The sequence below is a fragment of the Pecten maximus genome, chromosome 19, assembly GCF_902652985.1.
Source record: "Pecten maximus chromosome 19, xPecMax1.1, whole genome shotgun sequence".
In the NCBI taxonomy this organism is placed as follows: Eukaryota; Metazoa; Mollusca; class Bivalvia; order Pectinida; family Pectinidae; genus Pecten; species Pecten maximus.
Window position 1 is genome coordinate 12,529,694 of NC_047033.1, and position 240,371 is coordinate 12,770,064.

The window sequence follows — 240,371 nt, forward strand, 5'->3', positions numbered from 1 at the left end:
ATTAATCACCTTTTCAGAAAGCATATTGTCACGAATGGTATCTAAAATGTCTTTTGAGTTGATAGCATTACGCTGAAGTAGGACTGACTATTCCTTTGATCCTACCCCACACGTTGGAAAATACTCCTCAAAATCAGGCTCCACACATTGTCATTTGTACCATTGTTGACTAGTCATCAACATTAGAAAGTAAGAGTTTCTTGTTGTTAAATTTTCACACAAAAAATATAAATTAAAAAATATGATATCCTCCAGGAAAATTTCAATTCAAAATTTAAAAAATCTGTGATTTAAATGACAATTAAAACCATCCTCCAGCTAAAGTTCAATTTAAAAATTACTGAATTTAAGTCACTTAATTATAATTGTTGGTATCTTGATAACATCCCACAAGTCATGGCTATAGACTCCTGGATTTGACATCTTCTGTCATCTCAAAAAAATCACTTAAGTTGTATAATGGATATCACTAATCCCAGAATTCACAAACACTTGATAAATGATATTGAAATCCTGTGATGTTTCACAAAATATCTTTCCTAAATAATATGATTTGAAAATACAAATGGTGGTTATATGGCCCTAGATATATTTCCAATTACATTTTAAATTTAAATGTCAAATGTCTGGCATAAACACGTTCCCTGTAGTCTCTAGGTAGCACTACTGTACGGCACGGTTCAATGACGTCGCTGTGTGCAAACAGACCCCGTCTGTCAATAGTGAATGAACAATCCACATTTCACTGTTCAATAACACCAAGTTTTAAAGCTGCTTTAAACTCACAACAGGTCTATAATTGTGAGATAAAAAATTCCTAACAGAATACTGCCATTGATTATGGGCAGTCCTGATCAATCACGCCCGGAAAATTGGAAATCGATGAGGGTCATAGTACCAGTCCTAAGATACGATGAGATAAAGGCAATCACTCACTTTCAAGACCTGATCAAAATATCTGAAGTAGATATCAGTAAATTTTGATGTAGGTTTACATGATTTTTTTTTTTTCAAGTAGATATATTGATATAATTGTGAGATTTTCAAGAATTTCGCAACTGGATAATTTAGTAATAAGAATAAACATATTTCATTTAGGTTTAAAAATTATCAATAGAAGTAGATGTCATGCAGGTTTGATAGTTGTAATTATCTGATATTAATTTTTAAATTGTAATTATCTTATATTGATTTTTAGATTGTAATTATCTTATATTGATTTTTAGATTGCTTTTTTAAATCCTACATTTGTCAACATAAATAAAACAAAAGTAAATAATTCAAAAATATTCTGTTTTGCCAACCTGGGCTTATTACAAACAACATTCGATCATTTGAATAAAATAAAATTGTAATTCTTTATTAGATTCTACACACTTAAACTATGTAAACCATTAGTGTAGAACGGAGGGAAAAGAATGGTTATGTATCGTCTCTATCTTAAATCTTCTGGTCTTTTCAACAATGCGGGGTCTATTCAGACAGCCATATTACTTTGAAGCCTTGGGCTATTTATCTTAAAACTTTCCTTCAAAGAGCTCGTAATCCTCTTTATCGTATATTGTCTGTCATGTACAGCTTCCACCTGTCAGTTTAAACCAGTAAGTTATTTTACAAGGGAGCAATTATTTTAACTCCTCTCAAAATTTACCGAGGTGATTTTCATAATATTATTACGTCTGGTGAACTTTCTTGTAAATGATTTTAGGCTTTTCTCTTTAATGATAAAACTATTTTAACAATATCACAAATACTGGTGAATCTAACTAATATAAAGGTTAAAGATCTCGCGAGTTTTAACAGTATAGACAGTAAAATCTCTGTCGTAGAATTCGAGTCCTGAGTGATCAAACTGACAATGTCTGAGTAACTAGGTAATGCCATGTAGGTAATATATATACGTCTTATGTTGGAATTTTCCTTTCAAAGGGACAAGAATACTTTATTTCACTCTGTACATGAATACTATGATATTGCCATTGTCTCTCCTAGGTTTCCGTTAATGGGAAAGGCCAAGCAAAATAATTTCTTTGTTAATACATGTAAATTTTTTTTTTTTTTTATTGAAAAAAATATATTCATATTTACACCTTATTTATTTTCTTAGAGTTCTGAGACAAGTTGTTTCTTTATTTGTTTGCTGGATTTCCTTATTGCCTGATGAACAGTCAGGATCACTTTGAGGCAAAGTATCCTTGTAGTAGCTGGTGGCTACCTCATTGGCTATCAAAGCCTGTCATCATGCTATATACAGAGCAGCATAAGGGTTTAATCAAAATATCACTCATAAAAACACCACTACAAGTTTATATTATTAAGCCTACCAAGTTTCAAAAGAGATGGGTTGAAAAATGTAGGAGGAAATCTCTGGGGAAAAAGGACAATAACTTTTTCAAAAATAGTTGAATCATTTAAATTAAATTAAATTATTATTACATTATGTACCTTAAGATCAAAATCAACCAATTAAAGTTTGTTGGCCTCATTTTCTGTTACAGTATAAGAAATAGGATCCAAGCTTTTATTTGATGATTGTATGGGGTCTGTCATACATTTAAACCCATTTGCAGGTCGTACTGTGTTGAATGTTTACTTTAAGTTGTGAACTATGTAGAGAAACATCGAGCTGTATGTTAGTTCTAGCAATCAACTCTTGCCTCGGGGAAGTTTAATCTTGATCAGCACTCAAAAGTTTCTATAGTTTCATATTTTTTCTCCGATGGCATTCTATACAAAGCACTTTAACATTTCTATAACGAACATTTTTCTTTTCATTACCTGAGAATGAACTGTAGGTACCTGAGAATATCAGCTTACTGAGAAATGTACAAACAGGTAAGAGATTTTATTATCAATATACATATATAAGTTAATATGATCAAAGATTAACGATTAAATTTTTTTCAAGAATTATTTCTTTTATTTTAAAAATTAATTTTGACTTGTTATACTGTATGCCATCTCTTTGTAGAGATGGATTATAATGTAGATGTTGATGTTTTAATTGTCGTTTTAATATGAGTATGGTCTGTTTTATATTCCATTATTAGTTTTGATAAATTTATGTACATGTATATATATATATATATACCTACAGTGCGAGCAGCATTATTTGTGAAGGAAATATTCTACATATGTACCAGTATATTTAAATATCAAGATGGCTACATTTGAAAATCTGAGCTGAAACAATTGTTTTATTTACGGTCTCAAGGAATTCATTATAAGTGAAGTTGACCATAAGAGAATCATAAATTAAACATTTTAATTTAAAACTATTTCACTAAAATTTTATAGTTTAGTAATAAAATGTTATAGCTTAAAAGAATGAAACACGTGTAATGATCAAAGATCGTAAGAATATGAACATTTTAACACATGTATATAATTTCTGTCCTGATCAATATTATAATATTGTACAGTATAATGGTGTTGACCAGTTTGATCATTTATCGTGGCTGTACCTTCCCTAGTCATACAGTTTTTTGTTTATAATACAAAGCTAATATTGATTTCGTATACTAATATCAATATGACTGGAGAAGCTTGACCTCTGAGTGGACATAAGTGGTCATCATTAAAGTGGCTAGATCATTTTATTATACTGTAAAATCCATCATGGGAATTTGTACATGGTATTCCTCTTAATGATGTCAGGATCAAAATCAAGTCATACCTACCAGGGTACACAACTCGATCTTGATAAACTTTTGTTTCCGTTTTGTGAAAATTTATTATTAAAAGATATAAGATTTATTTAGAAAACAATACGCATGCATACAGCAAGCTTAAGATTTGAAAGGTTTGTGTGAGACCTTCTGGTTTACTGGGGTTTCTGTGAGACTGGTTTACTGGGGTTTCTGTAAGACTGGTTTACTGGGGTTTCTGTGAGACTGGTTTACTGGGGTTTCTGTGAGACTGGTTTACTGGGGTTTCTGTGAGACTGGTTTACTGGGGTTTCTGTAAGACTGGTTTACTGGGGTTTCTGTAAGACTGGTTTACTGGGGTTTCTGTGAGGCTGGTTTACTGGGGTGTCTGTGAGGCTGGTTTACTGGGGTTTCAGTAAGACTGGTTTACTGGGGTTTCTGTAAGACTGGTTTACTGGAGTTTATGTAAGACTGGTTTACTGGGGTTTCTGTGAGACCGGTTTACAAAGGTTTCTGTGAGACTGGTTTACTGGGGTTTCTGTGAGACTGGTTTACTGGGGTTTCTGTGAGACTGAATTACTGGGGTTTCTGTAAGACTGGTTTACTGGGGTTTCTGTAAGACTGGCTTACCGGGGTTTCTGTAAGACTGGTTTACTGGGGTTTCTGTGAGACTGGTTTATTGGGGTTTCTGTGAGACTGGTTTACTGGGGTTTCTGTAAGACTGGTTTACTGGGGTTTCTGTGAGACTGGTTTACTGGGGTTACTGTGAGACTGGTTTACTGGGGTTTCTGTGAGACTGGTTTACTGGGGTTTCTGTGAGACTGGTTTACTGGGGTTTACTGTGAGACTGGTTTACTGGGGTTTCTGTGAGACTGGTTTACTGGGGTTTCTGTGAGACTGGTTTACTGGGGTTTCTGTAAGACTGGTTTACTGGGGTTACTGTGAGACTGGTTTACTGGGGTTTCTGTGATACTGGTTTACTGGGGTTTCTGTGAGACTGGTTTACTGGGGTTTCTGTAAGACTGGTTTACTGGGGTTACTGTGAGACTGGTTTACTCGGGTTTCTGTGAGACTGGTTTACTGGGGTTTCTGTAAGACTGGTTTACTGGGGTGTCTGTGAGACTGGTTTACTGGGGTTTCTGTGAAACTGGTTCACTGGAGTTTCTGTGAGACTGGTTTACTTGGGTTTCTGTGAGACTGGTTTACTGGGGTTTCTGTGAGACTGGTTTACTGGGGTTTCTGTGAGACTGGTTTACTGGGGTTTCTGTGAGGCTGGTTTACAAGGTTTCTGTAAGACTGGTTTACTGGGGTTTCTGTTAGACTGGTTTACTGGGGTGTCTGTGAGACTGGTTTACTGGGGTTTCTGTGAGACTGGTTCACTGGAGTTTCTGTGAGACTGGTTTACTTGGGTTTCTGTGAGGCTGGTTTACTGGGGTTTCTGTGAGGCTGGTTTACAAGGTTTCTGTAAGACTGGTTTACTGGGGTTTCTGTTAGACTGGTTTACTGGGGTTTCTGTGAGACTGGTTTACTGGGGTTTCTGTGAAACTGTCCAGTTTACACAGATTTCTGTGAGACTACCTTGTTTACACAGGTTTCTGTGAGACTGGTTTACTGGGGTTTGTGTGAGAGTGACTGTTTTACTGAAGTGTGAGATTGGTTTACTGAGGTTTATGTTGGACTAGTTTATACAGGTTTCTATGTTAAAACTGTCTTGTTCACTCAGGGTTCTATGAAACTGTCTGGTTTACACAGGTTTCTATTAAACTGTCCAGTTTACACAGGTTTAAATGAGACTACCTTGTTTACACAGGTTTCTGTGAGAATGGTTTACACAGGTTTCTGTCAGACTAGTTTACACAGGTTTCAATGATAAAACTGTCTGGTTCACTCAGGGTTCTATGAAACTGTCCAGTTTACACAGGTTTAAATGAGACTACCTTGTTTACACAGGTTTCTGTGAGAATGGTTTACACAGGTTTCTGTCAGACTAGTTTAGACAGGTTTCTATGATAAAACTGTCTGGTTCACTCAGGGTTCTGTGAAACTGTCTGGTTTACACAAGTTCCTGTCAGACTGGTATACTTTCTGAGTCCCATTCAAGGTTCTGTTTGGAGAGTTTTCATATTTTATCAAACTCTGTTCTTCTGTAGAATTTCCCAGTGTGTGACATTTCCCATTACATGTCGTTACAGTAATGCTTGTACATATATACCTATCTAAAGGTTTAAATATACAAAGATATATAAAGTCAATTTCTCATTTTCATAGACAGGTAACTACGATCTAAACGACCACTGACAAAGCCCTCATTGTAAGGTTAACATAATTATCAACAATAATATCGGTTTCAAAAAATCCAATGTAAATTGTAAACTCTGAGCACCGGTGGGAAAACTGATAGCAAGCAACCGTTCAAAACAAAATTGTCAACAACTCATGTGTAACGTGGGTATAATGCCTTCACTGGTTAAATGATTGTGTACACAGAGATGTACGGACTAGGTACTTAGTGTAGACAGATCTATACTCAGAGTGGAAGCCATAAAGATGTAATAGTGTTATTTACAATCCATATCTCTCAAAGCTTGTAGGCACAGCATGATGTATAGAACAATCACTACTCATTTATCCTGGATACCAATGTACAGGGATTTTCTTGTCTCCTAATATCTGCTTTTACAAAGGATTCAAAGTCTTGTATGGAATATTGTTCTGATTCAAGTGAGTATTTGGCTTGTTTTAAGTTGAAACCAGTGAATGAATACAAGAATATAACTACAAATGATTTTATTGTATAATTTGAAGTTGATATGTTCCAAGAGAACTTAATTTCAGTAGTACATCAGTATGTTTTAGAAGTTTAAGATATGCCATGTTTTACATGTGTATTTTGAGTAAATTTATACTATAAAACAATTGGTTTTGTTTGATTTTACCATTACTGTTATTTAAATAAGTTTTTGATGGACACATATATAATTATGGTGGTACAATTTTTTTTATCTTTTTTATATAATTTTTGCTTGCATTTTGCCATTTTATTACCAAGCACAAATGTATTTTCTTTTATATACATACATGTAATAATGATAGGGTCTAATAAGTAATAGCCACAGTAATTTAGGTCAATTATATAGGTATTGGATCCTAACAAACAGACGTTAATTGGATGCATATTTAACTAAAAATAGATAATTGGTCATGTCCAGTAATAACGACAGTATATAAGTAGTTCAGTAGATAAACAACAAACAATATCATTATGTTAGAGTTGTAACGATCCCTTCAGTTGATAATTTGCATACACATGTATATATATATCTTTAGGTATAGTAGAAATTCTATTTATTACCAATAATTGGCTGTTCTTACAAATAACTCAGAACCCCAAATCAGTGAAATATGAAAATACAAAAAGCACAGAAAAGACCAACATTTGTAAACAATATCAAAAATCATCCAACAGACAACTTACCTGATCTGATGATGTCGACCCCCTGGAACTCTCTAGTAAGGTGATACTCTTCTGTTTCCTCCAGTATTTCTGAAGGTTTCTGGAAAGTTTCAGACGAGTCCACCATAGTCGACAAATCTGAGCGCCGATGTTGGAGTGCCATTATGTAAATCTGTTGGATATATGAAGTAAAATGTACAGGTTTCCATGGTTTTTATTTCTATTTGCCATATGCTACTGTAAATACCAGATTTCTCTAATCGATTCCTCTGCAAGTCTGAATATATTCTCAACTCATTACATTGAACGGAGGAATTTTCGTAAATATCTTTTAAAAATATCTTCCCTTTGAAGTTTTGTGACGCAAAAATTCATGACTTTAAGTTGAAGGATTTTAAATATTGGAACTATTTATTTCTCCTTTGATATCTGCTTATAATCATTCTTTCTAAATGACTTGTATGGTTGTCAAGTACTCAGTTACCGAACCATCTTTTTTCAGGTCTAGTGAAAATTGTGCGTATAGGTTACGTACCTCAGCTTTTATGACATGAAACATTTTTAAGTCCTCGATCAACAAAACAAAATTTCAACTTAATCAGAACTGATTTATCTAAACACAGGAACGAAAATATTTATCAGCTGAACACAAAAAAATTAAGGATATTCATGTTAGCTACAGTGATTAACTGAAATGAGGATTTTAAAGCATTTAAGCTAAACAATCCAGGAACTCTTAGGTCAGTGAAGAAATTCTTTAAACTATTTACCGTAATCATTTAATCTGCAACAAATTTTTGTTTTTAATTTAGGAATTATTTAAAATTTCAACATAATATAGAGACTTTACATGTATAATATTGTTCTTACTAAGTCATATGTCTTGCAGATTAGATATATATATATATATTGTAACTGAGAGAATAAATAGTTGTAAAATCAACTTTATTAAAAAGATATTGCTCTTTCTCTTGCAGAAATCCAAATATTTTTTCATGATTTCATACAATGCGAGAATTATTTTGATAAAAGTCTGTTTGTGATACCATCTTAATTCTAAAATGGAATGATCATTACTCAATCATTTCAGCGAAGTTTGAAATACAATTATGGAGAAATGTTACATAAATTTAACAGAAAGATGAACATTATCTATTTATTTACTATAGTTAATCATTTATCTATCTATTTACTTATTATAGTGAATCGTCTATCTGTAATGTTTTCTTATTTAATCAGTAAAGTCTCCAGAGTTAATTCCCCTGATTCTACCTACTGGTTTAAATAAGCCAGCTAGATTTGTCCTTCTTGTTTTTATAACTCTCCTAAATGATGACTTAATTTTCAGTCACTATAAATAAATCTTCCAAAACTTCATAACATTATTGAATGTAATGATCAAATCATTTTCAAACAAAAAAATGGCCCTCTGCAGTAAAAAGTTAATTGACTATTACCAGTATATAAATTCATGTCGTGGAAAGTATTTTGATTTGTGTGCAATACATGATCAATATGTATATAAACTTAAAATTATGTAAAAAAAAAAAAAAAAAAAAAAAATGGTTATATGACTATACCACAATATCTCTCTATCAGCCTCGATCTTAATATACCAAACAGCTGACCCAAAAAACTTTTAAGGATTTTTTATTTATCAAGAGTTTATTTTAATGATCAGTTTATCTGATAGAGCCAAGAAAATTAAATAGGAAGTGCTTACAAAAACTACTACTAGGTGGAAGTTATTCCTGCTGGACTAGGTTCTCTAGTATTCAAAAACAAGGAGAGAGAAAAGTTATAGTGAAGTTGAGAATTTTGAGGATGTTTTGTATTCTTTCTTGATGATAACTTCTAGCTATGTGTTATGTAACCCTGGTGCATATTAGCTGTAATACATGTATATATATCCCTTAGCTAGAAAGAACTCTTCTTTAGCTCAATTAGTTCAGTTAAAGATTTGTTAGTCAGAGGCCTTCAGTTCGATCCCTGGCGGAGGCAATTAAATGAATACAATTGATCATGACTTAGCCATGTAGGGACTTGATAATCATACTTGATGTTACTTTCACAAGCATCAATGTAACCCCTTCTGTGGAGGAGTATATGTATAACCCAGGTAAATACTATATGAGCTCTAATACATTGATCAGAAAGAGAGAAATACTAGCCATAACAAAACTGCCCAGCTAGAGAAATCTTCTCTTTAGCTTGATGGATTTAGCATAAGACTAGTAATCAAGAGGTCCTGGGTTCAATTCCTAGCTGAGGCAGTGATTTAAATCTTATTAATCATTGTCTCTGCTAGATGACGCCTATGTTGGGACCGCATTAAAAACTCAGCCTTGCTCGACATATTGCTGTAACTCCTGGAAAATCGAGACAACTTCTGTCCTGGAGGGGTAACCCTGGTGAATACTAGTCTCAACATACCACTCAGCTAGAGCGATCTTCTCTATAGCTCAATCAGTTGAGTGTAAGACCAGTAATCCATAGATCTTGGGTTTAATCCCTAGTGGAGGCAGTGAATTAGATTTAAGTATTCATTAGAAAGCCAGAGGTCCCATGCATGAGGAGGCAATGGAATAAATATAACTTCTTGTTGTCTCTGTTACTTATTTTACAAATCATGAAAATGTCAATCTGTTATTATACAGCCTGCATCTTTAAGACATTCATCGGAGCATATGTCACCACCATCATCATCGTAAAAGTGTTTATATATGCACCACGGAGAAGCGTGTGCTAGATCATTTCAATGAATGGATATATACACCATTTGTCACTTTGATTCACAGTTGTTACACTGTCGGCGTATGGTGCAAATATTTTCAGTTTGGCAATTATTGTATGTATACTAACATCATGTCATTTCAATTAAAAAATAGAATGAAAATGTGTTGGACGTAAAACGTACGGCTACAGTACGGTCTGATACTTTTATGGCATTTCATTCATCAAAAAGCAACTTCAAGAACACTATTGATATTGTCAAAAATGACTTTTAATTATTATTTTGTTTGTAACTAAAACTATATGATAAAATAAACAAAAATGAATAATTTATTAATCTAGTCAACTAAATCCATTTAAAATCTCACCTTTCTCGTTTCCAGGCACCTGTCAACAAACTGACCGGAAATGAAAAACGCAAACTAAATCCCTACAAAAGGAAGCGGACGTTACGTATCCGGATGCAGCGGTAATGAAACCCGAGAAAAAAATCGAATCAAATAATGTTAAATATTTTCTCTTTAACTCCGAAAATTATTCCAAACTCAAATTATTACATTTCATCATATTTATTACAATTTCAATTTGATCAAATCCCTCCAGAACCAGATTCTATAGGCATTTTCCACATATCAATGGAAATAAATGTTGAAAATAATTAGTACTATTGGTTTGATACTGAAAATAAATAAAGTGTTAAACATTTAAAATGTGTTTGTATTCTCTTCAGTTTCAAAAGTTTGCTGCCACTTCATATTTTTTTCTTAATTATATCTTAAAACAAGAATACATGATTTTCATATGTGCCCTTTACCAACTTTTATCACTTTGACCATTTATCAGAGTATTATGTATGGCTTTCTCATATTGACTATAATCATAAGGTTATATGAGTAATCAAATTCATAGTTAATATCATGTCCCCAAAAATTTTTGTAGTTTCACGTTTTTATGCAGAAAATTGAGCATGTGCACACAAAATCCTGTGATCAAATCTCTTTTTCAAATTTTTTTTTATCAAAAACTTTTTAATAATACTTTTTTAAGTGAATTAATATATGATTACAAACGATTAATTTTAGGGAAATGATGAGCCCTATTTACTCTGCTGGACAATTTCCATAGTGCAAAACTAGGAATAGCAGGACTCTTTTCCTCATAGATATACCTGAAATACAATATGAAATACTCCTATAGCTCATCTGTATTTCAAAAGGTTACATATTCGCACAATTTATATTTATTTCCTCAAATTTTAAGTGTAGAAAGAGGTATTCTCTCCAGCATTTTGCCACTGTTATTCAATATTACCTACAGGAACAGTTTCAGCAAAGTGAGAAAATGGAACCTGTACCTTCAAATACAACTTGAGTCCATGCTTTCGTAAAAATCAATAAAGGGCCATAACTCTGTATTAAATGGTGTTTGAGTCCCAAGAGGGACTGAATAATTGTCATGTTATCACTTTTCACTGGCTGCACCAGTCAGATGTTGATTGTGATGTCGTAATATTGACAATGATGTGACATCATAAATGGTGCAAAGAATGGCCATTTGAATAAGTCATCCACATTTTGACATTAAAACTTGTCAATGAGCTAAGTTATAAAAACTATTGTAAATTTGTTTCCATTTCATATGCGATGTTATGAAATTGACCTCAGAAGTTTTTTTTTTTTTTTTGTAACTTATATTTGTTATTTAATACAATGATACATGTACATGATAAACAGAGCACTTTGTAACATCTTCACACAACATCTATATAGAGGTACTTACACACAGAGGTTTAGTAATTGCTCGCTAAGTCTTGCAAAAATAAAAACTTCTAAGACTTGTTTTCAGAAAATCTCATATGAAATGAAAAGTGATTTCAGATCCTCGATGTGAACCATAATGATGTCATGAGTTATGTGATAAAAAGTATCTTAAACTTTTCTCAAATTTTGTTTTTTGCTCGCCAAGGCTTCCTAAAACTAAGCATACAAGTGATCACTTTGATAGAAACAAAAGCAACCATGCGGTACAGCATCAATATGACCAAGTTTGATTTGGGTGTGGTGAATTTGTAATCAAGACCGACATTAATCTAGGTATTGGACTGTTTTATGTGACATATTGCAAGTTTTACAGAGATGATATGTACAACAAGGGCAAAACTCTTGGATTTTGAATTTGTGGACATATAGAATCCTACATTGTTGACGTTATCAATTTACGACATGGTTACGTTACATAAAATGTTACGCTATTGGGATTAATGTAAGTTGTCTTTCCCTACCCCGTGTGAGATGTATCTGAACTATATTTTGTATGAAATCAACATCGTAAGGTGTAAAGCGTCTGCTGCAGCCTTATCACAACAGTTATCCGCCGTCCACGTGTTGTTGTTTACATACGTTTGGATTTAGTTCACACTATGATTGGAAAACAGGGTAAGAGAAAAATAATCAGTCACCCCTTTTTGGGATGAGATAGGGGGATCTCAACCCTCGGAGGGAGATTGTTAAGTTCCCAAACACTTGACAAGCCTCGTGTTTGGGAATTTAACAATCCCCACCCTCGGGTTGAGATCCCCCTATCTCACCCCAAAAGGGGTGAAAGATTCTATTAATCCCATCCCAAGCAACCATAGGATGATGATAATCCTGTGAAGTATGTGAGAATAATAGAATCTAACATGGGTCTGTTCCGTGGACATGGATATCTCAACCCGAGTATAAGAGTTTGGCCAGTCAGCACGAGTCTTGACATTTATTCGAGGGTTGAGATATCCTCGTTCGCGGAACAGACCTATGTTTGATTATTTTTCTCAAATATTTGCAAGCAAATGTAAGTTTTTATGAAAGTTTTTCATCGTGCCATCTACAATGCTCCTTGAAATGTGCGTCAAAATTGATAATGTCATCATTTACAACCTGGCTACTCCATGTAAAATGATGTTACGTTTTTGGTAGCAGCATCATATAGCGCATGCCAGCTGTCTTTACCCCTGTGTGAGATGGATTTATCTTTTCTCTGCATAACTGCATAACCCTGTGAAGAATGTGAGAATAACTGCTCATGAATGACTGACAGAACGACAGAATGAAAACCTCAGTTACCAGTGGGAATAATTAAGATGAGGAAGAGGGCTAGTAATGATTCCCATCACCGTTATCTTCATACATCTTCAGGTGATGATAGTAATACAGAGTCCTACCTGTCTATATAGGCCACTCATGGCAGAGAATACTGGCCTTCATAGACAGGTGTGTTTTTTTAGGTTTCATACAAATGTATAAATGGCCTTTATATTCTAATATATAGAATACGTAAATGCAAGACGGTAAGAATTTTGTTCATTTCGCCAATATCATGCACAAAAACACATTTCTTAAATTTTATATGTTTTATTAAAACAATACCCTACATTCACACACAATTTCTACTAAACATATCACCATAATATAAACAAACACTCGCGAACTCACAAATATATATATATATATATATATAGCTTTCATATTCTATTTAAAGGTTATAATGAATTCCGATGCTCCCTACCCAATGGGTTGTGTTTCTCGTGGAAACTGTTTAGTGAGGTAACCACTAGCTACTACAGGGAGCCATCAGCTACTACAAGTAGATATTTGCCTAAAAATTACCCTTGTTGTTCACAGGGCGATAAACCTAACAACCAATCATACCAATTCCCTCCTCATTGGTGTTTAATCGGAAACAGGACATTCCTCTTCTGAGCGAGCATAACTTTTTATTCTACTTATAAATCTGTTTACCTAGTATAAGTTATTACATGCTTGTCGTTTATAGGAGTAATAAATATCAGACTGTAGGCTTAAAGCATAACAGTTACACAAACACACCATATTTATTCAACAATCAGCCAATGCCTGATAATAAACCCTTCCCATATGTCTATTGTAATTCAGCAAAAATGTAAACAATTTTTTTAAATTGTCCTGCAATAACTCATCTTTCTTTCGGCTACAGTTTATCCCTATATTAGAAAACTGATTACTTCATGGATATTTGGATATCTAATAACCATACTGTTCTATCTAATAACCATATTGTTCAAGTTTGTCATTACAAATTTGACAGCATTTGTCAATGTTTTTTTTAAACTTGCTTTAACTTTTGTGTAAAATTTTGAATGCTTTTAATTCCAATAATTATCTCAATTGCACAAAAAAACCCACAACATTTTGATTTGATCATTAAAACAAACTATATACCACACACTCACTGTCAATGAATTTGATCATTAATGTCATTAAGATGCATACATTCATATACTCTGACTCATATGATTTTTAAGTGTTATTTAATCGTCCAATCAAAAATGGTGTAAGTGAATCTTGGTCTTCATCAGCTCTTGATGACCTTCCATCTCTGATCCTCTTGTACTGTTTGATTGGCTGGACCCAGGAATGATACTGCATTTGACCTCTGACCTTTCTTTAAATATCTGCAATTATATTTAGATAAAGCTGTTAAACAACGTAAAAGATCAATTATTGAGTTATTTCAAGTGACTAAAAACTATTGTGCTGGTTTAAAATTTGAAATATGATCCAATCAAAGAGATATTTCAAAAGCAAAATAGATTTGAGTTTTAATATCAACAGAGATCTATTTAATCTCTGATATCAATTAATCTTGGTAAGACACATATAACCTCTGACACACTGGGGCTGTTTGAGAACATGACATTTGTGTACTGTCCACATTTAACTCCCTTAATAACGAACTCACACAAAGGGAAGTAACTCTGTATATAGTCAAGCAAAACTAAACCAAATTTCAGCACAAAACACTCTACATTATCACTACTATTACTCACAATCAATTGTAAAATACATACAGTACAGTAACAACACACGGTAGGTCATGGAATTGATGATTGTGAATGAAGGGCAATAACCCTATATATACAGTGGTATCAGGCCTGAGAGATAAGGATACCTTCTGTTTATGGATAATCATTTACGTACCTGAGAGCAACATCAGTAACATCCTTTTTAGACACCTGGAATAGCTGGTCACGCATGGTTTGTTTCATCTCATCTGTGACTCCATTAGTAAATTGTGTCATCCCTGTGCTACCTGGAGTCACTGGCTTGTCTGTCTGTAAAAAAAAACAATATGGGAAAACCGATATATACCAAAACTGTCTCACTCAAAATCTATATATACAAGCATGCTGGGTATTCCTTAAGCAATACAGGTCCCCAACCAGCCCCCGCTTAAATAGTAACAGTGACCTTGACCCAAAAATCCTGAAACTTTTGAACTTGATCTGTAGCTACTCATACTGAAGTTACAAACCAACATTTACCAATATACCTTGAAGCATGGCCGATTCACAAGTGCGGAAAATGAGTACAGACTGACAGATGAACAGATAGATGGATACTCAAGGGGTTATGTTCACTTTCCCTGTCTGTACCCCTGAAATATGTCATGGAGTAATCTAAATCTAAGTCACCACCATCTTGTGGATAAATTAAACAAAAAGACTAATTTGATCATGTGATGTGCATCCAACAAATCTTGTGTTTACCATACAGTTAAATTGTATGGATTTGAACTTGATTGTTGCTTCTCTGTAATCGTCAAAAGAAATACATCAACATAGGGATTGGTCAGGTATTTGTCCCTGACACCAATCAAATAGCTAGTGGTGTGCCTTTGATTTTTGGTTTTGCCATCACATATTCCCTGGGTACAGAGAGGAAAGTTGAACGTTACCCCTGAAGTATCAAAGATGGACATATTCCAGGGGTACAGAGAGGGAAAGTGATTGTATCCCCTGGAGTATCGAGGATGGACATATTCCAGGGGTACAGAGAGGGATGAACATAACCCCTGGAGTATCAAGGACAGACATATTCCAGGGGTACAGAGAGCAAAATTGAATGTAAATTCTGGAGTATTGAGGATGACAAATAATATGAACCTATTAACAAGTATCTCAAATTTCAAAAAATTGAATTTATGAATTAATGACATTTTCAAATATGTAATGATAAAGTGATTGTTGTTATATATAAAACAATAAGCTACCTCTTGAAAAACTGATAATTTCGCTTCATCCACATCACTATGCGTGTAATCTCCTCTGCCTAGCCACTTCACTGCTTCGTCAAACACTTCAAGGGTCTTCAAAGAATTAGGGTCCCTGAAACACAAATATGTAATTCTTCACTACTGAAAAATATGAAAATACTTAGTCTTTGTAAAATCTAAATTAAAAAATTCTTGATTCAAATTATTTATAATTTTTTGTAAACTGTCTGATTAAATCTTGATACAAAACAAATGAGAAACATGACGTAATGTAAGACAATATTTTAATAATTTATAGTGTTGATCCAGATGTAATCCTTTATGAAATACTAGAATATAACTTCAACAATTGAATATGTTAAACTCTGATTCCCATATCTAACCCCAGAGTCTGACCCCCATATCTAACCCCTGGGTCCAACCCCCTAATCTGACCCTCATATCTAACCCCAGGGTCCGATTCCCATATCTAACCCCAGGGTCCGACCCCTAATATCTAACCCCAGTGTCCGACCCCTAATATTTAACCCCAGTGTCCGACCCCTAATATCTAACCCCAGGGTCCGACCCCTAATATCTAACCCCAGGATCCGACCCCTAATATCTAACCCCAGGGTCCGACCCCTAATATCTAACCCCAGGGTCCACCCCTAATATTTAACCCCAGGGTCCGACCCCTAATATCTAATCCCAGGGTCCGACCCCTTATATCTAACCCCAGGGTCCGACCCCTAATATCTAACCCCAGGGTCTGACCCCTAATATCTAACCCCACGGTCCGACCCCTAATATCTAACCCCAGCGTCCGACCCTCATATCTAACCCCAGCGTCCGATCCCTAATATCTAACCCCAGGGTCCGACCCCTAATATTTAACCCCAGGGTCCGACCCCTAATATCTAACCCCAGAGTCCGACCCTCATATCTAACCCCAGCGTCCGACCCCTAATATCTAATCCCAGGGTCCGACCCCTAATATCTAACCCCAGGGTCCGACCCCTCATATTTAACCTCAAAGTCCAACCCCAATCGTTAACCCCAGGGTCTGACTCCCAGATCACTAATAATGGTCAATCATAAGTGATCTAATCGTCAGAACATCAGTCATAGAATTGTATCAAACCCCTGTGAATCTAACATAGAACACAGCCTTACATAAATTTTTGAAAATGATTTTCTAATTTAAAACATGTTTTATGTACAATTTTACTGGTTTTAAATGGGATTCTTTTTCTCAAATCAATACGCAACGTCAATTGTCGTATTGTGACGTCACGTTTTTCGCGCCATTCTCGGAATTTCTTTCATAGAAGAATGAAAAGAATTTTTCGAACAATCATATTTGAGTATTTACCCTGAAAACAAAGAAAAATTAATTATAATGTTATATCTTTGATAATTGTCTGGTCAACACAAGTTCCCAGACAGCAAATCAAGTAAACATTCCTGATTGCATGTCAAACTAGGTCAGATCTAACACTTACCGGTAAGAGAACAGTGAGAAGACACCATCCGAACAGACTGCTCCACTTCCGTAAGCTCCGCCTTTCTCCCTGATGATTCACAGACAACAGAACTGTTAGCAATGATTTACAACATATCAAATACACTTCCACTCTTTCACTCTATCACCATATTTACATATATCCTCAAATAAACCCCCTATTGTAAAAGTTTAGTACCATATATATATCCTTAAATAAGCCCGCTCCTCTGGTGAAAGTTAGTACTGTATTCATTCTCAAATAAACCCCCTCCCCTGGTAAAATTACTTACTGTATTTATCCTCAAATAAGCCCCCTCCCCTAGTGTAAATGTTTAGTACCATATTTATCCTCAAATAGCCCCTCCCCTATAAATGTAAAAGTTTACTATATTTGTGTATTGAAGTTTTAGGTAAAGCTTATTCATGAACCACTTTTGGCTTACTATTATAAAATTTATGATTCTGCAAAAATGAAGAATTGTGCTTATTTGTTGGCGGGGGCTTGGTTGTAGATGAAAGTGGTATTATCATATCCTTTCACCTGTGCTTTGATATTCTCTGTTGAATGATAAGTCAGCCATACTGCAGTATTCTAATGATCCCTCTGGTCCTGATATATTTTCTCCTTCATTTTTTATCTTACCTTATTTCTCTATGTAAAAACTTGGCCCACATCAGTTTGGCAAGAACTCGTAATCTAAAATTAGATAATTTTAATAAATAAATTGACATCGTTAAATACAATGACAACCAATCAGAAATGAAAGTCTGAGAATGCTTTCCACTACATTGTATTCAGATGAGGAAAGTGTATCAACAACACATTAATTAAACACTAAAGTAAAGAAACATCAGTTCAAGGTAAGTTCGTCGGTAAGTGGGGTGCTGAGTGCGGATAATAAAAGGTATGCAGGGTGATGAAATGAATAGTAATATGATTAGGAGAGGTTTTCAATCACAACACATATCAAGCGTCAACAGTAAGTGGGCTGGTGACACTTGAGATGTGTTGGGATTGAAAACATCTCCGAATTATAACAACACAATAAAATGTATAGCTAACCACTACCTTACATAATGTACAGTGGAACTTCGTTAACTCGAACTCGGATAACTCGAATACCCCGCTTAACTCGAAGTACCTCGCCGGTCCCGGCCGAATTCTCTCTTTATCTTAGTAAAAAAAACTCGGATAATTCGAATTCGGATAACTCGAAAAACTCGGATAATACGAAGTAAAAATTTGGTCCCAACAATAAAAATCCTACTTGAAATGTTCGAATAACTCGAAGTATAATTTTCGTCGATCGGTGGCAAACACCGACATTTTTTAAGAGCTAAATTCCGTTTGTAATACTGAACATATCGGCACTACTAACCTACATGCTATTATAAGTGTTTCATAAATTCATAAAAGAAATTGTCGGTTGAATCTTATAACAACAAGTCTTGGTGATAAAAAGTACTGCTTTACTTACATCAGGTAATTTCCCAAGGCGGTCGCCGATATCAGTACACACGATAGTCAACAACTCATCTACCCGTTCGCTCAAGCGGAACTTATCTCTGACACACCTGTAGATCTACCCTGCTGATGTTTTTACAGGTGTAGAAATGACACAGTCACCGGCGCCTATTAAATCTTTAAACTGCTGAAACAATAGCGTAATTACTGCCGAGGTGTTCAGAGTACAACTGTAACGGTCAGTGCTGTCTATTAAATCGGATAAAACGCCAACTCAGTTACAGTAACATTTTATACGCACATGCGCAGCCCAACTTCCGGTGCTAATACACATGGAAATGGCGTGGTTATCAATAAAAAGTAAGTAGGCCGATCAAACAGTATTTTATATATGTCCAATAAAAGGTAATGGTTCTGTTACGTTTTGTATGCAATCTGTGTTAAACTTAAACGGTTATTTGTTTTGACATTAATAACTTGTTATTTTGTCGAATTTCGTTTTATCGTTTACCTTTTGCAAACATGACTTGCACATCAGATCGTTATTGAAGTGACTAAGTGAAAGAAACTTTATCGTGACTGAATATCGGCAAAACTACACCAAATTACAAGTGACATAACGAAACATTACATATATATTTACATGTATTGACCAGTCTTCACACTAAACTGATGAGCGACAGAGCGAAGTTATAATGATTATATAATGTTGACAAATATTGACCAAACTTTTCACCAAAAATGAGAACTCGCTTAATTCGAACACTCGGATAACTCGAAGTTTTTTCGTGGTCCCGTCGACTTCGAGTTAACGAAGTTCCACTGTATTTGGACTGTCAAAGGTCGCTGGCAAATCTAAGTAAATCCATTTTTCTGTTTGTTATATACAGGTGGCCTTATAGACATATTTTCCCCCTATATGCCGGTGGTCTTTATTCAGGTTTTTGTTATATACAGATGGAAGTTAAGTTATGTTTGACTGTATAGACAAAGGTCCCTGTGATTTCAAACCCGGTTCAAATTTATATTTTATAACTATAAACCTACCTTGGAAAATCTTCATGAGTATAAGGCACTGTTAGGAAGGATTTCCCCATGTAATTGACCGAGAAGGGGCGTTCAAACTGTGTCAGCGACTCTGTCACCTTATAATCTATGTCCTGTTTAATACAAATCAGTTAAACAGTAAATGTTTCAAACCTACCAGGTATATGCTAAATACACATTCAATTTTACTGTGACATCACAATGGAACAGCAGTGACATAATGCTACAACATCCACAATACGATTACTTTACAATGATAGATAAATGTATTGTGAGAGTAAAAGATTTATGAACTGTGAGAATGGTAGATAAATGTACTGTGAGAATAATAGATTTATGTACTGTAAGAATAATAAATAGACAAATGTGATGTGAGAGTAATAGATTTATGTACTGTGAGAATGGTAGATAAATGTATTGTGAGAGTAATAGATTTATGTACTGTGAGAATAATAGATAAATGTACTGTGAGAGTAATAGATATATGTACTGAGAATGGTAGATAAATGTATTGTGAGAGAAATATATTTATGTAATGTGAGAATAATAGATAAATGTACTGTGAGAGTAATAAATAGTTAAATGTGATGTGTCAGAGAGTAAAAGATTTATATAATGTGAGAATGGTAGACAAATGTGATGTGAGAGTATTAGATTTATGTACTGTGAGAATGGTAGATAAATGTATTGTGAGAGTAATAGATTTATGTAATGTGGGAATAATAGATAAATGTACTGTGAGAGTAATAGATTTATGTACTGTGAGAATGGTAGATAAATGTACTGTGAGAGAAATAGATTTATGTACTGTGAGAATGGTAGATAAATGTGATGTGAGAGTAATAGATTTATGTACTGTGAGAATGGTAGATAAATGTATTGTGAGAGTAATAGATTTATGTACTGTGAGAATGGTAGATAAATGTATTGTGAGAGTAATAGATTTATGTACTGTGAGAATGGTAGATAAATGTGATGTGAGAGTAATAGATAGATGTACTGTGAGAATAGTAGATAAATGTATTGTGAGAGTAATAGATTTATGTACTGTGAGAATGGTAGATAAATGTATTGTGAGAGTAATAGATTTATGTACTGTGAGAATGGTAGATAAATGTATTGTGAGAGTAATAGATTTATGTAATGTGAGAATGATAGATAAATGTGATGTGAGAGTAATAGATAAATGTACTGTGAGAATAATAGATTTATGTAATGTGAGAATGGTAGATAAATGTATTGTGTAGAGTAAAAGATTTATGTACTGTGAGAATAGTAGATAAATGAATTCCGAGAGTAATATATGACTGTAATGCGAGAATAATCAATAAATGTACTGTGATAATGTTATTGTAGGTACATGATAATTGTAATGTGAGATGTCTCTCTACACTACATATGCTATGAGTATCGTGTCTGTATACAATTTGTGTTGTTTTGTTTGTTTGCACTGTATATATATGCACTGTACTGATAAACTAAATGGTTTAAAGTAATAAAGAACAGAACTGTACAGCAGTGAGATGAAAATGACTGACTATCTGATGATACTCTCAAATTATGTAGTCAGACATGAGAGAGAAGTACTCCAAGACTTTGATTTCCATGACATTTGTATTAAGGAGCGGAATATTCTATTCTTAGGTCACAAAAATGAGGTAAAATGTAAATTTTACAAATTACTGAACAAGAGAATTCATTCAACATTACTTACTTTTGTGAGGAAGTTGGAGGTTAAGGCCTCCCCAGGTAACGAAGACAAAAATCCTTCTACAGACTTCAAGGTCATATCCATGGATTCAGGGGTCGTATTCAATGCAACCCTGAGAGTAGTTCATAAAGGAAAATTGAAATAGATTTCTTGGAAAGTTTTATTAAGGCTTAGAGAAACAGATGAATTCATTTCAGACATCAAACAAGATATTTCAAATTAAGGAATGTGTTTTCACCAGGATAATATGTTATTTAGGATTAAAGGCTGAATGCGGACAAGATATTTTAGAGAAAAAGGAAATTACAAAGATACCAACACATATCAAATAGATGTGTGCAAATTGTGTATTGCTACATAAAGCTTTAAATTTTGCATTTTTTTTTTTTAATTTTATAAAGAAAATAACATAAGTTTGCATAGTGTAGAACAAACAATTAAAATGTCATGAATTGTCAAAACCTGTCAAAATGAAGTTTTCTGAAATTTGTGGTAAAAAGGATCTTAAATGTGTTTTCGATTAAAAGTATCTTAATATTTTTGTTTTTAATTCAAATGAGATTTTGTGTAATTTGTCTCTAAGTTTCAATTTTTGCTTGCCAAGGCTTTCAAAAAGACTTTTTTCATAAAATCTCATTCAAGATCCTATAATAATGATATAGAAAGCAATGTTAAATAGACTCAATAAAAAAAACATATCAAAAATATTTGATTAAGCACAAAACCTGCCTGTCTTATTCTAAAATTCTGGAATACACAACATTTCTTCATTTGGCCTAATAAGAAAGCTACTCATGGATCTGTAGATGTATTCAGTGCTTGCAGAGTTACTAACCTTAAGTTGGACTTATTCAATAAACATTTGCCGATCTCTTCCATTTTATCTATGACCTTGAAGACTGACTCTTGGTCCCCTCCAACAATAGAATTCAAAAGCTCTAGCTGTGAGAGAAACAAAAGTACAAACTGTAATCCTGCCATCAAAATAAATCTTAACGACATGAGAATGTTTGGCTCGACACGTAGAGAATTTAATAATAATAATAAGTTTTTATATACTGCTATATCACAGGAACATAGATGTCTCAAAGCGATTCACTAATTATCATCCGTGATTATTGGGCCTTTAGCAACCAGCCAATGTCTTTCTCAACTCCTTCGGGAGCAAACAGCTGGATCTGTCATTTCAGCGTCTAACTGCTTACACAGGACATTTCTTGTACTGCCCTACCTGTACCACATACTCATTTACAGCTGAGTCAACTGGAACACAATAGAGTAAAGTATCTTGTTCAAGGACACAACACAGCATCTGCATGTGTTGGGACTCAAACCAGTGACCCTACAGTCAAGTAGCCCTGCATCCTACCAATACCACTCCTATCAAAGATTTTGTTAAAATGTTCACTATATTAATGAATAACATATGTCATTATTAGTTGTATTTATATTTCCATGCCTAAAAATTGAGTCTGGACCTTTGGTTTACTAGTAATCTAATTTTCTACCATGGCTTAAGAGAGTTCTCCCTAGTCGAGCCAGTAGGAAGCATCTAGTATCTTACTGGGGCGACAACTTGTACAAACTGTAAAACTTGATAAGACTTGATACAAACTGCTATTACCAAGTAAATAAAAATCCCTTTTAACTCAAATTATTATCTATCCTATAATGAATTTCTGATATAAGAAACTATTTCTAAGTGATGGGAATTGTTTTTTTTTTTAATTGATAATTGGAAACCTGAATTCGATCGATTATTGATTATAATTGGTTTTCTAAATTTAAAGATTAATTAAAAGAGTTGCCATTTTGTAGAAAATTTATGTACATCTCAAGTACATTTATTACACATCTTAGCCTTAATCAATAGTTTTAATACTGAACACAAACAAAGCATTTAATGGTTGTTAATGTTTTTAAATCTCCTTAATCACTTGTAATTGACCAACGAATATAATTATCACTAAAATACAAGATCAACTACTTCTTGGTTCTGTAACATTACAAAATTTCATGAAGCTGAATATTTACAAACACTTTCGGGAATTTCCAATTAATTGCCTTTTGAAATTGTCATTGATGATCAACTTTATTTTCTATTCCAACTAATTTTTAATTATTTTCAATCATCGGCCCACCATTACTATTAAATTTATCATAGCCAAGTTTTGCTGTATATGTGAGGAATTATAATTATCAATATTATATAGTACATAAACAGTGAGACAGTATAGCAATCCCATGTAAGCAAAATAACAGAAGCTAAAACTCTAGGCAAAATAATTATCTGAATATAAATCCGAATCTTTTTAAGATCAAAATTTGGGAAAAAAAATTGGGACAAGAAAAAAATTGGTTACTACTAGGTACCAAAAATAAGTCTTTGGGTCTGGATTCGAAGCTACTTCTACAACAGTCAGGATTGAACATTGTCAGACAATTGATTCACCTGTGTCATGCCTCCGAACTGTTCCTGTAGAAATCCCGCGGGGGTCAGTCCTGCCCTGGAATGACTTATAGCAAAGGAGTGACCCATGCTGACGACTGACGAGGACATCTCAGCAGCTGTCATATTGACTAAGGTCAAGAATCGGTCATTGTCCTTTAGGTCAGGTCTGTAAAGGAAGTAAAGAAATATGATATGCATGGTTAAAAACACTCGGCCGTATTCTCAATTCTTCTTACCAACTAGTAAAAAAAAGGAAACTTTCCTAATCATTACCATGCTGTTAAATACTGTACACCAACTGATCTCCAAAATCATATTACGGTAAACCTCCGGTTAGTTCGAACAAAATTAAATAAATATTGACGAACCTGTTCGAATTATTCGAAATTATGCTTCAGAAAATAAGCGTGAGTTCGAACTATTCGAGTCAATATCGGCGAAAATCTCGGCAGAGTAAAATCATTAGACACAAACACATCCATCGTAAATCTGATACGTAATAATGGCGGCCTGAACAATGGCACATTTACAAGTAAGTAAAATGATAGTATTTCATTTAATTCAATATTAATTGATCGTTAACGTTCTTCGTTTCGCGATAACTGTTGATGGTTATTGCGCGAAGCCGCTCGGGCAATGCGTAGCTACAGTACTGTCAGTAGGCCCCAAAACATTAAAGTACACGTTTCATTTGTGACACAAAAGTTAAACATTTGTACAGTATAATCTTTGCATGGTTATATTTTTTTATCTGAATGAGAAACTATCGCTATATTATTGTGATAAATGGTCTCTTTAATACATCTAAAGCAGTCTACATAACCTGTTGCGTTTATGAAAGCACTACTGTAAAAATAGGCGTTACATGATGGTAAAATTAGGTCAGAACATCAACATGTCTGCTTTTAAATATGCCCAGTCGTATTATCTACCAAACGTAGTTGATACCTGCATAATTATCCATCACTAATTGGGACACCTGTGGATTGTTTTGACTAAATATGAATGCTTTTCACGTCACTCAGCAGGATCGGGCAGCCGATCCTTTCAACTTTACCGCAAGCGACACCTCGCGTGGTCTGCTTACCTAGCGTGAGGTCCCAGGTTTTCATGTAATACCTTGATTGGCAATACTTAAGAGATGTCCAGTCACAATTAAATAATCATAATGCTAAGTTAACACTAGTTATATGTGAAAATACACGGACGATTTCTTAGTTTGCCATACACAGCGCGAATACAAATATCGCATGTTACTTATACATTGTCGGGGCCTAAATTTGCAATCAGCTGTCTCGTGCGTGGTGTGTTTTGCAATGTAACAAAAACTGAATTAACGCTAAAATATGTGGCATATATTAAATCACAGACGCATTCTAATGATCACGCATACAATCTAATAAACTAAATGTGCCTGTTGATCAAATTTAAATCTTGGCAATTTTTTTCGCCCGGTCATCGGGGCCGGGTCGTCGCGAGCTTCTTACTTTACGTTCTTCATTTGACAAGTTCAAACTATCCGAAATGGTATCTGATATAAACAGCCAGAGTTCGAACTATTACTAGCTAAAAAATTACCGTTTTTCTAGAAAAAAATGTGTGTTCGAACTATCCGTGTGTTCGAATTAATCGGAGGTTTACCGTACTTCAGGAGAAAAATTACAAGCATGATACTGTTCTTTGATGAATAATTTGGTTATTATGAAATCATATTTTCACATTTTCTGATTGGCTTCATCCTTGGTCAATATTTTTTTTCAGGTTAACTTTCACCCCTTCTGACCATATTGGACTTCATATGATGAATGAATGGCAGAGTCCACTAATGTTTCTTAGGGTTGAAAGGGTTAATAAAACTATGTATTGACCTTATGAAAAGGCTATAATTGTATAACGTTTTTTAAAATAAAATCCTTAAAAGAGTGCTATGAGAATAGAAGACCCGGGGCCAGTTTCATCATGAGCGTTCCTTAACTTAGTCTTAAGGAAATTCCTAAACTTAAAATTTTCCATAGGAAAGCATTACAGAATTTCAGAAAGGTTCCTAGGATGTTTTCCTGATTCTAGGATGCCTTCGTATGGTAAAATTTAAGTGATTTCCTTAAGACTTAGTTAAGGACCATTGAGGAGACCAGGTGTTCCAGTAGGGAAGGCGTCTTCTGCTTTACATATGACATTCTCCATGTAAATATAGGTAAAATCCATGTAATGCCATGTTCTCAAAAGGAGAACAGTGGTATTGAAAACAAAACCAATAATTATACAGAGGAGCCCACTTATTTGCATATCGGTTATTTGAATAACCTGCTTATTTGCATAAAATTCTCAGGTCCCGATTTTCTTCTTCTTTATCTTTGTATTTTAATCCCGTGTATTTGCATCGACTAAAACACCGACTCCCGCTTATATGCATATAAAAATTCCAAAAAAATCGAAAAATTTTAATTTATTTTAGGGTATTTTTGTGATTTTCCCGTAATAAAAGTTTTATGAAATGTGTTTTAAACTTACATATTGATTTGACACGATGTACAACGTTATCTAATCATTGGTTCACACTCCGTCATTACAGGTTACGTTCGATGCATCGATATCAACATTTAGTTATTATCCATACCATATCAGTAGCATTGTGCAGAAGAATTACTGAATAAAATATTTTTATGTCTCATCTTTTGATGAGATTTGTTTATTTATTATAGCATCGATCTAAACCTGTGTTCTGTGCACTTGAACACTCGCTGAGGCAGGTTGCGATCGCCATGATTGTTTACTAGGCGCGTTGCATTGTGGGGGCATATGTGTAATGAACGACAACTCTTTTTGTGTGCGCCATTTTCCAAAACAAACCCAAACAACAATACACATGTCACGGTCATTTTAGACAATCTATTGCTTCAGCAGTTCATCATCTATGATCAAACAACTAATATACTCATAGCAGGAATACAACGCATCTCGAGTCGATAATGAATGTTAATTGAAATGATGACATTGTACATTGTACTGCCAACCCACGTGTGTATGACCGATATCGGACCCAGAGTGACAAGTAGTAAACAATGAAGTGTATGCAAATATTTTTATTTGTACATTTACAAAGAATAACAACCCATGTATTTCGTATTTACTTTTATATTTTAAACAGTTTTTTTTAAAAATATATTTCTAATGCAAATAACGTAAACAATCATATAGCGCCCATTTTGAGTATCTACCTGACGATCTACATGTGTATAAGAGGGGCCAAAACCCAACTCCGCCTATACGAATACTCCGGTTATTTGCATATTTTGTCATGGAAAAAGGGCTATGCAAATAAGCGGGTTGCTCTGTACTAACAAACATAAATATGTCAAGCTTACAGAACATTTACTCTATATAATTGAGATCACAAAACATTGTCATAGTCTCCATAACCGCATCTCTCGAAAACCCTGTGTTTTAAGCTTTTGTGTGAGCAAGCAGATTTTCTCTAGCTTAATTACCTGGAAAATACATCAGTCCAGAGTCCCAACATCTTCTCCAGATTCCTTTCTAAACAGTGGGAGGTAAACATTATTTTTTTTAAATTTTATAAAGAAAATAACATAAGTTTGCATAGTGTAGAACCAACAATTAAAATGCCATGAATTGTCAAAACCTGTCAAAATGAAGTTTTCTGAAATTTGTGGTAAAAAGGATCTTAATAAATGTGTTTTTGATTAAAAGTATCTTAATATTTTTGTTTTTAATTCAAATGAGATTTTGTGTAATTTGTCTCTAAGTTTCAACTTTTGCTTGCCAAGGCTTTTAAAAAGACTTTTTTCATAAAATCTCATTCAAGATCCTATAATAACGATATAGAAAGCAATGTTAAATAGACTCAATAAAAAAAACATATCAAAAATATTTGATTAAGCACAAAACCTGCCTGTCTTATTCTAAAATTCTGGAATACACAACATTTCTTCATTTGGCCTGATAAGAAAGCTACTCTGTTGAGGTATTCAGTGCTGGCAGAGTTACTAACCTTAAGTTGGACTTATTCAATAAACATTTGCCGATCTCTTCCATTTTATCTATGACCTTGAAGACTGACTCTTGGTCCCCTCCAACAATAGAATTCAAAAGCTCTAGCTGTGAGAGAAACAAAAGTACAAACTGTAATGCTGCCATCGAAATAAATCTTAACGACATGAGAATGTTTGGCTCGACACGTAGAGAATCTAATAATAATAATGCAAAGTTTTTATATACTGCTATATCACAGGAACATAGATGTCTCAAAGCGATTCACTAATTATCATCCGTGATTATTGGGCCTTTAGCAACCAGCCAATGTCTCTCTCAACTCCCTGGGGAGCATACAGCCTGAGCTGTCATTTCAGCGCTAACTGCTTACACACAATATTTCTTGCACTGCCCTACCACACATTTCGGAGTTAAACAGCTTATACACACAACATTTCTTGCACTGCCCTACCACACATTTCGGAATTAAACAGCTTACACACAACATTTCTTGCACTGCCCTACCACACATTTGGGAGTTAAACAGCTTACACACAACATTTCTTGCACTGCCCTACCACACATTTCGGAGTTAAACAGCTTACACACAATATTTCTTGTACTGCCCTACCACACATTTCGGAGTTAAACAGCTTACACACAATATTTCTTGTACTGCCCTACCACACATTTCGGAGTTAAACAGCTTACACACAACATTTCTTGTACTGCCCTACCACACATTTCGGAGTTAAACAGCTTACACACAACATTTCTTGCACTGCCCTACCACACATTTCGGAGTTAAACAGCTTACACACAACATTTCTAGTACTGCCCTACCACATACTTATTTACAGCCGAGTTAACTGGAACACAACAGAGTAAAGTATCATGTTCAAGGACACAACACAGCATCTGCATGTGTTGGGACTCAAACCAGTGACCCTAGAGTCAAGTAGCCCTGCATCCTACCAATACCACTCCTATCAAAGATTTTGTTAAAATGTTCACTATATTAATGAATAAAATATGTCATTATTAGTTGTATTTATATTTTCATGCCTAAAAATTGAGTCTGGACCTTTGGTTTACTAGTAATCTAATTTTCTACCATGGCTTAAGAGAATTCTCCCTAGTCGAGCCAGTAGGAAGCATCTAGTATCTTACTGGGGCGACAACTGTACATACTGTAAAACTTGATAAGACTTGATACAAACTGCCATTACCAAGTAAATAAAAATCCCCTTTGACTCAAATTATTATCTTAAAATCCTATAATGAATTTCTGATATAAGAAACTATTTCTAAGTGATGGGAATTGTTTCTTTTTTTTTAATTGATAATTAGAAACTTGAAATAGATCGATTATTGATTATAATTGGTTTTCTAAATTTAGCACAGAGTTGCCCTTTTGTAGAATATTTATGTACATCTCAAGTACATTTATTACACATCTTAGCCTTAATCAATAGTTTTAATACTGAACACAAACAAAGCATTTAATGGTTGTTAATGTTTTTAAATCTCCTTAATCACTTGTAAACGACCAATGAATATAATTATCATAAAATACAAGATCAACTACTTCTTGGTTCTGTAACATTACAAAAATTCGTGAAGCTGAATATTTACAAACACTTTCGGAAATTTCCAATTAATTGCCTTTTGAAATTGTCATTGATGATCAGCTTTATTTTCTATTCCAACTAATTTTCAATTATTTTCAATCATCGGCCCACCATTACTATTAAATTTATCATAGCCAAGTTTTGCTGTATATGCGAGGAATTATAATTATCAATGTTATACAGTACATAAACAGTGAGACAGTATAGCAATCCCATGTAAGCAAATAACAGAAGCTAAAACTCTAGGCAAAATAATTATCTGAATATAAATCCGAATCTTTTTAAGATCAAAATTTGGGAAAAAAAATTGGAACAAGAAAAAAATTGGTTACTACTAGGCACCAAAAATAAGTCTTTGGATCTGGATTCGAAGATACTTCTACAACAGTCAGGATTCAACATTGTCAGACAATTGATTCACCTGTGTCATGCCTCCAAACTGTTCCTGTAGAAATCCTGCGGGGGTCAGTCCTGCCCTGGAATGACTTATAGCAAAGGAGTGACCCATGCTGACGACTGACGATGACATCTCAGCAGCTGTCATATTGACTAAGGTCAAGAATCGGTCATTGTCCTTTAGGTCGGGTCTGTAAAGGAAGTAAAGAAATATGATATGCATGGTTAAAAACACTCGGCCGTATTCTCAATTCTTCTTACCAACTAGTAAAAAAAAAGGAAACTTTCCTAATCATTACCATGCTGTTCAATATACACCAACTGATCTCCAAAATCATATTACTTCAGGATAAAAATTACAAGCATGATACTGTTCTTTGATGAATAATTTGGTTATTATGAAATCATATTTTCACATTTTCTGATTGACTTCATCCTTGGTCAATATTTTTTTTCAGGTTAACCCTTTCACCCCTACTGACCATATTGGACTTCATATGATGAATGAATGGCAGAGTCCACTAATGTTTTTTAGGGTTGAAAGGGTTAATAAAACCATGTATTGACCTTATGAAAAGGCTATAATTGTACAATGTATAACGTTTTTTAAAATAAAATCCTTAAAAGAGTACTATGAGAATATAAGACCCGGGGCCAGTTTCATCATCGTTCCTTAACTTAGTCTTAAGGAAATTCCTTAACTTAAAATTTTCCATAGGAAAGCATTACAGAATTTCAGAAAGGTTCCTAGGATGTTTTCCTGATTCTATGATGACTTCGTATGGAAAAATTTAAGTTAGTTATTTCCTTAAGACTAAGTTAAGAACTATTGATGAGACCAGGTGTTCCAGTAGGGAAGGCATCTTCTGCTTTACAGATGACATTCTCCATGTAAATATAGGTAAAATCCATGTAATGCCATGTTCTCAAAAGGAGAACAGTGGTATTGAAAACAAAACCAATAATTATACAGAGGAGCCCACTTATTTGCATATCGGTTATTTGAATAACCCGCTTATTTGCATAAAATTCTCAGGTCCCGATTTTCTTCTTCTTTATCTTTGTATTTTAATCCCGTGTATTTGCATCGACTAAAACACCGACTCCCGCTTATATGCATATAAAAATTCCAAAAAAATCGAAAAATTTTAATTTATTTTAGGGTATTTTTGTGATTTTCCCGTAATAAAAGTTTTATGAAATGTGTTTTAAACTTACATATTGATTTGACACGATGTACAACGTTATCTAATCATTGGTTCACACTTCATCATTACAGGTTACGTTCGATGCATCGATATCGACATTTAGTTATTATCCATACCATATCAGTAGCATTGTGCAGAAGAATTACTGAATAAAATATTTTTATGTCTCATCTTTTGATGAGATTTGTTTATTTATTATAGCATCGATCTAAACCTGTGTTCTGTGCACTTGAACACTCGCTGAGGCAGGTTGCGATCGCCATGATTGTTTACTAGGCGCGTTGCATTGTGGGGGCATATGTGTAATGAACGACAACTCTTTTTGTGTGCGCCATTTTCCAAAACAAACCCAAACAACAATACACATGTCACGGTCATTTTAGACAATCTATTGCTTCAGCAGTTCATCATCTATGATCAAACAACTAATATACTCATAGCAGGAATACAACGCATCTCGAGTCGATAATGAATGTTAATTGAAACGATGACATTGTACATCGTACTGCCAACCCACGTGTGTATGACCGATATCGGACCCAGAGTGACAAGTAGTAAACAATGAAGTGTATGCAAATATTTTTATTTGTACATTTACAAAGAATAACAACCCATGTATTTCGTATTTACTTTTATATTTTAAACAGTTTTTTTTAAAAATATATTTCTAATGCAAATAACGTAAACAATCATATAGCGCCCATTTTGAGTATCTACCTGACGATCTACATGTGTATAAGAGGGGCCAAAACCCAACTCCGCCTATACGAATACTCCGGTTATTTGCATATTTTGTCATGGAAAAAGGGCTATGCAAATAAGCGGGTTGCTCTGTACTAACAAACATAAATATGTCAAGCTTACAGAACATTTACTCTATATAATTGAGATCACAAAACATTGTCATAGTCTCCATAACCGCATCTCTCGAAAACCCTGTGTTTTAAGCTTTTGTGTGAGCAAGCAGATTTTCTCTAGCTTAATTACCTGGAAAATACATCAGTCCAGAGTCCCAACATCTTCTCCAGATTCCTTTCTAAACAGTGGGAGGTAAACATTACACCCTGAAATGAAATCAAAACGAGTTATGCTCATTATAATCATATAAGATTGGTTTTCACACTTTCTGAATGGCTAAGTTCCTGACATTTAATAATTCAAGGAGGTACTGATATACAAATGATGAAGAGATATTCCCTGAACAAATAGATACATTGTCAATAAAGGGCCACAACTCTGTCAGTAGTATATTATGAAACCCAATCTTAAAACTTCACTCCAAGAGGTTCAAATTAGTTGGTGAACTTTGCTGTTGATTTTGTGTTTACCTGTTCGTACATGTTGTTGTCTGTGTGATGAGAGTTGACATGAACCCCAGCAGACAGTCCCCCTGTATATAAGTCTATACCCTGTGTTTACCTGTTCATACATGTTGTCGTCTGTGTGATGAACCTTGACATGAACCCCTACAGACAGTCCCCCTGTATATAAGTCTATATCCTGTGTTTACCTGTTCATACATGTTGTCGTCTGTGTGGTGAGCCTTGACATGAACCCCAGCAGACAGTCCCCCTGTATATAAGTCTATATCCTGTGTTTACCTGTTCATACATGTTGTCGTCTGTGTGATGAGCCTTGACATGAACCCCAGCAGACAGTCCCCCTGTATATAAGTCTATATCCTGTGATAGAGACTTGTAGTCATGGTCTCCAGCTCCCATCCTGTCAACAGACAACCATAGACCATTTATTTAATCTTTAATTTATCAAAATAAAAAAAATCGAAATTTCTAATGAGAAAAGGCTTTGATTTAACAACATTACAAGGACTTTTGTTGATAAAACAAGATAAAAGGACCTTAGGACATTAGCTCAGCCTGGATAAATCAAAAAGCAGGTTGAACATGAGGAACTATTCTGTTACTTAGTGAGCTGTTGGCAACTGGAATTCCTTACCTGAGAATGTGATACTCACCAAATCGTTTGAAAACCGTTTGGATAAATTTTCGGGAAGTGATGAAAGGAGATTACTAAAAACGCTGGAGTGGGGTTACAACAAAAAAACTCTTATATTTTATTTTTAAATATACATTGTATATAGACTATGATCTAAATATAGAGACAGCTAGTGCCTGTGTTCAGAATAACAACTTTAAGCTATCAATACAGGGGGTGGAGACCCAACTTCCCAGAACGTAGAAAGTTGTAGCAATCAACACAAATCTGTCGTGGATACAAGTATGTATATACAAGTCTCACCAAAAATCCAGGTAATGAGTGCGTAAAAATGATGAGCCCAACACGGAGATTCAATCAATGGTCCGATTTATTTGCGAGCGTTGTTGACATGTTTGGGCTATAGAGTAGCTGTCATCAGAACCATTCTGATGACAGCTACCCTATAGCCCAAACATGTCAACAACGCTCGCAAATAAATCGGACCATTGAATGAATCTCTGTGTTGGGCTCACCATTTTTACACACTCATTAACTTAAGCTATGTTAATAAACCTTCTGTTGTTTCGTTTACTTTCACACATTCAGAAGACAATCTCCCTGCTACTCATGAATAGACAGATTTCAAGGATACATATATAGAGAATACGAAAATTTTGTTTTCATGTCATATTATATCACAATGACTCTTTGATATCAATTTAATTGTCTTAATTTAACATCACAATAATATATTAATAAGCAAAACATATCTGTATTAAATGTGATACTGGGACCCTAATTATGTTTTCTGAATGGACTTCTAATTTGATGGTTTATGAAACTATTAAGTTTTCATTCTTGTCAGATTTTGGTATGAAATGTATAAAAGTCATGTGATATGGAAAAATAATTCCTTATGCTTAAATTGTAAATGACTTGAAAACCATGCAATTTAAGATTATCTATAAAAATTTGAAATTCTCTTACATTATCATTGATAGTTCTTTTTATATCATTTCAAAAATATCCTGGTATTATAAGACTATTTGATTATAATGTTGCAATCCAATCACATACAAGAGATCATTCTATTTGCCATGAGATTGGTTTACTTTGTCAGAACCTGCCACTTACTTAGTTATAACATTACAGAAGAGAGGTATGTAGGGTTTGAGGTCATCCGACACGGAGGCCAGGTTTGATATCATCCTCAGGTAGGATACTCCATTGGTTGGTGCCGCACATTTCTGTACCGAAACTCCTCCTTCAACATAAATATCACATTTGAGTTAGTAGCCGCAAATCTTGTTTTCTCATCATCAAAATACTGTTACATTTGAACCAAGTCCCTGTGATCAGATATACAAAGATACAGAATTCTCCCCACCAAGTCCCTGTGGTCAGATATATAAAGACACAGAATTCTCACCACCAAGTCCCTGTGGTCAGATATACAAAACCACAGAATTCTCACCACCAAGTCCCTGTGATCAGATATACAAAGACACAGAATTCTAACCACCAAGTCCCTATGATCAGATATACAAAGATACAGAATTCTCACCACCAAGTCCCTGTGATCAGATATACAAAGATACAGAATTCTAACCACCAAGTCCCTGTGATCAGATATACAAAGACACAGAATTCTCACCACCAAGTCCCTGTGATCAGAAATACAAAGACACAGAATTCTAACCAACAAGTCCCTTTGACATAATCAGATATACAAAGACAGGGAATTCTCACCTAGTTTGATAGCTTCTACTGCTTCAGGCTTTATTTTTCTTTCAATCTCATCCAGGTGGATTGTGGGAAGGCAGTTCACATCCTCGGGAGTCATCTGATTTGTCAGAAGTTCCTTTCCTATCAAAAGAGAGAAAACATCTTTTATACAATCACATTTTTACGCATCTGTGTTATCCTCACATGTACGTGTGCTCCCCTAACATGTGTCCTCCTCACATGTGTCCCCCTCACATGTGTCCCCCTCATAACATGTGCCCCCTCATAACATGTGCCCCCTCATAACATGTGCCCCCCTCACATGTGTCCTCCTCACATGTGTGCCCCCCTCACATGTGTCCCCCTCACATGTGCCTCCTCACATGTGCCCCCTGCTAACATGTGTCACCCTCATGTGTGCCCCCTCACAAGTGCCCCCCCTAACATGTGCTTCCCCCTAATTAGTGTCACCCTCATATGTGCCCCCTCACACGTGTCACCTTAACCTGTGTTCCTGAGTTTGAACCCCACACCTATGTTCCAAGCTATCATCTCAGTCTCCCAGTTCGCCCCCTTATCTTTACCATATAATATATGGCCATCAGATACAATACCATCGTTCTACCCTTTATTCTGAAATCTAACCATAGCCGCCACATCATCAGGGCTCTTTCCATTTTGTTAAATGTTAACCAGCAGATAATTTATTCTGGCATTCATATAACAATGACCGACAGACAAATTCTCACTCTGGTGAAGAGCTGTCTTAAGATTATTTTATCTATTCCGAAATTGGTGCAGGACACATTTTTGAAAGTTTTTAATCTCTTGGATTAGAGAACAAAGTTGGTCAATTCTTTTTATTGGTTGGTATCACATCTGAACATGAATCAATAAAAAGTCCTCAATTAAGTCTCCTCAACATCACTTGTGACCCCTACCATGTGACCTTTAGCATATATCACCCCTACCCATGACAGTTATTCAAAAGGTGATCAGGCTAATCATAATTTAATAACAATTTTTAAATCCTGATATTATAATTTCTTGTAAAACGAACTTGACAAAATTCTATGAAACTTTAACCCTCATCAGTCTCTTCCTACTTGTCTATTTTAAGGAATACACACATTCGGGTTTTGATGTTAAGGGGAAATGAGATTTTCATTAATCAAATGATTAAGCTAATGACCTCTTGAACCACTGGACCCTGACTGTCAGTACCTGGACTTGTAAGCATCTGTATAATCTCTCACCTGTGTCTAGAATAATCTTGCGGTCAGCAGCGGTCAGTTGGCTAACATGCTGCTTCAGTCTTTCGGATTCCTCTTTGCTTCTGACCTCCTCAAAGTCTTTGTCAGGCTCCATAGTGATCACCAGACAATGGGGATTGTCCTACAATAAAAACAATAGATACAGGTCACAATATAAGATTTTGATGTACACATACAATGCATTAAATAGAACAGCTCTTGAGTACTTACAGGAGCTGTTCACCCTCATGGCCACCAGCTGTCAAAATTCACTAAAATTAGAGACAGAATCCTTGATTGTAACCAGCTGTCAAAATTCACTAAAATCAGAGACAGAATCCTTGTTATGTGTCTAAAACTCTCCTACAGTGACTTATGGTAACCAGCATGCTTATAAGATTTCAGCCAATTCTTTTAATAGCTTACTATCTGCTACCAGCAGACCTTTGTCAAATTCAAGGATATTAAAACGATCTTGTTTACGTCTACATTTTACAAAATCTCCGACTTGTTTCATAAAGTCTGAAATGAAAACACAATGGGGTAATTTAAAAAAAAATTTAAGAGTGTGTGCTATATAATGTATAGTTAATCAAACTATATATTAACTGACCTTGAAGTACTGTTTGACCTTGTCCTGAAGGAAGGATGGGTTGTCAGTGAGGGCCTGTCGGAATTGTGTAATCTGTCTGTTGATCTGAAGTGCCAACATTGGGTCTCCGTCATGGTTCCAGACTGAGGCCAGATTCTATAATGAACAAAACATTCAATTTTTTCAACCATATTCCTTTAATACCAGAAACAAAACTGTAGAATACAATTATGTGAACACAGGTGTGTGACGTCAAGCCGGCATGGATTGTGGTACACAATGTCATTACATAGGATTTACTTCTAATATGTTCAACATGATTTTCTTCCATTTCTTTTATTCTATCATGATTTTCTTTCAATTTGTTTATTTTATCATCATTTTCAGCCAATCTATTCATTTTATCCATGTAGAACTGACATATTATGGGTAAAATACCAATACTGGACATTCATTGATAACTCTTGGATTGGTTTATTTTGTTTAACATGATATTAACAACCAGGGTCATTTAAGGAAGTGCCAGATTCTGGAGATGGAGGAAAGCGGAGTACCCGGAGAAAAACCCACCAGCCTAGAGTCAGTACCTGGCAACTGCCCCATGTGGGTTTCAAACTCGTGACCCAGAGTTGGAGGGCTAGCGGTTAAGTGTCGGGACACCTTAACCACTCGGCCACCACGGCCCCCATTATAATTATACAAACAGACGCTTAAGACGCATAAAAATGGTCAGCATCGATTAACATTACACTGATGTTTGGCACTAAGCCCCCTCCTCTTTTCCATTTACTGAATACGGCCATATGAAATTAGCTTTGAAACAAGGGGTGCTTGATAATACGTCCCCTCCCTCTATATTCTCCTAGGGATAGGGGCTAATTGTAGACTGGTTGATACTGGTACATAGAAGAAATAGAAGTAGTGAAAAAATATCCTGCCCATTCCAAGGCTTGAACAAGCAGGCTCTTGCTTTCACAGCAAACATCCAACCACTAGGCTAAAGGAAAATTCACAGTAGCCTAAGCTAGTAAGGCGACCTATACTCTCCCAGTCTACCACTAGGCTAAAGGGAAATTCCCACTAGCCTGAGCTAGTAAGGTGACCTATACTCTCCACATCCTACCACTAGGCTAAAAAGAAATTCCCACTAGTCTGAGCTAGTAAGGCGACCTATACTCTCCCATTCTACCACTAGGCTAAAGGGAAATTCCCACTAGTCTGAGCTAGTAAGGCGACCTATACTCTCCCATTCTACCACTAGGCTAAAGGGATACCCACTAGTCTGGGCTAGTAAGGTGACCTATACTCTCCCATTCTACCACTAGGCTAAAGGGAAATTCCCACTAGTCTGAGCTAGTAAGGTGACCCATACTCTCCCATCCTACCACTAGGCTAAAGGGATATTTCCACTAGTCTGAGCTAGTAAGGTGCGTTATATTCTAGTTTTACAAAGAGGATATTTAATGGTCTGGTTGAACATTACACATACATGTATATATATGTTAGTACGGAAGAATGTCCATCGCCATGCTTACCAATGCCATGTTGAGGCCAAAATTTGCAGACTGGTGTTTCAGTCCCAGCTCGATACGATGTAGTAGGGCATCAATGTTCTTCTGGTCAAAACCCTCACTGTAGGTCAAAGGTGACATTATTACACATAACAATAGATATAATATACAATCGTCACTGTAGGTCAAAGGTCACATTATTACACATTACGGTAATACAATAGATATAATATACGACAATCCTCATTTTAGGTCAAAGGTCACATTATTACACATTACAATAGATATAATATACAACAATACTCACTGTAGGTCAAAGGTCACATTACTTTGCATAATGTTAATACAATAAATACAATATAAACCATCACCCATGATATAAACTGTAAATCACTTTGATTTCACGAATACTCTATTTCGTGAACTTACTCTTCAGACATATTGCAAATAAATAATTTTGCAAATGCTGATCTAGAAATGACTTTTAATTCGAAAGTGATGACCTTATAGAGTCATGGACCTAACAACATTGCTATATTAGTAACCGATAGCTTGGTCTCCTTCCAAAGATGTTATTTTCATACAAATGATTAATGTGAAAACAAATCTGTTCTGTTTTTACCCTATGGACACATTTGTTTTCATGGACTATTTTTTTTGCCATTTCTAACAAAGTTAGAGGTTCCACAAGAAAGGGTACAGTGTCGACGATTCACCAAATGGGTGGTCTAAGACCTCTTATAGGAGTAAGGGCTATACCAGTATAGTATGTATCCTACAGGGGGACTCCTGATAAACAATCTATACATGGTGGGTACTGGAGACAATGCAGCTTATTATAATGATGGCGTTTGAATTAAATCACTTCTATGGGTGGTCCCTGTCGGACAAACCTGGAGTCCTGCCATTGGGTAGATATGTTATAGGAAGAGCCCTGAGGATCCTACATCAAAATAAAATTATCACTTAAGTTATAATTTAATAACAATATAAGCATTTAAACAAACCATGATTTAGCCAGTTCAAAATCCCATATGACACACATACTGTAATCATTGATTTGTAAAGAAAGGCCTAATTTTAGCACCTTTAGGCTAGAATTTTGATAAGCAAAAAGCTCACCACCCACATATCCTTGTAATGAATTTGCTGCCTTGTTAAAATGACAAAAGATCCCTTAGGGATCTGGGTGCCCATCATTGAATGATCAGTATCAGTCAAATGAAAGACTGATTTTTTTCTTCTTTTCCCTTCTTTCACTCTTCCTTCAAAACATTTAATAACTTTATATAACACGACATAGCATGACAACCTGCAATTGTCAAAATCCAAGATGGCTGCCTGTCGGCAATGTTATTTTCCAATCGGTTCCAAAATGCAACATGCACACCTTGGGACCAGGGGAACTCACATATGAAATTTGAGAAAGATCCTATTAGTGCTTTCTGAGAAATAGCAATAACAAGAATTGTTTACGGACCTACGGACAGACCACGGACCACAGACAACAGACGCAGGGCAATTTTAATAGCGATGTGAAATCAATATGGTTAATATTTTTTCAAAAGTTTGATCCATCACAAGTTTCCCAATGATAGGGTACTAGGAGTGTTATTTTTTAATGCACTACAATTTAATGTACAGAGAATGTAATTCAAATTCAGTGAAAACATGACTTTAACTTTAATTTGCCTATCAAGATCAAACACTGACTGGTGTTAGTACTCACCTGATGACCTTGTCAAAGGTCACACTGATGATAACCTTGACCTTATCTTCATTGTCAGTATGGATGCTCCAACGTTGACTGGTATTAAAACTTACCTGATGACCTTGTCAAAGGTCACACTGATGATAACCCTCACCTTATCTACGTCGTCAGTAGGGATGCCCCAACACTGACAGGTGTTAGTACTCACCTGATGACCTTGTCAAAGGTCGCACTGATGATGTCCTTGACCTTATCTACATCATCAGTATGAATGCCCCGCAGTCCAACACTAAAAGCTGCTTCTTTCATTTCTCCTTGATACCTGAAAATTGACAAGAAAGTTACATGGTAAGATATGTATAACTATATAATTCTATTCTACATGTATCAGGTTTCAAAGCAAAATCTAATGAAATTTTATGATGTCCTAGTCCAGAAAATATGAAAAAGGGCCATAACTCTATTAAATCCAGATGATCAGCCTGCACTAATATATTCAACGTCGATCATAAGAAGGAAATATGGGACAGGAAGCTTTAAGGATGTGTGTAGGATTGCTTGATAAACAATCATTTTACACACCTTACTGTCTGTGGGATATACTGTAAAAATATTCATTCTCGACCACTCAAGTTTTAGCACATAACCGGTAACTGAATTGAAACCCACTAGAGCGATAATAAATTGATGTATCCAAAAATGGTATAGAAGAAAGCAAATGACAGAAAATATAATTAGTGAAATCATAAATTAGAGGAATGATTTTAGTATGGACAGTGCTAATTTAAAAATAAGATCACAACTAAAATGTGCATGTTTACAATATACTGTTAATTACTTTCATTTTGTGAATACTTTATTTTCACAAATTTAGTCTCCTATTATGATCACGCAAAGGGGGAATTCTTAAGCCCTGCCTACAGGGCATTGGACAGGTTTTCACAAAGATATATAGTGTACCTCCCACCTTCGTGCTTGTAAAATAGTGCATCTAATTAGCTATCAAAATCATTCCATAACAAGGGCCCAATGGGCCCAAATCGCTCACCTGCAATGCAGTGATCTTTTCATATATGGATCCTGCAGTTATTTGAAAGCATGCTACAGGACCAATATAATGTCTCTCTGCACTTTGGCTTTTCACTAAAAGTCATTTAAAGATTTAAGCATACTTGATCGACGTGACCTTGAATGAAGGTCAAGGTCATTCATTTGAACAAACTTGGTAGCCCTTTACCCCAGCATGCTACAGACCCAATATCAACTCCCTGAGACTCTTGGTTATTGAGAAGAAGTCGTTTAAAGATTTTAGCCTTTTTGACTCCTGTGACCTTGAATGAAGGTCAAGGTCATTCATTTGAACAAACTTGGTAGCCCTTTACCCCAGCATGCTACAGACCCAATATCAACTCTCTGGGACTCTTGGTTATTGAGAAGAAGTCGTTTAAAGATTTTAGCCTTTTTGACTCCTGTGACCTTGAATGAAAGTCAAGGTCATTCATTTGAACAAACTTGGTAGCCCTTTACCCCAGCATGCTACAGGCCAAATATTAGGTCTCTGGGACTGTTGGTTATCGAGAAGAAGTCGTTTAAAGATTTTAGCCTTTTTGGCCCCTGTGACCTTGAATGAAGGTCAAGGCCATTCATTTGAACAAACTAGGTAGCCCTTCATCCCAGCATGCTACAGACCCAATATCAACTCCCTGGGACTGTTGGTTATTGAGAAGAAGTCGTTTGAAGATTTTAGCCTTTTTGACCCCTGTGACCTTGAATGAAGGTCAAGGTCATTCATTTGAACAAACTTGGTAGCCCTTCACCCCAGCATGCTACAGGCCAAATATTAGGTCTCTGGGACTCTTGGTTATTGAGAAGAAGTCGTTTAAAGATTTTAGCCTTTTTGACTCCTGTGACCTTGAATGAAAGTCAAGGTCATTCATTTGAACAAACTTGGTAGCCCTTCACCCCAGCATGCTACAGACCCAATATCAACTCCCTGGGACTCTTGGTTATTGAGAAGAAGTTGTTTAAAGATTTTAGCCTTTTTGACCCCTGTGACCTTGAATGAAGGTCAAGGTCATTCATTTGAACAAACTTGGTAGCCCTTTACCCCAGCATGCTACAGACCCAATATCAACTCCCTGAGACTCTTGGTTATTGAGAAGAAGTCGTTTAAAAGATTTTAGCTTTTTTGACTCCTGTGACCTTGAATGAAAGTCAAGGTCATTCATTTGAACAAACTTGGGAGCCCTTCACCCCAGCATGCTACAGGCTAAATATTAGGTCTCTGGGACTCTTGGTTATTGAGAAGAAGTCGTTTAAAGATTTTAGCCTTTTTGACTCCTGTGACCTTGAATGAAAGTCAAGGTCATTCATTTGAACAAACTTGGGAGCCCTTCACCCCAGCATGCTACAGGCCAAATATTAGGCCTCTGGGACTCCAGGTTATTGAGAAGAAGTCGTTTAAAGATTTTAGCCTTTTTGACTCCTGTGACCTTGAATGACGGTCAAGGTCATTCATTTGAACAAACTTGGTAGCCCTTTACCCCAGCATGCTACAGACCCAATATCAACTCCCTGGGACTCTTGGTTATTGAGAAGAAGTTGTTTAAAGATTTTAGCCTTTTTGACCCCTGTGACCTTGAATGAAAGTCAAGGTCATTCATTTGAACAAACTTGGTAGCCCTTCACCCGAGCATGCTACAGACCCAATATCAACTCCCTGAGACTCTTGGTTATTGAGAAGAAGTCGTTTAAAGATTTTAGCCTTTTTGACTCCTGTGACCTTGAATGAAGGTCAAGGTCATTCATTTGAACAAACTTGGTAGCCCTTCACCCCAGCATGCTACAGACCCAATATCAAGTCCCTGGGACTCTTGGTTATTGAGAAGAAGTCGTTTAAAGATTTTAGCCTTTTTGACTCCTGTGACCTTGAATGAAGGTCAAGGTCATTCATTTGAACAAACTTGGTAGCCTTCACCCCAGCATGCTACAGACCCAATATCAAGTCCCTGGGTCTTTTGGCTATTTAGAAGAAGTCGTCTAATTTTTTTTTAGCCTTTTTGACTCCTGTGACCTTGAATGAAAGTCAAGGTCATTCATTTGAACAAACTTGGTAGCCCTTTACCCCAGCATGCTACAGACCCAATATCAACTCCCTGGGACTGTTGGTTGTTGAGAAGAAGTCGTTTGAAGATTTTAGCCTTTTTGACTCCTGTGACCTTGAATGAAGGTCAAGGTCATTCATTTGAACAAACTTGGTAGCCCTTCACCCCAGCATACTACAGGCCCAATATTAGGTCTCTAGGCCTTTTGGTTATTGAGAAGAAGTTGCTTGAATGGAAAGTTGACGCCGGCCGGACGGCCGGACGGACGGACGGACGACGGACGCCGCGCCACGGCATAAGCTCACTTGCCCTTCGGGCAGGTGAGCTAAAAATCAAATAGTTATTTAATAAAAGTGTGACCCGTGATCTCTCAACTTTTAACCATGACCTACAAAATCTAATCTGCAGAAATTTACATCAAATCATGGTCTAAAATGTGAACTTATATTTTGGGAGCATAAAAAGGGGTAAATATAATATTCTTACCCTGTCAATGGGGCATAATCAGATCCGATGTTTGCCTCAAGTAGAGCCTGATAAAAGGGAGATGTTTCTCCATCCGTCAAAAGGGTGCAAATGATATTCATCGTGAAGGATTCAAATATATCTGAAATTCTGTAAAATAAACATTAATTGAGTTGATCATTTTATATCTTTATAATTTACAAATTAAGAAAAGCGGCAAATGGTAGCTAACCAGTTGTAAGTGAAACAGGTAGTTTATCTGTATTAGGAAGGGGTAATGAAAAATATCCTGCCTATGCTTTGCCTCAAAGTAGTGACCTATTGTTTCTATCAAAAGACATCCTACCACTAGACTAGGAAATTCCTACTAGCCTAAGCTAGTTAGGTGGTCTGCCGGTAACAAAATTATACTTTCCACTTTCACATATCTACAGTAACACCATATATTCTTGAAATGGGCTTTATAGATATGAAATATTGGTAATTAAAAATAATATAGTATTTTATGTCTGCTATATCCACCTGGTCAATGAAAGTAATGTCACGATAACCATCTATCAATATGTTGAATACATGTACAGTCAAACCTGTCTATACAGACCGCCCAAGGGGAGACAGAAAAACGGTCACTTAGACAGGTGGTCGTTATATACAGGTGGTCGTTATATACAGGTGGTCGTTATATACAGGCGGTCGTTATATACAGGCGGTCGTTATATACAGACGGTCATTATATACAGGTGGTCATTATATACAGGTGGTCATTATATACAGGCGGTCGTTATATACAGTTGGTCATTATATACAGGCGGTCGTTATATACCGGCGGTCGTTAGAGCAGGTTTGGCTGTACCTCTATCGTAGTAAGTTAAACTAGAGTTTATATTCCAAGTAATGTGATACAGGTGTGCTACAAAATTTTAATCTCCATAGAATACTCACCCAGGTGAATATTTTATGTATGTAATAACCCCCCAACCCCAATAAATTATACTTACTCGGACAGTAAGAAGTTGGCTGAGACTGTTGTCTGCTTCTCGGTGGCCGTTGGGTCGTAGGAACATGTGATGTGTGCTGTTCTCTGTAAAAATGAACCAGTTAAAGGTTTGTCACCATTCACTCAGATTTTTGTTTGTTTACTCTGGTCATCACCTATCAACAACCAAGGTAACTTTGGGACTAGTTTTCCTTGTAGTAGCTGATGGCTACCTCACTAAACAACATACTTGAGGGCATGTCACCTGTTTTATAGAGTTATTGGAATAAACTGTCTTACCCAAGGACACTGCAAAAGCAGGATATTCAGGTTCGGAGAAATGCAAACCAACCCTGGATGGGTTTAACCACTCACCATGGATCCTTCCCTGATGTGTTAGTTTTAACTGACATATGTCACAAACATCTCATTTGGTCATCCAAACATTCATAACTATTGGATGTTATTAAAACATATAGAGTTTTATACTTGGTAGATTTTAAATTTCCAAAAATAAATTATCTGTGCTCATTGATGGGTCTTAACGTCCTTATTCTGGTTTTAACTGACCCTAGGACACATTTCTCTGTATTTACAGCTAGCTTACAAGTTAAAGCTATAGATATCTAGAAAGGGAATAACCTTATATAAAATATAAAATTCACTTATTCTACAAAAACCACAAAACAAGTTATACCAAATTATATCCACCTCTATTGGCCAAGATGGATATGCACAAGGGTTCTTACTACAAAAGGATACCGGAGTACCAATATAAAGTGTGTGTGCTACCACTGCATGACCTTATCCTCAAACTTACAGACTCGCTCCATCGGGGCTCCAGTGGCACTCGTGTATCAATGCTGATTCGGTCAAATTTCTCCAGGTAGTTTCCATTAATGAGCTCTAGGTGGCGCTCTAAAGGGATGTCACCATACGTTGTGAACCTGGCGAAAATGTTTAAGATATTTAGTTTATAATTACAGTATCAATTATATTGGAAGGCAGGTCAGCCAGGAAAGGTCATGAATATGTATAGAAGGTCATCTTTATTCATGTGTTGGGAGGAGGCTTGTATTTTACAAGCCTTAGGGTGAAATCCTAAAACAGATGACATTCAGTACCATTTATACCTGGTATTGGCAAGTCTGGTTTAGTAATTAATAAATCTAGCAGGTAGTAGCTTGGGGATAAGATATACTTTACGTGGGGATAAGATATACTTTACGTGGGGATAAGATATACTTTACGTGGGGATAAGATATACTTTACGTGGGGATAAGATATACTTTACGTGGGGATAAGATACACTTCACGTGGGGATAAGATATACTTCACGTGGGGATAAGATATACTTTACGTGGGGATAAGATATACTTTACCTGGGGATAAGATATACTTACGTGGGGATAAGATATACTTTACGTGGGGATAAGATACACTTTACGTGGGGATAAGATATACTTTACCTGGGGATAAGATATACTTTACGTGAGGATAAGATATACTTTACATGGGGATAAGATATACTTTACGTGGGGATAAGATATACTTTACATGGGGATAAGATATACTTTACATGGGGATAAGATATACTTTACATGGGGATAAGATATTCTTTACGTGGGGATAATATATACTTTACGTGGGGATAATATATACTTTACGTGGGGATAATATATACTTTACGTGGGGATAAGATATACTTTACGTGGGGATAATATATACTTTACGTGGGGATAAGATATACTGTACTTCACGTGGGGATAAGATATACTTTACATGGGGATAAGATATACTTTACATGGGGATATCCGATAAGATATACTTTACGTGGGGATATCCGATAAGATATACTTTACGTGGGGATAATATATACTTTACGTGGGGATAAGATATACTTTACGTGGGGATAAGATATACTTTACGTGGGGATAAGATATAGTAATACTTTACCTGGGGATAAGATATACTTTACGTGGAGATAAGATATACTTTACGTGGGGATAAGATATACTTTACGTGGGGATAAGATATACTTTACGTGGGGATAAGATATACTTTACGTGGGGATAAGATATACTTTACATGGGGATAAGATATTCTTTACGTGGGGATAAGATATACTTTACCTGGGGATAAGATATACTTTACGTGGGGATATCCGATAAGATATACTTTATGTGGGGATAATATATACTTTACGTGGGGATAAGATATACTTTACGTGGGGATAAGATATACTTTGTTGAATCTATATCATTATCAGTTTACAGAACAACTTTTTAATGAGGGTGACTCATTTTAAGTTTGTTGTGGGTGACTTACGTTGGGTTTGGTGAGAGTGTCTAACTTTGTGTTTATTGAGAATGGCTTACTTTGTGTTTAGTGACTTTGAGTTTGTTGAGGGTGACTAACTTTGAGTTTGTTGAGGGTGACTAACTTTGAGTTTGTTGAAAGTGACTTAATTTGTCACGAGTTTGTTGAGGGTGACTCACTTTAAATTTACGTGTGTTGAGAGTGACTTTATTTTAGTTAGTTGAAAGTGACTTAATTTGAGTAAGTTGAAAGTGACTTAGTTTGTTGAGAGGGCCTTACTTTGAGTTTGTTGAAAGTGATTTACTATATGTCAAGAGTGACTTAGACTGAGTTAGGCTGACTCACTTTGAGTTTGTCAAGAGTGAATTGATTGAGGTAGCCAATAGTGACTAACTTTGAAATGACAGTGACTTCCTTTGCATCTAGAGTGACTTACTTTGAGTTGGTCGGATGGTAGTGGGAATGATGGAAGTCTTTCAGCTGTTGCCAGGTGAGGCCTGTGATGGCTGGTGGATCTCCCCCGGATACAACACCATAGGTATGGTTTGGCATCAGTTTGTTCTGGACAGCTTGCATAAATATGTTCATGGAATCAGACTGCAACAGACAGGTCCAATCAGAACAGGGATTGACACTAACTTAATCACCTTGACAGACCGCCGGGCTGCCAGGTTTTGGAATGAGGCAGCCCGGGCTGCCAAAGGTGATGCCCCTCTTGTATGAATTCGGAGATTAGGGGACATTATCCCTCCAGCCCTTACCTCAACACTGACGAAAAAAATGAATATTCTAAATGCAGTTTCCTGCATTCTAGCTAGTTCATTCTGAGCATAAAAATATTAGATCTTGCACCAAGGGGTTTCATGGAAAGTTTTGAAAATGATTTTTTTGAAGTAAATGAAGAAAATTTTAGCTGGACATTATACATTTGACTGAAAAACTGCCCACAGGGCTGCTGGTCTGGACATTCTGGCAGCCCGACCAGATTTCAGGCAGCCCAGGGCTGCCGGGCTACTGTTAGTGTCGATCCCTGCAGAATATACATTGTATTTTTACCAATGGTTTGTTTTAGACATTCATGTTAAGATAAAACTCATTGTTGTAACTGACTGTGAAACCATATTGTTATATTATCATTACACCTCAATAACACTAACCCTGCTGGTGTAGGTAGTCATATGTCTGTATTTACAAATTACATAAACTTATTGCATCACACCCCGTTCTTGTTTGACACATGTTTCAAAGCCTCAGGGAAATAAAAATGTATCTTTCACTTAAGCTAAAATTTGTGAGAATACATATTTGATAAGATCTTTAAAAAAGGAATACTTGTGCTCTCTGCACCTCTGGAATATGTCATGACCCAATTAAAATCATACAACTAGCTATTTGATTTTTATCAAGAAAAATATTTGTAATAATTGCTATGTTGATGCATTTCTTTAAAGATTACGGTGGAGTGACAACCAAATTCAAAGCCTGTCACTTTAATGGTTTGGCTAACCAAAGATTTATTTGATATGTACATCAAAAAATCAAACCAGCATTTTTGTTTTAACCACATGATGGTGGCTACTGAGCTTTTGATTTTTGTCATGACATATTCCAGTGGTGCCGAGAACAAAATAGTGAACAAACACCTGGAGTATTGAGGATGTGTTACTATGGAACTGTTTGTTTGTTTGTTTACTGGGTTTTATCACACCGTGAACAGCCAGGGTCAATTATGAGGCGGGGTCTCTTGCAGTAGTTGGTGATTACCTCACTTAATTTGAGTTTGTTGAAAGTGACTTACTTTGGGTAATTCACCAAACTTACTCGGGACTTAATCAGGAGGTCTGTCGCCATCTAGAGCAATTAGGGTAAAGTGTCTTGTCCAAGCAAGGACACAACCATGATAGTAACAGACAGGCTCATATCTCAGCTTCACAATAAACACAAACCGACACAGGTAGGTAGCATTGAACCACGCACCTCGGATCTTCACCTGAGGTTACGTGGCCGGTGCTCTAACTGACAGAGCTATCGCGGCTATGGAATCGGACAGGCTGAAACGATAAGATGTTTCAAGAAGCCATTTTTCAAGTTTAGCAACCCAACAGTTTGTTTTATTTTCTCTCGTGAAATATTTTAAAATAGATGCCCACTAAAGTGGCAATGGCAAAAGAAAACTCATTGTAGACCACACCCTTAAATAGGATCAGGGATTCGGGATAAATTAAGTTAACTTACAAACACTCCCTTCATCTCGTTGTAGACCACACCCTTAAATAGGATCGGGGATTCGGGATTGTTTGGATCCTCATGTTCTAAACGCCATCCTTCTTGTCTGAAAAATAGCAAAAACAATAATTATCCCATTTTCCATATCTAAAGAAAATACAAACATCTTAAGTTCAGTTACAAGGTGTAACAAAAGCATTGTTCTCCGTTGACAAAGTATCAAAAATGTTGCACTTAATTGACCTTTGACCTTCATATGAAGGTTGCAGGGATCTGATTGCACTGAAAACTAGTTTTTTTTACGTGGACAATGATTTTATTGAAAATGTTACACAAAATTGACCCTTTGACCTTAAAATGAAGTTGGCAGTTATCTGATCATAATACATTGGACAGAGTTTGTGAGTGATACATATGTTTCATCAAGATAAATATCGGTAGTTTTCAAAAGTTAAGCTTCAGACATTTTGAAAGATTTGCTTTAGAGCATCGACCAAGAAAACAAAATGAAGAACTAGTATTAAAACAACATGTCTCTCTTCATTCAAACAGTTGATGTCTATTTCTCAATATTTACCTGAAGTCCAATTCACGGAGCTGAGGATAGAAGACGGCATCCAGATATACTGACATGAGGTTCTCATAGTCCTTTTGGTTTTGTGTAGAGAATGGATAGACAGTCCAGTCACTAGCTGTTAAAGGATGCGCATAATTTAGTTTTCAAATTTCCTCAAAAGTTAGGAATAAAGAGTGGAAACAATGTCTGACAGAATGATGAATGTTCCATTTTTTTTGCATATTCCTAGGATTGCCTTTCATGTCATACTAGTTCAATATTTTCTTATCGCAGTACAGTGGCATGCGGTCCTATATCAAAATGTACCTGTCATACCAAAGTAAGGTAGCATACAGCCTTAATATCACCTGTCCTACCACAGTAAGGTAGCATACAGCCTTAATATCATCTGTCCTACCACAGTAAGGTAGCATAAAGCCTTAATACCATCTGTCCTAACACAGTAAGGTACCATACAGCCTTAATTATAATATCACCTGTCCTACCACAGTAAGGTAACATACAGCCTTAATACCATCTGTCCTACCACAGTAAGGTAGAATGCAGCCTTAATATCACCTGTCCTACCACAGTAAGGTAGAATGCAGCCTTAATATTACTTATCTAACCACAGTAAGGTAGCATGAAACCTTAATATTATTTATCTAACCACAGTAAGGTAGCATACAGCCTTAATATCATCTGTCCTACCACAGTAAGGTAGCATACAGCCTTAATATCATCTGTCCTACCACAGTAAGGTAGCATGCAGCCTTAATATCATCTGTCCTACCACCGTAAGGTAACATACAGCCTTAATATCATCTGTCCTACCAAAGAAGAAACTAACTTGGGGTAGTTGCCTAGCACTAACCGTAGCAGGCATTTTTTCTCCAGGTACTCTGTCTTTCCTTCACCTCCAAAACCAGACATGTCCTTAAATTATCCTGGCTGTTAATAGGACGTTAAACAAATAAACCAAATAAACCAAACAGTAAGTATACCTGTCATAGCATTCATGAATGTGGCTAGTGTCCTGTTCAGCATCTTGAAGAAAGGGTCCCTCACAGGGTACTTTTGTGATCCACACAATGTGGTGTGTTCAAGAATGTGGGGCACTCCAGTATTATCCATAGGTGTTGTCCTAAACATCACACTGTAAACAAGTCAGAAGTCAAGACATTACAATGACAAAAGACATTGCTTTCTACAACTTCACTGCAGAAAAACTGCATTTAGTTATGTTAACTATTATTTTGAATGTAGATATGTTTCAAATTCAAAATTTTTACAGTATTGAATTAAAATTTTGTTGATTGTGCAGCCTTTATTTTGACCTACCAACAAATTATTTAGAAATTCAATCTCATCAAAGTTAGATGTTCATTATCTTCTCCGTAAACTCTGTATGGACGAAGTTTACGGAGTGGATAATGAAAATCTAATTTTAATTAGATTGTTTAGAAATTGTACAAAATATTCTACATTTATTCAATAAGAAGCAACGACAAATTAAAATGACATAGACAGAATAGAATTGGAGAAGTGAAAGTCGTTGATTTTAATACAAGTTCATAAACATATCTAAAATGGGAATATCTTTTCAGATTTTAAATTTTTTTTTTTCAAATACTATAGGTTGGAGTACACTTTTACCATGTTGAGAACTGGCTCCTTCATATGAAAATGATGCAATGAAATTGCATGCTTCATTGACAACAGTTTTATGACTTGTGGGTAAATGACTGTACCTGAATGTGTTGTTGCTGTCCTCTCGAGCATAGTGGCAATGCTGTGCACCAGTTCTATCATGCTCTAAACTCACACCTGTAGTCATCAGTTCTGGGATCTCAACCACCTTCCAACACAGGTAATATACACAGGTAAATACTTACCCTGACAGGTAGAGTATATGTTCAAAGTTAAAAGTATAAAAATATCTACAAATACACTTGAGATGCAGGGAAATACTCACACAGATAATATACAGTCTTCAGGTAAATAACACAGGTAACACACAGGAAAATACCATCAAAGGTAAAATACAGTCTTCAGGTAAATGACACAGGTAATATACAGGAAAATACCATCAAAGGTAAAATACAGTCTTCAGGTAAATGACACAGGTAATATACAGGAAAATAACATCAAAGGTAAAATACAGTCTTCAGGTAAATGACACAGGTAAGATACAGGAAAATAACATCAAAGGTAAAATACAGTCTTCAGGTAAATGACACAGGTAATATACAGCCTTCAGGTAAATAACACAGGTAATATACAGCCTTCAGGTAAATGACACAGGTAATATACAGCCTTCAGGTAAATAACACAGGTAACACACTGGTAAAGGACATGTAAAAAACAACTACCAACAAGGTAATCTACAGTTGATTACAAACATACAAATGTAGGTAATATGTAGATAAATACCATCATAGGTAATACTGGATATAAAGCCTACAGGTAGATATATGTAAAACAGGTACAGTGTAGTTCACTATATACTAATAAATACCAATTACTAAAAAATATACACTACAGATAGGATGTAGATGCTGAATAACAAGTTAATTGGTGAATCTTAATTGGCTGTTTATTATAATACATTTCATGCACATTCTTAATATAACTAAAATCACCAGGTATCCCAATGAAATAAACAATATTGAAAGTTTATGTTATTACTATAATTGCATGAGTGTCAGTTATTGCTCAGGTATCCCAATGAAATAAACAATATTGAAAGTTTATGTTATTACTATAATTGCATGAGTGTCAGTTATTGCTCTAAATCTTTTATACCAGAATAATTTACCCTTTTCACTGTGTATCCATGTAGTCTGTCTCCATCTTTTAGAGTTCGGACAGCATCTTGGACAGATGATGATTTGCATCTTCTGAGCAAACAAGATGATCTGCAATAATAAAGGTAGTTGATTAATATTTCATATTTGTTCTCATCAAGGAATTAGACAGGGCATTGGAATAATCATTGTTGTAAAGATAGGATTGATCTAAAGAATGAAGATGAAGTAGGCCTAGATAAAATATCAGGAGTTTATATAAAATATACCGGTAATGTAGCCTAAGAGTTATGTAAACAAAACGGTGACACAAGAATAATTTGACTAATTTTGCGGAAACGAGCAGGGAATTGAAATCGTCAATGTCGAGTGAGCTACTTGGCTTCAGCTTGTTATCTACCGACCGTCGCATTTACCTTCTACCAACAGAATATGATGCAAACAAAATGACCTCTAGGCTCTAACAGTCTAAATACGACATATTTTGTTGTTTTTTCTTCTATATTTTTTAATTACCTTGCGAGAGATGCAACAGTCCTCTGAGGCGTCAGCCTGGATATATGAAGCATGTTTATCAATTATATATAAGTATCTAATTGAAGAGTTTAATTAATTCCACAAACACACAAACACATGTTCCCCCTTCAGCTGATGAAACCGCCGCAGCATGCTTATGGAGGCTGACATATTGTAAATCCGCAGTAAATATTATACAATCTAATTTTTAAAATACATTTATTATATTTGAATATAATTCAAGGTGTCAAATATTTGTTAGCCTTTAATACAATCAATACAAAATAAAGATTAATTTACGGATGGTAAATTTTCTTTTCTCTGTTCACAGAAACTGTAATATTGACGTCTCATTGGTTAACCGGAAGCCCGTATGATATTTGTCAACATTGCCACAGCTGCAAGTTTCAAGTTCCGTTTATTTTATTTCAGGAAATCTGCACCTCGATGTCGTTTTAAGTAAATATGTTTAAACGTTTATAATTATTTGAAATTCCGTGATTAATGTTACCGATACATATTGCGTATGCCTTTGTTGGAATAACGAAAATATGTCGCATGCCATTGCATGCATGATGTCTACTGTCAACTGTCAAAAACATTTCTCTAGGCCCATTAGGCCTACTGTATATAACGGGTTTATTGAGAGACGAGACTGTAGTATTTGTGGTTTATCCAGGCATGTAGTAGAACAGATACTGTTGTTGAATAATTACTGTTGTAGAGCAGATACTAGTAGTAGGAAAGCATTTGACACTTTTTCGGGAAAAGAAAAAAGTGTCAAATCATTTTCCACAACAACAGTAGCTAGTGGTGAACCTATCTGATTCCTACTTTTTGACACCAAGTGGAAAAAAAGGGGCGTGTCCGGTATAGGACCCCATACACCAGATATATATCTGTCTACATGTGAACGTCTGGTGTCAGGCTAGCTGGGGTAGGGATAAAAGGAAAACTCCTGGACTCGGGTAGCCTGATGCCTCTACTATCACATTTCGTCGCCTGTATCTATGTTAATAAATGAATAGATATATCCACTATAAAAAGAAGTAGCCTTGGTTTCCTCTGGACCTGGCGGCAGAATCAGACATCAATTTGTCAGAATTTTTTGTGTAAATCTGGTGTCAGGGCCAGGGGAAACTCATGATCAGGCTAATAGATAAATACCTATTTGTCAGAAATTCCAAGTTTGGTGTCTGAGCAAGATTGAGGATACTCTTGCTATAAAAAATGGAGATTGGTATTACAGTTTTTTAGGATAGTTAATCCTCAAGTAAATCTAAATAGTTGATTATAATTTATTCATGCACAAGCAAAATCAGTGATTTACAACTGAGGAAAAAATACAAAACTTCCATTTATTGTACGCATGTGGGTTAATGTTGCGTCCCGTTTTGTTGCTCATTAGTGTATTCATGTAAAATATACATTGTTGTACATTGTTGCAACTTGTACATTCCAATGACGTCACATTATTTACAGATCCCGCGTTGTGTCTGCACTGCCTGACACGAAGGCTTCATTCTGTGTTTTTTAATGTTTTTGTTAGTTTTCTGATAATTCAATTGATCAGGTATGATTAAACAACCCCAATCAATATGAGGTGTGATTGTAATTTTAAGTTTAAACCGCATGTTGCGAAAAATACTTCAACTTTCACTTTGTCAGTGCATTCGTGATCGCAGCTTCGATCGGCTGTCATGGCAACGACGAGGACGGTGGTTTCATCACAGTGACGAATTTACAAACTTGCATGTGTACAGCCGAAAATTCTAACTATACCTTATGTCTTTGGAAATCATCTGTAAATAATTAATTGAATTAATTACGATCCATTGCATTCATTTATTAACGTTTGTTCGTTTCTATATGCCGATTTCGATACTTAAAACACTGAAGAGTTCCAATATTGGAGAATGAACATTAACACTTGCTCTATGAATCGTCCTAGAGCACCCGACTGCCCTAAATCAATACTTATGAAACAGGTACGAGCGTGAAGGTAATTGTATGAGAGCAACGAAAAGTGCTGTACATTCTTACGAAAATGACAAACATCGTCAAAATTACTTAAAAAGTAGTCAATTAATCGGCATTTCTTCAATTAACACCAGTTTTGACGCCGTTATGTAACCATACTTGAATAAATAGAAGAATGTACAGCACTTTTTCTCTGTTTCTTAGCACGATGAATAAGTGTATCATATTTGTTTGTACGACAAAATACGTTGGTCGGGTGCTCTGGCCATATTTACCGATCAAGTGTTAATGTAGTCCTTCGTGCCGGTCACGTGACCACGCGAGAACACGAGGAACGACGAAAACATCCCGATAAAGACGTTGGACACCTAACATTAAAATCCGATCAAAAAAACAAACAGAACTAACCGGGAAATCATTAAATATTGAATTTATATTAAAACATGATGTTTTTTGTTCTTTTTAATTATAAATGCAACATTAACCCACATGCGTACTAAGATGTGAATGCTCTGTTAAAAATTATGAAGGATATTAGTTATGACTCAAAACATAGCTCTAGTTCAATAATGTTATAGAATTTATAGTGCATAGCAAAAGTCAGTGTGATTGATAGCTTTTCCCTGTATTTCAGAAGCTGTGTCCATGCAGTAATGTGGTATACAATGGCCAATGCCCAAATGTCATATGAGTTATCAGAACGGTTAATACGAGCTATTAGTAACTGGCAGACATTCACAACAACGCCAGACAACGATATCCAGGATCTGATAGACCAAGGCGCCGACGTGAACCGACTACATGGAACTCTCCTACCTCTTCACTGTGCCTGTATGATTCCAGACATGGACACCCTTAAGTTGTTACTTGAAAGAGGTGCCAGGGTAAGGTCTGAATACATGCGTTGTGTACTTGTGTATAATATATGTTATAGTTATCTCCCTTTGATTAATATACCTGGTACGTGTGTAATACTTTGTCCCCTGGCCCACTGACATTAAGGTATTGCTACCTATATTTACATTATTAACAAGGGCAGGTAAATATGAAAAAAATCATAATTCTGGGGTCTCCCCAAATTTGGAAATTTCAAGAAAGCAATGACCAATTTACAATTTGATTTAATTAGTCCTTTTCGACTTTATTGCTAAAAACAATGAGTCCCACTATTTCAAGATATTCTATGAGTTCAATAAAATTTTCATTAGTGCAGAACTTATACAGCTCAAAGTACATGACTGATTTTTTTTAGGTATCACTGGGAAAGAGCTGTTAGGTCATAACCACATTTCTGTAGAATATTTAAAAAGAAATATACAAAATGTTCCTACAGACAAGTAAGCAAAAACACACATATTTTTGTTTTTGACTCTAGATACAAGTACCCAATATGCAAAATGATTAAAAGACATCTCTTCAATACATAGGCAGGCATATTGAAGACATGTATTTTAATTAGATTGAGCCACTAATTAGATTGAGCCACAGGGGCTTGGCACGATTTTCCAAATGATGGTCCATATATATATGTATTATAGTGTCGACACTATAATACATATATATATGGACCATCATTTGGAAAATCGTGCCAAGCCCCTGTGGATTGAGCCACTAATTAGATTGAGCCACTATGTATAATGCTTTTACAAATACATTTGGGCATCCAGTTGACCCTTGACTTTCAGCGATTCAGAAGTCAAATCACCATTTCTCAGAAATCTAAAGGGTCAAAACATATGTCAAATAGACCTATCCCTTCAATCAAAAGAGTCGAATCTGATTTTTGTGAGTTAAAAACATATTTTCAAAGGTCTACTGGATGCCCTGATAATGTCTGTTTTATTTATTACTGTTTTACAGGTAAATGATATCGATGGTTATGAGAGGGCTGCTCTACATTACGCTGCTGAGAGGGATGCTCTGAGTGTAGAGATCCTCCTACAGAATGGTGCGGACCTTAACGTCAGAGACGGTAACCTTGACACCCCGCTTCATTGGGCAGCATTTAAAGATAACACAGACTGTGTGAAACTTCTACTGCAGAATGGTGCAGATGTTGATGCACTGGACTATAATTTAGACACCCCTCTTAGCTGGGCATCAAGAAAGGGACATTTAGCTGTTATAAAGTTACTCTTAGAATATAATGCATCAGTAGACTTGAAGAACCTACATGGCCACACACCACTAATGCGTGCAGCTATGATACAAGTAAGTGGATTAAACACAGATGCGGATGATGCGTGTCTAGAACTGCTTTTGAAGGCCTCCGGACAGTTTGATATACGAACGGAAAATGGACAACTAAGGAGCAAGGTTGAACAGGACAATAAACTGAGGGAGATGCTAATTCCGTTGTGTGAAAATGTTAGAACTTTACAAGATATTTCCCGGCATGCATTACGTCGGAAATTGGGATATAGATTCCTGCCAAATGTTATACCTAAACTTCCTATACCTCAACGACTCCGGGAGTTTGTTTTACTGCAAAGATGAAACGTTTAAACCTCAAGACTACTAATGATATTGTACATGTATGGTGGTTTGAATCTATGACACAACCAGTGAATTGGTTATGGTGTATGTGACATCTCAGTGATCATTATCAGACAAGTTATTATATACTAGTGAAAGCTGCCTTAGTGAAACATCGTATACAGTGACTTCCTGTCATACCTGACCTATTTAACATGCTGGCATTTTCAGTGCACTAGCCCCCTGGGCTTATACCCGGTAAAATAAGGTAGAGTCCCTTCGAGCTATTCACAAACTTCTGTAATGGTATTCAGCAACTCCCTTCAACATGACTAACAACCTTGAGTTTTATAAACCTTAACTGTTTATGGTTGCTGATATCAGAGACATATATATCTATATATCTATGTCTCTGCTGATATTCACAGGAGATTCAATTTTGCTGTCAGGTATATTCATACCATTTTATGATCATTAGATATACTTCTTTTTCTGCCCGAGGAGTCCGTTTTTTTTTTGGTGATCCACGTACTGGAGATTTCCTCAATTCTATGTCACTAATTTCATTCAAATGTTCATATAATTTACATTTTTCTGGAGTTCCCTGATTACTAGGGTCCTGGTTTGACCGTTGGGCTAGATTTCAACCAACGTTGTAGCATCCTTTAGTAGAACTACCTGTCTCCTTGAAATTCAAACCTCTAACTGCTCCAATACTGTCCGAGTTTACACACTAACACTATAACAATATGTAAGTACTACTCACGTTTAATACTTAGTACTTACCTTGACACCTGTCCAACTTTGAGGACAAGGGAGATAACTCGTACTGAAATGTACATACCCCATGATATCGCACTGCGAAAATTTATTTTCAACGTGTCTGACAGCGCGGAAATATCCACACCGCGAACAGTTTGGAAGCTGACAACCGAAAATTTCAACGCGTGAAAATATCCAATTTTACAGTAGCATAAAAATACCCAGGGAATTGATATACATTGTATAACAACAAATATACAGAAATGTTTACTAATGCATGTTTACAAGGCTTAGTTACACAAAATTTACCTGGTAATACACGAGAAATATTCACAACCATATACAGTACTGTAAATTTGGTTATTCTCACTGGGGTTAATTTCGCGATTTCGATAAGTAAACTATGCGACAGGAAACTTTCTCAGTTGATTCACCCATTTGTAGTTCGAGATTGTGCAAATTTATATCACAATATGTGCAAATTTATATCACAATAGTACACGTGGGGGAAATTTTTTGCGATAAATTTCCACCTCCAGTACATTTCCATGTTTTCAGTTAAGCATTGAACGGCTTTCAGTTGGCATTCATATTGACTATGAATGCCAACTGAAAGCCGTTCAATGCTTATATTTACCATCTGCGAGTTTTTATTTGTCGTGCGTTTTTTTTTTTTGAAATTTTCAAATTCAAATTTCAGTTGGCAGTTCATAAGCTGGTGAACTCGCAACTGAATTGGTAGGGTTATATAGTGGCAGTGCCATACAATGGTAAATATTAAACATTAAGGAAGGAAACTACAAGTTGAATCAATGTGTTATATAAGAAGTGTTTAAATGCAGTGTTTCTAAAAATTAACTTTTTAATTTCAATTGAGGAAGACTTTCATTTGAATGATCAATGTTTATAGCTTACATAACTTCTGTAGAAATTTGTTTTTGTGTGATGCTGGATATACAGACTAATGTTTACCATGAATTGGCTAAAAAAAATTCTCTTTAAGTGTTAAAACAAAAAACAGCAGTTTTTTTAATGTCAGAAACTCTGAGACTGGGCATCCAGTTGACCCTTGACTTTCAGCGATTCAGAAGTCAAATCACCATTTCTCAGAAATCTAAAGGGTCAAAACATATGTCAAATAGACCTATCCCTTCAATCAAAAGAGTCGAATCTGATTTTTGGGAGTTAAAAACATATTTTCAAAGGTCTACTGGATGCCCTGATAATGTCTGTTTTATTTATTACTGTTTTACAGGTAAATGATATCGATGGTTATGAGAGGGCTGCTCTACATTACGCTGCTGAGAGGGATGCTCTGAGTGTAGAGATCCTCCTACAGAATGGTGCGGACCTTAACGTCAGAGACGGTAACCTTGACACCCCGCTTCATTGGGCAGCATTTAAAGATAACACAGACTGTGTGAAACTTCTACTGCAGAATGGTGCAGATGTTGATGCACTGGACTATAATTTAGACACCCCACTTAGCTGGGCATCCAGAAAGGGACATTTAGCTGTTATAAAGTTACTCTTAGAATATAATGCATCAGTAGACTTGAAGAACCTGCATGGCCACACACCACTAATGCGTGCAGCTATGATACAAGTAAGTGGATTAAACACAGATGCGGATGATGCGTGTCTAGAACTGCTTTTGAAGGCCTCCGGACAGTTTGATATACGAACGGAAAATGGACAACTAAGGAGCAAGGTTGAACAGGACAATAAACTGAGGGAGATGCTAATTCCGTTGTGTGAAAATGTTAGAACTTTACAAGATATTTCCCGGCATGCATTACGTCGGAAATTGGGATATAGATTCCTGCCAAATGTTATACCTAAACTTCCTATACCTCAACGACTCCGGGAGTTTGTTTTACTGCAAAGATGAAACGTTTAAACCTCAAGACTACTAATGATATTGTACATGTATGGGGGTTTGAATCAATGACACAACCAGTGAATTGGTTATGGTGTATGTGACATCTCAGTGATCATTATCAGACAAGTAATTATATACTAGTGAAAGCTGCTTTAGTGAAACATCATATACAGTGACTTCCTGTCATACCTGACCTATTTAACGTGCTCGCAATTTCAGTGCACTAGCCCCCTGGGCTTATACCCGGTAAAATAAGGTAGAGGCCCTTCGAGCTATTCACAAACTTCTGTAATGGTATTCAGCAACTCCCTTCAACATGACTAACAACCTTGAGTTTTTTAAACCTTAACTGTTTATGGTTGCTGATATCAGAGATCTATATATGTCTCTGCTGATATTCACAGGAGATTCAATTTTGCAACAGGGTATATTCATGCCATCTTATGGTTATTAGATATAGCATGAAAATACCCAGGGAATTTATATATAACAACAAATATACTCTGAGACTGGAAAATTCAATACATTATTATCAAATATACACAATGCATACACCATTTACCACTTGTGCCAGTCACTGAAATGGTTTTTTTGGTTGTTTTTTTTTTGTAACTTTTTTAATTTTTAAAACAATTGACAAACAAGTTATCACCTTATACATCAATCGCTCTTATTCTGGGAGGAAACTGAAGTACCTCAAGAAAAACCAAAGAAGGTGATCCCCATATATACCTATTTATATATCTGGGGAATTGACCCCTGTCACCCAGGGGAAAGACAAAAGTGTTTCCACTACACCGCATGATCATGGGTTTAGAATTATGTAGCATGATTCATTTTTAAGCATTTTCTAATCAATATTATTATCATTCATTGAGAAATATTTTTAGTATTTTTTTCAATATATTTTTTATTTTTACTCTTTTTGATTTTTCATTGCATTCAGGAGATCATTTTGAATATTAAATTAAACCTATCATTATATACATAAAAGTTTAATTATAAATTTTGATACTTTTTAATTAATATTTAACAAAAGTTTATCATATAAGATGTTGATCAAGAGCTTCTAAGCTTCAGACATTGCAGGCTGCTTATTTAGGTAAAGCATCCCCATCAACATGTGAATGGCAACATGAAGAAAAGGTGAAAAAGTCGTTTTATTGATTATAATCATACAAACAATGCACTTAAAATATTTAAGTGTTAAAAAGTGATGGGTGAGAACTCTTTATTTTAAAACATACCATTTTATTGACTCACAAATATGATTATATTATGTATAATAAGGAATAGGTGTTAATTATGTAGAAGATGTTTTATTGTTTTATTGATAAGAAAAATATAACCTACAAGTGCTACTTTGAATTTTGTTATTTTTGATATGAAACTTCCAGACATAACGAGGTATAATGAAGGCACGGTGGTCTAGTGGTAGGAAGAAGGGCTACATGACTGAAGGGTTAGTAGTTTGAGTGCCGGAACAGGCACTGTGTTGAATCATTGAACAAGATACTTAACTCATTTGTGTTCCAGTCAGCTCAGATGTAAATTAGTAAATGAGGACAGTGCAAGGAATGTGCATAAGTTGTTATCGTCAAGATGGCAGCTCCCCAAGAAGTTTTAATGAATAGGTGATAGAAAGTGCAAGAAATATGCAGAAGTTTTTATTGTCAAAATGACAGCTTTGGCTGTATGCTCCCCAGAAAGTCATTATGTAGCTGCTAGAGGCACAATGACCACAGATAATAAACTGTGAACGGTTTTGAAGTGGATTATCAGTGTAATATAGTGAGATATGTACAGAGAATAAGAACTATAAACCATTATTATCGATACTGTAAAACCAACTGGAATCCTGTTGAAAATATTAATCACTGTATTCCGATACCTGTTTATTTGTTGCATGTTTATTAAAATCATCAACAATGTAATTTTATTGCCTTGTAATAAGTACATTCCAATGATAGTGAGTCATACTCAGCCTCGACTCGATTGCTGCCAAGCTTGCCACTGTAAGAGTATAACAAAGGGAAGTAACTCTGATAAATTAGTTTGCCTGTTGGATTATCTATGTCCTATGGACAACAAGCAAAAACAATCTTCTAAACATGAGACCCAATGGGCCTGCATCACTCACGTGGTATTCACTGCTCTGATAATTTTCTGCTTTCAAGGGAAAAAAAGTTTGAGTTTTACAAAACTGACACTGGTAACCTTGAGTATGGTTAAAGGTCATTTCTTTTTACAGATATAGTCAGAAGTTGTCCGAATAGTCTACAAGCAAAATAATGCATAATGTACCTTGATTCTAGAACTTCTAGATAGTTAGACGAAGTGGTTTGACCCTTTGATATTGAATATCGGTCAAAATGTCAAGTCATTTCTATTGGGTGTCATCCCAGGAATCTATGTTCCAAGTATTTAAATTCTATGCCATTTAGTTAATCATAGAATGTTGTCTCGAATATTTTAACAAATTTTACCCCATGGCATTATATATGGGTCAAGGTCAGTTCGTTTATTTTGGCCAACTTTGTTAGGTCCGATCCCAAGAATCTACCAGTCAAATATCTTGATTCTTTGAATAGGTCATGGTCATTTCTGTTTGCAAATGTCCAGTGTTACCCAAGGAACTAACACCAGTCAAATTTGACCGAAGTAAATTCTAAGCCTTTTGGATATTGTTTTTAAAGGCCGATAAAACTTCAGAAACTTTCGGATTAATCAGGAACCTATCGGTCAACATTGACCGAAGTAAGTTCTTGACCTTTTGGTTATCTGAGTGTTTTTAACAGTTTTGACCCCTGATATATTGAATGTGTACTTGGTCAAGTTAATTTCTATTGTTATTCTGAAATTGGCCGACCAGATTAGATTTTAAAAAGGCTGATAGAGCTGATCAATGTAGAATAAGAAGAGTTTGTAATGCACAGAACAAACGAGGGTTTACTATAGCTTAACTCTAATTGAATTCTGTGATATCTATGAATTATTCCCAAGATGAAAAACATTCCTTAAGGTGTCCCGACACTTTATCACTAGCCCTCCACCTCTGGATTTCGAGTTGAAACCCACGTGAGGAAGTTGCCTGGGTTTTCTCTGGGTACCTCCACTTTCCTCCACCTCCAAAACCTACAAGAATAGGACGTTAAACAAAATAAACCAAACCAATCCTTGATTTGTAAAAAATATAACAGTATTGGTGAAAAAAGCACCTTATAATATGTCTTCTGTGTACGTGACTGCAAATGAGAAAAGAAACGTCAGATACAATGCATAAAAATAAATTGTAATATTGTAGTATTTTACTGGATATGTCTGTTTAATGTGTTACATAATATTGAAATTGCAAACCGACAAAATGACCCTGAAAAATCATTTGTTCAGTCCCCTGAGCTTAGGTAAAATGTCTTAATTACTGTAGAGAATCGACCACAGGGATTGGACTCAAAAATCCTAATCATAGTTCACGGGTGTGTTATGTATCCCAGTACATAAAGATGGACATGGAATTGGTCCCTGTGGAATTAAGTACTTTCCTAAGTAATAAGGATATTTCTGGCTAGGCGATTATAGGTGCCGTAGATCGAGAGTTCAAGTCCCGATCAGGGCACGAGTTATACAATTTTCTTCCTTCGTCACTTTTGGTACTATGTTATGTATGATATAACTCATAAATAAATTACCTATTTTTCCAATATCACAGAATTCAAATATGTTTAAACTTCAAACAACATAATATATCACGAAGATTGCTTTTAATATCATAAATACCTTGCCTGGAATACCGTCAGATGCTCGTGAATTGTAAAAAGTATTTTCACAAATGCCGCTTTTGATATTCTAACAGCCATGAATTTTAAAGATCATAGAAATAAACCATTGTAATTTCCATGTGGTCTGATGAGATGAAACGACCTAACGAGTAGTTAAGGGCGGAGGGGGGTTGTTATAACGAGTTTTCCTTAAGTTCTATCGTGTTTAATATCAGCTGTTCATTGCTTCGCTTACCTACGTACTACGCCCGAACAATGAGAATATTGATCAATTAAATCACACGTGTATTTGACATTATTTTCTTTAATTAATGAAATGACTCTCCCAATCTAATCAAGTTCAGATCCGTATGTACATCTAATTTTAATTAGATTGCGACTCTCCGATTTAATCAAAGAAATACCTTACATTGTTTTTTTTCATTGTCACAATCGTACTTAAGGAGAATCGAATTCCGCAAACTCATTATCATCGTACCATCCAAAAAGACGTACAGAATCATGAAGGATGGACAGATACATAGGAATAAAGGCATAAAGGACAAAAAGTCATCAACATTTTACTGTTTTAAGTGACTACGGTTTGGACAAGAAAAATCAACCCATTCGGAGGATTCCAGGAATTAAACGATTTGAAATGGAGCACTCATATCAGCAACTTCGCACAGAAAGTAAGTTTCAACTTTAGGCCTTTTTCAGAAGAAATTTAGAACACTGCCAAAAGAATGTACATATTACTCGTTAGATCAATAATGGACTTTGGCTGTGGTATCTAGGATCCCAATATAAAATTAGACATAGACAAACTGGACGAATACAAAGGAGAGCAGCCCGCCTAATTACTTGAGATATAAAATTCGATATGAAGGGATGTGTTAAATGCTACAACACCTGAAATGACTATGACTGAAGCGGCTAGTTTTCTACATAAAATAGTTGAGGGATTAATATCTGACTTACCCTCAGATCAGATAATCTAACACTCAGGAAGAACGCGGACAACCAAAACCAAGCGTCACGAGAATTGTCAACTCTAATCAGAAACATCGTCAACTCTAATCAGAAACGTCGTCAAATCTAAACAGAAACGTGTCAACTCTAAACAGAAACGTGTCAACTCTAAACAGAAACGTCGTCAACTCTAAACAGAAACGTGTCAACTCTAAACAGAAACGTCGTCAAATCTAAACAGAAACATCGTCAACTCTAAACAGAAACGTGTCAACTCTAAACAGAAACGTCGTCAAATCTAAACAGAAACATCGTCAACTCTAAACAGAAACATCGTCAACTTTAAACAGAAACATCGTTAACTCTAAATAGAAACGTCGTCAAATCTAATCATAAACGTCGTCAACTCTAAACAGAAACGTGTCAACTCTAATCAGAAACGTCGTCAACTCTAATCATAAACGTCGTCAACTCTAAACAGAAACGTCGTCAACTCTAAACAGAAACATCGTCAACTCTAAACAGAAACGTGCCAACTCTAAACAGAAACATCGTCAACTTTAAACAGAAACATCGTTAACTCTAAATAGAAACGTCGTCAAATCTAATCATAAACGTCGTCAACTCTAAACAGAAACGTGTCAACTCTAATCAGAAACGTCGTCAACTCTAATCATAAACGTCGTCAAATCTAATCATAAACGTCGTCAACTCTAAACAGAAACGTCGTCAACTCTAATCAGAAACGTCGTCAACTCTAATCATATACGTCGTCAAATCTAATCATAAACGTCGTCAACTCTAATCAGAAACATCGTCAACTCTAAACAGAAACATCGTCAACTCTAAACAGAAACGTCGTCAACTCTAAACAGAAACATCGTCAACTCTAAATAGAAACATCGTCAACTCTAAACAGAAACATCGTCAACTCTAAACAGAAACGAACGTTGTCATCATTCAATAATAAACTCGCATTTCTCGTGTAAAATTCACGGTCAAAGAAAGTTTCAATCGTCACATTATGTAGTTGTGAGAAAATATCGTACATCCTTTGTTATCAGAATTATGAAGCATTTATGACAACAGGAAAATACTTCTATGTACATTGTATTGGACTGTTTTTCGTTTCTGAAGGTCAAAGATTCCACACGACAATTTTGAGCTTCCTTGGAAATATCAATTACTCAAACTTCATACAGTTCAAGTTTCTACATGTAGTTACTGAAAGTGGGTTTGGGGAATAACATGTTAGGTCATACCGAACGTCAGCGTTCGGTCAAGGTCGTCATTTCTAAACGTAGAAAATAGGTTCTGAAAAGTAAGATAAAACGTATCCTTTAAAATTCAAACTCCAACTTGCCAGTCAGTTTTCTTACTGAAAATGCACGCTGGTGTTAACACATTTTATTCCTGAAGTCGAAATATCGATGTCAATATTAAAATGAGCCTTTGATCTAAATAAAACAAAGGACGCACATCCACTGACTTCAATGAAACCTACTGATTTGAATAAAAGGCATCGAGTTTAATTAAACTCTGTAATGTCATAGAATAGGTATACTTCAGAAAAAATGGCGACACACTGATAGACAAATTTTTCAAATGTATGACAGACACTTGAAATTTGTATGACTTAAATGATACGGATCATCATTTATTATAGGTTAGTAACTCGTATTTCACGTTAAATCAGGACCACAGTGTAATGTTTAAACAAAGGAATCTGTACAGTGGAGAAGCAACAGTAACTTATGATAATCAAAATAAAGTAATTCTAGAATGTAAGCTGTGAATTCGAAACCAATGGGATATGCATACTTTTTTTTTAATTTCCGGATATGCGGCTATTATCATTATGCGATATTAGAGAATTTATCAAATCTATCTATGTTCATCCAATTATATTACTAGAAAGGCATCTGAAAAATAATATGTGACTTTCAAACATCAATTTGTAAAAATATTGAAATTATATGTTTTAAAACATACATGTTATCACAAGTTATATTTTATGCAGTGTTTACTACAAACTTTGTCTAAATACATTGTATTATGCTGTTGTGACTTTTGTTGACCTCTTGTCGCACATAATAGTGTGCCTGAGTGCTAATAAAGATATCTTGTCTTGTCTTGCTATATATGTGTGTGACACATATTGTTCGAGTTGTCTCCCTTCGTACCAGGTGGGCAGATTAAACCGTTCTTCTGTCTGTCGAGCTAAAAGAAGATGAGGCGAAATGAAAAAAATAAATAAAAATCTGGAAGATAACTTGAGTAACAATGTTATGTAACGTTCTCCCTCTCTCTGAAACAGTAACAGTATCCCAGCAGTTTCGGATGATAAAGTATTTTGAAAGTCATTGCATGCCCACAGAATTGCAGACAAATTGAATAACGTGCGTACACTGTTGTAATATTAGATCACACACACGCGCAATTATATAAAATAACAATATAAATCGTTACCGACTATTTTATGTTTTGAAATTTGTCTGAACACTCGATTTGAAATGCTGCTATTAGGCCTATATACTGACGTCATAATATCACTATATTGCTAAAACCCCATAGCACAGTCCCTTTGAAGAGTTACACATATTTAATTCATTCCTAAATCATATTGAGATTATAAACGTATTTGTTGGACATATATCAAGCTTTCATTGGAAGTTGTGTGCGGAATCATTATGTGTACCAAATCAAAATGTCCCATGCCCCCTTAAGTCAAACGATGTGCTAAAGACAGGACCATCGGCCTCGATGGTTATTTCATCATACATAGATACGTATATTTTATTCTGAAAAAAGTAGGAAATTGCATTCCCTTGACAGTTAGCTCTGTAATAAATAATATATCATAAATGAAACATTCACAATTCGATTTTACTTTAAAACAATATTTCTGTGATTGATTTTTCCAATGTTCGTCTTACTTATATTCAAATGTCATAGCAATGTTTGCATTTACTACATTCGCCGGGAGAGTGTTCCATACATCGACAGCTCTCTGAATACTTTCCTAAAATTTAATCTCGAAAGTTGTTTTTTTAAAGATCTTGAGGTCATGCCCGCATGTTGAGGAACCATTCCTGATTTTGAAAATATCTGACACTTCACAATAATATTTCCCAAAAGTATTTTGTAGACCTCTATCACATCGCCACGTGATTTCCTATATATCTCTGTTGGTAGATTCAGTTTCTGTAATCTTGCGGAATAAGGTAAGTCCTTCAGCCCAGGTACTTATTTTGTTGAGCCGACGTTGAACATTTTCTATTGTTCTGATGTGCTATCAATAAGGTATTGAAGAGATGTCGATATCGTGATTTAAACAAATGTGATAGCTTTTCACTTGAGAAGCAAACAAAATACTATAACCTATCTAAAAATAAGATGACATTTGGCAACATTTTTCACTAGAAGACGTCTTTTGGCCAGCTGTGACTTTATGCAATTTAATTTCTTTATTTACGAATTTATTTCAGCCCACATGGGACAACAAAAGATACAGATACCCATAACAGAGAGGGGTCCAAAAAGACATGATTATTAAGATAGTATTTGTAACAAATACGTATGTAAAAATGTGATTATTATTCCATATGATGGAGTTTTATTAGTCCCCTGCCGTTTGAAAAACGGGGGGACTTTAGGTTTACCCTCCGTCCTTCCGTCTGTCTGTCTGTCACGCAACAGTTGTCCGGACAACTCCTTCTAAAGTACTACTCCGATCTTAACGAAACTAGGTATACATGATCAGTATAACATGTAGTTGTGCATCCCACATTTTTTTTTCAAAAAAACATTTTTCAAAATGGCCGCCGGCTTCTCATTGGTTGAGGCTTGTCCGGACAGCTCCTCCTAAAGTACTACTCCGATTTTAACGAAACTTGGTATACATGATCAGTATAACATGTACATGTATTTGTGCATCCCACATTTTGTTTTCGAAAAACCATTTTCAAAATGGCCGCCGGCTTCGCATTGGTTGAGGCTTGTCCGGACAACTTCTCCTAAAGTACTACTCCGATTTTAACAAAACTTGGTATACATGTTCAGTATAACATGTAGTTATAAAAATGCGAAAAAAATAGGTGCAGTCCTAGCTCAGGCAGGGGACTTTGTATTGCTGTTGCAATACTACCCATCCTTGTTTCATTTAACGACTGTATATATCATCATGTTAAAAGATTTTAACTTCTTCTTCTTCTTCTTCTTCTTCTTCTTCTTCTTCTTCTTCTTCTGTTATGTTATCTCTTCAAGAGACAAATTGGACATACATGTACGTCTCTGGCTTCAAGAACCGAAACGTTTATTTTTGCTAGTGATGCCAAATGGATTATTTATTTGTTTGTTTATCTATTTATTGATTTATTTTCATTTTGTTTTACATTATGTCGTTCTAAGCAAGCTACATTCGTTATTGTGGTTGAATTGAATTAAATGTCGACCTAATTGATGCTTAGAGTGTCTATTTGTATAACATTTTACAATGTAGTAAATAGTTGTTTGTAATGTACTTTGTAGATGAGGTTTAAATACACAACAACTCGATCCTTACCAAAAAGACGAGCAAATACTGTATTACAAAGTTTCAGTTAAAATAACTACTACGACAGTGTCATAGTTTGTTCAGATCTAGTCCTATTGGTACGTCACTGGCATAGTATTTTCTCCAGGTACACAAATTGCACTTATTTGGGCTCTGCTTTCAAATTGACATTTATCATACAGAATCCAATTTATTCCCGATTAAAAATCCATACCCTGTAGTCAACTAGTACATATTTCTAATTTCACAGAGACTAATATATATCATATTGTTACAGAAGTCTTCGATAAAACTCAGGTGTGCGTTTGAAATAAATATTCATGAGGGAACGTCATAATGAATATTCAGCAGGCAGTGGACCGTGAAGGCCTGCGAGTCGTATTTGACATGGCGGAGCAATGATGTCGGCAGTGGTGTACGTGTGGCTATTTCTTACAATTTCTTCGGGTTTTGGTAAGTATACCTTTGTATTTTAACTTACATGTTCTCCATTTTTATTTCACCCATCGAATTTTGTTACGACTATTGCCGTTCAGTGAATCCATTCGTTATATCCCTGATTGGAACTCTCGGTACGAGACGAGGTGCTCGCTTTGTTTACAAGCGGGTACTATAAGTAAGAGCAGAGCACATCCATTCATTTAGTGATATTGTAACGAATGTCTTATGTATAGCCGATTTACATATATCACGGGATGTCAAAATGTCAAAAGAATGTGAAGGAGTCGAAAAATATTGTTAAAAATTGGTTTTGAATTCATGAAACTGCGATAGACTTCATGTCACCAACTCGACGTCAATGTTCTGACTCGTGTGAGCGCTACGTTCTATCATAGAAAGTGTAGCATGCCAGTACACTGTATCGTTATGCCGGGCAAAAAAATACAATGAGGCATTTTAAAATCAAAACTGAACTTCTATTTAGAAGATTTGATGAATTTAACAAAGAGTATTTCATTAAACGTAGTATTATTGATTTAGAATTTAATTTTGATTTAGTAAAATACAAATGTATAAGATAAGAATGTATTACAGCCTATCAACACAGCACTGTTTTATCAAACAGACCATCTGTAGTGATTATTCCTGAAAAATCTCACATTATGGATGATAAATTGGGGTTTTGAACATGCCAGAAAGAAATTGGAAGCTTTATAATAATGAGTTTGTAAAATTCTACAGATACTCAAAATCTAATATTTCTGTGAAATTCTATAGATCCTCAAAATCTTATATATTTCTCTAATCTAATTAATCTGAACTTTGTAAGTAAAAGTTAATTGGATTCCACACAAGTTTTACATATCTTTCGAAATACTGATTTGAAGTTTGTGAAAAACAAAGCCACAGCTTGTAAATGGCATTTAAACATGATAAAATCATTTGATAATGAATTGAACACATTTGATTTCACTGCAATCTGTATAATTATATAAAACTGATACAAAATATTGAATCAAAATTTGATAAAACAAATCATCTTGGTGTGTTCATATATATCAGGAGACCTTGATGGTCCAAGAAACTTTCGCCTTCTGACAAAAAAAACAACAAAAACTGAATTTTGACTGATTAATTAACATTCGCCAGGCCATGTTGGTACATATTATTAGTAGATAAAATTTGTGCTACACTTTTATGTTCAACCCCTACCTATTAAACGAAATTGGCAAAAATTTATGACTTGTTTTCATGAGAGAAATATCCCTTATACAATGCTGCTAACAAGATATACAGTATAAGTAAATTATAATTCTGCAGCATACTATCAACAAAATCTGTACTCAATTTGACACAGACATCACAATATATAAATAATTACAGTAATGTAATATTGTGTATGTACACTATACTTAAAAATCCCATCACTTTATTTACGAATTGATATTAAGGACTCTGTTCTATCAAAAGATCTTGACACACTCTTTGAAGTATATACCCCTCCTCCCATATACACAAACAGTTACAAGATACAGACCAGCAGAGTTATCAGCTGTAATATAACTGAGAATCTTCATGCTAAGGTTTGTATAAGTCTGCAGGCTCAATTAACTGTTAGAATGCATGCATGTATCATGCACAGAATGTCTTGTGGTTATAGAATAAGATGAAATGAATACATGACAGCCATGTAGGATTTAAACCTTGGTCCCCGGTACTCTAGACCAGTGTGTTCCTTGGCTTTCACTCACTCAGGATGTGGCCATTCTGTCTCATATTGGGTGGAAAATTGGTGAATTTAAAAGGAAATTTTTAGGAATGAAATTCAAATTCATGGAATTTGGATCCAATATGAAATAATTTCATTAAGGAATAAGTGGGACCGATTATTGGCTCCTAAAACCGTATAACATCATGTAGGCATTCTTACCACAGGGCTAATTTTACTGGTTTGGGATGGGGCCTTTTTGTCTCATTTTGGTAAGAAAATTGATGAATTGGGAAAGATTTTTTTATAGGAGTAAACTGCAAATTTTGAGAATTTGGCTTGCATTTGAAAAATATTAATAATAATTGGTAGTGAGACCCGTTAACAGCCCCAAAAAGCCCTCAGAAACAGCCTTGTTCCAGGAGGAGTATAATACATTGTCCTTGTACAGTTTTCGGGTCCTAGTAGAGATGCCATGTGTATATTATGTCATCATTGACTCATGATGATATTAACTGTCAGCTAGGATAGACAGCAATGAAAAACATCAAAGTTTGTGATCTAGTCTCACGTATAACAATATTACTAATAATTATATATACTTCTATAAATAAGACCGAGAAATGGCAGGGGCCGCAGTGGCCGAGTGGTTAAAATGTCCCTACACTTTATCACTAGGCCCCCACCTCTGGGTTGCGAGTTCGAAATGCACACTGGGCAGTTGCCTGGTACTGACCGTAGGCCGGTGGTTTTTCTCCGGGTACTCTGGCTTTTCTCCACTTTCAAAATCTGGCAAGTCCTTAAATGACCTTGGCTGTTAATACAACGTTAAACAAGATAAACCAAACCAAACCGAACCTGAGAAATGGCAAAATCTATATATTTCCTAATGTTGTTTTCATATATTATATCAGATATAGTCTGATTTTCTTCAGTTTTCATTTGATAAAGCATTGTCACGTTGAGGTCAGTATTTTGAGATATTAACCTGATGTTATCTAATTTTAGAAACACTGAGTCAATATTGTGTTTATGATGTCAATCATTGTAATGTCACAATGTAAATTTCCTGTTATCAAGATAACTATAATGCAATTTCTCCCTTTTGCATTCAAGTTTCATATCTAATATAAAAATGAAGGACCTTGATTCGGTTAATATGGTGTTATACCGACCTCGCAGAATCCAAAATATTGACCTCAGTTTGGTTTGGTTTGTTTTTGTTTAACGTCCTATTCACAGCCAGGGTCATTTAAGGACGTGCCAGGTTTTGGAGGTGGAGGAAAGCCGGATTACCCGGAGAAAAAACACCGGCCTACAGTCAGTACCTGGCAATTGCCCCACGTAGGTTTTGTTAATTCTTGGTATTTGATTCTACTAGGTTGGTATAACAACATAATGAGTTATTACCACAGCAAAGGTCCATAATTGATAAATATTATTAAAGGGCAATTCTATTAAGTCTTTTTGTCATTTATTTTGCAAGTAACATTTCTCTGTTGTAAAACATTCAAATGGCGATTCATTTTTAGATTGCCAGGTTCAGTGTGTGATGTTTAATTTATTACGTGTTGAAAACTAAGATTGGTGTCCCAAACTTACAAAGTGTTTTAATTCTAGTGTTTCTGGTATAGGCCAGTAAACTGATCTAATATTTGAAATTAAACAAATATATATAACATCTTCTTACAAATGTACCAAAATCATTTTTATGGAAAAAGAATGGCCATGAAAACAGTTTTTTGGTGCCAGTTGGCCAGCATTAGGAATCCTCTGCTGAAAACAACATGTGACAATATAAAAAAAATGCTTATATGAAAAATAAAGCTTTTGTATTTGATTTGATAATGCCAGAGTGCCAGAGGTGTACTATATTTGTATGCAGACTGATGAAGGCAGGTTGACATTATATATTGTTGATAATTGTGTCCTGGTATATTATCGGTCTGTTAAAGTGGACATTCTGGGTCATGTGATCTTTTCAGTACCACTGTTGTACATTTTGTCGAGAAAAACAAATTAACAGTACCTTTGCTCATGATAAAACAAAATAATTATAGGGATGAAAAACCTGAATTATAACTATAGTGTACCACTCTAGGTAACTAATTAATTGCATGGTATCCTAGCCTAATTAATCAAGAATAAAAATATCTTTGCTCATGATAAAACAAAATAATTATAGGGATGAAAAACCTTAATTAACTATATTGTACCACTGTAGGTAACTAATTAATTGCATGGTATCGTAGCCTAATTAATTAAGAAATAATTAACGATGATTCGTGTATTATTGCAGGATATACAACGAGGACTCGGATATTTTGCAATTAAATTAATAACTCAGGCCTGCCTGAGTTATTAATTAAAATTGCAAAATATCCGAGTCCTCGTTATATATCCTGCAATAATACACGATTCATCGTTAATTATTTCTATTCTACCATGTACTGTTTAGTTCTGAGATCGACCTTTTTCTAATAGAAAAACAGCAAAGAAACCCCGGGAAAACCTTGTAATTTATTTCTTGAGTATTGCATTATTTGTTGATGAAATATACAGGCAATACAGTACTACGATCAAGAGCATCTATCATATGGCATTGATTTTGAAAATTAAAAAAAAAAGAAAAAAAAGTGGGGGCCTCCGTAGGATTCGAACTCGCGTCGTGATAAAAATATATTGAAAGACTAACCCATTAGCCCACTCGGCTATAGTACCTTTTATGAAACAGGTGAATATTAGATATTTAAAATTGTAACAGCCGTGACTCACGAGCGTGTATTATTGGCACGAGCGTGGGTTATTGGAAAATAATACATGGTTTTTAACCAATCAAAACTGGCGTTACATAGCAAACATGGTAGAATCAAGAATAAAAATATCTTTGCTCATGATAAAACAAAATAATTATAGGGATGAAAAACCTTAATTAACTATATTGTACCACTGTAGGTAACTAATTAATTGCAAGGTGTTGTGGCCTAATTAATCAAGAATGAAAATAACTTTGCTCATGATAAAACAAAATAATTATAGGGATGAAAAACCTTAATTAACTATATTGTACCACTGTAGGTAACTAATTAATTACATGGTATCATAGCCTAATTGATATGGAATGTCAATTTAAAATAAGGAGGGAATTCAAGGTACAAAAAGTGATCAGGGTATCGCAACTCACTGGAATTAATTGTTCTCAGTGTATAAAGTGCAGGTGTAAAACAGGTGTGTAAAGTTTATTTTTATTCAAAAATTGGATCGTCATGACAACATGTTGATAGGAAATAGCATTTCCTCGGTAACCAGATACCCTTACCATGCACTAAAGGCAATATTTGAGTAAGGCAGGTCTAACTACACAGTACACATATTGGATATATATATACTTCATAATTAGATTTTTTTCCAGTGGGAGTTTGGGTTTAATAAAAACAGTGAAATTTGATCTGAGAGCACCTGTGAAATGCAAGTTAATAATATATCTACTTTAAGGTGATGCATTTAAATTGTACAGCAAAAGTTTCAAAACAACACCTGCTGTAAGTGTGGGCTTCATCAATTCTTAATTAATGGTTCATATCACTTCAGGTGTTTGTATATGGTGTTTTAAGGCTTGAGAATATTTTTACACTGCAATGTGTGTGTTTCTGTTTGGAATCCACCCACATAGAAACAGTTCTTGTTACTGAAATATTTTTTAGAGAATCTATTTGCAATATAAAAACTACTGCCTGAAAATAGGTCTACATAGATAATTTAACAAAGACTCGAGATTTAAGCACTTTTATAAACAAAATGAGAGTAAGATACAGTAGAATTGAAATAAATTTAACTGCATTGTACAGCTGTTTCAAACTTTCAGTCCGACCAGGGACTACTTAATCTTTCTACCTTTCTGTATTGTACATCCAAAATCATAGATATTTGAATCATCCTCGATCCTAGGCAGAAAATATAAAAATAAGATTCATCCTGGATAGTAAATATAAAACGGTGAGTTATTTCTAGCAGTACATATAAAAGGGTGAGTCATTGTAGGCAGTAAATATAAAAGTACGAGTCATCGTAGGCAGTAAATATAAAAGTATGATTCATCGTAGGCAGAAAATATAAAAGTATGATTCATCGTAGGCAGTAAATATAAAAGTGTGAGTCATCGTAGACAGTATATATAAAAGTATGAGTCATTGTAGGCAGTAAATATAAAAGTATGAGTCATCGTAGGCAGTAAATATAAAGGTGTGAGTCATCGTAGGCGGTAAATATAAAGGTGTGAGTCATCGTGGACAGTAAATATAAAGGTGTGAGTCATCGTAGGCAGTAAATGTAAAAGTGTGAGTCATCGTAGGCAGTAAATATAAAAGTGTGATTCATCGTAGGCGGTAAATATAAAAGTACGAGTCATCGTAGACAGTAAATATAAAAGTATGAGTCATCGTAGGCAGTAAATATAAAAGTACGAGTCATCGTAGGCAGTAAATATAAAAGTATGAGTCATCGTAGGCAGTAAATATAAAAGTATGAGTCATCGTAGGCAGTAAATATAAAAGTGTGAGTCATCGTAGGCAGTAAATATAAAAGTATGAGTCATCGTAGGCAGTAAATATAAAAGTATGAGTCATCGTAGGCAGTAAATATAAAGTGTGAGTCATCGTAGGCAGTAAATATAAAAGTATGAGTCATCGTAGGCAGTAAATATAAAAGTGTGAGTCATCGTAGGCAGTAAATATAAAAGTGTGAGTCATCGTAGGCAGTAAATATAAAGTATGAGTCATCGTAGGCAGTAAATATAAAGTGTGAGTCATCGTAGACAGTAAATATAAAAGTGTGAGTCATCGTAGGCAGTAAATATAAAAGTATGAGTCATCGTAGGCAGTAAATATAAAAGTGTGAGTCATCGTAGGCAGTAAATATAAAGTGTGAGTCATCGTAGGCAGTAAATATAAAAGTATGAGTCATCGTAGGCAGTAAATATAAAAGTGTGAGTCATCGTAGGACAGTAAATATAAAAGTACGAGTCATCGTAGGCAGTAAATATAAAAGTATGAGCCATCATAGGCAGTAAATATAAAAGTACGAGTCATCGTGGCAGTAAATATAAAAGTGTGAGTCATCGTAGACAGTATATAAAAAAGTCACATGTAAACCATTCTAGGGAGTTCATAATGAAGTGAACCAGTTTTGCATTGCATAATTTATATTGTATAATTTCTATTGTAATACATATTTTTAAGAACATTACTGAAATGAGATATACATGTAGTACTCTTTACATATCATAAGACTTTAAGCACATAATTTTTTATTGTGGTCATGCAATGTTTATTGTATTAAATTCACCACTTAATTATGGTATGTACATGCATTATGATCCTATGGAAATTATAGTATGTATGTGTTGCATGCTCCTATGGAAATCTGAGTCTTGCAGGAATCTATAAGGCCGTGCATTTTGTTTTTGGGGGGTTAATTTCAATAAGGACGAGTTCAATTACTTAAGATAAGGATCATCCACATTAAATGATTAATATCTTGGGATATGTTTAGGGGCCTGCATTCGTACAGTTTGTGAGAATCAAAAACTCGCAATCTTGTGAGTAAATCGTGTAAGAACGTTATACTAGCTTGTTTGAACTTGAGATGGGACCATACTCATTGCTCTAGTGCCCAGTCTTGGGATTATTTAATTTGGTGACACAATTTGGAACATAAGCATTTTTTCTTTCATCTTGTTACAGATATTATAGCTTGGCAAATACATACATGAACCATATATATACAATTATAATTAATATCTGTTCCAACTACAGTTATTGTGTGTTACAGTTGTGACTTCAACGGCAGTTTCAAGCCAAATAGAAATATATTTCTAAATGTTTGATAAAATTCTGTTTCTGTTTAGTTGATGGTTTAATGCAAAATAATTTTGAAACGTATACCCACCTGAAGATTTATTTATTAACCAGTGTAAGGCGTTTAGGGCGAGTGAATAGCGTAAATAGTCAGGCACCAGCCTGATCAAGTAGTCGTCTTCAGTAGAAACATTTGTTGACATTAGAATACACTGTTTGATCGGTATCCTGTGAACAAACACGTAACAAAGGCGAACCGTGTTTGCATGAGGCAACCCTCTCTCCTGGTGCTTATGATCGTTTGTGCAATGTTCCTGTTTACACCGTCACACGTATCAATAGATGTGTTCAGGTAATTTCGTAAATGTAAAAGATACATGTCATTTCTAGGTGTGACTGACAGATACTTCATATTCTTCAAAATGTCTGGTTCATTAAAATTGTCTGGTGTAATTTCCAAACCTTTTTAAAAAAAATTGAAAAGCCAAGGATGTGTCCGATTGAAATATTGATTTGTCATACATATTATGTAACACCAGCACAGGTGGACTGCCAGGATTTATGTGGAACCGAGTTACGATTCTCCTCTCCACCTGTGTGTCACGACCAATATTGGGTGGATATAGACTGAATGATCTAATTATTTAGAAGAGACAGATAATTGATTCAACTGGAGATTGGTTTTTTGTGTGAATCAATATAATCACATTCTAATTTTACATTTGTGAACATTTCTTTGACTTGAAGAACAAATTTCATCAATTTCAGGAGACTGATTTTGTGTATCAGTGTATAATATCACATTGTAACTTTTCATTTGTAAGAATTTCTTTTACTGTCATTGGAAACCCACGAGATTCTGCTCATATTTATTTATGTCCTGGACACAACCAACATCGTAGAGTATCGTAGGGGCCGCGGCGGCAGAGTGGTTAAGGTGTTCTGACACTTTATCACTAGCCCTCCACCTCTGGGTTGCGAGTTCGAAAGCTACGTGGAGCAGTTGCCAGGCACTGACTGTAGGCCGGTGGTTTTTCTCCGGGTACTCCGGCTTTCCTCCACCTCCAAAACCTGGCACGTCCTTAAATGACCCTGGCTGTTAATAGGACCTTAAACAAAATAAACCAAAGGTTTCTGACGATGTTCTTTGACCTGAAGAACATATTTCATCAATTTCTGATCATTTAATTTACTGTTCAAAAAGACCAATCTACTTTTTTGATTAATTTTTTTTATCAAATTGAAAATCCATCTTGCCAAAGTAGACAAATATAGTCCTGTTTTCATTTTGTCCGAATTTATGACATTAGAGAAAAGCACCTTCATTTGGAATCACAGCAAAGATAAGTTTTTTGTCATGAAGAAGCGGTACATACATATTTATACATCATGTAAAGTCTGGGTATAGTAGGCCTGCCCTTCATATTGTTAACCCATTGTCAATCCCTCGCATTTGGTAGGACTATCAAATAATCCTTCTTTCAAGAACGTGTGCTAGGATCATCAAATGTGCTTTAGCATGTATTTCTAATCACTAATTATGGTTACATATGGCCGGTACTGGAAGTTGGCAAACAAGTTTTAAGTGTTGTCATAAAAAAGAGAAATGGAAAAAAAGTTGATGTGTTTATGGTACCCTACGGTTTCTCATATTTGTTTTTGTTTAGTTTTGTTGCTTGCGACGATGGCGCAAAGAGAGATTTAAGTGTTACCTTTCTTGCTACGTAATCTACGTCAGCATTTCACTTTTAAGGTTTGGCTACTTAATCTACGTCAGCATTTCACTTTTAAGGTTTGGCTACGTAATCTACGTCAGCATTTCACTTTTAAGGTTTGGCTACGTAATCTACGTCAGCATTTCACTTTTAAGGTTTGGCTACTTAATATACGTCAGCATTTCACTTTTAAGGTTTGGCTACTTAATCTACGTCAGCATTTCACTTTTAAGGTTTGGCTACTTAATATACGTCAGCATTTCACTTTGAAGGTTTGGCTACGTAATCTTCGTCAGCATTTCACTTTTAAGGTTTGGCTACATAATCTACGTCAGCATTTCACTTTTAAGGTTTGGCTACGTAATCTACGTCAGCATTTCACTTTTAAGGTTTGGCTACATAATCTACGTCAGCATTTCACTTTTAAGGTTTGGCTACATAATATACGTCAGCATTTCACTTTTAAGGTTGGCTACATAATCTACGTCAGCATTTCACTTTTAAGGTTTGTGTTTAGATCTGTTGCTCAAAAAGTAACTATAACCAAACTTGGTATATAGTTTGATTGCATAGTGAACATCTCAATACAGCCCTCATTTATGGAATGATTTATGGTCGACTGACTGTGGGATGCTGAGAAGCTGGACTTTAAAGTTTATAGTTAGTTCAGTTTCTCAAAAAGTATCATTTTTTTTCAATCGAATCTGAAATATACAAGTAGTTCGTTGTTGCATGGACATCTCAACACATCCTACAGATAACATGAATTTTATTTATTCATTTATTTTTTTTCGCTGTATTTATGGGGTAAAAACCTTGATTTTGAAAATTGATATAAATCGTTATTGTTTCTCAAATTTATTTTCAAATAGAAGTTTGTTGCCAAATGAGATCTATAATAAATCGGATATATTTTCATCTCACTTTTCATAAAGAGCGATTTTTGGGGTCAAAATGATTCATTTATGTGAATTTCGAGAATTAGTGACTTAGCGAAAATTGATATTTGTTTTGCAATGTATCAATATTCACACATGTCTATAATGTATACAGGTTGCTTTGATCCATACTATCTATAAAGTGATCAGGAGGTTTATTGTGGTAGTTTCTGGAAAAGATACTGAAATTTTAGCAAATTTTGGCTTTTGCTTAAAACTTATACTATACTGACAAAGTGGGACAGGTGAGACATAATTAAATGTAATTCTTGTCATGCACATAATACATTAGCAATCTTCCAGCTGACCACCCAAAAGTCAATTAATGATACAAATTAATTTCATGAAATATTTATAACTATAATATGAAACAAAGCTAGGACATACGGTAAGCTTATTCATATCAAATACTATGTTTATACATGCAAGTTTATGGGTTGAATCCAAATAGAATCAGATCTATAGGTACTTTTCAATTTTCTTTCAGTGGCAGTATATTTTTTGAAAATTTTCCAGACATTCTGTTATACTGGAACAATAACCTTAGAATAGCTTGATATCTTTTGAAATCATGAGTCATTGTCAAAAATTGCCAGGGATCCATCATTTTCTAGACCTGGACTGTCGTACAAGTTTGAATATATGCTACAAATCTCAAAGGAAATCATTGAAAATTTTCTGTGAAAATGTTTATCCTCATGCAAGTCCCGAAGTGAGAATTGAATGATGTATGTGATATTTACCATTTAGATTTATGGTACTCAGCTGTACATACATGTATATTATTATTATCTTTAGTTTGTTTACCTGAACGTGACAGTTAGTGGTTGTGTGCATTAATAATGGAAAAGTGTTTCATTCTTTAAAACATTTAGCATCATAAATCTAGACGATATTGATTTTATTTCCTTTTACAGACAGGAATAACGAGCCAAGCTCATGACTATAAGTATTTTGAAGTGTTAAGAGCTGACAAACTTCATATCTAAAAAAAAATTCAGGAGAAAACATTTTGTGCAGAGCAGCTAGCTGATTCTTCTGAGAAATTATTGCTTACTAAATTTGTTAATGAAATTTTGAGGAAAAATATCAATCTGATTATTTTATAAATTCTGAATTTAGTTTTTAATCAGATCGTACCAAATCTTTAGTCCTAATTTAAAATCTTCATACTACATTGCCATTTATAAATCAAAACCAAAATCCTTGTTGATGTTTTGTTTGTTTGCTGGGTTTATCACCCGGTGAACAGCCAGTAGTAGTTAGTGGCTACTTCACTGAACAACATATGGAGGGCCCGTCACATGCCATCAAGAGCAATTAGGGTAAAGTGTCTTGCCCAATGACACAACTACTAACATCACAAACCATCACAGTTCTCAGCTACACGCGGAACATAGACCAACAGGAGAAGGAACATCAAACCGCGCAACGTCAGATCTTTACCTGTAGTTAATGTCCGGCACTCTAACCAACTGAGTTATGGCAGCCCCAATTGTTGATGTAGTAGGGATATTGCAGATTGGACATAGAGGAGTTTGGATTTGTGGGGTATCCACACTTGACCACTGGCCACAATTTACCACAGATAATCTAGATATAATGGTTTTGTCCCACTATTGAACCTTCTATGTGTGCTTCCGCCCAGTTAATTTTAGTTTGGTTTATAACTTTTATCCTGATAAATATAAAAACAAAAGTTGTAGTATTGTAAAAATGTTAAACCTAGTTGTATTTATTAAATAAAAACAAATTGAGAACTGAAGCCTGGGATGAAAGTGTAGTTTAATATCAGTTGTTTGTGTGAAAATGTATTAGAAAAAAAAGTTTGGAAAGTGTTGGCACATTTCACATGTTGATATTCTATACTGTAATAGAATCAATTTATATCCAACACCTGGTCCCTGTTCACAGTCTGGTGAGCTTTATATGTCTGCCTGATAATAATCCTTAATTTTTGTGTTGTCAAAAATAATTTTGATTATGACTTTTAGCTTTAACAAAAAACCTCAAAAAAAATAAGAAAAACAAAAAAATGTTTGTTAAAGCAATTTCATCCAATAGATCACAAAGAATAGTGTCCCTGTCATAAAGCACAGCTCAAACAAGCTTTTAAATGTATGGATCTTTAGAACAGGCAACATGATCTGTCTCAATCCTGTCTTATGATAATGAGTTGTAATTGAAGTTGAATTAACAGATAAATTTTGAATACAATTGAAGAGCTGACACGGAAAAACTAAATCCAAAAATATTAGTAAATTTTATAAACATTTCTTAAGTCTTCAATATTGATTATTTTTTTAAAATCTAACCAAGACCTTTAAAATTTTGCTTACAACAGTCCGAGATTATTCAACTTCACAATGTGTTTTTAAATCTGTTTCCATCGAGGTGGAAAGTTATAAGAAATTTTAGCGTGTAATAAAATCGAAGGGTACAACACGTTATGTAATGTTAAATCATGTACATCTTGTGAAAGTTTTTGTAATATCATGGCTACGATATAGCTCTCGGCCAGTAGAGCATGATTCAGACTTATGCCACCCGAGGAGAAGATCTGAGGGGTAATGTTTACTCCCTTCCCAGGGTGCTGTGCGATTTCTCTCAAAGCTGATCAGACCACATGCTATTCAATTTTAACTCTGATCAGGAATACAAAATGGCCGACAAATGGCCATCTGGGATTTTGAAAGTTGAAGATTGTTATGGCTCAATATCTTGAAAAGTATTTAAAGGATATTTCTTAAACTGCATAATATTATGTCTCCTCATCTCAGTCCCTAGTTATACCCATAGAATTTTGAAACTGATCTGGATAAGAAAATGGCTTATAGCCAGCCATCTTGGATTTTGACAGTTGATTAAAAATTTAAGTTTGTTTTTTGCTTTTTTTTGAGAAGTACTGGAAGGATATTTCTCAAACTTAATGTATTGGTTCGCGTTATTGAAATGGCTTACATGTACAGCTGGTCACCATATTATATTTTGACAGTTGATTAAAAATGAAAGTTTGTGATTGCAATTTCTTCAGAAGTACTGGAAAGAATACTATTTCTTGAGAAGTATTGGAAAGATATGCTATTTCTTGAGAGGTACTGGAAAGATATTTCTCAAGCTTAAGATATATATACGTTTTTCTCTTCATAGTCTTGTATTAAGAGGAAAACATGAAGAAAAGTGGAACGAAGAGAAAAGATCAATCTTAAAACATGAACCATGAAAAAAGAACTTCAATGGTCAGCACTAGGTTCCCAGAGGTCTGATATCACTTGTTTGTGAATTCCACAATAAAGGACACTGACTTATCATTGATTATGATGTAGCAACAACTATAAGGAATATATGTACCCTATATATGTGTGTCAATCTCAATGCAGCATCTATACCGTTATTTTTTCACATCTACAAATTATGATTATTAAATTTTGTAATTTTACAATTTATTTGAAATTGAACATTTGTCTTAATAATGAAAAAAAATGGTTATCAGGAAAATTCACCATCTATATGATATATATAATCCTGTATAGGCTTTGTAGGCATGACAACCCAGTAAAAAGGCCTTGTTAAATTTGAGGTATTAGTTACAGGCTTTAGGGGTCAGCGTCTTGACGGCAGGGAGTTGAACATGCTGTGACTTTCCTTATCAGCTTAGTCAAACACCTAATCATTTTACCATTGATACATGTGTACATGTAATTATACAGAAAGTTACGGAGGTTTGGAGTACAAACAATATGTGTTATCCATCAGACACTGGAGTGGTTTTCATATCAACCTCTCCTCCAGTTACCAACACCTCATATTTACATTAGTGTACAATATGGCGATTTCTTATAACTCGATCTGGAGTGTAAAAAAAACAACAAAAAAACAAGGTTAAGAATTTAATTTAAACATTGAAATAACATTTCCTATATATCTGCTGTGTAAAACAAAAGATAACAAGTTGAAGATTTGAATTTATATATAAACAGACTTTCTTAACATTTCCTAAATATCTGTATAGTGTTAAACAAAAAAAAAACAAGTTTAAGAATTTAATTTAAAGAAATGATATTTTTAAATGAGGTTGTTACTTCAACGTATACTACAGTGTAGCTGCAAAAAATGTTATAAAAAGGGGATTTCTTGTTCATGTTGCTAATTGATTCCTTTGTTAACAATTAAGCTTTCAAAGAAGCTTTCTAAGATAGTAAGTTCAATGTCCTTGAATCAGTTATATTGAATTCACAGAATAGTTTTCATAATGGTTGTTTGAAATAAGAAAAACAGGAAAAACATTTAAGATTATCAATGACGTGTCATGTGATTGTTGACAGTGGAACCAGGATTTAATACTTTATCAGATGCATTCCACTAAATTGCTCAATTCATTATTTCATTTTACGGTCATATATATGTGACAAGTATATCCGGTACTGCAAAACCTGCCCGACATATTATCTGGTAATATGTACACATGTAAATTCTTATTACCGGTACAATTTTCTTCAAATTTATGACAAATATCATATAAATGCTAATTGGTCTTGTAATTATAAAAGGCAGGAGTAATTTTGCATGGACGTGTATAATATTTCATTCAATTTTATATTATCAGAAAGATCGGTACTCTTTGTATAATATTGCTTTCCGTTTTATATTATCAGAAGTTCATGAATTCTGACAATGTTTCAGAATCAACGGGTCTGGATTTACAATGTTCAGGCCTGAATAATGATTATGTATATAAATTTCTGAAGATTTTTCCAGGAGTAACTCACAGTGGTGATGTATCTCGGTTTGCCTAATACATCGGGTCTATAATTAGGCTCTTCATATCGATGTACAATTAGTGCTTACTATTGTATAGACAACCAGCTGCAGGTATATAAAAAAATCAAATGCAGACGCACATATTTTCGACCATGCACATGTTGAAAACATATTTTATGCATCTTGTAAGATAAAGCAATTCATAGCATATGTACAGTAGACAAGACTAAGTAATATTCTACGATTTGTTAGCTTGATGGAGAACTTTAACTTGCAATTATATAATTACTTGATGTAAGATATACTTATGTATTGCAGGTTTTACTAAGTTATATTCAACAATTTGTAATTAGCTTGATAGAAAAGTCTGACTTGCAATTGTAATCTAGCTGATATAATATACTTAAGTATGTATTGCAAGCTCTACGAAGTTATTTATATTCTATGATTTGTTAGCTTGATGACGCCGTCTGATTTGCCATTACCTGATACATGCTTAAGATTCGACTTAGATATATATTATGTGCTTGGTTAGCTTGATGAAGACATATAATTACATTATGTGTTAAAAGCCCAGGTTTACTTATAAACCCATTCTTTCTCATTAAGCATTACATCATATATGATAATAGTTTTCAAATTACATAAGTTTTTATATTGATATACATTATAACCTTGTATTTTATTAAATTCAATTGTACATTACAAGTATTTCTCCTGAGAAACCTAAGTATTTTCAGATGAAAATTGATTAAATTGCAGTAAATTCGGGAATGGAATACATTAGCAGGTTCTTTCTAGATGAATTGTTAGTTTTAAACAATTTGATGTTATTTTAGGTGTAAATCATAAATATCAGATGTGACGATATCAGCCTAACTATACCTCACACAGGTAAAACCGTGTGTGTATGCCAGTATAAATAAGTGGGGAGGTGCAGTATTTTGCAAGAGGAAACTCCTACCTACTGAACCGATATCGTTAGCTCTTACAGAAAGTACATATAAGGAACATCACTGACTCATCACCATCAAATTATGGGACATCAGAGTTAGAGACAAATTATTATGAGATAAGATGTATATATATTGTCACAAGATTAGAAACGCTTCTCGATATTTTTGCGTAGGCTATTGAATAATCAATTTCGAAGATTTACTTGGAATGTTTTTTATTTCCGACTTTTATCTGCATGAAATGAACCTTTAAGATAAAATACTTTGCCACAGATGCAGCGATTTGCTGTTTAATGCGGACTTTATGTAAACACACATATCCTAGCCGATATCACCGGCATATATGGCTGTTTAATTTACAACACGTGAGTTTCGTCTTTTGTTGAATTTGATTTGAATGTACCCTAAGCCTGTCAGATGTAGCGTTTGGTACGGGAACACCTGGGATTTCTCTCGTTAACAAAGGTGTTTCAAAAATTTGAAGGTAGGGAAAAAGAGAGGGGGGGGGGGAGATGTTGATCAGTCAAGAGCATGTGTATCAGAACTAAGTCGGTGTGACATGTCTCTATATGAATGTAATCCCATGAATTACTCGCCATCAAAGGCTACCCCAGGATAGGGACAAAGGATCACCAGACCAAAACTAATCCCAACATGACTCGTACTGACTTTCATTAAATTGGTTAACACTTGGAGGTTTTATCCAAAAAGTGACGATCTGAAAGAAGATGAGACTCAACAAGTGGAACACAAGGGAAGGCGTTTTATCGTATAAGCCTTTCATACTTTTTGATTTATAAATCATATTATTGATACAGTAATCTGGTCTGACTTGAATTCGGATTCAGGACCTCCGGCCAGTTTTCATTATACATAAAATTTGAAAGTCCCATGAACCTATGAGGTGTGTCAGATATGAATGTTTTGCTTCAAACGGTACGTACCCTTTAATTCAGGAGTCAGGTCTATCTTTGAGTACTAATAAAGATTTAATTCTTCTGTGGAAATTGCTGTTTCTTTTTCATATAGAGTTATATTACCATATACCTGCTTGTAATAGAATGATTGACGATCTCCTTATTTGTACCTGATGTTCCAACAATCATAATACACACAGTTTTGTTATAATGTACCTGATAATAGACAATGGTGATGAGGGCATTTTTTAAGATACTATATGAAATCTGGATTCAGACAGTTTTGATACGTATCTCAATGATTTGACAATCCAATATGGAGGACAGTTTAGTTAAATACCAGATTATATGACAGTCTGATACAGATTGTTTTGTTGTGTTCCCAATGATTTGACAATTGAGATAGACAGGTTGCAGGCCCGATAGTACAAAGTTCTAGGTCATCTGTATGGCACGCCATGACTCTACAAAATGTAGTAATGGGAAGCATGCTCATTAAAAATGTAAGCATCATTTCATGTCGTCTTCAAAGAGGTTTCCATGTGATAGCCTGGATTCCCTTGATTCCAGCAACCTCTTACTTTATACATATTGTTACCCGTACTGAAAGAATGAGTGAAAGGTCATTTAAGGTCAAGGTCACTGCTTTTTACTAAAATAATCAAAATTGGTTTCAACAAGGAGATTTTCTTTAAGGTGAATTCATTCATGATCAGCACTTTCCCGAATGAGCTTGCCATATTTATAGTATTGTGTAAATCCACTGAACTCTGTTGCGTTGCATTTTACTGAGACAAATAATCAGTACTTTCAATTTTAAGGTATACAGCCTGATTTTGAAGAATCTGATTTGCTTGGGTGAGAATTTCATCATCTTACCTTCAAGCTAGGGAGAGATCCTTGTAAGTCCCCTACGAGTGAAACCGAGGGCTAAAGGTGTCCTCTCTGTCCATCTTGTACATAACTGTCTGGACAATTCCATGAAGAATTTTGATGAAACTTCACATGAAGGACCATAATATCCTGGAGGAGTTTCATGGTACAACAATTAAAAAGTTATGTTTCAGAACACACTAAAGTAATGCAATACAATACCAAATTAGTCAAGAAAAGAGTTTGACTTACTGGAAGGGGTCTTCTGTCATTGGAGAAAACCCGGAAAAAACCCATGTGATCGGGCAGGTGATCATGACAACGTTAACCCCCATATATAAACCTCATTTCACGTCAAAATAAGGAATTCATGATAACAAGCTTAAGGGCAAAGCAAAAAAAAAAAAAAGGTTTTGCAACTGAGTGACATACTTTTATAAAATCTGGTAGTTGGACACTTTTCAATTTTAGTTTTATGTACATGTATTCATTATATCAAAATCAGTTTCGAGTAGAAATTATTGGTGAATACAGAAAATAGCAGCATGCAGCGCATTGAGCTTCCAGATCTTCATGTAGCAAAAATACATGTGTTGTAATACTGCTTTTCTAGCATCAAAATGTACAAGATAGATTAAAAATTCCTTTGGAAAAATCAATAAACTTTTTAAATAGGATGCTTTACATGAAGCAATTACCCGGTACCAAAAAAGGTGTTTTTTTACGAACAAACATCCAATGATGAAGATCGCAATCGTGACAGAAAACTAATTGGAAAATTTAACTACTTGTACTTTGAGTCGTTTCTGCAGCATGTGCATGTTAACATCCTCAGTAATGTATTCATAGATTTGTAACTGCATATAACTCTGTAGTTGTCCATTTTGACTTTGTTCTCTGTGGCCAACAAAATGTTCCAGATTGATATGATTATAATCTGAACACTCAAATTTATTTAAAATTTACATCAGCTAAATTTGAGTAACAGACACAATGTTAAAGTTTGTATTTTATGTCCAAATCTAATGAGATTTTCTTTTCTTTTCTTTTATTGATATTTTTTCTCCTTTTTATGCTTGAATGAAAGAAAACAAGGATGTTCTGACCAACTTATGAAATGTATTGCATGAAAAATGTTCATTTCTAAAAAGAAATTTGAAATTGATATTGAAAGCTTTTTTTTTTCACAAAATGAAAAACATTGTATATGAAAGTAATTTGAGAATGAAATTAGTTCAACTTAAAGCATTTCTTAAAAAATCATTTATTAATATGAACTCAGTTCACTCACTGCTAGTAACATTCTGCATTTCATTAATGAAAAGGAATATGTAAACCATAGTCCATATATAAAAAAAACTTTCAATTTTAATTTCTCAGAATTTAGTGAACAAATGAGTGATCATGAGAGTTTGTACAAGAATCAGATTTCAGTAGGTATGTTAAGCCAGAATTTTGCTTAAAACATATGTTGTAGTGAATATTTCACCAACTACTGTTTTCTACCTTTCTTGCTGATCTTGAGCAGCTAGTTTTTGTAGATTTTGGTGATAATTAAGTATCAACAGATTTCACAAATCGTGTATGCATTGACCCATCTACTATATTATGTCCTAACTTGATATTTGTTATCACTGGAGTTTCATACCTACTTGGGAAAGAGGGGCTAGGATTTAATATAGGATTGTGTCCTAACTTGATATTTATTATCACTGGAGTTTCATACCTACTTGGGAAAACGTAGAACTAGTTCACTGAGTGGATTGTAAGTTTGTCAAATGGTTTTGTTTTAAAAGGTTTCTTTCTGAAGTCACCTCATAAAATTGTGAAGAATGGGATCACATACATCTAAAATTATATTGAGAAATTTATATATGGTTTTGTAATTTCTGTTGTGAAAAAAATGCTTCAAAATAAATATCTGTTAACCATGAGAATTTGAACCATCAGAAAAGTATGCTTCTGCAGTACATTAATGTATGTGGAATGGTAGAGTTTGTGAGACACAATCAACAAGTAGCTGAAGAACTTCATATATTGGACCCAGTATTTGGTATTTCCAGCTTATAATGAAAATTTGCTGACAATATCTGACTCCCACCTTACCTGTTATAATGTTAGGATATCCTGCTTACTTCCTGCTTTAATAAGTGGTGTGAGCTCAAATCTAAAAGTAAACATTTCCATGGAGAACAAATCTTTATATATATTTTAAAATATATTGAAAAAATGGGGTCAGTATAGAATATGTATGTGAAATTTCTCACTCCACCCCTAGCTGTGACCTTACCAGGCTAGCCGAACGAGGCATAAACATATATAATTATATACATATAAATACTTCATAAATAACTCATTAATTACTGACCAGTGTTGTATTGTGAAATAATAATTAAAGGCTGTACATAAACAAAACTTAACGCCAGGTGTAAAGGACTGATATTAGAACAGTTTGGACATTTATATAGGCGTACAAGTGACCACCTGTACATATGAATACCTGTTGATTAATTTGAGGTGTATTGTAGACTTACACCTGGGCTCTAGATACAATGTGTATTTATATAAGCCCGGGCGTGAGTGCCGTGTTATTCCTTGTGCTTACAGCTACTAAGAAGGGCCAGGTGTTAAATGCAGGGACGGGTACAAAAGCCCAATTACTCTACGACAATGTCCTTATTATTCTCAAGTGTCCAGCACGTACAACTAGGCAAGGTTGTTCACAGCTTAACAAGCTTAACGAATTGCTTCCCAAAAAAAGGTAGAAACTTAAAATGTTTTAAAATAATGTGGAAAAGTTCGATAAATTTCCTGTGTAACCAATATACAGGTATTGTTAGTTTCTGGACTTGTGATTTTAGTGATGTTTACACTAAATATATATCCATCAAAAGGAGTGTGTTTCTACTACCCAGTTACCAATCAAGTTTGGTGTTCACTCATACAAACATTTCTGTCTGTTGTCCTCAGAACTATAGACATTGTTTACTTGGACCAAGCACTGACCAGCTACCAGTTCATATGTTAATGCTCTGAAATATGGACATTGTCCACGTTTCAAACTCAAACTAATACATTATCTCTTACGAAAAGTTATTTTTTCTCACACCCGTTTTCAATCAATTTAAAGCAGACTGGGAGGTTGTAAAGGGTCTGAGCGTTTAAACTATTATCCTGTAGCCATTTGAATGTTTCGGTGAATGTTTACTCAAAGATTAGCGGCGATCCCCGCATAAATTCTGACACATTAGGTGTTGAAAGCCCATCTGGAGATTTATATTACAGGCAAGGTTTCAAATGCCTGTCGAGGGAAAGCAGACTTGAAACTTTTTTTTTAAAGCTTTGACTTGATTTTTAAAAGATTTTTTAAAAACTTCCCTGAATTGTTTTCGCAGGAATGTATTTTTAAAAGAATATCTCATAAACTAAATAAAAGTTTACAGAAAAATAAAAAAAATAATTCAAATTTTATTAAATTTATGTTTAGATGAGACCTTAATATAAATCTCGTAAGCATTAAGATAAATGGAAGTTTTGAAGATACTGTTTATCTAACAAGATCGTTTTCAAATCCGTAAGCTTTGATCAGAAGATGTGTAGCATGTGAATCATACAAATTCAGATAAATTATGATAGAAAAAGAGTATCATATGACTGTCTTCTAGTTTGATAAGAAGAACTCATGGCAATGTGCTATTCCCTAAATATATATAACTATATGAAAGAATATTCATAAAAAGCTGTGTTGAGCCCTTAAATGTATAGTAACTGTTCAGGACAACTTGTTATATATGTATACTGCATTTATCTGCAAATAAGTATAGGAAACGTTTTTCATTTTTGCTGAATCATCTGTTTTAAAATGATCAGCTAAAAGTGGTTCACAAATAAGTCCTCTAAAACTTTTATATGTAAACTTTTACACTTCAGGAAGAGGTTTGATTGAAGGGGAATGCTTGTGATACATATTTCTGAAGAAAATCAACACTAGTGACAAAAATCACTTTATAGAATAAATAATTTTTGATATTTCACTGGTAAAAATGTAATAAAATGTGGTGACACAATAATGTAACAGGGGAGATAATCTGATACAGTGGAAGATAATGTGGTGACACAGTAATGTAACAGAGGAGATAATCTGATACAAGGGGAGATAATGTGGTGACACAATAATGTAACAGGGGAGATAATCTGATACAAGGGGAGATAATGTGGGGACACAATAATGTAACAGAGGGGAGATAATCTGATACAAGGGGAGATAATGTGGTGACACAATAATGTAACAGGGGAGATAATCTGTACAGTGGAAGATAATGTGGTGACACAATAATGTAACAGGGGAGATAATCTGATACAAGGGGAGATAATGTGGTGACACAATAATATAACAGGGGAGATAATCTGATACAAGGGGAGATAATGTGGTGACACAATAATGTTACGGAGATAATCTGATACAAGGGGAGATAATGTGGTGACACAATAATATAACAGGGGAGATAATCTGATACAAGGGGAGATAATGTGGTGACACAATAATGTTACGGAGATAATCTGATACAGTGGGAAATAATGCAGTGACACATACTTGTACAGGAGATTATCTGATGCCAGGAAATTGTCATGAGTGACACTATGTGACAGGGGAGATAATCTGATACAGGGGGAGATAATGCAGTGACACAATGTAACAGGGGATATAATCTGATACAAAGAGAGATAGTTTAGTGAGACAGTTATGTAATGGGAGAAGATTTGGTACAGGGGGAGATAATTTGGTGACACAAACTAACGGGAGATAATCTGAGATAAGGGGAGACAATGCTGCACTTTACACTTAACTGTGATTTAGTTGAAAGAGTTTCATGAATAGGTCCTTACATTATTACATATATTGTTTAAGTCATTCATATACATGTGTAAGATGACAGTAATTTAAATCATTCTGACATTGTATCAACTTTTATCAGTCTGGCATCAATTTCAAAAAGTCAATTAAATGTCTGAATAATTTTGAGTAGGAGGCTGGCATGTGTTATCACTATAGAGAGATGGTATGTGATATCCTCATTCCAACCATCACCATATTAAGTGGGCAATAGAAAATCATGACCTCATTGTGCCGATTTACCATACAACAGTTGTCAGCTCACCTGCTACATACATTTTTAATTGCAACAAATTTTGCAAGAAATGATATCACAAAATGGGAGGCCACAGTCAAAGTGCGGCGTCCATTGTCCGGTGTCAACTTTTTCTTTTCAACAACTTCTTCTCAGTAACTCAGTAAAATCTTTAAACAATGATTCTCAAGAGATTCTGAGACCTGATATTGGGCCAATAGCATGCTGGAATGAAGGATTACAACATTTATTTATGTGAATAAACCTAGCCTACTTGATATTTGAATAAAGTGATAGTCAGCTTAGTATCTGACTAAGTGGGTGATACAGGCCCATTGGGCCTCTTTTAGTAGTCTAACTTATGTAGTATCTACATGTAACAGGAGAGAAAGATTATGCAATGATCAGACTGGGACTTGAACCTGGGACCTGAAAATCTGTGGCCACCTGCACTCGGCCCATTCCATTTCTGCTATGCACAGATTATTACACCTGTACAAATTATGCAAGAAATGAATTCCTGGAATGGTAGGCTGCAGCCAGTACACATACAGATACACCTGTACAAATTATACAGGAAATGATATTACACAGTGGTAGGCTGCAGGCAGTACACATACAGATACACTACAAATTATACAAGAAATGATATTACACAATGGGAGGCTGCAGTCAGTACACAGATATGCTGGTACAAATTGTACAAGAAATGATATCACACAATGGAAGGCTGCAGTCAGTACACAGATATATGCTGGTACAAATTGTACAAGAAATGATATCACACTATGGAAGGCTGCAGTCAGTACACAGATATATGCTGGTACAAATTGTACAAGAAATGATATCACACAATGGAATGTTGCAGTCAGTACACAGATATATGCTGGTACAAATTGTACAAGAAATGATATTACACAATGGACGGCTGCAGTCAGTACACAGATATATGCTGGTACAAATTGTACAATAATTGATATTACACAATGGGAGGCTGCAGTCAGTACACAGATATATGCTGGTACAAATTGTACAATAATTGATATTACACTATGGGAGACTGCAGTCAGACATGATGATATAGATTCACAGTACAAATTGTAAAAGAAATGAAATTAGCTCATTACAGCATCAGAAACAACCTGACCTTTTCACCGACTTCTTAGATAATTTAATATTGTTTCTCCATGAATCCATTATCGAGGGACAAATTTGCTGTTGAGATGTGATACTTGGCGGGCTCCCAGTAGTTTGTAGTTAGTATGTGTTGTGTGTACTGTAAAATTTCCTCATGTCCTTTTTCTACAACTTAAAAGCAAAATTTGATATAGTTGGAACGTAGCTAGGACTGCATGTATTCCTGTATACAGTATAAACAGTAATGGCCAAATATAAGATAGATTATCAAAAACTAAATTCTTGCTTGCATTTTCAATATGGCAAGCAACTATAAGTAAGAAGTTTACACATTCATGCTATCCACAAGCTCTGAAAATTGTGGTTCTAAGCTATAGTCAGCTTTGCAGTTCTTTCACATAATTACGTCTCAGCCATATCTGTGGCCCATTAGGAATCAGGAAACAATTTGTATTCAGAAGGAATAGAAAGAATGGTGTTTGGTTTTGTAGTTTCATACTTAAAGGGGTTTGTGTATATACAGATTTAGATGATGTATTTCAACTTTTTCAGAAAATTTGAACTTAATATTAATTTTCAAAAGGAAGTATTTATCCAAATTTGGATGATTGTCTAAAATTGTCGGATGGTGCAAAAGTCTTAATGTGGGAAGAAATTTAAGCTTGTACCTGAGGAAAAAGCATTTGTACAGTTTGCACCGTGGCAAGGCCTTTCACCTTCACGACCAGGGTTTGATTCCCTGATTCGACATGAAAAGTTATTGGGGTTATCACCTGCCTGACTACCTAGGGTTTATATGGTACACTAGCTATAGGTCAGTGTATCTCCTAGCATACATGTACACTAGGTTTATAGAATGTACATGGCCCATCATAAGCTTCGAAATAGGACCAGCCTTACAAAACCATAGTCTCTGGAATGGTCTAGTATTTTAGTAATGACCTAGATCTCGGTATAATTCATCTGAAATTCTGAATACTGTTGCAATTGGTACATTACTAAAACGAAATGTTGTTTATTTTAGTTTTAGTAAGCCTTGAAATGACCTTTTATCTCGTAATGGGTGGTCTGTTTGAAAACTTTTTTTGTCAATTTGTTATTCCGTATCCTGATATGTACAGGTGCACGTTTAAATTTAGACAGTGCTTTGACCGCAGCATATAAATAGTGTAGAAAGGCACAAATGTACAAGTGCCTTGTTAAACCTAATGATATTGTCACACCAATAAAATCATTAATCAATTCTTAGTAAAAAAAAAGTTTGGCCTGTTTTTCTTTTCAAGGTGTTAAAAGTCTTAACGACAGGTGTGGCAGTCATTAATTCAAATATATTCATACCCTAGACCATTACATCTCTGTATTGTTCAGCACACGTCTCAAATGAAAAAAGTTAGGTTTTAATTAGGGGGAAAGATCTTCTCAAGCGATATTGATGTGTTTGTATTTTTCATTCAAACCATTTATGTTGATGTTAACTTATACCAGGATATCATTTCCAACACCTGAAAATTATAACACAAAGCAATTCCTGATATTACACAGCTTGTTTAAAACAGGAAATTTCTTTTTAATGAATGGCCAGGATAAGATGTACACTTTTGAGTAAGCCCATTAAAACTGTGATAGAGTTTGAGATTAAAGGCTTCTATGTCCTGTTCTATTTCACATAGAACTTATGTTTTCAATAACTCTTCTCATCAAGAGCTATCGAACCTTCTATTGAAAGAATTCACATAATAACAGACAACCACACCGTCCAAGTGTTGTCAATTTAAACGTGAGCAATTATATACTTTAAATATATACATTACCATTACTAGTGTTAGTTATAATTGGAAATCAAGTTTGTTTTGAATTGATATTAATCACTAGGATATACACAATAGTAGTAATTTTATTTTTTCTATGAGTTTTATAAACAATTTATGTAAATGAAATTATTTGAAATCTGACTGGAAGATAACAGAGCTTTAGTTGCTGTGTGGAACAGAACAAATATATTTCTTCAGTCTGGACAATGGTGATCTGATGGAGACTTGTAAACATAATACGCTGGTGCCTCCGCGTCTCATCTCAAGTACTCACCATTGTGGGGTAAAACGCATCCCCCGATAGCCCTAGCGCGGTAGAATTGATACAGGTTCTCTGGGACAGCACTGAGAACTTGTTCTCTCCCACAATCTACCGGCTCCTTGACGGTGAAATAAAAGCGTACAGGGTGGAATATGTATAGAGCCTTAGCATTGATTTGCAAATAGCCAAATCAATGGGAAATAACAACTCAAGAATTAAAAACCTTGGGACATGCTGTTTCTTGAATACATTAATTTTTTTTCTTTTTTACAAGGAGGTAAATCCATCTCAGAAAGGCGTAACTAAGTGATAATACTTGTCACCACGGCAACAATGTAATGGTGTTTGTCACTGAAATACACCCCTGATCTATCTTATTTTCTCGGTCATGGTGGATGGAACTCTTCAGTGTTAGAACATCGGAAGAGGGCAGTAAACTTTATTGTTTGATATTATTAAGGGTACATGCTACCTCAAGATAATATCATCTCAGCCTCTTTTCAAGAGGTTAAATTAATAATTAGAAAGATTAAAAAATAAATTAATTACATGTATAATTATATTTTATGGTAATATTAATATGTGCAGCATGTACTGTAAATGTGAAACAGAGAAGTGAATATTAAAAATACCATCAATAGATTATATGAGATGCAAGTTACCTTCCTTTATCAGGGGGCTGTGATAGCTGAGTCGGCTAAAGTGCTGGCCATGTAACCTCAGGTGAAGATCCGAGGTGTTTGGTTTTGGCGCTCCCTACCCATGTCTGTCTATATTTCTTAGAAAGCTGAGAAACAGGGCCGATCTGTGCTGTTGTGGTTGTATCCTTGGGCAAGACACTTGACCTTAATTGCTCAGGATGGCATGTGATGGGTCTCCCGTGTGTTTTTCAGTGAGTTAGTCACCAACTACTACAGGGAGACCCCACCTCAAAATGACCCTGACTCTTCATGGGTCGATAAACCCAACAAATAAACAAATATTTCAGTAACGATCTAGATGAAAATAAGCTGGGCTATTCATGATCATGATCAATGGCAATTTCACATTTATGATCAACTGGTATAATTTTCAAATACCACTGCCACATGTAAAACAGATTAAGATTTCCATTCAGTTACATGTAAAATGAAATATGTAAAATGATGTATAAGTATATAATGAGGATTTGGACTGTATGGGTAGAAAAAGGTTCCTATGGTGAATAGCTACGACATCTAAACAGTATGAAACTTCTGACAGATGAAGTGTGCCGCTACCTACTACAGATACAAGTGATTGTTTCCTGATAAGTTGAGAGCCACTTGAAAACAGAAGCTAGATGTTATATAAAGTTGACTCATGTTTTGTTTTGGCCATAAACTTATTATCTCTGGCTCAAAAAAAACAAAAAAACAATAGATTCAAAATAAATTAAAAAAAAAATAGATTTTATAACTAATGAAAAAAATGTACTTATTTGAATGATTACCATAGTTGAAATTTTACAAGGAAACTTCCGAGGGCATCATCACATGGAAGACTGTATTTATTTTGGACTGACTTGACTGTGACTGTGTATATTGTCCATATCCTCTTTTTGTTTAAGTCTTCTTGCACCATTTGGACCAAAATATACATCATCATGCCTGTTACATACTATAAGTATAGAGTCTGAACATGGGTTTTTTCCAGAGTTATTTTTAGCACAGCTGGTATCTCTGGAAACCTTGCAATTTTATACCTATCAATTTCAACCAATAAAACTTGAATTAATTATATGATCATATGTTTTGGTTGTTTACAGGCAACAAGCTCAGCCCACCTGAAGATGCCAACCTGACTGCCTTTGCTGACCACGAACCGTTGGAGTACAGGTGTGCATGCCTTCCAAAGGACGATGAGCAGTGTGACCAAAAGGGTCACTGTTTGACAGTGAAGGGGGCGGGGGTAAGTTGTGTATATACACTACTAAGTAAAATGTACAAAGAATATTGATGAAACTAGAGTCTGATTTTAAATGTTATAAAACCTTCTATAAATTCCATACTAACATTGCCAAATTTAGAATGTACAAAGAATGTTGATGAAACTAGAGTCTGATTTTAAATGTTATAAAACTATCTATAAATTCCATACCAACATTACCAAATTTAAACTATCCATCCTAGAAGCTTTCCACAATTTGAAACGTTTGGAGTGTTCGTCCTTTCCTATCTTTAGTTATTCCTCAATTAATTTATAATTATATTGGTACAATTAACTTTACCAAAGCTATGTTGATCTGAAAGTGAAAAGAAAAAAGATCTTGATAGGACTAATCAATGCAAAATAGTGAAATTATATTTACAGAAAATGGTGGGATTAAGTACTGCAAGTTTGATAATATATATGATGATATTCTTAGAGTTGTATGATGTGAATTATGAGTATACCTGTATTTTGATGTTAAATCATTAATATGATAATACAAACAATTGAGATGAGTATTTTGATTGTTGTCCTTTTGTAGTGTTTCACCAGCAGAAAGCAGAGGAATGGGGTAGTGATCATATCACAAGGCTGTGCAAGGAACGAAGAGAACCAGAACATGAACTGCCAGGGTCGACGGCGACAGGGTTGGCAGATGGAGGGCGTTATTGCTGTCTCCTGCTGCGTTGGTGACCTTTGTAACTACCCTATACCCACCTTCTCACCACACGAGTTTAAGAGAAACGATCCTGGTAAGAGAACTAAAAACCGTAAAGAATTACATGTATATTATAAGCTATCAGTTCTGTTCAGTATATAAGATGATTAGGTTAGTGAACAGTTTTAGTGTTTTGAATCTATTAATAGTGTGACATTACATTTCTGCTGCATGTCATTCTCGAAATTCCACGGGTAACGTAAATGTATCATCTTTTCATTCATAATTGAACCTAGATTATAATCCTTAGATTTCCAAGGCTGCTGTTTCGTCTCGGCCTATTGCCATCACCTCTGATGCCTATGGACATTTACAATTCTAGCATTCTGATTGGTCCAAAACCTTTCAACGGTATAGATATTGCCACCATTATTTAAGATTGTTCCCTTCAGTCAAACAATTACAATGAAACTAACAACTACATGTATTAAACCAGAAACTTATAAACTGTCTGTTTATGTGTAGGGGGATGTGTCATACTATCACATATGTGAGAGGGAATCGCTTCTTAATTCTGTTATTAAAGCAGTTTTACTGTATATTGTCATTGTATCTTTGCTGTCATAATGTCTTTTAAACAACAACATTTTGTTACAGTTGTCAACAAGGAAGATGAAAGCAGTTTCCATTTTGAATTGTTCCTGGCTATCGGAGTTCCTATTGTCATCCTTATTGTGGCTTTGCTGGGGGTCTGGCTCTTCCTCAGACACATCCGTAAGCGGCGCAGGGAGATCCACGAGAACTTGCGTGTCCGGGAGGAACTTCTGCCTGAAGAATATGGAGGCATTCGTGCAACGCAAGTAGGGGATAGTACCCTGAAGGTAAAAATCTTTAAATACAGTTCACAACCTGTTTTACACAATCAAAGGGTAAAGATGACCATAACAACGTCATGCTGGGTGGATCAGCTTTGATAAAATAGTTGACTAATTTTGACACTTAAACACCTAAGTGTCAAAACTAATCGACTATTTGATTAAAGCTGATCCACCCAGCACGACGTTGTTATGGTCATCTTTACCCTTTGACTACTCAACTTTATGGCCGGACTCTTGTATTCCTTGTGGAATCCAACAGCTGGGTTACACAGAACCATACCAAACTTTTTACCTTGACATTGGATCTCCCACCTGCAGTATATTGTTTTACCCAGTGTTTTTGTTTCAAGTAATCTTTATTTACTTATTTGCTTGTAGTCTTATCTTTGTCTTCAGTTACAAGTGTATGTTCAATTTTGAAGAAAAAGTAAACACATTTTCTCGATACATGTGTAACATGTGGAAACATTAGATAATCTAAATGTATAACATGTGGAAACATTAGATAATCTAAATGAAAGTGAATTACAGAAGAAATAAAACTTACACAGAACCAATGAAGAGCATGCATGCCAAGATCCCTCAGGGATCTCGTGTTGTTAAGTAACCAACAATCTTATCTAACTGTTATCACGTGGACAAGTTTCACTTTTTCAGACCACGTTATTCATAAAATAATATTTTGCAGATATTATAATCCATAATCTACTCTCGGTACAATTTAGTATGAAGTAAAAGGTATTTAATTAAATGTTAATGTGGAAACAAAGTAGGTTAACCCACCATTTATTGGCCGTCATTACCGTTCCTGTGTTGATGGCCCGTTAAGAGTAGTATGATCATAATAATAATGATAACTGGTTAAGACATATATAAATTGATTGACAGGTGCAATGTTACACAGGTACAAATTATGAGAATAACATGTATATAATGCACCAGTATTATCTTGATTGGCACATGTTTGATTGTTATTCATGTGCATTTGTTTCTTAGATTTTATTTCAGTGAATTGTTGTCATTGCCTTCATTGTCATCATTATTGTTTCAAAGATAATTTGAATAAGAAAAGTGATTTTGTTTTTGCATTGACAGGAGGTATATGATCAGTCATGCACGTCAGGTAGTGGTTCCGGTCTGCCGTTCCTTGTACAACTGACAGTGGCACGACAAGTCACCCTGGTGGAATGTATTGGTATGTCATACAAATTTAAATGACTTCAATTGATGAAAGGCTTTACAATATATTATAGATACAAGATCTTAGATGAGACTTACCTCGTATATCATAATCAAGAGATTTTATGAAAAGAGTCTCTAAAGATTTTAATTTTGTAAGCCTTAATTGACAAGTAAAGCTTAAAACTTTGAGACTAGTTTAACAAATCTGATATGAAATGAAATAAGTTTAAGAAAGTTTTGATGACCTAAATCGGAACATTTACAGAAATTTAAGTCAAAATGTCCAGGACAAAATCAAATTATATTTGATGCAATTCATGACATAATGACAACTGTCCATGTTATGACATCTGTCATCACAATTGATCTTTGACTGACACAGTCAGTGAAAAAAACTCCAGGGTATATTATTCTAGTGATATGAACAAAAAACATTACTAAGGGGGAATTTGATGGATAACTGTGTTATAGGATTATGAGACATGGATAATAATAATTTCCATTCAGATCCCCATTCTTACTCATGACATCCTTCATGGTCCAGTGTCGTGCTGAAGGAGAGAATATTCTTTGCTACATGAAGGCAGCCAATCATAAAACCAATTGAAATTGATTTGTTTTTCTTCGTGTTAAGATAAATTTAATAGAAGTGACAGTGAGTGATTTTATGATAATAAAAATGTTAATATTGATATATGTGAGGGGAGGCAACTGTCATTAAAAGGAATAATTTTTTTTCTAAATACATGTAATATTATGTTATGTTTTAGATATCAGTATGGTAGGGGAAGCAACTCCCTTTAAAATGTGAAATAAATTTCATTTTAATATTGGATAGAGAGAGAGAGAGAGAGAGAGAGAAAAACCAACACCAGTAAAATCAATTGGCCCTTCATTTACTAGTTTTAACTTAATGTTGCACATCCCTGTGGCATGAAACAATACTATTTTATATAAAAGGCTTCCTTGTTATATAAAAGTGGATAGGACCGAAACTATGAAATAGATCTAAAAAATCATAATTATCAAATTACATCACTATTTGTGAGAATTTTCACTTTGAATTGTCAAACCTTTTCTGTTGATAATCTGTATCTTGTGGCATACATTGTTTCAGAATTTAGAATTACATCATATTGATTAGACTTAAGGTGACAGCTCTTGGCAGTGATCCTTGTGCTTCATAGTTTGATATTGTATGCCATATTTATCCTCAGATCCATCACTGGTGTTAATATCTTATTAATTTTAACAGGAAAGGGACGATATGGAGAAGTTTGGAGGGGGCGTTACCATGACGAGAACGTAGCTGTGAAAATATTCCTGTCACGTGACGAAGCCAGTTGGTCGAGGGAAACAGAGATCTATAACACTTGTCTGTTGCGACATGATAACATCCTAGGATACTACGCGTCAGACATGACAAGTCGGAACTCGTGTACTCAGCTCTGGTTGATAATGCACTACCACGAACACGGCTCTCTATACGACTATCTCCAACGTACTGTCTTAGACCATGAGTCCATGCTGCTGCTGATGCATTCGGCTTCCTCTGGACTTGTCCATCTCCACACAGAGATCATCGGTAACCAGGGGAAACCTGCCATTGCTCACCGTGACATTAAATCAAAAAATATTCTTGTGAAAAATGATGGCACATGTTGTATTGGGGACCTGGGACTAGCTGTAACTCACTCACAGGAGAATAACAAAATAGATCTGGGACGGAACAATAAAGTAGGGACAAAGCGTTACATGGCACCAGAATTACTGGAGGAGACATTAAATCCGTATTTCTTTGACTCCTTTAAAGCAGTGGATGTTTATGCATTTGGTTTAGTGCTATGGGAGGTGGCTCGACGCTGTACCATTGGGGGTGAGTATCTTGGAATTCTGAATGTCGCACAATAGATTCAATAGCCATGGCATTAAAGGGGAGCTCTATCATGCAGTGTATAATTTCTTGCAATGTTTTATTCATGTGGAAAATACAAATTAGCAACTGAACTTAAGGTTTTCAGGATTTACAAAATGATGCAAAGAAAAATTGATAAAGCAACCTAAAGGGAGAAAACTCCAACAGTTTTGTATAACATTGAATGGAAGGCAGTTATTGGATTATAAGTTCTGTGTTTTTTACGACTTGAGCCAAATTTATTTGTCTCTTTGCTACAAGAATAAAAATGTATTTTATAGACAAAAACAAGAAAAACTATTTTCATTGTCCTAAATATTCTGCAGGTATAACAGAGGAGTACAAGCCTCCCTTTTGGGATGTGGTTCCTTCAGATCCATCGTTTGAGGATATGAGGAAAGTGGTCGCCGTGGATACACAGAGGCCAATGGTACCAAACAGATGGACATCTGATCCGGTCAGTACAACACAGATATGTAGATATGTCATGTGATAAAAAATTCGACATTTCATTCAAAACTAGAACTGTATGATAATTATAACTCACAGTAATTGTAAGCAATCAAATCTAGTGAAATTCTTTTCCAAACTTTGAGTAATATGGAATAAGTTATGCAATCTTCATTTGAGATGTTTCTCAAGTAATGTTGGGGCAGGACTTAGAAAAAGAAGGGAGGATTGTAAGGGGCGGTGGGGGAGAAAGAAGGGAGGATTGTAAGGGGCGGTTGAGGAGGGGTTAATGCTCACAGGGGCTTGACAAGTTTCTATGACCCAGAATGAAAAATTCACCTTAGGGTCCAACCCCTAGATCACTTATGAGTGACAAAGAATCTAGGGTCAGCCCTGGGTTTAATTTTTCGTTCTGAATCATAGAAATATATCAGGCCCCTGTGGTTATGCTTGGATATCATCATTGACCAGATAGTTCATTTGGTGAGAGCGTCCAGATGGAGATTTAGTTCATTCCAACACTAGTAAGTGTATTCGAAGAACAGATAAAATGTGTAAATGAATTTGAAATTAAATTTAAAATTTGTATTCAAAATTTGTGGGAAGACATTAGGTTGAAGGATCTTGGCTGTGTACATTCATTTATGTTTTGCCTGTTTCAGATTATGCTGCAGCTTTCCAGGCTCATTCAGGAATGCTGGGCACAGAATCCCAAGGCTAGACATCCAACATTACGAGTGAAAAAATCTCTAGCTAATCTAATGGGCAGATCCAAGAAAGAGCTTCTGCAGAAGATAGAGGACTGTAAAGAGTGCAATAACTGCTGACATCACTCATGATGTCATCATTTTATGTGCACTTTTATTTTACATCATCAGTTCAGGTGATGTGTATCCTGTGATGTGAACAGCAACTGCATCATGTGTACATAAACCATTAACATCTCCATCATTATTTATATCAGTGCTTCTTCATGACAACATGGTTTCTTCTCAAAGAGGATTGTCATGACTGTGGATAGAGTACAACGATCATAGTTGTCTTTACAGAGGTGTTAACAAAATATGACATACTCTTTGATGATTGCACATGGTACTCTAAAGCACTGCTGAAAAAAGAGCAAGTCATTGTCTATATATATAAGAGAATGAAACTTTGATGTGTGAGATCATCACTTCTTGTGATCTGCTTTGGACCATAACTGATGACATCAGATTTTGTGTTCAGAACTTTAACAGACACCAAGTCCTATGTTCTGGTCTTGTGATAGCAGAGTAACAAGATAAGTGATCACATCATCAGATGACGTGTTCTTTAAGAGGCAAGTGAGGTACAGCTGTTCATGGCTGAAATGTACAGGATCAAGTCTGCTCAAAGATCATTTGTTGAACAAAGTTAAAGACAGAAAGATGCTTGTGCGTGTATCAGAATCAGTGATTTGGTACAGAAAACAAGAGATATTAACAATTTTTAAGACAATTATTGAAAGAGTTGATATTGATGTTTGCAAGAAAAATATCAAGGGAAGATTCTCTACTGACCTGTAGATGCAGGAACTCAAAGATCTAGATAACTTGAACATTGATGTGTTCAAGATCATTCTGGCTATACATCACTCCAATTCTGAAATTATTATTTGCCAAATATAAATGAAATGTCAGATGTTGTTTGTGAGTATACTTCATAATGTATGATTTCTTACAAAATGTTTGTCTTGATAAAGTGGTCATTGTTTTATATACAGTGAAACCTGACTTTACTGACTACTGTATAATGACACTCTGTAACATTCAACCATATTCACAAGGACTGTGACATGCTCCACCGTCATTGCCGACACTGACTTTACCGACACACTGTCATATCTGACACATTGACTCAGTCCCATACAGTGTCAGTAAAGTCAGGTTTCACTGTATCTGACACATTGACTCTGTCCCATACAGTGGCGGTAAAGTCAGGTTTCACTGTATCTGACACATTGACTCCGACCCATACAGTGTCAGTAAAGTCAGGTTTCACTGTATCTGACACATTGACTCAGACCTATATAGTGTCAGTAAAGTCAGGTTTCACTGTATCTGACACAATGACTCCGACCCATACAGTGTCAGTAAAGTCAGGTTTCACTGTATCTGACACAATGACTCAGACCCATACAGTGTCAGTAAAGTCAGGTTTCACTGTATCTGACACAATGACTCGGACCCATACAGTGTCAGTAAAGACAGGTTTTACTGTATCTGACACATTGACTCTGTCCCATACAGTGTCAGTAAAGTCAGGTTTCACTGTATCTGACACATTGACTCAGTCCCACAGTGTGTCAGTAAAGTCAGGTTTCACTGTATCTGACACATTGACTCAGACCCATACAATGTCGGTAAAGTCAGGTTCCACTGTATCTGACACATTGACTCTGTCCCATACAGTGTCAGTAAAGTCAGGTTTCACTGTATCTGACACATTGACTCAGACCCATACAGTGTTGGTAATGTCAGGTTTCACTGTATCTGACACATTGACTCAGACCCATATAGTGTCGGTAAAGTCAGGTTTCACTGTATCTGACACATTGACTCTGTCCCATACAGTGTCAGTAAAGTCAGGTTTCACTGTATCTTGACACAATGACTCTGTCCCATACAGTGTCAGTAAAGTCAGGTTTCACTGTATCTGACACATTGACTCAGACCCATACAGTGTCAGTAAAGTCAGGTTTCACTGTATCTCGACACATTGACTCAGACCTATATAGTGTCGGTAGAGTCTATCTACATACAATGGTTATTATCATCTTCATTTATTAGATTACATTCAGAATGAATATTTCGAATTATGATCTTACAGAGTGTTTTCCAAGAAATTCAAAGTTAAAATCTCCCAAAAAAATCTGTTCAAATTTTGCTATTTACCATATTTCAATGTACATTGTAATGGTTTCTGTCTTAACAACAGAATAATCAGTGTTTAACGTACACAGTTTTCCAAACCTGAATCCAAGTGTCAGTGTTGGCTAGTGGATCTATTACCATTTTGTAAATGACAATATAAAAATAATCTTTATTGGTTTAAATTTGTATATCTCCCTGATAATTAATTTGTTAGTTGTGATATTATTTCATTGAGAGCAATTAGATTTACATGTATAAGTCCTACATAATAAATATCTTGTGCAAGTTTGATATTGTTTCAAAAGTAGTTTTACTGAGCTTGTACAAGTTACCAGGTAAGTATTCTTTCTGAATTATGCAGTTTAACTTGGCCTAAGGCTTGTACAAATTTAGTTGTGTCCTTTACAATTCCTTATTCTTTATTTTTGTAATGCAGAGCTACCTGCTCTGATAAGCAGGTATTGGTGGTTATGTCATTAGTTTGTGTGAGAAAATTGCTTCATTTTCTCACAAATTCATGATATTACTCTCACAAACAAATGACATAAAAATCAATACCTGCTCACAAGAGCAGATAACTCTACATTATTGAAAGTATGTATACACAGCCTTCTGCAAGATTTAATTGTTAGATTTTGAATATCATATAACCTATAACTTTGTTTAACAATACTAAGTCACTTGAGAGGTTAAACAACCTTATGTGTATGTATAGATTTACATAATTGACATTTTACAATATATTCGTGTTACTTGCGGTACATAGAAGAAATGGGCTGGTGTCATCGTTTTTGTAAGCTGTTTTTTAAAGACAACTTAATTAATTATTATAACTGTTGAATGAAGCTTACTTACTTGTCTACAAATGACTTAAACAAAAACTGTTCATGCATTCTATAGCCATTTTTTCAGTTGCTGCATATGCTTGGAGCATCGATTTTCAACACTTGATTTTCTCAATATTTTATAATTAAACCGAGAAAAATCATACTGTGTAAGAATATACAGATGCTTCAATGCACACTTTGCAGAAATTTTCCATTGAGAACATTTTTCATTAAAAAACAGTTTTTACATGTTTTACATGTTTGTCCCTACTTGTAATTGCCGCTGTACATGTTGTTGTTTCATGTATTTCCCATACGTCAACATCGTACACACAAAAGTCCTTGGATTCCCCTACTACATGTACACAAAAGGTTGCTGAACCTGACTTTTATCTCCTGCCATTCATCCTCAGAATTTACAAAGTTCAGTTTATTTGTATATAACATTGAGAAATACATTTCATGGGCAGCTTAATAATTGAATGTTCTTGTAATAATTGAATGTTCTAGAGATATGTTCATTTCACATAATTATATCGTCATCAATAACCTTGATCAAAGTGACATAAATTTGTGAAACTACCCCTTAGGAGATAAAAAAACATCCAGAAATTATAAGTTTTTAAAACATTAAGAACAAATCCTGATAAATGTACCTGCTTAAACATTTTATTTAAATATCGCTAGTAAAAACATGGTGTTGTTTGTGAGACAAAAAGAAATTCCCATTGTCATCTATAGATCGTGAGAATATTTGTGTAAGATATTTAATTAGTTGGTATTATTTTAAAAACATTTCTTTGTCGGGTTTTAAAACATTTTTTGTTGGGTTTTAATTTATTGCCACACGAACAGCTAGGCTCGTTTTAAGGTAGAAGTATACGTGTAGTAGCTGATGACTACTTCACTGAACAACACCGTGAAGGCTCTCACATGTCATCCAGAGCTATTGGGGTAAAGTGTCTGGCCCAAAGACACAACCATGACAGTACTAGATAGTGCCTGATCTCAGCATCCAGAAAATACACAAACCATCTGGAGCTCGGGATGAAACACTGGTTTCAAAACAGACTGTAATTTCTCAATATCACATTGCTTAGTTTGAGCTGGTGTTACATTTCCAAAGCAAAGATGGGAGGGTATGTGTGAAATTATTCATTCATCTGAAATTAATATTTTTCTTATGATGTACTGTGTCAGATTTTCATTCATTTGATAACTGCCCAAACCACTATTTGATGTTTTGCCTTTTTGATCATCTATAATGGTATAATCATATTGGATTATCATTTACCAAGGCTTTTCAAAAATAAGGTAAGATTTTTGTTGTGAGTACTAAAATTTCAATTCAGAGCTGTTACAAAAATAACTCGTTTACTTCTCTTCCATCTCAATTTTCATTTTGTTTTCTGGTTGTGGAAGTTTGAACATTCATATACACGTACTTGTAAGGTATATATCATTAGCTGGATATCTATGGTGTTATAACATTTTAATGGATTTTAATTACTGCTGTACATTTGATAATGTTAATATCAGCATGTTGAGATAAAGGGCTGCAAAGTTTGTTCAAATGACCTTGCCCTACTTTCAAGGTCACAGGGATAAAATGTGTTAAAACCTATAAAGACTTCTTCCCAATAACCAAGCGACCCAGGGTCATAATATTAGGCCTGTAGCATGCTGGGATAAAGGGCTATAGTTTGTTCTAGTGAATAACTTTGACCTGGCTACATCAGAATAATATATGAAGGTATATATATGTATACATGTATATTGAAAACATATAAGTATTACAAAGTGATTGTATTGGGGTAATATCCTTTTAAACTGATACAGATTTTTTCATTTAATTATAAAAAGTTAGCACGTTTCCTCAACCAGGTATGCATCCAATATTATTTCCTATGTTCACAACTTGAAAAAGTTGAATAATTTCTGTTTGTTCAAGTCTAGGGCTTGACATGTTCCTTTGGCCCATAATGAAGTATTTAAATTTTGACCTCAGGGTCCGACCCAAGGACCTAGATATTGGACACTGGGGTCAGAGATCTAGGGATTGGACACTGGGGTTAGAGATCTAGGGGTTGGACACTGGGGTATGAGATCTAGGGGTTGGACACTGGGGTTAGAGATCTAGGGGTTGGACACTGGGTCAAGAGATCTAGGTGCTGGACACTGGGGTAAGAGATCTAGGGGCTGGACACTGGGGTCCGAGATCTAGGGGTTGGACACTGGGGTCCGAGATCTAGGGGTTGGACACTGGGGTAAGAGATCTAGGGGTTGGACACTGGGGTAAGAGATCTAGGGGTTGGACACTGGGGTAAGAGATCTAGGGGTTTGACACTGGGGTAAGAGATCTAGGGGTTGGACACTGGGGTAAGAGATCTAGGGGTTGGACACTGGGGTATGAGATCTAGGGGTTGGACACTGGGGTAATTATAATAGATCTAGGGGTTGGACATTGGGGTAAGAGATCTAGGGGTTGGACACTGGGGTTAGAGATCTAGGGGTTGGACAGTGGGGTAAGAGATCTAGGTGTTGGACACTGGGGTAAGAGATCTAGGGGCTGGACACTGGGGTAAGAGATCTAGGGGTTGGACACTGGGGTTAGAGATCTAGGGGTTGGACAGTGGGGTAAGAGATCTAGGGGTTGGACACTGGGGTAAGAGATCTAGGGGTTGGACATTGGGGTAAGAGATCTAGGGGTTGGACACTGGGGTTAGAGATCTAGGTGTTGGGCACTGGGGTGAGGGATCTAGGGGTTGGACTCTTGGTTAAATATACTTCATTCTGGGTCCTAGGAATGTGTGATTTAATTTTAAATGATGTAGATTTGTCATAAAAAATTGAAGTGCTGTCAGTTTTGTAAATCTTTTTAACTTGTTTATGTGTAAAAGTGATAATCAGTTTGAATGTGTTGAAGTAGTGTGATTTCATACGTGTAAATTAAGAGTCATGTCAGTTTTGTTTGTATGTTGATCAACTTGTATAGGCTGTGTAAAAGGCAACAAGCCAAATAGAAGGCTTGGAAGTATACATGGAATGTAAATTCATATGTGTATGTATCATATTGAATTGAAAGTGTACCAGAAATGTCATAACCTTCAGCGCAGATTTTCCCAATAGAGCTTTTATCCATGTTTTTTCATGCTATGAAGTGGAGTTTTTATGAAAGACATCAACCAAAAATGTTTTTGATCTGTTCAATGTAACTTTTGAATTTTTGTGGTATAAAATGCCAAATTACAAATGTGGTGTAATCACGTCTCATATCTGTTAATGCGATGATTTTGTTAGTTTCATCTTGAAGGTGAATATGATTGTAACAAAGTTTATACTAGTGTTTTATCATGCAGTAAAAATTTTATAGATGTATAGAAAATCTGGAGAATTGGAAATCAGTTTAGTACATGTGTGTATTTTTACACACACATTATCAGGATTTTTGGTGAGACTTGTATATACATATGTATTCACGGCAGATTCGTCTGGATTGCTATAACTCTCTACTTTCTGGGATGTTGTGTCTCGGACTCCCCTGTATTAGTTTGGTACATGTTCAGAATGACATTCGACAGTTTAGTATCAATATTATTTGAAAAACATATTCATTTATGACACAAACAACCATTTACTGGTAACTGTTTACAGTCTCTCAAAATTACCTGTTTCCTGTTTTCAAACAAAGTTTGTGATAAAGATGCACAATAAAACATCTTTTCAAATAGTCTTCTTCATGTTCTTTGTGAACATTTTTGCAGGGGTCAGTAGTAAAGACATTGGTATTTTCACCAATGGCAATCTTAGCCCCTGCCCCCATTGTCAGTCAAGCTGAACTATCACCATATACTGATAAAGTGAAACTAAGGGCAGTAACTCTGCCAGATCTACTCTGTGTATTAAAACATTTGCTCTACTGTAATTTATCTTTTATGGCAATGTTTATACTTAACTCATATTTATATTGTCATAACTAGGTATTGAATATTAAATTTCATTCAAGATTTAATTGGAATATACCTGAAAGTACTTTTAAAATCATTCAGATAAAGCCAACAATTTGTCATCGCTGTGGACATACACAATCGCCTTATTGCTTCATCACATCTACATGGAAGCTGATACGTTTCCAGAAAATTAGTACAGTTCTGGAGCTTTGTTAACTTCCGATTTCTTTTATCATTAAACTTCACAAACATTTTTATATATCTATAATGAAAGTGATAGATTTAACTATTCTATACAAAGTAACCTTGAAAGTATTAGAGTATATAATACATTGTAGTTACATCTATGTTATTTGTTTTTGATTGTTTCTTTGTTTTCTTAAGGTAAAATGTCATATAGTCTGCTGTTCTTAGAGAGGGAGGGAGAGAGAGAGAGAGAGAGAGAGAGAGAGAGAGAGAACGGCCGAGAGAAAGAGAAGGAGATGTAATCATGTTGTAAATATTTAGTTAATTTGTGCAGTGAAAACACTGAACAATTAATGTCAACATCTGATTGGTACTGAGACAAATGTTGACAAAAATGTTTCTGAATAATGAATAATAAATCTTACAATGGAATTGATAAAGTGTCATTATTTCTCATTTGAATAGTAATTTTAATCTACATTGTATTTTGGGATTCTTCCTGCTCTTTCTTATTGTATTGGTCACATACATCAGTATCTTTCACAGAAGCACAGACTTGCAGGGTGGATGACTTCCATATTCTGTTATAATTAGCTTTTCTTCTCTATATCAATGATGGGCTAGATGGCCCTATTTTTCGATTACTGTGATCCTGTAACATTCTACACCCAACATTTAGAAAGAGAGTGAGTAGTCAAACTGATGTCTCCAGGCGTTCGTAGTCAAACTGATGTGTCTCCAGGCTTCGTAGTCAAACTGATGTGTCTCCAGGCGTTCGTAGTCAAACTGATGTGTCTCCAGGTGTTTGTAGTCAAACTGATGTGTCTCCACACGTTCGTAGTTAAACTGATGTTTCTCCAAGCATTTGTAGTCAAACTGATGTGTCTCCACACGTTCGTAGTCAAACTGATGTGTCTCCAGGCGTTTGTAGTCAAACTGATGTGTCTCCACATGTTCGTAGTTAAACTGATGTTTCTCCAAGCATTTGTAGTCAAACTAATGTGTCTCCACACGTTCGTAGTCAAACTGATGTGTCTCCAGGCGTTTGTAGTCAACCTGATGTGTCTCCAGGCGTTCGTAGTCAAACTGATGTGTCTCCAGGCGTTTGTAGTCAAACTGATGTGCCTCCACACGTTCGTAGTCAAACTGATGTGTCTCCAGGCGGTCGTAGTCAAACTGATGTGTCTCCAGGCGTCCGTAGTCAAACTGATGTGTCTCCATGCGTTCATAGTCAAACTGATGTGTCTCCATGCGTTCGTAGTCAAACTGATGTGTCTCCAGGCGGTCGTAGTCAAACTGATGTGTCTCCATGCGTTCGTAGTCAAACTGATGTGTCTCCAGGCGTTCGTAGTCAAACTGATGTGTCTCCAGGCGGTCGTAGTCAAACTGATGTGTCTCCATGCGTTCGTAGTCAAACTGATGTGTCTCCAGGCGTCCGTAGTCAAACTGATGTGTCTCCATGCGTTCATAGTCAAACTGATGTGTCTCCAGGCGTTCGTAGTCAAACTGATGTGTCTCCAGGCATTCGTAGTTAAACTGATGTGTCTCCAGGCATTCGTAATCAAACTGATGTGTCTCCAGGCGTCCGTAGTCAAACTGATTTGTCTCCAGGCGTCCGTAGTCAAACTGATTTGTCTCCAGGCGTCCGTAGTCAAACTGATGTCTCTCCATGCGTTCATAGTCAAACTGATGTCTCTCCATGCGTTCATAGTCAAACTGATGTGTCTCCAGGCGTCCGTAGTCAAACTGATGTGTCTCCATGCGTTCATAGTCAAACTGATGTGTCTCCAGGCGTCCGTAGTCAAACTGATGTGTCTCCATGCGTTCATAGTCAAACTGATGTCTCTCCATGCGTTCATAGTCAAACTGATGTGTCTCCAGGCGTCCGTAGTCAAACTGATGTCTCTCCATGCGTTCATAGTCAAACTGATGTGTCTCCAGGCGTTCGTAGTCAAACTGATGTGCCTCCAGGCGTTCATAGTCAAACTGATTTGTCTCCAGGCGTCCGTAGTCAAACTGATGTGTCTCCAGGCGTTCTAGTCAAACTGATGTGTCTCCAGGCGTCCGTAGTCAAACTGATGTGTCTCCAGGCGTTCATAGTCAAACTGATGTGTCTCCAGGCGTCCGTAGTCAAACTGATTTGTCTCCAGGCGTCCGTAGTCAAACTGATGTGTCTCCAGGCGTCCGTAGTCAAACTGATGTGTCTCCAGGCGGTCCTCATCCAAAACTCCCTTTCCCCTTGACTCAACCAATGTTCAAATAGATAGCCTATGTTTGCTAGCCAAGACTTCTGGGCCCAGTTGTTCACAAAGTGATTAAGCTAATCAGAGTTTAACAACAATTTCAAAATCCTTATAAAATCATTTCTGGTAAAACTAACTTGACAAAATTTTATGAAACTATAAAACTTGTCTATCTCTTCCTACCTGGCTATTTTAAGGAATATACATACACAGATTTTGAAGAAAAAGAGAAATGAAGATTTCACTAATCAAGTGATTAAGCTATTCACCTTTTGAACAACTGGGCCCTGGTTGCATTGCACTCCCCCCCCCCCCCCCCCCCCCCCCCTTCCAAAAAAAAAAAAAAAAAAAAATCCTAACTTGTTTTTCATATATCATTCAACATATTTTTTTAATAAAAGCTATATTGTATCAGATAAGTGATTTTGATGCCAGTCCGGAAAGGGTGGGGGGGGGGGGGGGGGGTCACTTTACCATGGCCATGGTAAAGTGACCCCCCCTCCCCCGCTCATTCCCTTCCACTACTTTTACAATACTTTGATATACCTTTTTCACCAAACTTTTATAACAAGTTTACTTCACAAAAAATAAAGTATTTACAATATTAGATTTTGGTAGATCATTGCAAAAGCTGGGGCAGGTTTGGGTCACTTTACCATGACCATAGCGAAACAAGATATTTTGACATTTTTTTTTCAAATTTTTTTTTTTGATCAACCTCAATTCTTTAACCTATACATTATAACAAAACAAAACAAAATTGATCTCAGATAAGTTTTTGATGTGATCATGTACATGTAAGGAGGAAGGGGGGGTGGGGGGGTGTCACTTTACCATGGCCATGGTAAAGTGACCCCCCCCCCCCCCTTCCCCCTTATTACATGAATCGCATTAAATGAACTGATCACGATTCAATTCAATGGTTTTTAAATGTATAGATTAATGATTTGAGGTTAATTGAAAAAATATTCAGTGAAAAAAAAAAAAATCCACAAAAATATATTTTCACTATAATCATGGTAAAGTGATTCCCCTCTCCCCAACCTCTCCACATAACTTACATCAAAAATCACCTACCCTAAGACCAATTGTCTTGACTTTATTTATGTATATTTAAATGAATGGAAGTAAACAAATAAAATATTGTTAACTTTGTAGGTGGTTGTGGAGGGGCAGGAGGGGGGGGGGGGGGGGGGGGGGGGGGGGGTCACTTTACCATGGCCATGGTAAAGTGACCCCCCCCCCCCCCCCACACTTCCAGGCATAAATGACTCATCAAAATTAGTTACCCCAGACCAGACACGGTTTCTGAAGGTGGTAGGATAAACATTCAACTCAAAATTCATTTAGGATGTACCTGCAGGAGTTTTTGATGTTCCTGCATGAGGCGGATATAGCCCCAAATTCTCTATACTAACTCTTCAAATTCTTTTATATTGTAATAGTGAAGTCCTTATTCCTGTCATGTGTGGTGTATTGCCTTGTCTCCATGGTTACAGACAGTTATGTCTCCATAACTGTTGACCCTTAGTTACTGGTTTACTGCCTACATGACCCTGCCTATTGTGCAAATCCCATGACAACACCTTGTCAGACGACTTTGTCCCTCTTCACATTCCATAATCACAAGTAAAATGTAGCCACACTGGTATCTCAAGTATGCACCATCATAGTTTGCCAGTAGTCTTTGTCGTCTCATGATGTACTACATTTGTATATCACATGTTGTAAAAAGACACCCATATATGTGACTTTACAAGACCATGTGTTCCGGAAGAGTAAGCCCTTCTGATTCATCTGGGACACTATGGAAATCTAGGTTAAACCCGGGTTAAGTCACATTCTCAAAATAAAAATATTGAAAAAAAGTAAAATAAGACCAGGTGTTTCAGAAGTGTAAACGTCTTCTGCTTTGTCGACGACACCCGTCGTACAAATCTGGGTCAAATCGAAGACATCCGCCATACAAATCTGGGTCAAATTGACGACACCCGCCATACAAATCTGGGTCAAATCGACGACACCCGCCATACAAATCTTGGTCAAATCGACGACACCCGCCGTACAGATCTGGGTCAATTCTGTGTTAATCACGTATTCAAAATGAGCAAGGATCAACACGAATCGACCATGTCTTCATATCGCCCAAGGAAATGGAATATCAAGATGTCGCCCATAAAACGTTCCGTGTGGTCTTCTTACGTTGTACGTTAAGATTGGGTAACGGTGTTGATGATGATGCTGTATTCCGTGATTTCATGTTCTACAGGGTTTAATCTGATCAACATGGTCATTAAAATTATGTTTTGTTATTCAAAGTAAACATATCGTCATCAGACGTAAAATTTAAGGACTTTGCAAATGTCTCCGTTTTTCTGATGAACTTTTCAATATAATCACCTTGTATCATATGAAGACAAAAACAAGACAGCCAAGAAAAGAGCCGGCTTGTTCTGTATCAGCTTACGTCCTTAGATCCATGGTATATTGAACGCCGGGGGAGGTGCTGCCTGGTTTTTTCGGCTAATTTTTGTCGAGAGTTGATTCAAACGCCTCGGTTGATTTAATGCCGACTGTATCCTCGTCCAGTTGGTGCTATTCTATGCTGGTTCGTACAAAGTTTGAGTTTTTAAATTGTTCTTTTTTCCCTTGTCACTTAACTCAACGAAATGTCTTCCAGAAATTCCATCATTTTTACGATTTACTTCCTAATATGTGTTTCCTTTAATTTGGGCTTTACGCTGTAGTACAGTTGCAAACAATACATACTTACATATCACCGTTTGCCTTTCTTATTTGACTAAAACTCTCATAAAAAGGAAATCCAAAGTTTTCTGATGTTTTATCGGCCTTCAAATTTCGTTCCACACATTTTCACACAAGATTTTCCTATCGCGTAACTTGATCTATGTTTACAACGGTTCTTAAACATCACTTGACTTTATATTTGATTGCCAATTATATTGAGACGAAGGATTAGGCACAAGTTTTCCCCCAATTTATAGACACCCTTTCCCGTCATACAAATACATTACATGAAATCATTGAGATAGGCATAAACATAACGTAGATATATATAGAATATTTAACATAGACACAGGTTTGCAAGAAAGAGTACAAGAATACATATCAAAATATATTGCTGGATTTGATGTAGTTTTGCTTATGTCGGAACACAAGCGAGTTGAGGTCTACAGAAAGAACTGATTTTCCAAACAAGAGAAGTTTTAAATCTAAAACCAAACCTAGGGCATTTAAACTTTGAAAATACTTAATCTTTCCAATTCATACACTTTGCATTCAAAGAAAACATGATAGGCATTTTCGGAAGGATATCCACAGGTGCAAAACGGATCATTAATAAGATTTACTCGATACAGATCATATTTGAGAACACATCATATCTATATACACGTAGATATATCTATGTTTGAATTAAAGATATATAAAATGAATATCTGTAAAATACATATACCTATTTCAAATACGCATATTTCGAATTCGTAAATAAATACAGATATCTGAATTAAATATGTAAAACCCTGATAGCCTGTCATAGTAAGCATGCGACATATAATGTGATTATGGTGAGTGTATGTTGCCGCCCGTGCAACTTTTCCTTGCTATCACGTGGCTGTGTAAATATTAGATGGCATCCGAAGGGAAACATCACGTGGTTAAACAATGCAATGACGTCATCTTTGTTTACATCTCCCGCCATCTGTCTGGAAGATGGCCCGTGATTGATTTTTGACCCGGATTGAATCAAAACCTGTGAAGAAATGTAACCGTGCGTATCTTTGTAGTATGTTTAATGCTTTTTAATATCAACATTGGAATGATCAAGCTATTTGTCGTTATATTCCATTCCAAGAAAGCGTGAGAAACGAAAACGACATTCATATAGGGCCTACATTTTCGTTGCGTGTCGATGACGATGAAAAATCTTTTTCATGATGTATGGTGCTAATGAACTGTTAACTTTATATTGATTTTAAATCAATGTGTATGTTTTAAATTTTAAGATGCATTTTTAATATTGTCAGACGTGTTGTCCTAATTACAAAACACACATTCTACCGACCAGAGACTGGTAGGACTAGGCCATGTGCTGACGTAAAGTTGTCAGTTCAAAATAGCGGTCGATATATATAATTATATACTGCTATACTAACACAGGGTTTAGGCCTAATTGACGTTCATGTGGTCATTTTATATGCACAATGAAATGAAGAGGCCGTGTGTATGATTAATTTCGGATTAACAGATTACTGTGGCGCAGTAAATACCTTGAGTACTGTATAGTAGGGTGTTTAAATTTGAAAGGTATTTATGGGTCCTTCTTTCACATTTTAACAGTTTTTATCAAGAACCTAATTTGATAATTTGAAAAGTGACATTTACAAATTATTGTGACAAATTACAAAAGAATAAAGTGACAAAGTTAGCGTAACTAAACTATGCTTACTAAGAAAAACCAATCTTTGAGTACCAGGGTTTGATTTTTGAGGATTAGTGTTTTAATACTTTGCTTGTATTGTAAGGTTTTATTTTAATCAAGATTAATTATTCGTCAAGAGTTGTAGTACACCTTATTCAGTGTATGTAATTCAAAATATCACTGTCCTGTTTTAAAAGTTATGTCAAAATCACAGTAAATCCTAAGAATGTGAAATGTCGTTATGGGATCTAAGGATGACCAATTAACAAGGTATATATTGTACATTGTTGTTTCTGTTTGAAAAACATGCATTACAAGCTTAATTTTATGTCAGAAGTAGCACATTCATGGAAAGTGTATTAAGGTATGATTTTAAGGTAAAGCATGTTTGTATTTACTACAACTTATTCATTTAAATTCCTTCGATTTCTCTTTCTGACATGTTACATGGAAGTATTTTGTGAACCATTTTGTCAGTTATAATTATATAAGCTGAGGTAAATGTGTATTAATTAAATTACTCACTTTTTCCACACAATTCACCAATTTTCATCCCAAAATGAGACAGAAAGGCTGCTCCCAAACCAGTGAATAAAGCTGTGATATTTGATAGGTGATTCTGTTTTTCTCTATGTGCTATTTACTTCTGTTTGAACTTAAATTTCAGCTTAGCTGTTGTTTTGTTGATTGTTTGGACTGGTGGGTAAGGTGAAAAATGGTGATGGACGTCAACACGAACAGCATGAATGGGGCCAAGTGGGACAAACTAAAGAATGGGGCAACGTCCAGGATGAGATCATTCAGAAATTACACTCCCCAGAAAAAATGGACCATTGTCTTGCTATCAGTCATGGTCCACAGGTAAGTTTTTAGACAGACTATGAACACAGGCAGCATCCAGCAACTTTATATTGTGGCCTTATTTCAGAATTAAGGTTAAAATTTATTTGTTGGATTTCTACTGAGCTTGAATAGCAGTAGGTTAGATGTTCTGATGATTTTGTGACATTTTGATTATTTTGAAGAGTTACTGCCCTGTCATATTATTTTTAATGAAGCATTGATGTCAATATTTTTGGTTTCATAGGGGTTATAATAGCTCGATTTTGTGTCCTCTCAAGAATTTGTTATAAATATTTGGGGAATTGACGAATCAATGGTTTCATTGGGAAAATAAACAGCTGGCACACCGGGCAGGAAAAAATTCAGCGTCAAAGGTCCTTCAGGCAAGGTTGGGTTCAAAAGTACTTGCCCAAAGGTGAAGCATATTGGTCCAATTAAACTGAATTAGTAGTATCTTCAATTACTCTGCAGAAATCGTCAAAATTGAGGAGAAATTTGGCACTTACCAATCGGGAAAGTAGTTGCCAATATTTACTTGCATTTGCCCACAGACCAAATATACTGGCCCTGGGCCATCACATTTGAGATCTTTCTTGCCCGGGCACAATTGTTAATAGACCTTAAAACATTTAAACCTAAGTATATGGCCAGAAAAGCACTGATATTGATTCATATCTTCCCATTCAAAAAGGCAGTAATGTAAAAGAAAAAAAAAAACACTTATTTAAATGTACTGTAATTTATACAGCCTGCATTTATATTATAAATATGAAACATTAAGATATGCCTTCTGCTGGTTATATGATGAAACGGGCTATCTGACAAAATGTTTCCCAAAAAACCTACAGACTGCAGGCAATACGATACTTTCAAATCCAAGTTAACTTTTCGTGTTTCCCTGGTGTACTCTCTATGTTGTTGTTTACATCTGAAATATGAATGGTACATATGATGTAGCAGACAACCCACGGGCAATTCACCAGAGCGGACTATCTGCAGATTTTAAAATATAATAAAACCATTCTTTTAGCTTGTGCATGCAATTTGATAGTGCGGCAGTACACAGGAAATTCTGTTACCAACTTTCATGATGTTGAATTTGTAAACTATAAACGCCTTTCACTAGAAGTAATTTTATGATGTCCGCTTTTTATTGCCAGCTTTACCACACCATGCGACATCCAGGAATCATCAAATGTATGACCCATTTTCCATCCAGCAGTGGAGACATTTTCGCTACCCATTATCGTTTTGGCACAAACGAACAGCTAAGTGTTTGGACCATGGACTCCAACGAGAGGGACGCATCTGTCACACAACAGAGGTATAAACTCAATTATCCATCAGGACTTCACTGTCTTCAGCATCGATTACAACTATTCAATATTTTATTTAGAAAAATAAAGTAATATTGAGTATAATTCTAATTTTCATAATTTTGTCCAGATTACTGACTTCAAGATTCAAGTGCAGAAAAAAAACTCTTGATACGCATTAAAAGTTGCAACTCCTATTTAGAACACAATAGTAAGGACAAAAGAATAATTCTATTATAATTACATACTTTTGTGTTTTCAGGTTCGAAATTCACAGTGAGCTAACCTCTCTGATGTACGTCAATAAACACAGGGTAAGATCTTCAGCCTCTGTAGCAGATTTTTAATAACGGTGAAAGTATATATTTACATTTTCATGTTTTTTCTTTCTGCTATTTTTTTTTTTTTTTATTCTTGTCGAAAGTACTGTTCTATTCTTGGTAATTAATTCTTGGGTTTGTATTTTACGCTTGTTCCAGTTGGAGTTTCTTTGCAGTATTAACGAAAAATTTCACGCAATATGAACATTCTTACTTTTTAATATTCCGCATAATGATTACAATGATTACATTAGTGAAGGTAAATTAATATTCGTTAGGTATTTATTTTTATCCTAAAATAAATGAAAGTGAATATATTCAGTGAAGTTAAGTCCTCCACAAATAGCCCTATAATAGAAAATGATTTTTAGTTAAAACCAGAACTCGCCCCCCCCCCCCCCAAAAAAAAAATCAGAATTACAGGATTTAAAAAATACAGTAACATGTTTTATTTATTCATCCAGATGATTGTGAGAAAAGTTGGTTTTTAGGGACATCTGAGTGTTATCCTCATTTATATGTCATTCAAAATAAAAGTTACCCAAATTTACTGAAGATATTTTTTGTATGTTTATTAGGTGTATCTTGGCTTTTCATCTAAACTGGAACTACATGTATTCACGGATGCCAGTAGTCAGTGTCAGGAGAAAGGCTTTGTTTCACTACCGAATACAGTTCTTTGGTAAGGAGTGTTTGTAGCAATAAGAGGACATCTTCCTTAGAAAGAAGTATTTTCTCCGTTATGGATATTTTGAGTTATCATTGATTCTCAATGGATGTGCTTCATAAAACACCTCAGATATGACTGGTGTATGAAAATGTAAAGAACTCAAAGTTCTATTTGGCATAAAACCATTACTCCTAAACAGTGTGGAGGGAAATTATTTTGAAATAAAAAAAAAAGAAAGAAAAAGAATGGCATATTGAATTCTTGTTATGCTTTCCTATTATACAGAGTTGTGGCCCTTTGTTCATGTTAGTATCACAGTTTGTCCTAAGTATTATTATTCCTTTGCTGTTTCACCCTTGTTGAATCCAAATTTACTATCCTTTGGATTTTTTCTCAATACATTATCATTGTATACCATATTGGCTACATACTTTTGACCATTGGAGACAATGGACTTTGATTTCACCATTGTTACCAGAACATATTTTAGAATTTCTTTTTCTTTAGTTTAAATATGAATATTGATATTTCATTTTGATATTTTTTTTAATTATAAAAATGTAAAACATTAACAAAAAGGCCTTGTTCACTGCAGCATGGCATATAACAGGGAAATAGATGAGGTTTACATTGGAGGAGTTGGCACTCTGGAGAAGTGGAAAGTCACAGGATCAGAGGTTAGAGGTCATCTCCATGGCATTTAATTTAAAGCTTTAACATTTACAGTGGAAAATGTCAAAATAAAAGTTCACAACTCGTTTGAAATATTTGTTTTAAAACTGCTTTTCAATTGATTAAATTATCTATTTTAAAATGTCTCAGGTAAAATAATGTCATCCTAGGTATTGTTTGATGGCTGACATTGTGTGTTTTCAGCATGCTGCCACAGTGAGTCGTGTATTGAAATATGAAACTGACATTGGTCCAGATGAGGTAATTAAATAAGAATGTTACTGTGTCACTGATTCATCTTTAACAAATGATTTGTTTAACCAGTAGTTTAATTGGTGTGCCATACCAGTAAATTAATTAGCTTGACATACCAAATATGAAATTATTTTGAAGTAAAAAAAAAAAGAAAAGAAAAAGAAAAGGAATGGCATATTGAATTGACGTGACATACATTAGTTTAATTAGCTTGACATATCAGTAGTTTAATTGGCAGGACATATCAGTAGTTTAATTGACTTGACATTTCAATAGTTTAATTGGCAGGACATATCAGTAGTTTAATTGGCGTGGACATATCAGTAGTTTAATTGGCTGGACATATCAGTAGTTTAATTGGTGTGGCATACCATTAGTTTAATTGACTTGACATTTCAATAGTTTAATTGGCAGGACATGCCAGTAGTTTAATTGGCAGGACATACAAGTAGTTTAATTGGCAGGACATATCAGTAGTTTAATTGGCAGGACATATCAGTAGTTTAATTGGCAGGACATGCCAGTAGTTTAATTGGCATGACATACGAGTAGTTTAATTGGCAGGACATACATGGTTTAATTGGCTTGACATACCAAAAGATAAATTGACTTGGTTTAATTGGCTTGACATTCTAGTAGTTTAGTATGACTGTAAAGTATATCCAGTGTAAAATACAGTATTTACACTGAGACTTTTGTTTTAGCTAAAGTTACTCTGATGGTTAATACACTTAAAAGTATGACATTAAGTTTTATAGATTTCAGATTATTTTTTACCTTGTACTCTGCACATATACTGTGTGTAGATTTGAAATTCTAAATTGCATGTCAGATATGTCTGTTTTTTCATATATATGTAAAAGAGTTGACATTTCTTGGTATTGTACAGATTTATTTGCGAAATATGAATTAAATGTTAATCTTTGAGTGATAATGTACCATTAAAGTTCAGAATTCTCATCAATTAAATTGTATCTAAATTAACCATCTTGAAAATGACACATACATGTCAGTAATTGTGTTGTTTGGGATAATTTATTTATAGGTCAGATGTTTGTATCTGAAATTATTCATTGCTGAAAAAAATTATCTTAAATGATATGAGAAATTATGTTTTTAGATTGAAAATCATTCTTACCTAAAAAGAATCAATTTAATTAAAATTTTATGTTGCTAAACTGTGCATTGTGAAAAATTGAAATTGATAAACTTTCATCATTATGGTTGTGGTTGCCATTGGCTACAGTTTCTATATTGAAAGGTAATTGTCATAATTTCATAGTGTCGGGTTTTGATTTTTGGCCTTGTTCACAAAACGAAAACAAAAAAAACAAAAAGCTGAAATTCTCTGTTGTAACAATTGATATTTCAAAAATGATGTTTTCTTTTAAGCATCGGATTATTGTATAATGTTGCAAGTAGAAAATACACATTGTATTTAGATTAATATTTACTCAAATTTATGTTTGATATTTTAGTGGGTAATTGATATCAAAGTCGACTCCAGCAACACACAGCTGTTGATTCTGACCTACCACAACATATTTGTCATCAACTATGAGGTTTGTATCACTGAATGTAATTTCTTCACTTCCGATATATCTGTATGGATATATACAAATTTCTCTGCAAATTAAGTGCCTCACCTTCCACCTCCCAGGACTTTGAACAATCCTGAGGTTTAATCTTGTTGTCATGTAGTATTTCTCTTGATTTGGCCAGACAGTTTTGCTGATCAGGAAGGGTAAATATCATGGTGTCCGATCAGGAAGGGTAAATCTCTTGGTGTCCGATCAGGAAAGTAAATCTCTTTGTGACTGACCAGGAAGGTAAATCTCATGGTGTCTGATCAGGAAGGGTTAATCTCATGGTGTCCGATCAGGAAGGGTAAATCTCATGGTGTCTGACCAGGAAGGTAAATCTCTTGGTGTCTGATCAGGAAGGGTAAATCTCATGGTGTCTGACCAGGAAGGTAAATCTCTTGGTGTCCGATCAGGAAGGGTAAATCTCTTGGTGTCCGATCAGGAAGGGTAAATCTCATGATGTGTGATCAGGAAGGGTAAATCTCTTGGTGTCTGACCAGGAAGGGTAAATCTCATGGTGTCCGATCAGGAAGGGTAAATCTAGTGGTGTCTGATCAGGAAGGGTAAATCTCTTGGTGTGTGATCAGGAAGGGTAAATCTTATGGTGTCTGATCTGGAAGGGTAAATCTAGTGGTGTGTGTTCAGGAAGGGTAAATCTTATGGTGTCTGACCAGGAAGGTAAATCTCTTGGTGTCCGATCAGGAAGGGTAAATCTCTTGGTGTCTGATCAGGAAGGGTAAATCTCATGGTGTCTGATCAGGAAGGGTAAATCTCATGGTGTCTGATCAGGAAGGGTAAATCTCATGGTGTCTGATCAGGAAGGGTAAATCTAGTGGTGTCTGATCAGGAAGGGTAAATCTCATGGTGTCTGATCAGGAAGGGTAAATCTAGTGGTGTGTGATCAGGAAGGGTAAATCTCTTGGTGTGTGATGAGGAATGGTAAATCTCATGGTGTGTGATGAGGAATGGTAAATCTCATGGTGTCTGATCAGGAAGGGTAAATCTCATGGTGTCTGACCAGGAAGGGTAAATCTCTTGGTGTCTGATCAGGAAGGGTAAATCTCATGGTGTCTGACCAGGAAGGTAAATCTCTTGGTGTCTGATCAGGAAGGGTCAATCTCATAGTGTGTGATCAGGAAGGGTCAATCTCATGGTGTTCTGATCAGGAAGGGTAAATCTCTTGGTGTTCTGATCAGGAAGAGTAAATCTCGTGGTGTCTGATCAGGAAGGGTAAATCTCATGGTGTCTGATCAGGAAGGGTAAATCTCATGATGTGTGATCAGGAAGGGTAAATCTCTTGGTGTCTGACCAGGAAGGGTAAATCTCATGGTGTCCGATCAGGAAGGGTAAATCTAGTGGTGTCTGATCAGGAAGGGTAAATCTCTTGGTGTGTGATCAGGAAGGGTAAATCTTATGGTGTCTGATCTGGAAGGGTAAATCTAGTGGTGTGTGTTCAGGAAGGGTAAATCTTATGGTGTCTGACCAGGAAGGTAAATCTCTTGGTGTCCGATCAGGAAGGGTAAATCTCTTGGTGTCTGATCAGGAAGGGTAAATCTCATGGTGTCTGATCAGGAAGGGTAAATCTCATGGTGTCTGATCAGGAAGGGTAAATCTCATGGTGTCTGATCAGGAAGGGTAAATCTAGTGGTGTCTGATCAGGAAGGGTAAATCTCATGGTGTCTGATCAGGAAGGGTAAATCTAGTGGTGTGTGATCAGGAAGGGTAAATCTCTTGGTGTCTGATCAGGAAGGGTAAATCTCATGGTGTGTGATGAGGAATGGTAAATCTCATGGTGTCTGATCAGGAAGGGTAAATCTCATGGTGTCTGACCAGGAAGGGTAAATCTCTTGGTGTCTGATCAGGAAGGGTAAATCTCTTGGTGTCTGACCAGGAAGGTAAATCTCTTGGTGTCTGATCAGGAAGGGTAAATCTCTTGGTGCATGATCAGGAAGGGTAAATCTAATGGTGCCTAATCAGGAAGGGTAAATCTCATGGTGTCTGACCAGGAAGGTAAATAAATCTCATGGTGTCCGATGATTAAGGGTAAATCTCTCGGTGTCTGATCAGGAAGGGTAAATCTCTTGGTGTCCGATCAGGAAGGGTAAATCTCATGGTGTCTGATCAGGAAGGGTAAATATCATGGTGTCTGATCTTTTGAATCATTTGTTTTTGGAAGATGAAACTTCACATACATGTATGATCATACTACTAAAAGTCTGATCTTCTCATTATACCAGAACCCTGTCCTCCCTCATTCCCCATAGTTATAGAATTATCAATCTTTGGAATAAGTTTTCCATGATGAGAAAAACTTTGAGTTAAAACTCTCTTGATATCAGAAAGAATTAAATCCTTAATCATATTTTATGAAACATTGAAAGAAAATTGAAAAAAAAAAAAAAAAAAAAAAATTATGAAAATTGTGGATAGATATTAAGCACAATATTTCCGAGCTGAATGAAACACTCATTGAAAGGAAATTTGAAATGACAAAAAATTGAGTACATTGGTTAAATTTTGAGTGTAACACAAAAGAGCAGTTCTTCATGTATTTAAGTTAAGTTTTGAGGTTTATTATTCTGTAATTATGCATTTTGAGGTTTTCTTTTGTAGACAATGAAACAAACTCACCACTTACAGAATAGGCATGAAGGCTCTCTGAAATGGTAAGTACAAACTGCACAGAGAAAATGGTTTTTGTCAAGACCACTTCATGGGACCTTGAATAGCTTTAAGTATATAGGGCATATTTAGGTCACCTGAGACAAGAGGCCTAGAGACCTGGTTGATATTGGGCCTAAAGCATGCTTGGGTAAAGGGCTATAATGAGCATGACCTTGACCTTCATTCAAGGCTACAAGGCTCAAATATGCTGAAATTTTTTAATGTCTTCTGGAGGACCAATTAACACACTTAGAAACCTGATATTTGGCCTATAGCATGCTGTGATTAACACATTGACCTCATATTCAAGGTCACAGGAATTCAATCTGCTAAAATATATAAAACTTCAGGTGACCATTAAGGCCCATTGGCCTCGTGTCAATATTGACTTATTTCTATCTTCTCTTGTAGCTTTTGATTCTAGTGTACGTATCCCCAAAGAAAGAAAATGATCTAAAAAATCAGAGCGTATAAGATGTGTAAACTGTTTACATTTGTGATGTTATGGAATGTATTGTTTCAAAGTTAACTTACCACTTTTTATCCACCAGCTGTTCATTCTACAAACAGAGAGAGTATTTCATCACGGGTGGAGGAGATGGTACAGTAAAGGTGAGTTATCTCCCCTTTCAAAATTGTGACATGTAGCCTCCAGTTTTGTCTCGACCAACATGATCGATAATGTTTTCCTATAGATATACCCAGATAATTACAATATTTTCTGTTATCTTGACTATAGGTTTATTATTTAAGTACAAATTTTGACAATGATTCAAATGTTTTAATTTTAGGTGTGGAATGCTGTAGTATTTACACAGGTGCATGCTTTTTATGGCCACAATGCTGCAATTACAGGTAAGTCAATGTTGAAATGGAGAATAATTTCCAAGTCAAATTTTTATGCATTTTATCTAGGTCAGTGTTATGTCAGAGTCAAATATGTGAATCTGGGTCAGAGCATTATATCTGGGTCATAACTCAATATCTAGGTCAGAGTGTCATATCAAGGTCATATCTCTATATCTCGGTCAGAGTGTCATATCGAGGTCATATCTCTATATCTAGGTCAGAGTGTCATATCTGGGTCATATCTCTATATCTAGGTCAGAGTGTCATATCTGGATCATATCTCTATATCTAGGTCAGAGTGTCATATCTGGGTCATATCTCTATATCTGGGTCAGAGTGTCATATCTGGGTCATATCTCTATATCTAGGTCAGAGTGTCATATCTGGGTCATATCTCTATATCTAGGTCAGAGTGTCATATCTGGGTCATATCTCTATATCTAGGTCAGAGTGTCATATCTGGGTCATATCTCTATATCTAGGTCAGAGTGTTATATCTGGGTCATATCCCTATATCTTGATCAGAGTCTCATATCTGGGTTAAACCTCTGGGTCAAATATCTAGGTCAGTGTTTTGTCACATTCAAAACTCATTTCACACATGTCAGTCTGTCCCCTGGCCGAGACATACCAGAGTCTTTAAAAATGGTAGTTTCTACTGCTGCTTAGCGGTCAGCATATTTGGAGTGGGATTACTGGTTCTCCCGTTGTCATTATAATGAGACTGGGTGGGATGACCTGCTGGGTGTCTTCGGCAATATGCCTCAGTGAGGTAGCACTATATCTGCAAAAGTTCCGGCCTACCACAAGGAGACTTCATACAAACATACCTCAGCCTCCCAAAACACACATACGCAACCCTCACCACCGCATGCATATTGCATGCCAGGGAGGCCGTCCTTAAATGACCTTAGTTGTTGATAGGACGTTAAACAAATCAAACCAAACCAAACCAAAATCCTACATGATGTACTGTTGGTATCGGAAACACTCAGGAGGACCCATGGTTTGTTTGGGTAGACAGGGGTGAAACTAATTCCCATCACTATTGACAACTATTCGATTGATTCACTATATAGGTATATACTTGGTTCAAATGGAAACACTTCAGAAATTATTCAATTTGGAATAACACATATCAACCAGGACATTTTGGTTTACTTGTCAAAAATCATTCATTGGAATAATTGAAAGTTTGGATATGTGGTTCGGAGATACTTCCTACTGTATTGTGATCTGTCATCCCTGACAGATTGTATTTCATTGCTAACTTAACTTTTAATGTAAATTATATTTTCTTTTCTTTGGCAGAATTTCAGTGGTAAGTTGCTCTGCTGTTTTGGGTTTGTTTATCATTAGGAGTTAATTTCACCTATATTTGCAGGTTTAACTGTCCATAAGTTTATCATTAGGAGTTAATATCACCTAAATTTGCAGGTTTAACTGTCCATAAGAAGGACCCCTTACTGTTTTCCTCTTCGTTGGACGGTAGTGTTCAGATTTGGAGGATGGACAATTTCTCTAAAGTAAGTTTTTTACAGGGTTTGGAATTCCATTTTGTTGGTCTTAATGACCTGTTAAGTGTTGATGGGCCTTTAAGAATATAATGATAATGAAAAAAAAAGGGTTTGGAATTAATTCAGGGTTTCATAAGAAGAAGTGAAAATGTTTGTCACCCTCTTTTTTTATGCTTAATACAAGAACATAGATTAAAAATTAAAATTTCATTAAAACAAATTACCAGATTTTTACAAATAGATAATCCTGTTTGTAGTTAGGAATTCCTTTAGGGCAAGTATATATTTTAGTTAAAAGAAACAATCCACAGGTATAAAATGTTTAAATAAACAATGTTTTTTTTTCATTTTAAGGTTTTAATTTTAATTTTCAAATGCTTTGTACATACGATGCACAATGGTCTATTGGTAAGACATACGGCTGTGTAATTTAAGGGTCGTTAGTTGGTGTCCTTGAACAATATACTTTACACTGTTGTGTTTCTGTCGACTCAGCTGTAAATGAGTAATTTTTTTTTGTGATGGAGTATTGCTGTAAATGTTTTATGTAAGATGTTAGCTCCGAAATGGCAGCTCCGACTGCATGCTCCCCAGAGAGTTGTAGAGTAGATGGATGATACCTTAGGCTCGACCACTGCTCTGAGATGGCCATATTATTATATTGTAATATGAACTCCAAATTGTTACTTATTATTGCATCTGAATCTACCTTATTTTTTGTACAGTTGATGCGTTTTGACGTAGCAGAGAAAATCTACAGCCTAAAGCTCCTGTCAGATGAACAGTTCTTTTGCCAGACAGAGAAAGAAATCAAGGTGTTTGGTTTAAACCAGGTATGGTCATAATTACACCGGGCTGTGTCCCTTCTAACATTTGTAATTTTAAATAAACTTCTTGGATAGGCAAAGTCAGTAGAATATTACATATCTGAGCTTCTGTTCATATTCAAAATTTCAGTTATTTCAGCTCCAGCTAAATATCTGGTGTTATAAAAAAACATATATATATATATATATATCAACATCTGTATAACCATGGCAACTCAGTAACATGAGTGACTTCGTCGTGGAATTTATTGAACAATTACCAAGTTTCAAATAATTAGATATGCCACTCTATATCAGGTGTGTGGCGTATCAAATTATATTGAACAGGTTTCATAAATTCTGTATCACATAGTCATGAGTGTTTGATTCTGTTCATTGCAATGTCATAAGAATATAAATGAAAACTTTCAAAATTAATTTCTAATTATAAGACTGATAGATTTTGACTATGGTTTGTATTTCTCTGCAGAAACACCATGATGCATCATATATTTATTGTGACGTCATCAATTATTTATGATGTCACAATGATGTTATTACTCGTGTTTTACCGTATTTATGATGTAGCTGTACAACATGGAAGAAAGGGCCAGTTATATGATAAAATTACATGTCCACAAAGAGGTTCAGTTATATCTACAGTATCCGAAACAAAAATTAACTGAAGTACCAATTAATTTAAAGACTTCGTTCTTTTTAAAAAAAAAAATTTCAAACCCAGATAATGTGTTAATACTTGATTTCAGTTTTACAACCTGTTTGCACCAGTGGAGTCTACAGTGCGGAAACTTTGTCTCTCTCCTGGGAAACGTCGTAACGGAATGGCCAATCGTATCATAGCTTCTACTGAGGTAGGTATACAACTACTACTTTGTGTATCATATAGCTTCTTGATTTATATGTTTCAATTTAAATTTCTATCAGCTTGTCTAAATTTGTCTAAAAACCTTGATATAAAATTTTTATTTTAATTAAGATCTGCATGCAAAAACAATGAGATTGTGTAGTTTTGTTATCTAAATTCAGAAATGAAATTTTTTATTATTTTAAGATCAAAAGTGTAAAAATATATAGAATTGAATCAAATCCAGCTTTGGATTTTATATACATTTCTGTGTGACCAACAAATTTAACTGTTTAACTTTGACGTTGTTAATTTGACTTGTTTGACAGGATGGCTCTGTGCGCCTATTCTCGCCACTCACTGGTGTGGCCTTGACCTTGATTTACCCTATGCCGTCCTTCCAAGTAAGTGACCATGACCTCCTAGCTTTCTAATTTAACCTACATCTCCAATATTTTTTCTTAGTGTAAAACATTATTCTATTTGAATATATTTTTTACTTTATAATATATAAATGATAATAATATCATTAATATTCATTGAGTACAACTACGACAGGAAATTCAAATCTATTACAAAATATTAATAGAGGCATTTAGAAACATTAATCCATGCTACTGGCCTGTAAGTGAGGGGTATATATCTTATAAATTTTACGAGTTTAATAGATCCCACATGATAGTCACAAGTGTAAGATTCTGTTCCTCACATAATTCATATTGATGAGACTATAAGGAAAATCTCTAGATTAATTTCAATTAAGACAGGCAATTTTTCGGCTCCAAAAGTATGCAAGTGTTTTTCTCAACAGAGACAATCATGCCACTTAATATCTGTTTTGTTAGTCATAGATCATTTATGATGTCATGATAGTATTATTACACATGTCTTGGTTATGGGATAAATTATGGAATAATACAATGTGAAAGATTATTTTGTTTACTTTCTATCTATAAAGTTATGCTTATATGTTGAATTGTCTCCCCAGATTCTGACATCTTTTGCATATAACAGAGAAAAGGATAGACTGCATACTGTTTTAGAAAATGGAGAAGGTAAGTTAAAGATTTGATTTAAAGTTTTAGTTTATGTTGTAGAAACGACTCGTGATTTCTATAAACTGGTTACTGTTTGACATTCAAATTCTTGTCTCCAATCATCTCGTACTATAACTACAGGGGCATGATAGCTGTGTAAGTTAGAGTGCCGGCCACGTAGCCTGAGGTGGAGACCTGAGGTGCATGTCGTTTTTTTTTCTCTGGAAGCTGAGAAATGGGCAGGTTTGTGCTGTCATTGTTATGTCCTTGGGCAAGACACTTAATTTACCCTAATTGCTCTTGATGGTATGCGATGGACCAATGTTGTTAGTGATGTAGTCACCATTCAATTACTTCACGGAGACACTGCCTCAAACTGACCCTTGCTGTTCACAAGGCGACCATTTTTTCCATCAAACAAACAAACAAAAATCTGATTCTACTGAAAAATATATTAAGTTTAAGTCAGATCTGTTCAATACTATTTGACTTTACCTGCATTTGACCAAGACTTGTATGGCGGGTGTCGTCGATTTGACCAAGATTTGTATGACGGGTGTCGTCGTGACCTAGATTTATATGACGGGTGTCGTCGATGAAGCAGAAGGCGCTTACTCTTCAGGAACACCTGGTCTTATTCTCTTTGTACCTTATCAAGGGTTCCCATGAAGATATATTTAGCTTATGGTATGGTGCAGCATTCATTGCCTGCCATCTTTCCATTGTCCATCTGTCAACTTTTCCTAAAATTGCTACTAGTCATTAAGGACTGAGCGTGTTTTAATCAAATTTGGTCTGAAGCATCCTTTGGGGAAGGGAGTTCAATTTTGTACAAATTGTGGGTCTGGGTCCGCAGGGTCCTTAGAGGCTGGGGCTCAATAAAAGGGAAATATAGCAAATTCTTTAAAATCCATCTTTGGAATTGGAATGAAAGTATTTACTCCATATTTGGTTTGATGCATCCTTGGGTAAAGAGAACCAATTCTTTAAAATACTTCTGTAGGAATGAAAGGATTTGGTCCTTATAAACTAGTCTGAAGCATCCTTGGGTTAATGGGAATTAATTTTGTATAAATGGTGGCTCTGGCTCCCCAGGGACCTGAGGGGCAGTTCCCAATAGGGCAAATAGTGGTAAATTCTTTAAACCCCTAGGGATTACTGAAATATCCAGATGGGTGATGCTGGCCCTCTTGGCCTCTTGTTTGCTTATATTTTCCCCTTGTTTTATTGATTTTGAGAATTGAGAATTTTGAGAATTACAGTTTTGTTATTATATGACATTATTCCCTGTTGTATGATACAATCCAGCATTTAAAATTCACGAATTTTGAATGCCATGTATAATAACTGAAATTGAAATTGGACAATCAAGGAACAATTGTATGAGTAATTACAATGTCCTAATTAGTACTGCCCTGCATTATTTCAGTGATTGTGTTTAATTGTCGTACCAACCCCTGTAAGGCGGTAGAGGTTTGGCAGTCTGGGTTTGCTGATGAGAGGATTACCGAGATTTTACAAGTTGAACTGGTGAGTTGTATGTAGGGTAATGGTTAGGCCTGAGTTAGAATCTGAACTATCCTTATAAAGCTTTTGTCTAATCTTCTCTATTCAATAAGTAAAAGTTACTGTATGGCAAAACCAAACTTTTTAGGTTGATATATTTTCCCCCCATTTCAATATTTTCTTTTGACAAGTAAACCAAAATGTCCTGGTTGATTTGTGTTATTCCAAATTCAATATTTTCTGAAGTGTTTCCATTTGAACCCAGCATATACCTTTAGTGAATCAATCGAATAGTTGTCAATAATGATGGGAATTAGTTTCACTTTCAGAATCAATAATCGAAAACTTGAAATTGATCAATTGATTAATCAGTTTTCTAAATTGAGCACCCTTTGTTGAAAATTTATGTACATCTTGAGTACATTTATTGCATGTCTTAGTCTTTGTTATCAATTTTTTTTAATACTGAACAAAGCAAAGCATATTCAAATCTTCTTAATCGCTTGTAAATGACCAGTAACTATATCTGTAAAGTGTAAGATCTGTTACATTACAAAAATATGTCAAACCGAAGATTTACAAACACTTTGAGAAATTTCCAATTAACGAGTATCAACTGCATTATTGGATTAGCCAGTAGGGGAGCAGCTAGCATAACTTTGACCAAATTGGAATTGGAAGGAGCTGGTCAGTAAGCTAGGCAATACACCGTGTTAAATGAGAATTCATTTGTCATTGTGGTAAATGGTAATTTCTCTTGTTTAAAAGCTGTATTTGTGTGTTTTTATTATTTCAGAGTTATACAGGCGAGAATGGTGAGACACTTACAGATATCGTGATATTTGGAGGTCAGGAGAACGGTCAGGTCAGTACAGCGGTCAAGTAAATAATCCAATACACTGTAAACTTACTTTGTTTGGCACACTTAATTATATGTTAGCGCATTTTCGAATTTAAACAGATTAGCACACTTGTTGAATTGGGGTGCCAAAACGATTTTATATAAAAACCAGTGTATAGAAAGTAAAATAAACGCAATCATAATTTAGTGGAAGACTTCCAGTGCAAAAAGCGGTAAAATAAGATTACTGCTAAAAGAAGAACATTTACAGTACACCATCATTGCATGATCAAATCGCCTTCATGATGCTTGTAGTCCATTGTCACTCCATCCATAAGTAGTCCTTGTTATCACTATTTCTTGAGAAGTACCAGAAGGATCTAAAATTTCATATATATGCCTCACTTGGTCCATATTATAAAGCTTTGCATGTTCAACTTTGAGACTGATTGGAACACAATATGGCCAGCAGTCGGACTTTTTGAATTTAAACCGTTATAACGATTTCTTGAGAATGTTCATTTAGGGATCATTTCAAATTTCATGTGCAATCAACCTTTCGTCCCTAGTTGTAAAATTGCTCAAATTCAAAATGATACAGAGGAAGACAAGATAAAAACAGTAGAGAAAATTACATAGAACCAATTAATAATATCATTCAATGGTGGGTGCCAAGATCCCTCAGTGGATTATTTGTAATTATTAAGTGTTGTTGAGAATTGACAGATATCACACTCAACTATATACAGAGTTATGGCCCTTTATTTGCTGTGCCTTTCGATCATTTTCAATCCAAACTCCTCTGATGTGCATCACATGACCCCTCAGATATGATAGGTGTATGAATTGATATATTTCATTATTTTTCCGAATATCCTTTATTCCCGAACAGTGCAGAAAAAAATGCACCAAAAGTTTTACCTAAATATTTTTTCTAAATTAGCATAACATTTTCGTGACCTCTAATTTTACAGCTATCTCTACTGGATGCGAAACGTTGTGAGATGGTGAGAAGTATCCAGATACACAAAGGTATGGTTACGTGTATGGAGAGTATCACAGAGATAGACCCTACAGGATACCAGTTGTCAGAGACCAGTAAAACTCTTGTTACAGGTGGCAATGATAACTTCGTGAAGCTGTGGAGAATCAAGGTGTCACTCCATAGAAGGACCGATTACATTTCACTAGAACCCATACTCCAGGTAATTCTGCTAATTAGTACAGGTAATTAGTTATTATTTAATTTTGAAATTGGGTAAGATTTAACCATTCTGTATAATATGTTGGTGTATAAAATTTTTGGTGTTTTTGTGTTTTCTATGGAACTACGAATATGAATACAACAAATATTGTTGTACGTATTATTGTTTTATTATTGTTGTTTGGGCTGACCATGAACATTTGTACAAATGAAATAATTTCAAAGCTCCAAACCACGAACAGAAAATACACACCAACATTTCATGTTACACTGTAATACAGTCGGTATAATTACTACACAATATGACTTATGAAATAGTGTTAACTTCGCACATAGGACCTACCATAGTAACAGAAACGTGGTTTAATTGATATACCTTTATAATGTGTACTGAAAAATTGTATGAAGCTTCTTTTTACCTTGAATATTTTGCGGGAAATGTGATTTTATCTGTACAAAATCAGTTGGTTATTATCATTGGTATGATAATCTGCGGAAAACAATCGCTAAAATTTTCTTAATTACAATTACTATATGACAGAGAAGACAAAGCATTGTCAGATATTTTTTAAATAATTTGTTCAATATGAGAGTTTTTCCCTGAAAACTAGACTCATATTTTTCACACCAATATCACAGATCGTTTGCACCGTATATGAGATTAAAGTTTAAAATTTTATTGTAATCTTTTTTTTAGATTCCATGTGGTAACATTCCCGACCACATCAGCATGTACGAAAACACTCTGAGTGTAGCAATCACCTCAAGTAAATACCAAGGGTGAGTGTTACAGTACAGTAGAACTGGGTTTTATTCATGCTCTGCTACAAACAACTTGAAATTGTTGCTCGTGCCCACCCGTCCTGTTTCGTCATGTCAAAAAATGGGTATAAGGTTCTTCAAAATACTGTATGTAGGTTTTCAAAAGTGATGATATGGCTTATTTGTGGATTGGGACTTATTTGTGGAGTGAGGCTTATTTGTGGAGTGAGGCTTATTTGTGGAATGGAACTTATTTGTGGAGTGGGACTTATTTGTAGACTGGGACTAACTTGTGCAGTGGAGCTTATTTGTGGAGTGGGGCTTATTTGTAGACTGGGACTAACTTGTGCAGTGGAGCTTATTTGTGGAGTGGGGCTTATTTGTGCAGTGGGCCTATTTGTGGAATGAGACTTATTTGTGGAATGGAACTTATTTGTGGAGTGGGACTTATTTGTAGACTGGGACTAACTTGTGCAGTGGGCCTATTTGTGGAGTGGGGCTTATTTGTGGAATGAGACTTACTTGTGGAGTGGGCCTATTTGTGGAATGAGACTTATTTGTGGAATGGAACTTATTTGTGGAGTGGGACTTATTTGTAGACTGGGACTAACTTGTGCAGTGGGCCTATTTGTGGAATGAGACTTACTTGTGGAGTGGGCCTAATTGTGGAATGAGACTTACTTGTGGACTGGGACTTATTTGTGGACTGGGACTTATTTGTGGAGTGGGACTTATTTGTGGACAGTGACTTATTTGTGAAAAGGGACTTATTTGTGGACAGTGACTTATTTGTGGACAGTGGCTTATTTGTGAACAGGGACTTATTTGTGGAATGGGACTTATTTGTGGACAGTGACTTATTTGTGAACAGGGACTTATTTGTGGAATGGGACTTATTTGTGAACAGGGACTTATTTGTGGAATGGGACTTATTTGTGGACAGTGACTTATTTGTGAACAGGGACTTATTTGTGGAATGGGACTTATTTGTGAACAGGGACTTATTTGTGGACAGGACTTATTTGTGGACAGGGACTTATTTGTGGACAGTGACTTATTTGTGGACAGGGACTTATTTGTGGACAGGACTTATTTGTGGACAGGGACTTATTTGTGGACAGGGACTTATTTGTGAACAGGGACTTATTTGTGGAATGGGACTTATTTGTGGACAGTGACTTATTTGTGAACAGGGACTTATTTGTGGACAGGACTTATTTGTGAACAGGGACTTATTTGTGAACAGGGACTTATTTGTGGACAGGACTTATTTGTGAACAGGGACTTATTTGTGGAATGGGACTTATTTGTGGAATGGGACTTATTTGTGCAGTGGGACTTACTTGTGAACTGGGACTTACTTGTGCAGTGGGGCTTATTGGTGGTGTGGGGCTTATTTGTGGACTGGAGCTTATTTGTGGACTGGGACTTATTTGTGGATAGAGACAGTAAAGATATCCTAGTTTTTTATGCTGTTACAGAAAGCTACTGATGTATCGCGTGGAAGGCAGTGAGACTCCTGAGTACACACAGCTGGAACATGCTGAGGATGAGGACCATGATAAAAAGGCTTGTAGTTATAACCTTAAAGAATAATACTGATCTGTTGCTGAAGTTACATGTTATAAAAACTACATATACAGAATGAGATTTATCAATTTGATCAATCAATATTCCAGTATTTGGAGAGATGTTTTTCTTAAACACAAACAGTGATTCAAAATAGTGTTTGCGAGCTTTCAAAAACATTTTATTTCCTTTAATTGTCAAATTGATATAGAACAAATAAAAGGACCATTCTACAACCTATTGGAAGTTAAAATGGAGTCATAACTCCTCTGGTGCCTTCACCTCTGTTCCTCAATTCACCTCCCATCCTCATCTCTGTTCCTCAATTCACCTCCCATCCTCAACTCTGTTCCTCAATTCACCTCCCATCCTCAACTCTGTTCCTCAATTCACCTCCCCTCCTCATCTCTGTTCCTCAATTCACCTCCCGCCTCATCTCTGTTCCTCAATTTACCTCCCCTCCCCATCTCTGTTCCTCAATTCACCTCCCCTCCTCATCTCTGTTCCTCAATTTACCTCCTGTCCTCATCTCTGTTCCTCAATTCACCTCCCGTTCTCAACTCTGTTCCTCAATTTACCTCCCGTTCTCAACTCTGTTCCTCAATTCACCTCCCGTCCTCATCTCTGTTCCTCAATTCACCTCCCATCCTCAACTCTGTTCCTCAATTCACCTCCCGTCCTCAACTCTGTTCCTCAACTTTCCTCCCGTCCTCATCTCTGTTCCTCAATTTACCTTCTGTTCTCACCTCTGTTCCTCAATTCACTTCTCGTCCTCATCTCTGTTCCTCAACTTACCTCCAGTCCTCAACTCTGTTCCTCAATTTACCTCCCATCCTCAACTCTGTTCCTCAATTCACCTCCCATCCTCAACTCTGTTCCTCAATTCACCTCCCCTCCTCATCTGTTTCTCAATTTACCTCCCCTCCTCATCTCTGTTCTTCAACTTACCTCCCATCCTCATCTCTGTTCCTCAATTCACCTCCCATCCTCATCTCTGTTCCTCAACTTACCTCCCATCCTCATCTCTGTTCCTCAACTTACCTCCCATCCTCAACTCTGTTCCTCAATTTACCTCCCATCCTCATCTCTGTTCCTCAACTTACCTCCCATCCTCATCTCTGTTCCTCAATTTACCTCCCATCCTCATCTCTGTTCCTCAACTTACCTCCCATCCTCAACTCTGTTCCTCAATTCACCTCCCATCCTCATCTCTGTTCCTCAATTTACCTCCCCTCCTCATCTCTGTTCCTCAACTTACCTCCCGTCCTCATCTCTGTTCCTCAATTTACCGCCCCTCCTCATCTCTGTTCCTCAATTCACCTCCCGTCCTCATCTCTGTTCCTCAAATTACCACCCCTCATCATCTCTGTTCCTCAATTCACCTCCCGTCCTCATCTCTGTTCCTCAAATTACCACCCCTCATCATCTCTGTTCCTCAATTCACCTCCCATCCCCATCTCTGTTCCTCAATTCACCTCTCGTCCTCATCTCTGTTTCTCAATTCACCTCTCGTCCTCATCTCTGTTTCTCAATTCACCTCCCATCCTCATCTCTGTTCCTCAATTCACCTCCCATCCCCATCTCTGTTCCTCAACTTACCTCCCCTCCTCATCTCTGTTCCTCAACTTACCTCCCCTCCTCATCTCTGTTCCTCAACTTACCTCCCATCCTCATCTCTGTTCCTCAACTTACCTCCCCTCCTCATCTCTGTTCCTCAATTTACCTCCCATCCTCATCTCTGTTCCTCAACTTACCTCCCATCCTCAACTCTGTTCCTCAATTCACCTCCCATCCTCATCTCTGTTCCTCAATTTACCTCCCCTCCTCATCTCTGTTCCTCAACTTACCTCCCGTCCTCATCTCTGTTCCTCAATTTACCGCCCCTCCTCACCTCTGTTCCTCAATTCACCTCCCGTCCTCATCTCTGTTCCTCAACTTACCTCCCATCCTCATCTCTGTTCCTCAACTTACCTCCCCTCCCCATCTCTGTTCCTCAATTTACCTCCCATCCTCATCTCTGTTCCTCAACTTACCTCCCATCCTCAACTCTGTTCCTCAATTCACCTCCCATCCTCAACTCTGTTCCTCAATTCACCTCCCATCCTCAACTCTGTTCCTCAATTTACCTCTCGTCCTCATCTCTGTTCCTCAGTTTACCTCTCGTCCTCATCTCTGTTCCTCAATTTACCTCCCGTTTTCATCTCTGTTCCTCAACTTACCTCCCGTCCTCATCTCTGTTCCTCAATTTACCTCTCGTCCCCATCTCTGTTCCTCAATTTACCTCCCGTCCTCATCTCTGTTCCTCAACTTACCTCCCCTCCCCATCTCTGTTCCTCAATTTACCTCTCGTCCCCATCTCTGTTCCTTAATTCACCTCCCCTCCTCATCTCTGTTCCTCAATTTACCTCTCGTCCCCATCTCTGTTCCTCAATTTACCTCCCGTCCTCATCTCTGTTTCTCAACTTACCTCCCGTCCTCATCTCTGTCTCTCAACTTACCTCCCGTCCTCATCTCTGTTTCTCAATTTACCTCTCATCCTCATCTCTGTTCCTCAACTTACCTCCCGTTCTCATCTCTGTTCCTCAATTCACCTCTCGTCCTCATCTCTGTTCCTCAACTTACCTCTCGTCCTCATCTCTGTTCCTCAACTTACCTTTCGTCCTCATCTCTGTTTCTCTATTATCTTTTGTCCTTATCCAGACGGATTCTTGGATCTTTCTCAGTTTGTCATTGTGAGCTCACATTTCAATAAGATGGCCACCATATTTTATTCTCTGACTGTGTGAGTTAGTTTGAGGACATATGTAAAGGTACCCATTTCAATTAGAATGTGCTTGTTTGTAATGACATTTTCCTCCGGCTTCAGATCACAGCCCTGGACAAATGTCCTCTGTTGGGACTCTTTGCTTCCTGTTCAGAAGATGGCTACATCAAGGTAGGAATAATGCTTAATGCTTCACCAAACACAATTATTTCTTTTAGTACAAAACATCTTCCCAAACCGATCCTTCTCAAAAGAGATCTCTTCTTGATACCAAACGTGATGTATGGAATTCATCTTTGTTTATTGTAGTGATAAAAACCTTCCAATACTGATACCTCAAAAAACTGAACCAATTTTGTGTCCGGATAGGTTAAAAATTTGAAATGTGATTTTGATAAGTTCAGCCCTGGGGTTCAGATTTTGCTAGATGGGATGCACAATTTATAATCCTCCTGTGTTCCTATACAGCTAAATATATCTTCAAGTTTTTGTGAAGAAATGATTGAAAGAGAAGAGTTTTAGTCTGGGTGAGTTTTAAGCCTTGGGGGTAGGTTTTATACCTACATGAGAATTATTAGGACGTTTTTGATAGGGGATAGTTTCCATGATGACACACATGCAGGTTTAGAGAAATTCCATATAAATACTATAATACTTATACATTTGTACATAGTCCTCTATATATATAACAACTTTGAGAATTTCCCACCAAAAAATCTTCTTTCAATTGTTTCCTGTAAGTATGTTATAATGTTAACTTATTAAATTTTCCTGTAGAAAAATTCAGATTTATTTTAAACCAAGTTGATCTCATCTTTGATATAAATAAAACTCCTATTTCTGTCATAGATTTGGAACCGCCACAACCAGTTGATCAGAGAAATGATATTTGGTGAACCGCTGTACGGCCTATGTTTCGCTAATGTCAGAGGTGACCTCTTGTTTGGCTTCCAGAACCATGTGTGGTAAGTTGACTATATAATATCAGTACATCACATGACAGAATACTGATCTCCCATTGGCTAAATAAATGGATACTATGAGGCAATGGTACTTTCTCGACCTCGGGACACTATCAAATTTGGTGTGAGTTTGAATCTGGATATATTGTGACGTCATTGCTATGGTTAGGATTGATGTAGACAATGGAAATGGCTGACGCTGACAGGCCCACCTTGTTGAATATGATATTAGTAAAGCAAATGTAAGTAAGTGAGGTGTACAAAAAAAGTAATGTCTTCTTTTGAGGGCAGTATAGTATTGTTGAATGATGGCATAGAGGCTAATAAGCTACTTAATTTATAAAGTATCAAATTAAATATAAATTATGTTTTAGGTATAGCTACTGATTTTAGTTCTGTTTATTTTATTTCTGAAAGAGAGCATAAAAAAAAAGTTAGAAAAAAATATTACTTCAAACCTTTCAAAGTTTTTGAATAACTATGCTGCTGAAAGAAAAATTTAAAGTGATCAAAATTCAAGGACATTTTCTTCTCAAAGAAATAGTTAGAAAACAAAGTCAAAAGATGATAACACTACAATGAAAAAAATCTTAATCATAGGTTATTTACTTCTTCAAGAAATACTGTATATCTGGTAATTTTCGCCCCCGTTTAATTTTCACCATTTTCGCCCTTTGATGATAGGGCGAATTTAAGATTTCAAAAATTTCAATCTCAATTGTAGGATTTACAAGTTATCGTACATAGGCTAATTGTAGTCGGATCCAAAACATACCCTCGTACTTTTCAAGTGTGTTTTGTTCTATACAATTACAAGCAACACGTGTTATATATTAACACTAAATTTATAAAATAATTTATTGTTTTATTCCAATCTATGCATGTCGAGAATATGGGCTAAGACAGTGTAATAGGTTTAGTATATTTGATTTAAAAAAATATAAATACTAAGTAACTTTTAAAATCCAGTCATTTTTTAAAATGATGCACACAAAATAGCATCAAATTCTTGCCATTGTGAAGACTGATTTTATGAGTTCATCGTCGCCTGTGGCTTCCATCGATGACAAATGAACAAGAGAAAACACTGGTCAGTAATTAGTCACGGACCGGTGAACTTGCTACTCATCGTGTTTGCTTAAAATCAACCATGCATACATGATACTATTTGAATCAATATACTGGGTAGGCTAAAAGTAAATCTGAACACAGGTAAACGTTGTTTATTTCACACCTGATTACATTTCACACCTCAGCGGGATATGTAAAGAAAAGAAAATGGGTGAATTGGATAAGTCCCGAGTGTTCCGAGTGTAATTGTATCGAGAATTCCGAACGGACTTTACCGATTGTAAACGAGGAAAAGACATTTCTTAAAAAGTAGTTTAGGGCAAAATTAAAACGGGGCGAATATCTTTTGTGTTGCTCAAGGGCGAAAATAACCTGGGGCGAAAAATACCAGGTATACAGTAGTCAGAAAACAAAGTCAAAAGACATTAACACTACAATGAAAAAAATCTTAATCATAGGTTATTTACTTCTCAAAGAAAATCAGAATTGATTATCAAAATTCAAGGACATTTTCTTCTCAAAGAAATAGTCAGAAAACAAAGTCAAAAGACATTAACACTACATTAAAAAAAATCTTAATCATAGGTTATTTACTTCTCAAAGAAAAGCAGAATTGATTATCAAAATTGTAGGATATTTGCTTCTTGACAGGAATGGAAAAATAAACATCTTTCGATATGTTGGTTATTGATCGGTAAAAATTTACTGAAGTCTGTCCTAGCCATCATGTCTGCAATTAAGTAAATAGATTTAATTGTTATAATCTTCATATAGAAAAATAAAGGACCAGACTAAGATTTTAAATACTCCCATTTGTTTGTTGCTGGAATGCTGGATGTGACAGATTTGTCTTGTGTAATTCTTGAAAAGTTATCCCAGCTCTAGGTGTGTTTGTTGTACTGACATGTATCAATAAAAAAATATTTAGAATTAAAGTTGATCATAAATATTAATATAATGACTTCAGATTACTGATCACACGCTGTCCAAACAGCCGATTATCAAATGGATTTGATCATTTCAATTTTGTCAGCTTGATGAAATTATTTTAAGACTCCTGAGGATGTGTTTTCAATTTTTTGCAAATTTCAACAAAATGATGTTGGTAAATATACAATCTAATTAAAAATTACTCATTGTGGCCACAAATAATTAAAAAAAGTATGAATATTTTCAATTTTAAAATTTAATATCAGGTTAGTTTTATCTTTGTATTAAGCTGACTATGCTTTACATGATAGTCAGATTGTAATCAGGTTTAGAGGGATATTGGAGGTGATTTAATCACAAACAGATTGACTTGACCACAATAGAGCCGAGGTCAAGGGTCACCCTATACCAGGTGCTAGCGTGTGGCTGTACTTGGTAATGCACACCGTTACTCACAATTAAATTAAATTTGATATTTCTGTGGAATGTCCTGCAGATCAGTGTTGTTTTTTTAATTGTGAACATGATGGTATTGGCGTGGTTCATTGGCAGGATTCATTTTACCATATAACTCTATCAAAGAAGATTTGATTGACAAGCACACATAAGTACCTTGACCTGTCACAGCGATTTTGTCATATTACCGAGACAGATTTTTTGAAAATCTGTTCCAGGGTTATGACAGTAAAAACAATGGATAAATTGTCTGTGATGATGTTTTCAGTGTTGTGAAAACTTGAGGTATTCCAATGGATATCAAATTGGTTTTAAAAGGATTTGTGTCATATTTGACTGATAAAACAATGGATTTGTCAATTGTTTTTATTACAAGTATGTAAACAGTATTGTTGACAAATTCTGTTTGTCGTCATGGGATGTTTGATTTAGAATACATTGATTCAAGATTTCAACATCCGGATTGTCGGATTGTCCGGGGATTGTTTGAGTTAATCTGACAGTTAAAACAAAACATTTGGAGGAATTGGATGTGTTTGTGTTGAGAAAAAATCTTACTTTGAAGTATTGCATCTCAGAATTTGATAAATCATATTGGATATAAAACGCTGTGTATAAGTGACAGTTACGATTTGGATTATAACATAGTTTTGGGAAATACCATCCAGTTCAACATTGATCTTTGTTTTCCGAAAAGGCACATAGGTAAGATACATCACACAGTTTTAATACAAATTGTGAAACATTTTTTTTTTTTTTTTAATTCAAATAATTTTGCTATTGTCATTAGAATAATATGGTTAGTTAGTTACTCTTACCCTAATCGCTCTGGATGACTTGCGATGGGCATCCTGTACATAGTTCAGTGAGGTAGTCACCAACTACTACATGGAGATTCAACCTAAAAATGACCCTGGCTGTTCTTGGGATGATAAAATCCCAGCGAACAAAACAACCATTTATGATTATACTAGGAGCTATTGAACATTGTTGACATGTGATCTCTACTTCATGGAATATGTCAATATAATACTTATAGTGACTTATTACCATCGCCTTTTGTCTGGTGATTTTTTGTGAGCTTGCTAATATAAATGTGAATGGATTATCGTGAAACATAGTATGCAGTCTTATACCAATAAGATCTTGGATGAGTTTGACAATTCTGCCAATTCAATTGTAACTTACAGAGTTATTGCCCTTTGCAGTTCCAATTGGTCTTTGTTAACGCAATAACTTGAGTAAATATAAATGGATATGCAGCCTTATTATAAGATCTCTGAAGAGTTTGACAACAGGACCAATACTATTATAACTTACAGTTATTGGCCTTTGTAATTTTGACAAGTTTGACAATGGGACAAATATAATTTCAACTTACAGAGTAATTGCCCTTTGATGAGATTTGGTATGTAGTTTTATAGTTTTATACCATAAAAAGGTTGAATATATATATATGTTCAGCAATGGGCAGATGCAATGTAACTTACAGAATTATGGTCCTTTACAGTTTTATTAGCCTACCATCATCAGTTGGTGGGCTATTCAAATCGCCTTGCATCCGTGGTCCGTCCGTCCCTCCGTCTGTCCCTCCGTCCGTCCCTCCTTAAACAATTCTTGTTATCACTATTACCCAGAAAGTACTGAAGGGATCATTACAAAATTTCACATGGACCTTCTTCTTGGTCCCTAGTTGTGCATTCCATTTTGGGAGCGATCGGAAAAGAACATGGCTGACAGGTGGCCATCTTGGATTTTGACATTTGAAGTTTGTCATCGTTAGATCTCAGAAAGTACTGAAGGGATCTTTCTCAAATTTCACATGCAGTTTTCTCTTGATCCATAGTTGTGCATATTTTATTTTGGGACCAGTCAGAAAATAACATGGCCGACAGGCTGCCATCTTGGATTTTGACAATTGAAGTTTGTTATCGCTATTTCTCAGAAAGCACTGAAGGGATCTTTCTCAAATTTCATATGTAGGTTCCCCTTGGTGCCCAGTTATGCATATTGCATTTTGAGACCAATCGGAAAACAACATGGCCGACAGGCAGCCATCTTTGATTTTGACAATTGAAGTTTGTTATCGCTATTTCTCAGAAAGTAATGAAGGGATCTTTCTGAAATTTCATATATAGGTTTCCCTTGGTGCCTAGTTATGCATATTGCATTTTGAGACCAATCGGAAAACAACATGGCCGACAGGCAGCCATCTTGGATTTTGACAATTGAAGTTTGTTATCGCTATTTCTCAGAAAGCACTGAAGGGATCTTTCTAAAATTCATATGTTGGTTCCTCTTGGTGCCTAGTTATGCATATTGCATTTTGAGACCAATCGAAAAAAACATGGCCGACAGGCAGCCATCTTGGATTTTGACAATTGAAGTTTGTTATCGCTATCTCTCAGAAAGTAATGAAGGGATCTTTCTGAAATTTCATATGTAGGTTCCCCTTGGTGCCTAGTTATGCATATTGCATTTTGAGATTAATCGGAAAACAACATGGCCAACTGGCAGCCATCTTGGATTTTGACAATTGAAGTTTGTTATCGCTATCTCTCAGAAAGTAATGAAGGGATCTTTCTCAAATTTCATATGTATGTTCCCCTCAGTGCCTATTTATGCATATTGCATTTTGAGACTAATCGGAAAACAACATGGCTGACAGGCAGCCATCTTTGATTTTGACAATTGAAGTTTGTTATCGCTATTTCTCAGAAACTAATGAAGGGATCTGTCTGAAATTTCATATGTAGGTTCCCCTCGGTGCCTAGTTATGCATATTGGATTTTGAGACCAACCGGAAAACAACCTGGCCGACAGGCAGCCATCTTGTATTTTGACGATTGAAGTTTGTTATCGCTATTTTACAGAAGGTACTGAAGGGATCTTTCTCAAATTTCATATGTAGGTTCCCCTTGGTCCCTGGTGTTGCATTTTGGGACCAATCTGAAAACAACATGGCCGACAGACAGCCATTATCGCGAAATCTTAAATTTTATATATAGGTTCCCCTTGTTTGAAAAGTACTAGAGGGCTGTTTCTGAATTTACACAGATTAGTAAGACTTAGAGGAAGGGAAAAGTAGAGAAAAGATCAATCTGACATGGAACCTATAAAGATCATTCAATGGTGGGCGCCAAGATCGCTCTGGGATCTCTTGTATTAATAAGATCTTGAACAAACTCCACATTTGGATCAATCTAATCAAAAGAGTTATGGTCCTTTGCAGTTTCGGTCTAGTTGATTCAACTGAATGACCTTGATGTACTTTCAAGGTCACAGTGGTCAAATATGTTAAATCTTAGTTTAAAAGCCAAAGTCATCATTTAGTATACATATAAGAAATCAGGTGACTCACTGGTACTAAGGCCCATGGGCCTCTTGTCTTAATAACAATACTATTCAAGAATGTCTGAATAATAATTTTGAACTGTTTTGATGTGAATAATCTGAATTGGAATTCTTGGGTGTGACATAAGGTCTGGCTCCCCCTAAGAGTTGAAAGATTGGATCATATAGGGAGAAATAGCAGTAATGGGGAATTATCTCTCTCTTTGGATCAAGGGATTTTGTCCCAATTTGGTCCAGAGTATTACAGTGTATTACAGAGTGTCTGGCCTCCCTGGGGGTAGAGGGGGCCAGCCCCAATGGGAGAAATAAGAGTAAAGTCTTTCAAGTTTTTCTTCTCGACAGATTAAGGATACTTATCTGATTTAGCCCGAAACATTATTTGGTGAAGGAGACTCATTATAAACAAGGATTTTTTTTTTTACATTAACTGCTAGATTATACAGGTGAGACAGATACAAACACTATGGGCCTTTTTTTATTGAAGAATAGCAATGACTTCAGGAAGTCACCTGTGAAACTGCTTGTTTACAGATATTGCAGTGAGACTGTATGGTGTAAATCAGGGATTGTCCACAGATAAACAACATGTGTACCATATTATTTTACCTGTTTAATGGCGGATGTTAGTGGGAGTCTCTGATACCAATCCAATCCTGCAAAGTTTCAATTTTCACATAACAATGTCATAATCATACGCAACAGAGGTTTAAACTGTCAAATGGAACTGATCTTTCGTAAACATCTTTGACAGATCCAGTCTTTAACCATTCATGTCTCTACAAATATAGCATATAAACAAAACACATGAAATCAAATCCGTTCTGTAGTTTATTAATTGTATCTTTTTTACTTATAACATTTTTTTTATCAGTTTTATAACTTATTCATGCATAAAAGTTTTAAACAATAATGAAGTGTCGTGGGAACAATTGAAGTGGTATTAATTTGTATCAATTATTAATGTTCTTTGACCTAATACATTTGAATGTAGACTAAATGACTAGGGTATTGCATTTCACCATTCCACAGTATAGCTTACGCAATTAATGTTATCTAGGCCAGGACTGGATTTAAGGTACAACATAATCAGATCCCTAAGTCTTTATAGAAAGATGTAAGACACCCACTGCTTTCAGATTGGACTTAGAAATTTTATTTGTTTTACAGAATACCAATTTTGATGTAATAAAACCCTCTTGTGTTCAAAGGATTGTACAGAAGAAAAACAAGTTATTAGCACCTGTCAATGCTTATTGAGAGTAAGATACAGTAGAGCCAAAAATATCCTAGGACTCATCGGTGATGTTAGGGACATCATACAACTGTTTTGTCCTTCTAGGACTCGTCAGTGATATTGGGGACATCATACAGCTGTTTTGTCCTTCTAGGACTCATCGGTGATGTTAGGGACATCATACAACTGTTTTGTCCCTCTAGGACTCATCGGTGATGTTAGGGACATCATACAACTGTTTTGTCCCTCTAGGACTCGTCAGTAATGTTAGTGACATCATACAGCTGTATTGTCCTTCTAGGACTCGTCAGTGATGTTAGGGACATCATACAGCTGTTTTGTCCTTCTATGACTCTTCAGTGATGTTAGGAATATCATACAACTGTTTCATCCTTCTAGTACTCGTCAGTAATGTTAGTGACATCATACAGCTGTATTGTCCTTCTAGGACTCGTCAGTGATGTTAGGGACATTATACAGCTGTTTCATCCTTCTAGGACTCGTCAGTGATATTGGGGACATCATACAGCTGTTTCATCCTTCTAGGACTCGTCAGTGATGCTAGGGACATCATACAGCAGTGTTGTCTTTCTAGGGCTCGTCAGTGATGCTAGGGACATCATACAACTGTTTTGTCCTTCTAGGACTCATCAGTGATGTTAGGGACATCATACAACTGTTTTGTCTTTCTAGGACTCGTCAGTGATGCTAGGGACATCATACAACTGTTTTGTCTATTTTAAGACGTACTGGTCAGTGATGTCAGGGACAGGATACAGTTATGGCATCATATTAGGATGTATTGGTCAGTGATGTCAGGGACATGATACAGTTATGACATCATATAAGGACTGGTCAGTGATGTTAGGGACATGATACAGTTATGACCTCATTTTAGGACTGGTCAGTGATGTCAGGGACATTATACAGTTATGGCATCATTTTAGGACTGGTCAGTGATGTTATGGACACGATACAGTTATGACATCATATAAGGACTGGTCAGTGATGTTAGGGACATGATACAGTTATGACCTCATTTTAGGACTGGTCAGTGATGTCAGGGACATGATACAGTTATGACATCATTTTAGGACTGGTCAGTGATGTCAGGGACATGATACAGTTATGACATCATTTTAGGACTGGTCAGTGATGTCAGGGACATGATACAGTTATGACATCATTTTAGGACTGGTCAGTGATGTCAGGGACATGATACAGTTATGACATCATTTTAGGACTGGTCAGTGATGTCAGGGACATGATACAGTTATGACATCATTTTAGGACTGGTCAGTGATGTTATGGACATGATACAGTTATGGCATCATTTTAGGACTGGTCAGTGAAGCTAAGGGCCTTAAGTGTTGAAACCTAGAAGGCATTTGATAGACATTGTGTGTTGTGTTTGTTAATTTCTCACTATAACAGAAATATTCTGATTTCTGTCTCAAGGTCCCATGTTAAAAAGAGCAAGCTTCAAGATCATTGTAATTTATTTTAAAAGTGTTAAAATTATTGAATTTGACAGAAGAATAGATCTATGATGATAATTTCTTGTTTTTCTACTTCCAGTTCCATCCCACTGACAAATTATTTTCCCCAGAATTACCTGGAGAGGATTGCATTGCTTGACTTTCTGGTAAATACAATGTTTTCTACTGTGTTGTTTACTATTAGGTTTAGTCAAGTTTGATATTGCATTTGCACATTTAAGTTGTCCCTATTCTAGTCGAGGAAATAAAATGGACCATGGTCTTTTTCAGGAAATCCAATCAAACTGTACATAAAGTTCCTATTTTATCTGAAAAGGCCCTGTTTATATAGTTCCTGTAATCCTGTGCAAATCCCTATATATAAATGTACTGAGTAAAGTTCTTCCTTAGATTTTGCTATATTGATTGGCGGAAGGTAAATGGTTTTCACTGAATAATGATTTAATTTTTTCAACAAGTAGACAAATTCTTTATCTTCAGGTTTTATGGTTTTTGATATTGTGTCAGAATTAAAGATATATTGTTCAAGAATGTTGATATGTGTCATGTTTATGACCTTTGACCTTAATTTGGTCTGTTGTTTTGCAGGATGACCTGAGGGAAAATGCCATAGTTTACAACAATGTAGTCAAACCTTGGTAAATATAATTCTTCACATATATTTTAGTTTGTTCGTTAATGTCTGTCATAGGTTAACATCCAGATGGGGTCATGTGAGGACAAGTCAAAGTTAAGAGCTGAATCCAATCAGTGAACTGAATTAACAGTTATTCACTAAATACGTATCATTTATGTTCCCGAATGATTAAATTAAAAAGTAAATGATATCTCCATAGTACAGCAACAAATGCCCTTAAGATGGAGTAGTCTCCCTTCCAAACGCTGGAGTAGTCTCCCCATCAACGAATAGCTGGAGTAGTCTCCCCTCCAATAGCTGGAGTAGTATCTCCTTCAATAGCTGGAGTAGTCTCCCCTCCAATAGCTGGAGTAGTCTCTCCTTCAATAGCTGGAGTAGTCTCTCCTTCAATAGCTGGAGTAGTCTCCCCTCCAATAGCTGGAGTAGTCTCCCCTCCAATAGCTGGAGTAGTCTCCCCTCCAATAGCTGGAGTAGTCTCCCCTCCAATAGCTGTAGTAGTCTCCCCTCCAATAGCTGGAGTAGTCTCCCCTCCAATAGCTGGAGTAGTCTCCCCTCCAATAGCTGGAGTAGTCTCCCCTCCAATAGCTGTAGTAGTCTCCCCTCCAATAGCTGGAGTAGTCTCCCCTCCAATAGCTGGAGTAGTCTCCCCTTCTATAGCTGGATTAGTCTCCCCTCCAATAGCTGGAGTAGTCTCCCCTCCAATAGCTGGAGTAGTCTCCCCTCCAATAGCTGGAGTAGTCTCCCCTACAATAGCTGGAGTAGTCTCCCCTCCAATAGCTGGTGTAGTCTCCCCTTCAATAGCTGGAGTAGTCTCCCCTCCAATAGCTGGAGTAGTCTCCCCTCCAATAGCTGGAGTAGTCTCCCCTTCAATAGCTGGAGTAGTCTCCCCTCCAATAGCTGGAGTAGTCTCCCCTCCAATAGCTGGAGTAGTCTCCCCTCCAATAGCTGGAGTAGTCTCCCCTTCAATAGCTGGAGTAGTCTCCCCTTCAATAGCTGGAGTAGTCTCCCCTCCAATAGCTGAAGCAGTCTCGCCTTAGTGTATACTTTAGTTGATGAACATACTGTTGATAAAAACTTTGACAAGCCTGTCATTAAGGTTTAGCTCCTAGCTGTTATATAAAGACTTTTTCTGTTAGGGATATGTTAAGGGTTAATGTAACAAGAGTAATCACTCCTTGGTGTATAACACAAAGATAGACTCATTTACATATTTTGTGCTAAACCCCTTAACTCCATTCTAGGTTTAGTTATATTAAGCTTTCAGACACAGTCTTTAACTGCTTTATAACCAGAGTAACCTCCCTTCAGTGTAAAATACAACAGCATGCCTCATTTTAGTATTGTCACTAACCCCCTTAACTGTTTCTTTGTTCTAGGTTTGACCCTCAACAGTTGCCAAGATACAGTACCACTTTGTCACAGAGAGTCCAGGAACAAACCAAAAAGGACAAGACAACACAACAGTTAGTGGTAAACGACCTTGAGGCTCTGCCTGAAGACACCTCTAAACAAGAGAGTTCTTCTGGGGAGAATAAGGTCGAAGGTCAAACAGAAGAAAAGGAAAACAGTAAGTTCCATTTCCATCTGATGAATAAGTACAAATATAGTGGCATGTGTTTTACTTGTGAAGTAATACCTATCAATTTGAATCAACTATCGCTCTAAAATAATCTTATTTAATGCATATTTAGACCAGATTAATTAGGAAATAACAATTGAATTATAGTAAATAAAGGTTCAAATTCTATAAACTACTTCTTCAAACCTTAACTCAAATATATTACAATATATGCTGTTGTGTTGTTTTGTTTTATTTAATTGCGTCATAATTAAACAGCATGGGGTCAAAAGTTTATTTATATATTCTTATTGTAGAAGAAAATATCCAAGATGGTGATCCAATTGAAGAAAATATAGACATTGATGAAAAAATAAATGAAGATTCAAATGTTGAGGATGATTTAGATGGAGGTAAGTGTGGAGGGGTGATTTTGTACATAAGAAATAATGTTACCTGTCTAAAATAAATCAATGTATTATACAGAAACATCTAGAACAGTTTAGGTGAAGGTTAAAATTCGGATAGTTGCTTATTAAAGGAATAGTATTAACTGTCCAAATTTCATCATTTATTATTATTGTTTGTATTAGAATGTTACATGAATAGTGTGATTGGTGAATGATTGATTTTTAGCTCACCTGGACCGAAGGTCCGGTGAGCTTATGCCATGGCGCGGCGTCCGTCGTCCGTCTGTCGTCCGTCCGTCGTCCGTCCGTCGTCCGTCAACATTTGCTCTAAATCGCTACTAGTCATAAAATGCGAATTGGATTTTAACCAAATTTGGCCAGAAACATCCTTTGGGGATGGGGAACGGATTTTGCATAAATGATGATTCTGACCCCCAGGGGGCCAAAGGGGCGGGGCGCAATAGGGGGAATACAGATAATTCTTTTAAATCGCTACTAGTCATAAAGTTATGAATGGATTTGAACCCAATTTGGTCAGAAACATCCTTGGGGAAAGGGGAACAGATTTTGCATAAATGACTATTCTGACCCCCAAGGGGCCAGAGGGCCGGGGCTCAATAGGGGAAATAGAGGTAATTCTTTAAATCGCTACTTGTCATACAGTTATGAATGGATTTGAATCCAATTTGGTCAGAAACATCCTTGGGGGAAGGGGAACAGATTTTGCATAAATGACGATTCTGACCCCCAAGGGGCCAAAGGGGCGGGGCTCAATAGGGGGAATACAGATAATTCTTTTAAATCGCTACTAGTCATAAAGTTATGAATGGATTTGAACCCAATTTGGTCAGAAACATCCTTGGAGAAAGAGAAACAGATTTTGCATAAATGACTATTCTGACCCCCAAGGGGCCAGAGGGCCGGGGCTCAATAGGGGAAATAGAGGTAATTCTTTAAATCGCTACTTGTCATACAGTTACGAATGGATTTGAATCCAATTTGGTCAGAAACATTCTTGGGGGAAGGGGAACAGATTTTGCATAAATGGTGACTCTGACCCCCAAGGGGCCTGAGGGGCGGGGCCCAATAGTCGAAATTGAGGTAATTCCTTCAAATCGCTACTTGTCATAAAGTTATGAATGGATTTTAACACAATTTAGTAAGAAACATCCTTTGGGGAAGGGGAACAGATTTTGCATAAATGGTGACTCTGACCCCTAAGGGGCCTGAGGGGCGGGGCCCAATAGGGGAAATTGAGGCAATTCCTTAAAATCGCTACTTGTCATAAAGTTATGAATGGATTTGAACCCAATTTGGTCAGAAACATTCTTGGGGGAAGGGGAACAGATTTTGCATAAATGGTGACTCTGACCCCAAGGGGCCTGAGGGGCGGGGCCGAATAGGGGAAATTGAGGTAATTCCTTTAAATCGCTACTAGTCATAAAGTTATGAATGGATTTAAACCCAAATTGGTCAGAAACATTCTTATGTGAAGGGGAACAGATTTTGCATAAATGGTGACTCTGACCCCCAAGGGGCCAAAGGGGCGGGGCCTAATGGGGAAATAGAGGTAATTCCTTCAAATCGCTACTAGTCATAAAGTTATGAATGGATTTGAACCCAATTTGGTCAGAAACATCCTTTGGGGAAGGGGAACAGATTTTGCATAAATGGTGACTCTGACCCCCAAGGGGCCAAAGGGGCGGGGCCTAATGGGGAAATAGAGGTAATTTCTTCAAATTGCTACTAGTCATAAAGTTATGAATGGATTTGAACCCAATTTGGTCAGAAACATTCTTGGGGGAAGGGGAACAAATTTGGCATAAATGGTGACTCTGACCCCCAAGGGGGCAAAGGGGCGGGGCCTAATGGGGAAATAGAGGTAATTTCTTCAAATCGCTACTAGTCATAAAGTTATGAATGGATTTGAACCCAATTTGGTCAGAAACATTCTTGGGGGAAGGGGAACAAATTTGGCATAAATGGTTACTCTGACCCCCAAGGGGCCTGAGGGGCAGGGCCCAATAGGGAAAATTGAGGCAATTCCTTAAAATCACTACTAGTCATAAAGTTATGAATGGATTTGAACCCAATTTGGTCAGAAACATCCTTCAGGGAAAGGGAACAGATTTTGCATAAATGGTGACTCTGACCCCCAAGGGGCCTGAGGGGCGGGGCCGAATAGGGGAAATTGAGGTTATTCCTTTAAATCACTACTAGTCATAAAGTTATGAATGGATTTGAATCCAATTTGGTCAGAAACATTCTTGGGGGAAGGGGAACAGATTTTGCATAAATGGTGACTCTGACCCCCAAGGGGCCTGAGGGGCGGGGCCGAATAGGGGAAATTGAGGTAATTCCTTTAAATCACTACTAGTCATAAAGTTATGAATGGATTTGAATCCAATTTGGTCAGAAACATTCTTGGGGGAAGGGGAACAGATTTTGCATAAATGGTGACTCTGACCCCCAAGGGGCCTGAGGGGCGGGGCCCAATAGTCGAAATTGAGGTAATTCCTTCAAATCGCTACTTGTCATAAAGTTATGAATGGATTTTAACACAATTTAGTAAGAAACATCCTTTGGGGAAGGGGAACAGATTTTGCATAAATGGTGACTCTGACCCCTAAGGGGCCTGAGGGGCGGGGCCCAATAGGGGAAATTGAGGCAATTCCTTAAAATCGCTACTTGTCATAAAGTTATGAATGGATTTGAACCCAATTTGGTCAGAAACATTCTTGGGGGAAGGGGAACAGATTTTGCATAAATGGTGACTCTGACCCCAAGGGGCCTGAGGGGCGGGGCCGAATAGGGGAAATTGAGGTAATTCCTTTAAATCGCTACTAGTCATAAAGTTATGAATGGATTTAAACCCAAATTGGTCAGAAACATTCTTATGTGAAGGGGAACAGATTTTGCATAAATGGTGACTCTGACCCCCAAGGGGCCGAAGGGGCGGGGCCTAATGGGGAAATAGAGGTAATTCCTTCAAATCGCTACTAGTCATAAAGTTATGAATGGATTTGAACCCAATTTGGTCAGAAACATCCTTTGGGGAAGGGGAACAGATTTTGCATAAATGGTGACTCTGACCCCCAAGGGGCCAAAGGGGCGGGGCCTAATGGGGAAATAGAGGTAATTTCTTCAAATCGCTACTAGTCATAAAGTTATGAATGGATTTGAACCCAATTTGGTCAGAAACATTCTTGGGGGAAGGGGAACAAATTTGGCATAAATGGTTACTCTGACCCCCAAGGGGCCTGAGGGGCAGGGCCCAATAGGGAAAATTGAGGCAATTCCTTAAAATCGCTACTTGTCATAAAGTTATGAATGGATTTGAACCCAATTTGGTCAGAAACATCCTTCAGGGAAAGGGAACAGATTTTGCATAAATGGTGACTCTGACCCCCAAGGGGCCTGAGGGGCGGGGCCCAATAGGGGAAATTGAGGCAATTCCTTAAAATCGCTACTTGTCATCAAGTTATGAATGGATTTGAACCCAATTTAGTCAGAAACATTCTTGGGGGAAGGGGAACAGATTTTGCATAAATGGTGACTCTGACCCCCAAGGGGCCTGAGGGGCGGGGCCGAATAGGGGAAATTGAGGTAATTCCTTTAAATCGCTACTAGTCATAAAGTTGTGAATGGATTTAAACCCAAATTGGTCAGAAACATTCTTATGTGAAGGGGAACAGATTTTGCATAAATGGTGACTCTGACCCCCAAGGGGCCAAAGGGGCGGGGCCTAATGGGGAAATAGAGGTAATTCCTTCAAATCGCTACTAGTCATAAAGTTATGAATGGATTTGAACCCAATTTGGTCAGAAACATCCTTTGGGGAAGGGGAACAGATTTTGCATAAATGGTGACTCTGACCCCCAAGGGGGCAAAGGGGCGGGGCCTAATGGGGAAATAGAGGTAATTTCTTCAAATCGCTACTAGTCATAAAGTTATGAATGGATTTGAACCCAATTTGGTCAGAAACATTCTTGGGGGAAGGGGAACAAATTTGGCATAAATGGTTACTCTGACCCCCAAGGGGCCTGAGGGGCAGGGCCCAATAGGGAAAATTGAGGCAATTCCTTAAAATCACTACTAGTCATAAAGTTATGAATGGATTTGAACCCAATTTGGTCAGAAACATCCTTCAGGGAAAGGGAACAGATTTTGCATAAATGGTGACTCTGACCCCCAAGGGGCCTGAGGGGCGGGGCCGAATAGGGGAAATTGAGGTTATTCCTTTAAATCACTACTAGTCATAAAGTTATGAATGGATTTGAATCCAATTTGGTCAGAAACATTCTTGGGGGAAGGGGAACAGATTTTGCATAAATGGTGACTCTGACCCCCAAGGGGCCTGAGGGGCGGGGCCGAATAGGGGAAATTGAGGTAATTCCTTTAAATCACTACTAGTCATAAAGTTATGAATGGATTTGAATCCAATTTGGTCAGAAACATTCTTGGGGGAAGGGGAACAGATTTTGCGTAAATGGTGACTCTGACCCCCAAGGGGCCTGAGGGGCGGGGCCCAATAGTCGAAATTGAGGTAATTCCTTCAAATCGCTACTTGTCATAAAGTTATGAATGTATTTTAACACAATTTAGTAAGAAACATCCTTTGGGGAAGGGGAACAGATTTTGCATAAATGGTGACTCTGACCCCTAAAGGGCCAAAGGTGCGGGGCCTAATGGGGAAATAGAGGTAATTCCTTCAAATCGCTACTAGTCATAAAGTTATGAATGGATTTGAACCCAATTTGGTCAGAAACATTCTTATGTGAAGGGGAACAGATTTTGCATAAATGATGACTCTGACTCCCAAAGGACCAAAGGGGCGAGGCCTAATGGGGAAACAGAGGATATATCTTTAAATCGCTAATAGTCATAAAGTTATGAAAGGATTTGAACCCAATTTGGTTAAAAACATCATTTGGGGAAGGGGAACAGATTTTGCATAAATGGTGACTCTGACCCCCAAGGGGCCAAAGGGGGGCATGGCCCCATATGGGAAATAGAGGTAATTCCTTTAAATCGCTACTAGTCATAAAGTTATGAATGGATTTGAACCCAATTTGGTCAGAAACATTCTTATGTGAAGGGGAACAGATTTTGCATAAATGATGACTCTGACTCCCAAAGGACCAAAGGGGCGAGGCCTAATGGGGAAACAGAGGATATATCTTTAAATCGCTAATAGTCATAAAGTTATGAAAGGATTTGAACCCAATTTGGTTAAAAACATCATTTGGGGAAGGGGAACAGATTTTGCATAAATGGTGACTTTGACCCCCGAGGGGCAAAAGGGGTTGGGCCCCATATGGGAAATAGAGGTAATTCCTTTAAATCACTACTAGTCATAAAGTTATAAATGTATGTTGTAAACTCAGAGAGTCTAGACTTCATTATTTCTTTAAAGCAGTTTGGATCCCACCGCTATAACCATATATAGCATTGTTTGAGGTTAACAAACAAAAGGAATTGAACATGAACATTATTTTGACATTTGGTCAAATACAACCAGGTGAGCGATACAGGCCCCATGGGCCTCTTGTTAAGGAAATATTTTGAGGTGTAAAGGGTTATTGGCTTTATAGAGAAGTTTGTCTAGAATACAGATGATATCTCAAGTTGATCTAGACTGGTCCTTGTCTCTTAAAATCATGAATAAAATTGAGTTTCATGATCTTGGTCTCTAGCAATAATGATAGGATTTGTCTGATTCTAGTTTCAAATTGGGGGAGATAAGCGAGTATATGTCTGATTCTAGTTTCAAATTGGGGGAGATAAGCGAGTATAAGAACTTAGGTAGATAATTCTTTACAAGAACTTAGAGGCTTGTAGGCAGTCTACAGTTGAGCATGAGGAAAATGGAAATGTTTTGACCACCCTGAGTGGAAAAGAGTTACACAAACTAAACAAAGGTAGCATACAGCCTTAAATACAAAAATGTACCAATGCCTCACAATAAAGGGTACTTTGACCAGATAATGACTTGGGATGTTTTCCGTAGCACTTGACACTGGTTTACTGTCAGATTAGAGGTGCTTACATCCTCTGGCTTAGGTCACAGCTGTTATCTACAGGATAACATCCCATAATACCCAACCATCTCTGTGATACCTCTGCTCTGGTTGATCAGGCCAAGAAAATAATTCCTTAGCTTTTTTATTCAAATTCATAAGTTAAGCAATAGCATTTTTTAAAAGTGTTTTTTAAAGGCGACAAATAACTCGGCCCCTGTTAGTAATAAAAATACTGCTCCTTCCTAAAATGTCCATAAATAGCACTTATATTGGTTTACATCAGTAAAATGATGAACATGTATGTGCTTTCCTGTTAAGGTTTTTAGAAGTCTAATCACGGAAGAAACTCAAATCTTTTGAATAACAGACAGTCAAATTGCATTGGTCTGATATTTTGGCACTAATAGATAGCAGTGTTCTTAAGCACAGCATATGATATGTTCCATTAAAAACACTGAAATCAATTCTGTGAACATCAATGATGTAATGTCCACATACCACAGCAAAGATCTAACCTGCTTGTAGGCTGATGATGAAATGTATGACGGCTGAGTACCTGGAATTATATATGGTGTCAAACTGGAGAGTGACTGCAGGATAAGAAATTAAGACTTGTATTTCGGAGACAGTATTCCCATCTTTATCACTATTTTTGGGTGAAGTTTATAGTACCTGGTGTTTGTGATCCTAGCATTTAAATGTGATCAGGTAAATAACTGTACAATCTCACCTGCAGCAATGACAAATCTTAAGTATTAATGGTAAATAGTATATTGACACAGTAGAATGTTCTACGATAAATCAATTCCAGGTCTAATCATTAGGTGGATATTGTAAAGGTAAGAGGAATATTTAAATAATTGTAAGTAGCAATTAAGTCTTTTGACTATTGTAGTAATTTCTGACATAAATTTACAGGAAACATCTTTATATGAATAATTTGAATTTTGTATCTTTTACTTGTTATAGAAGAGGCACACAAAAATTAAAAAAAAAAAAAAAAAAAAAAAGGTTTAATTAGACTTTGTTTCATAAAATCTCATGAAATGAAAACTAATTTGAAATACTAAAGATTATTAGAATAATAACCTCCAAAGAAAAAAGAACAAATGAATTAACAGATAAATATGATTTTTAGAATCTTTTTTTTTTTTTTTTAAATGCAGAGCAATTTCTTATAAGGGAGGTAATTGTGGACAATTTCTCTTTTCTCTGACTTTATGAAATATTTTAGTTAGATATAAAACTCCATTATAGAGTATATTTAAACTCTTTCAATATATTTTTAGGGGTTTATCATAATGATTGAGCATATTGTTCCCATTATCAGATAAAAAAATGTATAAAATACTTTGAATTGCCCAGCGTTCATGTGCATTGAGTGTGAAATTGGAGCAGAGTTAGGTAGTCCTGCCCCTTATCTTAATACATTACGTTACTGTATTGGCTTGTATCAGGGATTACATGAAAGGCCGCGCCTGTTCCATCACGGCATGAACACAATGAAGACTGTTGTGATTCAGAATTGTGTATTGGTCTCCATTTCTATGTCAACTTGATCAACATATTACAAACAAAAATTACATTGTTCATTACAGCAACCAGGAAACCTTAGCTCCCCTTTGTAATATAATAAGCTGGTCCAAATCAGAAACAAAGACATTCTATTATTGTATAATGGGGGTTGTCCAGGATTCAAGTTGCTTTCTCTTTTATCTTCACAGTTTTTAAAATAAGAATTTGGTGTTTAATTTCATGGTGAAATTAGATTTTTAATGGGGCAGTGGGTGTGCTGTATTTTATATTAGTCATATGCCGTAGTAATGCTTTTTGGTTTTAGTTTGTTAATCTCTTATAACATGTGCTAGGAGCCTAACAGCAGTGGCATGCAAATTGGTTTAATATTTTACATAATGATGGATATTTTTAGAATTTATTCATTTAGCACTATAAATCTTTATCTTTACACTTTTGGTAATTCCTTCTGTTGCCGCCAGTGTCTGAGCTGATAACATTTCATGGATATTTAAATTGTTAAAATAACAGCCAGAATATAAAGATTGAATTGGATTAAAACATCTTCTGGAGACAAATTTATTTATCAAAATGTTGATCAGCGGGCGAATCAATGCTATGCATGATATATGCGAGTATCATGGTAAGTTTGTTAAATTCTGTTCATGATATTAATTTATATTTTGTCATTATGAATAGATCAATAACTTGATGTTTAAATAGGTCAGTGAACTGATGTACTAATGGATCAATGGTTTGATATTTCATGATGTTTTGATGGACTGGTGAATTGATGTTTTGAAGGAACAATGAATTGAATTTTTTTATGTTTTCATGGAACTATCATTTTGTGTATTAATCAACCAATCAATGAATGGATATATTAATGTATCAATGAATTGATGTGTTAATGTATCGATGAATTGATGTATTAATGTATTGATGTATTAATTGATCAATGAATTGATGTATTAATTGATCAATGAATTGATGTATTGATGTATCGATGAATTAATGTATCGATGAATTGATGTATTAATGTATCGATGAATTGATTTATTGATGAATTGATGTATTGATGTATCAATGAATTGATGTATTGATGTATCAATGAATTGATTTATTGATGAATCAATGAATTGATGTATTAATTGATCAATGAATTGATGTATTAATTGATCAATGAATTGATGTATTAATTGATCAATGAATTGATGTATCAATGAATTGATGTATTGATGTATCGATGAATTGATGTATTAATGTATCGATGAATTGATGTATTAATGTATCGATGAATTGATTTATTGATGTATCGATGAATTGATGTATTGATGTATCAATGAATTGATTTATTGATGAATCAATGAATTGATTTATTGATGAATCAATGAATTGATTTATTGATGAATCAATGAATTGATGTATTAATGTATCAATGAATTGATGTATTGATGTATCAATGAATTGATGAATTGATGTATCGATGAATTGATGTATTGATGAATCAATGAATTGATTTATTGATGAATCAATGAATTGATGTATTGATGTATCAATGAATTGATTTATTGATGAATCAATGAATTGATGTATTGATGTATCAATGAATTGATTTATTGATGAATCAATGAATTGATGTATTAATGAATCAATGAATTGATTTATTGATGAATCAATGAATTGATGTATTAATGTATCAATGAATTGATGTATTGATGGATCAATGAATTGATGTATTAATGTATCAATGAATTGATGAATTAATGTATCAATTAATTGATATTCCTGATGTATTAATTGATCAATGAATTAACTTTTCTGATGTATGAATGAAATGGTAAATGAATAATTTCGGTTTGATACTTGATTTGAGAATTTCTCCAAATTTCTGTTTAAGTTCATTAATTTTGTTTATATACAAAAACTGAATGTATTTTATTTTTTGACAGATTTTGAATTTAATGCAGAAGTTGAAATAGGATCACCATTTGAAAAACCCTCATCCAGAATTAACCAATCACAAAGAAACATGGTGTCACGCGATAAAGCTGGGAGTCGCACTGACAGAAAAAGTGAGTTTTAGAATTGACTATCAAATAGTTTGTAAATCTGAATTGTTCAGTTAAAAGAAAATTTTAATAAAAACCCTATATATTTTTATTTTGATTTTTTCCGCCCTCTCTTTTTTTGCTTCTAAGAGAAAAAGAGCTGAAATCAACAGCATCTTAATAGTATAATTGAAGTTCAATCTGTATTGATTAATGATAAAAAAGACTTCTTCCTTTTTTGTCAGATATTTTTAAAATAGTAAGCTAAAATTGGTTCATAATCAAGAAATCCCCAAATGTATCTTCAAAACTAATTTTTTTACACTAGGGGAGGGGGGATTATTTGAGGAAAAATTTGGTACTAAACTTTTACACTAGGGAAGGGGACTTATTTGAGGATAAATATAGTACTGAACTTTTGCACTAGGGGAGGAGGTTTATTTCAGAATAAATATGGTACTTAACTTTTACACTAGGGAAGGGGGCTTATTTGAGGATAAATATAGTACTGAACTTTTGCACTAGGGGAGGAGGTTTATTCCAGAATAAATATGGTACTTAACTTTTACACTAGGAGAGGGGCTTCTTCTAGATTAAATATGGTATTTTATTCCAGAAGAAATATGGTACCAAAAACTTTTACACAAGTTTTACACTAGGGGAAGGGGCTGACAAATATGTTACTGAAATTTTATACTGGGGAGAGGACTTATTTGAGGATAAATTACTAAACTTTTACACTAAGTGAGGACTAAACTGTACTGAATTTTTATGCTGGGCAGGGGCTTATTTGAGGGTAAGTAAGGTATGAAAAAATATGACATGTAGTATATTCTCTAATTTAACAACAATCACGTGATAAATGTGATTTTAAATGTATAGTGTAACTGTCATTAAATTAAATTATCAATTTTGTATGCTAGTTTTAGGTAACAGTTAAGTTCATAATGACTATGTTACAGGTGTAGACATCTTAAATGTTGATTTAACTGGCAAAGAACTGTTGATCCGTAAACTGATAAACCTTAAGGTTGATTAAACAATAACAGGCCTTACAAGTTAATAATATACCTTAAAAAACCACACACATACACACCCTGTCTTATGAGAAACATTTGAACTGTCAACAGTGATACTGTTTGGCCGTCAGTAGAGGTTGTAAGAAAGGATGATTGCATCAATATTTGACAAATGAAAGGAATGGGATAGTCTATACTTACAGATGTGATTTGTCAATGGTTTGTGAAGTATTTTCATCTGCAAATATGATATTAATAAAGAAAACAGCTTATAGATATCATCAGTAGAATATGTATCAGAAAATATCTACCGATTAGTAGGGGTATAGTTTACAACTTTTAATGATCATGTGTAGATGTGCATGCCACTTTCTTTTTCTCAAAATTATGGTTGCTATGGCAACTGGTCACTATAAACAGGTTTTCCGATAAGAACCATTGTCCGGACAACTCCTCCTAAACTGAAGTGCCGATTTCAATAAAACTTCACACAAATATAAAGGACCATGTGTAGATGTGCATGCCACTTTCTTTTTCTCAAAATTATGGTTGCTATGGCAACTGGTCACTATAAACAGGTTTTCTGATAAGAACCATAACTTTAAGTTTGTCCGGACAACTCCTAAACCGAAGGGCCGATTTCAATGAAACTTAACACAAATATTAATTATCATGTGTTGATGTGCATGCCACTTTCTTTTTCTCAAAATTATGGTTGCTATAGCAACTGGTTACTATATTACTGGGTTATCTTAGTTAATTAGCCTCTAATTAACAGTTCCAATTCACCATTGACTCTTCTGATTGCAGGGGGTATTAGTCAGCCATCCTGGCGACAGTTCTAGTTAAGACTATACTGTGTAACCCTGTATGACATTTGTGTGTTGGTAGATGTATTTATCATGGGTACACGTACACGTGTAGGGGAGGGCGGGGTTATGCGTGAGCGACGGGTTGATAATTGTATGCATGGTGTTGCACGTGAGCACGTGCTTTTAGTGGCCCTAACAGGTGTTTTCAGGTGCGCGTGACCGGCTCGCCATTCGAGCCTTGTAGTCACTATAGCAAGCACGCATACCCCCCCCCCGAAAAATTTGACGAGACAAATGTTTTTTATTTGGTTTTCTTCTTTTACGCTTTTTACCTTATAGGTAATTTGTCGACAATCGTTGATGACTTCAGACTGGACAGGTATGAAAAATGTTTTACTTAGAAGGCATTGTGTACACAGGTCGAGGGACTTCGAAGGAGACGGATTAATTCCATGGACCAGTTGTTTTGCCTTAATCCCAGAGTTTCGCATCCACATGTCGATTTAATTGTAAAAATCTCCCACAATAAATGGTGCTTTGCTCACTACAGAGGCTTCCTCCCATACAAGTGTTTGTGTTGTGATGATAAATTATTTATGTGCGTTTGAGACGGTCGAATTAGCACATAATTAAGACTATACTGTGTGACCCTGTATGACCTTGTTGTGTTGGTAGGTAAGACTACTGTTTGACCCTTATGACCTTGTTATGTTGCTAGTTCAGACTACTATTTGACCCTTATGACCTTGTTATGTTGGTAGTTAAGACTACTGTGTGACCCTGTATGACTTTGTTATGTTGCTAGTTAAGACTACTGTGTGACCCTGTATGACCTTGTTATGTTGGTAGTTAAGACTACTGTGTGACCCTGTATGACCTTTTTGTGTTGGTAGGTAAGACTACTGTTTGACCCTTATGACCTTGTTATGTTGGTAGTTAAGACTACTGTGTGACCCTGCAAGACCTAATGTTTGGGCTGATTATTGATAAAATTAAAATGGTGAGAAATAATCATATTCTATATATATATACTAATCACAATATCTGTAATTCTAATGGCTTGATTGCATGTTTGTAGAAATCAGTTTATATTCAATCTCGGATCAGGCAATATGGAATTTAGTTGTAAAAAATAACTTTGAATAATTATAAAGGTTCATTGTTTCCTTCTCTTTCTTTCTCATATAATCATTGATTGTGATCAACAGCATTTAGATTTTGGTTACATTTAATGGCATCCTCAGCTGATGTAAAATTTGTCCACATCAGTACTCCCTATTCTCTTGTATGTATTCTCCTCACAATTTGACAGGAATGTTGTCAGTGTTCCACTGTCCTTGTGATATCAACATTTGTCTGTCTATGGAGATTTTTCTTCACAGTTCTCAACTGATATGTTTCAAACTTGCTAAGCTTTATAATCATGACATCCAGTAGTGTTTTTATGAGCTGCACTTTGTTTGATCAATTTAATAGAAAAAATAATTAGTGCCTTTTGTTATTTTTTGAAGCCTTGTCCTAAAATCTTTTATTTTTCAGCCCAACTCTGAAAATTAAATTGTTGGCTTTACACGTTATTTAGTTGAGTTTTTACTGAGTCCTTTTTTATCTAAGTTAGAATTAAGGTTGGTATTCTCTGTTGTTTTTGTTATGAACTCTGAAATTATTTTTCATTTCAACAAATTTTGACTTCCTTATATAAATCTGTATGGAGGAGTGGGGGTATTAAGTAAGTAATAATGATTATTCTCAGTCGGGTTAATTTTCACTGTAAAGTTCAGTAATGAAGTAATTTAACACCACCCATTGACAATAACAGATAAACTGCCATAACCTGGACTGTTTGTATACAACTACCCTGTCATATAGACCTGTCGTTGTTCCACCATCAACTTTATCAGATCAAACAGACGTATGTTGATTTGTTGATTAATACAGATGATAATTGTATTTAAACAAGGGCAAATTAAACTAATACAATTTCATCAGGAATGGGGTATATTTTTTTTGCCATGTGGTCTATATATGCAAATGGAGAATTTCCCTAATCCCTTTAATTTGGGCCCACAAGAATGATTTGTTGATTTTAATTCAATCAGCATTTTGAGTTTAATCAAAATCCCTCAAGGAATGAAGCTGTTAGAGTAATGTCAAACTCACATAAGTATATGACAGACAAAGAGGAAAAACTATATACCAAGTATGTAGTCACCACGGTTTCATCAGTAGGGTAGTAAAAAGGATACCAAGGATGGTTGGGTGACACAGTGGTAACACACCTTTCACCTATGCAGCCGGGGTTTGATTCCTTGATTGGACGTGAAAAGGTTAGGGGTCATCTGCCTGGCATTGTGGGTTTTCACTGGGTTCTCCGGCTTCCTCCCACACTTAGACCCCCTGTGATATTTATCCATTCGGGCCATCAATCGTTAGTTAACGAAGTTAAAATAACTAATGTTTCGGATTTGTTGTAAAATAAATTTATAGTTAAGTTTTTCTCTTTAATGTTCTTGCCGATTCTATTTTGAATTTCTATGGAAAGATTGTGTAAGATCAAACTTTTACTAGCCTTAGAATAATTGTAATGCATAAATAAAGATATCATTGAGGAAAATAGCATAAAACTATATAAAATCTATATTTATGTATTAAGAACATCTAGAAGTCTGTTACACTCGACTAAAATTCTACCTACGAGTACCAGGTAGCTTTCGCCTGCTATCAGGAAGACTTCGGCCCTACTGAAAGGGGACTGGCTTAGTCACTCATCAGGTGTTGTAGAAGTCTGGCATGCTGCACATATTTAATAAAATGTATTTTTAAAGGGATTTTGAAGGATATTGAACATGACTTTCTTTTGTGTTTTACAGGAATTCACAGTGAGAGGACTAGCCCTAACCTAGATGAGCTGACACCATGGGAACGGGAACTGCTGAAGCGCCGCTCCAACATCATTCCAAAAGATGGTAAAAATGTGTCCCATGATAAATTTGAATCTGGATCATGTTTGATCTAAAAATAGTAATATTGAAATGAAAATTTTCAATTTCTGCGAATTAAGCTGAAGGGATTGAAGTGTTTGATCACTGCATTTGTCAATTTCCATAGTTTCAATTGTAAAATCACATCTTCACGATCTTTATCAACAATTCTATTACGTTGTGACACATAATCACGTCACATCAACATTGCCTTGCATTGATGTAATAGCAATATTACATACATAAGAGGATAAATAGAATCTTTCATTTTCTTTCCCTTTCATATGGGAAACTTGTGAAACTTGATTTCATCATCTCACATTTTTCCTCAACAGAAACACACTAAAACTAAAACAAAATCTTTAGCTTATGAACTCATGTCCAAATTATCAAATTTTTGTATATTATAGGGTATATTCCAAACTCTGTGATCAGAAAGAACCTAGGCTATGTCCGGCCGGTCACTCCAACGTTTCGAAAGAAGGATATCTGGACACTCAAACCGGTGAGAAGAGTACCCTTCATATCCATGAAATAAGTCCCTCCCTTACTGTAAAAGTTTACTACCATATTTTCCATGGAATAATTCTCTCCCCTAGTATAAAATAATGTCTATATCTGATTTTTCCCTTAAAAATGAATAATTTATCAAACGGAAATTATAAAAAAAAGTTTTAATGAATGACATCATTTACATTTAATTAGAGATATTTTTTTGATTTCAGTGTTTGGTTATTTATTATAAGTGCAGTGATTTTGAGCAGTTTACCTACACGATTCTGTTATTTCTATCACATTAAATATAAAGATGACCTCAATTTCGTACAAATTTGGACAAAAAATGCTCCCTGAATGTTGAGAATGGTGCTTGAAAAGTGCTTGAAAAATCTTTATGAACCATGTGGCAGAGATGTTTTTCTGAAATAGCTAAAATTGGAACAAAATTAGAAACAAAACCTTCACAGATGTTGTAGATCAAACAAACTTTAGGAGATAGTTCCTGTTTCACTGTTTGGTTATCTTTGACAGGTACCCGAGCCTGACCCTCGTCACATGCCCCCAGGGTGGGGCGGACGTCCTGTGGAGGCTGATAATTCTTCCATGGATATTTTTGAGGTGAGAAGTTAAAACTGATTGGGATGATAGACATGTACAAGAAAATGAGAATAAGATGGTGTCTGAACATTGTAAGGCTGGTACATTAGGAATAATTCCAATTGGAGAGTAGAATGTGAAGCTAGTAGTCTGAAGCCATTGAAGGAATGATTCCAATGGGAGAGTAAAATGTGAAGCTGGTACTTAGGGAATGATTCCAATAGGAGTGTTAAATGTGAAGCTGGTACTTAGGGAATAATTCCAATGGGAGGGTAAAATGTGAAGCTGGTACTTAAGAAATGATTCAAATAGGAGGTTTAAATGTGAAGCTGGTACTTAAGAAATGATCCAAATGGGAGGGTAAAATGTGAAGCTGGTACTTAGAGAATTATTCCAATGGGAGAGTAAAATGTGAAGCTGGTACTTAGGGAATGATGCAAATGGGAGGGTAATATGTGAAGCTGATACTTAAGAAATGATCCAAATGGGAGGGTAAAATGTGAAGCTGGTACTTAAGGAATAATTCCGATAGGAGGGTAAATGTGAAGCTGGTACTTAAGGAATGATTCCAAAAGGAGGGTAAAATGTGAAGCTGGTACTTAAGGAATGATTCCAATAGGAGGGTAATATGTGAAGCTGGTACTTAAGGAATGATGCAAATGGGAGGGTAATATGTGAAGCTGATACTTAAGAAATGATCCAAATGGGAGGGTAAATGTGAAGCTGGTACTTAAGGAATGATTCCAATAGGAGGGTAAACGTTGTTAATATATCAAGGGAGGATTGTTATAATTCTATTTCATCACATTTTCATTTCATTGATTTTCCTGAAAGTTATGCCCCATTAGTGAAAACTTCAAAAAATTTCAGGTTTTTTTTTTCCTTTTGAGAGCAGGGATTATGAAAGTATTTAGCCTTTTAGCTTTCAAAAAGTTTTAACATGAGAGGATTATTATATTTTAACATCCATACATTGTTGCAAATTGTTAAAACTAGTATTGTTTTGGGAAAATTTCTACTTGGATTGGGAAACAAATAATAAGGGCTTTGCCATTGGGAATGGGATTGATATTCAGCCCCAAGCTCTCCAGTAAAAGGCCCTGTAGGAATTCTTTCCACTTCCGGATACAAGGTTTAAAGATTCATATCATTTCTGTTTTGAATGGGGAAAAAGATATGTTGTTGAGTTATAAGAAGCACTACCAGGTTAGAATGATAATGTGAAGTCGAGAATATAAAGTAATGAGTCTATAAACATAGAATAATTAAAACTTTTAATATTAGTACTGAAACATTCAAGTTTTGGAAGTTGACATAAAGCATTTCTACCTGTTGGGTACTAAACCAGATTGCCCGTAAATATCGTTTGGAAACCATGGAGTCAGATTCTCAAGAGGATGATGAGGAAGAGGATGTAGAAGAAGAAAAAGGTGTTCAGCTCATGCCCTGCATGCAGAACCGCAATAAAGTGGCCAAGAAAAAAAGGTCAAAGAGAAAAAGTCAGGGTTACGAGAGTGATGAAAGTGGTGATGAACGTGAGGTATTCTCTCAGCAACGGAGGGTCTCACTTCTCCCACCAGATAAAGACCCTAAGGTAGAGGTTCTGAGCATCAAAAGTCTCAGGCTGGTGTGCTTCCGCATTGACTCGCTGTGAGCTCTTTCATTCACACTAACTCAGTTCAAGCATGCTTCATCTTAACAATGACTCACTAGCTTTCACAATGACTTTGCTAGTACACTAGGATCTTCACTTTGACTTGGTGTGTGCTGTTTCCTTCACACTTGTTGATTAATATGAAAATGACTCAAATGTTGTCTAAATGAACTTGAATGCTTGTTTGTTGCAGTGACTCGTTTGTGTGTCAAAATCATCTGAATGACTCTGTTTTTCACTTGTCTTGCTGTGTTCCTAACATTGACTCAGTCATGATGTGTTCCTACATTGACTCAGTCATGATGTGTTCCTAACATTGACTCAGTCATGCTGTGTTCCTAACATTAACTCAGTCATGGTGTGTTCCTAACATTAACTCAGTCATGCTGTGTTTCTAACATTAACTCAGTCATGATGTGTTCCTAACATTGACTCAGTCATGATGTGTTCCTAACATTGACTCACAGTCATGATGTGTTCCTAACATTGACTCAGTCATGATGTGTTCCTAACATTGACTCAGTCATGATGTGTTCCTAACATTAACTCAGTCATGATGTGTTCCTAACATTAACTCAGTCATGATGTGTTCCTAACATTGACTCAGTCATGATGTGTTCCTAACATTGACTCAGTCATGATGTGTTCCTAACATTGACTCAGTCATGATGTGTTCCTAACATTGACTCAGTCATGATGTGTTCCTAACATTGACTCGGTCATGATGTGTTCCTAACATTGACTCAGTCATGATGTGTTCCTAACATTGACTCACAGTCATGATGTGTTCCTGACATTGACTCGGTCATGATGTGTTCCTAACATTGACTCACAGTCATGATGTGTTCCTAACATCGACTCATAGTCATGATGTGTTCCTAACATTGACTCAGTCATGATGTGTTCCTAACATTGACTCAGTCATGATGTGTTCCTAGCATTGACTCGGTCATGATGTGTTCCTAACATTGACTCAGTCATGATGTGTTCCTAACATTAACTCAGTCATGATGTGTTCCTAACATTGACTCAGTCATGCTGTGTTCCTAACATTGACTCACAGTCATGATGTGTTCTTAACATTACTCAGTCATGATGTGTTCCTAACATTAACTCAGTCATGATGTGTTCCTAACATTAACTCAGTCATGGTGTGTTCCTAACATTAACTCAGTCATGCTGTGTTTCTAACATTAACTCAGTCATGATGTGTTCCTAACATTGACTCAGTCATGATGTGTTCCTAACATTGACTCACAGTCATGATGTGTTCCTAACATTAACTCAGTCATGGTGTGTTCCTAACATTGACTCAGTCATGATGTGTTCCTAACATTGACTCACAGTCATGATGTGTTCCTAACATTGACTCAGTCATGGTGTGTTCCTAACATTGACTCACAGTCATGATGTGTTCCTAACATTAACTCAGTCATGATGTGTTCCTAACATTGACTCAGTCATGATTTGTTCCTAACATTGACTCAGTCATGATGTGTTCCTAACATTGACTCAGTCATTCTGTGTTCCTAACATTAACTCAGTCATGCTGTGTTCCTAACATTAACTCAGTCATGCTGTGTTCCTAACATTAACTCAGTCATGATGTGTTCCTAACATTGACTCAGTCATTCTGTGTTCCTAACATTGACTCAGTCATTCTGTGTTCCTAACATTAACTCAGTCATGCTGTGTTCCTAACATTAACTCAGTCATGATGTGTTCCTAACATTGACTCACAGTCATGATGTGTTCCTAACATTACTCAGTCATGATGTGTTCCTAACATTAACTCAGTCATGATGTGTTCCTAACATTGACTCAGTCATGCTGTGTTCCTAACATTGACTCACAGTCATGATGTGTTCTTAACATTACTCAGTCATGATGTGTTCCTAACATTAACTCAGTCATGATGTGTTCCTAACATTAACTCAGTCATGATGTGTTCCTAACATTGACTCAGTCATGCTGTGTTCCTAACATTGACTCACAGTCATGATGTGTTCCTAACATTGACTCAGTCATGATGTGTTCCTAACATTAACTCAGTCATGATGTGTTCCTACATTGACTCAGTCATGATGTGTTCCTAACATTGACTCAGTCATGATGTGTTCCTAACATTGACTCAGTCATGATGTGTTCCTAACATTGACTCAGTCATGATGTGTTCCTAACATTAACTCAGTCATGATGTGTTCCTAACATTAACTCAGTCATGAGTGTTCCTAACATTGACTCAGTCATGCTGTGTTCCTAACATTGACTCCAGTCCATGATGTGTTCCTAACATTGACTCAGTCATGATGTGTTCTTAAACATTGACTCAAGTCATGATGTGTTCCTAACATGACTCACAGTCATGATGTGTTCCTAACATTACTCAGTCATGATGTGTTTCCTAACATGACCTCAGTCATGATGTGTTCCTAACATTGACTCAGTCATGATGTGTTCCTAACATTGACTCAGTCATGATGTGTTCCTAACATTGACTCAGTCATGATGTGTTCCTAACATTGACTCAGTCATGATGTGTTCCTAACATTGACTCAGTCATGATGTGTTCCTAACATTAGACTCAGTCCATGATGTGTGTCCACATTGACCAGTCATGTAATTGTTCCTCTAACTGTGACTCAGCTGCTGTGTTCCTAAACATTGACTCGAGTCATGCCGTGTGTTCCTAACATTGACTACATCCATAGCTGTGTTCCTAACATTAACTCAGGTCATGATTGTGTTCCTAACATTAACTCAGTCATGATGTGTTCCTAACATTAACTCAGTCATGATGTGGTCATGCTGTGTTCCTAACATTGACTCAGTCATGCTGTGTTCCTAACATTGACTCAGTCATGATGTGTTCCTAACATTGACTCAGTCATGATGTGTTCCTAACATTAACTCAGTCATGATGTGTTCCTAACATTGACTCAGTCATGATGTGTTCCTAACATTAACTCAGTCATGATGTGTTCCTAACATTGACTCAGTCATGATGTGTTCCTAACATTGACTCAGTCATGATGTGTTCCTAACATTGACTCACAGTCATGATGTGTTCCTAACATTGACTCGGTCATGGTGTGTTCCTAACATTGACTCAGTCATGCTGTGTTCCTAACATTGACTCAGTCATGATGTGTTCCTAACATTGACTCACAGTCATGCTGTGTTCCTAACATTAACTCAGTCATGATGTGTTCCTAACATTGACTCAGTCATGCTGTGTTCCTAACATTAACTCTGTCATGATGTGTTCCTTACATCGACTCAGTCATAGTGTGTTCCTAACATTAACTCGGTCATGATGTGTTCCTAACATTGACTCAGTCATGATGTGTTCCTAACATTAACTCAGTCATGATGTGTTCCTAACATTGACTCAGTCATGATGTGTTCCTAACATTGACTCGGTCATGGTGTGTTCCTAACATTGACTCAGTCACGCTATGTCCCTAACATTGACTCACAGTCGTACCGAGTTTTTGTTTTTCACTCACTGTCATGCTGTCTTTCTTTAAGACTCCCATGAATGCTATTTTTCTTTTTTAATGTTGTTTGTTTTGGCTGATGTACATAACAGCATCAGAAGTCTCAGGCTGGTGTGCTTCCACATTGACTCGCTGTGAGCTCTTTCATTCACACTAACTCGGTTCAAGCATGCTTCTACTTAACAGTGACTCACTAGCTTTCACAATGACTTTGCTAGTACACTAGGATCTTCACTTTGACTTGGTGTGTGCCGTTTCCTTCACAATTGTTGATTAATATGAAAATGAGTCAAATGTTGTCTAAATGAACTTGAATGCTTGTTTGTTGCAGTGACTCGTTTGTGTGTCATAATCATCTGAATGACTCTGTTTTTCACTTGTCTTGCTGTGTTCGTAACATTGACTCACAGTTATGATGTGTTCCTAACATTGACTCGGTCATGATGTGTTCCTAACATTGACTCAGTCATGCTGTGTCCCTAACATTAACTCAGTCATGATGTGTTCCTAACATTAACTCACAGTCATGATGTGTTCCTAACATTGACTCAGTCATGATGTGTTCCTAACATTAACTCAGTCATGATGTGTTCCTAACATTGACTCAGTCATGGTGTGTTCCTAACATTGACTCACAGTCGTACTGAGTTCTTGTTTTTCACTCACTGTCATGCTGTCTTTCTTTAAGACTCCCATGAATGCTATTTTTCTTTTTTAATGTTGTTTGTTTTGGCTGATGTACATAACTGATATTAATGTGTTTTTTCTGTAGGTCCATTTTGATGTATTTGGTTGTTTTAACATATCCAAAGAATGTATAAAACAATGTCAATTTGTAAAATGTCTCTCTTCTCATACTAACTACAGATATCCATTGTAGTGGAAGCTTCTTAGATCACTATAATACCATAGTCATCCTTAAATAAACCCGTCCCCTACGTACTAGTGTGTTCAAAGAAGGGCTTATTAATTTTATGAACCACTTTTAGCCATTCTGCAAAAATGAAGAACACAGTTATTTGTGGGCATGGGTTTATTTGTGGATAAATATATTGCCTAACCTTTTTCGATAGTTAACCATAAGGTTTCATGCATTAATTGTCACTTATGAGAACAATTTCTTGTGAAATGATATATTAATTTTTATCACAAAAATCAATTTGGCTTGCAAGAACATTAGGCCTTGCAGATATTAGTATGTTACACAACTTCATGTCAGTTTACTCTGTTATTTTTGGCGTATTGATAGCATTATCTCCCAATTTATTTTCAAAATTTCATTATTTTTGTTACATAAAATTATACTGGATTGATATAGTGATATTCTATATTTTGTTTACTTTCAGTGATCAAAAACAACATTGATTTGCATACATGTATTTTAGACATGGACGAAATATTTCATTACTAATACAGTGGATCCTGTTTATTATTTCCAGAGAAAAATATTATAATAAGCATTATATTATAACCACCATTATGTAATAATAACTGGACATTATTGCCACCGAGGAAGTAGCTTTATGGGAATCTTTTGTCCCTACCTTGAACAGAATTTGGGTCAATTACAACCTATGAAGTGTAGAAGATGAAAAGCACGGAAACAACGTTAAACAAAAATCATGTAACAACTGATATAAAAATATCAAATTAATTAAGAAATAATTAACGATGATTCGTGTATTGTTGCAGGATATACAACGAGGACGAGGATATATTGCAATTAAATTAATAACAAAGGCCGCAGGCCTGAGTTAATAATTAAAATTGCAAAATATCCGAGTTGTATATCCTGCAACAATACACGAGTCAAAGTTGATTATTTCTATTCTACCATGTACTGTTTAGTTCTGAGATCTACCTCTTCCTAATTGAAAAACGGCAAAGAAACCCCAGGAAAACCTTGTAATTTATTTCTTGAGTATTGCATTATTTTGTTGATAAAGTATACATTTCTTTACATGCACTACAGTACTACAATCAAGAACATCTATCATATGGCATTGATTTTAAAAATTTAAATAAAATAAGGATGAAAAAAACAAGAAAAAAGCGGCCTTTGTAGGATTCGAACTCGCGTCGTCATAAAAAGATAAAAGACTATAGCCCACTCGGCCACAGTAACCGTATTAATAACGGGTGAATATTAGATACATAAAATTGTAACAGCCGTGACTCACGAGCGTGTATTATTGAAACGAGCGTGTATCATTGGCAAATAATACATGGTTTTAAACCAATCAAAACTGGTGTTGCAAAGCAAACATGGTAGAATTCATCTTTAATTGATATAGATGTTTATACATTTGTATTGTCATTAAAATCACGACACAATACCGCAGCATACTTCTACTTTCACTTTCAATATTTGTCATAAATTAATGTTTCACTGGAGTCAGAAAATTATTGTAATGTAACCTTTAGTTGAATGGATCAGTACTTATTTTGAAGAATTAATCATTTATCATGAATTGTCGAATTAGTAATAAAAGTATTTACTAGCAACATGTCATTATATGGTGAATATTCACAAAGTATCGATACGGCCGTCACATTAGTTCTTATTCACATCATAATTCTTATTTGGCTGTCAACAGGATATTTTAATTAACTAATAAAGAGAAAATTTGGAACAGAAAAATATCATAATAAGCCGGATATTATATATGATATTTAAAATCATTACAAGTGGAGTCCACTGCTCTGAATTAAGCCATTTGGAAATATTTCCCCTAATTGCATGTGTGAATTTTTGCCAGGACATCTAAATATCAGAATTTCAAGATTACAGCACTTTTTTCAATGAATAAGAGTCATATGTCCTCGATTAATTTTAGACGGCGGCACCATTTACATGGGCAGATGATGATGAAGCTCGAAGGTCAACCCTGAATCCATTCCAGAAGTTGACTGCTATGATGAGGGCCTCCTCTACACTGTCCAATACCTCGTCTATCAGGGGAGGCTACTCTAAAACCAGCCGACGATCCACACCAGTCACACCAAGATATGAATGTGAGTAATATAGTGTATACCATGTGTTGTTATGAGGTACTGTGATGACTTTAAGAATATATGCTCATTTGGCTCCAAAGGTCAATAATTGGATCTTTGACAATGATCCTTGCTCTTAGTAGGGGAGGTTAATTTTAAGGTTTAATGAAAACAAATCATAGATAACTATTGAGTAATTATAACAGGTATTTACATCCCGTTAGCCCAGCATGTATTGAGATGGAAGGAAACGAGTCCCATCAGAGTATTTATGATATATATGTATATTGTGCTTCCATGTAATTGTTTTTGAAGTCCAAGTGTCAATGAAGCTTATAGGGAATATCTAGCCACATGATGTGGCCTTAGCTGACCTGTAAGTGTTCTAGTTTGTGGCAGAGTTATGTCCCTTTATCATCCATTGAAATAATATATTTTCATTGCTATACTATAATCATTATATTCTGGAAAAAAACCCATATACATTTGTTTGTATTTATCAAACATTTCCAGAAGTGATGTATAATTTAGCCTCACAGCAAGTAAATCTGTGCTTCACAAAACGGTATCAGGATCAGTGTGCCCAAATCACACAAGTTTTCTCTGGTAAATGAAGTTCCCTCCCCATTTAGACAACACTCCTCCCTTTATCCAGAATTCTGGCTCTCATTGATAGTAAAATTCCTTTTGTTTTGATATATATTTACCAGTGAAGTCCAAGAAGTTAGAGTTTGGGAGTCGAAATGACCTAGAAACACCAGACTCCATGCGAGGAGTCCGGAAACTGACCAAGTCTGGTGGGGCTCAAAGTAGGGAGCGGTCAAAATCCTTCAAACTGACCAATATGGTGGTGGACGAGGATTCCACTAATGTCAGGTTTAAGGTAAATATCAACAGTGAGAGGTGAAATGTTTGATGAATGAGAGATGTTATCTTAGAATATTTATTTAGATAATATGAATATGATCATGAAATAATTAAATCAGCATTTGCAAAATTAATTGGAAATTTCAAATATTTGGAAATGTTATTTTGATGTATTCATAAATAATTGTATTAGAATTAATTTTGATATTGTTGAAAATTAATCTGACAAGATTTTTTAAAAGGAATTAGTCTCTTTTTTGTAATTGGCTACCTCTACCTGTGACTGTTTGACATCTAATTGTTGCTTTCACCAAAAGGACCAATCAGGAAAGCGAGGCAATATGCTTGGTAACGGTGACATGGACAGCATTCAGAAGCTACTGGAGGAGGACTGGTTCGCCGACATGAGGGGCACGCCTTCTTTTGACAGTATCATGCAGCGTCTGCTCACACTCCTCGATACAGATGACCCTGAACTTCACTCCAAGATCTGTGACTATATCCTTGACCTTCACAAGTAATATACCCTTGATTGTTGCATTGTATCACCATAAGTACATGATTTGAGCAATTTATTTTTCTAGACAAATTAAAATCCAATTAGCCAGTACCTCATTAGAAGCCCATCTATGTATACTATATGGCTGCTCAATGAAATTACCCACAAATATGATCTTGTTGTCTTTGTGTGAGTTTGAGCCTCACTTAATTCCCCAAGTTAGACACTATATGTTTCTTGATTTACAGGGAACTGCATATTATGTTATATGATATTAGATTTTTCACAGGGATCTGCATTCATAAACTAATATCTTCTGTTACTGTTTCCACCACAGGGACCTGTATAAACCACTTTATTATATTACTTTTCCCAACATTGACCTATTTGTGTAAATACTGTATTCTGTTATTTTTCCTTTCCTTTACATGTAATACACAACTTGATTATTTTCCCCCACAGAGATCTGTATAAACAACCATTGTTTTTCCCAACACACTGTGTAAATGACTTATTTTTCCCACAGGGACCTGGGTATACCAGATATGTACCTGGACAGAATCATCCATAAACTGTCTGCTCAGCTTGGGAACTCCAAGGTGCCTATCAAATCTAACAACCTCCGCACCTTAAAACAGATAGGAGGCAACCGCCCAGACGTCCTGGCCACTCTATTACCTCGCCTCATCGACAGCGAGGTTTGTATATTTACTCTGTGACTGTCTGGGGCGACATAAAGTTAGGAAATTGGTCTCTGTCCATTAAACTAGATTTTGCTTATAAACCAACTTCAAAATAATGCTTCCCTCCTGACATAGCTTGCTTTGATAGCTTTTTGATGCAAGAGGTCAAAGGTCTTGGTCACTGTAACTATTTTTAGAAAATTTGTTTTTACTTATATAATTATTACTTTATATCAATAACTCAAGTTTCAGAGGATCGGATCAAACTTAAAACTTGACACATTACTTTCTTATAAGAAATGCTTGCTTATAAATGTTTTTCAAACGAAAGGTCATGAGTCATATCGAAATATCACCATTACTGAAAATGAAACGGTCCCTGGACAAGTAATTGATCTGAGGGATCAGTATGGTTTACAATACCTTCTTTTATTATTCCTGAATTTGATTTTGTACGTGTTGCCTGACTGAAGCATAATGGACACTTAGGGATCACTTTCTCTGTCATCATGTATCAGAGTGGTTGTCAGTCACATTTTGGTTTCTCTTAGTGTGTGGCTTTGTAACAAAGAATAATAGTTTGAGTTTTAACCCCGTGTCAGTATTACATTTTTTGCTGGAGTTATGGCCCTTTGCACATAGGAAATTCTTGTAATTACCTGTTTTCCAGATTTTTTTTCGCTTCACTTGCCACATCAAATTGAATCTACTTATGTTCTAATTCACCAGTTCAAACGAACATAAATTATTTATCAAATAAAACTCAACACACTGTGTTCAGAATACCGCTTACTGCAGCTGACGCTATTTAATTTTGCACTCATTTTCACACACAAAAATCACTACAATGTCCATAACCACACGCGATACCGCCATAATAGTCCTTGCTCTTCGACCTCATTACCACGTCCTTGTCCAGCTTACAGACCTGTAACACAGAAAACAAAACAACAACATCTTCTTCTCTTTCCAAGATAAATTTGGTAGGGGAGGGGGGGGGGGGGGGGGGGGGGGGGCACTATAGCGTCTGTCGAGGTGCGCTGCAAAAGCTCGAATGACCCACGTACCTAGTACACCTGTAGTACTCACCTGTATCACAGGTAAAGCACGTGCATCTCGCGCTACGTTACCCAATACACTCAATGCCCCATAGTCACCCCATGGGCGCCCCTCACTGTAAACACAGTGCAATCGTAACATTGATAAATTCAATTTTAATATGTGGCTTTTTCAGAAAACAGAAAGCATGATGATTTTCATATAGTGACCTTTAAATAGTGGTCACAGGCAGCGCATCCACTACTGAGGAATTCTATTTTCAATGAAATCTTTGTTTGTTACAGTCGGATGTACGCGATGAGACAGCAGCTATCCTATCAGAAATGGTGGGAGTCAATAACAAGGACGACCTTCTACAGTTGATGCAGGACATGGGACTGAAGGGTCAATACAACAGCAAGGAGGAAGAGGTAGGTATCATATCAACAATGTTCAACGTAACATGGCCAGTATGTGCTTCCATACACAAGATGGTTCTACATCCCTGACAAAGAGTAATTATGATAAAAAATGAAGAGAGCCAAGATGGATACACTTAAGGGCTCTACATTTCCGACAAAGAGATATTATGATAAAGAATGAAGGATGGGGCTTATTTGTGAGAACGGCTTATTTGCACACAAATTATGCAAGTGATATTATTGATTGAAAACAAGAATATGCTATGCAGTTGCTAATTTAAAAAAAAGTACTGTGTTTGATTAATAAAACTATTTGAAATTGGGATTGAAAATGGAAGTGCAAGTGAGCTTATGCCATGGTGCTGTGTTTGTCGCTTGTCCATTCGTCCGGCGTCAACTTTTTAGGTCACCCGAGACAAAGTCTCAGTTGACCTATTGTGATACCTTTTGTCAGGCGTCATGCGTCGTCCGTCATACACAATTTACATTTTCAACTTCTTCTCAATAACCAACAGGCCCAGGGACCATATATTGGGTCTGTAGCATACTTGGATAAAGGGCTACCAAGTTTGTTCAAATGAATGATCTTGACCTTTATTCAAGGACACATGGGTCAAATAGGCTAAAATCTACAAACAGCTTGTTCTCAATAACCAAGAGGCCCAGGGACTTGATTTTGGGTACGTAGCATGCTTGGGTGAAAGGGTACCAAGTTTGTTTCAAATGAATGATCTTGACCTTTATTCAAGGTCACATGGGTCAAATAGGCTAAAACAAATTAACAACTTCTTCTCAATAACCAAGAGGCCCAGGGACTTGATATTAGACATGTAGGATACTGGGATGAAGGGCTACCAAGTTTGTTCAAATAAATGACCTTGATCTACATAAAAGATCACAGGGGTCAAATAGGCTTAAATCTTTAAAGAATGATTTTTCAATAGCCAAGAAACTCTGAGACCTGATATAAGGCCAACAGTATGCTGGAATAAAGGACTTGTAGAAAATTTAATGACGTGAATAAACCTAGCTGCCTACTCTGATACTTGAGTAAAATGGTAATCAGCATAGTATCTGCAGAAATGACCTAGATCAACTTGAAAGTTGCTGTAGAGCCAGGTGAGTGATACAGGCCCATTAGGCCTCTTGGTTTTTAGCTCACCTGCCCGAAGGGCAAGTGATCTTATGCCGTGGTGCGGCGTCCGTTGTCCGTCCGTCTGTCCCTCCGTCCGTCCGGCCGTCCGGCGTCAACTTTTTCATTTAAACAACTTCTTCTCAATAACCAAGAGGCCCAGGGACTTGATATTGGGCCTGAAGCATGCTGGGGTGAAGGGCTACCAAGTTTGTTCAAATAAATGACCTTGACCTTCATTCAAGGTCACATAGGTGGAATAGGCTATAATCTTCAAACGACTTCTTCTCAATAACCAAGAGGCCCAGGGACTTGATATTGGGCCTGTAGCATGCTGGGGTAAAGGGCTACAAAGTTTGTTCAAATAAATGACCTTGACCTTCATTCAAGGTCATATGGGTCGAATAGGCTATAATCTTCAAACAACTTCTTCTCAATAACCAAGAGGCCCAGGGACTTTATATTTGGCCTGTAGCATGCTGGTGTGAAGGGCTACAAAGTTAGGTCAAATAAATGACCTTGACCTTCATTCAAGGTCATATGGGTCAAATAGGCTATAATCTTCAAACAACCTCTTCTCAATTACCAAGAGGCCCAGGGACTTGATATTGGGCCTGAAGCATGCTGGGGTGAAGGGCTACCAAGTTTGTTCAAATAAATGACCTTGACCTTCATTCAAGGTCACATAGGTGGAATAGGCTATAATCTTCAAACGACTTCTTCTCAATAACCAAGAGGTCCAGGGACTTGCTATTGGGCCTGTAGCATGCTGGTGTGAAAGGCTACAAAGTTTGTTAAAACAAATGACCTTGACCTTCATTCAAGGTCACATAGGTCGAATAGGCTATAATCTTCAAACGACTTCTTCTCAATAACCAAGAGGCACAGGGACTTGATATTGGGCCTGAAGCATGCTGGGGTGAAGGGCTATCAAGTTTGTTCAAATAAATGACCTTGACCTTCATTCAAGGTCACATGGGTCAAATAGGCTATAATCTTCAAACAACTTCTTCTCAATAACCAAAAGGCCCAGGGACTTGATATTGGGCCTGTAGCATGCTGGGGTGAAGGGCTACAAAGTTTGTTCAAATAAATGACCTTGACCTTCATTCAAGGTCACATGGGTCAAATAGGCTATAATCTTCAAACACCTTCTTCTCAATAACCAAGAGGCCCAGGGACTTGATATGGGGCATGTAGCATGCTGTGGTGAAGGGCTACAAAGTTTGTTCAAATAAATGACCTTGATCTTCATTCATGGTCACATGGGTCAAATACCGTAGGCTATAATCTTCAAACGACTTCTGCTCAATAACCAAGAGGCCCAGGGACTTGATAATGGGCCTGTAGCATGTTGGGATGAAGGGCTACAAAGTTTGTTCAAATAAATGACCTTGACCTTCATTCAAGAACACATGGGTCAAATAGGCTATAATCTTCAAACGACTTCTTCTCAATAACCAAGAGGCCCAGGGACTTGATATTGGGCCTGTAGCATGCTTGGGTGAGGGACTACAAAGTTTGTTCAAATAGATGACCTTGACCTTCATTCAAGGTCACAGGGTCAAATAGGCTATAATCTTCAAACGACTTATTCTCAATAACCAAGAGGCCCAGGGACTTGATATTGGGCCTGTAGCATGCTCGGTTGAAGGGCTACCAATTGTGTTCAAATAAATGACCTTGACCTACATTCAAGGTCACAGGGGTGAAATCGGCTTAAATCTGTAAACAATAATTTTGCGATAGCCAAGAGCCTCCAAGACCTGATATTAGGCCAATAGAATGCTGGAATGAAGGACTAGAAAATTTTTTGATATGAATAAAACTAGCTTACAATGATATTTGAATAAAGAAGTAATCAACATATTATATGTAGAAATGACCTCAATCAACTTCAAAGTTGCTGTAGAGCCAGGTGAGCGATACAGGCCCATTGGGCCTCTTGTTTTTAAATATCTTTTTGAGATTTTCTCTGGAACAAAATGTTTGGTTGAACACATGTTTGGGACAAGAATTTTTTTAAAGACTACTAAAACCACCATTCTCCTTTCCAAGGATTAAAGAGGTTCATGGCACTAGTATTTTATTTTAGGGCATGTGGTCTTCCAAGGTCATACAGTATTTATCACTTAATTGGACTGTTATCCAGTAAATTTGCTTGTGTAATATTAAAAAATTGACAAATGTCACTATTAAATTCATTATACTCTGGAGTGCTTTTAATTTTCCATGCCTGTCAGAAAATGATTATGAATATATAAATATATAAATGGAACAACAAAATGGCTGTGTCCATTGGATTAAGGATTTTGACTATAAAACGTGTCTAAAAGAAAGTTTCCTGAGTCATTGGATAAAAAGCATCTTATTTGTTTTCATTTCATATGAGATTTTATGGAACTTCTTTATGGCTCACAAAAATAAAAAAAATTACATAAAATCTCAAATGAAATGAAAACTCTCTTTGCCTTATTTCATATTTGGAGGATGTGGTTTCCTAAGGTCATACACTTCATAACGTTTTTTGGGGGCTTGGGGTGTCAAAAAAGAGTTTCAAAAGTGTTTTGACATGAAAATAAAATATATACATGTGACATCAATGAAACAAGAGACAGCATTACTAAAACAATATCAGATAAAACGGTATGATGTCATATGAATCTCTTTATACATGGTCTCAGGAAGCTGGGAAATAGGCTGGTTTGTGTTGTCATAGTTGTGTCCATAGACACTGGGAAATAGGCTGGTTTGTGTTGTCATAGTTGTGTCCATAGACACTGGGAAATAGGCTGGTTTGTGTTGTCATAGTTGTGTCCATAGACACTGGGAAATAGGCTGGTTTGTGTTGTCATAGTTGTGTCCATAGACACTGGGAAATAGGCTGGTTTGTGTTGTCATAGTTGTGTCCATAGACACTGGGAAATAGGCTGGTTTGTGTTGTCATAGTTGTGTCCATAGACACTGGGAAATAGGCTGGTTTGTGTTGTCATAGTTGTGTCCATAGACACTGGGAAATAGGCTGGTTTGTGTTGTCATAGTTGTGTCCATAGACACTGGGAAATAGGCTGGTTTGTGTTGTCATAGTTGTGTCCATAGACACTGGGAAATAGGCTGGTTTGTGTTGTCATAGTTGTGTCCATAGACACTGGGAAATAGGCTGGTTTGTGTTGTCATAGTTGTGTCCATAGACACTGGGAAATAGGCTGGTTTGTGTTGTCATAGTTGTGTCCATAGACACTGGGAAATAGGCTGGTTTGTGTTGTCATAGTTGTGTCCATAGACACTGGGAAATAGGCTGGTTTGTGTTGTCATAGTTGTGTCCATAGACACTGGGAAATAGGCTGGTTTGTGTTGTCATAGTTGTGTCCATAGACACTGGGAAATAGGCTGGTTTGTGTTGTCATAGTTGTGTCCATAGACACTGGGAAATAGGCTGGTTTGTGTTGTCATAGTTGTGTCCATAGACACTGGGAAATAGGCTGGTTTGTGTTGTCATAGTTGTGTCCATAGATGGGCCTCCCGTATGTTTTTCCGTAGTTTAGTCAACAACAACTTCAAAATAACCCTTTCTTCTCACCAGATGACAAACAGCAAACAAACAAACAATCATATAAGTTCATGGGAATTGATTTGGGCCTAATCACCATACAGGTATATGTAAGTGATCTAGGATAGGTTAATATAGTCTTTGTGACTTAAGTGACCTTACTGTGACCCCTCTTGTTACAGGAAGAAGCTCTGAAGGCCTTAGCCATGAGGCTGGACATCCCATATCGTTCAGATAGCTTCTCTGACTGGATTTCAAACTGGGTGGATGAGTCCTCTTCCCTCTACTATGAAGATGCAGACCTCAAGGTAATGCTCTGCAGATTATCTATAAAAGCAATTGTCATATTTGTTTTTAGACAATTTATAAATCCTCCCTCCTCTCTTTGTAAACACCATATATCAGACCTTTCAATTTCTGTAAACTTACAATTTTAGAGGTTATCTTAATCATTTTAGCCTTTTTCCTATTGATAAATTTGCACTTAATTATCATTGCACTAATTTCACGTTCTGTACACTGATTCTATGACATTTAATATTGGTGTGTTAATTAATACATCACTGCCCTAGCCTGTTAAAATTTAGCATTTAATTGCGCTTAAATTTGAGTGTGACACAATTAGCATGATTACAGTATACAAACTCCTACTGTAATAAGTTAAATGTTTAATGTTACCAGCACTAGACCACTTGAAAAGTATTACAAGCAACTGTAAATATTATCTTACCATTCATTTACTGGTGGGGGACTAAAAAGGTGGGATCAGTGTGAGCCCCTGTTAACTTCGCTTTTTCTTTTACAGAGCTTGACAGGATGAAAAAAATATGACATTTTTAAAAAAACCTGAACATTTGCACTATTTTATCTTCTTTAATTCCTCATTTTTCTAGGCAGGAGACATCAGTAGAAACTGGGATGGGCGTGCTGTGAGAGTCCTGCCTGAGTCGCTGTGTATAACTGAATCATCCAGTAGAGCCTCCAATAGACTACGGGAGCTCACCAACATCTCCGACAAGTCTTGTAAGTGTTAATACACACCAACATCTCCGACAAGTCTTGTAAGTGTTACACACCAACATCTCCGACAAGTCTTGTAAGTGTTAATTCACACCAACATCTCCGACAAGTCTTGTAAGTGTTACACACCAACATCTCCGACAAGTCTTGTAAGTGTTAATACACACCAACATCTCCGACAAGTCTTGTAAGTGTTAATACACACCAACATCTCCGACAAGTCTTGTAAGTGTTAATACACACCAACATCTCCGACAAGTCTTGTAAGTGTTAATACACACCAACATCTCCAACAAGTCTTGTAAGTGTTACACACCAACATCTCCGATAAGTCTTGTAAGTGTTACACACCAACATCTCCGACAAGTCTTGTAAGTGTTAATACACACCAACATCTCCGACAAGTCTTGTAAGTGTTACACACCAACATCTCCGACAAGTCTTGTAAGTGTTAATATACACCAACATCTCCGACAAGTCTTGTAAGTGTTACACACCAACATCTCCGACAAGTCTTGTAAGTGTTAATTCACACCAACATCTCCGACAAGTCTTGTAAGTGTTACACACCAACATCTCCAACAAGTCTTGTAAGTGTTACACACCAACATCTCCGATAAGTCTTGTAAGTCTTAATACACACCAACATCTCCGACAAGTCTTGTAAGTCTTAATACACACCAACATCTCCGACAAGTCTTGTAAGTGTTACACACCAACATCTCCAACAAATCTTGTAAGTGTTAATATACACCAACATCTCCGACAAGTCTTGTAAGTGTTAATACACACCAACATCTCCGACAAGTCTTGTAATTATTAATACACACCAACATCTCCGACAAGTCTTGTAAGTGTTAATATACACCAACATCTCCGACAAGTCTTGTAAGTGTTACACACCAACATCTCCGACAAGTCTTGTAATTGTTAATACACACCAACATCTCCGACAAGTCTTGTAAGTGTTACAAACCAACATCTCCGACAAGTCTTGTAAGTGTTAATACACACCAACATCTCCGACAAGTCTTGTTAGTGTTAATACACACCAACATCTCCGACAAGTCTTGTAAGTGTTAATACACACCAACATCTCCGACAAGTCTTGTAAGTGTTAATACACACCAACATCTCCGACAAGTCTTGTAAGTGTTACACACCAACATCTCCGACAAGTCTTGTAAGTGTTACACACCAACATCTCCGACAAGTCTTGTAAGTGTTACACACCAACATCTCCGACAAGTCTTGTAAGTGTTACACACCAACATCTCCGACAAGTCTTGTAAGTGTTAATACACACCAACATCTCCGACAAGTCTTGTAAGTGTTAATACACACCAACATCTCCGACAAGTCTTGTAAGTATTAATACACACCAACATCTCCGACAAGTCTTGTAAGTATTAATACACACCAACATCTCCGACAAGTCTTGTAAGTATTAATACACACCAACATCTCCGACAAGTCTTGTAAGTATTAATACACACCAACATCTCCGACAAGTCTTGTAAGTGCTAATACACCAACATCTCCGACAAGTCTTGTAAGTGTTACACACCAACATCTCCGACAAGTCTTGTAAGTGTTACACACCAACATCTCCGACAAGTCTTGTAAGTGTTAATACACACCAACATCTCCGACAAGTCTTGTAAGTGTTACACACCAACATCTCCGACAAGTCTTGTAAGTGTTACACACCAACATCTCCGACAAGTCTTGTAAGTGTTAATTCACACCAACATCTCCGACAAGTCTTGTAAGTGTTAATTCACACCAACATCTCCGACAAGTCTTGTAAGTGTTAATTCACACCAACATCTCCGACAAGTCTTGTAAGTGTTAATACACACCAACATCTCCGACAAGTCTTGTAAGTGTTAATACACACCAACATCTCCGACAAGTCTTGTAAGTGTTACACACCAACATCTCCGACAAGTCTTGTAAGTGTTACACACCAACATCTCCGACAAGTCTTGTAAGTGTTAATACACACCAACATCTCCGACAAGTCTTGTAAGTATTAATTCACACCAACATCTCCGACAAGTCTTGTTAGTGTTAATTCACACCAACATCTCCGACAAGTCTTGTAAGTGTTAATACACCAACATCTCCGACAAGTCTTGTAAGTGTTAATACACACCAACATCTCCGACAAGTCTTGTAAGTGTTAATACACACCAACATCTCCGACAAGTCTTGTTAGTGTTACACACCAACATCTCCGACAAGTCTTGTAAGTGTTAATATACACTAACATCTCCGACAAGTCTTGTAAGTGTTAATACACACCAACATCTCCGACAAGTCTTGTAAGTGTTAATATACACCAACATCTCCGACAAGTCTTGTAAGTGTTAATACACACCAACATCTCCGACAAGTCTTGTAAGTGTTAATACACACCAACATCTCCGACAAGTCTTGTAAGTGTTAATACACACCAACATCTCCGACAAGTCTTGTAAGTGTTAATACACACCAACATCTCCGACAAGTCTTGTAAGTATTAATACACACCAAAATCTCCGACAAGTCTTGTAAGTGTTAACACACCAACATCTCCGACAAATCTTGTAAGTGTTAATATACACCAACATCTCCGACAAGTCTTGTAAGTGTTAATACACACCAACATCTCCGACAAGTCTTGTAAGTGTTAATACACACACCAAAATCTCCGACAAGTCTTGTAAGTGTTAACACACCAACATCTCCGACAAGTCTTGTTAGTGTTAATACACACCAACAAGTCTTGTAAGTGTTAATACACACCAACATCTCCGACAAGTCTTGTAAGTGTTAAAACACACCAACATCTCCGACAAGTCTTGTAAGTGTTAATACACACCAACATCTCCGACAAGTCTTGTAAGTGTTAATACACACCAACATCTCCGACAAGTCTTGTAAATGTTACACACCAACATCTCCCAGACAAGTCTTGTAAGTATTATAATACACACCAACATCTCTGACAAGTCTTGTAAGTGTTAATACACACCAACATCTCCGACAAGTCTTGTAAGTGTTACACACCAACATCTCCGACAAGTCTTGTCAGTGTTAATACACACCAACATCTCCGACAAGTCTTGTAAGTGTTAATACACACCAACATCTCCGACAAGTCTTGTAAGTGTTAATACACACCAACATCTCCGACAAGTCTTGTAAGTGTTAACACACCAACATCTCCGACAAGTCTTGTAAGTGTTAATACACACCAACATCTCCGACAAGTCTTGTAAGTATTAATACACACCAACATCTCCGACAAGTCTTGTAAGTGTTAACACACCAACATCTCCGACAAGTCTTGTAAGTGTTAATACACACCGACAAGTCTTAGTGTTACACACCAACATCTCCGACAAGTCTTAGTGTTAAACACCAACATCTCCGACATACCTTGTAGGTGTTACACACTGACATTTCCTTGTGCCCATGTTTACCTGTGTTACCACAATTTTCCTGTTTTTAGTCCCCTGCTGTTTGAAAAACCGGGGGACTAGGTTTACCCTTCGTCCGTCTGTCTGTCTGTCTGTCATACATCAGTTGTTCAGACAACTCCTTCTAAAGTACTACTCCGATTTTAACTAATCTTGGTAAACATGATCAGCATAACATGTAGTTGTGTATCCCACATTTTTTTCTTCGAAAAACCTTTTTTTCAAAATGGCTGCCGACTTCTCATTGCTTGAGGCTTGTCCGGACAACTCCTTCTAAAGTTCTACTCCGATTTTAACTAATCTTGGTAAACATGATCAGTATAACATGTAGTTGTGCATCCCACATTTTTTTTTCAAAAATCCATTTTTCAAAATGGCTGCTGGCTTCTCATTGGTTGAGATTTGTCCGGACAACTCCTCCTAAAGTACTACTCCGATTTTAGCGAAACTTGGTATATATGATCAGTATAACATGCAATTGTGCATCCCACTTTTTTTTCAGAGTAAAAATTCTGAAATGCAAGTAAAAAAGGCTATATCTCGAATAAAATAGCTCAAAGTCATAGGTCATTTGAGGTCAAATGTCACTTTTTTTTCCGAAATTAGAGCTTGTCCTGGGCATAACTTCCGTGTTATTTAATTCACATACGTTTAACCAACTAGGTATACTTATGTATTTTTGTTTTTGTTTTTTTAAATATTTGTTGCCCACAACCTGAAATATTCTTCCTGTTGTTCTGTTTGGAAAACTAGTTTAATATATCTATTGAAGTTCTGTCGAAAATAAATGGGAAATAAATAGGTGCACTCCTAGGTCAGGCAGGGGACTTTGTATTGCGGTTGCAATACTATCCATCCTTGTTACACTTTACCACACAAAGGTAGATATGACATCTGCACGTGTGCCACATGTGTGTATATACTTGTCAATTAACGAAGGGAATTTTTGGATTGCGAACAAAGCAATCATCATGGAAGCTGCTTAAGTTTGTTAGTTCTTAACAAAAAAAAATACATGAATCTATAGGCTTCAGTATTGCTTAAATGTTTGTTTTGGGTTTAAATGTTGTCGGGAGAAGATTCAAGCCGAACATCAACAAAGTTGGCGGTGGCTTATGCCAGTGCAGTATCATTTCTTCTTACACCTTAATCTCTATAAAATATTATGAGTTTATATTTCAACTTCATCTGTATTTAGTTTTAACTTTATTTCTTTCCTTTACTCAGAATGAAATGAAATGTACATTAACGGTTAAATTTGGGTTTTCATTATAGCTATGAAATCTTTTATATCCTCCTTGTAAAGCACCTGTTCAATTCCAGTTACATTAATTTTGTATATATGTCACCACACTTTGTGATTGACCTAATTGATTGATATTACTTAATTACGTTTTTCAAAAAAAAATCTACTTAAAATAAGTCAATTTTAATTTTCAATGTGGAATTTAACTACAACCATTATTGCAAAGACCAATGGAAATGGTTGACTGGTACCAATTTTTTTCCATAGATTTATTTAGAAACAAGCCATTCCTAACTAACACTAGATTACATAGAGGTTATAACAACCTTTGGTTGGAAAATAAACATTTCAGCAATACTGCCATTGGAGAAGGGAGATTCTGTGTTAACAGATATGTCATTTGACAACATAACTCCGTCGGAATTAGACAGTCAGTTGACCGACCGTATGGACGATGAGGTCATTACTCCAGACAGAGAACTATTGGGGGCCAGAGGTCCTGTTCTTATGCTTGATGACAATCCCTTCCCTCTTCTTGATGACCCTGACCTTCATCGACCTTCATTCATTGAAAACTTGGTGCAGTCGTACTTAGATAAACAGGAAACGGAAATGGGAATGTTGGAGGAAGTTTCTGAGAATGAAGAAGATAATGATATGGCAGAATACGAAAAAAGTTCAAAGTTCAAAGAACAGGTCCAGAAACGAAGGAGTGAAGGAAATATGGAGAAATTTATGGAAGGATCAGGCAAGCAGAGCATGCCTAAACTAAAGTTGTAAATTAATATCTTAATCCATGGAAGTGATGGCATATACTAGAACTCACTCTGGTTTACAGTCGATACCCGTGATAATGGAGTCTGACTTGAATTAACTGAAACGTTCTACTAATTAACTTCTGTGTGCCATTGAGACTTACAAACTCTGCTTTATAACTACAGTGGAACCTCTATAAACCGAACATGCATGGGACATGACTATTTGTTCGGTTTACAGAGGGTTCGGTTTGGAGAAGTTGATCGAAAAATGACCGGTCGAATTCCGGATATAATTGGTCGGACGATTTTTTATTAGAATGCACCCGATTACAAACCGGCACGTACACACGTAGACAATATTTGGTTTGTCTGAATAATATGCATATTATGAAAGTTAATCAATGTACATGTATATATTGCAGAATATATAAGAAAGGCAAATGACTTTAACTATAGTTTTAAACAGTTTTTTCACATGTACAACTACACTTTACGATCGACCTACATTTTGTTACATCTGGTGAAGCTTCCGTCATGTGGATGGGGCCGATAGTCCAATACGGAATATTTTACATATCGACTAATATTAAAGGGTGTGAAGATGTTTTGTTTCAATATCAATTACAATTGATCAGTTGATACTGGTCGTATTTCCGACATCGCTGTTGTCTAAAAAAACATCAGTGGCTTCTTTTACGAAAACAACCCCCTTTGGGCCTCATTTAAATTAAATGCGAAACTCAGGCTTCTAGCTCTACTTGCATTGAGAAGATAAACGAACTGACGCGCTTCAATGAAGTGTGACATTGTTTCATAATTATCGTGTTGATTATACACTGGGCCATCCGTCATAATGCCCCCTTGGGATATATATTGGATACCTGTACAAATCACCTACGTAGGTCCCGATACAATAAGGCTTCACACAATACCCGTCACAGTTGTTGTTTCACGGTTGACTGGCCTGACCTCGTGTCATAATCGCTCAGGTAAGGCCGGTTTTCAGAAGTAATTTTTGGTCTTTTATATTTTAACAGGAACCGGACGCAAAATCGGTCCGGTGTTCGGAATTCAGAGGGATCGGTATTTGGAAGTTTTTTAATACTATAATAAAGAAGGACCAATTCCGTACAATGTCAATTCGTTCGGTATTCAGAGGTGTTCGGTTTTTAGAAGGTTCGGTTTTCGGAAGTTGCACTGTATGTATATATAATTCATATGTGTCGGTCTAAATTAAAGATGCTTGATCCTGTGAGGAGGAATTATATTTGCCTGTTATAAACTCATCATGTGTCAGGCATTCTAACTACTTTGATTGCTTACTTATAAAATAAACTTTAACAATATTTCAAAGGTTTTCCCAATGTGACAATTTTTACAGTGTTATTTGAGCTGACTTTTCTTGCTTTTGATTAATTTAATGTTTTAAAGAGTTATTTCCCTTTGTTTAACAGCTCTTTTAAAGAGAAAAGATGGGCCGATTTCAATGAAACTTCACACAAATATAGAGGACCATGTGTAGATGTGCATGCCACTTTCTTTTTCTCAAAATTATGGTTGCTATGGCAACTGGTCAGTATATTACTGGGTTATCTAGTAAGTTAGCCTCTATTTCCAGTTCCAACCTTTCCAATTCACCATTGACTCGTGCAGATTGCGGGCATCCTGGCGACAGTTCTAGTTTCCTTTTGTTTTCTCAGCTCTATTCTTGTTTTTGAAATATTGAATACATAGACTTTGTAATCATATGGTTGGAGGGCATGCTTCTCCTTAGAATAATTTTATTCTGTATTTGTTTAGTATCCCCTCTTTTATATTAATCTGACATTCCAAGTTTGGATAAAACATTATTTAATTCAATGATTTATAGATATACAGGAAGGGGAGACAACTTTGTAGTTATGGACTTGAAGCATTGAGTCATTTTGTTTATAATTCTAGAATTATGATAGAATGTTATATGCCTTAAAGACACTCTTTTTCTAAGCTTAATTTATCCCTGAAAACATATCTTTACAACCCAGGTCTGGCTGTGTACAAATATTATATATATAGTCATGGTATGTAAAATATTATAGTGTCATATTACTGACATACCGTCTATATGTTATTCAGCGGATTATCATGCCAGATTCATGCATTTGATTTCTGTTAGCGCACCTAGCACGAATATGCTTTTTTCCTGTTCTTTGACATTATGCCTTACCCAATACACAAACAGGATATGATTTTATCATCTGACACAAGCTTTGGTCAGAGGGATCTTTGCACAATCTGGAAAGATAAATCTAAGCCAGAATTGAATTAGTGATTGGACATTAAACATACTCTAAACTTACCAGTTGAGCTTCATGCGACCTTTACTAGTGCTGTGACTTACAGTAATTGTTTCAGTGAAGCTATGCAACAAAATGATAGAACACTATATAGAAAGACATATATACACATTGCTTCTGAGATTTTAAAAAGCATAAAAGGACACCCACAGTATGAAGAGTAGCACCAGGAAATGAAAAAAAATGATAAGAGTGCCCCAATATAATGAATATTTAACAGTCGACCGAAAGCTACATGCAATATAGCGGCGGGGCATGATAGAATTTCTACAGGATGTTACTATCTGATTCAGAATTAATCATTTTATTTCATTTAATTAAGGATTAAAACTGGAGTGTACTCTCTTCATAAACCGCTTCGCGGTTTATTTAGAGTACACTCCAGTTTTTTCTGTTATGACTGTATAACAGAAAAAAAAATTAATGTTAATTCTTATAATTTAATTTCGTCTTATACACACCAAGATATTTCACTTTCTTTGCCGAACTCTTTTCTGTGATAAATTATTATGAATCAAAAATGACGTTACATTTCGCAACATCAACAATTTTGTTATGGAGGTATAACAAAATTATTTCAGCCAATGAAAATGCGCGTTTCATACAAAATTAAATTATAGGTCAAAAGATATAGGTCAAAAGATAAAATTCAAAAGCTCAAACTTTTGGACGGGGGTAATAGCGGAAACTATTGTAAATTGTGGTGTTGGAATAAAAATATGCAACAGCTTCTTCTTGTTTTCAATTGGTCATGATTAATTGCTATCGTCAGAGATGTAGCGTCTTTAACATGGATTCTAATATTGTGTTGGTAACATATTGATGATATATGCTTTATTTTCTATTCAACTGAACTTTTTACTTAATACAAGATCTGTTAGATGAAATGTCTTGTTATTTTCTTTGAATTAAATGTCACTTATTTTGCATGCAGGTTTATCAATTTAATATCAGTTTGATTGTTTGGGATGAAGTGTCTTGATATTAACGGATCAAAATACATTTGATTAAATTATGAGAGAAGACTTCAGATTTTGTAACCAGCTTGTTTTTTTAAAACAGCTGCAGCTTAAAAAATCTCTCATGTATTTGTGAGAGGAAGATTCATGATTATGTGCCTTTAAAGTTCAATATTTACCAGAAAATTTTGTGAATGAGACATAATTTTGGATTGTGTCAAAGGAGTTGGAAATCTAAACATATAAATTATTAACTTTGAATTTCGGTTAAACAATATTTTGTTTTCAAATATTATTAACAGATGGTACATAGTTAAGTATTTAACAGGATATATTAAACCATACACAGCTTATTAAGAGCATTTATGCTATAATTTGTATTCTAACACGATTCGTTTGCAACGCGTGTTTTGATTGGTTGCGGACCGACTTCTAATCTGCGATAGAACCATGATCTGTCGTGTTAAGCCACGCCCCGTTTCTAATCAAAACAATATGGCGTCAAGTTCGACTTGTAGCGAAATTCAACACTGCAACATTTATGATTGATGACCCGTGATATTGGAATGGAAAGTGAAGAAATCGAATGGAATGAATTAACTTAATAAATTTAACAAAAATCGTTAACATCATTCTTACCGTCATTTATTGATTGAAACGTTCATTTCTTCCGTGTTTAAGCATCCAAGGTCAAGTAAAATCCGAAATGAAATGGAACAAGTGCACACAACTTCACATAACGGTTGAGCCTGTAGAAACACGTCAACTCTGACTTTGTTAAAATGCACATGTCGTTAAGCATACTGCGTAATCCAAATATGTCTTTAAATCTTCGGAAACAGGACTTTCACAACAATCCAAATACCCCGCTTCGTTAACATACAGACCGAGCTCTCGCCAGCATGGGCGTGGCCAATTGACCGACTTTGATAGCTTCTCTCTGATTGGTCAATCCGCCACAGTATGACATGTCACTAACGGAGGTCACAGAGTACTTAACAGCGTACTTGTAGCGCTGTAAAACAATGTTTCTAAATATATGCGATAGTACACGTGTTAGAATGGGGATAGTACGTTGTTTTCCGTGGCTATACTGGCGATTAGAACATGCAATTTGGTTTAAACTCTCGACCTATCGGTCTCGAGTTCAAACCAAATTTCATGTTCTAATCGCCAGTATAGCCACTCAAAACAACTTACTATCCCCTAAATGAAATATATTTTGAATTTTTTCCTTGATACAGAGAATCAAATTAAAGTGTATAGATACATAGACTTGTCTCTGTATTGAAATATTCTACCTTATTTTCTGTAGACCAATGGGAGCCTCCTACTCCAGACCGGGGTCGAAGACAGGGAAGTGGAATGTTTGATACCAACAGGTAGGAACCTTTGATAACAGAACCTGATCATTTCAGAGCACTTACCCCTGATTGCGTAACAATTCTTAATGATTTCATTCCTTAAATTAGAATTTCCCATAGGAAAGCATTAGTGGATTAAAGGAAAAATCTTAATAAAGAACATAACTAAATTCAGCAATGCAATGAATGTTAGTTTGCTGGGTTATTGTTTATATTAGTGTTTTTGACGTTTAGAGCATTCCATAAAATCATTACTGTACTTGCTTGTTGTAGCTTCTGTACACAATGCAGATATGTTTTATGTAGTCGGAGGTTCCATTTCATCATTGTGTATTTGTTAAGGCCCAGAAATGTTTGTACTGATAAGCAAAATTAATTGAGTTAGTATAGTAGTATACTAATGCTTATGAGTTTTTGTGATATAATAAAGTGTAGTTGCAGGCTCTTGTACAAGGTCATAGGTCAAATGGTTTACCAATGGATCCTTTACTAGGTCATAGGTCATTCTATGTTGGTAACAGTGAAATACGGTTCTTTACAAGGTCACAGGTCAAATGGTATACCACTGGAAAGTGGATACAATATAGGGAGCTAGTATCTTTACAAGGTCATAGGTCATACCGTGTTGGTAATAGAGTGGAATTGGGTTCATTTAAAAGGTCATAGGTCAAGTGGTTTATCAATGGAAAGCAGATACAATAGAGGAATCTAGTTCCATTACAAGGTCATAGGTCATACAGTGTAGGTAATATAGTGGAGTTGGATTCTTTTACAAGGTCATAGGTCAAATGGTTAACCAACGGAAAACAGATGCAATAAAAGGGGCTGGGTTCCTTAACAAGGTCATATATAGGTCAAATTGTAGACTGGTGTAAGGTTGATACAATAGATAGGGGCTGGGTTCCTTAACAAGGTCATATATAGGTCAAATTGTACACTTGTGAAAGGTTGATACAATAGATAGGGGCTGGGTTCCTTAACAAGGTCATATATAGGTCAAATTGTATACTGGTGGAAGGTTAATACAATAGAGGGGGCTGGGTTCCTTTACAAGGTCATATATAGGTCAAATTGTAGACTGGTGTAAGGTTGATACAGTAGAGGGGCTAGGTTCTTTACAAGGTTATATATAGATCAAATTGTAGACTGGTGTAAGGTTGATACAGTAGAGGGGCTAGGTTCTTTACAAGGTCATATATAGATCAAATTGTAGACTGGTGTAAGGTTGATACAGTAGAGGGGGCTGGGTTACTAAACAAGGTCATATATAGGTAAAATTGTTTACCATTGGAAGGTTGATACAATAAAAGGGATGGTTCCTTAACAAGGTCATATATAGGTCAAATTGTATACAGGTGGAAAGTTGATACAATAGAGTGGCTAGGTCCCTTGACAAGGTCGTAGGTCAGATGTGGTATACAAGTTGAAAGAATTTATACATTTATAGGTGTGTTTTATACATGGTCTCAGCTAGGTCAGTTGTGTTACATATGGAAGCTTGAAATAGTCTTGACTCCTTGGTAATAACATGTCTATAATATCTATAATGTATTATGTAGTTGAGATTGACACTGTTGGATATTTTCTCTACATGTACAAATGTATAAAATGCCACACTGAGTCACATCTCAGGTGGTTCTGACTCATTGAAGAGTAACATTCTACATTGTGTGATGCTGCTTACCTAACTTCATTTAGTCAAGGTCATGCTGTCAGTCTGATGTTTCTTCCTACTTACATATTAACTGTTAGTTGTCAGAGGAGGGAATAAAATCTATAAACATCAGGAATAGCATCCAGCTTGTCCTTGGACTTTTAAGTCTTTTGTCAATATAGAAATGTCTGGTGATACTGTTCCTTATTATATAATTCTGTCCCTGCAAGTTGGCCAGCTTAAAAGAATCAGATATATATATATAATGTTGATATTGGTTGGTAAAATTTCATATGGGGAGCAAGGTCATACATGAATGTTTCTATATTGTAATTCTGTCCCGACCCATGAGCTTCCCTGCAGCTATTTGCCCTCAGATTCATGGGTAAGTCATAAAATACTGTTAAGATTCATATTTTAAAAGATTTAATCAAGTAACCTCATCTTCGTTCCTCATTTGTAATAACTAGAAGGCATTTCAAATTCATATTTATGTATGAAAATCATTCTCATTGTGTCAAGATTCAGGAAAAAACTCTCATAGCTTAATTATAATTATAGAGAAATATGTAGAAGTGGTCACTAAATAACATATAACATTCGCTAAAAAGTGGTCAGTGAGAATTGAGCTGAAGTGACCTTCAATGTTTGTAAATAGCTAGCCGTTCAGCTGAATGATTTGGTTAATTAATTTTCAGATTTTACAATCTAAGTATACATCGATGCCTTTGTTCCATATTTCTCAGGGATGTTATTCCCTGTAGGTTTAGGACTTATAAGGCTCTGTTGTTGATCAGTCAACAAAATCGATTTCACACGTGACTTTGTACTTACCTCCAATCAATCATTAAAACTTACAGGTAAAAATGTTTACAGGTAATAAGAGGAAGTATTGTATCAAAAGCTAATGAGCCCAGGTAAAAGTGAGGCTCTAGAGGAGTGGGGACCAGTGGGAAATCTTTACCCAGCAGAATATTAAATGTCAATACCAACCTGTATTATGATCACTTTAAATTTAGATGGATATATACATTATTTATCACTTGCAAAGAACATTGTTGCCAATATATGCTCGTCTGATTTTTTTCTGATCAATCTGATACCATTCTGAGTTACTTCCTTTTGTTTCACTGAATTTGAGGTTATTTTTTTTAAGCTGTAATAGTTGTAGTGAAACCTGACTTTACCGACACTATATGGGTCTGAGTCAATGTGTCGGATACAGTGGAACCTGATTTTACCGACATTGTATGGGTCTGAGTCAATGTGTCAGATACAGTGAAACCTGACTTTACCGACATTGTATGGGTCTGAGTCAATGTGTCAGATACAGTGAAACCTGACTTTACCGACATTGTATGGGTCTGAGTCAATGTGTCGGATACAGTGGAACCTGACTTTACTGACACTATATAGGTCTGAGTCAATGTGTCAGATACAGTGAAACCTGACTTTACCGACATTGTATGGGTCTGAGTCAGTGTGTCGGATACAGTGGAACCTGACTCTACCGACACTATATAGGTCTGAGTCAATGTGTAAGATACAGTGAAACCTGACTTTACTGACACTGTATGGGACTGAGTCAATGTGTCAGATGCAGTGAAACCTGACTTTACCAACACTGTATGGGTCTGAGTCAATGTGTCAGATATGACAGTGTGTCAGTAAAGTTAGTGTTTGTAATGACAGTTGAGTATGTCACTGTTCCGGTGGATATGGTCGGATGTTACAGGATGTCATTAAAGTCAGTTGTAGATAAAGTCTTGAGTTTTCACTGTAATTAAGATCTGCTCAAATTGAGCAAATATTAAAATCACTTCATATTTCAGAACATTTACAAATCAGTTTTTGGACGCAATCATAACCAGTTGAAACAATGTATAAATTATGGTAGCTTAGAGTATTGTATATATATCCACTCGATCCACTGGCCCGATCTACTACAGTCAGACCCCCATCCACACGATCCACTGGTCGGATCTACTACAGTCAGACCCCCATCCAATCGATCCACTGGCCCGATCTACTACAGTCAGACCCCCATCCACATGATCCACAGGCCCGATCTACTGTCAGTCAGACCTCCATCCACATGATCCACTGGCCAGATCTACTACAGTCAGACCTCCATCCACACGATCCACTGGCCCGATCTACTACAGTCAGACCCCCATCCACACGACCCACAGGCCCGATCTACTACAGTCAGACCCCCATCCACATGATCCACTGGCCCGATCTACTGTCAGTCAGACCTCCATCCACATGATCCACTGGCCAGATCTACTACAGTCAGACCTCCATCCACACGATCCACTGGCCCGATCTACTACAGTCAGACCCCCATCCACACGATCCACAGGCCCGATCTACTGTCAGTCAGACCTCCATCCACATGATCCACTGGTCGGATCTACTACAGTCAGACCTCCATCCACACGATCCACTGGCCCGATCTACTACAGTCAGACCCCCATCCACACGATCCACAGGCCCGATCTACTGTCAGTCAGGCCGGCCTCCATCCACATGATCCACTGGCCAGATCTACTACAGTCAGACCCCCATCCACATGATCCACAGGCCCGATCTACTGTCAGTCAGACCTCCATCCACATGATCCACTGGCCAGATCTACTACAGTCAGACCTCCATCCACATGATCCACTGGCCCGATCTACTACAGTCAGACCCCCATCCACACAATCCACAGGCCCGATCTACTGTCAGTCAGGCCGGCCTCCATCCACATGATCCACTGGCCAGATCTACTATAGTCAAACCCCCATCCACATGATCCACAGGCCCGATCTACTGTCAGTCAGACCTCCATCCAAATGATCCACTGGTCGGATCTACTACAGTCAGACCTCCATCCACATGATCCACTGGCCCGATCTACTACAGTCAGACCCCCATCCACACGGATCCACTGGCCCGATCTACTACAGTCAGACCCCCATCCACTCGATCCACTGGCCCGATCTACTACAGTCAGACCCCAATCCACACGATCCACTGGCACAATCTACTACAATCAGACCCCCATCCACATGATCCACTTGCCTGATCTACTACAGTCAGACCCCCATCCACATGATCCACTGGCCCGATCTACTACAGTCAAACCCCCATCCACATAGATCCACTGGCCCGATCTACTACAGTCAGACCCCCATCCATTATACATTTTTCTGCCCACTGGAACACACTGGCTGCCAGACATAAGAAGTTATGGATATATCTTCAGTGTGTTGGGCTTATGTTGTCTGGTGATGAATAGACATCAGAACCATATGATAATGGGGACTGGTCTTATTGGTTGCTATGTAAATCCCTAAGGTATAGTTTACGGACAGGTGTATACACACGACACTGCATTCATCAGCCCGTGAACAATAGCCGTGTATATACATCAACAATGATCAGTGTGTACACTTTCTATGATTTTCAATCACAAGGATGCAGGCGTTTCTTAAATTGATATTTCAGCTGTCAGAATAGATTTTAATATCCGTGTTTAATTGTCAGTTATTATGTGGGTATCTATGGTATATATAAAAGATCACACTAAGCGATATCTGTCGTGTGTGTCGTGGTAAGGAACTACAGAAAGGTAGACTATTTATCACATAGAACACTCTCCAATGAAGATATCCAGATAGGAAAACTCTTCATTAAACATTTATACTAACTTTCCATTGAATTGCACTGTTGCTAAGGCTAGTTTTGAAAGGATCTTTTGCACAATGTTTTTTGTTAGGACTGTGCATCAGAATAAAAATGTTTTTAGATAGACGTTGTGGTATAAGTTGTTTTACATCAACAAAATACAACATACAAGTCAGCTATCTTGGGTGTATGGAGTCCATTTAATTCTATCAGATGGTGATCAGAATCATATCGGACAAATCAATTTCCTTCTGGATTAATTGAAACAGTAAAAGTGTTCTGGAGAATATAAAGGATGTTAGCAAGAAACGTGATTTCTTTGAAGTCTTCTTGATTTTGAATTAATTAACAAGGATTATTGATTTTGTACTGGAGTTAAGGAACAGATAATAGACAACAGGAATATTGTCATATGTTTGTAAGATACGGTCGAAGTGAAATGTATACGTACCTATCTGAAGACCCGCGGGAGACTGTGTACAGTATGGAGACTTTATATACCAGTAAGAAAGGGTTTAACAGGGACACTAACGAGAAGAAAAAGTTAGTTAGACAGTGGATGTTACGTGAGAATTTTCCAGAGAAAGACGACTCTAACGAGGACTGGCAATCCAGACTTATACTTCTGAACTGTATTTATAATAACTTCAGGTGGGTTTGTCTGTGTCATGGCCAGTTTTCTTGTTCTGGTTTGTGGCTCCTTCATTTGCAGTTGAGAAAATCTTCTGCTATTGTTTTAGTTTGGGTCTGTGCTTAATTAGTTACCATATTTATCCACAAATAAGCCCTCCATCATCACTTTTATAGAATCATCAATTTTTAGATTGTAAGCTAGCTACATGTGTAATCATAATTCATAAATAAGTCCCCCCCCCCCCCCCCCCCCCCCCCCCCTCCCCTTCCCTTTTACACTAGGGAGGGGGCTTATAGGATAAATACGGTAAGATCTGCCAGTAAATAGACATACAATGTCCTGTTGAATACTAAACTATTACAATGGGGAGAGGATAAATGCTGATACAGTATATCCACAAGTTGGGTAATATACGTGTATAAAAATGAAGAAACGTTTTATTTTTCAGAGAGACACAAGATGAAATTCCTCCTTCTGCCAAGTCACGGAAGTCTGATATTCGGAACTCTATGTAAGTTTTATTTGCAGACCAAAATTTAGGTGAAAACAAAGTTTCCCTCCTGACCTGAGTGAAAGAATGTATACACAAATACAAAATGTACATTTTGAAATACAGATGAAAACAAAATCAAAGAATGACATATTTAATTTTTGGATCAAAATTTTACCAGTATAAGCCAATTAACTGTCATTCATATATCTTTTGAAACTATTTCAATAAGAACCTAATGTATCCAGGGACCCTTAAAAGGTAGATTTTATCTTGTGAACATGTATCATCATTATTTTTGTCTCAATTAAACGGGCAAAGCAATTTTTGACTGAAATTTTGATTGAATAAGCATACATAAAATAAGCCTATTTTATTTTATTAATTCATTTATTCATTTTTTTAGTAATTTTACCAGTATTTGATTATTTAACGAAGATTGATTATAGTTATAACATGAAATTTGTTACAAGATCAAGGCTTGTTGCAATATTGTAATTCCTGTGTTAAAGGTCTGATGAGGAAGAAGAAGAATATGATGGGTAAAGTTTCTAAAATCATTGATGTTGTCTAACAACCTCCTGAATTAACTTCTTCTCCAAGTTAATATTTAACAAAAACGCCAGTTGAATCTGCCGTGACATCATCTGTTAACCGAAATAACTTCTACACCTGCAGCTACTCTAATGAGATATAAATGTTATACCGTATTTATCCAGCAAGAAGCCCATGTCTGGTAATAAGCCCGCCCATGTCCAATGCAGTTCAGTGAGAAGGATATGAAATGCTATTTCATTATTTTGTTATATACGTATCCCTCCCTCACTTCAAGTAAAAGTTTGTGCGGACCAGGCCTGGGCTTATTGCAGGATAAGTATGGTAATGCTTAGATCAGCTTATCATTACAATACCTACTGGAACCTTCCAAATGTAGCTTGGAACCACATTGCTGTTGTAATTACATGTGCATTAACCAATATATCACATGATTGGTCTGTCATTCTACCATGAAATATATGCCCCTGTCATTCATATCACACATGACTAATAACTCCATTACAACGTCGTGAGTATGAACATTACATCATGACCACCATGATGCCATAAATACTGATGCTATCATGAGTCATGAGTCGAATACTACCATGGCCTTAATACTTCCAATATGATATTGTCAGTACTGAATTTCATCAGGAATACTATATGACATAAATACTGAATCATGTCATGGATACTATATGACGTGAATACTGAATGTCACCAGGAATACTATATATGACGTGAATACTGAATGTCATCAGGAATACTATATGATGTGAATACTGAATCACATCAGGAATACTATATGACGTGAATACTGAATGTCATCAGGAATACTGTATGACGTGAATACTGAATCACATCAGGAATACTATATGACGTGAATACTGAATCACATCAGGAATACTGTATGACGTGAATACTGAATCACATCAGGAATACTATATGACGTGAATACTGAATGTCACCAGGAATACTATATGACGTGAATACTGAATGTCACCAGGAATACTATATGACGTGAATACTGAATCACATCAGGAATACTGTATGACGTGAATACTGAATCACATCAGGAATACTATATGACGTGAATACTGAATCACATCAGGAATACTATATGACGTGAATACTGAATCACATCAGGATTACTGTATGATGTCGTGAATTCTGAATCATGTCATGAATACTATTTGATGTGAATATTGACATTGGCATCACAGTTTTCTCATATATGAATATAATGACTACCATGTGATTTGAATTCATCTGTTTTAGTATTTGGAAATTAATTTGAGAGTTTTGATTTAAGATCTGAAAAATAAGTTAAACAGTTATAAATAGAATCTTAAAGTTATTTCATTGTAATTTGGAATTTATTTGACTTATTTAACAATTATTATAGGGGTATGCCACTTGCCTGAAGGATTCTGACTTTAACCATATTACATTATACAACTATTGACTTTGTATGAGGTTAACACCAGGATTTATTAGCCTATAATACCGAGGCCAACAAAGGTTAACAATTTCTTGCATTAACCTGAAAAAATTAATAATTGTTTCATTGTATTTTGCCGCTCATAAATTGGATCTGCTATGCATTTAAGAGTATAACATAAAACTGACTAGTTTTCATATAACCTATTTTCACTAACTAGGCAAAAGGATCTTGATATCTGTCATCATCTTTTCATTTAAAAAAAAAGTATTATTCTTGAATGGCTTAAAGCTTGTGGCTTGAATAGATATTATGGCAACTTCTAAATATTTAGTGAAGCGCTAAAGCTCGTGTCTTTTGTAACTTTTAAAAAATAACTTACTCGTGTGAAATAAATTCCATATCCAACAATCACTCGTTGTGTAACCTCTATATAAACCATTTCAGTGTGTGGCTCCTATATGGGCTGTGAAAAGAAGGAAATAGGGTGGATGTTAAGAAAACAATATCTCATTTTCAGAAAACTGATTTGAAATATGGAAAGTTACATGAAAGAGTCATAGCATCCTTTTTGTAGAGGTGAATGACCTATTATTGGAAAGGGGAGTAACAGTGTTTTAGTTGGAAGGGGGTTGGTCATTGGAGGAGAAATGTTGCTACCTTGACAAGGTCCTTCTAATCTCTTAACTATGATAGTCATTTACCCGCGTATGTTTTTTTTTAATACCTTAATGGTTGGTTCTACCTTGTAATATGATTGTGTAATCAATGTTGTAAGACATATGTGTAATGACACTATATGATTGTGTAATCAATGTTGTAAGACATATGTGTAATGACACTATTGTGATATATCACAAATAATTAATGATGTCACAATTCAATATTATGATGTCACATGATTGTCTCTACGGAGAAAAACCAACTGTTAGTGTCAGAATTTGTCTGTATCATATAGAAATTGAGTCTTCAGTTAAATTTTTCAGTTATGTGATAGCAAAGTCTTTCATTTGTGGCTAATAAGTAAATCAATTTATTAAACAAATTCAATAAATTCTATATATAACAAAGCTCGGACTTATGTACAGTAAGATCCTCTGTCTGTTGATAATATAATCTCTCAGATTCTGTTTGTGAAGCCCTTGATTGTTTGAGATGGTGTTGAGATTTAGTTAAACCAGTCTTACTTAAGCACTAAGCTGCCTTCTTTGGACATTTTTTCCCTGTAATTTTCACAGGATTGCAGACAAATTAATAATATACATTATAGCACGTTATGATTAATTTGACTGCCATCTCGTGATAATTATAGAACCATAACTTTCCAAAGAAGGCAATTTAATACTTTTATTTCCGTTTTTGATTTAAGTTTCTCTTATATTCAGCCTGTAACGGTATTATCACATTTAAAGTCAAATTTCGGGCCGCCAATGGGACAAGTTTTTGTGACGTCACGACTACAGGCGAATGTTCATGACAAAAAATATAGTTCATAGAAATATTCACAAAATCATCAATTTCATCTCAACATTTTCATCATTATATTCCACACTGATGATGGTTCACCTTTTATACAGCATACATACATACATTTTTGAGAGTAATACATTGATCAGTTGGGTATTTCTATCCGATTGTGGAAATTTTGTGACATCTAAAATATACACTTAATACTCTGAGGTCATGAACATTGTTCTTCTTAACACTACTCAAATGGGAATTATGTGATAATTATGATCTGACAATTAACTTTCCATTTTGTTTGGTAAGTTTATGAATTGGCAATTGCAGAGCAAATGAAATATTTCCAAATGAGCTCTCAGGGCACTTGTTGTATGTGTTGTGGGGGCTGCAATGGCTGAGTGGTTAAGGTGCCCCGACACTTTATCACTAGCCCTCCACCTCTGGGTCGCGAGTTCGAAACCTACATGGGACAGTTACCTCGTACTGACTGTAGACCGGTGGTTTTTCTCTTGGTTCTTTGGTTTTCCTCCACCTCCAAAACCAGACACGTCCTTAAATGACCCTGGCTCTTAATAGGACGTTAAACAAAATAAACCAAACGAAAAATGTATCGGTTGTAAAATTCACAACAATTAAAAAAACATTCTTTTAATATTGATTCTTTCTCTAGGTTCAATCCAAAAGACCCGGCCATGTACAAATATTATAAGAAGAGGTACCCTGCCTACATTCGGCCTGGCAGTGGCAGAAAGTGTAAGTTGGTGTGAAAAGGGATGACATTTAGTGAGTATGGTGTGTACTCTTTACGAGGTTGTTTTTGCAACAGTGTTATTTTTTTTATACCTTTTTATAGTTTCATCCCAGCTATTAAGTTCAAAAATTTCAGTTCAGTTGTTTATAAACTTGAGCTATTTCAAGATTATTAGAAAATGGTGATAAAAAACTTCCTATCATGATGATATTTAAACTGAAATAGGGAAAACACTTTTGCAAAAGTCTTTGACATCGTCAAGAAATTGCAAATGAATTATATTATCCTACTGGCCATAAATCTTTGACCTTGACAAGGAATAGCAAATTAATTTTTTGTGTGGGCCAAAAGTCTTTTGCAGATGAAATATTTTTGGTGGACAAACATCTTTAACATAATGTCCAAGAATTGCAGACAGCTTAATTACATTTTTTTGGCCTCTCCATTTTAGAATATTTGGAGCTGTAGTCCTTAAGTGATCCGTTAAGTCAGAAAATCTGTCAATAAATTTGTATTATAGCATGATATATGTGTCATAAAGGGCACGTCAGCTGACTTTTATATTTTAGTTAATTCATTGATTTATAATTTTATCTGGTATATCATTCTTACCTGCAGTGTATGGAGATGAGCTCGGAGGTGTGCCCAGCAAAAGACTACAGCAGTTCAGTAAGACGGGAGACAAAGATGGAGGAATACTGCCGACTGACAGCGGTCACCATGATGATGGTGCAGATGTGGCTGTCAGCTTGTCAGAGGTATGTGTAAAGGGAGACTACTTTTGCAATATTTTCTAAAATTAATAATAAACAATTTCATATATAGCTGTAGCACCGAAATGTTTCTAGACTGTTATTTTAGTGACAGTCACTTTAAAAATATATCTTCTTTGCTGATATTTTAAACTGTACAACACACTGGAGTGCAATAGAACATCAGTCGATTACCATTACCTCGTATAAAATATTCTGGACTATTGCACAGACTCCAATGATATACTTGTTTTATTACATAGTCACTAAAACACACTTAGAATCACTGATATCTCGACTTTCCTGTAGGCCTAAAAGTCACCATGACTGTCGTTGGCACTGCTGACATCTGAGTGACTTAGACACTTGAAAGGGTAGGACGAATTCCCTAAATGTCACAGGTGTTCAATAGTTCTCATGTGACCATGCAATAGTCATTTTAGCCGTGCAATAGTTCAAAATATAGCTTATGTGTATAGTTTAGGAAAATCAAACTCATTTTGTAATAATTGACCTCAGTACTAAGTCAATCAACTGATATTCATGCAATAGAACATTGATCGATAGCCAGTACCTCTTGTTAAATATTCTGGACTAGTGCACAGACAGCCATGAGAAATTACTCGTATAATATGTATGACATTTTTTTTTCTTTGTTAGGTTGGAGAAAAGGCAGCAGACGCAACCTTGGAGACATTGAGCACACAGGATTCTGGAATAGGGCGGGAAATATCTGAGGTCCTGAGTAACAAGTCTGGGATGGACATGGCTGTGATTAAGAAAGGTATATTAGGCCGCTGTAGGATCAAAATCAAGTTTACTTCAGAATGCACTGATAGTGAGCAGTCATTCCAAATGTTTTTGAGATATTACTCCACTCTTGTTCTCATTGAAAATAATGTCCATGTTACATTATGTTTTGCTGCCTTATTACATACCTGGGACTGCCCCTCCTCATATTGGAGGCTAACCATTTAAATTATTACCCTTCAAGGTTAAACTTTGGTGTCAAAAGAGCAAACAATTAAAGCCTCCCTATATATTTTTTCGCAATTTTATTAAGACTTTAAAGAGCCCCTTGTAGTAATCTTGTAACCCCCATATCAGATGGCTAGAAATAAAAGCGATAAATACAGAAGTGAATTTCTGTAAGATTTGTGTTTACAATTAGTACGACAGTGAAGACAATTTTATTGGTCCATTTAAGGTAAATTTGATCAGTCTTTTGCTTATCAATGTTTGATGATCCTTCGGAAGGACTTGAGTTTGTTCATGGTTTAAAACCAATTCAACAAAATAAAAGCATATTTCAGGCTTAGTCAGAGCAAAATACAATATTTGCTCTCTTCAATTGACATTAAGAAGACCAGTTAAGAAGAAAGGGAGAAATTGAGAGAAGAAGAAATACATAAACTTGTTCTGGGCTTATTATGAAAGTGTTTGTCATACTTGTCCATTAAGCCTACTTAGTGAATCTATAGAAGCCTGTAAATTCAGCATCAACTTTTTAGTTAATAGCATCGTATTATATATGATGTTTATTTTTTCTTTTCAGGACATCATCGATCCAAACAAGACTGGCCAAAACATTCCTTGTCTCCAGTCAAGTCAGCAGGATCTCTGTGTCAATCAGGATTGTCTACTCCAAAGGGTATGGAGAGTGATAAAGGTATGTCATCAGATCTCGTTATCATTATAAAGGGGCTTCAGATCTCGTTATAAATACAAAGGGGCTTCAGATCTCGTTATAATTACAAAGGGGCTTCAGATCTCGTTATAATTACAAAGGGACTTCAGATCTCCTTATAATTACAAAGGGACTTAAGATCTCGTTATGAATACAAAGGGGCCTCAGATCTCATTATAAATACAAAGGGGCTTCAGATCTCGTTATAATTACAAAAGGACTTCAGATCTCCTTATAATTACAAAGGGGCTTCAGATCTCCATATAATTACAAAGGGACTTCAGATCTCGTTATAATTACAAAGGGGCTTCAGATCTCGTTATCATTACAAAGGGGCTTCAGATCTCGTTATAATTACAAAGGGGCTTCAGATCTCGTTATAATTACAAAGGGACTTCAGATCTCGTTATCATTACAAAGGGGCCTCAGATCTCGTTATCATTACAAAGGGGCTTCAGATCTCCTTATAATTACAAAGGGGCCTCAGATCTCGTTATCATTACAAAGGGGCTTCAGATCTCCATATCATTACAAAGGGGCTTCAGATCTCGTTATCATTACAAAGGGGCTTCAGATCTCGTTATCATTACAAAGGGGCTTCAGATCTCCTTATCATTACAAAGGGGCTTCAGATCTCCATATCATTACAAAGGGGCTTCAGATCTCGTTATCATTACAAAGGGGCTTCAGATCTCCATATCATTACAAAGGGGCTTCAGATCTCGTTATCATTACAAAGGGGCTTCAGATCTCGTTATCATTACAAAGGGGCTTCAGATCTCGTTATCATTGCAAAGGGGCTTCAGATCTCGTTATCATTACAAAGGGGCTTCAGATCTCGTTATCATTACAAAGGGGCTTCAGATCTCCATATCATTAAAAAGGGGCTTCAGATCTCGTTATCATTACAAAGGGGCTTCAGATCTCGTTATCATTACAAAGGGGCTTCAGATCTCGTTATCATTACAAAGGGGCTTCAGATCTCCTTATCATTACAAAGGGGCTTCAGATCTCCATATCATTACAAAGGGGCTTCAGATCTCGTTATCATTACAAAGGGGCTTCAGATCTCGTTATCATTACAAAGGGGCTTCAGATCTCGTTATCATTACAAAGGGGCTTCAGATCTCCATATCATTACAAAGGGGCTTCAGATCTCCTTCTCATTACAAAGGGGCTTCAGATCTCCCCAGAATTACACAATCAGGGATTTAGATATCCTCAAAGCTACACAATCAGGGCTTCAGATAGGTCCCCTCAAAGCTACACAATCAGGGCTTCTCATCTCCTCAAAGTTACGCAATCAGGATTACGAAGGATCCATTCAAAGATTGTAAAGGAGTTTCAGATCCTCTCAAAGTTACAAAAAAGTTTCAATTCCTTTCCAAGTAACAAAGGAGTTACAAATCTTCTCCCAAGTTACAAAGAGACATCATATCCTCTTTAAGTTTCATTTAGGACAGAAAGTGATTTTAAAATTATTTAAAAAAATTATGAATTCAAGTGTTTTCAATTATATTTGTCTAGAACATGTATCAGAGCTTGGTCTGCCTGAACCAAGAAGGGGGCGCCATAGTAAGTGATTTAGTTGTTGTGAAGACTTTATATTAGAGATTTTTTAACTGAATGATCCTTGTATATGTTCTGAATTTTGAAGGTTTGCTATTCTTAATGTTCGTTTTTAAATGTATTTCTTCTTTTACTAATATTTTTTTACGTAAATATTGTGGCATTGAGTAAATAAAGTGTATAGTGTGTGAATCATTTGAATTAAAGATAAGTTTAATCATCTGAAAAACAAAATTGCATAATCAGTGAATTATAAGATATGGTATCCAATATTCATTCTTGAGAAAAAAACGAAATGCACAATTATTGTTTATGAAAACTATTAATTAAAACCTTAACATCATTTTGAAGGGGGAACACAAAATTTTAGTTACAAGTAAGATATTACAATGTTTGCTAAGATTAAGAGGAGGGATTTTTCTATTGATACTTATTTGAAGGTCCAAAATATAAGGTAAAGCAATGTTTGAGTAATTGTAGTTTGATTGTTTAGTTTTTTTTTGTATTATTTCTTTAAAAAATAAAACAATTCCTACTGGATATTTTGTTTGTTAATGCTATTGGATGGTGTTTCTAATAGTTTGAATGTGATTTACAAAGATGTTTGGTGTTTTGGTCAGCATTTTTAAAACCCTTGTTAAATAATCTTTCAAATCGATAATTTAAATATCATTTTACTAGACATTGCATGACATTGTGCTTTAAAATATCTTCTACATAATTTGTAAATTGTGATGGAACAGTTAGATACATACAAAATTATGATTGTGTTATAATCAAATTTAAGAAAGCTAAATCATTAAGTGCTAATTAAAGTTTATTTTTTTTAAACTTTTAAAGCAGACAAATGTTATAAGATAAATAACTTCTAATTTCAATGCACTTGTAATTTCAAACATCTTACATTGTTTTAAAATTGAGTGTTCATTGGAATGTGACATTAATATTACGAAATGATTAGGACTTTTCCAATGACCATACAAAATGCTTGAGCAAACACTGCTAAGTATGAATTAAAATCCTGAGTTCTTCATAATTTAACATTATTATTTCGAAATAATTGGGACTTTTCCAATGACTGTTTACATTACAAAATGCTTGAGAAACACAGAATGCTAAATATTATTTTTCCGAATCGTGACATTATTAAGAAATAATTTGGTAAGGATTGTTCAAATTGCTTCAGAAAACATTGCTAAATATGAATCAAAATAATTTGATGGTTATATTCCAAATTTTATGTTATCATTACAGAATAATTAGGACATTTGTAGGATTGTATAAAATGCTTGAGAAAGCATTTCTAAATATGGATTGAGTATAATATATTATATGACTGTAGTATTTAACAATTAAATGCTTGGTAGATTGTATTTATTGGCAAGATCAATGCAATCTGGGTGACAGATAAATAGAATGACGCCAGTTAGGGCGTCATGAATATGTAAAATAAATACAATCTAACAAGCGTTTAATTGTTATATTTACAAGATATGTTAAACTTCACTTTCTCTTTGCTAAATCTGGGGTTTAAGTTCAGCTATTCCCCTGTTTGTTCAATTGAAAGAACCGCACATGTGAAATCAATTTCATTGTAGTGCTTGGTTTGCATTCAAATTGATGTGTTATACAAAGCCTTGGCGTGACTATGATCAACAAAGCACCTAAATGACGTCATATTTACACAATTGTTCTAAGTCCAAATCCTTGCTAGGTTTGATTCACTCGCAACGCATTGCCAAACAATTTTTTTGACACTGACAGAAGTGAGGTCATGTGATCTGGGCTGCATTTATACGGTGATCAATACCATCTGGTTTAACACAGGAGTAATGGGAGACTGTCACACAGAATGTAAATATAATGAATATAAATTGCACCTGACAGTCGTTTTATCCTTCCAGGACCCATCAATGATGCCTGAATATCTGACAGAAAAAATAACCTCAACATCAAAATGAATCAAATTCAGAAGGCTGTTTCTTTGTAAATTCGATGTGACACGTACTTTGTCTAACTTTTACAGAAAACTGGCAGCGGTTTTTCAAAACACCCACCGCTCAGGAGCGGAAACGGATGGAGATGGTGAAACGGGATTTTGATACAGGGAAGGTCAAGCAGAATAATGGCCCAGCTGTCATTCAGTATATTGCTTCTGATCTACCATTACTACCAGGAGAGGCTGGACTCCGTCTCCTTCACACAGTCAGGGTGGGGAACAAAGTAAGTATCTGACCTATTATACCCTTACTACCAGGAGAGGCTGGACTCCGTCTCCTTCACACAGTCAGGGTGGGGAACAAAGTAAGTATCTGACCTATTATACCCTTACTACCAGGAGAGGCTGGACTCTGTCTCCTTCACGCAGTCAGGGTGGGGAACAAAGTAAGTATCTGACCTATTATACCCTTACTACCAGGAGAGGCTGGACTCCGTCTCCTTCACACAGTCAGGGTGGGGAACAAAGTAAGTATCTGACCTATTATATCCTTACTGCCCAGAGAGGGTGGACTCCGTCTCCTTCACACAGTCAGGGTGGGGACAGGTGAGGGCAGATTGGTGATCTTTTTTAGGCTTCTTTTTCACACAGTCTTAAGTTACTGAATATTAATGAAACCAGAGACAGGGGGGATGTCAATTGTGCTACCAGATAAGATGTTACATAAAATAATTTTTTTGAGTGGCGATCAAACAAACATATAAACAGTATTCAGTTGTGTGACTCTAATATGAACTTTCAGGGCCCTACCATTGGCTATGACGGCCGCCATCGGGTGGAGCCTATCCCTGGTAAACTGATGGTGCAGACTAAAAATGAGTAAGTACACCGTGATAAAATGTTTTAGCAAGGTGATTAAAGAAATCTTGCTGAACCTAAGACAGTTGTCAGAGGCATTTAAAAGTATGTTTTTTAATGTTATCCCACAACGAAGTTGATGATTATCTTCTTGTTACTCTTTCCTCGAGATAAGTTTTTTGGAAACAAATACAGTATACAAGATATGTTTTCAACCCATTTAAGATTAATTGCCTTACATGAACATAGAGTTTTCTAGAAAAAAAGAAAGTTTTTCGACTTTCACTACATTGTGAAGCTGCCCTCCTGTTTTTTTGACAAAATGGCGAATGATAAACAGTAGCAAAACTGTCCTGGTATGCAGTAGCCATAAGGACTGAATTTGTTGTTTCGGTTCTTTTCCGGGACACAATTGAAATATTGTTTCATTATATGTAGACATTTTTTGCATATTTGTTTTTCAACTGTTTCCTGGGCATACCAGATGGTGGTCTGTTCAAATCTTGGATTTTGACATTTGAAGTTTGATATTGCTTTTTTCAGAGAATTACTGGAAGGAAACTTGATATGTAGGTTTTCCTTGGTCCCTAAAATTGTGCACATATATTTTTGAGTCTGATCTGAAAAAGAAAATGGTTGACAGGCAGCAATCTTTGGTTTTGCTATCTATGCAGAAGTACTGGAACAATGTTCTGAAGCATGATTTGTAGATTCCATTTATTAATGAGGAAGTTTCTGTTTCAAAGTGACAGTGATCATACCCGATATGTTGTGGTTGCATGATGTAATCATCATGTTACTTTCAGGGACACCGGAAAATCCAATTTTGGAATTCTTCAAATGCAATGGACAACTGGAGTGCCTGTTGCCACGTCGTTTGAGGACTACCTGCAGCATCGTCAAATGGCATCAGGACAATCAGAACGGAGCCGATCGCAGTGTACTAAGTCATTTGACACCCTGACTGAAAAATCTTATGTGTCGGCAGAATCTCTGCCAAACCTTCAAAGTGTTAAGCAACACTCAAGGAAAAAGTAAGACTATCATTTATGTCTTTTAAAAAAATAATAATCCGAAATATACTAAAATAGGAAAATAAAATCAGAATAGGAATTATGATATTTTTGGGGAAACAATAAACAATAAAAATAAACATTTTAAAAAGTGCAAGGGAGACCGATTAATAATGCTTATAATTTGATTAATTTCAACAAAGTTTTAGTAGAAGAAAATATAATTTCCCTTCAAAGTTCGATACTTTGACTTCTCCAGACAATAAGATATTAATTAGAATAAACTCATTAACACATTTTCAGTGAAATGCTTGAAAGTAGACTTGTGATAACAAACATCTTATAATGGTGTAAATTTTGAACCTAAAAATGATTTTTAGTAATGTTATCACTGTCATGTATGTTTTGATCACTAAATGGCTGAATTAGTACTCTTCTATATAAAGTTTATTAACTCAAATAAAATGTACTATCTTAAGGAAATTGTATAGAATTCAAAAAACATTTTATTTGAATGGAAGCTAGGGGATTATATTTTACGTGTACACAACATAATCTCTAAAATTGTTAAAAATTGAAACAAAATATTAACTCTTCTTTAAATAGGAAGAAACAGGTGAAGAAGGAGACCCAGTTTACGTTACCCCGTTTGTACTCGAGGACGACGGCCCATAGTCAGGATTACCAATGGGAACGACCACTACCCCCTCCACCTGCCCACAAATCTACATCTCAATCCTCAGATGTCCGGAAACAACACGAAAACTACTGTAAATACTACGACCTCACCAAGAAAAAGATGCAGCAGTATACCTCGGTAAGTCTGTCAAGAAACGAGATATTTATATTGTCTTATAATTTTTAGGTCACCTTTTTGGTGACCTATTATAAATATATATCTAACTGATAAACAGCTAGATTAGATAGCATATGTTCTGTTTTTATAAATCATCTTTATTTTCAGGAGATGTCATATACATACACAGTTTAAGATATTTGTAAATGCCTATACAAATTTGACTGGTATCTTAATTAGTATGGCTATGTCCTTCTCTTGGTCGTTAACTTTTTTCCAGAGATCTCCTTAAACATTTTCTCATGTCTCATTTCAAACTTCATTGGATTTTATATTACCTGTATATAGTGTATAACTATTTTCTCTGAAACAAGGTATGATTTGTTTCCATAGCAACAGCATATTGACAATTTGCAAATTGTAACGGATGAGAAATTCTCCAAAAACCAACATCCAGTCAAATTGATATATGTGTAGTGTTTCATCATGATCAATTTGTATATTGATACATTTTCATTTGCATTTTGATACAACACAAGAATGGATGCTCTTTATTCACTTCTGACACTCAAAATTATGGTTTTACCCTGTTTGATATTAAAACCCTTGCCTTGCCTGTTCTGTTACCATGTTGAAAGTTAAAGTATACAACACAGTCATCATAGCTGAAGGGATTTTTTTTTGTGGAAAAAAGAGAATCTAATGTTTCACTGTTATATCGGGCGTTCCTTCCCATAATTACGATGATTACTTGTTGTACTTGTTAAGTTAACAGTTTTGTTGTATATCATCTGTATCACATCAACATCTTTTTGTCAAATTTACTGCAGATTTCTCGCTATCTGAGTAACATTGATTTGTTAGCCAACTTAGCCTCCACAGGTTTGTTATAGGAATGGTATTTTGGACCTTCAGTATATAACTCAAATTGCACCCTATGTATCTTGTAGAGTAGAAATACAACATGCTCCAATTTCATTGAGACTAAAACACAGCTTTAGGATTCAAGTTTATAACATATTACTTTCTATTAGGAAAACACTATTTTGAGTGTGATTGGAATTTCTATAAAGCATATTTTTTATCTCTTGAAAGTGGAGCATTAGATGCATGCAATGGGGAGTGTTTAAGATGTTCAATAGACCACAAACGTGGTTTAACTGAATTCTTCATTCAATATTTCATTTTTGGACATCTTAATTTATTCTATCATAGATATCTGTAGACCTTCTGAACTGGGAAGTAAAAAAGTGACTGAAATTACACATGTATATTTATGTATCAAATTTATACCCTCCAAAGGGAAGAATTCATAATGTCAATAAAAATATTTTAATTTCGCAAAATTTTGGCTACATAGCCACATGAAATCCCACAGTCAAATGATATAATTGGGTGTAAGATTCAAGATGGATGTGCTTAATAGTCGAGACAGCTCTGTTATATACATCTTCAATCCTAAAGTCAAGAGATATCACTCGACTGTCAAGGATTCCAGATTGAGGTGACTGAGCTGCCTCATATGGTTTCCTCTCTGAGGATGTTAAGTAGCCAAGAAATTTGCAAAATTGAAATATTTAGTGATTTGTAAGCTGACTGGATGATAAAGCTTGTTAGGTTGTTACAGCGCTGCACGGTATGTTACACTGCCTGCTAGATTTAGAACTTCAGCAAACATCTGGTGGTACTAGCTTATCAATATCAGCTTTGTTGCAGCAAAGATAATTAGAAAAAGCTTACATCACCTTGCAATGGAATTGTTCAAATATATGAAAACGTACAGCTGCCTTTGAATATGTAAATTTGAGCGATTTCTATTTTGTGCCTGTTATCATAAATTTTCAGTATTTTAGGTCATCTGAACAAAGGGTCAGGATGACCTATAGTCATCATATATGCTTCGTCCGTAGTCATGCGCCGTGCGCCCTGGGCCGTTAATAAACTTTTCACATTTCAAACTTCTTCTCAAATTCCAATAGTGGGATTGAGCTGAAACTTGCCTGAAATAATCTTGAGATAGTCCTAACCAAGTGCTGTTATTCATCGGGTTGGTCAGAAATCCAAGATTGCCGCCATGGCAGCCATCTTGAAAAACACATTTTAAACTTCTTCTCCAGTTCCACTGGTGCAATTGAGCTGGAAATTGGTGAGGATGTTAAGGAAGGAGGGCCAACAAAGTGTTGTTATTTTTCTGCCTTGTAAAAACTTTGACATGGCAGCCATGGCGGCCATTTTGTAACATGATTGCACAATCATGGTTTTCCTGAACAACACCTATTTCAAACTTCTTCTCAAATTCCACCAGTGGGATTCAGCTCTAACTTACCAGAAATGATCCTGAGCTAGTTTTGATCAAGTGTTGTTATTTTTCAGGTTGATCCAAATTACAAGATGGCCACCATGGCTGACAGTGCCACTATACTTGTTACATAGAATGCATACTGCAATAGTATAAGGATCTTTAATTTAGAGTCAAATGACCATTAACGCCCTTGGGCCTCTTGTATTTTCTCAAGTCCAGTAATCACATGAGATGATTCAATTTTGTAGAAACATGAAAATATCAAATCAAATTACTTTATTGTATCTCGCAAAAATTTATACCCACATGTCATGAGATCAGTTGAAATATAATGCATGCAAATATTATACTCAAAATGGTCTTAAACTATTAAAAGTATGCTGGAAGATATAGAGAGAGAGCTTATATAGGCAAAGCCTGAACATTGCTCAATCCTTTTGTCGAATCAATAGAATTGATTTAAACTGAATTTAGTAGAGCAATGCTATTCTTAGAAAATCGGTGATTCATTAACATATTACATTAACGATAATCCCAATTGAATCCGTGTTACTGTGGTTCTTTTTATCTACGTATGTTTTGGTACATTTATATGTAATTATTAGACTTTCTTGCATGGCAAGTATTACAATTTTACCATCTTGTGATCTCAATGTCTCAACACGTTCAATGTAGATATGAAATATAAATTGTTTTTTCGGTAATTATCAACTATATTATGATTTGTTATAATGCAGAAACCGATTGTGATCGATCAATAAGAAATAGCCTCAATAATCTATATAAATTTTATAAAAAAAAAAATTTATATATTTAAATAAGACGGAAAAAATCATCGTCAAGTAAGCATATAGCACTTTCATTTCTGAATCTTCATTATCAAAGATTCAGAAATGAAAGCGGTTGTGCTTAAAATTACAGGTTCTTCAAGTTTATTTTGATATGTTTTACTAAAATAACAACCCAAATCATACGATAAATTATTGAAAACTTTGTATCAGCATGTTTTTAAATATGCTCTATATGATATATATTGGAGTGGTCTCAGAATTTCCCTATGTTGTGGTGAATAATCCTGACAGGATGTCAGCTTTGGAGGTTTTCGTTCTTGTACTTCTTGTGTGTTTTCAGACCATTAAAATCACAACAGAATATATTAAATGCTGGTAGTTTGTGGTATTTTAAATGTCAGTTCCAAAATCTAATGATGTCCATTTCTTTGTAGTCCAAAACAAAAGACTTGTCGCTACCAGAGGTTGTCATCCGAAATGCTCTCGGCGCTTCACCCAAGTTGCGGAAATCCTTGACAAAGTTAAGTAGAGGTCACAGTGTCCTTCTTCCTCCCATCACACTGAACCAACTCATCCACGTATCAACGACATAAAGTTGAATTGAACTCTTTGTGTCCTTTTGCCTCCAATTACATGGACTAGTTGATCAACATATCAATTGCATGAAAAGAATCAGTTTTCATGCTGGTCACATCAGAAGACTGAATCGTCTGGGATTAATCGTCTACCCTGGTGATGTGTCAATCTGCACTGCATGAATAACAGTGATCTGTAGATCTTGTCAATCAACTCCATATCGGAAATTCTGTTTTGTTAGCGTCTAAATTAAGCTACACTAAACTACAGCCATTTAAGTAGTGTATATCAACTTATCTGGATACCACATATATTAAGAAACCAGGAAGTTAATGTTAATTACTTAATATTTCCAGGTCCCAGGAACTTATTGTATCAAGGTAGTTTGAAAATGCATTCTGTAGATCCTTAATATGTCCATGTCTCGGTAACCTAATGGATGAAAGTCATTTTGAAAATGCATCATGTAGGGCCTTAAGCTTACGACTGCATGCATGCATCAGAATAGTAAGCATTATTGGTCAAAAAAGTTTCTGTATGACAAAGGGCAGCATGCAAAAACAGAGCAAAAATGAGTTGAAAACTTGATTCATCAGATTGATTGGAAAGCACTCGAAGGCTTAATCAGATACCACTGAATTAAATTGACTTCAAAAGTCTGGTGGTAGAGTGTAGCACAAAAGATGTTTAAAATTTATGTTTTATTTTTACTAAAAGGAAAGTTATTCTATAGTATGTGTCTCAGCTGTAAGATCAGATGATGTTTAAAACAGTTATCAGTTTATAACCATTCCTTTATGGATTTATTTGAAAGAATGAGAGAAAACAAATGTCTTGAATGCAGGAATAATGCTGGCCGTTTTTTGCCTTGTGATATTTTGGTGTCGCTTGAAATTATATCGCAAGTTTTCCACTCTATGGTACAGTGTGTTTGGGATTAGGATATTAAGACTAGTATTAAAGGTATTATTAGTTAACAGATAGCTGTTACTTGTTTGTATTAAAACTTAATATTTTCATGTCCATTGATTTAATGAAAGTTGTGCTGAATTAAAATTTATAAAATCAAATATTTTATATTATCAATTTCCTTACTCATATGGTGCAATATGACATACACCAGATGTGTATGTTATAGTTCGTACTATTAATGAATATCAAGAACATCACTAACTATTGCTGCTAGGTATATGTTATTAAGATAAAAATTGATTGTAAATCCATAACTATGTTCCATTATTTTGGCAGAGAATGATGTCTTTCAGTGAATTTTGTGATGTATTAATATTATGTGCTGATTAATAGATTATTTGAAATTTTGATTGAAGATAATAGATTATATGAAATTTTGTTTTAATTAAGATAATGTTAGCTATTGTCAATTTGAAGCACCTGCCCCAATGTTAAAGGGGTAAAGTGAATTGATTTTATCCTTGTCTGTTTGTGAAAAGTTGTCCAGTCGACGCCTAAAGTAGTTAAAATAAGCTTAGCACACACGATATATGTACGTAGTTGAACTAGCTCTATTTTCTTGGCCCTTTCTGTTATCTATTTTATAGAAGTATATAGACATTTCCTGTTATAATGGTATATAATGTTTATTATGTTATACCGTGTCACACGTAACACGTGTCACATTGCCAAATGCAATCATGCTTCAATAGTTTTCTATTTTGGGGACGGGGTATACTTTCTGACTTTTTTTAGAAGTCTCAACTTTTGGCATAAATCTGCAGTAATTTAAAACTGTATTTATTTTTTAACTTGTCAGTAAGTAACATTACGATACGAAAGCAAATTATTTTATTAGCTCACCTGGTCCGAAGGACCAAGGTGAGCTTATGCCATACCGTGGCGTCCGTCGTCCGTCGTCCGTCCGTCCGTCCGTCAACAATTGAATTATTTGACTTCTTCTTCATAACCGCTGATTGGAATTTCACCAAATTTGGTCAGAAGCATCCCTATGGGTAGGGGACTCAAAATTGTACAAATGATGGGGCTGATCCCCTGGGGGCCTCTGGGGCGGGGCCAAAAGGGGTCAATTTAGCTATTTTGATATAAACGACTTCTTCTCTGAAACCGAGCAATGGATATCGCTCATATTTGCTTGGTAGCATCACTATGGGGTGGGGATTCAAAATTGTACAAATGATGGGGCTGACCCCCTGGGGGCCTCTGGGGCGGGGCCAAAAAGGGCCAGATTGGCTAGATTGATATAAACGACTTCTCCTCTGAAACTAAGCAATGGATATCTCACATATTTGACTGGTAATATCCCCTTGGGGTAGGGATTCAAAATTGTACAAATGATAGGGCTGACCCCCCTGAGGGCTGAGGGGCGGGCCAGAAGGGGTCAATTTGCCTAAATTGATATAAACAACTTCTCTGAAACTAAGCAATGGATTAATATATATCGCTCATATTCGCCTGGTAGCATCCCCTTGAGGTAGAGATTCAAAATTGTACAATTGGTGGGGCTGACCCCCGGGGGGCCAAAAGGGATCAATTTGGCTAAATTGACATTTTTAGAATTACAATAAAAACAATGTTCATGTAACCATATGAAATATCTATGATATATTGACATAGCAATACCAGTGGCAAATATACTTAAGCATAGTTCTTGTTTCATATATCATGAAACCAGGTGAGCGATACAGGCCCTCTGGGCCTCTTGTTAACTAAATGATCACATAAATTGTCTTTCTGTTTTTTTTAGAATTTCAAGCAATGTGATATTATTGTATTTACTGCTTGCAGTATGCTTTTAGATTTTCGTTATTGAAAATGCATGTCCTTTGGTAATTTTACTACATGTATATTGCTTTAGATATTGTTATCATTATCTCTGTCATTATATCATTAATAGTGCATTACATTGGATTGTTTTGCTTAACTGTCATTATATCATTAATAGTGCATTACATTGGATTGTTTTGCTTAACATATGTTTGTTAGTGCTATTAAAAATTTATCATGAAATAGATAAATCAATATTGAACATACATTATTAATATAATAAAGCATTCCATAACAATTCTCTTTGGTTATTATTGGTATGCAACATTAAATAACGAACCTCTTGTCGTAACCTACTTATTACTTTTTATCTTAATATTTGCACAGCTCCGTCGGTATGTATTTAATGACATAAATGTGCTTGACATTCCGAATCCAGTATTGAAAATCATGAAATTATTATTGCATTTCTCAATCCAGAGTCTAACGTTTCTTTTGTTCTTATTGGTTTGTTTGTTTTTGTTTAACGTCCTATTAACAGCCAGGGTCATTTAAGGACGTGCCAAGTTTTAAAGGTGGAGGAAAGCCGGAGTACCCGGAGAAAAACCACCGGCCTACGTCAGTACCTGGCAACTGCCCCACGTAGGTTTCGAACTCGCAACCCAGTGGTGGAGGGCTAGTGTTAAAGTGTCGGTACACCTTAACCACTCGGCCACCGCGGCCCCCTGTTCTTATTGGAGTTTCCACTGTCATTTCATTGGTATCCTAAGACCATCGCACCACTTACATCATTGACAAGTCGTAGAAGGATGAGAAAGTTGAGTAATGTCCCTGGCATCACTGACGAATCCTAGAAGGACAAACAGTTGCGCCAATGTCCCTAACATCACTGACGAGTTCTAAAGGGAGAAACAGATGTATGGTGTCTCTGGTGTCACTGACGAGTCCTAGAATGACAAAACTGCTGTATGGTGTCCCTGCCGTGGTATCACTGACTAGTGCTAGCGGAATGAAACTGCTGTATAATGGCTCGAGTATCACTGACGAGTCCTAGAGGAATGAGACAGCTGTATTATATACCTAGCATTAATGACAAGTCCTAGAATGACGAAACAGCTGTGTAATGTCCCTATTGTCAGAGATATAGGTCTCTGCTATTGTCACGGAAGGACGTTAATTGGTATGGTAGATGTCGATGAAGCAGAAGGTATTTACTCTGCTGGAACACCTGGTCTTACTTTTGTACTTTTGTCTCCATACAAAGCTATATTTTTTATTCGTTTTTTGGCCTCTTTATCGATTTTGAGTTAGAATTTCGTCTAATGACACACAAGATATCAACACACTTAAAAACGAATTCAGTGGAAGATAGAGTAGAGCAAAACAAGTTTTAAAAATACTGGATAGGGAGGTGCGAAATCAAATAAGGGCACATGTTTGTACATTTGTACCTAAGATATTGGCACCTTTCATTGCAAACTGAGAGTTACATAGGAACCAAAAATGTATAAAGCTGCATCTTACAGCTGTTTCGTCCTTCTAGGACTCGTCATTGATGTTAGGGACATCATACAGCTGTTTCGTCCTTCTTGGACTCGTCATTGATGTTAGGGACATCCTACAGCTGTTTCGTCCTTCTAGGACTCGTCAGTGATGTTAGGGACATCCTACAGCTGTTTCGTCCTTCTATGACTTGTCAGTGATATTAGGGACATCATACAGTTGTTTCGTCCTTCTAGGACTCGTCATTGATGTTGGGGACATCATACAGCTGTTTCGTCCTTCTAGGACTCGTCATTGATGTTAAGGACATCCTACAGCTGTTTCGTCCTTCTAGGACTCGTCATTGATGTTAGGGACATCATACAGCTGTTTCGTCCTTCTTGGACTCGTCATTGATGTTAGGGACATCCTACAGCTGTTTCGTCCTTCTAGGACTCGTCATTGATGTTAGGGAGAACCTACAGCTGTTTCGTCCTTCTAGGACTCGCCGTTGATGTTGGGGACATCCTACAGCTGTTTCGTCCTTATAGCACTCGTCATTGATGTTAGGGACATCCTACAGCTGTTCCGTCCTTCTAGGATTCAATGATGTTAGGGACATCCTACAGCTGTTTCGTCCTTCTAGGACTCGTCATTGATGTTAGGGACATCCTACAGTTGTTTTGTCCTTCTAGGACTCACCATTGATGTTGGGGACATCCTACAGCTGTTTCGTCCTTCTAGGACTCGTCAGTGATATAAGGGACATCATACAGTTGTTTCGTCCTTCTAGGACTCGTCAGTGATGTTAGGGACATCCTACAGCTGTTTCGTCCTTCTAGGACTCGTCAGTGATATTAGGGACATCATACAGTTGTTCCGTCCTTCTAGGACTCGTCATTGATGTTGGGGACATCCTACAGCTATTTCGTCCTTCTAGGACTCATCATTGATGTTAGGGACATCCTACAGCTGTTTCGTCCTTCTAGGACTCGTCGTTGATGTTGGGGACATACTACAGCTGTTTCGTCCTTCTAGGACTCGTCAATGATGTTGGGGACATCCTTCAGCTGTTTCGTCCTACCAGGACTCGTCATTGATGTTGGGGACATCCTACAGTTGTTTCGTCCTTCAAGGACTCGTCATTGATGTTGGGGACATCCTACAGTTGTTTCGTCCTTCAAGGACTCGTCATTGATGTAAGGGAAATCCTACAGCTGTTTCGTCCTTCTAGGACTCGTCATTGATGTTAGGGACATCATACAGCTCTTTCGTCCTTCTAGGATTCATTGATGTTAGGGACATCCTACAGCTCTTTCGTCCTTCTAGGACTCTTCATGGATGTTAGGGACATCCTACAGCTGTTTCGTCCTTCTAGGACTCGTTAGTGATGTTAGGGAAATCCTACAGCTGTTTCGTCCTTCTAGGACTCGTCATTGATGTTAGGGACATCATACAGCTCTTTCGTCCTTCTAGGATTCATTGATGTTAGGGCCATCCTACAGCTGTTAGGTCCTTCTAGGACTCGTCATTGATGTTGGGGACATCCTACAGTTGTTTCGTCCTTCAAGGACTCGTCATTGATGTTAGGGACACCCTACAGCTGTTTCGTCCTTTTATGACTTGTCATTGATGTTCGGGACATCCTACAACTGTTTCGTCCTTCTAGGACTCGTCAGTGATATTAGGGACATCCTGCAGTTGTTTCGTCCTTCTAGGACTCGTCATTGATGTTAGGGACATCCTACAGCTGTTTCGTCCTTCTAGGACTCGTCATTGATGTTAGGGAAAACCTACAGCTGTTTCGTCCTTCTAGGACTCGTCGTTGATGTTGAGGACATCCTACAGCTGTTTCGTCCTTCTAGGACTCGTCATTGATGTTAGGGACATCCTACAGTTGTTTCGTCCTTCTAGGACTCGTCAGTGATATTAGGGACATCCTACAGCTGTTTCGTCCTTCTAGGACTCGTCATTGATGTTAGGGACATCCTACAGCTGTTTCGTCCTTCTAGGACTCGTCAGTGATATTAGGGACATCCTACAGCTATTTCGTCCTTCTAGGACTCTTCATTGATGTTACGTGTTGATACCTAGGAGGCGACTAAGATAGGTCGAAGCAATGTCGGGTGCAATATCCCAATAATTCGCTACGTTTCATAACTGTCAAAATAACATCAAGAGCGTGTATATTATGGCAAGAAACGAACAAAAATGATGATTGCATGGTCATTCAAGGAAAATAAGACCAGGTATGCCGACCAGCTTTCAGTTTCAGAAAAGTCCATTTCATCTTTTTTGAAAAGATCAAGGCCGATCAGTTCCGTCCAGATCAGCTCCATTCTTCAAAAACGCAATCGAATTAAAGAAGCTCCCGGTATTCAACATACCTTCGCAAAATATCATTTATTGTTCACCTGAAAAACATGAAAACAAATAGTAAATCTGTATAGCGAGGACATCTTTCCCTGCTATTTAGCAGAGAAAGATGTCCCCACTATGGACACCTTGGAAGTTTGAGATATAACTCCTGATAGTGGTAGCGTTATTGCTCATGATGAATTATGTATATGGTCCCAATGGTGAGAACAATCGTGATTTACTTTCACTTAGGTTGTTAATAATATAACGGCCGCGTAATGGTCGATTAGAATGTATAAACCAGGCCGAGTAGTTATTAACCAATTATCGAACGAACTATGTGAATTCATGATGAACTTGAAGCATCAGTGTGAAATCAGGCACTACTTAAATGCATGTAGACTAAATAGTCCATCAGTTCTATCATAGCTGTACTCAACACATCGTAATAAGGTAGTATTGCAATACCGAAATGTGGACATTGCAGAATTTTTTCGCCCTTCTTTTGATAATAACAGGTAAGTTTTTGTTACAAATCTTTATGAAATATGCTGAAAGGTGTTAGATTGAATTTTGTCTCCATGACGACGAATTTTGACTGAGTATCGTAACAGAACATTAAAACCTTCATATATCCTGTCTTAATTTTCAATAAATCATCGCATATCATTACAACGAGTGTTTTATGCAGAAATGTTGGATACTGTTTCGCCATTAGTATGTACAATACGTTATATATAAGCCTAGTAATTGCTCTTTGCCTGAGTTAATTCATTGTGTTGCTTACAGGGCTAGTTTATTTTAATCTTAATATAAGATATTTTATATAACGTCAACCATTTAATCTCATTAATATTCAAGACTCATGATATCTTATGCCATATATGATTGTATTTTATTGTGTATTTACAACATTGATGTTTGCGTTGCGATATGTGTTTTGTTCAACAATGCAATGCAAGATATGAAACGCACAAAAAAATGTATAACTCATAAATAATAAGGTTTTGTGCTAAATACAATTGATGATATTTCATTAATGTGTCTTTATGATATGAAACACTTTCTATATGATAAAAATGTATATCTCATGAACTGTAAGGTTTTGTGTACTAAATACTCTTTACAAGCAAAAGTCTATAAGTCTGTTTGAGTCGTTGATTTTCCTAAACGTATCCATTTTAAATTTGACTGGAACCAAGAATCGAGTTAACCAGACTATTTTGAGTTATCCTGGTTCAAGTTAACTATGTCTATATCTTATATTATCCAGAGGAGTACTGACTAAATAAATGTCGGTTTAACTGTCTTTACTATGCACATCATTTATTCTAAATAAAAGGAAATACAGATTATTGTATCCTTAAAAAATAAAAAATATTCTCACACAGGGTGATGACCAACTCTGGTGCCTATAGTAAATACCACCTTGTTAGGCACAAAAACGTAATCCATAATCTATATCATTTAATCTCGCAGCATTTTCATTGGTTTAAATAATTACGTTCTCAGCCAGTAACGTGTAACATAACGTCGCCGTTTGTAACGTTGCTTTTAACTGGCTTATATAGCGGTGTAATAATTTAACAATACATGTAGGTTACTAACATAAATACATTTTCGTACAGATTGCGTATAGTACATCCAATTATAAGGATTTACTTTTTTGTGCTGTTTTTTTATCTTTTTTTTATTATTTTTTTTTTCATATATGCATAACATGAAAAATAATGAATTCAAACTAATCCTTTAAGAAATGGTAAGGGTAATATGCAAGTAAAGTTATGATATGGTAATTGCCTTTTTTTTTTTTTTTTTTTTGAGTTTAGGGTGAGTACTGGTCATTTATCTTTGATGATTCAAATTAAAAATTCCAGGAAAACATTATATGACCAAATATAGAGAGACATGTTTAAGAAACAAAGTAAAAGTATAGCAAGCGTAGAATCTCTTGTTTACAATGCTAATTGTTCCGGTCCTACTTTTGTGTCACGCTTTAAGTGTTTCGAAAAGATCACCTTCACTTAAAGGGACTCAATCATTAGATTTCGGTCCTTTTCTGCAGAATTTTCTTTCAGGCAAGCGTTGGAATAGTTGGAATTATGCTAATGACAAAAGTGTTCTACTCTTCGTGAAAAACTGAGAAAAGATTTTAAGATTAACAGTCCTAGTCCGATTAACGAATTAACAAAATTTTACTGTTTCTACTAAAATCTGAGGTAAGTCTATGCATACAAAGTCTAACCATAGTCCTTAATTCGTGAATAGATACAACATATACATTTTATCGTATATATTCAATTGTATTCAGTTTATTAACATGTTAACGTGGTATTGTTATAATTTATGGAATGTATCTCATTCGTTAGAAGCCTCACGTGGAACAATCAATAGGGTAAATGATACCTACTGAGGGAAAATCGAAACCTTTTGGGATTCGAACTGAAAGCTTCATCCCTATCTCGGCAATTACGCTATTCTGAACGATAATGACATGCATTAACTAGAACCTAGTTATAGATGAACTTAGAATCTATATTTATTTTTGACTTTTGTGGAGATTGTTTGTGCTAACTTTAAAATTTCATAATTAACAGAAATTATGTAACATTTACAAACTGTTATAAGTAATAACTGTTCTTATCGAATATGAGATTAATCTAATGATTTTGTCGCTTTAAAAACAGTAACATAAAAATTCTCCAAACGTCTTGGTTACCGACCAAGGCAAGCGTATACATTAGTCAATGATGTAAAACCACTAATTGGTTATGCTTTAGTACAAATGAAAAATATTAAGTGACAAAAAAAAAAGAGAAAATTTGAGATTTTACAATTATTGCTTCAGTAACTTTCAGCCCACATACTGTATCGATATAATGTTGACCGTGTATACCGATGCTCGATGAACTTCAAATATTAATACGATGTAGCAATTGATTGTATCACTTATTTCAGCCATATCATATCCTAATGAATATTGTATTATTGCGTCGATGGTAATAATTCAGTTGATACTACCATTATCGACCTTATGAGGTACAGAATACGCGATATAATTATTTATTTATAATGACTGTTGTTACAACCGAACAATGGATGGAAACAACAACAACAACAACAAAATACGGCCAGGGTTATATGGCACCACACTGAAAGGCTATCCTCTGTAAAAAGACATTGAAATGTAGTCGTATACATAACGAACCAGTCTCACACACGGTAAGGGTAAATAACATCTTAAGCTTCATCTATAAAGCATAATATTGATGAATTTCAAACACGAATAAATATGTAAAAATTTGCATAAAAATACTTATGTAATATACCAAAATGTTTGTTTGGACATATGTTTCTTCTATAAAGTTACTTTGTGGTAAGATGTAGATCTAACATGGAATAATTCACACAAATAACAAAACCTGAAAAATAGCCAAGCTGTTATGCTCACGACTGTCTATAGCACAGGATAGGAGCATTTCTTCGACCGGATTTGACTCTATATACGTATAAACACTTATTTCGTTTTGACCTTGAAATGCAAATGGCGGCTGTGAAAACCATTACACAAATATGGCATAAAGGGAGACATTTCAATCAATAAAATGCTCCTAAATCATACTTTTAAGACATCTTATCATAGTAAAAAGGACATTTTAAAAACAATTTGTAAACCTGGATAGTTTATGGCCTTTTTCAGAAATAGGCATATTTTACCCCAAACGCAACGGGTAAACATTTTTTTTCTAAAAGCAGTCTTCTTGCCATTTCTAGAGGTTTTTTTATAATGTCTAATAAGAACATTTTTTATGCTTGAAATACCTCCTTATATGCAATATTTGTGTGATATTATTCACGACCGCCATTTGCATTTCAAGGTCAAAATAAAAACTGTTTATACATATTATGAAGTAAAATCTGGTCAAACAAATGCTCCTATTTTGTGTTTTAGACATTTGTGAGCAAAACGACATGGCTATTTTGTGCAATATATGCGATGCAAATGAGCTAATTAGGTTCCGCTGAAACATGCCTAACAAATTACATAAGTTCATAAAGTTATTTATGTTAAATTGCAGCATAGTAGGAATTTATAGGCTTGTAAAATATCACTGTTTTGACTGGATTTACTGTTTAGACGCCCCTTAACATATGGACTTCAATATCAAAGATGCTGCTTCTCTTTTCCGACAGAGTAGACACTGTTCGTATAAAAATGTACATAATGACGGCCAGTATATAAACTATATCTAATAAACACAGATAAAGGAACAACAATAATTACAGACAAACCAAATACAGAGACGGAGCACGCTAAACTATCTCTGGATTGCAAATATTTATTATCAAATTATCTGAATATTAATAAAAGAAGCTCAAACTATTGGTTAATGGCGTGAGGTACAACTGTTTGATATTCTTACTTTCAATTGATCACATCAACTCTTGTCGGAGATAACTTTAATCAATCTAACAGAAATCAAACCTTGTCTTGATAATTATGTCCTATTAGTTCTAGGTAAGAATGTGTGTAAGCCAAAATTCTCTCTTAAAAGAGCTTCCATTGATTTACAGAACCACGGGATATTGATGCAGTGTACAAACACTCTCTGGAAGTTGAACTACGAAATATATTCTTCCAACAAAATGATTACCAGAAACATACTCGACCTGTTAGCAGGGTAGCTGTGAACTTAACGCTTAGTATCATCACATTCAACTCTTTGGTAAATATGTATATAAGGTAGCAGTGCACAGTGAAAATGCCCCATTCTGAAAAAAATATGGCACATGTTTTAGACATGTAAAAGTATATATATATATGTATATTTGTAGACCTGTGAATACCATGGCAGCAACTTAAATATAACTTAAAAAATGCAAAATATTATATTTGACCCAAAATGACACAATTCTCTACACATTTTTTTTTCTGAAACCTATTTGAAATTAAATATCTCTATCCCAAAGACAGAATTAATCTTGTTTTGACATATGTTGTTCCCTAAGTTTTCCCGCAATCTTACCTTCACTATGATGCACCATTTTTCGACAAACTGTCGGAAAATCCGGAACCAATTTATTTATTTTAGTTATAACAAATGTGAAGCTTGTATATATTATTTCATAATGAATATACCAAACATAGTATACATCTATTTTTTCATTTTTTATGCATATCTTAATACAGGAGTTATTTGCTTAACACAAAATCACCCATGGCCACGCAGTCTTTCTGTACTGTGCTACCTAAGGATCGTTTTTTCAAATCTGTAAACATTCAAATCAGGAAAGAATAAAGGAGGCTATGAAGTTTGGTAGGTACAAGATATCTCTAAGAGTACGGGGTATCTCTAAAGTACGGAGTATCTCTAAAGTACGGGGTATCTCTAAAGTACGGATTATCTCTAAAGTACGGATTATCTCTAAAGTACGGGGTATATCTAAAGTACGGGAGTATCTCTAAAGTACGGGGTATCTCTAAAGTACGGGATCTCTAAAGTACGGAGTATCTCTAAAGTACGGAGTATCTCTAAAGTACGGAGTATCTCTAAAGTACGGATTATCTCTAAAGTACGGGGTATATCTAAAGTACGGGGTATCTCTAAAGTACGGGGTATCTCTAAAGTACGGAGTATCTCTAAAGTACGGAGTATCTCTAAAGTACGAAGTATCTCTAAAGTACGGGGTATCTCTAAAGTACGGAGTATCTCTAAAGTACGGGGTATCTCTAAAGTACGGAGTATCTCTAAAGTACGAAGTATCTCTAAAGTACGGAGTATCTCTAAAGTACGGAGTATCTCTAAAGTACGGGGTGTCTCTAAAGTACGGAGTATCTCTAAAGTACGAAGTATCTCTAAAGTACGGAGTATCTCTAAAGTACGGAGTATCTCTAAAGTACGGGGTGTCTCTAAAGTACGGAGTATCTCTAAAGTACGGGGTATCTCTAAGTACGAAGTATCTCTAAAGTACGGGGTATCTCTAAAGTACGGGGTATCTCTAAAGTACGGAGTATCTCTAAAGTACGGGGTATCTCTAAAGTACGGGGTATCTCTAAAGTACGGAGTATCTCTAAAGTACGGGGTATCTCTAAAGTACGGAGTATCTCTAAAGTACGGGGTATCTCTAAAGTACGGGGTATCTCTAAAGTACGGAGTATCTCTAAAGTACGGAGTATCTCTAAAGTACGGGGTATCTCTAAAGTACGGGGTATCTCTAAAGTACGGAGTATCTCTAAAGTACGGGGTATCTCTAAAGTACGGAGTATCTCTAAAGTACGGAGTATCTCTAAAGTACGGAGTATCTCTAAAGTACGGGGTATCTCTAAAGTACGGGGTATCTCTAAAGTACGGGGTATCTCTAAAGTACGGGGTATCTCTAAAGTACGGAGTATCTCTAAAGTACGGGGTATCTCTAAAGTACGGAGTATCTCTAAAGTACGGGGTATCTCTAAAGTACGGGATTATCTCTAAAGTACGGAGTATCTCTAAAGTACGGGGTATCTCTAAAGTACGGAGTATCTCTAAAGTACGGAGTATCTCTAAAGTACGGGGTATCTCTAAAGTACGGGGTATCTCTAAAGTACGGAGTATCTCTAAAGTACGGAGTATCTCTAAAGTACGGGGTATCTCTAAAGTACGGAGTATCTCTAAAGTACGGATTATCTCTAAAGTACGGGGTATCTCTAAAGTACGGAGTATCTCTAAAGTACGGAGTATCTCTAAAGTACGGGGTATCTCTAAAGTACGGGGTATCTCTAAAGTACGGAGTATCTCTAAAGTACGGGTATCTCTAAAGTACGGAGTATCTCTAAAGTACGGGGTATCTCTAAAGTACGAAGTATCTCTAAAGTACGGGGTATCTCTAAAGTACGGAGTATCTCTAAAGTACGGGGTATCTCTAAAGTACGGGGTATCTCTAAAGTACGGGGTATCTCTAAAGTACGGAGTATCTCTAAAGTACGGGGTATCTCTAAAGTACGGAGTATCTCTAAAGTACGGGGTATTTCTAGAGTTCGGAGTATATCTAGAGTACGGGGTATTTCTGGAGTTCGGGGTATGTCTAGAGTATAGGATATTTTTAGAGTATAGGGTATCTCTAGAGTTCGGAGTATATCTAGAGTACGGGATATCTCTAAAGTACGGAGTATCTCTAAAGTACGGGGTATCTCTAAAGTACGAAGTTCTCTAAAGTACGGAGTATCTCTAAAGTACGGGGTATCTCTAAAGTACGGGGTATCTCTAAAGTACGGGGTACCTCTAAAGTACGGGGTATCTCTAAAGTACGGAGTATCTCTAAAGTACGGGGTATCTCTAAAGTACGGGGTATCTCTAAAGTTCGGGGTATCTCTAAAGTACGGATTATCTCTAAAGTACGGGGTATCTCTAAAGTACGGAGTATCTCTAAAGTACGGGGTATCTCTAAAGTACGGGGTATCTCTAAAGTACGGAGTATCTCTAAAGTACGTGTTATGCAGATTACGGGGTATCTGTAGAGTTCGGAGTATATGTAGAGTACGGGGTATTTTTGGAGTTCGGAGTATATCTAGAGCACTGGGTATTTTTAGAGTATAGGGTATCTCTAGAGTTCGGGGTATGTCTAGAGTATAGGATATTTTTAGAGTATAGGGTATCTCTAGAGTTCGGAGTATATCTAGAGTACGGAGTATATCTAGAGTTCGGGGAATCTCTAGAGAAAGGAATATTGGTTTTCAGCATTGAAATCTGGGGATATTACACACAACGTTGTCACATTCATCGCCCTCATGGACATTCTTTTTTATTCAGAATAAAGTAACCCTACAGAGTTGTACATAAATCCTTCATTGCAGTACATAAGCCAATAGTGTTGTATACAAATCTTAGTGTTGCTCTAAACCCTAAAATGTTGTACATTTTACGTCAACCCTACATTACTGTAACTAAACCCTACAATGTTTTACATTTTACATAAACCCTATATTACTGTAGCTAAACCCTACAATGTTGTACATTTTACGTCAACCCTACATTACTGTAACTAAACCCTACAATGTTGTACATTTTACATAAACCCTACAATGTTGTATATTTTACGTACACCCTACATTACTGTCACTAAACCCTACAATGTTGTACATTTTACGTAAACCCTACATTACTGTAACTAAACCCTAAAATGTTTTACATTTTACATAAACCTATATTACTGTAGCTAAACCCTACAATGTTGTACATTTTACGTCAACCCTACATTACTGTAACTAAACCCTACAATGTTGTACATTTTACATAAACCCTATATTACTGTAACTAAACCCTACAATGTTGTACATTTTACATAAACCCTACAATGTTGTATATTTTACATAAACCCTACATTACTGTAACTAACCCCTACAATATTGTACATTTTACGTAAACCCTACATTACTGTAACTAAACCCTACAATATTGTACATTTTACGTAAACCCTACATTAGTGTAACTAAACCCTACAATGTTTTACATTTTACGTAAACCCTACATTACTGTAACTAAACCCTACAATGTTGTACATTTTACGTAAACCCTACATTACTGTAACTAAACCCTACAATGTTGTATATTTTACGTAAACCCTACATTACTGTAACTAAACCCTACAATGTTGTACATTTTACGTAAACCCTACATTACTGTAACTAAACCCTACAATGTTGTACATTTTACGTAAACCCTATATTACTGTAGCTAAACCCTACAATGTTGTACATTTTACGTCAACCCTACATTACTGTAACTAAACCCTACAATGTTGTACATTTTACATAAACCCTACATTACTGTAACTAAACCCTACAATGTTGTACATTTTACATAAACCCTACAATGTTGTACATTTTACATAAACCCTACATTACTGTAACTAAACCCTACAATGTTGTACATTTACATAAACCCTACATTACTGTCACTAAACCCTAAAATGTTGTACTTTTTACGTAAACCCTATATTACTGTAACTAAACCCTACAATGTTGTACAGTTTACGTAAACCCTACATTACTGTAACTAAACTAAACATTTCCATTAACCCTACAATATTTTGCAGAAACATTATAATGCTATGTCTATATAGTCAACAATGTTATACCTTATATGCACTGTGATATGTATTGGCAGGGACGTCTGTACCATCTTCAACAGGACTTTTATAGACAAAATTGATAAAAATCACATCTTTAAATGATGCACAAACACCCTTACACATACCTTTTTATTATCACACTCGTTTCTAAACCATTTAATGCTCAATCAAATATATTCATCAGGCTAATTATTTTATATCCTATTTTACTTTGAACAGGATGTCCGTAACCAGGTTCTAACCACTACTGGCTTTTTCAGTATGGTAAGTAACACAAATAAACAGGTGACCAAATATACTGTCAATAAAACAATACTTATATTTGTTGATTCATTGAGGCTAAGGAACGATCTGAAACTGATGAATCCAAGACCCATTATCGAGTTGAATGCCCTTCCGGAACGTTATAATAAAAAATATCGATTCCTGAATTATAACAATAACCAAGAGTATATTCAGAACTGGTCAGCCTAAGGTTGAAACAAAAACTTTATTATTGCATTAGTGTAACTTTAGGATTTAGTTTAGTTATTATTCTAAGTATATATATACTTCAGTGAAGTAGGAACATTGAAGATTGATTGTGATATTGATCTTGCTAGTAATGCTTTTGTCAAATGAGTCAGTTTGAAGTACTCGTACTGTTTTTCATAAAATAATTATCTTATTGCAAAGCTACACAATTATGATTACAACATGCTGTTAAATTTATTACTACGTCCTGGTTTCCGGATCTTCTTATTTAATTGATGATTGATAATATCAGGGTTTAAAAAAAAGAAATGGTATCTTTATAGGCTTGGAACGACGTAAGGCTAGATTGGAGTTCACTCAGAGCTTTTAGCTCTCATATCCCAGCTTTTTATGCGGATGAGGACACAGTATGGCGACCACCAATCATAATAGAAAACTCGTAAGTATACTTGAGAATTGAACAGCTTTGCGACATGTTTGTTGTTATAAATATCACATCATATTGCGCGTTAGCTCAATGTTGTGGTTGCTTACAACCGCCTGCAATGTAATTAATTCCTTTGAGGTACTTTACTGTTTCAATACAGTTGGAATGAAAATAGAAACAGAAAAATACTGTTTTTTGATAATTAAGATGCGCATTGGATTCTTAAAAAGGCATATGGACCAAAGACCAGACTTGAGACATCATGTCTGATAGCGCTTTACATTACACCCAAATGTAAATTCTTGATTAATTACTATTTCAAACCCTGATGTTTCTCGAAGCCTTTGGCCCTTTGATTTAATAATACTGCCCTAATTTAATTCACTTATTCGTCCTGCTTATTTAATCATTTCCGTACTTTAATTACTTTTCTTAATGGATCGTTTCCGTACTTTCCGTACTTTTTTATTTAATCTATTTAATCGTTTCCTAACTTTCAGTACTTCGATTGTTTTATTGTTTCCACACTTTTTTTTTATTATTTATCATTTCCGCACGTCAGTACTTCGATTATTTTATTGTTTTCATACTTTCATTATTTGATTATTTATCATTTCCGCACGTCAGTACTTTGATTATTTTATCGTTTCTGCACGTCAGTACTTTGATTATTTTATCGTTTCCGTACGTCAGTACTTTGATTATTTTATCGTTTCCGTACGTCAGTAATTTGATTATTTTATCGTTTCTGTACGTCAGTACTTTGATTATTTTATCGTTTCCGTACTCAGTACTTTCATTTATTGTTTCAGTGTAAGCGACATATCCGTGATGAGCGATAAATCTATCCCTATACGAGTATTTCACACTGGCGATATGACTTGGAATCCTTCTGGGATATATAAAACGACGTGTGATACTGACGTCACCTTCTACCCTTTTGATACCCAAGTGTGTGACATCAGTATAAGTACATGGGGGTACACGGCATTTGAAATAGCTCTGAATTTAGATCCACTTCCGCTTGATATGACCCACTTCAGGAAAAATGGAGAGTGGAAATACATTTCCTATTCTACCAGCAGTTACGTTAGAGGCAGCAGAGAAAAGTCATTTTCAGTAACAACTTTCCAACTGAAATTAAAACGTCGACCAATGTACCATGTACTTAATACTTTGACACCAACCATACTTCTGGCATTTCTAAGTTGCATGACTTTCAAGCTGCCAGTCCAGTCTGGAGAGAGGATAGGATTTTCACTGACAGTTTTGTTGTCCTATGCTGTTTACCTGTCAGTTTTGTCCGAGCATATACCAACGACTTCAGTGACCACGTCCCTACTTTGTAAGTATCAGATTACGTTTAAAATGCTAGATCGGCGACAGCGTGTAAACTATTTCGATGTGTATATATGAATGGCGATATGGTCTTATTGTAGTATTATTCCTAACCGGGACAAAGAACGTTTGCCGGCAATAGCAAGACCACCAAAAGTGCTTAAAATTTTACCATCGGTATAGGTATATCTCAAAAATATTAAAAACGTCCTAAAATGATTTTTTTTAAATAAGCATGCATATATTATGTATTCGTGATGCAAGTTTTACCAATATTCATTAAAAAGATAAAATTAGAAGCCCAATTGTTCTGCGGGTATAGCTTATAGTTTGTTACAAATCATTCTGCAATGCATAAGATGTGCATATATTGCGTAAAGCATGTAACTTTTGGATTGAAGACAGCAGCGTATTCTTGTTCCTGTATACAGCAGATCATAATCATTATTTGTCGGGGATGTAGTATCTACAAAGCATGATAAAAAAAAAATGATTCACCAAATTGTTCGTTTTGCAAAAAGAAATGTAATATCCATTATTCACCTTTTTGGGGAATGCCAAATTGTCAAAGAATTCTGAAATAAATTAATTGCGTGGATCAAAAACAAAATTGAAAAAGATATTTATTTATCCGATGTCAATGTTATACTTGGAAACCAAATAATGAAATCAGCATTATGACTTGACCTTGGTCATGATGCTGGCAAAACTTTATATATATAAGCAAAAGATGAAAAACAAATTACCTTCACTTGATTGTTTTAAAAAGGAACTGGTTATATATTGTAAAACAAAAGAATTCACAAAAACTATAATAAATAAATATGGCAATACAAACATTTCATAATCGGTGGGCTCATTTACGTTTTGATTTTCTTTCTTTTCTTATCTGAAGTAAGAAGTATGTGAAAGAATGTGAGAGTGACCGTGCAATTAGTTCGTAAAAAAATCATTTCTAAATATCTCTACATGAAATACGTTAAGAAAAGCGTTTTCAGTCTCATATTCTCTTTTGTTCTAATTACTCTCCGATTTGTAAATTAAATAAGTGAACTTGGGAATTGTATTCACTTTATAGAAGTTATGTGCTTCCCAATGTTGTAGAAAAGTAAACGTTAAGTTACAATAAATATGAATTTTTCATAACAATAGGACAAAATCAGTAGCCTCACTTTGGATAACATAGGAAATGATATTCATGTATTCATATTGGGATATGAATTGATATAAATCACTCTTGTTGCCCGGATGGAAGCGTCTGAGCGGTCTTACTGCACTAGTAGGGGAAAACCAGAGTACCCGAAGATAACCCATGTGGGCGGACAGGTGAACTCCTTACCTTTTCACGTCCGATCGGGGGAGTTGTCCGTCGTCTTTGGTTTGGTTAAGTGTTGTCTCATCAACAACAATAGTCATTAAGGATATGGTCTCCAGTTTGCGAGATGCCTGCGTGTAGTGTATGGGGTTTTGTAGGGAGGCTGTGGTGTATTCGTGTTTTAATTGTGAAACGGATGCCGTCTTTAAAGTGCTACCTCATTGAAGTAAACTGTCGAACCGGTCACATTGTACTGACACCGAGGCAATCTGTCGTCCAATTCACAATTTGCTTAGTGTTAAGCGGGAGTATTATCTATTAAATTTATAGACTTTGGTATGTCTCGACCTGGGCACAGAACCCAAAACGTTCTTCACAAACGTGAACGCTCAACTAAAGGCTAAACGTGTCGAGGAGACATTCTCGGAAGGTGATTTGAAGACCGCTTTGAGCCGTCGTTAATGTTGTGATAAAGCGGTAGTTAAATATTTGAAATTATATTATAAATCAAATAGAAGAAATGTCGTTGAACTTTTCAATTCCATTAAAATTACTGGCTGAACGACCACAAATGTGATTAAAAACTAACGGGAATGTTCAAATATATTTTATGTTTACAGCACTTTTTTTTTCTTTTTTTCTTTTTGCAAATAAGCCATTCTGAAGAGGATCAAACACACCTTTGATATTATTCCAACACCTTCATGTAAATCGGGTTGAGATTTAAAATTTTCTGGAATCACGATATTAACCTTGCAAAACGAACAGGTGGAAAAATTTCGGAACATAAGAGAAATTGTAGGTGACTTTATACATTTTGCATAATTTATGTAATCATATGACGTAATATTATTGAATTCTGTTTCAGCTCTGTATCTGTTATTCATCTTAACCGTAGGAATGATATCAGTCCTATTGACGATATTGGTTTTGGAGTGCCATCATTCAGACCCGAACACAAAAGTTCCAAATTGGCTACTTAAGACAGTCGACGTGCTGATGGTGATAAGCTTCAGAAGGAGAGAAGGACGTTCCCTTTTCCGATGCTGTCCATGCGCTAGAAACAAAAACAATATTGAGAGTATTGACTCGGTGAAAGAGCCATCAGGAAGTCTTGGGAAGGAATCGAAAGCAATGGAAGTGGCGCAAAACAATGACGTCATGCATTTTGCCGTTTCGTGGCTGGAAGTTGGACGTTTGTTGGATGGATGTTTCTTGAGGATTTTCTTATTTGTTGTTCTCCTAGTCACCTTTATGTTCTTAATGGCACTTTGCATTGCATATGGCATATATGAGGATACCTTTGATGAAAATATGTAACTGTTGTTTCCATCTGATTAGCGTATTTACATATAGTGTTTAATACTGTTAATAACATGTACAACTTTGGACTTTCTTATCCCAAGCATCAGTCTTTTTGTCCCTATATCAAATAATTCTCAACTGATAAAGTCTTTTTGTACCTGTATCAAATATTTCTCAACTAATAAAGTAATAAAGCGATGAAATAATATATATGGTAAAAGAATAGTTGCGAGTTTGAGTCTCTGATAAACGGAATCTGCTAAAAATCCAATGGACCACGTTGCAAAATTCAATATTACAAAGATCATTTGTGTATGTCACGTCAAAGATGAATTTGTTTTAGTGTAATGTTTTGACTGTCAGACTAATAGCCAGTCTTGTAACATATTTTCAGTTCATTTTATATCAAACTTAACCAATAGAACAAAACACAGACAGCTGAATATATACAATATAAGCTCAATAATTTAATTGATTAAGTTGGGGATGATATTCACAATGAAGTACAAAGTACATGCATATACAACATGACAATTATCATACACTGATATCTAGATCGTGTGCTTGGCAGTTAAGAACTCTTAGTACGAGAGTACTACGTTGTGAAAATAATATCAATAGACCTGATGATATTCGTACTTCTCTTGTACCAGACCACTTTAGAGAGATAGCAATGCTATTTTTACAATCTCTGACTCCATAATAGATGTAAAAGTGTCTGGTATGCGAGTATATTAAGTAAACTGCATTCCATCACCCACCCGTCTGGTCAGCGGCTATAAACTAAGTATGGCTCCGAGCAGGCGATGTCTCTCCGGAATTATTGCGCTTTGAATTTCCCTACCAGCGCCTGAACTACCACATCTCATTTCCAGTACAAAAGAGTTCCAGTACTATATTATTGTGGGTTTCGCTCACGCTCTCTCACACAAAGGGAAATGTATTATATTACGAATGAAACTATTTCTCTTAGCTCATAAAGTATTAATGATGAATGGAAACAACCCTGGAAACATATAACAATTTAACGGTAAAAATACTTTGCAATTAATCGCAGTCGTCAACATCCTTAACTTATATCGCTGCACACTACATATGTACTAATATTCACAAGCATGTTTCGTGTTTTCAATGTAAATAATTTCCACACATATATGAATAAATATAAATCACCATTATCATTTGTAAGACACTTATTTGTTACAGTAGAATATTTTTATATACATGTATATATATATATATGCCTTACTGACTTTCTGTATCGTGTCTTAACTTTCAACGGCAGTAAGACTACAGGAGAATGATTCCAAAAGTTAAATGAATAACCCAATTATCGTTACATCAGTATATACAATGTAATTGTATTGTCTTTAGCTTGACTGACTGACATTAAAACAGCCAACTGAATACAAAGTTTCGATTGATGACTCAGTGGACTTTGGGGTTTGACTACGCTTAAAAACTCACTAAAAAGGTTTCTTGTGACGTTTTGCTAATTCAAAAATGTTAATGGTCTGACAAACAAATGTACTATCATCTCTGACAGTTTTATCTAAAAGATTGGTGTCAACTTGACCCAAAAAGTCTTTCATAGCCAATGAACCGTGCAACTTGATCTAAAAAGACTTCCATAGCCAATGAACCGTACAACTTGACCCAATAAGACTTCCATAGCCAATGAACCGTACAACTTGACCCAATAAGACTTCCATAGCCAATGAACCGTACAACTTGATCCAATAAGACTTCCATAGCCAATGAACCGTACAACTTGATCCAAAAAGACTTTCATAGCCAATGAACCGTACAACTTGATCCAAAAAGACTTTCATAGCCAATGAACCGTACAACTTGACCCAATAAGACTTCCATAGCCAATGAACCGTACAACTTGACCCACTAAGACTTCCATAGCCAATGAACCGTACAACTTGACCCACTAAGACTTCCATAGCCAATGAGCCGTACAACTTTAAGCATTGTTTCGAGCCATTCCACTTTCATCAATCGGGTGAGTTAATGAATAGGACAGACTGTTGCCCGGATATATCGCAACCTGTTTATTATGTTTTAATTCACTTGAATAGTGACACGGTTCTTTCGAAATCCAATATCAAATAGATTGGAAGTGTATTTAATCTGTTGAACTTCCCCATCCAGTTTATGTGGTTTTGTTCTTCCTATTTCGAGTTCTTTTGTATGATCACTTTAAGTAATTAGCATCACCGACGAGTCCTATAGAAGAACGAAACAGCAGTATAATGTCTCTGATATCACTGACGAGTAATAGAAGAACGAA

The 240,371-nt window shown here is 35.9% G+C and overlaps 6 protein-coding genes and 1 long non-coding RNA gene across 10 annotated transcripts in view; 5 read left to right on the plus strand and 2 right to left on the minus strand.

The window, feature by feature from the left end:
• LOC117317573 (protein phosphatase 2C-like domain-containing protein 1) overlaps window positions 1–7,420 on the minus strand; it is an 18,675-nt gene extending 11,255 nt beyond the window's left edge. The window contains 1 exon segment of the mRNA XM_033872410.1: window positions 7,123–7,420. Within this exon segment, the coding sequence (XP_033728301.1) occupies window positions 7,123–7,264 (142 nt within the window). The 5' untranslated portion in view covers window positions 7,265–7,420.
• On the plus strand, window positions 5,067–10,314 carry LOC117317574. The gene is made up of 2 exons (XR_004530199.1): window positions 5,067–6,368; window positions 10,218–10,314. It is a non-coding gene; the product is annotated as an uncharacterized LOC117317574 (long non-coding RNA).
• A 2,907-nt stretch (window positions 10,315–13,221) lies between these two features.
• On the minus strand, window positions 13,222–53,153 carry LOC117317414 (presequence protease, mitochondrial-like). The gene is made up of 30 exons (XM_033872225.1): window positions 52,995–53,153; window positions 52,490–52,589; window positions 51,423–51,529; window positions 50,676–50,827; window positions 49,693–49,807; window positions 49,125–49,221; window positions 47,326–47,486; window positions 45,391–45,517; window positions 44,593–44,675; window positions 43,616–43,744; window positions 40,234–40,347; window positions 38,339–38,435; window positions 36,825–36,959; window positions 36,215–36,353; window positions 34,983–35,099; window positions 34,368–34,497; window positions 32,897–33,017; window positions 32,283–32,359; window positions 30,113–30,278; window positions 28,080–28,186; window positions 27,556–27,621; window positions 24,068–24,233; window positions 22,451–22,557; window positions 21,619–21,727; window positions 19,905–20,017; window positions 18,036–18,089; window positions 17,391–17,459; window positions 15,904–16,018; window positions 14,832–14,965; window positions 13,222–14,305 (listed from the first exon to the last, which is right to left on the minus strand). The coding sequence occupies exons 1-30, from the start codon at window positions 53,045–53,047 to the stop codon at window positions 14,206–14,208; spliced, it is 3,360 nt and encodes a 1,119-aa protein (XP_033728116.1). The 5' UTR covers window positions 53,048–53,153; the 3' UTR covers window positions 13,222–14,205.
• A 204-nt stretch (window positions 53,154–53,357) lies between these two features.
• LOC117317416 (ankyrin repeat and SOCS box protein 8-like) lies at window positions 53,358–61,454 on the plus strand. The gene is made up of 4 exons (XM_033872226.1): window positions 53,358–53,453; window positions 55,609–55,858; window positions 56,835–57,467; window positions 59,413–61,454. The coding sequence occupies exons 1-4, from the start codon at window positions 53,368–53,370 to the stop codon at window positions 60,100–60,102; spliced, it is 1,659 nt and encodes a 552-aa protein (XP_033728117.1). The 5' UTR covers window positions 53,358–53,367; the 3' UTR covers window positions 60,103–61,454.
• An 8,285-nt stretch (window positions 61,455–69,739) lies between these two features.
• Window positions 69,740–104,360, plus strand: LOC117317910 (activin receptor type-1-like). The gene is made up of 8 exons (XM_033872876.1): window positions 69,740–69,831; window positions 97,668–97,810; window positions 98,373–98,583; window positions 99,147–99,370; window positions 100,463–100,562; window positions 101,805–102,425; window positions 102,791–102,921; window positions 103,577–104,360. Exons 1-8 carry the CDS (start codon window positions 69,777–69,779, stop codon window positions 103,739–103,741), a joined length of 1,650 nt encoding a protein of 549 aa, XP_033728767.1. The 5' UTR covers window positions 69,740–69,776; the 3' UTR covers window positions 103,742–104,360.
• A 12,348-nt stretch (window positions 104,361–116,708) lies between these two features.
• Window positions 116,709–219,335, plus strand: LOC117317673. 4 transcript variants are annotated; one of them, XM_033872541.1, is made up of 51 exons: window positions 116,709–116,804; window positions 118,123–118,316; window positions 119,459–119,622; window positions 119,877–119,928; window positions 120,513–120,616; window positions 121,200–121,281; window positions 121,481–121,537; window positions 123,010–123,093; window positions 125,728–125,780; window positions 126,330–126,390; window positions 126,570–126,633; window positions 128,065–128,153; window positions 128,870–128,977; window positions 129,718–129,822; window positions 130,145–130,219; window positions 130,804–130,870; window positions 132,282–132,382; window positions 133,155–133,223; window positions 134,174–134,404; window positions 135,101–135,183; window positions 136,647–136,734; window positions 139,601–139,669; window positions 140,348–140,463; window positions 149,084–149,150; window positions 149,593–149,642; window positions 151,018–151,208; window positions 151,517–151,612; window positions 161,100–161,222; window positions 165,900–165,995; window positions 166,421–166,515; window positions 167,040–167,126; window positions 168,454–168,699; window positions 175,097–175,274; window positions 175,964–176,136; window positions 176,438–176,637; window positions 177,146–177,317; window positions 178,646–178,771; window positions 183,627–183,752; window positions 184,338–184,467; window positions 194,546–194,612; window positions 201,006–201,068; window positions 201,560–201,589; window positions 205,163–205,245; window positions 205,862–206,001; window positions 206,656–206,779; window positions 207,551–207,664; window positions 211,278–211,474; window positions 211,993–212,069; window positions 212,855–213,082; window positions 213,668–213,878; window positions 217,385–219,335. In XM_033872541.1, the coding sequence occupies exons 2-51, from the start codon at window positions 118,281–118,283 to the stop codon at window positions 217,541–217,543; spliced, it is 5,607 nt and encodes a 1,868-aa protein (XP_033728432.1). In that variant the 5' UTR covers window positions 116,709–116,804; window positions 118,123–118,280; the 3' UTR covers window positions 217,544–219,335. The 4 variants fall into 4 exon arrangements, with proteins under 4 accessions (XP_033728432.1, XP_033728434.1, XP_033728435.1 ...); XM_033872542.1 differs by lacking the exon at window positions 116,709–116,804 and adding an exon at window positions 117,619–117,725; XM_033872543.1 differs by lacking the exon at window positions 201,560–201,589.
• Window positions 219,336–228,081: 8,746 nt separating this feature from the next.
• On the plus strand, window positions 228,082–239,440 carry LOC117317937 (acetylcholine receptor subunit alpha-like). The gene is made up of 5 exons (XM_033872906.1): window positions 228,082–228,832; window positions 233,433–233,477; window positions 234,011–234,126; window positions 234,927–235,459; window positions 237,636–239,440. The coding sequence occupies exons 2-5, from the start codon at window positions 233,475–233,477 to the stop codon at window positions 238,085–238,087; spliced, it is 1,104 nt and encodes a 367-aa protein (XP_033728797.1). The 5' UTR covers window positions 228,082–228,832; window positions 233,433–233,474; the 3' UTR covers window positions 238,088–239,440.
• The last annotated feature ends 931 nt before the right edge of the window (window positions 239,441–240,371 follow it).

Bases quoted from the DNA above. Each gene is read 5' to 3' on its own strand.
- LOC117317414 (XM_033872225.1), bottom strand. From the start codon at position 53,047: ATGCTTCATATATCCAGGCTGACGCCTCAGAGGACTGTTGCATCTCTC. The intron at 49,808-50,675 runs GTATACTTACTG...ATCCTTTAACAG, and splicing joins ATTCATGAATGCTATGACAG to CTAGTGACTGGACTGTCTAT. The intron at 28,187-30,112 runs GTGAATCAATTG...TTTCTCTCACAG, and splicing joins AGTTTGGAGGCATGACACAG to CTAGAGCTTTTGAATTCTAT.
- LOC117317937 (XM_033872906.1), top strand. The intron at 234,127-234,926 runs GTAAGTATACTT...TTATTGTTTCAG, and splicing joins CCAATCATAATAGAAAACTC to TGTAAGCGACATATCCGTGA. The intron at 235,460-237,635 runs GTAAGTATCAGA...ATTCTGTTTCAG, and splicing joins AGTGACCACGTCCCTACTTT to CTCTGTATCTGTTATTCATC.
- LOC117317416 (XM_033872226.1), top strand. From the start codon at position 53,368: ATGATATTTGTCAACATTGCCACAGCTGCAAGTTTCAAGTTCCGTTTA. The intron at 55,859-56,834 runs GTAAGGTCTGAA...ACTGTTTTACAG, and splicing joins TACTTGAAAGAGGTGCCAGG to GTAAATGATATCGATGGTTA. The intron at 57,468-59,412 runs TGAAACGTTTAA...AAACATATTTTC, and splicing joins AGTTTGTTTTACTGCAAAGA to AAAGGTCTACTGGATGCCCT.
- LOC117317910 (XM_033872876.1), top strand. From the start codon at position 69,777: ATGATGTCGGCAGTGGTGTACGTGTGGCTATTTCTTACAATTTCTTCG. The intron at 97,811-98,372 runs GTAAGTTGTGTA...GTCCTTTTGTAG, and splicing joins TGACAGTGAAGGGGGCGGGG to TGTTTCACCAGCAGAAAGCA. The intron at 99,371-100,462 runs GTAAAAATCTTT...TTGCATTGACAG, and splicing joins TAGGGGATAGTACCCTGAAG to GAGGTATATGATCAGTCATG.
- LOC117317673 (XM_033872541.1), top strand. From the start codon at position 118,281: ATGGACCATTGTCTTGCTATCAGTCATGGTCCACAG. The intron at 166,516-167,039 runs GTGAGAAGAGTA...TATCTTTGACAG, and splicing joins ATATCTGGACACTCAAACCG to GTACCCGAGCCTGACCCTCG. The intron at 206,002-206,655 runs GTATGTGTAAAG...TTTCTTTGTTAG, and splicing joins TGGCTGTCAGCTTGTCAGAG to GTTGGAGAAAAGGCAGCAGA.